The 204,929-nt window shown below is 48.2% G+C and overlaps 8 protein-coding genes and 1 pseudogene across 19 annotated transcripts; 3 read left to right on the top strand and 6 right to left on the bottom strand.

Moving 5' to 3' along the window:
• Positions 1 to 395: 395 nt before the first annotated feature.
• Positions 396 to 4,495, bottom strand: LOC142872386 (small ribosomal subunit protein uS2-like; annotated as a pseudogene).
• A 3,408-nt stretch (positions 4,496 to 7,903) lies between these two features.
• CATIP (ciliogenesis associated TTC17 interacting protein) lies at positions 7,904 to 15,140 on the bottom strand. 2 transcript variants are annotated; one of them, XM_012740304.2, is made up of 10 exons: positions 15,059 to 15,139; positions 14,791 to 14,883; positions 14,220 to 14,420; positions 13,849 to 13,904; positions 13,015 to 13,101; positions 12,658 to 12,825; positions 10,774 to 10,898; positions 8,818 to 8,894; positions 8,453 to 8,541; positions 7,904 to 8,279 (listed from the first exon to the last, which is right to left on the bottom strand). In XM_012740304.2, the coding sequence occupies exons 1-10, from the start codon at positions 15,081 to 15,083 to the stop codon at positions 8,037 to 8,039; spliced, it is 1,164 nt and encodes a 387-aa protein (XP_012595758.2). In that variant the 5' UTR covers positions 15,084 to 15,139; the 3' UTR covers positions 7,904 to 8,036. The 2 variants fall into 2 exon arrangements, with proteins under 2 accessions (XP_012595758.2, XP_075862058.1); XM_076005943.1 differs by lacking the exon at positions 12,658 to 12,825 and having other exon boundaries at positions 15,059 to 15,140.
• A 7,587-nt stretch (positions 15,141 to 22,727) lies between these two features.
• PNKD (PNKD metallo-beta-lactamase domain containing) lies at positions 22,728 to 93,898 on the bottom strand. 3 transcript variants are annotated; one of them, XM_012740224.3, is made up of 10 exons: positions 93,774 to 93,898; positions 92,852 to 93,020; positions 29,181 to 29,296; positions 28,948 to 29,060; positions 28,316 to 28,374; positions 27,550 to 27,642; positions 27,058 to 27,221; positions 25,960 to 26,046; positions 24,950 to 25,065; positions 22,728 to 24,729 (listed from the first exon to the last, which is right to left on the bottom strand). In XM_012740224.3, exons 1-10 carry the CDS (start codon positions 93,838 to 93,840, stop codon positions 24,556 to 24,558), a joined length of 1,158 nt encoding a protein of 385 aa, XP_012595678.1. In that variant the 5' UTR covers positions 93,841 to 93,898; the 3' UTR covers positions 22,728 to 24,555. The 3 variants fall into 3 exon arrangements, with proteins under 3 accessions (XP_012595678.1, XP_012595679.1, XP_012595681.1); XM_012740225.2 differs by lacking the exons at positions 92,852 to 93,020; positions 93,774 to 93,898 and adding an exon at positions 47,758 to 47,963; XM_012740227.3 differs by lacking the exons at positions 22,728 to 24,729; positions 24,950 to 25,065; positions 25,960 to 26,046; ... (3 more) ...; positions 28,948 to 29,060; positions 29,181 to 29,296 and adding an exon at positions 91,387 to 91,784 and having other exon boundaries at positions 93,774 to 93,886.
• On the top strand, positions 73,508 to 89,494 carry TMBIM1 (transmembrane BAX inhibitor motif containing 1). The gene is made up of 12 exons (XM_012740228.2): positions 73,508 to 73,590; positions 82,503 to 82,743; positions 83,881 to 83,975; positions 84,706 to 84,770; positions 84,948 to 85,001; positions 85,469 to 85,519; positions 86,361 to 86,400; positions 86,663 to 86,700; positions 86,862 to 86,949; positions 87,265 to 87,360; positions 88,768 to 88,821; positions 89,215 to 89,494. The coding sequence occupies exons 2-12, from the start codon at positions 82,542 to 82,544 to the stop codon at positions 89,359 to 89,361; spliced, it is 930 nt and encodes a 309-aa protein (XP_012595682.1). The 5' UTR covers positions 73,508 to 73,590; positions 82,503 to 82,541; the 3' UTR covers positions 89,362 to 89,494.
• A 280-nt stretch (positions 93,899 to 94,178) lies between the features above and the next one.
• On the top strand, positions 94,179 to 99,289 carry AAMP (angio associated migratory cell protein). 3 transcript variants are annotated; one of them, XM_012740221.2, is made up of 11 exons: positions 94,179 to 94,409; positions 94,869 to 95,027; positions 95,695 to 95,814; positions 96,368 to 96,507; positions 96,765 to 96,909; positions 97,213 to 97,296; positions 97,412 to 97,527; positions 97,678 to 97,781; positions 97,934 to 98,024; positions 98,217 to 98,371; positions 98,806 to 99,289. In XM_012740221.2, exons 1-11 carry the CDS (start codon positions 94,289 to 94,291, stop codon positions 98,879 to 98,881), a joined length of 1,311 nt encoding a protein of 436 aa, XP_012595675.1. In that variant the 5' UTR covers positions 94,179 to 94,288; the 3' UTR covers positions 98,882 to 99,289. The 3 variants fall into 3 exon arrangements, with proteins under 3 accessions (XP_012595675.1, XP_075862057.1, XP_012595676.1); XM_012740222.2 differs by having other exon boundaries at positions 94,180 to 94,409; positions 94,872 to 95,027; XM_076005942.1 differs by lacking the exon at positions 94,869 to 95,027.
• Positions 99,290 to 99,829: 540 nt separating this feature from the next.
• Positions 99,830 to 106,018, bottom strand: GPBAR1 (G protein-coupled bile acid receptor 1). The gene is made up of 2 exons (XM_012740230.2): positions 102,599 to 106,018; positions 99,830 to 101,058 (listed from the first exon to the last, which is right to left on the bottom strand). The coding sequence occupies exon 2, from the start codon at positions 101,011 to 101,013 to the stop codon at positions 100,030 to 100,032; it is 984 nt and encodes a 327-aa protein (XP_012595684.2). The 5' UTR covers positions 101,014 to 101,058; positions 102,599 to 106,018; the 3' UTR covers positions 99,830 to 100,029.
• A 473-nt stretch (positions 106,019 to 106,491) lies between these two features.
• ARPC2 (actin related protein 2/3 complex subunit 2) lies at positions 106,492 to 136,919 on the bottom strand. The gene is made up of 11 exons (XM_012740231.3): positions 136,769 to 136,919; positions 136,471 to 136,552; positions 128,482 to 128,516; positions 127,042 to 127,154; positions 121,681 to 121,726; positions 118,728 to 118,914; positions 117,154 to 117,247; positions 111,844 to 111,970; positions 110,226 to 110,326; positions 109,774 to 109,874; positions 106,492 to 106,951 (listed from the first exon to the last, which is right to left on the bottom strand). Exons 2-11 carry the CDS (start codon positions 136,542 to 136,544, stop codon positions 106,927 to 106,929), a joined length of 903 nt encoding a protein of 300 aa, XP_012595685.1. The 5' UTR covers positions 136,545 to 136,552; positions 136,769 to 136,919; the 3' UTR covers positions 106,492 to 106,926.
• A 26,936-nt stretch (positions 136,920 to 163,855) lies between these two features.
• Positions 163,856 to 169,813, top strand: CXCR1 (C-X-C motif chemokine receptor 1). Of its 3 annotated transcripts, XR_012920626.1 has the most exons (3): positions 163,856 to 163,939; positions 165,511 to 168,527; positions 169,667 to 169,813. XR_012920626.1 is itself a non-coding variant. In XM_012740305.2 (2 exons), the coding sequence occupies exon 2, from the start codon at positions 165,523 to 165,525 to the stop codon at positions 166,588 to 166,590; it is 1,068 nt and encodes a 355-aa protein (XP_012595759.2). In that variant the 5' UTR covers positions 163,856 to 163,939; positions 165,511 to 165,522; the 3' UTR covers positions 166,591 to 169,813. The 3 variants fall into 3 exon arrangements, 2 of the variants coding, with proteins under 2 accessions (XP_012595759.2, XP_075862056.1); XM_012740305.2 differs by having other exon boundaries at positions 165,511 to 169,813; XM_076005941.1 differs by lacking the exon at positions 169,667 to 169,813 and having other exon boundaries at positions 165,515 to 168,380.
• Positions 169,814 to 189,781: 19,968 nt separating this feature from the next.
• On the bottom strand, positions 189,782 to 201,055 carry CXCR2 (C-X-C motif chemokine receptor 2). Of its 5 annotated transcripts, none has more exons than XM_020288205.2 (3): positions 200,725 to 201,055; positions 197,974 to 198,018; positions 189,782 to 191,990 (listed from the first exon to the last, which is right to left on the bottom strand). In XM_020288205.2, the coding sequence occupies exon 3, from the start codon at positions 191,963 to 191,965 to the stop codon at positions 190,886 to 190,888; it is 1,080 nt and encodes a 359-aa protein (XP_020143794.2). In that variant the 5' UTR covers positions 191,966 to 191,990; positions 197,974 to 198,018; positions 200,725 to 201,055; the 3' UTR covers positions 189,782 to 190,885. The 5 variants fall into 5 exon arrangements, with proteins under 5 accessions (XP_020143794.2, XP_075862052.1, XP_012595761.3 ...); XM_076005937.1 differs by lacking the exon at positions 197,974 to 198,018 and adding an exon at positions 194,851 to 195,038; XM_012740307.3 differs by lacking the exon at positions 197,974 to 198,018.
• Positions 201,056 to 204,929: the final 3,874 nt, after the last annotated feature.

Genomic DNA, 204,929 nt, shown 5'->3' with positions numbered 1-204,929 from the left:
CAATATCCTGGTTGTATTTAAAGCAGCGATGCAAACAAACATTTGTACACCGATGTTCATAGCAACATTATTCACAATAGCCGCAAAGGTGGAAACTACTTAAATGTCCATCAATGGACCAATAAATAAAATGTGGTACATACATGGAATGGTGTATCATTTAACCTTAAAACGGAACGAGATTCCAATATATGCTACAATATGAATGAACCTTGAAAACATTATGCTGAGTAAAGCAAGCCAGAGGACAAATGTATTGTTCCATTTATATGAGGTCCCCAGAACAGGCAAATTTACAGATGGAAAGTAGAATGATAGTTGCTAGGGAACAGTGGAATGGGGAGGTATTGTTTAATGACCACAGAGTTTGTTTTTGTTTTTTTTTTTAAAACTCATGTTTATTTTCCATCAACCTTATTTCCATTTTTAAGAGTTTGTAGAAGAACTTAAGACCACTCAGTGGTTGTTCCCACCCATTCAGTGGCCTGAGCAGTGGGAGCTGCAGACCAGTCTTCCGTGGCATGGGTGCTCCAGTCTTCAGTGGGGACCTGCTGAGTAGGCACAGAGGCACCTGCACGCCTTCAGACCAGGCTGCAACCTCGGGCTGAGAAGAGTAAACTCAGGAGCTGGAGCTGTCCATTCACCCTGAAACTCCTCTTTGGTCACAGCTTTCTCGGCGGCAGCTTGCTCTTCCTTTTCAATCTCTTCAGGATCTCTGTAGAAGTAGAGATCAGGCATGACCTCCCACGGGTGTTCACGGGAGATGGTGCCACGCATGGGGAGGACTTCCCGGGCCAGCATCCACCACATCAGACCCACAGAGTGAGCCCCCTTGTTGTTGCATGGGATGGCAATGTCCACGTAACGCAGAGAAGAATCTGTGTTACACAGAGCAATGGTGGGCAGGCTAACATAAGATGCCTCTGCGAGGGGCTGGTGGTCAGCCCTGGGGTCAGTAACCACCAGAAGACGCGGCTCCCGGAACGCTGCCTGGATCTGGATCTGGTCAGTGAAGGTGCCAGGAGTGAAGCGGCCAGCAATAGGAGTGGCTCCAGTGGCAGCAGCAAACTTCAGCACAGCTCCCTGGCCAGTGTTCCTGGAGGATGTGACACTGACATCAGCAGGGTTTTCAATGGCAACAATGGCACGAGCTGCCAACAGAAGCTTCTCCCAGGTCCTCTTCAGATTTATGATGTAGATGCCATCAGTTTTCCTTTTGTAGATGTACTGTTCCATTTGGAAGTCAAGGTTGGTGACACCTAAGTGGGTTCCTGCTGCAAGGAATTTGAGGACATCCTCCTCCTTCATTTGCAGGACATCAAGGGCTCCGGACATCGTGAAAGTTTCCCTTTAGGTTACGACTGGAATCCAGAACAACGCCATATGGACCCCTTCCGCGGGTAGCGTGGAAAAGCGACCACAGAGTTTTTATTTGAGATGATAAAATGTTCTAGAAATGAACAGTAGTGATAGCTGCACAACATGTATATATACTTAATGCTACTAAACTATACAACTAAAAATAGTTAAAAGGGTAAATTGGGCCGGGCGCGGTGGCTCACGGCTGTAATCCTAGCACTCTGGGAGGCCAAGGTGGGCGGATTGCTCGAGGTCAGGAGTTCAAAACCAGCCTGAGCAAGAGTGAGATCCTGTCTCTACTATAAATAGAAAGAAATTAATTGGCCAACTAATATATATAGAAAGAATTAGCCGGGCATGGTGGCGCATGCCTGTAGTCCCAGCTACTCGGGAGGCTGAGGCAGAAGGATTGCTTGAGCGCCGGAGTCTGAGGTTGCTGTGAGCTAGGCTGACACTGTGGTACTCACTGTAGCCTGGGCAACAAAGTGAGACTCTGTCTCAAAAAAAAAAAAGAAAAAAAAAGGGTAAATTGTATGTATATCTTGCCACGAAAAAGAGTGAAAAAATCCTCATTATGACAATGCATTACAGTTTTGCTAAATGTTACCACTGGGGGAAACCAGGCAACAAGTACAAGGGATCTCTAAATTATTTATTACAACTACATATGAATCTAAAATTATGTCAATTTTTTTCTTTTTAGAAAGAGGGTCTCCCTGTGTTGCCAGGCTGGAGTGCGGTGGCTATTCACAGGCCCAATAGTAGTGAATCACAGCCTCAACCCCCTGAGCTCAAGTGATCCTCCCTTAGCCTCTGCAGTAGCTGGGACTACAGGTGACATCCACCAAGCCTGACTTTTTTATTAAAGTTTTTTACAATTATGTCAGTTTTTAAAATGAGAAAGGATACATTTTATTAAATTAATATTGTATCTTTTTAAAAAAATGGTTTTTATTTTATTTTATTTTAGAGACAGAGTCTTATTCTGTTGCCCAGGCTGGCGTGCAGTGGCACCATCATAGCTCCTCACACTCCTGGGTTCAAGTGGTCCTCCCACCTCAGCCTCCCAAGTAGCTGGAACTACAGCTGTGCATCACCACAGCTGACTAATTTTTTAAATTTTTTGTAGAGATGGGGTTGCCCAGGCTGGTCTCAGACTTCTGGGCTCAAGTGATCTTCTTGCCTCAGCCTCCCAAAGTGCTGGGATTATAGGCATAAACCACTTCGCTCTGCCATAAGACATTTTATTACAACAGCCAGAATGGATTGAGACACTTACCAAAGCCTTTTGATGCAGTATATCATTTTTTTTTTTTTATGAGACAGAGTCTCACTCTGTTGCCCCAGGTAGAGTGCCATGGTGTCAGCCTAGCTCACAGCAATCTCAAACTCCTGGGCTCTAGCAAAACTTTTGCCTCAACCTCCGGAGTAGCTGGGACTATAGGCATGTGCCACCATGCCTGGCTAATTTTTTCTATATATATATATATTAATTGGCCAATTAATTTCTTTTTATTTTTAGTAGAGACGGGGTCTCGCTCTTGCTCAGGCTGGTTTCAAACTCCTGACCTTGAGTGATCCACCTGCCTCAGCTTCCCAGAGTGCTAGGATTACAGGCGTGAGCCACCGTGCCTAGGCAATGCAGTATATCTTACATGTGGGATATTTGTGATGATTTAATAGTAGAGAACTCTTCGGATGCAATACAGACATGTCATTGTATTACAATTGCAGCATTCAGTACAGTAACACGCTGTACAGGTTTGTAGCCTAGAAGCAGCAGGTTTATAGCCCAGGGGTATAGCAGGCTGTATACACCCTCTAGGTTTGTGTAAGTTCGCATAACAACGAAGCCACCTAATGATGCATTTCCCTGAATGTATACCTGTCACTAACCAGTGAATAACTATGTATCATAAAATAAGAGGGGAAACCTCGGAACAAGAACAGAAAACCAAACTGAACAAGAATGGATACTATCATGCTGGTGTTGGGGGAACAGCAGATTTAACCAAAGGATTTTTTTTTTTTTTTGAGACAGAGTCTCGCTTTGTTGCCCAGGCTAGAGTGAGTGCCATGGCGTTAGCCTAGCTCACAGCAACCTCAAACTCCTGGGCTCAAGCAATCCTTCTGCCTCAGCCTCCTATGTGGCTGGGACTACAGGCATGCACCACTATGCCCAGCTAATTTTTTCTATATATATTAGTTGTCCAATTAATTTCTTTCTATTTATAGTAGAGACGGGGTCTCGCTCTTGCTTAGGCTGGTTTTGAACTCCTGACCTCGAGCAATCCGCCCGCCTCGGCCTCCCAGAGTGCTAGGATTACAGGTGTGAGCCACCGCGCCTGGCCTAACCAAAGGATTATTAAAGGGAAGAGCCCCACAGGGATTCAGAAGGCCAGGCCTGTCCCTTCCAAGGGCATTACCAGCCTTGGTTTTTTATTTTGTCTAGTTGAATTTCAAAATGTTAGATTCTTTTTATAGGGCTCCATCTGTAGCATTGCTCTCAGTTTTTCTGCTCTCATTAAGGCTTCTTGTGGGAGGGGGAAGAAAACTGCAGAAACAGGTGGGCATGTGGGCATTTACCTACCCCAGTTCCAGGGTCTCTCAGTCTCTGGGACAGCAGGCAATGCTTCAGTTGGGCTGCCACCCTCTTCACCACATTGTCCCGAGTCCCTTGTGATAGCTCAGACCTTAAGTGCTCCCTGACTCTCACCTCCAGGCCTTTGCTTAGGCTGGCTTACTCCTGAAACAGCCTGGGCCTGGTGAATGACTTCTTCAGTTCTGGCGGGACCTCCTCCAGGAAGCCTTCCTTGATCTCTGTGGCTCCCTCTGCACAGTGCCTCCCCTCTACGCAGGCCAGGCAGGTCACCGCAGTAAGGTTGCTGGCGGTGATGACGCACCAGGCCACGGGGTTGTCTCTGGGTACCAGGGAAGGAAGTAGACAGTGTATGTCAAGCTTACTCTGGATGGATCAAAGCAGGAAGGAGCCTCTTCTCTGTTCTGAGATGTGCCCAGAGAGCCACATTTGATCTGTTTACTGGAGAGGATTAGCACACGGACTCTGGAGCCAGACTTCCTGCGTTTCAATCCTGGCTCTGCCACTAACCAGTGTGTTGCCTTGGGCCTTAACCTTTTCATCATCTGTAAAATGGGTATGATAATAGAACCCATCTCATAGGGGTGTTGTGAGAATCACATGATTTACAGGCTTGCTCTTCCTATTATTACTATTTATTTCCCTCTGCCTCCCTAGAATCCCAGACTAGGTCAAGTCCACCTTCAACACTCTGCTTCATATTGCAAGAGTACGTTCCCTTTTTTTTTTTTTTTTTTTTTTTGAGACAGAGTCTTACTCTGTTTCCTGGGCTAGAGTGCCATGGTGTCAGCCTAGCTCACAGCAACCTCAAACTCCTGGGCTCAAGCAATCCTCCTGCCTCAGCCTCCCGAGTAGCTGGGACTACAGGCATGCCCCACCATGCCCGGCTAATTTTTTCTACATCTTTTTAATTGGCCAATTAATTTCTTTCTATTTTTAGTAGAGACAGGGGTCTCACTCTTGCTCAGGCTGGTTTTGAACTCCTGACCTTGAGCAATCCTCCCGCCTCGGCCTCCCAGAGTGCTAGGATTACAGGCGTGAGCCACCATGCCCGGCCAGTACGTTCCCTTCTTAGCCCTTTCCACTGTCTATACTTACACATTCACAGAGTTACTGACTGCTGTCTCTTCCTCACTAGGTTGACCGAGTGCCCTGTGGGGTAAGGGGGGACGTGCAGAGGGCAGGGGGCGCTGGCCTGTTTGTGCACCACAGCAGCCCCCGATCTTAGTCCAGTGCCCAGCACCTCAAAAGTGCTCAAATGCTTTTTCTTTGTTCCAAGAAATGTATCTCTTAGTATTATGGAGCAGGAGGACGGAGTCACAGAAGTTCTGGGAACAAATGAGAAGACTTAAAAATAAACCAGTTTTGAAATGGATGTCACAGAGGAGACAGGGAAGTGGCTAGACTCCTCCTTCCTGCATTGCCTGATGCAAGAGGACTCAGCAGAGGAAGAACTTCGGTGGGTTGGATGTTGCCACCGTCCCTTCTCCCCTGCTGGGCCTGCAGGGTATCTGGGACCGAAGGGGGCTCTTGGGATCTCTCTGGGAACCCATCAGGTTGTGTCAACCTCAGTTTTGGTTCTCTGTGGATGAAGAGAACTTGCCAGGGCCTGGAAGACCCTGTGGGATCCAGGCCTGCCCACCTCACAATGACCAGGCGTGCTCAGCCTCCCACCTCTGCTGCCCTATTGTGCTCCAGCCTCACTGGCCTTCTGTTCCCCAACATGCCACGCTCAGAGCCTTTGCACGTGCTGTTCCATCTGCCTAGAATGCTTTTCCCTCAGCTGTCCCTAGGTCCAGCCCCTTATCATTTAGGTCCCAGCTCAACTGAGAACTTAGAGAGGTCTGCCCTAAAGTCCATGCCCTCAACCCTTTGACCTTGAGTCATTTTCTACTTATGATTTGGCTTTACTTCTTTCCATAAGTGTCTGAGATATCATATATTAAATGACCTTTTGTGTTTATTGTCCACCCCCCCCCACCTGTAAGTTCCATGAGGACAGGGACTTTGTCTTGTCATTGCTGATATCCCAGAATAATCCTGACACATAGAAAAAGCCCAGTATTTGTTGGGCTGACTGCCTGATTGAATGAAAGGAGTATCCCCTAGAGCTGTACTGCCCAATGTGGTAGCCACATGTGGCTATTTAAATTTAGATTAATATGAAAGTAAAACTTCAGTTTCTTGGTCATATTAACCCATTTCAAGTGCTCAGTGGCCACATATGGCTGGTGGCTATCATAGTGGACACCGCAGATGTAGAACATTTCCATCATTGCAGAAAGTTCTATTGGACGCCACTGTGTTGGACCACAAACACGCATTACACTTTCCTGCTTCTGCCCTTGGCTCATGTCACATGCTCTACCTGCCCCTTGACAAAAATCCTTCCCATGTAGAATTTGGCACTATGTTAAAATGAACAAAAGCCTTAAATGCAATTCAACAATTCAACTTGCCAGTAAATAATTGTTGACATATGCAAAGATTTAGCTTCAAGGATGGTCAGTGCAGCACTGTTTATCATAGGGGGGAAAAGGAGAGATTGGTTAAATTATGGTACAGCCATCAAAAATAGAAGACTGTGTAATGACATGGAAATATTTTCAAAATATACTGTTAGATGAAACAAAGTCAGTTACAACACATGAAAAAAGTTACAAAATACAGTGAGATTGGAATGAAACTCTAGGGAGACTTAACTTGATCTGCAACTTTGAAAATTGTCAATAATGTAATTAAGTATGTGATTTCCCATTAATGAGCATGCATTACTATATGATTTTATTTTTTTAAGTCCCTTGGAGTTGTAAAGACCAGATCAAACAATCTGTAGAAAAGTGCTGGACAGAGTAAACACTCAAGAAACACCTGCTGCTTTTATGCATAGAAAAGTGGAGAGAGGGTATTTGCCAAAGTGTTAGGAGTGGCTGCCTCTAGGTAAAGAGATGGAGATGATTTCATTTTCTTCTTTTGGTTTATCTCCCTTTTCTAAGTGTTCTCTAATGAACATGTATTTATTTTGAAATAAGGGAAGGGGACAATAAAAGATATTTTTAAAAATTCTTCAGGGCTTAACTCAGGCGCTAGCCCTCCATGAAGCCCTTTTTCCTTGATTCCTTGGTCACTGACTCCCCCCACACTCCCGACAGACACACACACACACACACACACACACACACACACACACACACACACACACACACACACACCCTCCACCCAACCTTGCCGGTCGGCTCATCTCGTGCTCTAGAGAGCACAGCTTCTCTGGAGGCTCTCAGCAGCAGGTCGTATGAATGAACAGAAGGAAGGATGGAGTCGGCACCCCAATACCAGCTGCTTCAGGGGCCCTTGCCTACTGTTTGCTACGGAGCCCGCATCCGGCATCCGGCAGAAGCAAGCCACTGGCCAGACTGACGTGATGCAAGGAGCCTAGAGGAGGTGAGATCACCTGCCCTTTTCTTTTACTCCGGAAGCCGGAAGCCGGTGACTGGGGACCTCCCCCACGCAGTCTGGGAGTTCCTGTGTCAGTGGGAAAGAGCGCTGGCTACGTTTTGGGAAGCTAGGGAGGAGTCGAGCAAGGCCACCTCCTCCCTCCCCCACCCACCATCCTGTGTTGCTTCTTTGGGGGTGGGTGGCTAGGAGAGTCATGGTCAGAGGTGTCCGTAGAGGTTCTGAGTGGCGAGGAGCCATGCCCTCCGTTCCGCTAACCCAATGGGTAAGAGTGTGGCCTTTCCAGTCCAACGTCCAGGTTTGAATTCTGCTTCCCCACATGACAACTCTGAGTTACTTAACCTTTCTGTGCCTCTATTTTCTTATCTGTAAAATGGGGATAATGAGTAAAATAGCATCTAGGAAGAAAGGCTGAATGAAATTCGCTAGATGAACGATCTCAGCGGTTCCCACTTTTAGCCCCAGACACAAGACGCTGGCCAGGGAAGGTCCTGGCTGACAATGCAGAGCTGTAGGGCTGCCCCGTTTATTCCCACAACAGCCGCAGCCCGAAAGCGAAAGCGCGCCCGCCCCAGGCCCAGCCCGAGGCCACCGCTTCCCGCCGTGTCCCGCCGCAGGGCCCCGCCTAGTCGGCCCCGGGGCACGAGCCGCGCCCCCGCTCCAGCGAGCGGAAAGGGCTGGGCCGGTGGGAAGAGCGCAAGGCGGGGGTCGGCGGGCAGCGCGCTGCGAAGGGGCCGAAGTACTCGGCAGCGAAAGTGACCACGTCTTCGGGCTGGCGCAGCAGCAGGAAGAGCAGGAAGTCGGACATGAGCGCCTGGGCTTCGGGGTGCTTCCGCAGATAGCTGGTGTGGCCGAGTCGGAGCTCCTCCTGGAGGGGGACGGGCAGCCCTGAGCCTGAGCCTGCGGGGCGAGGGCGCTCCAAGAAGGGCTAAGGGCCACCGCAGCCTTGCAGGCCTAGGGATGTGCATTTCAGTCAGGCTCAAATAGAGATCGGGATGAGTGGATTTATGCCCCGCCAAGCTGTCTGTAGCCTCTCCTCACCTTCCTCTCCAGGAACTTGGAGAGGAGCTCCAAGTCCTCCTCCCACACCAGGGGCTTCTTCTCAAACACTGGGCGAGGCTCAATCTCATCTGGGTGGGCAGGAAGGAAAGCTGCGTCTCCCACCCCAGAACCTTTCTTGGATCCACAGAGGGATCCCAGCAACACCCAAACAGAAGGCTCAAGAGAAATCCCAGGATTCTGCCCACATGCGCAGAGTTGCAGGAAGGGGCTGAGGTCAAAACTCTGTCTGACTCCAGGCTCCTGTCCCATTCATAGCACCTCAGTCCGGCCCTGCATCCTGGAAGGGCTGAGGCCCTCCCACCTCCCCTTCACTCTCCCACTTGATGCTACACGGCTTCACTCACCTTCCTCCCTCATTACGGGCATCTTGGTGATGATGCAGCACCCTGGGGAGCCCACCTGGATTCTCTTGGCCAGGTGCCTGGAGTGCAACACAGAAGGTGTAAGCATAAGTTTTCCTAGACCACCTGCTATGGGCTGAATTGTGCCTTGCCACTGTAACCCCCAAAGTGATGGCATTTGGAGATAAGGCCTTTAGGGAGGTAATTAAGGTTAAATGTGGGCCTGGCGTGGTGGCTCACGCCTGTAATCCTAGCACTCTGGGAGGCCGAGGAGGGCAGATTGCTCGAGGTCAGGAGTTCAAAACCAGCCTGAGCAAGAGTAAGACCCGGTCTCTACTAAAAATAGAAAGAAATTAAGTGGCCAACTAATATATAGAGAAAAAATTAGCCGGGCATGGTGGCACATGCCTGTAGTCCCAGCTACTCGGGAGGCTGAGGCAGGAGGATTGCTTGAGCCCAGGAGTTTGAGGTTGCTGTGAGCTAGGCTGAGGCCACGGCACTCACTCTAGCCTGGGCAACAAAGCGAGACTCTGTCTCAAAAAAAAAAAGGTTAAATGTGGTCATGATGGTGGGGTCCTAATCAAATAGAAGGAGATGGCAGAGAGCTCTCTCTGTCCACTCGCACACAGAAGAAAGGCCAGGTGAGGACATAGTAGAAAGGGCGGCTGTCTACAAGCCAAGAGAGAGCCCTCACCAGAAACCAACCCTGAGGGCACTAAGATCTTGGACTTCAGCTTCCAGAACTGTGAGAAAATACATTTCTGTGTTGAAGCCACCCAGCCAGTACTCTTTTGTTAGGGCAGCCTGAGAAGGCTGATACACGACAGCGCCCCCTTCAGAGACCTGTCCTGGAGACCTCAGTTTACTTTTGCCTCCTGCTCTTGGTTTTTGAGTTCTTGGGTGGTGTTCATTTCTGTATTACCAGATAATACACAGGGCTTGGTAAGCATAAGGCCCCTGCTTGGTGGGGGCGGGGGGAGGACTGAGACCTTTAGAGATAAAATCATGGAGCCTTCTGCTATGGGACACTCAAAATAGAAACATACTAAGTTATGAAATAAGAAAAGACAACAGTCTGATTACTTTTTTTCCCAAGGTAGTGACTATGCAAATACCTACTGTGTTTCCCTGAAAATAAGACCTACCCATATAATAAGCCCTAGCAGGATTTCTAAGCATTTGCACAATATAAGCCCTACCCTGAAAATAAGTCCTAGTGATGGGCATGGCTAGGCAGTGTATCTGCGCAACCCATGCATTTTGTCGCGGAGCGGTAAAGAAAATGAGCAGCCCTTCTCATCTGCCCCCTGGTGACAGCTACTATCCCAGAGGTGACAGGAAAGGTGCGGGCAGCCCCACCAACAAGGTCGGCTCCCCCTGTCAGGTCCCGGCCATCCTGTGAGTGCTGCAGGCTGAGGCTTTGAGGGGAAAATAACACATCCCCTGAAAATAAGCCCTAGGGTGACTTCTTGAGGAAAAATAAATATAAGACCCTGTCTTATTTTCAGGGAAACATGGTATTCTGAAATTTCAAGAAACAAATTCTTCTCCCCCACCCGAATTATCTTGTGATTTGGAGCCAGAGCTTTGCTGGTGGCAGCTTGGTAGCATGCCAGGGGCACTTCTCCCAGCACATGGGTTTGATCAAGTGTCCAGTCATTCAAACCCTGGTGTGTTTCATGATTACCCGTAACACCGTGGCAGCTGCTTTAGCTCTGCCTCGGGCCTGTGGAGGGGCATTAGCTTCCTCAGCCATTCTAGGTTCTTTGGTGAGGAGGTCTTGGGGGCTCTGTGACAATTAGGAGAACAAGTGAGTAGATGAAGAACGGGTGAATGATGTGGCTAAAGCAGGGGGATGATCAGCTGGATCTCAGTGGCAACTCTTCCTGCGGGTATCCAGAAACAGCTGGTCTCCCCTTTGTCCTATCCCCCACCCCATCGCTGAGCACCCATGCTCACCCATCGGGCAGCAGGTAGTACTGGCAGGACATGGGGATGCCCTCCTCCGAGTGTACGGTCTGCTCCACGATGAACACTTCAGCCTGCTGACGGCCCACCTGGATCGTCTGGAAGCCCAGGGCTTGCTGGTAACCGGCGAAATGGGGGCGAGGTGAGGCGGATGTCCACCAACGTCTCCCCGCTGTCTCACTCTGGCCTTGCCTCCATCTCACATCTTCATTCCTCGTTTGCTGCTGATTACCAGCCCTTGGCTGTCCAGACCCTCAGGTGCCACAGATTTGAGTTGCACCCCCCCCCAAGCTAAATTGGGGACCCCTTCTTAGAGAGCCAGCTCCAGGTTGTCCCTGCCCCAGACCCTCTCATGCTACCTTGATGACCAAGTGCTTCTAGTTGGCAGATTCTGTTACAGGGATGAGGAGCAGTGAGGGCGTGGGTGGGAGATGGGGTGGGCTACTACAGGGGCCAGTGAGGGGAGGTGGTGGAGTAAGGCTCTGAGGAGTGAGACCAGGCTGAGATTGGTGGCCACCTCAAGCCCTTTCTGCTGCTGGCAAGTTGTCCCTGTTGTAATTAAATCTTAAACCCCTGTTATGGCTGGAGTTGTGGAGAGAAAAGTACTAATGTTTCAAAGACAGTGGGAGACATAGTGTGTGCTCATTCGTTCGTGTCAAACACGTTGCTGCTTGCTGTGTTTGTGATGCACAAGCCTAGAATGTAATTTATAAAGTTGGTCCAGGAAAGACAAATCAGCCGTCAAAGTGTCTTGAAATCTCTTGTGTTCAAAGGCATAGCTTTTGTTTTTTTTTTTAAAGATGGGATCTCACTCCGTTGCCCAGGCTGGAGTGCTGTGGCATGATCATAGCTCACTGCAGCCTCAAACTCAAGCAATTCTCCTGTCTCAGCCTCCCGAGTAGCTATGACTACAGGCACACACCACCATGCCCAGCTATAAAGGGGTGCCTTTAAAATCACCTTATTACAGGAAGTCCCAGGTGGTATGTTGATTATGAAATTTTAGCCAAAATAAAGAAGAAAAAGCCAGATATGGTGACTCACACCTATAATTCCAGTGACTGGGAGGCTGAGGTGGGAGGATCGCTTGAGTCCAGGAGCTCAAGACCAGCCTGGACAAAATAGTGAGACCCGGCCAGGCGCGGTGGCTCACGCCTGTAATCCTAGCACTCTGGGAGGCCGAGGTGGGCGGATTGCTGGAGGTCAGGAGTTCGAAACCAGCCTGAGCAAGAGCGAGACTCCCGTCTCTACTATAAATAGAAAGAAATTAATTGGCCAACTAATATATACAGAAAAAATTAGCCGGGCATGGTGGCGCATGCCTGTAGTCCCAGCTACTTGGGAGGCTGAGGCTGGAGGATTGCTTGAGCCCGGGAGTTTGAGATTGCTATGAGTGAGGCTGACGACAAGGCACTCCAGCCTGGGCAACAAAGTGAGACTCTGTCTCAAAAAAAAAACAGCAACAAAGTATCGAGACCCTGTCTCCACAAAAAAATAAAAAGGAACACCCTTCAGGGTTGAGAAATCATAAAAGAATATTTAAGTGCAGTTGAAGATACTGAAGTTTATAAACGATGTATCTTTAAAAGCATCCCTACACTAGGTTTATTTTTCCTATACTGATTTTTGTGCAAAAAGGCTTGCTTCCCCGAACTGTTCCCACCTCTCACTCACTCCACCTGCCCCACACTGAACCACTGACAACTGTAGTTCTTGCTTTCTCTTGCCCTTGGAAGCCCCACTCCCACTCCTGCAGTTCTATTCCACCCCGGCTTCCTCTTCCACTCCAAGCTATCTTCTCCCCCATCTCAGTGCCCTCCAGTCCCCTTCTAGTTTGTCCCCAAAGCAAGTCCCCTGCCCAAGAAGCCCCCTCACGTAGGTGGAATGGCAGAGCTTGCCCTCGGTGTCCAAGGCCAGGAAGCGGGCATTGCTGGGCACCATCCGCCGCCAGGCCATCACCCTCAGCAGTACCAGGTTGGTAGCTTTGGAGATGAAGCCCTTAACTGAGCTCCAGGGGAAAACAATCACTCCAGTCTTCACTGCCTGTTCAGGACAGACCTAGGTCAGAGACCTGGAGCCAGAAAGCAGCGGGGTGGGGGGGTGGGCAAGCCAGTGTTGGGCAAAGGGCATATGGTTCTTAATGCGTCCAGGCTCCTGGCCTGATGCACCCTGTCCCTGCTCACAGTTCTGAAGTGATGTGGAGTGCAGCTGCCAGCGGGCTCTCATCCTCACCTCACCCTCCTTGATACTTCTGGTCAAGACCAGCTGGTCATCCTGCTTCAGCAAAGTTGCCTTCCGCTCCAGGGGGAGGATGGGGAACTAAAGGCCAGAGCATGCAGGGGAGATTGGGGGACTCCCTGGACTGCCCAGAGGTCACCTGTACATTCTCCATTGTAATGTTTTTAATTTAAAGAACAACAACAACACAACAAATCAAAGAGCCCCTTTGTTTACAGTAAAGCTCAAGAATAGCAGTCACATTATGGTGCAATACAAAGTTAAAAAGCAATGTTAAAATGCAAAGTTAAAAAGCAATGCATCACTCTACCTCAGGCAACAGAGCAAGACTCTGTCTCAAAAAAAAAATGCACTTCAGAATCGTGGTTTTAAAAGATGGGGAGAGTTTCTGTGGGAAGGTTCTTAGGCACCAGTAGTTTCCAATGTGTAAACAGGTCACAGTCACATTCCAGAAGTTAGTGACGTGGTAGAGGGGGCTGAGGGTGTGGGGCACAGAGCTAAAGGACTTGGAGGCCAGGTGGCCAAGGGCCCCAGAGAAAGGCAGGCTCTGGGAAAGGCCAGCCCCCAGGCCCCCCAGGGAGAAGGTGGTCTCTCGGTCTTGGGGAGGCTGGTGTGGGCGGGGTTCAGAGCTTATGTATCAGCAGAACTCAACAGCAGCAAACCGCTGCTTACCTCCAGCATCCTGGATAGATTGGTTTCTGAGTTGTGGGGGTTGCAGGGTAACCAGGGAGAGAGTCGGGAGACACTCCACTGGGGCCCCTCCCTCCCTCCCAGCATTTCTATTCTCTCACCCTGGATCAGGATCAAAGCTTCAGCCCTAGGAAGTACCTTGATGAACTCGTGACCATGTAGTTCTCTGACCTCCAAACGCCATGAAAGATAGCCTGGGATGTGGGGAGGCAAACACTGATGTCACAGGAGACATGGGTTGGAGATCGAAGGAAGGGAGGGTGGTGGCCCAGACTGGAAGACTAGGTGTAATGTGGTCACAGAAGAACTACTGGCAGGTCAGTGTTGCTCTTGTCCTGAGTCTGAGGCTGTGAATAACCTCCTTGCACCACCCGCCCGCCCTTGCCTAGTCCTGGTCCCAAGGCAAAGGCAAAGTCAGGGGAGTTGGTCCTGAATAAAGATTCTGGGAGTGGTTGGGGGGTACGGTGGAGAGGGAGAGGGGTGACAGGCTCAGACAGCAGGAACTCTACCCAGTAGGGAGTTTCCACAGAGCATTTTGTCCAAGAAGCCACGGCTAAAGGCATGCACGAAGATGCAGTCTGACATGACGCCCGATTCGTCCTTGTGTTTCCCTCTCTTCACCTCAATGCTCAGCTCCCCCTGAGGCTCCCCTGCCTCTGAGATCATGTCCAGGGTCTCGGAGAAGAACAGCATCTGCAGCTCCTCCCGCTCTGGGGGCGAGGGGCCGGTGGGGACAGATAAAGTCCTTGCTCCTGAGTCTCAATCCTCTAATCCCTGACCACCAGTGTCCCCTGCAGTACCCACCTACCCCTCCTTACCCCACACGCCTCCCCGCTGGCCCTTGCCTGGGCTCCAGTGGCATCTATAGGAGCCAGCAGGTGAAGACCCCCTCCCCCACGTCCCTGGAGTCTTCCCTTAAAGAGTGTCAGCAAATAGCAGTCCTCAAGCCTTTTCTGAATCCCAGGAGAATCAAGGCTGAGATTGTGGGGGGCCGGTCTGAGCCTGCCCCCTCTATCCTCCCCAGACTCGCACCCGGGTCCCACACCCCTACTGCGCCACCGCGCCACCGTCTGGGCTCACTGAGGGAGCTGAGGAAGTCGATGGCTTCAGCATTGGCCTCTGGGAGTGGCAGGTGCTCGGGACTTGCGGTCGGGGGGTCCTTCCCTTTGTGGACTGCAGGGGGAGGACGTGTTAAGACGGCGGCCCTGGGGAGAGGGCGGGGAGGGACAGGCGTACCCCGTCCCAGCCCCGCTTCCCCCAGGAGCAGAATCCTCCCAGACTAAGCCTAGGAGGGAGAGTGAGGGAGAAGAGGTCCCCCAATTTCCAGCCCCAGCAGCCCTCTTCCCACCTATGGAGTAAGCTCTGGAGGACATGCTGCTTGCCGCTGCCCGGTCTGTGTTCAGCTATCTCCATGGCAACCGGGAGCTACACCCCCCCCCCCTTAAAGGGCCATCAACCCACTTCGCTACACTCAGACCTTGGAGGAAATTGACATTGCAGGGTCTGGAGCTCGGCTCATGCATGAGATGTTGTCCAGCAGAGGGAGCATTTGACATTATTAAGAAACAGGGGTAAGAAATGGGTCATTAGAATGACCTTAGAAACCCAAAGTCAGACGTAGCTTCACATGCAAAGAATCCAATTAGATGACACGTAAATACCTCTGCAAGTTGTGTCCTAATACATGTAACAATAATGATGACAACAACAATCATAGCAACCCCTTAACCATGCTTACTTTTGGCCAGGCACTATTCTAAAGGGCCTTACATATGTTATGTCAATCTACAGACTAACCCTGTGAAGTAGGTACTTTTATTACCTCCACTTTTATGAACAAGAAAACTGAGGCACAGAGAAGTTAAAACACTTTCTCAAGGCCACACAGCTAATAATTGGCAGAACCAGGACTCAACCCAAGGCAGTCAGGCTCCAGAGTCTGAGAGAAATCAGAGGATAAGGAATCAGAAAATAGATGATACACTGAATGCAAACAAGTAGGGCAACGATATGGAGAGTGATTAGAGATATAGCCTTGAAAACTGAATGATGCTATCACTCAAACCCCAGGCTGTGGGCCATTTGATCTCCATCCTGTACATATAAAAAGGGGCTCAGCCTGATAGTGGGGATCACAGGAAAAATCTTGGTCCAAAACATCCTCAGTTACCTGAGGAACTGGCCACCACTTCCAGGCCAGATCACTTGGGAAGGTAATCCTCAAATGGCTCTTTATTGGTTAGTCATCTTTCAACTTCAGGAAGATTTAGGATTCCACATAGAAATGCTTATGAGAATCAAACTAGCAGTATTATTTGTGCGTATACATGTGTCATAAAACGTTGTACATATTTCAAATTCTCAATATGTTTAAAATAATTCGGCATATTGAAGTGCATAAAAGACAAGCCTGAGGATTCTAATTTAAATTGAGCAGTTGAATAATTTAGACTTGTCATTTTAAGTTAAAGTCTGTAAGTAGAACTAGCACATTAAAAATAAAAAAAACTTGGCTGGGTGAGGTGGCTCACGCCTGTAATCCTTGCACTCTGGGAGGCCGAGGCGGGCGGATTGCTTGAGGTCCGGAGTTCAAAACCAGCCTGAGCAAGAGCAAGACCCCGTCTCTATTATAAATATAAAGAAATTAATTAGCCAACTAATATATATAGAAAAAATGAGCGGGGCATGGTGGTACATGCCTGTAGTCCCAGATACATAGGAGGTTGAGGCAGCAGGATTGCTTGAGCCCAGGAGTCTGAGGTTGCTGTGAGCTAGGCTGACACCTCGGCACTCACTCTAGCCTGGGCAACAAAGTGAGACTCTGTCTCAAACAAATAAAAAAATAAAAATAAAAAAACTTGGAATTTACTATATTTGAGGTATGATGAGGTGGCCATGCCTGTAATCCCAGCACTTTGGAAGGCTGAGTTAGGAGGATTGCTTGAGGCCAGGACTTCGAGACCAGCCTGGGTAACAGTGTGAGAATCTACATCTATGAAAAATTTAAAAAAAATTTTTTTTGGCCGGGCGCTGTGGCTCACACCTGTAATCTTACCACTCTGGGAGGGTGACGCAGGTGGATTGCTTGAGGTCAGGAGTTCAAGACCAGCCTGAGCAAGAGTGAGACTCTGTCTCTACTAAAAATAGAAAGAAATTAATTGGCCAACTAAAAATATATAGAGAAAAAATTAGCTGGGCATAGTGGCACGTGCCTGTAGTCCCAGCTACTCGGGAGGCTGAGGCAGGAGGATCGCTTGAGCCCAGGAGTTTGAGGTTGCTGTGAGCTAGGCTGACGCCACAACACTCACTCTAGCCTGGGCAACAAAATGAGACTCTGTCTCAAAAAAAAAAAAAAAAAAAAATTAAAAAAAATTTTTTAAATTTATAGACCTGATACAGTGGCTCACACCTATAATCCTAGCACTCTGGGAGGCTGAAGTGGGCAGATCGTTTGAGGTCAGGAGTTTGAGACCAGCCTGAGCAAGAGCAAGACCCCATCTCTACTAAAAATAGAAAGCAATTAATTGGCCAGCTAATATATAGAGAAAAAATTAGCCAGGCATGGTGGCGCATGCCTGTAGCCCCAGCTACTTGGGAGGCTGAGGCAGTAGGATTGCTTGAGCCCAGGAGTTTGAGGTTGCTGTGAGCTAGGCTGATGCCACGGCATTCACTCTAGCCTGGGCAACAAAGCGAGACTCTGTCTCAAAAAAGAACTGATACGTGCTACAGCATGGATAAACTTTGAAAACATGTCGAGCAAAAGAAGCCGGTCACAAAAGACCACATATTGTATGATTCCATTTATATGAAATGTGCAGAACAGGCTAATCTATGGAGACCGAAAGTAGATTTGTGGTTGCCTAGTGTTGGCTGGGTGAGGCCATGGAGGAAGGGAATGATGTCAAATGGGCACATGGTTTCTTTTTGGGATGATGAAATGTTCTAAAATTAGATTGTGGTCATGGTCACAAAACCGACGAAAAATCACTGAACTGTATGCTTTAAAAGGGTGAATTTTGTGCTATGTGAATTATATCTCAATAAAGCTGTTTATAAGATATAGAAGATTCATATAAAAGCTAAAGAAACAAGCAAACCCTATTGCTTTCATAATGTGAATTACACAAAGTTAGATAAAATTATTTGGATTATTAGGACAAAGTTTAAAAAAGAAAGAAGCAAATTATGGTCTAGATGTTCTACCAGAGGCACCCACATAGTTCTCTGCCTATGCCCTCCCTGCTCCGCTGCTGTCCAGATCCCCTGGCCTGAGGGAAGATTGGCTTCCCATGTGCTCTTCCCTCCAGAGCTCTCTCCCAACACCCCTCTCTGCAGCCGCCCCTACTGCATGGGGGTCCTGCCTTCCTGTCCTCATAGGCTCCCCACTTCCTGAGGGCTCTTGTCAACTCTCTCACCTCTCCCACCAAAATTCCATCCCCCTTTTGCCAGCTCTTTCCTACTGGCTGCTAGAGGGGAAAACAGTTGGGAAAAGCAGCTTGCAGAAGGACTAGCACCCAGTTTGTTGTCTTTTTTAAATTTTTTTGCTTTTTAAATTTTTTTTTTAATTTTAATTTTTTTTTTTTTGAGACAGAGTCTTACTCTGTTACTCGGGCTAGAGTGCCATGGCATCAGCCTAGCTCACAGGAACCTCAAACTCCTGGGCTCAAGCAATCCTGCTGCCTCAGCCTCCCAAGTAGCTGGAACTACAGGCATGTGCCACCATGCCCGGCTAATTTTTTCTATATATTTTGAGTTGGCCAATTAATTTCTTTCTATTTATAGTAGAGACGGGGGTCTCGCTCTTGCTAAGGCTGGTCTCAAACTCCTGACCTTGAGTGATCTGCCCACCTTGGCCTCCCAGAGTGCTAGGATTACAGGTGTGAGCCACTGGGCCCGGCCTTTTATTTTGCTTTTTTGAAACAAGATCTCACTGTGTTACCCAAACTAGAGTGCAGTGGCATCATCCCAGCTGACTGCAACCTTAAACTCCTGGATTCAAGCGATCCTCCTGCCTCAGCCTCCTGAATAGCAGGGACTACAGGCATGTGTCACCATGCCCAGCTAATTTTTCTATTTTTTATAGATATGGGGTTTCACTGTGTTGCCCACACTGGTCTCGAACTCCTGAGCTCAAGTGATTCTCCTTCCTTGGCCTCCCAAAGTGCTAGGATTATAGGTGTGACCCACCACATCTGACCTGTTATCTATTTTTTAACCCTCTGGAAGAGATCTATGAAAAAATTATTGTTTTGCTCCTTAAGCCAGTGTAAGAACACCTTGGAGCAGGTTGACATACCAGCTGTGTGGCCCTGGGTAGGGCGGCGCCTCTGAGCCTGAGATGGACAGCCACCCGAGTGCCCAGGTAGGCATCCACTGAACAACAGCTAACCTAGAGGGGCTCACTATGCGCTGAAGGTATTAACTCATTCAATCCTCACAATAAGCTGCTAAGGTAGGTACTATCATCCCCATTTGACAGATGAGAAACTGAGGTACAGAAAGGTTAAGTAACCATCACCAGTTAAGATATGGGAATTAGGGACTCCAACTCAGATGGCTGGCTCCAGATTCTACATTCTTTTTTTTTTTTTTTTTTAGAGACAGGGTCTTACTCTGTCACCCAGGCTGGAGAGCAGTGGTATAATGATAGCTCACTGTAACCCAAAATTTGTGGGCTCAAGTGATCCTTCCACCTCAGCCTCCCAAGTAGCTGGGACCACAAGTATGCATTACCATGCCTGGCTAAATTTTAAATTTTTGTAGAGATGGGGATCTCGGTATGTTGTTCAGGCTGGTCTCAAACTCCTGGCCTCACCAATTAATTTCTTTCTATTTATAGTAGAGATGGGGTCTCGCTCTTGCTCAGGCTGGTTTTGAATTCCTGACCTCAAGCAATCTGCCCGCCTCGGCCTCCCAGAGTGCTAGAGTCTGCATTGTTCTAATGCTCCTAACGGACTTACCCTAAGTTCAGTAATAACAGTAACAGGGGGGGCTGCTGTTAACTGAGCACTGTGTGTGTCATTCAGTTTCTCCACCCATCCTAGAATGAGGCTCAGTGATACCAAAACACTTGTCCAGTCTTACATGTAGCCAGTCAGAGCAGAACCTAAATTTGTATCCTGATGAATCCAACTTGAAGTGCTCTCTATTTATACCACCCTGTCCAGCATTTGGCCTGAGCCTGGTGTATTTACATACTCTTGGTGTTGAGTTCCCACCTGCCTTCAAAGGCTCCGTGTGTGGGCAGGGTTTGGAGGACCAAGGCCAGCCCCAACACGCCCACACACACCTGCTCTCCAGGGCTTGCACTTTCCTTTCTACAACTCCCCCCTGATCTGTTCTTCCCTGGACTGAGGAAGGCTGCCCACTTAGCCCCCCTCCCTTTCTTCTTTTCTTCCCCCAAAGAGAGACAGCCTGGGACCCAGGAAAAATATGAAACAAACCCAAACTATTTGCTGGTTATTTTAAAAACTACATATTATTTGAATACCTTTGAGGCCATTTGTCCATCTCCATTTCCTCTATATAATTAATCATTGTGCCAGAAATCTGATGTAGCATTTTTCTTTTTCTTTTTGAGACAGAGTCTCACTTTGTTGTCCAGGCTAAAGTGAGTGCCATGGCGTCAGCCTAGCTCACAGCAACCTCAAACTCCTGGGCTCAAGGGATCCTCCTGCCTCAGCCTCCCGAGTAGCTGGGACTACAGGCATGTGCCACCATGCCCGGCTAATTTTTTCTATATGTATTAGTTGGCCAATTAATTTCTTTCTATTTATAGTAGAGACAGGGTCTCGCTATTGCTCAGGCTGGTTTCGAACTCCTGACCTCGAGCAATCCACCCGCCTCGGCCTCCCAGAGTGCTAGGATTACAGGCGTGAGCCACCGCGCCCGGCCTGATGTAGCATTTTTCAATGTGACTTCATATGCCTTTTCTCATCTGACCCTCCTAATAGCCTTCAATAAGTGGAGTTGCTGGTGAAGGTTTATGATTTTGCTGTCTTGTATCATTTCTGATATCAGGCACCCTATGCATTTGAGGACACCCCTCCCTACACTCAGCCCAAAGTAGTTCAGTTGGGTCTAACACTCCCCTTCTATCAGAGAAGCCCATTTCCCTGACTCCCATGATTATGACCCCATGTGCTCCTATGGGCACATGACCCAAGCTGGACTAATGAAATTCAAGCCCTGGAACCACTGGAGGTAGTTTGATGAACTAGTTAGTATACTGCCTGCAAGGCTGGGACTTCAAGGGACCATCTTTCCACTGCAGGGAGAAAGCCTGGCTGAGAATGATAATACAAAAGAAAGCAGAGCTGAATGAAGATTCATTCCCTTTGAACCCTTGGATTCAGCCATGCCTGGAGCCACCATGACACAATTCCACTCAATTCAACTCAATTTCATGAGTTGATAAATTCTCCTTTTGTTTTAAGCTGCTTTATGTTGAGTATTTGTCATTTCCATCTAAAAGGGTTCTAACTCATCTATGGTTGTGGCCATTGCGGCCAGTGGTTGTCTTCTCCATTGGAAGGTGAAGAAACTGAAGTCAGGGAGATGACTTGCCCTAGGTCACTTGGATGCGGAATGACAGAGCTGGGACTGGAACCAGGGTCTCTAAGGCCAGTGACATCTGCTGTCCTGCAAGCAAAATTCATGTGGTCTGATTGTTACTGGTCAGTGCCAGCCCCAGGAGACTCATGTGCTCATCATTTGGGACAGATGGCCCAGTGGGAGGATCACATAAGGCTCTGGGAAAATGCTCCAGAGAACCATCACCAAGTGCTCCTCGAAACTGGGCATACCCAGAGTGAACTGCATAGTCCAGGGCTTAGTCTTGGGGCTCGGATGCCCAAGATAACAGTGACCCCAGCACATCCCAGAGCACACAGAACTGCCCTTCTGGAAGGTGAAGACCACAGTCCAGGCTGGGAGCAGTGGCTCACGCCTGTAATCCTAGCACTCTGGGAGGCCAAGGCAGGCGGATTGCTCAGGGTCAGGAGTTTGAAACCAGCCTGAGCAAGAGCGAGACCCCGTCTCTACTAAAAATACAAAGAAATTAATTGGTCAACTAAAAATATATAGAAAAAATTAGCTGGGCATGGTGGCACATGCCTGTAGACCCAGCTACTTGGGAGGCTGAGGCAGCAGGATTGCTTGAACCTAGGACTTTGAGGTTGCTGTGAGCCAGGCTGATGCTACGGCACTCACTCTAGCCAGGGCAACAGAGTGAGACTGTCTCAAAAAAAAAAAAAAACCACGCCCCATTCCTCCAACCCCAGCCCAGGTACAGCAGTGATCAAGGACAATGTCAAGGTCCCCAGCCTGGGGAGAGGAGCGCCTAAGAGGGGAGGCTGAACTGTGGCCAGGGGTGGGAAAACTGTGTCCTGCGTTGGCCCCAAGGAAGTATGGCGTTGAGCCAGTGCTTCCTGGTCTTCAGCCGCACCAGGGACACTTTCAAGAGTTTTGCCATAGCCAAATGGCACCTTTACTTTGTATTTTCCTATTTCAATAAATATCTCTAAGTACTTTCATAAACTGAAAACCAGTGTCCCCTGTCAAAAATAAATATTGACCCCAGAGAAAAATACAATGAAAACAAAACTATGTTGTTAAAGTTTAACTAGAGATAGTTGCCAACTAAGGTGTGGGCCTGGAGCCTGGCTCTTTCTTTTTAGAGAGGCATTAAAGACAGCTAGCGCCATGGCCTTGAAGTGCTCTGACTTCACAGGACTTTAAGGGCACATGCTGTGATCACATATAATCGCCCTCCTGTGGCCAGTGGTACACTTGTGCATCTCAAGCTTTGGACAACACCGAGATAAGCAAATTGCAAACCCTGAATGCATGGGCAGTGGAAATAATATACTTAGGGCATCGTTCCTGACCAGAGCTCTTGAAGTTCAGTAACTCCAAGTTAGAGGGCCTAGAACCAAGACGGGAAAATAGCAAGAAGTTTCTCTACTATTTTCACACACGCAGCAGTAAAGACAAGGTGTTGAGTGATCGAGCCTTGGTTAAATCATTCATTCATTCAACATTTATTGAGCGCCTACTATGTGCCAGGCACCGTGCTAGGCGCAGAAATACAGAGATGCATAAGATACAGTCCATGCCCTTAAGGATTCACAGTCTAGAAGGGGAGACAAACATGTAAACAAGTAAAATACAGTGTATTAAGTGCCACATGAGAAGCATTCACAAAGTGCAGAGGTAGCACTTCGAGGGGAGGGACAGGAGGGTTGCCTTCCTGGAGGAGGGGGCCTTTGAGGGCATTCTGAGAGATGAACAGGTATTTGCCAGGCAGACAAGGCAGGAGGAGCAGGGGAAGGCATTCCAGATAAAGAAACAGCATGAGTGAAGGCACAGAGGCATGAAACTGCAAGTCTTTGGCGGGGGGACTCTACTAGTCTGGCGGTATTGCTACAGTGTACCAGAGGCCATGGCTGGAGAGGGTGGCAGAGGCAAGATGACGAGGGAAACTGAGGCAGGGGGTATCTCGGAGGGAACCAGAGGCAAGCAGAGCCCGAGGGAATGCTGCTTCCACACGAGAAGAGAAGGCTCCTGGCTGAGCCATGGTGCGCCTGCTTGAGGACCATAGGGTTCCTCACTGTGGCCCCCAAGGGAGCTGGACTCAAGACCAGAGGAGAAGTAGAGCTGGAGGCAGGGCGAGCAGAGGGGAAGGGCCCAGGCCTGGAGCCGCAGAGCAGCCACGTGCGAGCTGTCTGCAGGCAGACCGCTGATCTCTGCACTCCGCTGCCCGGAGCCCCTCCTCCCAGCCAGGATGGGGCCGAGGACCAAATGGGAAATCACATGGGAATGTTCGTGGCAAACTGCAAAGGGCCACATGAGTGTCAGGGTTACAACATATTATAAATCTTGCTAACTCAAAGAAGAAAGAGGTATAGAATAAAGCAGAAGAGAGTAAGCTGTAGAGAAGAATGCAGGCAGAAGGGCTGAGAAAAACGGCCAAAGTGAGAAAACTGCGGCGGCCAGGGCAGACCGTGGCAGACCATGGCTCTCTCTCCCCTGGGAGGGGGCGGCCCTGTGGGCCCAGGACAGGGGCAGAGGCCTACGGGCAGGACCAGGCCAGATGTGCAGGGAGGGCATGTGACCTGCAAGACTGTTGGGCTCCACATCCCCGCTCTGGTGTCTCCTCAGCCTGGGGCAGAGATTTCCTTGGCAACCAGGACCCTCCTCTTCCAGGCTGGGGTGGGCACTGAGACAGAGATTGGCCAGACAGCCAGACTTCCAGCCCTTTCAGTGTTCTTAGGAATGGCTCTATCTGAAAAATGCCTTTGCAGGGGTGTGGAGGGGTGGAGGCAGGGAGGCACGGGGAGGAGGGCAGAGTCTCAGGAAAGCAGTCTGGTCGCCCTTCTGAGAGCCCACTTTTCCAAGGCACCACACCTTAGGCCACTCTGAGGGGCCGAGTTTCTTCCCCAATCCTGGATGGGGGAGGGGGAGAGTGGTCTCAACCTGGGCATGGCTCCTGCTGCCCTGAGGGCTCCGGGCTACAGCGGGATGAGGCGTCCCGAAGGAGCTAATAGCAGCCTCCATGTCCTGCCGGACCCTCCGGTCAGTAGGCTGTGGAGATGTCCCCAGGCCCCTCCTTTCCTTGCACCCTTCATGGCTCAGCCTCACCCTGTGGGGTCTCCAAGTCTCCGACCAGCTCTTTCCTCTCTGTCTCGAGGTCTCATCGCCTTGTCCCTCCCCTCCGCCTGACCAGTGTGGAGGAATGATGCCCACTGCGGGCGCCGATGGAGGTGGTGGAGCTAGCATGAGAAGGACGGTGAGGAGCGGGCGATGGGTGGCCTCCCCACCGCGGGGGTGGGCTGGGCGGGGGCATCACTTGCTCTTGTGCATGTCCTTCAGCCGGCGGAGCTCTTCCAGGAGCTGGGCCCGGGAGCAGCCATCGTCCCCGGTGGGGTCTGGGCCTGGCCCCAGAGCCTCCTGCAGTGCCAGGCAGTGGGTCCTCAGGAACGGGTTGTAGGAGCGCTCCTCTCCCAGGGTGGACGGGCACTGTGGAGCGAGAGGCACCCGGTTTGGTGGAGAGAAGATGGCAAATGAGCCCAAGACATGGAAGCCCAGCCCCCGCCCAGTCCTGGGGTTCAAGAGTTGACTTGAAGGCCCCTGTCCCGGTCAGAGCTCTGGGAAGGGGCCCACAGGCCCAGGCTCAGCTGAGATGGGTTCCCGCTGGGGCTGAGTGCCCGCACGGCCCTTCTGGGCCCCGGGTCCACACCGTGCTTTTGCGCTCCATCCGCTGCCTCTGCACCCACTGCATCTTCCTCTCCCGGGCCAGGTTCTCCGGCTCCACCACGCCTGCGAAGCCCAGGTTCTCCTCCGCGTACTCGTGACCTAACAGTGGCCGTGGGGGCCGAGACCCAGAGCAGAGAGAGATTGGTGGTGTGGTCAGAACGAGTCCTGCCAAACCCCGGCCCAGGCCCACGAGTACCCGACAGCCAGGGAGGAGGGCGGCGCTTCCAGGAAAACCCCAACCACCCGAGCTGCTTCTCTAAGTGCGGGCACGAGTCAGCCGTGAGGGAAGAGGTAGCAGTGGTTTGGGGGAAAACCTACTGGACTTGGGGCCAGGGGGCCTGCATGCCAACCCTGACTCTGCCACTGCTCAGTGTGTGACCTCAGTCTAGTCGCCACACCTCCCTGAGCCATAATTTTCCCATTTGGCAAATGGAGAAAACAATAATGCCACTGGACACAGATGTCACTGCTGCGTTCCCGATTCCTAGAAGAGACCCTGGCATACGTTAGATGCACATAATGTATTTGTTGAGTGAATGAATGAACGAGTTTTCTGAGGATTAACTGAGATACTGGTGAATGTTTCTATAAACTACAAGGCGATGGTTACGTGCAGAGTGGATTTACTGGCTTCTCCCCAGATAAGCAAAGGCTGTTTTCTGTTCCAGGCTCTGGCAATGAACAACTGGACATCTCTCTGGGACGCTCTGGGGCATGTAGGGCTCCCAAGAGGCCAAAGGCTAGCTGGCAGGGGTCAGTGGCCCGAGAAGCAGAGGCATTAATGAGCCAGCACTCTAGAGAGAAGGGAGGCTGGAACTCTGCCCCCCATCCCTAGAGGTGGCTCCCAGGAGCCGCCAGAGGTGGATCTGTGTCACCTCTGGGCCAGGAACTGGGTTGGTCTGGGCTCTAGGGGAGTGAGAGGCTGGGGGAGCCCCTGTCTCAGGTCAAGCATGGGGCTGGGGGGGGGAGAGAAGTGGGGAGGGGGTGCCTCACCAGGCCACAGCAGGGTGTCATCCTCCAGCCCCAGCACAGTGTCCAGCGAGCTTAGCATTGTCTCTGCGGTGCCCTCAAAGGTCCGTCCTGGGTGGGTCAAGGGAGTATGTCACAAGGGGCAAGGATAATGCGCTTGGTGTAAGGCACATGGAGAGGGGTGGGGGACAGCTTGTGCACGCCCCTCAGCCATGGCCCTGCCAGGCCCACCCCTCCTTCTGAATGGGAGCTGGGCCTAACTGGTCACCCCCGACCAAGCCCATCTGAAGCCTCCACTGCACACAGTGACATCTGAGTGGAGAGGGCTGCAGAACCTTGAGGCCGAGCTCTCGTGGCCCCACGCCCTGTAGATGTCAGGCTGCCCTTTCCACAGGGCGCTTCTCTGGGACTCCATGCAGCCTGGGACATGATCCTCACCCACCCATGGGATCACCTGGCCATGTAGGGGTGCTCAACTTTTCGTAACCATGTCCTGCCAGTCACTGTGTCAGAGAACCAGGCTCCACCCAGTGGAAACAAATGCCCTGCGAGGTCTTTTTTTTTTTTTTTTTTTTTTTTGAGACAGAGTCTCGCTTTCTTGCCTAGGCTAGAGTGAGTGCCATGGCGTCAGCCTAGCTCACAGCAACCTCAAACTCCTGGGCTCAAGCGATCCTCCTGCCTCAGCCTCCCGAGTAGCTGGGACTACAGGCACGAGCCACCATGCCCGGCTGATTTTTTTTATATTATATATATTAGTTGGCCAATTAATTTCTTTCTATTTTTATGGTAGAGACGGGGTCTTGCTCAGGCTGGTTTTGAACTCCTGACCTTGAGCAATCCGCCCGCCTCGGCCTCCCAGAGTGCTAGGATTACAGGCGTGAGCCACCGCGCCCGGCCTCCTGCGAGGTCTTTACTCAGCCGGAGGCATAGTGTCCTGCCCATCCCCACTGGGAAATCTTAAGGATATAGAACAAGGTCCAGGTAACACAGATGGAGTAACTGCCAAGGCAGCGTCTGTGCTGGAACCAGTGCTCCAGGGCGTTCCATGGGACTGTGGCTGCCTGGGCCTCTGTCCATCCCTCCCCTCTGCTCGCCACTCTTCCCTCTTTCGTGGGAACTCACCACAGCCAGAGAGGAAGAGCAGGTCCCCTGAAAAGAGGCAGGAGGGACCCTTGTAAGGCTCCCCGTCCAGTAGGTAGACCAGATGGCCTTGTGTGTGGCCAGGGGTGGCCAGAGCCCGGATCTGAAGCCGTCCCACGCTGACCACATCTTGATGACACAGGGGACTGGGGACAAGGCAGTAGGGGAGAGAAGGTACTAGAACCTGCTCCACGCTGATCCTTGCCCACATCCCAGGCCCATGCTGCCACACCAGAGAGAAGGCATCCTGGTGCCAAGGTCTCAGATCCAGGCCCATCCCATCCTCTTCTGGGGAGGATGGCTGGATCAGGCACGGGGCCCAATGCCAGTCTCCAAATGGGCTGGGATCTGCTCTCTAAGGGCCAGGAAGGGCGCCAGCAAAGATACACCCGCTGACACCCCTGCAACATGTCACTGAAGGTTGGGGGTGAGGGCAAGGGTCACAGGCCCCCCGTGCCAGGGTCAGGGACTTACTGGGTGAGGTAGGGGATGCCGTCCTGAGGACTCCCATACACCCGACAGTCCCGGTGCCGCCGGCTGAGGTCGCGGTTCCCTCCACTGTGGTCCCTGCAGGACAGCAGACAGGTAGGAGACTTCGAGGGCAACTGGCCTGAGCCTCCCTCTTCCCCACAGCATCTCTAGGCTTTGAAGTCCTGGGCTGTGGCTTCTAGAGTAAGCCAAGCTGTCAACCCCTTAGGCCTTTGTTCAAGCCTACAATGTCACCACCCCCAATAACCTCAACCTGGCCAATGCCAACCAATCTTTTTGGATTCTCTCAGCTCAGGGTCATCATCCTCTAATTCACCCAAGTGGATCTGATCATACCCGCCTGGTGCCCCTCACCCCCTATACTCTGTGCCAACTGCCACCTAAATATTTCTAATTTTTATATACTCCTACACAGGGCTGTCTCCCCTAGTGGAACTATAATTTCCTCCATAGAAAAGATCCTAATGAGTTTTGCCCTTGTCCAGTGCACAGTAGGTGTTTAATATCTGCCATAAAATGAAAAAAAATGACTGCCTGCCCTCCTCTGGGGCTTCAGATGCCTGATAAGTGGAGTGGTGAGAGGCGGGTGGCAGGAGACCACCCCTTCCTCTCTGCCTCTGCTGGTGCCAGGTGACATCATGAGGAGGGTGGGTGCTCGCCCATCCAGTCTTCCAGACCCCCAGCCCTACAAGCCCAGCTGGGACATGGTTGGGCCAGTGTAGAATGCACCCAGTCCCCCCCAGCCCCTTACCAGTGCTTGTGGGTGCAGAGAATGGCAACCAAGTTGACGCCCTCCTTTTCAATGGAAGCCTAGGGAAGAGAGGAAGTCTGAGCCCAGGGGGCAGGATGCAGGGGGAGGTGTGGAGCAGAAAGAGCCAGGACATGGGTGCTGGTGGAGAGGGGAGGAGAACAGGGAGAGAAGGCAGTGGGGGGCAAGGGATGGAGCTAGAGAGGAGAGAGCTGGGAAGGGGCTGGGGGCAGCAGCTGAGACCCCGAGCAAGGGACACGTGGAGGCAGGGGGAAGTGGGAGAGGGAGGGCAGAGGGAGACTCGCAGAGGGCGTGGACATAGAGCAATAAGGAATGGCAGGGAAAGACAAGAGATCCAGACACCAACGGGTCAGAAAGAGGCCTAAAGGAGTGACAGCCAGCCAGAGACCCTAGACCCACATTCCCCAGCCAGCGCTCCAGCCCTCTGGCTCTCCCAGCCTCCCGCCTTGGTCAGCCGTTCCCTCCCCTAGGCTGAGTATATGCAGGTGTGAACATGGAGGGGGCACGTCCCACAGGCAGAGGGACCAGGGCCAGCCCCTCTCTAGGAAGAAGCTTCCAGTTCCTAGGGGTAACCCCAGGCATCCCCCCAACCCCTGTCCCCATGCTCCCCTCACCTGCACAGCCCGAGGGTCTGAAGGGTCCACAGCCACAGCCAGCCGGGCCTGGGTGTCGATGATGAGGTAGCTGTAGTTGTCCGAGAGGACGGGGATGGGAAGCACCTTCACTCCTGGGGGGCAGAGACAGCTGTGGGTGGGTGACAGGCAGGGAGCCCAGGAATCAGGGGCACATGAAGGGAGCAGGTGGGGGCACAGTGTGGGGCGTGCCGGCCAGGGCAGCCCGAGCTCACCATTGAAGAGGCGGGGCTGGGCTTTGGAGTGGCCTTTGGGGAAGCGATTCCGAGCCCTTCGCAGCTGCTGCCGGTAGAAGAGGTACCCGAGCCAGGTGCGGGTATACAGGCTGTACCTACAGGGGATGGTCCACGGTCAGCCCCCCAGCTCTCCTGGAGCCCTTCGTGGTGCCTGCAGGCCACATCTCTACTCCCGTGGCCACCCCTGAGTGAATGCAATTCCACCCTTGCTTAGTGCCTGCCTTCCGTTTGCCCTGCTCAGTACTCAGGACAAGACGGAGAATAAGACAGACATGCTCAGAACCTGTCAGGGGAGAGATGTGGACTGCCGAATTCACAGAAGAGACTCGGAGAGGGAGGGGTTCAATCTAGCCCAGGGCTGAGCCCCGATGATGAAGTGACATTTACAGGGAAGGGGGAGTAGGAGATAGGAGGCTGAAATGAGGTAGAGAAGATATTAATATATCAAGAAGAGTCAAACTTTAGCATGCATCCCAGTGATCCACGGGGACTGTTAAGGACCACATTCCTGGGCCCTCTCCCATGTCTGGGGTGGGGCCTGGGAATTTGCATTTCCAATAACTCCAGGTGATGCTGCTGCTGCTGCTGGTGGTCCAGGGGCTGCACCTTTGAGAACCACTGGGGTAGATGAAACAACAGGCTGAAGCAGAACAGCAGGACTTGTTTAAGGAAACTAGAAAGTTCTGTTTGGCTGCTTAGTAGAGGAAGCAGTGAGAGGTGAGACTGGATGGGCTGACCAGCCACCCTGCCCCCGGCCATCATTCCAGGCCATGCCAGGCTACATGGTGAAAAGGGGGCACAGAGAACAGAGGAGACCTGTGAGTGACAGAGTCCTCCAAATACAGAATGCTAGTATGCAGAGCCAACTGCACAGGTGTGCGGCCCTCGCAGTCACATAGGGCCACTCGCTCAGAAGGGCCCCACAATTGGTTTAATGCCCTGCTGTCACCACCTTGTAATTATTATTATTATTATTTTTTGAGACAGAGTCTGACTGTATTGCCCGAGCTAGAGTACCGCGGCATCAGCCTAGCTCACAGCAACCTCAAACTCGATCCTCATGCCTCAGCCTCCCGAGTAGCTGGGACTACAGGCATGTGCCACCATGCCCAGCTAATTTTTTCTATATATGTTTTAGTTGGCCAATTAATTTCTCTCTATTTTTAGTAGAGACAGGGTCTCGCTCTTGCTCATCCTGTTTTTGAACTCCTGAGCTTGAGTGATCCTCCCGCCTCGGCCTCCCAGAGAGCTAGGATTACAGGCGTGAGCCACCGCGCCCGGCCACCACCTTGTAATTCTTCATGCTTTATCTTTGACTTTGTGTCTTGTAAGTGGAGACTGCTAGGACAGTGGAACATGCATGTGAGCAGGAGATACACAAAATATGCGTGTGCTCCGTTCCTTGCCTCCCATACAGCGTTTGCAATGCCCCGTGAGCACAGAGCTCCGGGGACTAACTAAGTGTGAAAGTTCAACAAGACTCCAAGTGAGTACAAAATAAGTGTACATCTCTGACCGACCCGGGAGGCTAAGCTTTCAGTTTGCCTTCTTAAGGCAAACTAGAATTTGCCTTAAGAAGACACATCCTGGACATGCTTGAAGCTCTTACTCGAGGGGGGAGAGGGGCATGGGCAATATAAGTAACCTTAACACTTGTACCCCATAATATGCTAAAATTAAAAATAAAAAAAGACACATCCTGGCACATCCATTCTACGGGAGTGGGGGACTTGAGGAGGCTGTGAGTCTTCCCTGAAGGTCTATCATAAAGAAGACAGGAGTGTTCTAAGAAACACAATGACCCAGGAGTGCTGCAGCATCCTTTTTCACTCTTGTCACCACTCCCCCACCCCCATGTTATCCACCCATTTATGCTACAGTGCACACCACCACACTCAGCTAATTTTCAAAAATTTTTTGTGGAGATGGGGTCTCACTATGTTGCCCAGGCTGGTCTCAAACTCCTGATCTCAAGGGATCCCTCCTGCCTTAGCCTCCCAAAGTGCTGGGATTACAAGCATGAGCCTCTGTGCCCAGCCCATAGACCCTTTTTTAGAGAAAAAAAATAAAAGGAAAAGAGAAGAGTAGAGAGGAGAAGAAAAAGAAAAGTAAACAAAAAGAAAATATTTGTCAACATTTACATGGAAAAGACACTGAGTTTTTGAGAGTGGTTCTCAGGGGTGAAAATACCAGTAATCCTTAAATAGTTATTTTGCTTATCTGTATTTTCTGATTATTAGGTAATGTTTTTGAGTCCATGTAATGCTTCTGTACTCAAAGAAAGAGAGGTTGGGAGGGAGGAGGAAAGAAACCAAAAGAAAGAAACTGTAAAGGAATCTTGTGGTTCAGCAATAAGATTATTTCCCCTCACGACCACAACTACACACACACAAATCCCCTATTGTTGGATACTTAGGTTGCTTTTATTTCTTCTTCTTCTTTTTTTTAACATCTACAGACATAAACATTGTTGGTTAAAAAGGAAATGCAAATGCAAAAAAAAAAAAAAAAGGCAGAAAGTGATTTTAAAAATAAATGAAAACTAGACATATATGCTTAAAGATATATTAAGGGTTACAAAACTGCCTCACAGCACACCTGAGGTGTCCATTTGCTCATGTGAGACTATTCTCGGAGAGAGGGGAGACTATAGCAGACTGGGGTGGGGTGGCAGGTGCCACACAAAAGGGGAATTTCCACCGTCTTGAGGAGAGCATCACTTTCTTCCTTGTCCATTCCTTCACAAGTATTTCTTGAGGCCTGACAGCATGTAGGTGCAGGAGGTATGGTGACTCAAGCAGACCAGGTCACTGCCCTCCTGGCACATCCATTCTAGGGGAGCTTGAGGAGGTCGTGAGTCTTTCCCGAAGGTCCCTCAGCAAAGACCCCCCCTTCTGCCTGGGTGGAGGAAGCGGCCGGGCTCAGGTGAGCCATGTGTTGGCCGCCTGATACCACGCCGCTGTGGTTCTGAGACTGAGACGGTGCAGAGCGCGTAGGTCGGGACCCTGGGGGATCTGGAGCAATGGTGGCAGCACACCGGGGGTCCAAGCATCCCTGCCCCAGTGCCATGTCCTGGGCAGGCCCCTTACCTGGAATATTCTTCCCTCTGCTCCTCCAGATTCTGCCCCTGGTCCAAGCCTCGTGCTCCAAGAAGCCTGCCCTGAACATCTTAGCTCCCCTTCTCTCAGCCTGGTCCGAACACACAAATAACACTGGGAGTACCTACCGCACAAGAGCACAGTCTAACACCTGGATGCCCCGGTTAAATCACCCAAGTATGATGAGAAAGAGGACATTTGCATAGTCTCAAAGTAGCTCCTTAACAAGATAGCCACTAATTACAGAGGAAGTGGAGAAACCTGGCCCAACTCTACCTTCAGCCAACGATCAAATTAAACCTTCACAGTAATGACATAAATAACACATCATTTGCCTCTTTTTTTTTCTTGTGAGACAGAATCTTACTCCGTTGCCTTCACTAGAGTGCCGTGGCATCAGCCTAGCTCACAGCAACCTCAAAATCCTGGGCCTGGCCGGGCTTGGTGGCCTGTAATCCTAGCTCACTGGAAGGCTGAGGCAGGAGGATCCTTTGAGCTCAGGAGTTCGAGACCAACCTGAGCAAGAGCTAGACCCCATCTCTACTAAAAATAGAAAGAAATTAATTGGCCAACTAAAAATATACATAGAAAAAATTAGCCGGGCAGGGTGGCACGTAACTGTAGGCCCAGCTACTCGGGAGGCTGAGGGAAAAAGATTGCTTAAGCCCAGGAGTTTGAGGTTGCTGTGAGCTAGGCTGACGCCATGGCACTCTAGCCAGAGCAACAGAGTGAGACTGTGTCTCAAAAAAAACAAAAAAACAAAACTTCTAGGCCGGGCGCGGTGGCTCACGCCTGTAATCCTAGCTCTCTGGGAGGCCGAGGCGGGCGGATTGCTCGAGGTCAGGAGTTCAAAACCAGCCTGAGCAAGAGCGAGACCCTGTCTCTACTATAAATAGAAAGAAATTAATTGGCCAACTAATATATACAAAAAATTAGCCGGGCATGGTGGCACATACCTGTAGTCCCAGCTACTTGGGAGGCTGAGGCAGGAGGATTGCTTGAGCCAGGAGTTTGAGGTTGCTGTGAGCTAGGCTGACGCCACGGCACTCACTCTAGCCTGGGCAACAAAGTGAGACTCTGTCTCAAAAAAAAAACCAAAAAAACAAAACTTCTGGGCTCATGCGATCCTCCTGCCTTAGCTTCCCGAGTAGCTGGGACTACAGGCAACCGCCACCACACCTGGCTAATTTCTTGTTTCTATTTGTAGTTGCTCAGCTAATTTTTCTATTTTAGTAGAGACAGGGTCTCACTCTTGCTCAGGCTGATCACGAACTCCTGAACTCAAGTGATCCTTCCACCTCGGCCTCCCAGAGTCCTAGGATTATAGGCGTAGGCCACCATGCCCAGTGTCTCTTTTTTTTTGTTAATGAAAAAAATTTTTTGAGACAGCATCTCTCTCACTCTATCTCCCAGATTCACTCCGTTGCCTCATGTTTACAGTGAGATGGAAACTCACTGTAACCTCAAACTTCTGGGCTCAAGGAGCCCCCCTGCCTCAACCTCTCAAGTAGCGGGGACTACAGGTACGGGCCACTAAGCCCAGCTATTTTTTTTTTTTTTCAGACAGTCTCACTTTGTTGCCCAGGCTAGAGTGAATGCCGTGGCGTCAGCCTAGCTCACAGCAACCTCAAACTCCTGGGCTCAAGCAATCCTGCTGCCTCAGCCTCCCAAGTAGCTGGGACTACAGGCATGCGTCACCATGCCTGGTTAATTTTTTCTCTATATATATTAGTTGGCCAATTAATTTATTTCTATTTATAGTAGAGACAGGGTCTTGCTCTTGCTCAGGCTGGTTTGGAACTCCTGACCTCGAGCCACCTGCCCGCCTCGGCCTCCCAGAGTGCTAGGATTACAGGCGTGAGCAACCGCGCCCGGCCCCAGCTAATTTTTAAAATTTTTTGTTGAGATGAGGTTCCCCAGGCTGATCTCAGCTTCTGGCCTCAAGCAATTCTCCCTCCTCAGCCTCCCAAAGCGCTGGGACTATCCCACCACACCTGGCCCATTTGCCTCTGGATGTGATGCACTGAGGAGGGCGCTACACCACTGTGGTATTGGTGCCCAAAATGTGTCACCATAATTTATTTGTGAGAAAACCTCGGACAAACCCAGACTGAGGGACATTCTGTAGAATGTCTGGCCAATACTCTTCAAACGTGCCACCAACATGAGCACTCTGAGAAACCATCCCAAACTGGAAGAGACCAGAAGATTAAATGCAATGCAGGATCCTCTGTCGGATTCTAGACCGGAAAAAGGGCAATAGTGGGGAAACTGGTGAATGTAAGGTCTTAGAGTAGTTTATAGAATGGTGTGGATGTGAACCTTTTGCTTTTGATGACTATACTGTGGTTATAAGAGATGTTAACATTTGAGGGAGCTGGGTGAGAGGTATATGGGAATTCCATTTTTTTTTTTTTTTTGGACAGGGCCTCTTTCTGTTGCTTGGGCTACAGTGCAGTGGCCTCATCATAGTTCACTGCAACCTTGAACTCCTGGGCTCAAGTGATCCTCCCACCTCAGCCTCCGGAGTAGCTGGGACTATAGGCATGTGGCACCACCATGCCCAGCCCATTTTTCTATTTTTTTGTAGAGATGAGGTCTCGCTCTTGCTTAGGCAGGTGTCAAACTCCTGACCTCAAGTAAACCTCCCGCCTCTGCCGGTATATGGGAATTCTTTGTACTATTTTGGAAAGTCTGAAATTATTTCAAAATGAAAAGTTAAAAAAATAAAATTACCTAGCACTCTGGGAGGCCAAAGTGGGCAGTTTGCTCCAGGTCAGGAGTTCGAAACCAGCCTGAGCAAGAGTGAGACCCCCATCTATACTATAAATAGAAAGAAATTAATTGGCCAACTAATATATATAGAAAAAATTAGCTGGGCATGGTGGCGCATGCCTGTAGTCCCAGCTACTTGGGAGGCTGAGGCAGCAGGATTGCTTGAGCCCAGGAGTTTGAGGTTGCTGTGAGCTAGGCTGACACCACGGCACTCACTCTAGCCTGGGCAACAAAGTGAGACTGTCTCAAAAAAAAAAAAAAAAAAAATTAAATAAAATCACCCTTTCCTCTCTGCCCAGCACCACCTTGCACCCCTGCCTGAGTCTCGATCCTGTCTTTATTTCTTCCTACAAGGGCTTATGGAAGGAGCAGAGGCTCTGTCAATGGAAAGATTGGGGCTCTTATCACAGCCCCTCCCAGCTCTGTGACCTCGGGCAAGTCATGGGTCTTATAGATAAGGTTCCTCATTTATAACATGGCAATGCCAAGATGTACCCCTCAGGACTGTGCAATGATTAAGTGACATAAGATAACTAATATAAAGCACTCGGGCAAAAGCCTGGCAGGTGGAAGCTATTTAGCAACTGTGGTTTCCTTCCCAAATTCAGCTGGTTGCCCCTACAGCTGCTAGAACATGGTCGTCCACCCTGGGGAGGGACTGTTCCCTGCCTTCCCTCTCTGTATGCTTACTATATGTGCTTTGGTTTTGTCCCCTAACGAAGGGCAAGCTCAGTAAGGGTGGGGCTATACACCAAGAAGCCATAGTAAACAAGGACCCTCTCTTTCGCTCACTTTATTTGGCCAGTATTTCCCGTACGTGCCAGCCACAGTGGAGACAGCAGAGATCAAGACAGATGGGGCCCTGCCCTTCGGGAGCTCATACTGTGGTGAAAGGGAGGCCAGCGGCTTAACCAGAAAACAGGCTGGGCCTGGTGGCTCACGCCTGTAATCCTAGCACTCTGGGAGGCCGAGGCGGGCAGATCGCTCAAGGGCAGGAGTTCAAAACCAGTGAGATCCCGTCTTGCTGAGCAACAGCAAGATCCTGTCTCTACTAAAAATAGAAATTATCTGGACAACTAAAAATATATATATAAAAAATTAGCCGGGCATGGTGGTGTGTGCAAGTGGTCCCAGCTACTCGGGAGGCTGAGGCAGGATTGAGGAGGATTGCTTGAGCCCAGGAGTTTGAGGTTGCTGTGAGCTAGGCCGGGCAACAGAGACTCTGACTCAAAAAAAAAAAAAAAAAACCAGATAAGTCAGCAAACTGCCAGTTAACTGAGCTGGGGATGGAAAAGAGTGGCCGGAAGAGGCCCTCCTATAGGCAGTGTGCCCAGGGAAGGCGTCTTATCTCGGAGGGTGACATTTGAGGTGGAAACTGAGAGATGGGGCTAGCAGTGTGGGCTGTTCTGGGTGGTATGGCACCAGAGCCCAGGCAGGCAGGAGCATGGCGTGTTTTAGGAGCTGCCTTAGGGTCTCCAGGCAGGGCTGGAGAGGCAGAGAGTGCCAGAGAAGGGGTCGGCGAGGTGGGCAGGGGCCAGGCCTTGGAGAGAGGAGTGGAAAATTGCTGGCAGGCCTTGGGGCAGGGGCATAGCATCTGATGCCTTCTCTGAGAGCTCGCTGGGCTGCTGGGTGGCGGATGCAGTGAAGGGTGGCCAGAGGGACCGAGTTATCCAGGTGGGGAGAGGATGGGGACCTGGGCTAGAGAGGGTGCTGGGGGTGGAGACGGTGGGTACAGCAAGACTGAGCTCTGTGCCCAGTTTGGATCTGGGGGAGGCAGGAGTCTGAGGACTTAGTGACGCCGGACACGTGCCCCAGGCCTGTGTCCTCCCTGACAATGACTTCCACTCGGCTCTCCAAGTTGCTAAGCTCTGGCTCCTCCTTCATCTGCCTGCACGGTTGGCTGAGTCATAGTCACCAGGGTCAGCTCTTCCTCCTGCCCCTCTTTCTGGGACAGGCCCTCACATCCTTATAATTAGCCTTCTCTCTGGCACATGCCGCCAAAACAGGATCTGTCTCAATTCTGCCTTTCACCACCCATCACAAAGGCTCACCCATGGGAATAGGCCCTGGAAGCTCTGACTGAGGCCCTTATAAGAGCCGAGCCTCCTCCTCCAGCTCTCTGCCTCCAACCCAAACTGCAAAGCATGGCAAAAGTCTAAGTTCCTAAAGCACTGCATTGGACGGAGGCCTGCTTCTGCTCCAAAGTCTCAGTGGCTCCCCACTGCTTATGAGCAAGCGTCTGACTCCCAGGCAGGCCTCCTGTCAACTGAGACCAAAGAGTCTCTGCCTCTTCCCCTCCTATAGGACCCAAGGAAAATCCTGTGCTCCCAAGAGCGAAAGAACAGAAACCCCCTAAATGACTGTCATCAGAAAAATGTATAAATAAGTCCCGATATACTCTGGCCATGGAAAACTACACAGTCAGGAAAACAAACATCGAGAGCAATGCGTTTCACTGTGCACAATGTTCAAGCACATACTGAAGAGAAAACAATCTGACAGTATTTATTAAAAATACAAAGGCATGCAAAACTGGCATGCACATTGCTTAGGGAGAGAGACCTATTAGTAAAAGAATAAAAGCAGCTGAAGGATGATCACCATCCACCCAGGGCAGGGTAGATGCGGGTCTTCCACACCAGCCACGATGTTTTATTTCTCAAGCTGGGGGATGGCGTGAGAAGATTGCTACATCATCTCTCCTTTTCTGAATTTGGGAAATAATTCATTAAAATGTCAAAATTGCCATCCTTCTCCCGTCTCTTCTTTGGCAGGTCACTATCTCTGGAGTACCCTTCTCTCTGACTTCCGGGCTTCCCCACTTACTGGAAGACAGCCATCTTCTAGGGCTCAGCTCAAACCCGTCTCCTCCGAGACATGGGCCCTGGTGATGCCAACAGAAAGCCTCAGCCTCCCCAGCGCTCCCCAGGGGCTGGCCCCTCAGCGGCAGAGGCATGCGACTTAACTGCGTCTCGCCAGGCACCCTGTCAGTGAGAGCCTGGCCCAGGCGGGCACACTCCCGTATGCGTCTTTGCCAACACCCTTGGAGCTCCCAGCAGCCACACAGCACAGCAAGTGGCACTCAAGAAATGCCAGTTTGTGGCCGGGTGCGGTGGCTCACGCCTGTAATCCTAGCACTCTGGGAGGCCGAGGCGGGAGGATGGCTCAAGTTCCGGAGTTCGAAACCAGCCTGAGGAAGAGCGAGACCCCATCTCTACTAAAAATAGAAAGAAATTAATTGGCCAACTAATATATATAGAAAAAATTAGCCGGGCATGGTGGCGCATGCCTGTAGTCCCAGCTACTCGGGAGGCTGAGGCAAGAGGATTGCTTGAGCCCAGGAGTTTGAGGTTGCTGCGAGCTAGGCTGATGCCACGGCACTCACTCTAGCCTGGGCAACAAAGTGAGAGTCTGTCTCAAAAAAAAAAAAGAGAAATGCCAGTTTGGTGTTTAGGAAAGACTGGGGGTGGGGGTGGGCGTGGGGGCAGGCACAGCACACAGGTGGTAAGTGAATCCCATACTACGCCAGGACTGTGTGCCCTGTGACACCCACTGGGCGTGTCTTGCCCAATTTACAGCCTCCTCCACCCCTGCTCTCCCCTCCCCTCCTCACCCACCTGCATCCTAGGCCCCTCCCCTCTCCCTGCAGTAGACCCAGCCAAGCAGGGTGCTCTGCCAAGCAGGTCACAGACACCCAAGAGTATGGGGTGGGGCTGTGTCACTCACTAGGGCACAGGACTTCTCCTGCCCTGGGCACTGGAGCCAGGGCCCAGAGCTAGGAAGGGGAGAGGGGGGCTGGGAGTGGGAGGACGTAGAAAGAGCACTGGACAGGTGTCTAAGACCCGGTGTCCAGTCCCTGCTCTGCCTGCACAGGTCGAAGCACCTCTGGAGCTCAACTGCCTCATCTTTAAGAACAGTAGCCACTACCTCAGCTCTTCTTCCCCTGTGAGCGATGACCTCAGGTCCTGGGGGGCTGGGGGCGCTTGCTTGGGATCGAGGAGAAGCCAGTGGTGGGGCAGAGATTCACCCCTGGCAGGCAGCCTGAGCCAGAAGCCCACCCTCTTAGCCACAAGAATCCTCCCCAAACCCCAAATGAAGGACTAGGAAGAGACTACTGGCCCTGAACTATTTTGGGGCTGACCTAACTCCTTTGAGGGCCTTTTCTGAGAAAAATAACACAGCAGGATGGTTACACTGACCCAGGCACACAGCCCAGAATCTGGACTCCGGGACCTCCCAGAGCACTGGCCTTAGGCATTGAGGAGGGGTCACAGGCCCCTCTGAGATGCTGCCAACTGCTTGGAATGCTCTCTCTGGACATTACACGGGCAGCACTCTGCAGGCAACTGCAGAGGGCCAGAGACCTCACGGCAGGTCCTATTAAGACCCCTGGCCAGGAGAGGTGGCTCACACCTGTAATCCTAGCTCTCTGGGAGGCCGAGGCGGTCGGATTGCTCAAGGTCAGGAGTTCAAAACCAGCCTGAGCAAGAGCGAGACCCCGTTTCTACTAAAAATAGAAATTAGTTGGCCAACTAAAAATGTATAGAAAAAATTAGGCTGGGCGAGGTGGCTCACGCCTATAATCCTAGCTCTCTGGGAGGCCGAGGCGGTCGGATTGCTCAAGGTCAGGAGTTCAAAACCAGCCTGAGCAAGAGCGAGACCCCGTTTCTACTAAAAATAGAAATTAGTTGGCCAACTAAAAATGTATAGAAAAAAATAGGCTGGGCGAGGTGGCTCACACCTGTAATCCTAGCTCTCTGGGAGGCCGAGGCGGTCGGATTGCTCAAGGTCAGGAGTTCAAAACCAGCCTGAGCAAGAGCGAGACCCCGTTTCTACTAAAAATAGAAATTAGTTGGCCAACTAAAAATGTATAGAAAAAATTAGGCTGGGCGAGGTGGCTCACGCCTGTAATCCTAGCTCTCTGGGAGGCCGAGGCGGTCGGATTGCTCAAGGTCAGGAGTTCAAAACCAGCCTGAGCAAGAGCGAGACCCTGTCTCTACTATAAATAGAAAGAAATTAATTGGCCAACTAATATATATAGAAGAAATTGGCTGGGCATGGTGACGCATGCCTGTAGTCCCAGCTACTTGGGAGGCTGAGGCAGGAGGATCCCTTGAGCCCAGGAGTTTGAGGTTGCTGTGAGCTAGGCTGATGCCATGGCACTCACTCTAGCCTGGGCAACAAAGCGAGACTCTGTCTCATAAAAAAAAAAGAAAAAAGAAAAAATTAGCCCGGCATGGTGGCGCATACCAGTAGTCCCAGCTACTTGGGAGGCTGAGACAGGAGGATCTCTTGAGCCCAGGAGTTTGAGGTTGCTGTGAGCTAGGCTGACACCACAGCACTCAAGCCAGGGCAACAGAGTGAGACTCTGTCTCAAACAATAAAAAAATAATAATTAAAAAAATATAATAATAAAAAAATAAAGACCCCTGAACCAGAGAATCATGAGGATCTCTTTCAAATCCAGGTTCTGAGGTCTGCCAGCCTGGACTGATGGCAGGGTGGATGGTTCCGTGGCTCCTGCTGTGAGCCAGATGGAGAACCTGCGTTCCTCTATCTCCAAGCCCAACTCCACCCAGCTGGGATGTCACTGCCCCTTGTAAGGGCCCCTGGTTTCTTGAGCCATTACCAGAGATACAGCTTCTTTTCTTTTGTTGCCAGAGGCCGAAGCAGGAACTCCGTGCCCATGTCCCAGTTTCCCTTTCTATAAAACTGAGTGCTCCCCCTCTCTAAAAGAGCAGTTGGGCCCAGAGAGTTCACATGACTCACAAGGTGACACAGGGTTCACACTCTGCCGTGGAGTTCCCAGGCATGGCCAGCAAGCTGGGGTCTAGGACCAGGCTTCTCAAAGATGGGCCTTGGCCTGCCTGCATCAGAATGATCTGGGGGTAATGGCTAAACAGGAAGATTCTGATCTCTTTCTCCCTCCCTTCCTGGATTCTGATTCAGCAGTTCTGGGGCCCGGAACTACCCACCATCACCCACCAAAAAGAAAATAAAGTTTCCTAATTCCTAGGCTCCCAGGTGGGAGCCGGAGAAGCCGCTCCGCAGGGTGGGGCTGGGGCACTTTGCAGCCAGCCGGGGGTGAGCTGCAGCTTCCCTGAGGGACCCTCCCTGCGGGCTTGCAGCTGGGGACACGGCACCAGCACCCCAGTGTGGGGTCACAGTGCACCTCCCACTCCGTGCCTCAGAGAGCCAGAGGGAGGCTTCTCTGGCATCTGAGTCTGAGCCTCGGGCCCCATGGGAGGCCATGAGGGACAGCTGGGGACAGTGAGACACTGCCCTCGCATACACCCCTCCCTCTGGCACACAGTAGAAAACACACAATGAAGCTTTTCTTCTTCCCCTCCTCCCGCGGGCAGTTCCACCAGTCCCGGGAGAAGCCTAAGGGCTTTCAAGTGTCTGTCCCAGCTGGGCCCAGGGGCCCGGCCTCAAGCCAGCTGGGGCAGGAGGGGAGCTGCATCAGGCTCTGCATCTGACAGAACCACTGGGAAAGACCTATCGCCAGGGCCACCTGTCTTGACCCCTCCCTCTGGTACTCCCTAAATGGCCCCCAACCCGACCCAGCAGGGCCCCAGACTCCACTGCGACCCAAAAGGCACGCCTGGTCACTGAGGCCTCTGTTCAGGGGGTGCTCGCGCTTCTCCTCCTGTGCCCCCGGACCCAGCCTGCATCTGACCAGTGACAGGGCACTCTTAATGAAACCCAAACCGAAACCACTGTCTGAGGGCCAAGAGGCCTGGAGGGCCACCAGAACACAGGGTTCTGCTGGAGCTGAGGTCTGGCCCGAGGCGCCGTAGGAACAAAGAGAGCAGCTCCATGTTTCATGATTTCTCAAAACTGAGGAAACTAAAGATAATGAGACAGCTAAAAGAGCTCTAGAGGGTGAGGGTTTCCTGCAACTGCCAGCGTGGGGGTGAGGGTGGGGAACTTCCCCATGCCCAGGACAGGGCAGTGCTGCACGTGGTCAAAACACAGGCCTATCCCGGAGATCACGGGGCCAGCGTCTGCTGTCTCCCTGCCCATCCGGGGACCGGCTCTTCCCCAGATGTCGCAGCACTCTCCAGAAGACGCCCATCTGTCACAGCAGGAGGGGAGTGGCTGCTGGGGGCTCTTGGGTAGGACCAGAGGCACAGTAAGACTGGTGGCCTCTCCACGTTGTCTCAGTCCCAGCTGGGAGGCCTGGGCTGGTTCTATGTCCTCGCTTGTTAATCCCTGCCCAGTCAAGGCCCCTGCATTCGTCTGGTTTGAGTTTGTTTCTTTTAGCTCTCCCCTTCTCTCCCTCCTCCCAATCCCAGGCCCCCTTAATTCAATCGTGCTCCCAGGGCCAGGCCTGTGGAGTCCAGCCCAGAGTCAGACCTGTGAATGCCTAGTTTGAACAAGCGGGAACATGCACCAACAGCTCTAAGAGGGAGGACATTGCCAGGGGTCATTCTGGAGGCAGACATTAATTTTCACTGAGGAGGCTGGGCTGGCTTCACTGAGGAGAGGGCAGCTAGGCTAAGCTTTCCATCCATTCATTCACTCAAAAACTTTTGTTTTTAATTTTGACACAGGGTCTCGCTCTGTTGTCCAGGCTGGAGTGCAGAGGGGTGATCATAGCACACCATAACCTCCAGTCCTGGGCTCGAGCAACCCTCCTGCCTGAGCCTCCCAAGTAGCTGGGATTACAAGCATGAGCCACCCCACCCCATCTCTACAAAAAATAGAAAAATTAGTTGGGTGTGGTGGTGCACCCCTATAGTTCAAGCTACTCGGTAGGCTGAGGCAGGGTGATCACTCGAGCCCAAGAACTTGAGGCTGCAGTGAGCTATGATCGCCCGACTGCACTCCAGCCTGGGCGACAGAGTGAGACCCCGGTCTCTGAATTAAAAAAATCAAAACAGCATTTAATAAGGGCCACCTATGTGCCAGGCACTGTTCTGCAAGCTGGAATACAATCATAAACAAAGTTTCTTCCCCTGAGTGGCCACAGTCTGGTTGAGGGAGAAAAACGAAAAGCAAATAGACAAGTGAATATACAGCAGTCACAGGGTGACAGAACCAGGGAGAATAACAAAGCAGGGGAGGGGGGCAGAGAGCGCAGGGTGGGCTGTGGCTCTGTCTAGGAGGGGTAGTCAGGCCAAGACTATCCAACACGGTGAAATTTGAGCAGAGGCTGAAGGAAGCGAGACAGTGAGCCCTGTGGCCATCCAAGGTGACAGGGTTCTAGTGAGAGCTGCAGAAAGGCCAAGAGATGGGCCTGTCTTGGAGTGTTTGAGGAATAGCAATGGCCCCTGCGACAAGGCGGAATGAGCAAGGTGAAGGTGGTAAAGGATGAGCTGGGGACGGGCAGACACACAGGGCCCTGTCACCATTCATGGAGAGATGGGAAAGCCCTGGAGGGGTCTGAGCAGAGAAGTGACTCGTTTCTGCTCTAGATCTGCAGTTTCATTCAGGTTGCTGTGCTGAGAACGCTTTGGGGGTACAGAGGCAGAGGGGAGCAGTCGATTCAGGAGGCTGGGTGAGAGGGGACCTGGTTGGCCCAGGGTGGTGGTGGAGGGGAGAAGAGTTCAGGTTTTGGATATATTTGGAAGGGGAGCTTTGAAGATGCCACAGAATTTGATGCGTAGAGATGGAAGGAGGAAGGCAAAGCCTGACAGGTCAGACAGACGGTCAGAAAGAGTTCAGGGCTTGGGGTTGGGGGGTGAAACCGGACAGGGCAGGTCTGCAGGAGTGTGGGAGGGCCGCAAAGGCCCTGGGTGGGGGGTGTGGATGCCATTCTGTAGGCAGTGTGGTTTGGGAGAAGGGGACACCTGCTCAGAGCAACACCTTGGAGACCACCAGGCAGAAGAGAAAAAGCTGGGTCAGTGGGGAGGGCAGGCTGTTCTGAACACTCAGGCTGCAGCTCTCCAAAGTCATGGAGGCCTGCAGAAAGGAAAGGACCCTGTGTGCCTCCTGCCAGGCTGCGTAGTGGATGGCCCAGCTCACTGACTCTACGCAGCCTTCATTCAGGCCACGGGAAGAGGGGCACTCATTCAAGGACCCTGGTCAGCCCCTGCACCCTTGACATCAAGCCAGTGGATCTCACTCGCCCAGGTAAGGGGTTTTCCTCCTGCAAAAGTAAGCAAGGTCTGTCCCAGGACAGCTGCTTTTACTGGGCTTGGGGGCCAAGAAAGATCGTCTGGGCCTAACAGTGGAGGGAGCTCAGTCCGGCAAGGAGGGCTGTGGCATCTAGGACTGTCCACCCTCCCGGGAGGGCCGCTATCCCCCTCTCAGCTCTGTAAGACACGTCCAGTCACCTCTCCTGTGCAGACAGTCTTCCCTCAAGGCCTGTTCTGCAAAACCCCACAACTACCACTGAGAAGGCAAAGGACAACTGAGGCATGAGGCAGGGGCACATGTGGGAGCACCCCATATTCCTGATCCCAGACTCTCAGGCTTACTCTGCCCCTCCCCAGGAGCTTGCATGCCCCGCCCCCTGCCCCAGCTTGGGGCCCTGTTAAATAGATTTAAAATCTGTTCACACTCGCCTTTCCCCTTCTCCTGGAGAACAGTGACCAGATCCTGCTCATATCTGTGACCCCACAGTCCCCAGCCAGGGCAGCTAGGTGCTCACTGGATGAAGGAAGAGATGTGGGGTTTCCTGCTGGGAGGCGGGTGGGACAGACCTAGGGGGCAGGAGTGGAAGGACACACGGAAGCTCCAGGAGTCTGGCCAGCGCCATAGACCCACCCTCTGGCCCATCCCAGGCTACAGAAGGAGCGATTGCTAACATTTCCTGAGCACCCACTGTGAGCCAGGCCCCATGCACTTTATGTGCCATTTCATTCGATCCTCACAGGAGCCCTGTGAAGTAGGCACTATCACCATCTCCATTTTACAGATGCAAACAACCAAGGCACAGAGGGGTTATTTGTCCAAGGTCACACGGCTACTAAGCAACAAAGCTAGGATTCAGAAGCAGCTTTGTCCGACCCCACGTACTACGTCCTTAGCTACTACACCCACTGTCTCCCGGGCCCCTCAGAGCCCCAAGTGCACGTGTCTAATGTCAGGTTAGCCCAGGGCCACTCTCCATTGGGCTCAGTGATCCCAATCCTAGGACAATTATAGTCATGTTTGAGGAAAGAATTGTTAAACACCAGTGATGATTATTATTGATGATAACACCAGGAAGAACCCCTCTCCCAGCCATTGCTTAATGTTTCCACCATCTGCTTTTCAGCCCCCAGACAGAAGCCTCTATTTATGGTCCTCCTAGCTACACCTCCAAGTTGGAAGTGCACATGTGCTCTCCCCTCCCATCATGCCCGATCCCACCCGGTGCCCCTCCCTCTCCATCCTTCCTGGAGGCACCCGAGTGCATCAATACCTGCCCATTTCCCCCTCCGGTTTCCTGCTAATATCCCCTCTCCCTTCCAGAAGCCAGCAGCCTCTCCCACAAGGGACCGGACTGATTGTTCCCAGACCATGGAGGGGCAGGGTCTGGAATTCTGATTCCAGACACACCCCTCTGCTCTGCAAATTTGGGGAGTTGATTCCAAGGCTACCCTGAAATCCAGACATAGGCAAGCCCATAGCAATACTGAATTCTGAAGAAGCTCTCTGAGTATTCCAATTTCAGAGTTTTGGAAACTCCCAAATCTCAAGTTCTAGGAATCCCCAAACCCTCAAGTTTCTTTGATAGTGATCTTGGGTATTCTGAACTCAGGAATTCTGATTCCAGTTCCTTATGGAAACTTCCATCTTCTATGTCCCCGGGCTGTCTGTATTCCTTTAAACTTGTCAATTTTGAAAGCTAGAAGTAGATTTAAAAATCCTTCCCCAGTCAGGGATATGAAGTTCCCAGAAATGTTGTGGGTAGAAATGTTTTGTTGTTTTTTTTAAAAAATCCCAGGCCGGGCGTGGTGGCTCACGCCTATAATCCTAGCACTCTGGGAGGCCTAGGCGGACGGATTGCTCGAGGTCAAGAATTCGAAGCCAGCCTGAGCAAGACCCTTTCTCTAGTAAGAATAGAAAGAAATTAATTGACCAACCAAAAATATATACACACAAAAAAATTAACCGGGCATGGTGGCTCATGCCTGTAGTCCCAGCTACTTGGGAGGCTGAGGCAGAAGGATTGGTTGAGCCGAGGAGATTGAGGTTGCTGTGAGCTAGGCTGATGCCATGGCACTCACTCTAGCCTAGGCAACAAAGTAAGACTCTGTCTCAAAAAAAAAAAAATCCTACATATGAAAATATTAAATCTCATTATTTTAATACTATTAATATTTTCAGAGCAATGGTAACTTGGAGGAGTATTATCTACAATGTGACCAACATTTGGGACAGTAAAGATGTGAATACCCCAAAAGGCACAAGCACAAAGATGCCCCCCCCCATGTTTTTTTAGTTTTTCTGCCCACTTGGCCTTTATATCTCCATTTCTTAGACTGAGTGTGAGTGGGATCCTGGGCCTGAAGCTTCTGGAAGTATCTGGGGAGGTCTGGGGAGGAGGGGGTGAATTGCACAATGTCTTCTCCAGAAGCTCAGGAAATTCCCAGGCTTACGCCTTCCCTACAACCTGGCCTGTAGCCAGGGCTCCCACAGTTCCCATCCCCAACATCGCTGTCCCTGAACTGGGGCTTGAGGTCCTGCCCCAAGGCCCCCCTGCTAGTCGAGGAAGGGGACAGGAGCCCTGGGAGCCCGTCCTCTCCTGGTGCCTTCCTTGCCTCCCAGTGGCTCTGTGGCAGAACAGTGCAGGTTACCAGCCTGGCCTGGGCCCAGGAAGGAAGGGGCAGAGGGAGGTGGAAAGGAAGAGTGAGGAGGGGGAGGGACTGATGGGGACAAGTCCTCGGAGGTCCAGCAGAGTCACTCTGGTCAGATTTCACAGCCTGGGGCTTCCACACGGGCCAGGGTGGGAGTTAGAAGGAAAGGGACAGACTGAACTACAGGGTTGGGACTCCTGCTTGGGACGGAAGAACTGACAGAGTAGTGGGACGCTGGGTGAGGGGGAGAGGGACGGGGACACGTGGGAGGAGTTGGCGGTTTCAAACGCCAGTTAGATGACCGGAGGCACTCCTTCTCTCCTGCACTAACCCACCGGGCCGACCTCAGCCCCTGACCGGGACCGCCTTGCCAGCCCGGGTTCCTGCACTACGGCCCCCTTTTCCAGCTGGTCTCCAGCGGCTCTCTGGCGCTTTTCCCCAGAGGCAGTCTCACACCCGCTGCCCCGGCCAGCCCGGCCCGCCTCCGCCTCCCCTAATCCTCCTTCCCCAGCACATCTCAATACTCCTGCCTCCCAACTCCCCCAGTGCCCCAACTCCCCCAGTGCCCCAACTCCCCCAGTGCCCCCAACTCCCCCAGTGCCCCCAACTCCCCCAGTGCCCCAACTCCCCCAGTGCCCCCAACTCCCCCAGTGCCCCCAACTCCCCCAGTGCCCCAACTCCCCCAGTGCCCCAACTCCCCCAGTGCCCCCAACTCCCCCAGTGCCCCCAACTCCCCCAGTGCCCCAACTCCCCCAGTGCCCCAACTCCCCCAGTGCCCCCAACTCCCCCAGTGCCCCCAACTCAGTGGCTTCTCTAGCCCGTCTCCCCGATCCCTGTCCTCTGGCCCTGGACCCCTCAACCCAAACCGGGTCCTAACCTTATGCCTTCTCCCAGCCCCGCTTCCCAGCGCGCCCGCCTTCCCGAGCCCGCATCCCGCCAGCCGGCACTAACCCGATTCGGAAGAGCAGCCGCTGGCTGCGCGCCATGAGCAGGCGGCGGGGGGCCCGCAGCGCTCGGGAGCCGCGGGGGCTCAATAGCAGGACGAGGACGAGCAGCAGCAGCCAGGAGCCTGCGACCCACAGCCACCCCGACCAGTCCTGCCAAGCCATGCTGGGGGCAGCGCCCGCGGCCTGCCGGGGGCGGGGCGGTCGTTGCTAGGCGACGGCCCGCCCCCAGCGGGAACCTACCATAGGGCTGGGCCGCGAGGCTGCCAGGCTGGGGGCTTGCGGGCGTTCCGGCCCCGCCCCCGCCCCGCCCATTGGCTCGCCCTTGGACTCACCTCTTCGCCTCCCCCTGTGGGGCGCAAGGCCAGAATGCCACCGGGCTGGGGGCGGCCTGGCTCCGCCCCGGCCTGCCGGCCAGGAGGCGGGGCTGCAGCGGCCTCGGACCTGCGCTAATCCGGTTACACAGTCGCCTGAGTCCTGGGAAGGGACAGAATCTGGCAGCCCGCCCTGCCCCCTTCACCCTCCAGGGGACTCGGGAGAAGCCCTATGGTGGTCTTTCTGGCAGGAACCTTAGACCCATAAACTTTTTCATTGGGAAAGACCGTTAAGAGATCTTCTGGGTCAGCTGCCATTCGTATATTTATTCATTCACTGAATTACTTTTCTAGCTTCTTCTCTGTGCCCGGCTGCGCTCTGCCAGGCTCTGAGGATGCAAGGGTCAAAGACACACGGACAGCAAGAAAGACTTTTTTAAAAGACACACAGTCTGCATTCCTGGAGTCTACAGTCTAGAATCTGTTGGGGAGACAAATCAAATAAGCATACACACTTGTATGTATGTGTGATGGCAAATTGCGGTGCTATAAAGGAAGCAAAGAGAGCAGGCAATGGTATGGTGCACAGAGAGCCCAGCCTAGATGGAGGAGGTGACCTGCCCCAGCAGGTGACATGTAAGCTGTGCCCTGAAGGACAAGAAGAGGCCTCAGAGACTCGGGGGTGACTTGACCAAGGTTGTGCAGCAGTGGGTGGCAGAGACAGGTCTAGAGCCAAGGCACTCTGACTCCCAAGCCCAGTGTGATTTCCACATCACCACCAGCCCTGTCGTGCTGCCTTCCTGATGGGTTCCAGAATCTGCTAAGATCAGTGGCATGGAAGTAGATGTGAGGGTAGGTGTGAAATCTACAAATTTGGGCACACAGGAGCCAGGGCTGGGCTCCTTCTGGCTCCAGCCCTAGCCCTGGCCGGGTACAGGAAGGGGAGGAAGTGCTGCAAACAGGCTTGCTGTGCTCCTGCTGGGAGATGATTGGGGTTGGTGGGGTTGGAAGCTGGTAAGGCAATGCTCTTTTTTTCTTCCCTGCTTCCTGCACTCTGGCCTGAAAAAGGCTAGATATCCTGACCCTCAGTCACACCTTTTCTCCCTGTCTCTGAGGCACGTGGATTAGATATTTGGATGTAAAGGCTGAGTCTCTAGTGTGGAGAGTGTATAACTATAGGATCATTACGCACAGTGCATTGAAGGCTTCATCCTCTCCTGTCTTGCTTACCCACTCCAAAAAAGCCAGAGGATGTGTTAAATTATTCCCAAACGGAATTCTAGTTCCAACATCTAATTCTGGGTTTAATCCAGAAAACACAGGCAGACATAGAGTTTCTCTTATTTGGGAACATCTTGATGGATGGAGCCTGTGGCCTGCTCCTGCCCTGTCTCCTTGCCTGTAAGTCAGCTCCTTCTGAGAAAACTGATCAGCTAATAATTTGCAGAAGGCCCTTTGGAACGCAAATGTTTGTGTCTCTGTGTCTATACATGCAAAGCAAAGAATTATGGAGCATCATCAAAAGTCACTGTGAACACACCTTCTGCAGGTAAGGCTGTGTCAAGCATTATATCAAGAAATTAAAACGCAGTCCCTGTAATCTGAAACAGGAAATGCAGGCCCAGGCACAAGCCTGTAGAGAACAGAGAAGACTGAACCCTAAGCCGCAAGCCATACACAAACGGTAACAAGGCTATAGATAATAAATCCAAAATGCATGTTATGAAATGTATGGAGTCAAGGCAGGACTGGAGATGAGGTGAGAGGGTGGGTGTTTTAGGGGATTTGCACAGGCTCAGAGAGTGATACCCTTCTCTCCTGGAGTGTTCTGGAAGACTGCTTCAAATCTGCTTTAGTTTCACCTTCTCTGCCATAAGAATCTTCTGTCCTAGCCAGACTGAGGCCTCATTCTTCATCCCTCTCCTGCACTTTATATTCAATTACACCTAACTACTTGTAGTTACCTGAGCCCACCATACAGTTTCACACCCCCGTGCCTTTGCACATGCTGTGCCCGCTGCCTGGAGTGCCATTCATCCTCTGTTTCCTCAAGACTTAGATTGAGTGTGCTCTCTTCAAGAAAACTTTTCTTGAAGCCTCCCACATGCTGTATGGGCTTAAGCATGTCCCCTTTGTGCCAATGCTGGTCTTACACATGCTTTCATCATTCAATGCAATACCCATGCCTTATTTTTCCATTCACATGTCTAACTCAGAGTCTACAGTCTTGAAGACTTTACTGACCTCCTTAAGAGTAGGGACTTTGGAGTGTAGTGGCTCACACCTGTAAGCCCAGCGTTTTGGGAGGCCAAGGCACAAGGATTGCTTGAGGCCAGGAGTTTGAGGCTGCAGTGAGCTATAATGATGGCACTGCACGCTAGCCTGGGTGACAGATTGAGACCCTGTCTCAAAGAGTGAGGGAAAGGTGGGGTGGGGAGAGATGGGGGTTAGCCACAGGTTGGTTAATGGATACAAAAGTACAGCTAGCTGGGAGGAATAAGCTCTAGTGTCCTATAGCACTGTAGGGTGACTATAATTAACAATGTATTGCATCTTTTCAAATAGCTAGAGGAGTGGATTTTGAATGTTTCCAACACAAAGAAATGATAAATGTTTGAGGTGATGGATATGCTAATCACTCTGATTTGATCATTATGCATTGTATAGATGTATCAAAATATCACACTGTACCCCATGTATAAGTATAATTATCTCCTGTTAATTAAAAATAATAAAAGCAAAAAAAGAGTAGGACAATGATTTAATTTATTCATCTTCAACTCTTCAGTGTCTGGCATGGTGCCAGATACATATTAGATACTCACAAATATCCTTTGAAATGTCAAATTCCTAACCATAGCCCACAAGGCCCCTGCTTGCTAGGGCCGAGCCTGTCTCTTCAACCTCCTCCCTCTTGTCCCCAGGGACCAGCCACACTGCTCCTCAAAGCCAACCTCATTCCCACCTCAGGGCCTTTGCTCATGCTCCTTCCACTTGGAACACTCTTCCCTCAATTCTTTGAACAGGTAGAAGCTTCTCGTCTGTTGGGCCTCACATGCCAACCCCTCCATGCTGAAAATAATCTGTATCTTGAACTGAGTGGTGATTTCATAGCATATACCAGTGGCTCTCAACAGGAGTGATTCTGTCTCCCAGGAGACATTTGGCGATGTCTGAGACATTTTTGACTGTCACAACTGAGTAGGGAGGGGTGCTACTGGCATTTAGTGGGTAGAGGATAGAGATGCTGCTGAACAGTGCACAGGACAGGCCCCTACAACAAAGAATTATTGTGTCCCAAATGTCCACAGTACAGAGATTGGGAAACTCTGGCCTTCGCAAATGTAAGAACTCACCAAGTTGTACACGAGGATTTGTGCACTTTACCATGTGTAAGTTATACATCAAATTAAAGACAAAATGGGCCGGGCGCGGTGGCTCATGCCTGTAATCCTAGCTCTCTGGGAGGCCGAGGCGGGTGGATTGCTCAAGGTCAGGAGTTCAAAACCAGCCTGAGCGAGAGCGAGACCCCGTCTCTACTATAAATAGAAAGAAATTAATTGGCCAACTGATATATATATAAAAAATTAGCTGAAAAAAAAAAAAAGACAAAATGTTACCCCCTTTGAGAGGCCTTCCCTGACTACCTCTCTATTATTTAATATATTACTTACATTACTCTACCTACTTCCTCTTAACACTTTTCACAATCCGCCATTATCTTGTGGGTCTTGACTGTCACCTCCACTGGAATGTAAGCCCCATGGAGTCAGGGAGGGACCCGAGTTTGCATCGGTGTGTTCCCAGTGGGGTGTTAAAAGCCTGGCCCAGAGCAGTTAAGCATTTGCTGAGTAAGACCTGAATGACACAAACAAAGAATGGATGAATGACACTTTATCTCTTGCCACTGAGCACTGTGACTGTGGGAAGACTGGAACCCTCCTGTTCTGACCAGTGGGTTCGTTCCCTGCAGGAGAGTTGTGCGGACCAAACCCCACTCAGGAGGCCGATCCGAACAGGAGTTAGCACAGGTCCGGGGGGTGGGGGGGGCAGCCTCATAGAATCAAGGACAGCTACAGGAGAGCCATGTTTGAGGAATCTGCACACTCCAGGTCTTTGGCTCCTCCCCTGAGCAGCTTGGGGGAACTGCTGAGGCCAAGGTTTGCCTCTTCGACTCTCTTAGGAGAGACCCATTAATAACCCCAGTCAGGTGACTGCCAGTCATGTAGGTCTGGCCTGTGGCATGGTGGTTTTAGAGCTTCGCTCACAAAGGGCAAGCTCCCTTCCAGGTTCCCAGGGTGGGGTTGGGGTTCTCTTGTCTGCCTTTTGTTGCACCTGCCAGCCTGGGCTGCCTATCCCTGGTGTCTGAATCTTGCCTTCCCTACTGGCCTGGGAGATTCCCTTAGAATGGAGAGGCTGCCTTCATCTCTGCATCATGGCTCAAGCTTGATGACTGGTGCTTGGCTGGCATTCAGGAAATCATTGGTGATGATGATGGTGAGGATGATGATGGCAACGACGTCGATGACGACACAGTCATGAAGGAGCTGAGATGGTTGGAGCTGTTTGAATGTTAGAGAAAAGAGACATCTTGTTGGACCAGGGTGGAGAAATTAGTTCAGTCTAGAAAAGTTAACCCAATGCAGAAGTGGTGGCTGGGATAATCTGGCCTGTGCTCAGCCTGGCCCCATTCACGTCAGTCCGCACCCTCATCTGTTGCCCCGACCCGAGGCTCAGCATCCTGTCATTGCGGACTCCCCTCCGAGCCATTGTGCTGTACGCTCTGTAACCCTGGTTTGGTTGGAAATAAATTCCCCCTACATCCTCTGCCTTCTCAGAGAGCTCCCACCCTGCCCTGGATTAACTGAATATAAACCCCAGCTTCTATTCCCTCTCTACCTCTGCCACTGTCCTGCCTCGCACAGGGGAAAGCTTCAGCCTCCTACGCTGCCACAGCTCCAGGTTGGAAAGGAATGTGCTAGTTCTAGTCCAGGCCAAGACCATTGCTTTTCCTGCCTCATGTAAAAACTTCTGTCCACCTCTCCTCATCAGTCCCACGCACTGACTGAGCCCAGAGTATCTGAAGAGTTGGACACTTGTTTTGCGTTTTCCTGCTTGATTTGTGCCATCGGGTAATTCCAACAAGCATGGGCTATTCAACATCTTAGCTCAGCAGTTTTCAACCTTAGGGAGCCGAACAACCACTGAAGGAGCTTGTGAAAATGCAGAATCCTGGGTCCTCCTCCAGAGATTCAGACTCAGTAGGTTCAGCATTTTGCATAGGGGATATTGAACTCTGCCTTGTCCTCAGTTCCTGACCTCAATGCCAAGGTCTTCAATGTAATTCAGCAGCTCACATGGTCATGCCTTAGATTCACCTGAAACTTCTCTGCCTCTGAAAACCTAAACTCTGATGTTCTTTTACCTGACCCTCATCCCCAGTACACATGGTCCTCCATCTCCAGCCCCTCAAACCATTTGTTTTCTGCCAGCCCTTCAGCCCCTCTTGCCCATATTTGGACTTGGGTTCAATCCCTTGAACCACTCACTAGCTGTAGCTTCTTCACCCCCATTTGCTCCAACCTTAGCCTCCCAACCTCCACACTTGCCTGTACCAACCTGACAATCACCACTTCTGCTCCCCAGTCATGGGCAGGGTTGGAGACAGCTACTATCCCGTGTGACTCAGGACCACTACCATTCAGGCCTTACTGGGGCCCCAACACCAATGCTGAGTAGTACTTGCATTTTGCTGAGGTCTCTTCTCATCATCCGTAGTTGTCATTCCAAACCACAGGCCCTAACTTCATTTCCTTCACTTTCAGCTAATACCCTTCTTACAGAAAACAATTTCTATGCCCATTCACCTCTCTATGAATTTTGCTACTTACATATGAATTTTTAGAGGAAGTGCTATCAGCCCCTCTTGCTCATATCTTTAAGCAGTGTTTCTCCTGGCCACCACTTTTCCTCACCCTATGAGCTACCTCGAGTATCTCCCTGCCTTAAAACTTCCCTTGACTTTGGTCCCCTTTCTAGTCCCTGTTCTGCTTTTATCTTAACACGACCTAGTTTCCTGAAAGGCTGTCTCCATGGGTGTGGTAAATTGTGTTTGGCTTCTCAGTTCTTCATCTCTCCCTATAAACACACCCTTCACTGCGTGACTATGCACCATTTCAATGGAGCCAGATGTATTTCCCCACACCATTGACGTCGCTGATCTAAGGAAGAGGATAGGCACGTGTAGCTGACCTGGATCCCACCCACCGTGGAAGCCAACCCAGCCAGGCAGAGCCCAGCCTAGATCACCTGCCCACACATGCATGAGTGACAAATACATGCTTATTGCTGTGTGCTTCTCAGCTTTGGATTGGCTTGTTACACAGCATTATTGCAACAATAGCTGACAGAGACAGTGGGAAGAATATTAATGGTGCTGGAAGGCATGGTGCACGGAGGACTGACTACTTACAAAAATGCAATTTAGACCTGAATCTACCAAAACAAATACCAGTTGAATTAGAGCGTTAAGGATATAAAATTAAACCATACAAAATTAGAAGGAAATGAAATACATGTTCAATCTCTGGATAGCAGAGGACTTTCTGAGGCAATAAAAGTGTTAGTCTAATTTTCTTTAATATGCATATGCATATTAAAGAAATGCATATGCATTTATATGCATATGCATATAAAGAGCATATTTCTTTAATATGCTCTTTTTGGGTTTTTTTGAGACAGAGTCTTGCTTTGTTGCCCAGGGGAGAGTGAGTGCAGTGGCATCAGCCTAGCTCACAGCAACCTCAAACTCCTGGGCTCAAGGAATCTTCCTGCCTCAGCTTCCCGAGTAGCTGGGACTACAGGCATGGGCCACCATGCCCAGCTAATTTTTTCTATATATATATTAGTTGGCCAACTGATTTCTTTCTATTTATAGTAGAGACGGGGTCTTGCTCTTGCTCTTGTTCAGGCTAGTTTTGAACTCCTGACCTCAAGCAATCCGCCCGCCTCGGCCTCCCAGACTGCTAGGATTACAGGCGTGAGCCACCATGCCTGGCCTATATTACTCTTTTTTTAAATTTTTTTATTTTAGCGTATTATGGGGGTACAAGTGTTAAGGTTACATATATTGCCCATGTCCCCCTCCCCCCCATATTACTCTTAAACTCAGTAAAAAGGCAACTGAAGACCTAACAAAGGAAAGAATTACTCTTTTAGCTACTTTAAAACTTCAAACCTCTATATGCTAAAAAAAAAAAAATGAACAAAAGAAAAAGCCAAAAATAATATGGAAAATATTTGCTCAAATTTGTCAAAGACTTAATCTACTTAATATAAAAAGACCTTAAATAAATGAGAAAACATAATCACCCCAATTAACAAAGGGATAAATGACTAATAAATATGAAAAAATGTTAAAACTCAAAAGAATCAAGAAAATTCAAGTAAAACAATGAGATTTGATTTTCACCTAGCCAAATAGCAAAGATTAAACACAAGAATAAAATTTTGAACGTTTAAGAATATAGGAAGATGAATATTGATAACATTGTTTGTTGGGGCATCAATTCCTACAGTTTTCTTAGAAAGCAATTACCAATACATAGCAAGACCTTAAAAATGTTCATTTCCCCCCAGGCATGGTGGCTCATGCCTGTAATTCTAGAACTCTGGGAGGCCGAGGTAGGCGGATCACTAAAGGTCAGGAGTTCGAAACTAGCCTGAGCAAGAGCAAGATCCCATCTCTACTAAAAATACAAAGAAATTAATTGGCCAACTAAAAATATAGAGAAAAAATTAGCCAGGCATGGTGGTGCCTGCCTGTAGTCCCGCTACTTGGGAGGCTGAGGCAAGAGGATTGCTTGAGTCCAGGAGTTTGAGGTTGCTGTGAGCTAGGCTGACATCACGGCACTCTAGCCAGGGCAACAGAGTGAGACTCTGTCTCAAAAAAAACAAAAACAAAAAAAATGTTCATTTCCTTTGACTCAGTAATTCTGTTTTAGGGATCTGCCCAAAAGGTAAAATTTGAAATGCACACAAAACTTTAAGGCCACAGAGGTTCAGCCCAGGGTTACTGGTAATGGTAAGACTCTATAAAACAACCTAGAGGTCCTGCAACAAGAGTTAGGTTCTCTGGACCTCTGTGTTGCTTTAGAATGGTGTTTAAAATTAGAATCCAGGCCGGGCGCGGTGGCTCACGCCTGTAATCCTAGCTCTCTGGGAGGCCGAGGCGGGTGGATTGCTCAAGGTCAGGAGTTCAAAACCAGCCTGAGCAAGAGCGAGACCCCGTCTCTACTATAAATAGAAAGAAATTAATTGGCCAACTGATATATATATGAAAAATTAGCCGGGCATGGTGGCGCATGCCTGTAGTCCCAGCTACTCGGGAGGCTGAGGCAGAAGGATCGCTCGAGCCCAGGAGTTTGAGGTTGCTATGAGCTAGGCTGACGCCACGGCACTCACTGCCTGGACAACAAAGCGAGACTCTGTCTCAAAAAATAAATAAATAAATAAAATAAAATTAGAATCCAATGCAACGTGTGATCCTGAATTGGATCCTGCACCAGAGAAAAGGACAATAGGGAATGACTGTCAAAATCAATAAAGACTATGGAGAGGTTATTAGAATCGTATCAATGTTAATCTCCTGATTTTGGTTCTAATACTGTAGTTAAGTAAGATATGAGGATTGAGGAAGCCAGGTGGCAGGTATGGGATCTCTTTGTACTTTTTTGCAAATATTTTAGAAATCAAAAATTACTTCAAAATTTAAAATTAAAAAAAAAATAGAACACACAAAATAGAATTCTGTTCACATGTTGGTAAAGTTTTTTTTTTTTTTAAACAACATGGGGTCTGGGTGCAGTGGCTCACACCTGTAATCCTAGTGCTCTGGGAGGCCAAGACAGGAAGACCACTTGAGCTCAGGAGTTTGAGTCCAGCTTGATTAAGAGTGAGACCCTGTCTCTACTAAAACAAAAAAAAAAAAAAAAAATAGAAAGAAATTATCCGGACAACTTAAAATATATAGAAAAAATTAGCCAGGCATGATGGTGCATGCCTGTAGTCTCAGCTACTCAGGAGGCTGAGGCAGGAGGATCGCCTGAGCCCAGAAGTTTGAGGTTGCTGTGAGCTAGGCTGATGCCACGGCACTCTAGCCCAGGCGACAGAGTGAGACTCTGTTTAAAAAAAAAAAAAAGTCAATAAAAGAACATGGGGTGGCAGGCCCTGTTTGCTAATACCCATTCTCCACCCTCCTTTTTTCCTTGTTAACCCCTATTTTGCCCACTCTTCTCTGAATAGTCACAGCCTTCAAGTGAGTCCCTTCCAGCACTAGTGGGTGGATCTTGATTGATTCAAGCCAACTGGTACACTCATTGCCCAGCCAATCTTTTGGTTGGACCAGGAAGGTGATGCAATTCTTGCTATCAGATAATAACAGCAAATATTTATACAGCACAAATCATGTGCCAGGCACCGTTTGTAGATTCACAGTGCTTTACATAGATTAGCCCTCAGATTTCACAACTCTATGAATCAAATATGATTACAACTCCCATTACACAGATACAGACATTGAGGCACAAAGAAATCAAAGCTCATTGCTCCAGGTCACACAGATGCTAAGATATGGAGGGAAATAGGATGGAGTCTTCCCAGGAAGGTTTTTCTTGTCTTTAGGAAGGGAAATACAGTGATGTGTCACATAATGCAGACATATTCCGAGATGTGTCATTAGGAAATTTTGTAGTTGTGTGAACATCAGGGAGTGTACTTACACAAACCTAGATGGTGTAGCCTGCTACACACCTAGCCTGTATGGTCTAGCCTATTGCTCCCAGGCTACAAACCTGCAGGCGTGTTACTGTTCTGAATACTGCAGGCAACTGAACACAATGGTAAGTGTTTGTGTATCTAAACATGTCTAAACATAGAAAAGGTTCTGTAAAAATACGGTATTATAATCTTATGGGGGCCGGGCGCTGTGGCTCACGCCTGTAATCCTAGCTCTTGGGAGGCCGAGGCGGGCGGATTGCTCAAGGTCAGGAGTTCAAAACCAGCCTGAGCAAGAACGAGACCCCGTCTCTACTATAAACACAAAGAAATTAATTGGCCAACTGATATATATATAAAAAAAAATTAGCCGGGCATGGTGGCGCATGCCTGTAGTCCCAGCTACTCGGGAGGCTGAGGCAGAAGGATCACTCAAGCCCAGGAGTCTGAGGTTGCTGTGAGCTAGGCTGACGCCACGGCACTCACTCTAGCCTGGACAACAAAGTGAGACTCTGTCTCAAAAAAAAAAAAAAAAATAATAATAATAATAATCTTATGGGACAACCACGTATGCGCCCTGTCATGTATCCAGGTCTGTCAGTGATCGAAACTTCGTTTTGCGGCACATGACTGTAATAGGGCTGTGGTCTTTTCTTGCTACAGGGTGCTGTCACCTGCCTGAGGTGCTTGACACTCCAGCAGTCATCCCGGGACTCTTAGGGAGCAGTTTAAGAAGCTATTCCACCATGCTGAAGATGGCGGAGTAGAAATGAGGAGGGAGCCCACGCCCTTCAGAACATAACTGAGCCCCTGAATTCCCCCATCCTGGAATGACCCTGCTCTGGGCTTCTCATTATGTGAGATAATAATTGTCCTTATAATTTAAGCCACTATTAGTTGGATTTTCTGATACATTCAGCCAGAAGCACCCAAACTAGTATTACAGGTAAATTTTACATTTTATTACAAAGTGGAAGACAAAAGCAGGATACAAAACTGGGTAAATTTTGAATAATTGAACCTTTGTAAACAAAAATGCATAGAAAAAAATCCAAAATGTTACCAGTCATAATCTTTGATTGGTGGGCTCATGGGGTATCACCTGCATTTTTTTGTTGTTGTTTTATACTTTTAAAATATTTTCTTGGCCGGGCGTGGTGGCTCACGCCTGTAATCCTAGCACTCTGGGAGGCCGAGGCGGGCGGATCGCTCAAGGGCAGGAGTTTGAAACCAGCCTGAGCGAGACCCGGCTCTACTAAAAATAGAAAGAAATTAATTGACCAACTAAAAATATATATACAAAAAATTAGCCGGGCATCATGGTGGTGCATGCCTGTAGTTCCAGCTACTGAGGAGGCTGAGGCAGAAGGATCGCTTGAGCCCAGGAGTTTGAGGTTGCTGTGAGCTAGGCTGACACCACGGCACTCTAGCTTGGGCAACAGAGTGAGACTCTGTCTCAAAAAATAAATAAAAATAAAATAAAATAAAATATTTTCTGACCTTCTGTAATGAGAATGTGTTACTATTTTACTTTATTAAAACAAAGACAGCAACCCTCCTTGCTGTCTCTACTTTTCACTTTGCATCTAGTCTCAGGCCACTCACCCAGGCTCCCACCTCCACTACCCCGTCCCCATCTTGCTCTGTCCCCTTGAGGGTCAAGCCCATTTGCCACTGTTCAGCCCTTATCCCTGAGCCTCTGGGTGGCAGCTGTGACAGTGCACCATGTCTTCTTCTTCCTTTGCCTTCCCTGCCACAGTCTCTCTGGCTCCTCTCACATCCCAGAGTTCATTCCTTGGCCCTTTTCTCTTGCTCTACGGTTTCACCCTTCCCCTGACTCCACCTACATGTTAATTCAAATGAGAACTGTCCACAGGGGCCTCCCTTTGAGCTGCAAATCTCAATGCCCATTCCCTCTCTGATCAGCTCTGCTTGGACGTCCCAGTCTCTTCTGCTTGATTTGTCCAAAGCTGACCTCTTCATATTCATGTCACCCCCATCTACTCCGAAGTGCCCCCCATCTTGGCAAAGGGTGCCTCCCCCCTGTTTGTCCCATAAAGGGGATTTATAAGAGCACACAATTTGAACTCCTGGCTCCAAAACGCAGCTCTGCTTCTTACTAAGCTGTGTGACCTTGGGCAAGTTACTTAACCTCACTGATCCCCCGTTTCTTCATCTGTATGTCAAGATGAGGAGAGGATCGACTTGCTAGGGTTTTGTGAGGATCACACGAGATAATGCATGCTTGGCTAGCTCTGCACAATGCGCGGCATATAGATGGTCAAGAAATGTTGCCTTAAAAATAAACTGACATCTTCCTTTTCCCACACAGCCAGTTGGTTGTTCTCCTGCTGATCCCACAACCTTCCTACTTCCTGAATTGGTCTCCCCTTCCCACCTCTGTTGCTCCTGGCTTTGCTTTTCATAGCTCTCAGCCCCCTTCACATGGACTCTGGCCACAGGCTTCCCTAATCCAGTGGGGCCCCTCCAACGCTCCCTCTCCTCTAGCTTTCCAGCAGGATTTTTCTGCAATGTTAATCTGAGCACCTCTCTCCCGTGTAAGGTGCTTCCGTGGCTCCTTGCTATCTGTGGAGTACCGTCCCTACTTAGGCAAACCTAGAATCCGCAGCCCCTGAAGCTCTAGCCCTTGCCTACCTCTTTCATCCCCGTCAGGGAGCCCCGCTCGCTCCCGGCCATCTGCTCCAGCAGCACTGACCCTTAGGATGCCGGTTCTCACCGCCCGCCTTGCACCTGCGGCTGCCTCTCTCTGGAAGCTGCTCCCCCCACCCCTAGGTCCCCAGCAAACTCCAACCTCAACACTTACTAATCCTGGGACCATGAGTGAGTCTTTCATAACTTCTCTGGGCCTCAGTTTCCCCATCCATGAAATGGGGTGATAATAGTACCTGTCTCACAGAGTTGTTGTGAGGAAATTAATCATACAAAGCTCTGAGAACACGCCAGGCACGCAGAAAGAACTCAACACTTGTAAGAGATTACTCTGTCCACGCCATCATGAGCTCCATAAGGGCAGGGATTGTACCTATTTTACTCCCAGCTGTATTTGCAGTCCCTGAAACAGTGCCTGGCACATATTAGTCCTTTGAAACGTACAGATGAGCCCTGACTTACAACGGTTTGTCATGTGATTTCTCAACTTTACCATGGCGTGAAATCGATGTGCATTCAGAAGAACCTGTACTTCAAATTTTGAATTTTGATCTTTTCCTGGGCTAGGGATATGCAGTAGGACACTCTCTTGTGATAGTGGGCGGCAGCAGCGAGCCACAGCTCCCGGTCAGCCACCCCGTCACCACCGGGGAAACGACTGATACTCCACGGTGCACTGTGTTGCCTGACGATTTGCCCACGGTGGGCGGTGTAGGTGTTCTGAGCACATGTAAGGTCGGCCAGGCTAAGCTGCCATGTTTGGTAGGTTAGGTGTATTAATGCATTTTCGACTCACGATATTTTCAATTTAGGATGGCTTTGTTTTATTATTTATTTATTTATTTATTGAGACAGTCTCGCTCTGTCACCCAAGTTACAGTGCAGTGGTGTCATCATAGCTCACTGCAACGTCGAACTCCTGGGCTAAAGGGATCCTCACAACCACACCTGGCTAATTTTTCTATTTTTTGTGGAGATGGGGTCTCACTCTTGCTCAGGCTGGTCTCGAATCCTGACCTCAAGCCATCCTCTTGCCTCCACCTCCCAGAGTGCTAGGATTACAAGCGTGAGCCACCACACCCAGCCTTATTGGGCTTTCTTGGGATGCAACCCCATCATAAATTGAGGAGCATCTGTATTTGTCAAATGACCAAATGGACCAACCCTCAGACCTAGCTCCTGGGGGAGGCCTTCTCAAGCCACCCCCTCAGGCTCCAGTAATGACTTCCGCTGCGTGACTCACACGTTCTGTCACTGTGCTCAGGCTGTGTGACTGTTCCTGGTGCTGCCCCTGCAGCAATGTGAGCTCCTCCTGGGTAGGAAGGAGGGCAGTGGGGGGGGGAGTGGGTCGGAGGGTGTGTGCTGGACTTGGAATGACTGGCTTAGAATCCCGCTGCAGTATGAGCTCTGAGCCTTGGGGCAATGTTCTTAACCTACTTAAGCCTCATTCTCTTTCTGTGCACTGGGGCTGGTAACTCACATGGAGCTACTTTGAGGATTAACTGTGATTACCCGAGGAAAGGCCGCAGTGCCTGGGCCATCTCAGGTACTCCTGACATGTGACTTGCTGCTATTGTACCTTGTCTCATTCTTGCAATATCAGCATCTGGTCCTGGGGGGGTGCTCATATTTGTTTAAAATGTTTATTAACATTTTATTTATTTATTTATTTTTTGGAAACAGAGTTTCACTCTGCTGCTCAGGCTAGAGTACCGTGGCGTCAGCCTAGCTCACAGCAACCTCAAACTCCTGGGCTCAAGCGATCCTCCTGCCTCAGCCTCCCAAGTAGCTGGGACTACAGGCATGTGCCACCATGCCTGGCTAATTTTTTCTATATATATTAGTTGGGCAATTAATTTTCTTTGTATTTTTAGTAGAGATGTGGGGGTCTCACTCTTGCTCAGGCTGGTTTTGAACTCCTGACCTTGAGCGATCCGCCTGCCTCTGCCTCCCAGAGTGCTAGGATTACAGGCGTGAGCCACTGCTCCTGGCCTTTATTAACATTTTATAAGTGAAGGCTGAGAGTGTGATCCTTCCCTTTCATTTCCCACTGCCATCACCCCGGAACCGGCCCTTGCGTCCTCAACGCCTGGCCCGTTGCAGGCACCTGCAGCCACAGGCACCTGCAGCCCCAGCCACTGTACGTGGTCATCAGATGAAGCCTTTGGCAGCCCAGCTCCGAAGAGGGGCTCCGCCTGCTGAAAGCCAGCGTCTATACAAATTTGCATCACTTGGTTTAGCAATACGGTCTCAGTCGAATTCTCTAGTGTGCCGTGCTCCAGCCGCTCCCCTGCGCCAGCCTGCACTGCTTGCTGTCCTGCAGTTCCTGCCCCCGCCCCACCTGCAGAATTCCTTTAAGGCAGCCTTCTCAAGACGCCAGGTACCTTCTGGCCCCAACACATCCAAGGGATATAATACGCTCCCAGGAGCGAGTCACTAATTAAGGCCCAATTCTCAATCTGGGGAGTCTAGCAGGCTCTCTGAGGGGGAGGAGGAGAGGAGAGTGAGTCAGTCCCCTAGGAAGCTGATATGCCCTTCCTTTGGGGACAGCTCCTTTAAAGCTAAAAATACATTCAACCTTCTCTTTGAAGCCTTTTCTGATCACCACAATTATTTGCATTGCCTGGTCACTACGCTATCTCCAGATCCTGGAAAAAACGCCACATCACAAACAGAAAAGGATGGTTAGAAAAGTAGCTACTTTTCCACTCTGGACTAGGGAGGAGACACCTGGCCGCTGCACCTCCTTTGTGAGCCTGCGGCCTCCCTATAGGCAAAGTCAGTGGTGCGGTGCTTCCGGCTCTCCCTCCCCCCAGCACCTAGCACCGTGCCTGGCACTCGCCTGCAGTGAATGTGTGTTCAGTGTGGGGGGAGGGAGGAGAATAGATCAAATGACTACAGATCGCCTGCTGAGCACCAGGCCTGAGTGAACCCTTGCACGTGTCATCTAATCGTTCCTAACAGCACTATAAGGAAGGTTATGGTGTCCTCGTTTCACAGTTAACAAACTGAGGCTTGGAGAGGCTAAATGACTTATGCCATCACAGAGCTAACAGGGGACAGAGCCCGAATTCAATTCCGGTTTTATTTGACCCTAAAGTCCGTGCTCTTTCCACTGACACTATGTCGCCAGCCTGGGTAGGAGGCACATCAGTCAGTCTGTCTGGAAACAGATGACACACTCAAGCTGTAATCCAAGGCTGAGGACTGCTGCTTTTTTTTTTTTTTTTTTTGACAGAGTTTCGGTTTGTTGCCCAGGCTAGAGTGAGTGCCGTGGTGTCAGCCTAGCTCACAGCAACCTCAAACTCCTGTGCTCAAGCGATCCTCCTGCCTCAGCCTCCCAATTAGCTGGGACTACAGGCATGTGCCACCATGCCCAGCTAATTTTTTCTCTCTATATTTTTAGTTGGCCAATTAATTTACTTCTATTTTTAGTAGAGATGGGGTCTCGCTCTTGCTCAGGCTGGTTTTGAATTCCTGGCCTCGAGCAATCTACCTGCCTCGGCCTCCCAGAGTGCTAGGATTACAGGTGTGAGCCACCATGCCCAGCCTAAATGAACTTTTTATTTTTCGTAATTTAAAACAGCTGGCTGGGGGAGGTCAATCACACCTGGAATCCTAGCATTCTGGGAGGTGGAGGTGAGAGGATCACTTGAGGCCAGGAGTTGGAGACCAGCCTGAGCAAGAGTGAGACCCAGATACCCATTCTCTACAAAAAAATAGAAAAATTAGTTGGGTGTGGTGGCACATGCCTGTAGTCCAAGCCACTTGGGAGGCTGAGGCAGAAAGATAGCTTGAGCCAGGAGTTGGAGGTTGCTGTGAGCTATGATGACATCACTGTACTTTAGCCAAGGTGATAGAGTGAGACTCTGTCTCAAAAAAAAAATCTAAAAATGGGGAGAAAATGGTATACTGAGTTCTCATGTACCCATTACCTAGCTTCAACACTGTAGGTTTGTGTTTTTTTATCTGTAGATAAGAGAGTTTAGGGTGATTGTTAAACTTTTTGACCATGGACCTCACTAAGAAATACATTTTTATTTATTTATTTATTGAGACAGAGTCTCACTCTGTGGCCCGGGCTAGAGTGCCGTGGCATCAGCCTAGCTCACAGCAACCTCCAACTCCTGTCTCAGCCTCCCGAGTAGCTGGAACTACAGGCATGCGCCACCATGCCCAGCTAATTTTTTCTCTATATATATATTTTTAGTTAGCCAATCAATTTCTTTCTATTTATAGTAGAGATGGGTCTTGCTCTTAATCAGGCTGGTTTCGAACTCCGGACCTCGAGCAATCCTCCTGCCTCGGCCTCCCAGAGATCTAAGAAATACAATTTTAAAGTGAGACTCATGCACAATACATATATAAAAAACCTGAAACAAAGTTCCACGAAACAATAATCATGCTTATATTCTCCCTTGATCTAGTCTGCTTTATTTTTTTAAATGTTGTTTAAGATCCACTAGTTGACTTCACCAGTGGTGTAGAAAACACTGAGCTGAATCATTTCCCACCTGCGTCTATCCGGGAAAGGGTTAGGAGTCCCCTTGTCTTGCGAAGTAGAGCTAGCCAGATGCTGCCCCCTAGTGGTAATATCTGGGAAGTGATTCTGCCGTGTTCTGACCGGGCTCTTCTAAGACGTCAATTTTTGATTTGTTGGAAGTAAACTGAATTCAGTAAAGTCCTGAGTGCAGGCTCTGGGCTAGACATCTGGAGAGTTGAAGTCCAAGACGAATTACAGCCTAGACTCTAACCCCCATAGTTTCTCCTCAGTCGATGACCAGCACAGTGGCCACAGATTTGTATTGTTCCATATGGTAGCCACTAGCCACTTGTGACCACTGAGAACTTGAAATGTTCTGCAAAATTGAATTTTAAATTTTATTAATTTTAATGCATTTAAATTTAAATATAAGCACCAATAATTGTTCCAGGTATTGGAAAACACTCAAGTATTTTCATTTTATAAAAATTTTTTAGATTTAATCTAAATACAGATCAAATATTTTCCATGAAAATTAACATCCTAATTGAGATATGCTGTTAGTGTAACATACACTCAAGATTTTAAAGATCTATTATGAAAAAGTCTCATTAATCTTTCTTTCTTTCTTTCTTTCTTTCTTTCTTTCTTTCTTTCTTTCTTTCTTTCTTCCTTTCTTTCTGAGACAGAGTCTCATTCTGTCCCCTAGACTAGAGTGCTGTGGCATCAGCCTAGCTCACAGCAACCTCAAACTCCTGGGCTCAAGCAATCCTTCTGTCTCAGCCTCCCAAGTAGCTGGGACTACAGGCCTGTGCCACCATGTCCGGCTAATTTTTTTCTATTTTTTAGTAGAGATGGAGTCTCACTCTTGTTTAGACTGGTCTCAAACTCCTGAACTTGAGAGATTCTCCTGCCTCAGCCTCCCAGAATGCTAGGATTACAGGTGTGAGCCACCATGCCTGGCCTTTTCTTTTTTCTTTTTTTTTGGTCATGTGTGTTCACTGAATCTTTTTTCTTTTTGATACAGAGTTTTGCTCTATCACCCTAGGCCGGAGTGTAGTGGCACTATCATAGCTCACTGTAACTTCCAACTCCTGGGCTCAGGTGATCCGCCCACCTCAGCCTCCTGAGTAGCTGGGACTATAGCATGCACCACCATGCCCGGCTCATTTTCAAAACATTTTCTGTAAAGATGGTGTCCCGTTATGTTGCCCAGTCTGGTCTCATACTCCTGGCTTGAAGTAATCCTCCCTTTGTGGCCTCCCCAAGTTTCTGTGGTTACAGGCATGAGCCACAGCGCCTGGTCCTATTAATAATTCTTAACGATAATATTTTTAGATATATCAAAATAAATAAATATATTATTAAGATTAATTCACCTTTATGTTTTTGACTTTTAAAAATAAGTACTGGAAACTTTAAAATTCCACATGTGGCTCATGTCATATTTCTACGGGACAGCTCTGGCAAGGCTGGAGTTCCTTCTGATGTCCCTCCTTCCAGCCCCTCCTGTGCCACCTTGCCTCTTTGCGTCCCTGTTGGAGGTGGAGGAAGCTGCTAGAATCCTCATTCAGACTGGGGTGAGAGTGGGGCGTGGATTAGGAGTTAAAACTTGGAGGCTACTCAGAGTAGCAGCGACAGCATCACTTAGGGCTCATTAGAAATGCAGAACCTCAACCTACTGAAGCAAAATCTGTGCTTTAACAAGATTCCCAAGTGATCCGTTTGCACATCAAAGTTTGAGAAGTTACAGAAGCAGAACGGCGGGAGAAAAAAAAGAAAAAAGAAAGTTTGAGAAGTCACCTATTAGACATCCAAGTGGTGATATAGGTGGTGGTCCTCCAATTGCTTTTCTTTGCTCAGTGACTTTGGAAGCAAGGCCAAGGCTGAGAGCCAGGCTGCAGAAGAGAATTGGAGTTTGAAGGGACTGGAGAAAGTGTGGAGTAATTACTTAGGATGGGGATGTTAGTATGAACGGACAAGAAAAGCTGAAGTTCTCATGAACTTAAAGTAAGATCAGTAGCGCGCTGGCACGTCTTCCTCCTCTCTCTCGGCTGTGTGGGCACAGAGCTGAGCATTGCTGCTGAGAGCCACAAGGCAGAACTGAGGGTGTGCAAAGGGTAACTGTGCTATTGGAATCTAAGCTGCTCTACGAGGGAAGCGAACATGTGAGGGATGAGAAAGAGCTGGAAAGATTAATTGTTGATCTTGACATGGTCACGGAATTGTGGGAGTCAGGGTCACAGAGCTGGAGAGACGGGACATGGTGGTCAGAGTGTGGGGGGCTTGAAATTGGGATTATGCAGGGGTGCAGTTATTGATAAAGAGAGGTTCTCAGGCTGTTCCCTTGGGCTGGGAATAAGATACGAGGGAATAGCTGTTGGACTTTCTTGGGGAGTGGAGTTGTTTAGACAAAGGCCAGAAATATGAGGAAGAGCTTCCTGAGGGGGAGGCAGGAGAGTAGGAGGATGAAGCCTAAGACGGAGGAGGGGCTTCGGAAGCTGGGACTCCCCCAGTGGGTCTGGCGGGCAGAGGTGCCAAGGCCGGGGCTGGGGCGGGCAGGGCGTGAGGGCACCTCGGGAGCCCGGCCGGCTCAGCACCCGGCACATTCATCCCTCCAGGCCCTGTCTAGTCTGAAAGGAGGTTGTGTTCACCACCGAGCGAATCACTGGGCTTCTATCTCACAAACAACAATAACAATTGACAGTTTTAATTTACGTGACAATTGCTATATTTATTCATTATTATTATTTTTTTGAGACAGAGTCTCGCTCTGTTGCCTAAGCTAGAGTGCCATGGCGTCAGCCTAGCTCACAGCAACCTCAAACTCCTGGGCTCAAGCGATCCTTCTGCCTCCGCCTCCTGAGTAGCTGGGACTGCAGGCCTGTGCCACCATGACTGGCTACTTTTTTCTATTTTTAGTTGCCTGGCTAATTTCTTTCTATTTTTAGTAGAGATGGGTCTTGCTCTTGCTGAGGCTGGTCTCGAACTCCTGAGCTCAAGGAATCCTCCCGCCTCAGCCTCCCAGTGTGCTAGGATTACAGGCGTGAGCCACCTCGCCAAGCCAAAGTTTGTTTTTTTTTGATCTGGCAGGCGAGTTGTTACACACTCCTTAGCAGATTCCGACTTTCAGGGCCACTGTCCTGATAACCGCTATTTTTGATCCTTTACAACAACCCTGTATTATTACTTCCCTTTTTTACAGATGAAGGCACCAAGGCTCAGAGCAGTTAAGTAATATGCCCAAGGTCACACAGCCACTGAAGAGATCTGAACTGGGATTCAAACCCAGGTCTGCCGAGCACCAAAGCTGGGTCCACTTACTGGAAGGTCTACTCATACTGCTGTTACCTGGGCCTGGGAATAAGAGGAAATAGCTGTTGGCTGGTGCAAGGCTGGTGATTCAGCTGGGGGCGTTTGTTTACCCATCCCGTGAAGATTCTGATTCACAGGTCTAGGAAGAGGTATCCCCAGGGGAATCCGCCTGTTTTCAAAAGCACCTTGGGCGACCCTGATGGTCAGGGGAGATTGGAAGGCATTGCCCTGGCCGTGCCCACTGGGGCCAGGCTGGTTTTGTGACCTGGCTTCCTCACGGTGCAACCACTTCCAGTTCCGGCAGAGTCTGAGTCACTCTCTACAGTGACTATCAACCAGTGCCCTTTTCACTGCCTTTCACTTAGATGACGCCATCGGAGGCTTCAAAAGCCCCAGGAGGTAGAAGAAAGCAGTATGAGTAGACCCACTTGTAAGTAACCTGCCAAAGCTGAAACAAAAGTCTCGCTATCAGGACATCCAAATTCACCATTCTTCCCACTCCCTATCTCTTTAGGAAAGTGCTAAGTAATGTCCGTGAATAAGGAGGCCAATTTTAGGGGGCGGAGCTCCGCCCCAAAGCTCCACCCCCAGCTCCCCTAAGCACCCTCATTCCTGCCCCAGAGCGTCCTCCAGCCCACCTTGGGGCATCAGAGTTCCTTCAAGTCAGCTGTGCCCAGGCCTGGGGATGAATGAGACTTTGTCCCTGCCCTCCAGTGGGGAGAAAAAGGCATATTTATTTACCTTAGTAAATACAAAATCCTCAGACTAAAAGGCAACTTCTTTGAGGAGGTTAGCGATAAACACTTGGGTGGAGTAACCCATTAAATGCTAGGTAATCAGGCGGCCAGGGGAGGAATTCCTGGGCTGAAGGGCAAGTAGCAACTGAGAAAGTTCTCTGCTTCCACAGATCCAGTTTAGTTTCCCCTACCCACTCCCTTCAGGCTCCATCCCCAACCCAATCAGTCACTGAGCTTTAGTGACTCCAGTCCTGAAATAAACTCCGGCCTGATTCCTTTCTTTCCCCCACCCCTCTTCCTGCTACCAGGGATGTGACTTGACTTGATTCTCCTCCCAGGCACGGTTGCCAGAAAATGCAAGGTGCTCAGTTAAATTTGAATTTCAGGTAAACAATGAATACTTTTTGAGTATAAGTATTTCCGATATTGTATGGGACAATGGGACATACTTATATAAAAAAAAATTGCCTGTTTGTCTGAAATTCAAATTTAACTGATTGTCCTGCATCTTTGCTTGCTAAAATTGGAAGGCCTACCCCAGGGCCCCTGCCAAAGCCTCCCACGGCCTCCCAAACTTTCTCAAGATGGCTGCTTTCTGGCTCCCCATTGTCCACAGGGTAAAATCTCAATTCCTGGCCCCCTGCCTGCTTGGCCAGTCCTGTTTCTTACCCTTCCTACCTCACCGCACTTGTCCCCCGCCCCTCAATCCTAGCGTGCTGGGACAATGGGCCGTAAGCCCCTTGCTTCAGACACTGTTCTCTCTGCCGAGAACCTTCTCCCCTGCCCCTCTCTGGCTAGGCTAATTCCTAACACCCCAACACTCAACTCATGTGTCACCTCTTCAGAAGACCCTTCCTGAACCCTCACTCCACTCCCTACTCGGGTTAGGAGCTTCTTTCTCTCTGATCCCAAAGAACCAAGTGAATATTTCTTTTACCCAACACTGTCAAACTGTCAAAATTGTAATAGTGTGGTGTTTGCCAGCTCCCTTGGATTGTGACTTTCTGGAGAGCAGGGGCTGTGTTCTTCAGCTCTGTTATCTCTAGAACTGGAAAGTCCTGTCTGGTTGGCAAATAGCAGGGGTTTAATCGTAATTTTACAGATAAGGCCCTTGGTAAAGAGGAGACGTCATTTACTGAATGCCTCTCGCCAGCTAAGCACTGTTGCTCTGGGCCAGGGGCTTCAGGTTTTATTTTTGATCTCATGACCAGAAAACAGGTTCAGGAGACAGCAGGCAGCGAGGGGACTTGTCTGTGTGTGCTCTATATTCCAGTCCCCCACTCGGGCAGATGTGAGGCCTTGGTGATCCCTGGCTGGAAAATGAATCTCCTTGGGAACCATCCTGGCAGTCCTAGAAAGTGGAGGGTGCTTTCCAGAGAAGGGGCCTCTTATGGTTTGAATGTTGGTGCCCCCGACAAGACACATTCATTTGGTGAAACCTAATCCTGAGTTTGATAGTATTAAGAGGTGGAGCCCTGAGGAGGTAATTAGGTCATGAGGGTGAACCCTCAGGAATGGATTTTGCCCTTATAAAAGAGTCTGGATGTTGTCTATTCACTCTAATGATAGTTTCTTTGGCTATGCAGAAGCTTTTTAATTTGGTCAGGTCTCATTTATTTATTTTTGTGGATGCTGTGATTGCTTTTAGGTTGATGTTTAGAAGAGTTTTTCCTACATTCTCTTCTAGAATTCTTATAGTTTCCTGCCTTATGTTTAAGTCTGTTATCCATTAAGAGTTGATTTTTGGGAGTGGTGAGAGGGGGGATCCTGTTTCGGTCTTTTACATGTGGCTATCCAATTTTCTCAGCACCACTTATTGAAAAGGGATTCTTTCCCCCAGTGTATGTTCTTGTCTGCTTTGTCAAAGTGGATTAATAAAATGTGGTATATGTATACCACAGAGTACCACTCAGCTACAAAAAACAATGGTGATCCAGCACCTCTTGTATTATCCTGGATGGAGCTATAGCCCACTCTACTAAGTGAAGTATCCCAAGAATGGAAAAACAAGCACCACATGTATTCACCATCAAATTGGTACTAATTGATTAACACTTATGTGCACATATGGAAGTAACATTCATTGGGGATCAGGCAGGTGGGAGGGGGTGAGGGGATGGGTAAATTCACACCTAATGGGTGCAGTACTCATGGTCGGGAAGGGGCATGCTTGTAGCTCTGCCTTGGGTGATGCAAATGAAATAGATGTAACCCAAACGTTTGTATCACTGTGAAAAATTTGAAATTAAAAAAAAAAAAGAGGCTGGAGGAAAGGCTGTTTGTTTCTTCCTTTGGCCATGTGAGGACACCACTAGAAGATATCACTGTCTATGAAGCAGAGGGAGCCCTTGCCAGGCACCTAATCTGCTGGTGCCTTGATCTTGGATTTCTCAGCCTGCAGAACTAGAGCAATAAATTTCTATTATATATAAATTACCCAGTTTAAGGTATTTTTGTTTAGCAGCCAAAATGGACTAAGACAAGACCCAAAGTGTAGAGAGCATGGAAGGATGTCAGGATATCTGGTCAGATTCTGTAGGGCTGTGCAGTTCACCTACGGCTCTATTCCTTTAGCAAGGGGGACACAGAAATTGAACAGAGTTGTACTTGCTCTTATGAGCTCACATTTTGGGAGGAAACTTTCCTAAATTGAGGTTTGTGTCCCATAGGAACTGGAATTACACTGAAGGGTTGGGTAGCTGGGGGAGCTAGACTACCATAATGTCTACCACCCTCCTATGTAACTCCTACTTAAATATACAAATAAACATACATAGTGTATATGTGTTGGGGAGACACCTTTAAAACCATCTCCATCTTAACTGGTCTGAAATATATAATTTAAGCGGTAACTTCTTACTATGTTACTTCTTACTACAGTAGGCACATGCTGTCATTTATGCTTACTATGCAAATGAGTCTCCAGGTAAATCCAAGGGCCTCTTCTTCCTAAGGCTTGCTCTATGAAAGAGCTGGACTGGCTAGTATATAAAGTGCTGAGTGATGAGTTTGGTGTCAGGAGGTGCTCAGGTAGTCTCAGACTAGCTTTATTAATTTCTAGCTGTGTTTTGTCAAGTCAATCCCTGTCCATTATAAAAGGAAAGTGTCATAGCCCAAGATGAGTACTTTAAACATAGCTGCTCAACCACCTACAGCCTTGGCGTCATGGAAAGAACGTAGACTTTGGAACCACACAAACTTGGGCAAGCTGGAGTGATGTTTCAAAACTTCCTGAACCCCACTTCTTCATGGAACCACTATGGCATTCTTCAATGGGTGGCTATGAGGGTTGCAAAGCCCCCAGCTTACCCTGTCGGCCAACAGTAGTAATCTACATCTCAACGTAGGACTCCAGGAAAACACCAGCTTTCCTGGTTGAAGGAATTCCAAGCAGAGATTCTAAGTTCCATCTCCACATTTGCATGTTAGAAGTTTTAAACTTGAAAATTTCATTTAGCTTAAAAAGGCAGAATTGTCAAGGATATTCATCTCGGATTTGTTTATGATAATGTAAAACTGGGAAATAAATACCCTCCAGTAGGAAACTGATTTCATAAATTAGTCCAGCCACGTGATGAAATACTTTGCAGCATTAAAATTACGCTTTTGAAGACTACTTAGTGACAAGAGAAATGTCCATGTGGGGGATGGACAGGCTGGAAGCTCTGACTCCGGTGGGGCATTTGTACCCCTGTAATATGCTGAAATAAAAAAAAGAGGCCGGGCGCAGTGGCTCACGCCTGTAATCCTAGCTCTCTGGGAGGCTGAGGAGGGTGGATTGCTCGACGCCAGGAGTTCGAAACCAGCCTGAGCAAGAGCGAGACCCTGTCTCTACTATAAATAGAAAGAAATTAATTGGTCAACTAATATATATAGAAAAAATGAGCCGGGCATGGTGGCGCATGCCTGTAGTCCCAGCTATTCGGGAGGCTGAGGCAGGAGGATCACTTGAGCCCAGGAGTTTGAGGTTGCTGTGAGCCAGGCTGACTCCACGGCACTCACTCTAGCCTGGGCAACAAAGTGAGACTCTTTGTCTCAAAAAAAAAAAAAAAGAAAAAAGTCCATGATAAAATGTCAACTACAAAGAAAAGCAGCAAGCGAAACATCACACAATATGATCGCACTCTAAAAAACAAGTAAAATACATAAATAAATATAATAGGCAAAGAGTCACCAAACAGGGCTTTCCCCTGCGAGTTGGGAGGGGTGGAAAAAGTTATCTTCTTCCTGTGACTTTTCTAAGTTTCCATCAATAATCTCGTATTGCCTTTATGGGCGCGGCACGCTTCGCCTTCCCAGCAGAATTATATTGCCTTTAAATCCGAAAATAACCGCGGACTTTACTCGGAAGCCGTCGTCGTCGTCGGGGGCACCGAGGCGCGCGGCCCGGGGCGGACCCCTGCGCCCCCTGGCGGCGCCCGAAGGCCCCGCCCCACGGGGCAGGAGCGACGGGGCGGGGCGCGAGCCCAAGCCCAGCCCAGCCAGCCCTGCGCGGCCAGGATCCGCAACACCCGGAGGCCCGGAACGCTCCGTCGGGAACCGCGCAGGCAAGCCAGGGGACCGGGGCGGGAGGAACTGGGGACCGTGGGCCGGCGGGGACGGGGCCAGGGCCGCGGCGGTGCCAGGCTGGGGTCCTCAAACTTTCTCGGAGCGCGCGGGCGGCTGGGCCCGCTCCCGGGACTTAGCGTCGGGCCGGGGCCCAGCCCAAGGAACCCGCGCCAGAATGGGGATCTCTCGCCCTGACCGCTGGGGGTTTCGCTTTCCCTGTGCGCCCAGGGTAGAATGATGGGCGTGTGGCACCTGGTTGGCCTTGGGAGCTGAGCTGCGTGTTGTGGGCACCCAAGAGCGGGCCAGGGTCTGGGGGCGTCCTCATGTCCCCGGTTACCGGCACGCGTGGCCTGTCACAGAGCGTGTCCACCATGGCAGCCCCAGAGTGGCCAGCTGTGTGTGGGATGGGGACTTTCATGGCCCTCGCTGGTGGGAAGAGGGAAGGGAGACAGCCCAGGTCTTGGCACCGACCCCATGTTGCCCCTGCTCGCCCTGGCAACAGTCTTGGCGTAGACACGTGAATATTTAAGGGGTGGGGGAATGTGGGGTCCTAGCTTGGAGTTGCTGTGCAAGCCAATGAGCAGCCTAAGGAGCAGCAACCGTTGTCACCGTGACTTTGCCCTCAGCCAGTCCTGCTTCCAGCTGCTGCTCCCTGGGCTGGGTTCAGAAAGCTACAGGGAAGTGCCATCCTCCTGGTGACCTCTTTGGGTGAGAGTAAAAACAAAACATTGAAACGGGGAAAGGGAAAGCAAGTGGAGAAGATTGGGGCAGGAGCCAGGGAGCAGTGGGAGGAAGCAGAGGGAGGCTGTTGAGAGGCTTGGCCCTGACCTTGTGGGCTCTGCACCAGTTCTTGTCCCTATGGGGTCTCCATTTTCCTCACTCCACTGTGGCCTCCGTGCAGAACCCAGAGGCTTGGGGTTCTACCTGAGCACCCTGGATGTGGGATACATGGGGGCCTGGGAATGAGGGTCAGAGCCAGATGTCATGGAAGGGCGCTCAGGTGTCCAGTTCTCTGGGCTCTGAAATATTCATCTCACTGGTGAGCTTTGGTTTCAAAGCTGGTGCCTTTGGCCTGGCCAGTGGTGGCAGGGGAGCCGGGTGCTGTCTGGGGCAAAGAGAGAACCATATTTCTCATCTGCCTGCCTTCCCTGTTTCTCCAGTCATGAGCACCCAGAGAACTGGTTTATAGCTTAGAAAGAAGTGGCAGGACCACACAGTGTTAGGGCCCTGACTGCTTCCATCTTCTTGTGCTATGACCTCAGGGCCTCACTTGTAAAAAGGAGCAAGTCACAGAGGTAATGACGAGTTATACATTAAGTGACAGGAGAACCTCATGTCATGAGCTGGGGTAACAGCCATCTCGGCTCAGCCTCCTCCCCTGAGAATGGGGGCCTCAGCCAGAAACTCAACCTCTGAGCACCTCCAGCCACAAACTGCTCACCCTGGGCTCTTTACAAAGAACAGAAGACACAGAGAAGGGACACACATACCTGTGTGTTTTTAGAGGGCTGAACTGGGAGGACCAGAGTGGAAGCTCTTGTAACTTTCTGGGAGGAAGTTCTGCTAACAATATGGCTGACCATGATGGGGCCTTCTGGATGTATTCTGTTGGGAATGCTGTGGAAGGGTTGATGTTGACAGAATCTGCCAACCCTAAGATTTGGGGATTCTAGGCAAAAGCCTGAGACTTGTTTTGAAGTAGAAATAAAATCCTTTTTGTTCTAGTAGAGTAAGAAAAAAAAAAAAAATTCAGAAGTCCACAGGCCACAGTGGTGGGTACCTGGAGGGTTCTCAATACATTGGTCGGGGAGGAAGGTACTAAGGAGTCTTCACTCCTGTATAATGACTTGCACTTCTCCAGTTCACAGAGGTGAGGTTAGGGGGTACCAGTTTCCTGGTTCTGTGCTAGCTGGCATGTCCCCCAGCCCTTGGCAGTGAATCCCACCGTAGAGGTTATGATAGCAGCTGGCTGGAACGGGGGAGAGGGGAGGACAGTTGCAGAGGATTCTGGCACTGAGATGACTCCCTGAAAGAGGGCATGCCTGGCACTTAATGTGATGGCTCTGAGGGACAAACTTGGTGTAAGCACAGGGGTTTTAAGATATAAGGAAGTTGGGCATGAATTACTCTCAGGGTTGGGTCTATCTGTAACACAAGGAGGCCTGGATCAGCATCCCACAGGATGTTAACAGGTGCGCCTTGATAGAAGTGTTTCAGGCTTAAGGAAGTTTGAATGAACACCTGGTTAAACAAAGTTGGGCAGATTTGCTTGCTGCTGGACTTCTCTGAGGCAGAATGTGCTACTGTGCCTTGTGAATTTCCAGAAGGGGATATGGACTGTTTCTCAGACTCATCTGTTTCCTGAGCTTATCCATGTTAAGGTCTCCTGGGGTGTGACAGTCTGGGAAATTCCTGGCTAGGTGATTCTGTCTCTCTGCTTTCTGGTTCCAATAAACTAGTCCCTATTCCTCTGCCTCATGGGGGCTGATTTAGGGATAAAGGGAAGCCACAGGTCATTTGCTTGGATTCCCATAGCTAGTTAATGACCCCAGGTTTCTTGACTTCCTGCCTCAGACTCTTCCTTTTCTACAGTGTTATACTATTTCTCTGTAGGCTCTGGGGACACTGAGCACCCAGGAGGAGCTGGCCAGGGTCCAGAGGGCATTATGGGGGCAGTTTGGGAGGGAGTTACGGCCATCCCCATACCCAGAACATGCCATGCATTTCTGTCTCTGCAGATGTCCTCTGACCAGCTGCACATCAGTAGTGACCCCCAGTGCAGACTGGGAGGTGTGTCATTCTGCCCTGAAGCCTTCTGTTAGGCAGTTCATTCAGAATCAGAAACTGGCAGAGTTAGAGTGGCCTTTGATCTTTCTACTCAGTGTACTCATCTGAAAAACTGAGTCCAGAGATAGGAAGTGGTCTACCGTGACTCACGTCCATGATGGAGTCAGTACCAAAGCCGGGACAAGCATTGGTGGTACAGTGGTGAGCACAGCTGCCTTCCAAAGCAGGGACAAAAACTCAGGTCCCCTGCCTCCTAACACAGGCTCAGGTATCAAACTGAGCGACTTTCCGCAGGGAAAAGAAATTGGCCTCAGCAATACACTTGCTCAGCTCCCTTCTGCCGGTTTGATCTCTACTGCCTCACCCCTGCCCCAGCTGCTGCCTATTCACACAGGGACTGGCGGGGGTGACTCTGGGGCTTTTGCTCCAGCGGGTGTAAAGCAAAGGGCTGCACTTCAAATCAGACATCAGGTCTGGATTTAGACCTACCTATCTCTGCTGTTTGCTTGCTGTGGGACCTTAGATCTGTTTTTCTCTGAATCTCATTGACAAAGCGGGGGTAAGAATATCTACCTGACAGGGCTGTAGTGAGGATGAGATATGCCATAGTTACTACAGGTCGAGTATCCTTTATCTAAAATGCTTGAGACCAGAAGTGCTTTAGAGTTTGGATATTTTCAGATTTTGGAATATTTGCGTTATACTTAAGGGTTGAGCATCCCTCATGTGAAAATCTGATATCTAATGCTCATTGGAGCATTTCCTTTGAGTGTTACATTGGTGCTCAAAAAGTTTTAGATTTTGGAACATTTTGGATTAGGGATACACAACTTGTACTTACTTAGTTGCTTAGTAAGTACTTCTAGTATTTATTACTCTAAGTAGTTCTCTTCCCTGCCCATCCCCAGTTCTCCATTGTGGGTTGTTAATTATGTGTTGGGTTGTTAACTATCTGTTGAATTCCTCTGCCTCTCTTTCCTCCTGATCTTGAAGTTCAACTGAAAAGAAACACAAAGAAGGAGGTGGATAGGGCCTGCTTTTTGGGAGTGGCAACCGGCAGCCAGTTAATGGCTTCCTTTTCCTTATGCGTGCTCCCAGGCCAACTGACTCCTAACTTGGCTGTGGTCTCTGAGATTAACACCCTGATGACAGGATTCTGCCCCCAGAGACTAGGGTGATGGGGGAACTGTGGTGCCTGGGTCATCCTTGGAGCCCGGAGCTGCCCCTCTGTCTCCAGAGAGAGCCCGCCCTGTCTGGCTAGAGATGCGGCTGGAGGGTGGGGTGGAGCCGGAGGGGGGGACGGGAAGTCTTGGGCGGGCAGTCTTTATCTACTGAGCCAGGTCACTAGAGAACTGGCTTGTTCTGGCTCCTCCTCAGGGGGTGTGTGTGCTGTGTCTGTCACTGATGTCCCTGAGTTCTCAGACAGTGGGCAGGGCCGGGAAGGGAAGTTCCAAACACATGACCAAGGGGCCCTGGGGTGGAGCAGGCACTTTCTGGACTCTGGGGTTTCCTTGTCTGTCAAATGACCACATGATTCCCAAAGCCCATTCCAGCTCTGATATTTCAGTTTAAGTCCCTTCAGTTTTTTTTTTTTTTTGAGACAGAGTCTGGCTTTGTTGCCCAGGCTAGAGTGAGTGCCGTGGTGTTAGCCTAGCTCACAGCAACCTCAAACTCCTGGCTCAAGCAATCCTCCTGCCTCAGCCTCCCAAGTAGCTGGGACTACAGGCATTCGCCACCATGCCCGGCTAATTTTTTGTATATATTAGTTGGCCAATTAATTTCTTTCTATTTATAGTAGAGACAGGGTCTTGTTCTTGCTCAGGCTGGTTTTGAACTCCTGACCTTGAGCAATCTGCCCGCCTCGGCCTGTCCCTTCAGTTTTATCCTTTTGAGTTGGGTAGGTAAAGGCAAAGGGGGGGGGGAAGGAAACAGGAAATGCCCGAGAGATCTGAGCACCTCGCCAGGAGCACTGCGCTGCTGGGTGGGGTTTCCTGAGATGCACACTCTGAGCTATTCTTTCCATTCTGGCTCTGGGCGACCGTCCCTGGCAGGGAGGAGGGCAGGCTGCCTGGACAGTCAGCTGCTCCTTTCCATCCCTCCCTCCAACACACACCCCCTCTTGCTGTAACCGGGTAGCTCAGGCCTCCTCAGCAGATTCCAGAGCGTTAACCCTACTGATGCCCCCAGGGGAGGGGAGGCTTCTCGCTGTGCATCTGAAAACCTTGACACCCAGCAAGTCCTGCTGTTTGAGCCCACCCACTTCTGCTGCCACCATGGCTGAGTCTGGGCCCTACAGGAGAAAGCGGGGACTGCGGCCTTAGACACAGCTGGGAGAGTAAACCTGGCTGCTTCCCCCTTTCCAGCTACCTAGACGGACGGCAGCCCCAGACCTCATCCCTAGCCGAGGCCTTGGCGATGCGAGGTGGCGGGGCACTCACGTAGGTGGGAGCAGCCTGGGCCCCCATGGCTCCTGCGGTCGGACAGTGTCTTTGGCACTGCGCAGAGGCTGGTGTGGCTGAGTTTAGAAACTCCCCTGACGGGCACTAATGCCAGGGGTTTCCTCTCCTGCGCCCAGCTGTCTTTACACCAGAGAGCTAGCATGCCATCCTGGCCCCAGGGCCAGCTCTGTGACCAAGGATAGGTCACTCTGCCTCTCTGCACTGTGTCTGTCTGGTGGGTGAAGTGAGGCGAGGGCTTGGCTTGCCTTGGATGGGTGAGTTTCCTTTCAGCTCTGACCTTTATGAATCTATATCCCTGGACCACCCTCTCCTTGTGATATGGGACAGGTTTGAGCCCTGTGGCATTGTGGAGGCTCTTCCGTCGTCACAAGAGGGCCTCAGATGGGGAGCCCTGGCGGCAGTGATGAGAAGCTGGAAGGACAGGGTGCCCAAGGGAGGGACTAGGAACAGGGTCTGGGGAGTCAGTTTTGGGCCTTCTTCAGTCTAGACTTCATCCCACCCTAGCTAGGTAGCCTTGGCCAAGGGACTCCATTCTTCTAAGCCTTAATTTATTCATTTGTAAATGGGAATAGTAATAACAGTACTCACCCTGCTGGGCCATTGTAAGGAGTTAATGAAATAATAACTGAAAATAGCCAACATTTATCCCTGTTTACCAGGGGCTAGGCATCGTTCTGAGTGCTCTGTGTGTATTTTTTTATTTAACTTTTAGAAGAAGTCTGTGGGGGGGGGTACTATTATTAGTGGTGAACCCATTTTCCAGGTGAAGAAACTGAGGCATTGTGCAGTTCAGTGGTCAGTGGTAGTCTCTGGTGTAGACAGGCTAGTGGCCGAGGCCCCAGAGAACTGGAGTGGGACCTGTTGTGCTCCCAGCAGGCAGGCCTACTGGAGAATTCCTTGACACCAGAAGCGTGAAGGGGAGGGCCGGGGAGTGCAGGAGGGCGTCTCTGTGAGTCAGCAGCCTGCGGAGCTGGTCTAGAACCCCGGAGTCTTGGTGGCCCACCCCAGGCTGACCCTCCTGTCCCTGAGTCACCTCTCACCCTTTGTCTGGGAAGGGACCTATTTGCCCCGTGTGGCTTAGGGGCGGGAGGAAGGGGCAGATGTCTGGCCAGGCAGAGGGCAGGCCCTCTGTAGCCCAAGTCCCGGGACCAAAGTCTGTAGTCAGAGCTGGCAGTGGGCCCAGAGATCATCTGGCCTGCCCCACCTCATTTCACAGAGGTGCACCCCAAGGAGGTGAAGGGGTAGGTCACAGTGACATCATGGTTTGGTGGCCCTTCCTGCCAGTGCCTCTTGTGCCATGTTCACCCAGCCACCTGTGTACGGCCTCTCTGATGGTGGATGTCAGATGGGCCTGGGGTGCTGAGCTGATGGCAATAATGACAGATACACCTACTCCAAAGGTGACCTGCCCCACACCCCTTCCTCCAAACAGGACACCATTCTTTCTGTGGAGCCAAAAGTGTGTTTTCAAAGGGGCCAGGTAGAGGGTCCCAGGAAGGGGAGCCTTTTGCTACAGGGGAAGAGAGGGCCCGGCTTCTCTCTCTTTTATCTTTTATCCTATTAAGAGAATTCACATAGTACAACTACTTAAGAGTATTTTCCTGCCCTGACATAAACCAGGACATTTTCAAAAACAGTTCAAATCTCTGCGTGTTAAGCTCTGCGTGTTAACTCTCCCTGTTGCATTTCTTCGGGGTGTTCTGCCCACTGGGTGGCGTCTCCCCCACTGTCCCCTCCTGGTGCCTGGCTTGCCACCTCACACCCTCGCCATTGGGAGGGCCCTTCTTGTTTCTGACCTCACAGTCTCGCTCTGGCTCTCTCCCATCTACTCTGGGGAGATGGAGAGCAGCTTTCCTCAAAATAACCCACTTAGGGACCTGACCTGTCATTTGAGCTCCTTTCCCAGCCCCTGGTGCAACGTCCCCTCCGCCTCATCCCAGTTGTCATGAGAGAGAAGAGATAAGACAGTCCTCATCTGATTCCCGAGCTGCACAGGGTGTCCTAAAAAGAGAGGCGGGTCTCTCTTGCTTCTAGCAGGGGCTCTGACGGATTCTGACCTGGGTCCAGGGTATCCTCCTTGGGGGTCCTAAAGGTCTGGCCCCTGGGGGACGCACTAGGAGAGGTGGTGGCACTGTCAAGGGGCTCAGACTCTGCCAAGGCTTGTCATTACCAGGGACACAGGGGCCTTCCAGGGTCCTCCTCCTTAGCTTTTCCCACATCTCCAATCCTGCCACCTCAGAGGGTAATGCCAGGCCGGAGGATGTTTATTTGGCAGAGAAGGCATAAGAGCACAGCGTGACATAAAGGACGAGATCCAGGATCCTGAAGGCCTCGATTCTAGTTATGCCACTAACCTGCTAGTTCAGTGATCCTGGGCGTCACTTCACTATTCTGAGCCTTGAGTCTCTCATCTGAAATGAACGTTCCGGGCTGTACAACCTCTAGGTCCCTTCTAGCTCTGTTTCTGGGGTTCCTTGCCTCCCCTGCCCCCCTGCCCCCTGGCTGTGCGGCTCTTGCGGTCTTGTGACCTGACTCCCTGCTAGCCATTGCCTTGGGGGAAGGCAGGCAGAAATCATAGTGATTCCAGAGACCCTGGGATTGCAAATATGTGTCTCCCCCTCCGAGGGGGGTTCGGGGCCCTGCACTCAATATCTATTCCTTAGCAGGGCCAGCGAAGACAGCAGCCACAGTCACAGGCTGCCACATGCCTTTCTGACATGTCATAGCTGTTACTTGAAGGAACCAGAAAGTCCTGTCTCAGGCCTGCCCTTTCCTGCGGCTTCCCAGCCCCCACGGGAAGCTCCGTGCACCCTCCCGCCCAGCCTGTCTGCTCCCCTGACTCAGCCTGCCCTGGTCCACTGGTCCACTGGCCCCTTCCCCCCTGGGGCCTGACAGCTCTGGCACTGGGGCTGGCTTGTTTTCCTCCTCCTCCTCCTCTTCTTTGCTTTCTACTTTGAGCCTTGGCTGTGTCCCAGCTCTGGCTTTCAGGGCTGGTGTTCTTGGCAGCTGCCTTGGGGGTGTGGCTGACCCTTTCAAAGGGTCCCAGCTGGCCCTGTGAGTCACCAGGAGGCTTCTTCCCCGGTTCTGCTGTCAAGCCACCAACACTGGAAGGTTTTCTTTGTTTGTTTCTTTCTTTTTTGAGACAGGGTCATGCCCTGTCACCCAGGCTAGGGTGCAATGGTGTCACCATAGCTCACTGCAACCTCAGACTCCTAGGCTCAAGTGATCCTCCTGCCTCAGCCTCCCAAGTAGTTGGGACTATAGGCTCATGCCATGACACTGGCTAATTTTTGTGTTTTCAGTAGAGACAGAGTCTCACTCTTGCTCAACCTAGTTTCAAATTCCTGGCTTCAAGTGATCCTCCTGCCTTGGCCTCCCAGAGTGTTAGGATTACAGGCATGAGCCACTGCGCCTGCCCGGAAGGTTTTCTTAATTGAGAACAGGAGGGAGTCCTGGGCTGCCCTGTCCTTGCCTCTCCCAGCACCAAAGCTCAGCAGCTCCTTGGAGGTGCACAGTGAGGAGAGGCATGAGGAGCAGGGCCTTACTTAGCTGGTGGGGAAGTGGCCTGTGGACAGCGAATGACAGGTTGTGATCTAGAAGGGGGCCGGGTGGCCGGGGAGCTGCGGCTGGGCACTCATGACTATTGTCCTTGTCTCCCATTTCAGGTCTCAGCAGCTGGGGTTTCCCCTCAGCCCTTGAGCACCATGTCCAATCCCAGTGCCCCACCTCCGTATGAAGACCGCAACCCCCTGTACCCTGGCTCTCCGCCCCCTGGGGGCTATGGGCAGCCGTCCGTCATTCCGGGCGGGTACCCCGCCTACCCTGGCTACCCACAGCCTGGCTACGGTCACCCTGCTGGCTACCCGCAGCCCATGCCCCCCATCCACCCGATGCCCATGCACTACGGTGAGTGTCTGAAAGGCAGATGAGGCCACCTTTCGTCCCTGTCCCTTCCACTTCCTCTTTGATCCCCTTTCCCGGCGTCTCTGTTTAGAGCTCTCCTTCTGTTTGCTGTGGTCGCTGCCCCCCTCAGCACTTGTCCCCCAGCCACTTCATTTAGCAAGGACACCGAGTCTGTGAGACTCGTACCAGAACCCATACCCCAGGGGAGACAGTGTGGTTGGGTGAAGCAATGACTTCCGAGCATTACCCCAGGAGACCGTTTCTGTTTCCCAACGCGGCGCCTGCCACCCACCCAGACTCGATGTCTTCCTTAGCAACCGCCTTTGGAGCCCAAAGCACTTTTTAAAAAAAAAAAATTAATATTAATATCCTTGGTGCTGACAGATCCTCATCCTTTAAGGTAAAATCTGATTTTTGCAAATGTCCAGAAGTTATTTGGAACCAAATTTGGTAAACATCATGGCAGGTAAATGCTATATTTGGTCAGAAATGAGGTGAGATTAGAAGGCAGTGAGACTCCTTTCCTGGGTGGCTCGCATGCGGATTTTGAAAGCACTTCCCAAAAAGGCATTCAAGGAATGTCTGGAGCCCCTGCAATAGCCCTGGAATCCTGGAGTGAGTGTCCTGCCAACTTTCCTCTGGACGTGTGTGGTGTGTGCTGGTGTGCATCTCAGAGCGTCACTCACAGTTTATAGTCACGCATATTTGTGACGCGTCTGTTCTGTGAGGCCAGGTGCAGACCCTGTGTCCCCCACCCAACACATGCCCCGCACTTTGCTACCCTCCTTTCCTCTGACCCTCCATCCCTGCATGCCCTGCTCTACCCCAGCCAGCTGTGCCCACTGAGGCTCCACGGCCTGCTCCTCCTTCGCTGTGACCCTGCCGCCTGCCCTCGGTGGCGCGGCTGGGTACAGATGTATGCTGATGCAACGGCTCACACCTAAGCCCTCTCATGACAGGCCAGCTCTGGGTGGCTCTGAGGGCATCTAGAGGTCCCTGCTTGGGTGAGGAGTTCCTTCGTTAACACTTGTCTTTTGGTTGGAGATACTTGAGACCTTGTTTGAGACAGTGTCAGGGAGGCTTTGGGATTGAGGCCATATGTCCCAGGTCCCCAGTTGGTTATGTGTGATCTGTCCCTAGGCCCGAGCTATGATGGCGAGGAGAGAGCAGTGAGTGACAACTTCGGGCCTGGAGAATGGGATGACCGGAAAGTCCGACACACCTTCATCCGAAAGGTGAGATGTGGGGTGGGAGGCAGGTGTGCCTGGGGCCCCGCAGGTTGTGGGGCTCAGTCCCCTGGAACATGCTGGCTGTCTGCCTTCTCTGGCCCTGTGGCCTCCTCAGAGGGGTCCTCAGCTCCTCTAACCCCAGTGTTCCCCCTCCTTTTGCTCTTCTCTTCTTGACCTTGTTTTGGGAGAGCAGATTCAATCTGGGAGAACTTCCTGGGTGGCTCTGCCAAAGTGTTCCGCCTTCCCCAGACATCTTTCTCCCGTTAGACTGTACGCAACTCGGAGTGAGGAATGGCCAGCTTGCTCGTAACCCACCCTCCCCGGCTCGCAGCTGCACAACATGTGCAGACTGGACGCTGGAAGTGCAGCGGCCGCACAGCTAGAGCCCTGGCGGTGAGGCAGGGCAAGTCAATAGTGACTGAGGCAGGTGCTGGATAGGAGGAGGAAGCCAGGGAGCCTGACTGTGGGCAGGGAAGAAGTGATAGAACAGCTGAGCCAGGTGCCCCATGGGGTCGCCTCTGGGCCAGGCTGCAGCTGGGGAGGGCTCCAGAGTGGGAACAAGGTAAGAGCAGATCCTGCCGCATTAACAAGCGGCCCCTCCCACCACTAACAGGACAGGGAGCAGCAGGGGTCCAGTGGGCTTTGGGTTCCTTGGTCTTGGGGAATGGCGGCTTCCTGGGAGAAGCCAGGGGTACAGGATGGTGACCCCGCCCCACCTGGGCTGCCTGTGTTCCAGGTTTACTCCATCATCTCCGTCCAGCTGCTGCTCACAGTGGCCATCATCGCCATCTTCACCTTCGTGTGAGTCTCTCACTGCCTCTAGGGGGTCGGGGCGCCTGCTGGGAACTGGGTTGTGTGGGGCCCATTCTCAGAGTGACTGTGGGTGATGAGAGAAGATAGAGCCCTGGGCTGCCTGGAAGGCTTGGTGGCATCACACAAGCCACGGCGTGACTCCTCTGGTCCTCCCCCGCCCCACAGGGAACCGGTCAGCGCCTTCGTGAGGAGAAACACAGCTGTGTACTACGTGTCCTAGTGAGTGGGGCTCCTCCCTGCCTGGGGCCGGGGGAGGCGGGCGGCAGCCCCTGTTGCTGGCTGGCCAGTTTTGCTGAGGGCAGGATCAAATGCTGTCCGAGAGGGGCCCCCAGGTTGCTGGTGCCAGTTTTTCATGTTGGGGAGTGCAGAATCCTGGAACTCACGGGAGCGGGGGCGGGGCACTCTGGTGGCCACATGCACACTGCACAGCAGTCCCCACCACCTCAGCTTCTCTTAGCCTGCCTGCTGGGGCCTCCCTGAACCTTCCTGGCCCACACCTGGTGTTTCAGAGCTTCTCAGTGCCCCTGGCTGGGGCAGTCTCATCCTTGCTTCCTGCTGAGCAGCTGCCCTCAGACCTCCAGCTTTTGGGCCTGCAACCCATCGGCCTGGGGCTGTGGCCAGGCAGGGCTGGGAGAGGGCCAGGCAGTTTGGGCCTGTGGACTACTCCCTCATTTCTTTCTCCCCAGTGCTGTCTTCATCGTCACCTACCTGACCCTTGCCTGTTGCCAAGGACCCAGGTGAGTCCCACCTTAGACAACGAGAAGGGATGGCAGGGGGTGGGACAAGGGCCAAGGAGTTTGGGAAGAAAATAGATTCCTGTAACAGTTGAATGGAGACTTACAAGAAATGATGATGATAATGATGATGGCAGCTACTGTTCCAGCATGTGAAAGGACCCTGTATGTGCGGGATGTAGCTATCCAGCTATCATTCTTATGGCAACCCTGCAAATATGTGGTGTCTTGGCCATTTAACAAATAGGAAGATGGCTGAGCACCATGGCTCATGCTGTAATCCTAGCACTTTGGAAGGCTGAGGCAGGAGGATGGCTCGAGGTCAGGAGTTAAGACCAGTCTGAGCAACTTAGCAAAAAAATCTCTACAAAAAAATAGATGCCTGTAGTCTCAGCCACTCAGGAGGCTGGGGCAGGAGAAATGAGCCCAGGAATTTGAGATTGCAGTGAGCTATGATGACGCCACTGCCCTCATGCCAGGGCAACAAAGTGAGACCCTGTCTCAAAAAAAACGCCCCAAAACAAAACAAAGCAAAAACAGAAACAAACAAAAAACAAACAGGAAGAACCCATGGCTCAAGGAGGCTGAGGATCTTTCTCAGTCATGCAGGCAATGTAAGAGCTGCAAATGAATCCAGGTCTTTCCACACTGCATGTCTGTCCCACTGCCCCATATTGTCCCTGCATAGAACACCTGAGCAGGTGCCAAAGGCCATGCCAGCCCCCTCTCCCTGGAGTCAAGGCTTAGTCCTCCAGGCACAGGAGCCAAGCGCTTCCTTCTGCTGCAGAAGCTGCTACTACCTGACCAGCCAAGTCATTTAATCTGGGTTTCTCTTTTGCTTCAGACGCCGTTTCCCATGGAACATCATCCTGTTGACCCTCTTTGTGAGTTTTGAAGGGTGGCAGGAGGGTGTGGAGATGGTTTGAGGGAGGGGTGGTCCCAGGGAAGGGATGGAGACATCCTTGCAGAAGGATGTCCCTGGTTGTCCCCTCACCTTATCCTGACTGCTCTCAGTCTCCTCTGTGGCTGCCTCTCTCCAGGTTGGTCACATTTACCACCAGCTCTGGGAGGCCACCATGACCATTTCCCCAGGGCCCTACCTTTCTTTTTAAGTGTTTTTCACTCTTATTTCTCTCTTTCCCTTAGACTTTTGCCATGGGCTTCATGACGGGCACCATTTCCAGGTATGTTCAGGGAGGGACAAACTGCTACACTCTTGGGAAGCGTGCACTACATGGAGTGGGGTGTTCCTGGGCTGGAAAGAGCCTTCTGGAAGTGGTGATTTTGAAGTCATTTGTACGTGGCTCATGCCTCTAGCCTCTCTTAACACTTTCTTTCCCCCCAGTATGTATCAAACCAAAGCTGTCATCATTGCAATGATCATCACTGCTGTGGTGGCCATTTCAGTCACCATCTTCTGCTTTCAGACCAAGGTGAGGACATGGGGGCCCTTCCCTGCCACCCACCCCCTTTCTTATCAGACCTGGCCCTTTGGGCCTGGAACGTGAACAGGCCTAGGTGGGCCCAGAGCTCAGTGCACCAGGGATTTCCCTTAGAGACCTGATCTCTTTCCCCTCATCTATACCTATAAAACTGCTTCCTGTGTCTGTCCTTAGAATGTCATGGTCACTCTCATGCCATCTAGGAGGCTGCACTGGAACTCCCCGGCAGGGGCAGCAAGGCCAGTCTGGCTGGGCTGCTGTTTGTGGTAGTCATCTGACAGGTACCCTCTTCTCCCTTCCTGGCAGGTGGACTTCACCTCGTGTACAGGCCTCTTCTGTGTCCTGGGAATTGTGCTCATGGTGACTGGGATTGTTACTGGCATTGTACTGTACTTCAAATACGTGAGTGTCCCAGGAGAGCTGGGGTCAGTGAGCCCAGTGCTCAGAGCAGACTTCCTTTATAGCATGGTATAGCGGGCCCCCTTGTGGGTCCCCAAGGCCTCTGGGCAAGCTCTGACCTCTAGATCCTGGCTAGCAAGGGCACTAAAATGGAAGCACCACCCTTTGGGTGAGGGTGTAATCTCTGTTTGGCCCTGGGAGCCACAGCACCTGAAGCTGGGGACAGGATCACTGAGTTCTACGGGAAGGGGTGGATTAGATCCATCTGACAGCTGATACCCGGTCCCACGAGGCAGACTGGGAGAGGAACCCAGAGGACCAAGAAGGCGGGCTTGGGTGGGAGGGAACTTAGGGATCTCTAGATTCAATTCCATCTTTTACCCCAGCCAGCTAGGGGGGAGGGTATGAGCCCCTAGGCTGAGAGAGAACAGCACTGAAGGGGCAGGATGTGAACACCAGGGCTGCCTGCCCACTTCACCATGCCAGCCCTGCCCTCTGTGGACAGGCACCCGTGTCACACAGGCTGCCCTGTGGGTGCCCCCTGATTTTAACACTCCCCAGAGTAGCTGGGGAGCCTCCTTTCCAGAACCCCTTCTTTAGTTTGTCCCTCCCAGGCTGGGCCGCAGGAACCACTCTACTAAATGCTGACTGACAGGGTCTGCCCTGTCCAGAGTTACAACTCAGCCGCTGCCTTTTCTCCAGAAGTATAGTGGACACCTCAGTACCTTGATTAACTTTGGAGATTGGTTTGGCTAAAAGATGCCGTGATTGGTTTTATTTTTAATTTTTTTTATGAGACAGAGTCTCGCTTTGTTGCCCAGGCTACAGTGAGTGCCGTGGTGTCAGCCTGGCTCACGGCAACCTCAAACTCCTGGGCTCAAGCAATCCTGCTGCCTCAGCCTCCCGAGTAGCTGGGACTACAGGCATGCGCCACCATGCCCGGCTAATTTTTTCTATATATATTAGTTGGCCAATCATTTTCTTTCTATTTATAGTAGAGACAGGGTCTCACTCTTGCTTAGGCTGGTTTCGAATTCCTGACCTCGAGCAATCCACCCGCCTTGGCCTCCCAGAGTGCTAGGATTACAGGCGTGAGCCACCTTACCCAGCCTTTAATTTTTTTTTACATTTACCTTTATAAAAAATTGGTACAAATGTTTTCAGTACTGTGATTGGTTTTATATGGCCATTGTAGGGTGGCCACTGCTTTCTCTGTCAACTGTATCACCATTTTTAATATCTTCCAGGATCTAGACAGGCAGTAGTCTTTCTAGTTGTCTAGTAGGAAAGCTAGCTTCCTAGCTCTACCCACTCTCTTGCTAGAATCCCAGGGAGAAGCTGGGGCTGAGGGCCTGCCTTGGTCTGTGCTTTGCTAAGGTTTCTAATGCCACCCCTGTCCTCCCTTCCCAGGTTTACTGGCTCCACATGGTCTATGCCGCTCTAGGGGCCATTTGTTTCACCCTGGTGAGTAGTCCCTGTCCCACTCTAGGAAGGGGAGCTGAAGGGATGGAGCATGAATTTAGGCTGCTTGGGAGGCAGGGAGTGGGGTATAGGTGGCCTTTCCTCTCCCCACTGTCAAGAGGTTCCATTGATTTTTCTGGGCATTCCCACCATCTCTTGTTCACATTTCCTGCTGTTGGATCACTCGGTAGGCCATTATTATAGACGACAGTGTGTCTCTTTCCTTTTCTATACTGTGATATGCTTGAGGGTATAACTCACGTGTTATGCTGTTCATTAATGTGTCCCCTAAGCACACTGCATGGCACATAGGCTCCTAGGACAAATCTGCTGACCAGAAAAGAGCTTTGGACCCTGAGCTCTGGGTTCTCACTTCTGGCTTCCCTATCCTTGCAGTTCCTGGCTTACGACACACAGCTGGTCCTGGGGAACCGGAAACACACCATCAGCCCAGAGGACTACATCACTGGTGCCCTGCAGATTTACACAGACATCGTCTACATCTTCACCTTTGTGCTGCAGCTGCTGGGGGATCGCAATTAAGGAGCACCCCCCTGTTTCACCCCACCCTGGACCTTCCCTTCCCTAGAGGGCTGTGCCCTGTGACTGCTGGGGCCTCAGACCCCTCTTCTTCCCCTCCAGTAGTATGCCCAGTTTCCTTTCTGTCCTGGAGATGGAGGTCTTGGTCTCTCTGGCTCTGGATGGAGAAGCACCTGGTGGGGATGGAGGAGCTGGGGACTAACTGTTGTCCTTGGTGAGCTTGGCAGGGACTAGGCTGAAGATGTGTCTTCTCCCCTCCACCCAATGCCTGGCACCAAATTCTTTTTAACAGCTGGGGTTAGGAGGAAGATGAAAAGAGCCTATTCTATAGCAAAAAGGGAATATGAAAGGTAGAAGTGACTTCAAAGTAATGAGGGTCCCCTACCACCTCTGCCAAAGGCTTCTAGGCTAGGCAGCTGGAGCTGTTTCCTCTCCCACCCTCAACAAAGCCAGCGAGCTTTGTCCCCAGCCTCCTGGACACGTAGACCCATTATCCTATACTCCTTTGGCTTGGCACCTTTTAGCTCAGAAAGGAGAAGAAATCTGTGCCCATGAGTCTCCTCGCTTCAGCCCCTCCTTGTTTCAGTGACATGTATATATTGTTTATCTGGGTATCCCAGGGATGGGTGGGGGGAAGAAGAGAGTGAGCAAAGTGAAGCCCCAGGGGCCAAAATGGAGCAGCATCTACCCAGGGCTGCCTCATGACGGTGGTAGAGAGAGCAAGCTGGCTGCAGCCAACTGGTCCCTATTCTCCAAAGCTGCTTGGGGCCTCCCTAGGTGCTTTTGAGATCTCTGGTCAGAGTGACCTCTTGCTTTCTGTGCTCAGGCAGCTCAGAGGAAGTGAGGGGCAAAGGTCAGGAAATGGGGTGGTTTAAGGATCATGAGTGAGGTCAGGAATTAACCAGGGTGAAAAGAGACTGGGAGGGACAAGGAAAATGCTTTGGGGTCCCCCACTTGGCCTGAGACATACCGCAGCCTACTGTGTTGCCCAAGACGACTTCTGTGTTCTTTCCTTCTGCTAACCCAAGGAGGGCCCTGAGGGGAAGGTGACTTCCTCTCTGTTTGTTCTTAAGTTGCACTGGGAGATTTTTGACTTAAGCCCTATCTCTCCAGCCAGCCACCGATTTCTTTGTAATATCAAAGTGCCTCAAGCTGGAATGGGGAAGGGGGATGAGGGTCAGTTGCTTGGGTGGGGGTGGAAACTGAATCAGCCCAAGGATATACTTGGGATTTCTCTATTAAGTACTTGATCCTAAATGTATCACGCAAAGGGACGCAACTAGAAATGTAATAAAGTTTTATGTGTAGATGTTATAACCCTGTACGGCTCTGGTTTTCTTTACTTGAAAGTTCACTCTGGGAGCATCTGTCTGGCTCTGCCCAAAGCATCCACTTACTACCGCTGCATTCTGGCTTGGTCTCTCCCACCTTTTCCAGGGTAACTAAATACTCCGCAACTCTTCCTGGGGGTGGATGCGATGGGCTGATGATGGGAGCTCAACCCTGCAACACTGGGTCTGGAAGGGACCTCTCAACTGGAGTGCTGACCCCTTCTGTGCCATGGACCCTTTCCAGAAGCTCACGAGAGCTATTAACTCTCTTCCCCACAAAGCTGTATGTGCACATACAATTTTGCAGATGGGGGAGGGGATGGCCTGCAGGTTTAGGTTCAGAACTCCATCTTAAAGATCACTAGTCCCATCTCTTACAGGTGAGGAAACTGAGGCCCAGAGATATTGAGTCATTTGGACTCAGCCAAGAGTAGTGCTTTTTTGCCTCCACACCCTGGATGCCTTCTTTGATTCTCTTTATTTGTTTCAAAGCTGAGCAGAGCCCCACCCTCCCTGCCAGCATCTCTGAGGGCTTGGTCCCCAGAGCCTGAGCCTAGGCTTGTTGCACTTAAGTCTCTGTGGTTGCCCCACCATCCAGCCGGGAACACTGAGCTCTTCTGTGAGAGGGAGAACACATGAGTAACCAACCCCACCCTCTGCCCCTCCCATCCCAAGGGACTCACAAACCCAGACCTGGTTCCTTTTCACTCCAACACTCAGTAACTTTATTTGCCTTTGGCTGGCTCCTTGGTGTGGGAGGGGCGGTGGCTGGCAGCAGACTGGGCTTCGCGCGCCCTCTGGTGGAACTCAGAGGTAAGGGCTAGAATCCCGGCCAAACCCGAGGACTTCACAGTCATTATGATACAGTCTAGATACAGTCTAGCGAAGGGTTGCAGCGCTCCTCAGGCCTGCACCCCGGGCCCAGCTTCAGGGGACCGGGCATGTTGGGAGGAGACCCTGAACCTCTGGCTCTCATACTCGCCCGTGTTGGACGCCCGCATGTTCTGCCGAGCCTTCATCTGCTTCAAACGGTCCTTGTCCACTTCCCGCTTGGTGAGGATGAAGAGGAGGATACCACAGGGGAAGCCGATGGCCCTAGGGGTGGGGAGATGTGCACCGGGTTTGGGGAGGGGCCAAGCCTGAGCCAGAGGCGCTGGGGGGAATCATTCCAACTTTATCAACTGCATGAATTTTGCAATGCCTCTTGTGTCTAATTCGTCCTCCATGCTGGCTGCTGGAGGGACCCACACAAATCAGATCCTAAGCTGCCCTGCTTAAAACCTGGTAACAGCTCTCCATTACTTTCTGGCCAAGTTTAAACTCCTAAGCATGGCACAAAAGGCCCACTGTGCTTGGGTCTCTGCCTACCTCTTCACTCCTTTTCCATAGAGCCCCACACTCCTCAGCAGGAGCTGCATTCCTGCCACAGCGCCTGTGTGTGATTCTCCAGGCCATCCAGCCTCTTTCCCCTAGTCTTGGCAAAGGCCCCATCTGCCTAAATTGCACCACATCCCCTCCCAGACTCCCCTTCTTAATCTGAGTAACTGCTACTTGGAAGGCAGCTTGGTATGGGGGAAAGAGCACAGAGTCACAACACCTAGTGAAAATCTAGCTTTGAGCCTCAGTTCTCTCCTCTGTGAAATGGGGATGTAATATTAATCTCAGAAAAGTAAAACATTACACGGTAAAGTACTGGCACACCCCAGGTGCTGAAAAAAATGTTAATTTCATCCTCCTTTCCCTTTAATTTTGATCAATAATATGTATTAAGGTCAGAGTTGGATCCAAATAACAACGTTTGTAACACCTTCTAGGCACTGCTACCCAACTAATATAATCTCACATGACCTCAATTAACTAATTACTGAAACTTGGGTCTCACCCAAGCTCTCAAAAGGGAGGATGAGGCCAGGAACCCAAGTGTGAATCAGATCAGCTCCGCTTAATCCACAAGAAACCCACTCTCTCCCCAGTTCCACATACTTTCCCACCACCACCCCTGCCCCACTCCTGAGATTCAGATCTTCGAACCCAGCAAATCTGTTCCCACAGATGGTGGATTCAACTCACTGTGACCTGAAACTTGGAGAAGTTTCTGAGTCCTGCCCTCCCCTCCATGCCAATCCCCATTAGTGGGCAACTTAAACTCACTTAAAACTCACCAGGCTAGTCCCACTGCTTTCATGGGATTCTTGCCCCTCTTTCTGGGAAGGTATTCCAGCTCAGGCGATAGGGGCTCAGGTTCCTCCTTGCACTCTGGGGAGCTGTGGCTCTGCAGTGCCCGGGTCCGGTTGTGGGAAGCCTTGTTAGCCGTAGCTCCTGAGAGAATCCCTGTGGATGTAGGTAAGGAAGGTCAGTAAGAGGGGATGAGGAGAAAGAAAAAGGGGAGGAGTGGTTGAGATCTGAGGAAGGGGAGTGACTGCAGTCTGAAGTAACAGTGCCAGGGAGAATCCAAAGGGAAATGGGAAAATCGCCATCGAGGTGGCACTTTTGGAAGCAACTTCCACGTCACTGCGGGCTCATCACCCTGGTGCCAGGAGGGCGAGATTCGCTGTTCTTGATCTCAGAAGACAGGACGGAAGGACTGCAGTGGGACTCACATGAGACGTATGAAAGAGATCCGGGAAAAGGTTTTAAAACTACAGAATGTTAGCACTAGAAGGGAGCTTAAAGATAGTCTACTCCATCCCCTCGTTTTATAGAAGAGGAAACTGAAGCCCTGAGAGACGAACTACTTCTCCCAAGGTCAAACTGCTAATTACCCGGGGCTAGAACCCAAGCCTCCAGAAGCCCGGGGCTCTTCCTCTGCACTGCGGTGAGTGTGAAACACCTGGAGCGCGGGAGTCTAAAAGGCTTCCTTGGGTCTCCCTCTTGCAGCAAGACCCCAGAGGTGTCTTGTAGCCCGAAGTCAGGGGGATGGGCTGGGTGACCTCCAGAGAGCATCTTTTCACCCCCAGATTCTTTAAGATCCTGCAGAGGAGTATGGGCAGGAATAGACAGCCCTGACCCCTGCTATCGCTGGTAGAGATGTGAAAGAAAAGGGATTTCCTGCAGTCCTGCCCTCCCCGGGGTCCCTCTCCTTACCCCGTAGGACGCGGGCATTTCTCGCCCCCCGGCCCTTCAGCGCCGTAGCAGCTACCACCGCCGCCATGTTCAGATCCCACCCCCCTGCGCCGCGCTCCCCGCTGGGAATTGTAGTTTGCGTAAGGGGCCTCCCCCGCTCCTTCCGTCCTGCCTACAGGCCAGAAACTACAACTCCCAGAAGCCCGCGGAGCGGACCCGAGAGAACTACTCTTCCCAGGAGACCCCGGAGGCGCGCACGCTCGCTTGTTTCCCTCCTGTTGTGGGCGGAGTCAGGTGGGGCGGAGTTTGGGTTCTCCCCGCCACGCCCCGACCCGGTCTTCCAACTCTGCCCTGTGATTGGTGGCTCAGTCAGCCAACACCTATCGCTAGTGGCCAAAAGGCCGTCGCTCTTCCTGCGGGGGAGTCGCCTACGCCTACTTCCTCCCGGGAGGAGGGGCTCGAGTTCCGCGTCGTCGCGCAGAGCTGACTCTGGGAGGCGTTTGGGCCCGGAGAAGTGGATCGGCCGCTTGCGCCGCATGGAGTCCGAATCGGAAAGCGGGGCTGCCGCTGACACCCCCCCACTGGAGACCCTAAGCTTCCATGGTGATGAAGAGATTATCGAGGTGGTAGAACTGGATCCCGGTCCACCGGACCCGGGTGAGAACTGCCGTTCCTCAGGCCATGGGGCAGGCAGGAGGCGCTCACCCCTGGCCTCTGACCCCTGCTGCTACCCTCTCTCCTCCACACCCCACCGGTCATTCCTACCAACATCCTTCTCCCTCCTCCTCCCCAACCCCCACACTTAGTTCTCAGGCCTGGCGGGGTGGGGGTTCCCTGACGCCTCCTCTGGCCCTTCCCCTCACACACCCCCTTCCCATCATCCCCTAGGCCCTCCCTTCCTGCACTGTCGCTGGCCAGCTGCAGGTCCTCAGACCTGGCCTCTGGTCCTCCGTCCCACACGCCCCCTCCTCCCGGCCGCTTCTCGCCTTTGCTTCACCCTGTGTGTCTGACTCCACCTTACCCTCTGGCCACATGACCCAGCCTCAGGCCTGCTGACGCTTCTCCCCATCCCTCTTACCGCCTCCTGAGCCCCATCTTTTAACCCTCTCCTCAAAGCAGATGATCTGGCCCAGGAGATGGAAGATGTGGACTTTGAGGAAGAGGAAGAAGAGGAAGAGGGCAACGAGGAGGGCTGGGTTCTGGAACCCCAGGAAGGGGTGGTTGGGAGCATGGAGGGCCCCGATGATAGCGAGGTCACCTTTGCATTGCACTCAGGTAGGTCTCCGATGAGATCCACCTTAAATCAGTCCAAGTGGGGATGTATTAGACATCTGTTGTGGACAGAGCACTATGAGGGACCCAGAAATGGGAAAGATACTGGCCTTGCCCTGGAGGGGCTCACAGGTAGGGTGCATTATGGTGGGATGGGTGAGAGCTTGGGTTTGGAGTCTGTTGAGACACCTATGATCAAATCTTACCTCTCTTACCCACTAGCTGTAATTAACTTCTCTGAGTCTTAGTTTTCTTTTAAAAAGTTATCTTCGATAAGACATAATGAAAGTAAGCTGAGTGTAAATTAGAGATACCTTTATGAGCATATTTTAATAACCTTCTCAAATACTATTTCTTAGTGAGAAACCCACCAGCCTGGTGGTACCCCATACTGAGAACTGTAACTCCTCATCTAGGGCATCAGTGTGGGTGGTGAGGGGAGCAGCACATAGGAGGCATCTGCCCTGGAGAAGGACTTGAGTTTGACAAGTTTGGGGGAAAGCTTTCTCTGACAGCCTGATTCTTGAATCTTAAAAGGACTTGGATTCTTTTCCAGAAGGAAAGTCAAGTTGCTTTGGGTGAAAAGGGGTGGGGCTGCCTGAAGGTTCTGAAGGACAGAACCCTCAGTAGGAGCTCTGTCCCCTTACCCATGGACCGTCTCTTGGAACAGCATCTGTGTTTTGTGTGAGCCTGGATCCCAAGACCAACACCTTGGCGGTGACAGGGGGTGAAGACGACAAAGCCTTTGTGTGGAGGCTCAGCGATGGGGAGCTGCTCTTTGAGTGTGCAGGTGAGGGGCCAGGGTAGAGGCTTTGGGGGTCATGTTCCTTTGGAGATCTTAGGGGGCTGGCCTGCAGTGGGGCATCCAACAGCCTCTGTTTTGTGACATCTGTTTTGTACCAGCTCTTTGCTGGCCCCAGGGCCACAAAGGAGGAGTATATAATAGTCTTTTGTAGGCTCAGGAGCCGGAGGCACTAATTGGCCAAGGGAGTCTAGGAACGGGGAGGTGACACTGGTGTAGGAGTAGTTGGGTGGAGGAGGGATGTGGGTTTTAAGGAGAGGTGTAGAGTGAACAGAAGTGATAAGATAGGCGGCCTGAGATATGCTTGGGTGAAGGGGGCCAGCAGTGTCTCTCCTGGAGATTCCTGGGGCTCTTGTTTCTTGGACCAGCTGTGAATTCCGTCACCTGAACCCAAGTGGCTGGGACTACAGGCATGTGCCAGCACGCCGTGTCCCTTTTATTCCTCGCTAGTCCTTTCAGGGGGCCAGATACTGGGATCATGTGCCCCCAGCAGTCGGTATCCTATTGTTATGTTTCTCTTTCTGCCCACTTTTCTTTGCAGGCCATAAAGATTCTGTGACTTGTGCTGGTTTCAGCCATGACTCTACCCTAGTGGCCACGGGGGACATGAGTGGCCTCTTGAAAGTGTGGCAGGTAGACACCAAGGAGGAGGTCTGGTCCTTTGAAGCAGGAGACCTGGAGGTGAGATCATCAGAGTGGGATCCAACTCTGTGAGGCCTTGGGTTGGGGGCTGAGAGCTTGGAGGCCGGTCCTACCTTTGTGGGAGCAAGCCAGCTCCAAGCCAGCGTATCACAAGGTGCAGCAAGAATGTCCGTACTTGTTACCTGGAAAGTCCCTGCTGACCCCAGAAGCAGGGAAACCTTGGGTGGGGCACGTGGGGCAGGCGTCTAGGTGGGATGGGGTGATGGGCCTCCCTGCTGCCTCTTTTCCCTGCCCAGTGGATGGAGTGGCACCCTCGGGCACCTGTCCTACTGGCGGGCACGGCTGATGGCAACACCTGGATGTGGAAAGTTCCGAATGGTGACTGCAAGACCTTCCAGGGCCCCAACTGCCCAGCCACCTGTGGCCGAGTCCTCCCGGATGGTGAGAGCAGCTCCCTTGAGTGTCCTTTCCTGGGTATAGAGGTTGGCACTGGGGTTAGGCACCTCCTTCAGCTCCCTCCTGGGCCACAGCTGGCAAACTCTGAGGCCTGCTCCTGGGAGTGCTGACCTCCCAGGCCCAAAGCTGACAGCACCTTCTTCCTGCCCTGAACTGGTCTCATCTGTGTTCCCTGGGCAGCATCTGCGCCCTTGTTCTCTTCCTGCCTCTCCCCTTCCCCCAGTCCCTTGCTTGTTGTGTCTGAGTGTGCTCTCTGTCTTCTTTTCACCTGGGCCTCTGGCCCTTTAGGGAAGAGAGCTGTGGTCGGCTATGAAGATGGCACTATCAGGATTTGGGACCTGAAGCAGGGGAACCCCATCCACGTACTGAAAGGTATCAGAGCTGGGGGAAGTGTTAACCTGGGCCTTTAGGGAGGGGCTGAGAACCCAGGGCAGGTCTTAGAGGGGAGATAGGATGAAACCTGTCTTGTCCCTCTGCTCCACCTTAGGGACTGAGGGTCACCAGGGCCCTCTCACCTGCGTTGCCACCAATCAGGATGGCAGCCTGATCCTGACTGGCTCTGTGGACTGCCAGGCCAAGCTGGTCAGTGCCACCACTGGCAAGGTGAGTGGACCTGGAGCCTGGCTGGGCCTTCTGCTCTCCAGTATCCTCTCTCCTTTCTTTCTCATTCTTCACTGTGCCTCCCCTCCCCTGTCTTTCTCTTTATCAGAAGACTGAGATTCCAGGCCCCCTCTGATCCTCTCTCACTTATAGGTGGTGGGCGTTTTCAGACCCGAGACGGTGGCCTCCCAGCCCAACCTGGGAGAAGGGGAGGAGAGTGAGTCCAACTCGGTGGAGTCGTTGGGCTTCTGCAGTGTGTGAGTGTGAGCCAGGGCCTTGGCCCAGAGACGGGCAGAGTGGAGGAGGAGGGGGCTTGTTGAGGGGGCCTGGGCTGGGGCCCCAGGGAGAGGCAGGTGCCCCTGGGTAGGGGCAGGGCATGTGCGTTCTCACAGTGTTCTCCTCGGCGCAGGATGCCTCTGGCAGCTGTTGGTTACCTAGATGGGACCTTGGCCATATATGACCTGTCTACGCAGACCCTTAGGCATCAGTGTCAGCACCAGGTATGGACAGCTGGAGCTAGTTTCCCCACGGGCTGTGGCCATAGGGAAGCCCAGGCCTCTGGGGGCATCTGCCCCTGACCTGGCTCCTGTTTGCTCCCTCTCTATGGCTCTCCCTCGGTGAGGGTTGGGAGCAGATGGCTCTCCACTCTCCCAACCCTGACTTCCACCCTGTGTCTTTCACACCCGGGGCAGTCGGGCATCGTGCAGCTGCTGTGGGAGGCAGGCACCGCCGTGGTTTACACCTGCAGCCTGGATGGCATCGTGCGCCTCTGGGACGCCCGGACCGGCCGCCTGCTCACTGACTACCGGGGCCATACAGCCGAGATCCTGGACTTCGCCCTCAGCAAGTAAGCGCATGGGGCGAGGGCTGGGTTCTCGGTATTTGGAAGGGTCCTTGGGTGTGGGAGGGGATCGCTGAGGGAAGCTGGGCCTGGTTACACCTTGAGAGGCAGGAATACTGGGAAGCTTGAGGGTTAACAGGGAGTTGTCACTGCTGATCCAGCCCCCACCCCGGTGGGTGACAGTGACCTACCCAGAGTCTCGCATCCCAGTCATAGGGTAGGAGACTGAGATCCATTTCCCCTGACCAAGTCCAAGTCCAAGCTCCGCGCTTCTCCATGCTGGGCTTTCCTTCCATCCCCTTGCTGGCCACGTGGAGGTGTCAGCACAGTGTTAGGCACTGGGGTCTAGCGTTGAGGATGAGCTGGAGGAGGCCCTAGGGTGGCCTTGGGCTGGTCCTCGGGTCATCCCGTCTCTTCACCCACATGCTTTCTGTTTACAGAGATGCCTCCCTGGTGGTGACCACGTCAGGAGACCATAAAGCGAAAGTATTTTGTGTCCAGAGACCTGACCGTTAATGGCTGCAGCCTCTGCCTCTGTGTGTGGTGTTGAGGGGGATGAAGGGAGTCCCCCCACCAGCAGAGGCGGTAGGGTACAGAGGGAAGAGGAGGGGAGGGGGCCTTGGACTACTTTCCAACCCCTTCAGCTGACTTGCCCCCTCTCTGTCCTTTTCTTCTCTTTAGAGACCCAGCCCCGGGCCCCCTCCCCTTCCCCTCGCCCAGGCCCGGTGAGCCCTTCCGAGGCTGTTCAGGCCTCTGTCTCTTTCACTTTCACTTGCTGGTGTGAGCCATGGGGGTGTGTGTTTGTATGTGGGGAGTAGGTATTTGAGGTTCCCGTTCTTTCCCTTCCCAGGTCTCTGGGGGTGGAAAGGAGGAAGAGATACTAGTTACAGATTTTAAAAATGTAAATAAAATATACTTCCCAGAGACAGTGTCTGTGTGGATTTTGTGGTGGCTGGGAGCAAGGAGGGGCTAGTGAGGGCCATGTCAGGGTGACGCTCCCCTCCAGATCTGCTCCATTTCAAGATGTCAGCTCACCTTCTCTCAGGAGTGGTCTGTTGGCACCAACAATTAACTGCCTGTCTGGGCCAGAATCTCCCTTGCTCCACATGTCTGTCTTTTTTTTTTTATTTATTTATTTTTATTTTTTTATTTTTTTAGAGACGGGGTCTCGCTATGTTGCCCAGGCTGGAGTGCAGTGGCTATTCACAGGCGCGATCCCACTACTGATCAGCACGGGAGTTTTCGGAGCTTACTCCGTTTCAGACCTGGGCCGGTTCACCCCTCCTTAGGCAACCTGGTGGTCCCCCGCTCCCGGGAGGTCACCATATTGATGCCGAACTTAGTGCGGACACCCGATCGGCATAGCGCACTACAGCCCAGAACTCCTGGGCTCAAGCGATCCTCCCGTCTCAGCCTCCCGAGTAGCTGGGACTACAGGCGCGCGCCACCGCGTCCGGCCACATGTCTGTCTTTAAGGTTCTTTCCATAGTGGGGTCTACCTGCCTCTCCCTTTCTGAGATAATGGAGTGAAGTAACCATAAACGGCCTTTATTTGGTCAGGGAGGGGTCAGATGGGGCAGGGTCTCTGACCCAGAGAAATGTGGACCAGACAGGCTTGGCTGAGTTGGATGGATGCTCTTGTAGGGTCAGCAGAGGCCCTTCCCCTAGTTCAAGTCCAGGTCGACACTGCTGGTGTGGTAGGCAGTGTTGGGGCCCGGCCTGCCCTGGGAGGCCCTTCCCTGTAGCCTCTGCAGGCACCTTCGTGCAGCCACCCTCCAGGGGGCTGTGTAGCGCTGATCACCCAGCCCCATGGCCACAGGCACGGCTGCTGCACTGGCACTGCCCAGTGAGAGGAGGGACAACAGCGTTCCAGGCCCCAGCGGTGGGCGTTGCTCGTAGGCCAGGACCGAGAGGAGCAGGGTAGCCACGTAGGGCCCCCAGCACAGCACGAAGAGCAGCGTGGCTCCTGCCTGTGCCCTTGCCTGCCTCCAGGTGAGGGCCCGGGCCAGGGCTGAAGGCACGTCACGGTTCACTGCCCGCTCCAGCCGGCGGATGTCCTGCAGCTGGCGGTGGGCGGCGACCAGCACGCAGGCAGAGAGGAGGGCAGCAGCACCCACGGCGGGCAGCAGGAGCCCATAGGTTTCCAGGTAGAGGTAGGGGGCTGGGAAGACAGCCTGGGAGCTGCAGTTGGTGCCAGGCGTCCAGTGGTTCCACCCTAGAGCAGGCAGGCTGGCAAAGGACAGGGGGCTGGCCCAGGTGAGGAGCAGGGCCAGCCGTGTGCTCCCAGGGGGCCGGAGTGGCCACAGCACTGCCATGTAGCGCTCCCCGTGTACCAGCAGAAGGTTGGCGAGCAGGGAGAGGAAGGAAAAGTTGGGAGCCAAGTAGAGGAAGAGGCAGGACCAGTAACCCCGGCGGCTCTGGCTCCACAGTGCTGGCAGCATGGGCAGCGCCAGCCCTGTGAGCAGCCCAGCCAGCAGCAGGCTCAGGAAGAAGCAGCCAGCAGGTGGGCTGCGCAGACGGTGGTCACAGGCGATGCCCAGGGCCAGGAGCAGGTTGGCAGCAACGATGAGGCTTGCCAGGGCTAGGGAGAGCCCCAGAGCCCCCTTGGAAACAGGGTTGGGCCATTCCTCAGTGCTGTTGGCTGTCATCTTGGGCCTGGGGATGGAGCGGGCCTGGTGCAGCAGCCAGCATGCCTGCGTGGAGGATGGGGCGCCAGAGTTAGGATGGGGTGCAGGTTGCTGTCCTGGTGGGGACTGCACGTGAATCCAGAGGGTGCAGATCCAGAGGGTGCAGATCCAGAGGGTGCAGATCCACGGGCTGGGGGCCATATCCTATTTGCTGATATACATATTTTTCAATTAATTGCCAATTAAAAATTTATATAAAATTCATATTTTTGGTTTCTCTTGAAAAATCAGGTCTGGTAACACGCCTGTAAGGTAGCAGCCAGCAGAGCTTACTGGTGGTTGCCCTCAAAACAGTCCCCACCAGGCCAGCGCCACCCATTTCTGCTCTCTGTCTGGCCTCCCCGGGCAGTGCGTTTCTGCCTCTGTTTAGACTGCAAGGCAGCGCGGCCGGCCCCCGGCGTGCAGCAGAGAGGAGCGTGCATCCCGGCCTCCACCTGGGTGGCCTCTACAGGAACCAAAAGAGAGGACAAGTCTGGCCAGCGTGCAGTGGTCTTCTAGCCAGTCATCAGGGGAGAGGCTCCTTTGGGCCAGGTCTGGGGCACAACTGGGGTGCCCTGTCCCCTGCACTCCTCCCCCCATCTGTCCTTGTGGCCCATTACGGTTCAGTGAGCAGCCTCCGGGTAGGACTTCCAGCCCATAAACTTGACTCGTCTGCTCCACACTAGCAACAGGGCCCTTCCTGGGAACTGGAGGGAGGAGAGGAGGGGAAGGGACGCTTGGCAGTGACTGTGGAGATGCCAGCAGCAAGGAGATGACCCTCAACACCCCCAGAGCCTGAAGCTGAGCCCAGAGACAGGGAGGAGGAGCCAGGGGGCAAGGCCTCGCCTCTGTGGCTCTGATCTGTTCCTGTGCTCCCCTTCCCTTCACTCCTTGGTCTCAGTCCTCCAGTGCCATGGCCCTGCAGCCCCATCCTGGGGACAGGGGGAGGGGTCCTGGGTCCTGTGGGAGCTCCTGCTTCTGTCAGCAGGGGAGCAGCTGCTGTTGCTAGGATTAAAGTCAATAAGGAAAGGATTCCTACTCCTCACCCTCTCCGGGTCAGAGGACCAGGGCCCCACGGCCACTCTGAGTAGAGAGGAAGATGCTTCCCTCCATTCTCAAGTTCCTCAGTGTGCTAACCCCAACCTCTGAGTCCCTGTACCCCTGGGTCCCTTTCTCCTGACCTCAGCCCCTGGTTCCTCTTCCTCAATGTCCCCTGTGCTGTCCACCTGGGACATCTTTCCTTTTCCAGAGGCCCTCAGTTTCTGTTCCTCTTCCTCCTTGCACCACAATCTTTCTTAAACCCCATGAGATTCAGGGTCTGTTCCCCCAAACCTGGCACGGGCCGGAGCTCCTAGCTCTAGCCTGGCGTGGTTGTCTCCACCCCACCTCCACCAGGGCGGTGAGAAGGCAGGGAGCAGCCTGCTGGTGTGACTTCTCAGAGGGATGCTGGCTTTGTCACCCTCACACCCCCAGGGGCTGGTGGCTTGGACTGGGTGCAGTGGCCTCTCCAGGATCTGGGGCTGAGGTCTTGAGGGGTAGCCCAGCAGGATGGGGAGTAGCTACTCACATGGCTGTTGGGGACAGGTGTTGCCTGCCTAGCTTCCAGCCTGGGCTTTCCTCAGTGGCCAGGAGTTGCTGCAGCCATCCCTGCAGGGCTTCACACCGTGTCTGGTGTCCTGGCTGGCCAGCAAACGGTGCCTCTGCTCTGTGGGAACAGCCGTCTGGACCGGGCTCGCCTGCCCAGGTTCTGCCGCCTGCCTGGGTTCCCGGAGGGATGGAGTAGCGGCAGCCAGGGCTGGGTGCTGGCCCCGCCTCTGGGGGTGGGACCTGGCACATCCTGAGCTGCAGCAACCCCTTGCCCCACAAATCCTTCTGTGAGTGCCTCCTCCTCCGACCCCTAGCCAACTGGACACACCTTGCCACCTAGGTGGTGGCTTCCCTACTTCAGCTTGGAGCCCTCTCACCGCTAGTGCCCAGCGAATCTGACAAACGCATTCTAGTTCATGAATAATAATGACTTAGTCTACCCTTCCCCACTTCCTGCTTCAGTTAATACATTTACATTTATAAGCTTTAAACCGCAGAGCTACAGCAGCTACAGGTGGTGTGCGCGATGACAGCAGGGGGGAGGGTTTGGGGGCCTGAGGGTCTTCACTGGCCCCGTCCCATCACCTGATGGGCCAGCCCTGCCTTCCCGAATCTGGCCATTCCACACTTTCCGTAACTATTACTTTCTAGGTTCCGGGCTATGAGGTACCAAGGGCTCTGGGGATGTGACCTTGGGCAAGCTACTGCTGGCCCTCAGTTTCCCCTACATAAAACAGGAACAAGAAAAACCACCTCTAGAGGTTGTTGTCGGGAATGCCATGGGATAACATGTAACCGCGTACACCGCGTGCTTGACACTTCGATGGGGGGGTTGTCTCTCCTTCCCTTCCACGATGATTAAGAGGCATGAGCCAGTGTTGGATTCAGAGCTGTCCAGGATCTTTTTTTTTTTTTTTTTAGCTGCGTGAACTTAGGCAAATTACTGAAGTTCTCTTGCCTTAGTTTCCTCATCTGTAAAATGGGACTCATAATTGTCCTTACCTATTGTGAGACCAAACAAGGTTAATGTACGACAAGGACCTGGCGCGCAGCACTTGGCACACAGGCACGCAATGACAGGTAGCTATTATTAACAGTATTAGGATTTCTGCCTTTTTCTGCACCTGTCGCCTCTAAGAAATACCTTTGTTGAGGAAGGCAGATAGGGAGCCTATCAAAAGCAAGAGGAATGACAGTTTTGCTCCAGCGGGAAACCGAGAAAAGTAGGTGCAGTGAAAGGGAAGGGCAAGTTCAAGGATAGGAAGCCAGGAGGTGTGGGGCTCTGATTTCCACTTTGTATCAACTGCAGCTTTGGGGAGAGGGGGAGAGAAGCCTGGCCACACTCCTTTAAGGCCAGAAAATGGGAGGGAACAGCCAGACACTGTAGCAAGAAAGCTGGAGGTGAGGCATTAGGAAAAACTTCCCGGCTGAAGAGCAACAGATGACAGAGCCAGGGGACTTCAGTACTCCCTGGGGAGACCAGGGCCTGAAGGAATGCAGGCCTTAGGAGTCTGGCTCTGCCAGCCCTGCACAGCCAGTCAGGGGGCCTGGAGAGGCAAGACTCCCACTAAGGCAAAAAATGGGAAGAGGAAAGCGTGTAACCCTCAGACCCAGCCTGCAGGGAGCCGGTGGGCAGGATGCCGCGGGGTTCCAGCACCGGGCCCAGGACTCGCACTGCCTGCTTGGGCAGAAGTCAGAAGCTCTGGGAGAGTTCAGCCTGGGGTACAGACACACATGGGTGTGGGCTCCTTGGATATGGGACTGCCAGGAATAAACAGACCTTCTCGTTCCCAGCCCTGGCCTCCTCCCCGCAGGACCCAGGATGTCTGTGTTTCTTCTTCGCTGCTCTGTCTAAACATTGTGTGCGGAATGACGTGTGGGGGGGCAACTTAGGCGGAGGGCAGCTGGGGAGCCTGGGTTCTGTTCCCCGTTCAGCCCCATTTCCGCCTTACTGGATCATCTAGCTCCTCTCCGCGCCTTTGTCAAAGCCTTGGGGCTGGCTGACTCATCCCCTGGCTTCTCCCCTTCACCCACGGAGATGCAGTTTTCAGATGCTCTGTCCAGCTAACTCTGCAGCCTGGGCCCAGTTCTTTCTGAGGTAGAGTCTGTTTCAGGGCAGCCAATCAATCCAACTGGCGCAGGATCCGCCTGGGCCTCCTCTGTCCACTTCCGTGCTCACAGGTATTTGAATTTCTCTCTGCTGACCCGTGATGTTTGGGGCTGGGCGGGTGTGATACTCAACGGCTCCTAGCCCTGGACTGGTGGAGGCAGGGCCTTCTGGACCCTGGCTGGCCTCCCCGCACCACTGTGCGGTATTCTCCATTCCCACAGGCAAGAGCAGATGAACCCTGTAGAGCCTCTGAAGGGCTCTGGACACAAACCTGGTTTTGGGAAGCTCTGAGTCATTTGTAGGGGCAGAAGAAACCCTGTTTTCCTGTTACGTCTAAACCATCAGATTCTTAAGGTCTGGGTCAGATACTGACCCTAGGAGCCAAGGAAATCGCAGTGCTTTTTAGCAATCCCCAGAGGGGGCAGCACTGCTTGAACCCCAAATCACCACCATAGTAGTAGATCCAGGCTCTTGGCTTAGGCCTCAGGAGCTGTGGGGCCAAGGGCCCAGCAGCACTGCTCCCAAGGAGAATGCAGGACCGTAATGGCAACTCTAGCAACTCCCGTGAGAAGGCTGATGCGGCAGCTAGGGCCATTTCCTTTCCTTGGTTTCAACCCCCAACTGACCCAGTTCTTCCACTTCCTGCCAGCCAAAGCTCCCTGTTCTTAGCTTGCCGGGGTCCCAGTTTATCCAGACAAGGAGACTCCCACTGCCTGACCCCTGCAGTAAGGGTCATCCAAGTAGGGCAAAATACAAAATACCAACCATCTTAGGGAAGGCCTGGGAAACCCCAAGAACAAAATGAGGCTTGGCTTATGTTGGACTTTGCTTCTGCAGTAGCCCCGTCACTTCTGATCCTCTTGAGTGTATAAAGGGAACAAGGATTTATTAAATGGCATTATAAATAATTATAGGCATTTTAATACATATGATGTGACAGGCATCCATCTACTCTTTTCCTTTTAAAAACCTTGTGAGGGCCGGGCCCGGTGGCTCACGCCTGTAATCCTAGCACTCTGGGAGGCTGAGGCGGGTGGATTGCTCGAGGTCAGGAGTTCGAAACCAGCCTGAGCAAGAGCGAGACCCCGTCTCTACTAAAAATAGAAAGAAATTAGCTGGACAACTAAAAATATATAGAGAAAATTAGCCGGGCATGGTGGCACATGCCTGTAGTCCCAGCTACTCGGGAGGCTGAGGCAGGAGGATCGCTTGAGCCCAGGAGTTTGAGGTTGCTGTGAGCTAGGCTGACACCCTGGTACTATAGCCAGGGCAACAGAGTGAGACTCTGCCTCAAAAACCCCCCCCCCCCCCCCAAAAAAAGCTAGAGGAAATGTGGCCAGTTAGTTTGCATCATATTCACATCTAAATACTCACCAATGGAAAAAAAAAAATACTCACCAATGTCCTGTAGAACCACACATATGGAGGTATACATTTTGGGAAAAGCTATACATCATTCACAATAAAGGAATAAATCAGAAAACACTTTAATTTGCCTGTCATTGGGAAGCTTCCTGGCCACTCAAGAGCAGCCAGGCAGTTTCAGGGACCAAGCTTTATAGGAAGCATGTTCAAGTTTATTTATAGCTCACTGGCCAGTCATTCTCTCCTCTAGGGGGTAAGGATCTAGGTCTGATACGCTCCTGAACCGAAGGCTAGTTTCTAGCTCAGGTTTGCAGGTCCAAGGGCAATGCAAGTGTATTGTTCTTCCCCTCTTCTGTCTTTTTTGGATTCATAGTCCAGAAACCCAGCAAATTCTCATGTAAGATAGAAAGATTTTCTTTATTAATGACCCCAACCGTATTTCTTTAGATATAGGAGTTTTGAACTCAAATACTTAGGAGAAAACAAGTTAAGACTGCATTATCCTGCAACTCATTACCAGTAACATATTGCAAAGCGAAACAGCCTGGAAAAGAGGGTGGGAGGGAAGGGGAGTGAGGGAAGGAAGATAAAGAAAAGGAATTAAGTTGATCAAGTGGAATTCTTTTTTTTTTTTTTTTTAATTCTTGGGAACTATGAAGTCCTTGCAAGCACAGCTCGTTTCTGCAGATTATTTTCCAAACGTGTACAAAATGGAACCAAAATGGAGAATCCCTTAAGAACCTGAAGAGGTGCAACATTAAAAGCTACGATTATCCAGTAGCAAGTGTTCCAGCCTTCAGTTGCCAGCTGCTTCCTCCTCTTATTCCCAGGAGTTAGCGGGATGAAAACGTCTTCCCCCTTCGAAAGGAGAGAGAAATGTGAAGGTCAGTTTCCAGCTGCCCTTTCCTCCCACCCCATACTCCTGGACTAGATGGTATCCCAAAGAAACACCAAGAGGTGGAAAGTACTAGATTCCTTAGGCAAAGGTGCTGGAACCACAGGGCACGCACGGGCTAAGATCCAGTTTTCAGAGAATGGTTTCATCATCTCTTCCCTCCTATCGAATACTTTGGGGTACCAGGGAATATCTGTGTTAAGCACATAGAGACAATAAATGAACCATGTTAAATAGGAGAATCACCCATCTACAATTTCTGGATGGCCTAGATGTACCTGAATTTCATACTGGACTCAACTGTCTACCTTTCAGGGGTCCCACATGGCACTTCCTTAGCTTTCGCCATGGGGACAAGAGGTTCAAAGGAATCCTCAAAATCTCCAAGGTTAAAGGCATTTTTGTCACCATGTGCTGACTACAGTCTGGCTTATAGAACACATATTGTCTGGTTCTAGACTCCTGAGTCAAGGCGTCCTGTTCTACCCAGATTTCTCCAGAAGGGCCAGCTGGTTCCCAAAGACAGCCTGTAAACTGGTACCCAAGGATATGTGGTAAAACAGCCTGGAAGCTTGAGTTGAGAACTATAGGAAATCAGGGCAAAAACAAAACAAAAAAACAAACAAACAAGGGCACTACATCTTTACTGCCCTGAATATCTCACCCACCCACTGTAAAATGAAGGTACAATTTATTACCCTTCCCCTCAAATGAAAAGCTCCTGTTTAATTCTGGGCAGCACACTGAGGGGTGCTGACTCTGATGGTCAGCTGTTGATCCAGGGCCCTGTTTCTCAGGGTGGGCCCACCACCCTATTACACCCTGTCCACGCTTCTGCAGACTCCTCCTGCTCTGTCGTGTGGAGGTCCCAGCTTCTCCTGCTCACAGCTGAGCCACTTAACTCCTACCCGCCATTAGTAACACAATCTGGGTTTCAGGGTGGATGCAGTTGTCTGCATCCCGCTTCTCCTTTCTGGGGCCCAATTCTGCCAAAGAGAGGTCACAGAACAGATGAAGGCAGAGCTGGTCTTTTAAGTCCCAGGTTTATGGATGATTTATGGTTTATGGTGGTTTATGGATGATTTGTTCATTTCATGGATTCATTCTTTCCCCAGGTCAGGCAGCCACCCTTGTCCACCATTCAACTGCATTCACTTGGCAGCGACCCCCAAGACCAGGCGTCCTTAAACTACGGCTCGTGGGCCACAATGCAGGTGTGTTTGCCTGTTTGTTTTTTTACTTCAAAATAAGATATATGCAGTCTGCATAGGAATTTGTTCACAGTTTTTTTTAAACTATAGTCCGGCCCTCCAATGGTTTGAGGGACAGTGAACTGGCCCCGTTTAAAAAGTTTGAGGACCCCTGCCCAAGACTGTCAGCTGGCGGTGGAATAAGGCAGTGGCCGCTTAGTGGGCCTTCCTTCTGATTGGATAAGCAGTTACCGGGGCTGAAGGGTGACACAGGCAGCCTTGGGACTATTCCGATACACAGCCTTCCAGTCTGGTTGTGACAGGCCACCCAACTCACCTCCTGGCATCTACTAAACTGCTTCTCTCTATGGGTGAAAGCAGTATGAAATTGGCTGCCTCACACCTGAAGTCATTAAAGTGGTACCTGGTGAGAAAAGCACCCCATGAAGGGCAAGCAGGGAAAGGGAAATTGCAGATGCCAGGAAGAAGACCAGGTGCTGGGGGGCAGCGAGAGTACATGTGTTCCAGGGCACACCCCTTCACCTGCCCAATCCACCTGGTTGGTCTCTTTGCCCAGCTTAGGATCTGCCAAGAAGCTGCAGAATAGAAGAAATAATGCTGCCATTTCATTGCATGGCATTGGGGCACCTGTCTCTGAGCAGAGAATCTGTCTAGACTGAAGACCATTGCTTCGGCTCTCGGTGGCAGACACAGCAGATACAAGAAAGCCTCTGCCTAAAGAAGTCAGGGGTGACTTAACTTTCTTTGTGTAAGTGTTTGACGTTTCTGGGACAGAAAAAGCCTCACCTATTGCTCAGGTACCCACATCCTTTCAAATGGCAGCAGAAACTAACTTGGTGGAAGCTGCGTCACAGGCCAGGTGAGGGAGCTTCGAAGCCCATGCATACCAGCCTACACCAATGTTTGCCCCAGGAGTACTGGGTGTTGGCAAATACAATGGCTAGGCGAGGAGACTTAGTTTACCTCAAGACCTTTAGTTCAAAGGGCACAAACGACAGCACACGAGCACATATGACCTTATCTTGTGAACAGGATTGCCTAAATCTCATAAGATGGATGGGGAACCAAGAACTAGCACCTTGCACAAAGACACAACTCTCTCGGCTCCAGACCATGCTGGCCTCTCTGCCACTCAGAGCCATAGACCGTTTAGAATTCTACTCATCATTTCCACCCCTGATAAAGATCTTCCTCTTCATGCAAACTTTCTGCTGAGAAGATGACCAGGAAGAAGAACACTTGAAAGGTGGTTCCAGGCTTATTTACTCAACTAAATATCCTAAAGCAACTTGCTCAATTTCTCCAGGAAGACCACAAGAAGGGCAAGAACAACCTCTCAACTCAGGCCCAAAGAGCCTATGAATTCTTGGTAAAAAGGTCCCTTGCTTTTTTCCTAGCCCATTCAGGAGTGAAAAACATGTTACTCCCATCTTCAGTCTATCCGCCCAGACCTGCTGGCCTCACATGTAGCTGCTGTCCAGACATCAGGAGGGCCAGGCCACCAACACCCACTACTTTCTTCTTGGTGAGCTCAGGAGGGGTAGGTGGCCCTGCTATAGTACTGCCCTACTTACGTGATTGTTTTCATTTCTTTTTTCTCGGCATCTGGACGTGCACGGTTAAGCACCTTGAGGAAGTCAGATGTTTTTGCCCGCATACGTGTGTGAATATAGGCCTGGAAACAAACACAACAGGTGGTGAAGCAGAGTCACGTTCTAGAAAGACAGCTTTGCTCTCATTAGGAGATGTGATCAGGAAAGTTTGGGTACACCCTGGGCCTGACCAAGGCCATGCAGGGAAGCAGGAAGGTGAACAATTTGGAGATGTGTTCATCTCTCTGCTATGGGGAGGCATGGGAGAAAGTGGCTTGGTGAACAAAGACCATGGTTTCTTGAAGCCCCTGAAATTACCTATGTAATCAGATCCACAGCCTGAACTATATTTAGGAACAACTTTTGTTAGGGGCTCTGAACTCTTTTGGGAAGACAGACTTAGAGCACAGGAGGTGAGATACGGGCCCCCTCACCTTAGAGCACTTGATGTGGTAGTGCAGGTAGTCCCGGAACGTGTGGATCAGGTTGATGGTGTTGTCTCTAGCACTGGCATTGGTGTGGCGAGGGAACAGCACTGAGGGTGGGGTCACAAACAAGGTGTCAGGGTGTAACACAAATGCCAAAAGACTGGGAAAAATAGCAGCCTATAGTGAACCTCACTCTCTCCATGCTTAAGTACAATACACTTGTTCCAGCATGCTTGGGCTCTGTTAGGGTTTTACTGACACAAGGAAAGGATAAACAGCATAACCAGGGGATGTGCCCATGAGCACAAAGGGAAGAACCCGTGATGGAAAAACCAGGGTTTGACCCTGGCCACTCATCCCAGGCCCCAATTCTGGGGCTGTGCATGCTGAAACCAATCCCCTGTCTGCCACACGCCTACTGGCTTCTGTCTCTGCAGCTCAGCAAACACACGGTGACATGCTCTGGCTATCTGGGAAAGTTTACCTAAGAAATCAGATTAGGAAATAAGGCTGTCTATCCTGGGTCCTTGGTGCTAAAACATAAAGTAATAAGTCTTCACAGAAACAAGATGCCAGAGAATATCCCATATTCTTGCTGTGAAAACCAAACAGTAAGGCGTAAGGACCTGAACCCTTTGGCAGGCCAGGCAGGAGGAGCTCCTCTGGCTGGGGCCGAGCAAAGTCCATCGTGTGGCCCAGCCACCTGAAGACCTGTGCAGTCGCTGCTCAGTTCTGTGCACTGGAGCACACCAGCCCCTTCTCCCCCTGGTGCTTTGGAATCCTCTTTATCTGCCGCACTCCCTCTACTCATTGCTCCCACTAACCACAAAATCCCCTGAGGCATCTCAAGCTTTCCCGAAATGAAAAGGAATGCCTCCTAAGAAAGGCTGGGGCTCCTGGGTCAGTTTGCCCTGGCCTGAAAAGAAATGAACACCAAGTAGTTGATAACTGCATTTCAAAGCATCTAAGGTGTTTATGACTGTAAGTCTGTTAGAATGTACAGCTTAGATTGAATGAAATATGGTGAATCAACTCATTCATCACCAAAAAACAGGTACACATTCAGCACTGAGGTGAATTACATAACATTTCACAAAAGGAGACCCTCCAGTGGCATCAGGTGCAGAGCGTGGACGAGCTGCTCTTCCACATTGTCAGCTACACTGATCGGGCAGCTCATGAGGCCGGAGCAAGCGAAGGCAGACTCGAGTTCTCCAGCGTATAACTGGAATACGCCAATCATGGCTGGAGCTCAGGCTTAATAAGCAAAAAAATCAAGAAATGCTGAATGACAGAGAACTCCCGTCCAGCTGTGTGGCAATGCTTACGTGGCTCTATGCTTAACTACTGACATCACAGTTCAGTCCTAAGACTTTTCCTTAAGATTTAAGAAAAAATGGGGAAAAAAAATGAAATGATTACTATACAAAAATAGCACACAGCCTGCTCTGTAATTAATGCTCTGTGACACCCTTCCTACAATTATAGCAATGGCAACAGGAACAATTTAGTATGCCTGCTTCTGCCCATCTTAAAATGTTAACCAAGATTCTGTGCAGATTCAGGCATTCTGCAGTGTGAACTCCATAAAGCAGCACAAAAGTGGCAAAGGCACCCTGCTCACCAAAGGTGATGTAGCCAATGTTGTCACCCACGGCGGCATCTGTGTCTTTCAGCTCCAGAGGAGGTTCCCTGTGGCTAAAAAGGACCTGTGGGGCTGTGTGGCTGGCTCTGCGTCCTTCTTTGAACTCCTGCCAAGACAAAGCAAAAACAACCAGAAGAGAAGCGGGTGTAAGATCAACGGCAACTTATGCTATGGGGTTTGCCCTGTGCAGTGTGACCTTTGTAGCCCTCTGAACCAGATGGTTAAAAATGAAACTACACCAAACCTGGAATATTACAAGTGCCAGCTGCTATCAGTGCACTTCAGATTCAAAACAGAGAGACTACGAAATACTTATAAGTCAGATCTTCAAAATGTGATGAAAAAAGTTAATAATCCTTTTCTCTTTCTCTCTCTGTTTTTTCATGAGACAGGTTCTCATTCTGTCACCCAGATGGGAGTGCAGTGGCATTATCATAGTTCACAGCAACCTCAAACTCCTGGGCTTAAGTGATTCTCCTGCCTTAGCCTCCCAAGTAGCTGGACTACAGGTGCACACCACCAACACCTGGCTAATTAAAAAATTTTTTTTGCACAGATGGTGTCTCACTATGTTGCCCAGGCTGGCCTCAAGTGATCCTCCTGCTTCAGCCCACAAAGTGCTGGGATTACAGGTGTGAGTCACTGTGCCCAGCTCTCTCTCTCTTAAAATAGGTGATAACATTATTTATACAGCTGAGATTGTATTAATTGTAAAAAACTGGCTAAATTTAAGTGCTGTTATCTTTAACTGAAGTCTTAACTCCTACCTATGTCCCTTACGAGTTAATCAATTTTTCATCGTTCACCTCCAGCCCCTTCTTCCAGTTTCATGAATATCACACTTGCTTTGGGCTCTGGGCCTTTACATGAGTCTTGTTTCACTGAGGAATCTTAGAGATCCTGTTAAGAGCTCATCAAAAATATAGCTATTTTCAAAGTACAGAAAAATGACTGAGGGTGTACAAACCAGGCCATTCTTTCCATGTTCCAATTTCTAAACTTCAGGCTTTTACAGTTCATGCATTCCTATGTAAACAGGTAAGTGACAAGGCTTCCCTCTCTAACTCTCTCAATCCCATTTGCAAGAACAGAACTAGACTTTCTAGCAATGCCAGTAACACTGGATGATTCAAACCTCATCCACTGAGTGGGCCTTCCAAGATGATGGTTACAGGATGGCCAAAGGATGGCTTTGCAAGGACTCTGTCCTACAAGACAGAACTGTGTGGTCTGCAGCGCTCTTCCACTGCTGCTCAAATATTACCTACTCCATAAAACCATCTCCAACAGCCAGGGCAGGTGGCTACTCTCTTGCTGGAGTTGCCATGTCTTGTCTACAAACCTCTACTATGACACTGTCCTATTCATTAAGGCATCTGGCTTCCCTAGCTTTAGTTAAGAGTTCCTCATGGCCCAAATCCTGCTTTATTCTATTCATCTTTCTGTCTATTCCTCTGTCCTTCAAGGAGACTGTCTATCACATGGCTTGCTAAGTGGAAGAAAGCACTTCTATCCTAGCTGATTTAGTAAAGAAGGAACAGGGGCTGTTTTCAGTGGCAGGCAGGAAAAATATATGCTCACCAGCAAGCCCCCAGCAATTAGTGGCAAAGGAAAAGATAACACCTGAGAAGTCCCAGTGCTCAGTCTGGGACTTCACCTATTTTGCATACTGCCTATCAAGCAAGCACTACTTGGCTTCTAATGGTTGGTGGAAAATAAATGATCATAAACTGGGTTATGTTAGCTCTTTTTTGAACACATTTTGTTCCCCAATAGCTGGGGAGGAAAGGAAGGAGTCAAGATCATACCAAATGGGAATCCCCAAAGCAAAGCTTTTGAAATTGCCCTTCTCTAGAAAACATCTTTTATTCTACAAAGGGATTAGGAAGGTTTCTAACTTTTATTGGTTTTATTCTTCAGCCTCAGATGATCAAACAGAACAGATAAATAACTACCTGCATATTTTTTTTGTTTATTAATTGTCTTTATGGCTCTAATTCACAGGTACATGTGTTTACGACAAAATGGGGGTTGTTTGTAAACTGTGGTGACTTACTAGCATTTTATCAGTTCTGCATATGGAAACATGGACTTTTACATAATTGCTACCAGAAGCTCAGTGCTTCCAGTGCAGGAAAACATCCTATGGATACAAACATGCAAACAGATATAAAGGGCCCTCAAAATAACATCTTCATAACTGCCTAAGAGGCAGATTGCATAAATCTTGATCCTGAACATATAGAAACTAGTGGTTTCCATTTAACTTTTCTAAGTTACTTAGTTATTAGCTTGACTTTAGGACCTTATGATATGAAAAGAATTCTGGTTCATTATAAGCTGATCTCCAAAAGTGTAACTGCTGGACCTATTGCTTTTCATGGACTGAGTGCTAACATGATGCCATCTACCAGACTTTCTCCAGCAGTCAGTTGGCATGCCTACAGTCATAATACACCAACCCTAGCAGGAGGACACCGATGTGCGTGAGGAATAAACTCCCTTTCTCCTAAAGGTAGTAACTTAAGTATCCCTCAGAGCCCGCCTGCCAAATGACCAGGGCAGGACATGTACGCTGATCAGGGGATGTGCATGCTGGCAGGGGAAGTCCACAAAGGCCCACAGCAAGCACATTAGTAACCATGAGGAACTTCAATGTTCCTAGGGTATGACTTTCTCTGCCAGGCATCCACCAGTCTCCTTTCTCCTAGAAATTTAAAATTCTAGGCCCAGGACAAAACAATTTACTTTGGGGAAAAACCCCAGCAAAGGTCTAGTTTTCTAAAGTAGTCCAGCCTCCAAATTTAGAAAGGGTGGCAGGGCAGAAGACTTTCTGAGCACAGCCTTTTCATGTTCCTAGACACCATCTGGCACGCACTGTACTCTGGTTAGGAGAGTCGCTAACCAGAAACACTGTTAATGCAAAAATGGAAAAGAGGCTTTGTTTTCACTTTTAGATTAAGTGTCCAACCACAGGTACCTTGAGGGAGGAGTTTAAATTCATATGCAAAAGCCAGGCACAGTGGTGCATGCCTGTAAACCTAGCACTTTGGAGGCGGAGGAGGGAGGATCACTTGAGGTTAGGAGTCTGAGGCCAGCCTGAGTAAAAGTGAGACCTCATCTCTACAAACAAATAGAAAAATTAGCCAGACACAGTGGTGCTCACTTGTAGTCTCAGCTACTCAGGAGGCTGAGGCAGGAGGATCACTTGAGGCCAGGACTGTGAGGTTGCAGTGAGCTATGATGCCCGCACTGCACTCTGGCTCAGGCAACAAAGTGAGACCCTGTCTCAACCCACCCACTCAAAAATTCTCCTAAGGAACAAATCTCCAGTAAATTCCCTAAGATAAGATCTGTTTAAAGTATAAAAATAACTTGTTTCCTGGAATAAAATGGAAGACTGGTAAAAAACCAGCCAAATCTAAATATGCACTTCATAGCTTTTAAAATTAGTCTGTCAGTCTGGATTTCACCCAATTTCTGAGCTACTGCAGTTATCCCTTGTCAATTTTTTTTTTTTTTTTTTTTTTTGAGACAGAGTCTCACTTTGCTGTCCAGGCTAGAGTGAGTGCCGTGGCGTCAGCCTAGCTCACAGCAACCTCAAACTCCTGGGCTCAAGAGATCCTACTGCCTCAGCCTCCCGAGTAGCTGGGACTACAGGCATGTGCCACCATGCCCGGCTAATTTTTTACATATATATATCAGTTGGCCAATTAATTTCTTTCTATTTATAGTAGAGACGGGGTCTTGCTCTTGCTCAGGCTGGTTTTGAACTCCTGACCTCAAGCAATCCGCCCGCCTCGGCCTCCCAGAGAGCTAGGATTACAGGCGTGAGCCACCGCGCCCGGCCTTTTTTTTTTTTTTTTTTGAGACAGTCTCATTTTGTTGCCCTGGCTAGAGTGAGTGCCGTGGCGTCAGCCTAGCTCACAGCAATCTCATATCCTGGGCTCAAGCAATCCTCCTGCCTCAGCCTCCCAAGTAGCTGGGACTACAGGCATACACCACCATGCCCAGCTAATTTTTTGTATATATATTTTAGTTGGTCAATTAATTTCTTTCTATTTTTAGTGGAGACGGGGTCTGGCTCAGGCTGGTTTCAAACTCCCAACCTCGAGCAATCCGCCCGCCTCGGCCTCTCAGAGTGCTAGGATTATAGGCGTGAGCCACCACACCCAGCCATCCCTTGTCAATTCTGCATAAAAACACATGAAGTGCCTGTCTAGAGGCTTACTTTTAGGATTCAAGAGATATGTATCTATATATGTATATTTTTTCATCAAGTTCAGTACCTGCAAATGCTAAGGTGTCAATATTCCAATTTTTCTGTATAGGGACTCCTAAACTAGAGTTTCTGATTAATTAGCCACAACACAAAAAGCCACTGGAGATGGGTCAAATTGAGGATATCTCATTTTTGAAGATCTCCCTAGCCACTTAGAAGGCTACACATAAAGTATCCTCACTGTTAAGCACAGCTGTCTTTCAACCCTACTTTGCAAAAGAAATTCTGTCTCAGAGTTTAAAAATCTTCATCACTCTGCCAAGAACAGAATAAAGGATTAAAGTTTTTGAAGAATTTAATCACTGTACTAGATTTTGAATGCTGAGCCATCTCAAAAGAAACCAGCCTGGATACCATCCCAACCAACAAACTCTCTTATATCCTAGAGCCAGCAACCAATTGGCTAGCAGACGGCATGACAAAAAGCCACAATGGGTGTCTGATGACCTGAGTGCAACTGCACCAAAAACACAGTTACAAAATGTCCTGTTAACGCCCATTATTCTTAGAAGATGAGCTGCTTCTGAGCGAAGCACTCTATGGTGACTCATCCCAACTCATGCCCAGTCTCTCCTCTGGTTAGGTCAACAATTCCACCCAATAACACATTATCTACTACCTAAGAATTTGCTATAGACTCCACTCTGGAAAGACCTTACGACTAAACCAAGGCAAGAGTAGACCTTACTAGAAATCTGAGGAAATACAAAAGGGTAGGAATCTCAACCAAGCTTTAGATCAAAGACCCCATGGTAGGAGGATACTTGATACTCAGTCATAGGTAGTATGTATAATACTCAATTCTTCTAGTCCTGTCCTGCAAAAGACTAGAACCACTATGAAAAAATGTAACATTCAGTGAATTCTGTGGCGGTTGTTTATTTAAATCTTCATCAAGTTCCTGCATCAATAGAGCTGCTAGTTCTCTTTTCTATAATTATGGTGTGTTTTGGTGCAAAGGTATAAATCACCATGCCCTGGTTTCCCTCCAACATGCTACTCCATACCTGCATAAACACCTTTCCAATGACCACATCGTCGTCATCCTTAAACACTGTGCTGAAGACTACCGTGACTCTGTCCTTTTTGGACTCAACATACCTGAGGGGAACAAAACCCATGAGAGTAAGTACAGCATCAGAATGGGGTTTTGACAATAACTTGATCAAATGAAGTAGAAGACTAAAGTCATAAATCTCTTAATTCATAAACAAAGGTATGCCAATTGAGACTAGTATTTATGTCCACAAAGTCAATGTAAAAAATGCATGTCCTGGCCGGGTGCGGTGGCTCACGCCTGTAATCCTAGCATTCTGGGAGGCCGAGGTGGGCGGATTGCTCAAGGTCAGGAGTTCAAAACCAGCCTGAGCGAGACCCCGTCTCTACCAAAAAAATAGAAAGAAATTAATTGACCAACTAAAAATATATATACAAAAAATTAGCCGGGCATGGTGGCACATGCCTGTAGTCCCAGCTACTCCAGAGGCTGAGGCAGTAGGATTGCTTGAGCCCAGGAGATTGAGGTTGCTGTGAGCTAGGCTGATGCCACGGCACTCACTCTAGCCTGGGAAACAAAGTGAGACTCTGTCTCAAAAAAAAAAAAAAAAAAAAAAAAGCATGTCCTAAGAGAGAGGCAGGAGATGGAAATTATCAAAAGTAGATTTTATTAACTTGTGTATATATAGTATGACATGGAAAAGAGTGATTCCCAGAACTCCACTTTTTAAAATTTTCTTTATATACTATGAGACTCATAGTATGTAGATAATCTAAGAGTTGCAATAACACAGAACCTAAGGTCAACCGTCTGCCTCCTGATCCAGGCTATACTCTTAAAGAGGACTTAGAATAGTGAGTGGTGCCTTAAAGCTGCAGTTCCCAACCCCCTGTGGCCTGTAAGGGACTGAGACGCAGAGCTCCTCCCACACCCCCATCCATGGAAAAATTGTCTTCCACGAAACTGGTCCCTGATATCAAAAAGGTTGGGGACAGATGACTTTTTTTTTTTTTTTTGAGACAGAGTCTCACTCTGTTGCCCTGGCTAGAGTGCTGTGGTGTCAGCCTAGCTCACAGCGACCTCAAACTCCTGGGCTCAGGCGATCCCACTGCCTCAGCCTCCCGAGTAGCTGGGACTATAGACATGCGCCACCATGCCCAGCTAATTTTTTTCTATATATTTTTAGTTGGTCAATTAATTTTCTTTCTATTTTTAGTAGAGACGGGGTCTTACTCTTGCTCAGGCTGGTTTTGAATTCCTGGCCTTGAGCAATCCAACCGGCCTCGGCCTCCCAGAGTGCTAGGATTACAGGCGTGAGCCATTGCACCCAGCCGACAGGTGCCTTAATAGAAAGCATTAGATTCTCTTTTCATCTTTTGTTAACTCTCAGTATCTGGAGACTAGGAAAAATGGCCAATTTTCCCCCTTATCATATACATCTTGGCTTAAGGGATTTTATGAGAAAACACTTCAAGGGGGTTCACACAACAGAACTTAAGGTTTGACTGAGCCATATTTCTTTCAGTAAGTGCCATTCTGGTGTGACAGCCACACATGTGCTGCAGGACCAAATGCTATACTCACATGGTCTCATCATCCCTATAATGGATAACTGCCCTGTTCTCTCCTTCCTTGCCTTCCTCTTGGAATTGGAAATATTTCTCAAAGACAGAGGCAAAACAATTTCGCTTCAACATGCCAGCCTGATGTACAATGGAATCCTTGGATGCAGGCAGATTTTCAAGGTCGTATAGCAAAGAGACATTGTATCCTGTGGGGGAGAAAACATCCAGCATTTATATTTCAAAAATCAAAACAAAACAAAAAAACCAAAAAAAAAAGCTCTGGTTTTACTTCTTGCCCAAGTGAACAGAGATTAGAGGCAATTAAAAAAACTAACATTCTAATAACATCTGTCTCAGTGTCTATACATCTAACCCAGGTAGAATGTTTTCTATTTCCATCTAACTCATAGTACAAAATGAAGTTCTTAAAAAAAAAAAAAGTCTATAAATATATATAGCTAATTAACAAATGTTAAGCAAAAATTTGAATAAATATTAGATGACTGATTACAAGTATGAAATGGAAGGGAGTCATAATCTCGAAATTTGATTAGAAATTCAGTGTTCCACAGACAGTTGTGAAGGGGATTATTGAATCACTTATTTTTCTCTGATAGCTTTACATGTCAAATGTCAACATGGTTAGCAGCTGGAGAGCTTTCTCACAAAACATACCCATTATATGCCATTGCAAACCCTCTGTGAGAGGAGGTAGTATAGAAAAAACCAAATATCTGCTCATATATACACCTCCAAATAGATTTTATTTGAATATACTGTAAAATTTTCAAAGTTTTTTTTTTTTTTTTTTTACTATTTTACTTCATTGGATCTCCATAACAATTCTCTAAAGTAGGCAGGGCAGAAAAGGTTATTCTCATTTTACAGAGCAAAAAAGAGATTTAAAGAGGCAAAGTGACTTGTTAAATGCAGCATGATATACAAGTGTAGGGCCACTCTATTCTGAGCTGAACAGAACGGGGTCCAAATCCTGACCTCGGTACTTAATGACTTTGAAAAATTGCCCAACCTCTACAACTTCCTCATCTGGTAAAAAAAAAAGGGGGGGGGGAGGTGGTAAGGAGATAAGGGAGATCATTGTGAGCATTAAAAGAATGTACAGTGTTTAAAGTTTGTGGAACACAGTGGGTCCTCAATACAGGAGCTGAAATCCAAGTCTGCTGACCACAATACCATTCTGCCTCTTTATGGCACGTCCACTATGAATTCCAGGAAATAGGGCTAGAACATTTGATTAAATAATCAAATGATTAATAAGCACTAAAAAGCCTATAGATGTTTTTACAAGAATATTTGTATATTATTGAAGATCATTTCATATTGTGATCTGGACAACTGATGGGGATACCTCCACCAGAACTATATGAATCTCACACTTCCAAATATCATAAACCTTTATATTGCATTACTATTTTTTCCCCAAGAGCATTCCTGAGGTCTGGTTTTTTTTGTGGATACTCTTTGAGAGCATGGGCTATCTAAATATTTGTTCTGATAATGCTTAGCACATTTTTGGCACCCCAATATTAAATAATATCAATCATCATTCCATTTTGGGTATATGAAAACCAGATAAGCAGAGTACAAGATGATTTGATTAAAAAGAAATTATCTACAGCTGCTGTTTGCTAGTTTTAGGAAGTCAAATAAACCCAATAAAACTATAGCTAAGCTAAAGCTTGTCTTTAAGTAAGGTTTCTGATATGATGAGTAGATCATATTGATGATGAAGAGAAGTAAAAAATCTAGTAAAGCCTGCTGAATTTTCCAAACTTGCTGAGACAGACTTATTAAAAAACAAGAGAGATGCTACTTTCACACACTTTTATGCTTTGCATTTGTATGAACACAGGGCCTGCAATCTGGCAATGCCTGTGCTATAGTAAGAAATGGAAGCAAAGGCCCAGGAACAGAAACATAAACTCTCCATGTTAGGATCTCAGCTGTGACAAGTATGCCCAAGACTCCCAATGTGATCTTTCTGTTCTAGATCTGTTTGTTTCTTTCTTAAATTTCTTGATTCCTCTCAGGGCCTTCGGTGTTATTTATCCTGGTTTTTATTTCTGTGATACATTTATTTCATTAATTTGGAGATTAACATATTTCAGTATTTTTTATGGACTACTGTCAAAGGTCCAATCCACAAATACTCAGTAACAAGTTGCATTCCAAAGGTACTTTTCTTTATTAGAGACTTTGTTTCCAGAAGACACAAAGGTATTCTAATGAGGGTAATTAAGGTGATGTCATGCTGTAAAATGTCAAAAGGTGAGGTGAGGAAATAGGTAGCGTAAGTGCAAACGATCATACTACGTGGTTCTCACATTGGGACTCTACTAAATGCCTCAGAATTTGAGACATACCACTGAATCACTGGGGTGAAAATGCTGTTTGCTTTTCCCACTTTAAATCTCCTTTGAAGCAGTATAACACAGCTGTTCTACTCAAAGATGACATGGTACTTTCAATTCCTCTGGCCATGAATGCAGAGATCATCTCCTATTACAAGACTGGATTAAAGAGGGGACTGGCATTTTTTGTTAATTGAAAATATGAGAATAGTGTTGTGACTGTCCCTCTTCCTTTTCCAAATATGCAATGTGCAGAAAAAGGTGTTATTGGGAGCTGAGGGTGGGAATCAATGTTTGCTCAGTCTTCTCAAAGGCATTTTAATCACCATGAGCAAACAAAGGTGGCCTTTTGGCTGGAAGATTAAGGAAGAGTCACTTGGCCCCATGAAGTAAATGTTAAAAATGCCATACATCAATTCTGTACATCCCACTGGGTACCACATAGGACAATTTTTATGGAGGGAGTGGGAACTGGGCTTATGCAGAAATATTTGTAAAATGAGTAATATATAAACAAAATCTTTTGGCTAAAAAAAGCATAATACAAGCAGGACACATATCTTCCCATGTCATTCCATAGTTGCTCATGTAACTACATACCTGATTCTGGATTTACCAAGAAACTCCCGTAAACCCTCTTTAATAACTAGGAGGAAAAAAAAAAAAAACCAAACATTAATCAAAAGGCCATGATAATTTCATTATTTTTAAATCACTGTACTTGCTAAGCTCTTCCTAAGCCAGCATTCTTCCTGTCATTTGGTAGATGGGAAACTAGAGACAAAGGAGAAGCAGATTTATCTAAGTCACCAAACAGGCCACTCATAGAATTGCGATTAGAATCCAAAAGGTTACTTTAGGATCTTTCAATGAAAGCTCTCCCTTTACTCTTTTAGGACCCAACCACACCCTTTATATGTTCTCTGTTCTCCAGATTCTACATTATACTTTATCATCTTTTGTTTTCAAGAGAGCAGAAGGATGCCAAATGCAAGGGAGAGAACGGATTATGTTAGTTATTGACTAAGCACAGGATAAGCCACTAACCCAGGCGAATGAAGAGATAAAAATGGGAATATTGGGAACTGATTTCTGTGAGCCTACTAATCTTGCATGCTTTAAAATTATTTAGTGCATAAATAGCTTTTAAGGCAAAAGACAATGGATCACGAGATCTTAGCCAGCTAATTTTGGTGGATCCACAGAAGGCTTTACAAGGCTGTACACTCTACATGTCTTTTTCCCCAAACCAATACTTACTGCTGGCTACTTTCCAGCTTTTTAAAATAAGTGAAAAAACAAGAGACCCCTTTATACCTTCTGTCATGGTTTGAATGTCCCCCCAAAACTCATGTTGAAATTTTAATTGCCATTGTGACAGTAAAAGGTGATTAGGCCATGAGGACTCCACTCTCATGATTAAGGATTAACTCTCCTTATTGGGGTAATGTGTTTGTTACTATAACAATGACTTGTTAAAAAAGAGTTTGGCCCTCTCTTGCCCTTCCATTCTCTGCCATGGGATGGATGACACAGCACGAAGGTGCTTGCCAGATGCTGGCACCATACTCTTGGACTTCCCAGCCTCCAGAACCGTGAGCCAAATAAGCTTGTTTTCTTTATAAATTATCTAGTCTGTGGCATTCTGTTATAGCCAACACAAAATAGACTAAGATACCTTCCTATTTTTCCTCTGCCAGCATGACTGTTTCACCTGGTAAAAACTGCTCCTAGACTGACATGGTTTAAGAAACAAACTTTTTTTGGGGGGGGGAGGCAAGGGCAATATACATAACCTTAACATTTGTACCCCCATAATATGCTGAGGAAAAAAAAAAAAGAAACAAACCTTTTATTTTAAAAGGAATACTTTCGACTTAAATATTGTGTGGAACACATTAGGCTATTTAGATAGAAAGGCAGCTATTTATGACAGGCAGCTATTAGGATAGAAAGAAAATAAATATTAAGGTCACTAACAATCTAACAAGCTTTTTGGTACATAGTATTTTTTCTACCAAAAAATAAGGTTTTTGGTACACAGTATTTGGTACAAATACTATTTGGTACATAGTATTTGGTACATAGTATCTTTATATCTTTAAGAGACAAAACATAGACATGGGTTATTAATAACCCTCATTATAAACTCATAATTAGGCTGGGTGCAGTGACTCACATCTGTGATCCTAGCACTCTGAGAAGCTGAGGTGGCGGATAGCTTGAGGTCAGGAGTTCGAAACCAGCCTGAGCAAGAGCGAGACCCTGTCTCTACCATAAATAGAAAGAAATTAATTGGCCAACTAATACATAGAGAAAAAATAAGCCGGGCATGGTGGCGCATGCTTGTAGTACCAGCTACTTGGGAGCCTGAGGCAGCAAGCAGGATTGCTTGAGCCCAGGAGTTTGAGGTTACTGTGAGCTAGGTTGATGCCACGGCACTCACTCTAGCCTGGGCAACAAAGCGAGACTCTGTCTCAAAAAAACTAAAACAAAACCTCATAATTAGAGAGGGAAGGTGTCATCACTATTCCGTAAGTTAAACCTGAGATCTTAATACTAAAAATTCAGCAGTACAACAAGCTGCAGAATTTTGTCTATAAGCATCCACTCAATTCCTAACACTACTGAACCATAAATACTTACAATCCTTTAGTATTTTCTGAGATACCAAATAGAGGGGGAGAGTATTTAATCCATTAATATAGTAAGTTACCAAATTAAAAATGTGGCCAGGTGCGGTGGCTCATGCCTGTAATCCTAGCACTCTGGGAGGCCGAGGCGGGAGGATGGCTTAAGGGCAGGAGTTCAAAACCCAGCCTGAGCAAGAGTGAGACCCCGTCTCTAATAAAAATATAGAAAGAAATTAATTGGCCAACTAAAAATATATAGAAAAAATAAATTAGCCAGGCATGGTGGCGCATGCCTGTAGTCCCAGCTACTCAGGAGGCTGAGGCAGGAGGACTGCTTGAGCCCAGGAGTTTGAGGTTGCTGTGAGCTAGGCTGACGCCATGGCACTCACTCTAGCCTGGGCAACAAACAAAGCAAGACTCTGTCTCAAAAAGGAAAAAAAAGAACAAAAGCGCACACACACACACACATATATGTTATATATGCTTGTTTTAAAGAATTTCATTAGCCAGAGAAAAGCACTGTGAACACAGGTAGCAGCAGAGTTGAAATCCACGTGAATAGGACCTGTGTTAGTCACTGCTGTGTTCTCAGTGCCCAGAGCAATACCTGCACACAGGAACATGCAATAAATATCTGAAGAAATATCAATGTTTTTCTTTCCCATTTTATTTTCATGGTACTCTCTACATAGTATTAAAAAGAAAAGAAACAAATCATCTACTTTATATCCCATTTGAAAAAATTATCCCTCTTAAATATTCTTTAGGAGTAAGCAATGCCCTGCAAATAGTTCATCGAACAATAATTTCTTAGTATTTCACATATTTATTTAACCATTTTCCTATAGTTGGGAGGAATTCCCACTGGCAAAACTTGGATTAATAGAGTAGAGCTCAAAGCATGAATCAATGATTACTTGCTTATACAAAGGCAAAAGGTAAGTAATGCCATGGGTAGTTCCTATTTGGTGATCACACAGTCACTGTGAAGTATCTCTTTACAGAAGAGGAACTGAAGGGAGGGGTTCAAGGTCACAGAGTTTGTTGGTGGCACAGAAAGAGGTGATCTTCAGGTGTCCCACATACCACTTCTCCTAAGGAGTTTGGGGGGGGGGGAAGGTGACATGCATATCCCACAAGAATTTTAACCAGCATGCTACCTCTGAGCTACAATTCTGTGTTGCATGTACTACTGGTACTAGGAAGAAGGGGAAATAAGATGTAGGGGAAATAAGATGTAGGAGAAACCACAGCCCCTAAGATTTAGTTTAATTCCAAGCTTACTTATTTAGTATTCTGAAATCTAAGAGGAACTTAGTTCCAAATTTGTACCATGCTCAAATCCCTTGCTCCCTTCCTTTGGCAAAACCAGCAAACACTTCCTTGTTCATTTGCAATTATAACTATGATTCACTTTTAAATTTGTGTCCCCTCTCCCAATCTGACACCAGGAGATGGGTGGAGGCAACCTACACTCATCACCGTTAGACCTTCAAAGCCCAGCAGCAGAGGTGCTCTGCTTTTAAAAAGGGCCTCTGACAAAGTAACAAGCTTCCTGTGGTTATTACAGGCTGGTCACTGTTTAACCAACCCAAGGAGCCATTTACTGTGCACTCTGCTCCAACACTGTGAATGTCACTTACTCCACTTGAGAGGGTGGAGTTGGTTCTTTGACCCTTGAGATAGCTACAAGAACAACACTGTGTTCTGGAGTTCCATTGTAAGAAAAGCACAGAATAGAAAGATTTAAAAAAATCTAGCTTAATGCTTCCTTTCCCTTCCAGGACTATTATCACTGTACCTAGATCTTTTTTTTTTTTTTTTTAAATAAAGAGGAAACTGAGACAGTCTTGCTGTGTCACCCAGGCTGGACTCAAACTCCTGAGCACAGGCAACCCTCTCGCCTTAGCCTCTCAAGCAGCCAGGATGACAGGTGTGCACTGCACCACCAGGTCTGGCTTGCATCTAAATCTTTAGAGAGAGAGGACTGTCCAGGAAAATGATTATACAGTTTAAAATTTGTATTTTTAAGTCTTCTTTTAGGTTAGTTATCGCCACTTGTTGCTTCTTACTCTTTATCTGGTAAAAAGAAGAATTAGCCACTATCTTTTACATAATATTCCTTTGTAAACTTTATAAAGGACTAGGTCTTTCTCCTGAAACTTTTCTTTTTCCAGTAAAATAACCCGGAATCCAAATTCTCTAAATGTTTCTTCTTTCCTTCAACTTATGGGGCAAATCAACTGCATCTGAATAACTAAGGGAAGCAAATACCTATGGCTTTGGGTATTCTGTTTAGTTCAGACCAATTTTAGTTTTACAAAAAAAAAAAAATTGTTAAGTTTTTGATCATATTCCTTTACAAACAGCATTTTATTACATAAATTTTAAATAATTAAAAAACTACTACTCTTTTCAGAAAGAAAACAGAAATGGCTGTATCTTCATTCAACAGATTAAATAGAACCTAGTTTGTTAAAACTAAGATATTTGAAAACTGATTCAGGAACTGAGTCATACTTCCTGCTTTGAGACCCAACCACAACGTGCACACGCTGGTGTAATAGCATTTTCTTTCTTCCATAAATGGCTCTCCCCAGAGCAAATATAGTTCAACAGGAACCAAACCTGCTACTTTAGCTATTGAAAGAAACCAGTGAAAAAGGCACAACCATCAAGAGTTTCATGATGTCTGGACATCCTTTCTTATTTCCCCTAAAGTAGTTATAATGAAGAAGAGACATTTTGAGAGGCCAGCTCTAAAAAACTCTAAAAAGCTCTAATTTCAAATAAAAAATTAAAAGGAAAGTTATTTGTACTTAAACTTCTAGAATGAGAAACTAAGATTACAGACTTTAAACAAGCCAGAAGTTATATATCTGCCTTGATAGATAATGTCACAAAAATAGAACAGAACCTGTGTCATTCTTGCAATAGCTATTTTTGTACGGGTCAAGGAAAAGTATTCTTTGCTATGTTTTTGGAGAACTAAAGCTGTTTTTGTTTCCACTGTTTTATAAAATCCTGGTAGCAAGTATAATTTGAAAAATGGCAAATCCTTTTAAGATTTTGATAAAGTTATTAAGCTTTCTTTAGAGAATGTCTTTATTCTTCAAGATAAAAAGCAAGCAGGCAAAGAGCCAAAACCTTTTCTGGGAAACACACATCTTCATTATGGGAGTCAAGAGCCCCTAGTCAGGCGAGCAAGGTGTCCAGAGTGGCCTCTGCCAGAGGGTCATTTAGTGCCATGGATCTCCTATGAGTGGCAAGCTGCCAATATAAGGTGAGGAGGAAATAAGAGTTCTAAGGAAAATGATGTGGAACTTACCTCATCAGCACCATGTGCCTGAAGTTCCTTGTAGAATTTCAAAGAAATACTGACCATCACTTTAGTCTTGTCTCCATTAGGATTTGAAATATGATAGAGGACCCCATCAAAATCTGTAAGGAAAGCAAATAAGACTGCTGAACTTGGCAATGGGAATGATATTGCAAAGCACCTACCTTGCCGGAGGCCATAAGAAAAACCCGTTATAAGACAGCATATAAATGGCCAGGCGCGGTGTAAGCATGCCTGTAATCCTAGCATTCTGGGAGGCTGAGGCGGGCGGAGCGCTCAAGGTCAGGAGTTGGAAACCAGCCTGAGCAAGACTGAGACCCTGTCTCTACTAAAAATAGAAAGAAATTAATTGGCAAACTAAAAAATACATATATAGAAAAAATTAGCCGGGGATGGTGGCGAATGCCTGTAGTCCCAGCTACTAGGAAGGCTGAGGCAGAAGGATTGCTTGAGTCCAGGAGTTTGAGGTTGCTGTGAGTTAGGCTGACGCCACGGTACTCTAGCCAGGCAACAAAGTGAGACTCTGTCTCAAAAAAAAAAAAGACAGCATATAAGTAAAATGGCATGTACTTTCAATCCATGTGGGAAGTCAGCAGAAGTACTGAGACAGAATTGCTGAGTACCCATCTCTTTTCTCTTTATTAAAATTATAAATCTATGTTTTGTTTTTTAGTCTAGTCAAGTGAAGCAGTGGGAGTAGAGAAGAAACAAAGAAATCTGTAACTGGTTGGGATTAATTAACTGTAAACACCACTGTACTCAGACCAGCCTACAAAGCTATACTTAATCACAGCTTAGTGCTGAAAGAATTAAAAAAAAAAATTTTTATTTGGGATGCATTTTAAATATGCATATAAGCAGAAAGAACAGTATAATGAACTCCCATCTTGCAGCTTCAAGAATTATCAATGCAGGGCTAATTCTTGTTTCATTTAGACATTCCCCTTGATAATTTATTTTGAAGCAAATCCCAGACATCACATCATTTCATTCATAAATATTTCAGAATGCATCTTTGGAACACAAGGTTATGTTTTAAAAAAACATAACCACAATACTAATCCCATGCCTAATGCTGCATAGAAAGCAGCAACGTGTCCCTCTGACTTCAGGATGAACAGGTCTTTAGCATGTTCCTGTTTCCCTACTACTTGAGTACTAGGTAAACTAAGATTGATGACTACTTAAAGATAATATAGTATTTCTAAGTTTTTAAAAAGCCTTAGTTATATTATAAATTAAACTCAAACTTCTAAAATATCAGCAGGTAACTTAGTCATCAATGGATTAAATAGATGAGATGGTCATCTGTAACAAAGAGCCCAGAAAGACTTGACAAGGGATGGTACCCAAAATGTCAAAGCTTATTTTAGGAACAATTTTATTATATTACACCTTTCTTAATAAGGTTGAGAAAAAGACACTTACCTGCAAATGTTACTTCTACTGCTTCTGGTTTGTTTCTGTAAAACAAAACAAAAGGGCCCTTAGTTAAGATAACTGTGTTGATGCTTGCATTCAAGGGGAACTGGAAAGTCTCCTGAGCTTTACTTAAGATCGGACTACTCTGTACAAATCTTAGGTTACTGCCATTGAGAGCACACAATTCATTTTTTCATGTACCTGGACCTTTGGACTTGTTTAAAATAGAAGATAAAGAAAAGAGAGGTATAGCTTCCGTTTTTGACCTGCTATTGGATTTCTTGCCATTACTGGTGCTCACTTTCAATTCTGAATTCCCTAAGAACATCATAAATACATGTCTGTACATGTGAACCATAAAATGCCATCTTTTGGTCAATGCCTCCCCCATAGAACATGGTGATATGAGTAACATATTCAGCAGGAAAATGGCTAATATTATACAAAGTAGAATGGTTGTAATTTGCTTAAAGTGAAATGATGACTTTGGGCTGTAAAACAAAACAGCAAGTTCTATTCCATTTCAAAAACCATCTGTAAGTCTTTCTACTAATCTTTCCCTCTTCCTTTATCACCAAAATACTCACCACTCACCTTCATGAAGCCCTCTAGTTCTATCCTGGTTTTGTTTTTAAATTCCAGCTCTGCACTTACACAGAAAAGTGTTGTACAAAATAACATTGTGAAATCATTGAAAATAGTCAAGACATCTGTTTTTACAACTTTAGCTTTCTCGGGCTCATGTTTTGAGACACACTAACACCGTGAATGCCTTTGTTTTCTCACCTCTCATCAATAAAATGAAAGAATACAAATGAACCTATTTACCTCATGGAACTACTACAGATAAAACAAGAGACCAGACCTGAAATAAAGTATCCTGGAAGGCAATGACTATCTAATATCTTCTGTGCGATTCGCAGCTTAGCCTGGTACATGACCTACATTCTACCTATAAGCAATGGTCAACTAACCCTTGGTGAAAAGTTACTTTATGTTATTCCCCCTTCCCCTCAAAGCTAATAACAGGAAACAAATGAAGATTCTACTGATTGTTGCCTATAATGCAATGATTCCACTTTGCTTTATGCGCTAGCAGACAAGATGTACACATTTCAACATTTATTTTTGCCTAACTTGCTAAAGACCTCTTAATCAAGTACATATCTTACGCTATCTCTGCTTCCTCACCTGTGAAAGGAACCAAGACTGAGTTGCCCTCCAGGATTACTGGGAAATAATGGAATATATAACATGGTTTATGACTGTTAAAAAGCTGATACAGAGGTCAAACAATACTTTTCAAGGAAACTGGCTTCTATTAAGCATATACTAGCCCTTCTGAAAATTAGCCTATATGAATCATATACAAAGTTCCACCTGCTTCTCAAAGTCATCCATATGTGACTTAGGAAAAGCATGTTGGGTGTCTCTAAGAACGGAAGGATCAAGGGGGTTTATGAAGAAGCAATGAGTCCCGAATAAAAGAACTAGATGAAAATTTAAATTGCTTCTGAGCTTTCATTTTGGAACTGTAGCCAGGAAACAAAGGCAATGAATGGCCAAAAGCCATTTCTCACCTCTAGAAAAGCAAAGCAAAGGACAAAGAAGTGGAAACGTTCATCATGGCCCATCTGAATGAAATATCAAGAGGATGAGCAATGGAAGGAAGCACTGAAGCATATTTTCCTGGGGAAGGCTGGCTGTGGCAGAGTCAGGAGTTTATAAAAGCTCATAAATTCCATCACTTAGTAGGTGCTTTAACTCAGTGAAGGAGGGATGAGTTCTTCACTCTCCCACTTCTTCACCAGATCTGAGAAAAATGAACTATTAATAAACCTTAGGGTTTCAAGGCATAAACATTTTGACTCTCTGAAATTTTGAATTTCTCTAGGCATAAAGTACCTTCTTCCCAGTGGGAGAAGTCACAAGATCGATCCTAAGTGGTTTGCTGCCTGACTCAGGAATATCTGTCAAATCACTGCCATATTTTAGTTTACTATTTATGGTTGCACAAAAGGTTGTAGAGGAGAAAGGCTGCTGAAGAGAGCATTAGGCCTGAGGAGACATCACGAGAAGTCACCTGGGAGTTAGAGAACGCCATGCCCCAACAAGGAGACTGAGTGTGAAATATCCTGTCTAACAGGATTGATTGTTTCTCCAGGTGCCTGTTATTTTACTTTTGTAGTTTAAAATCATGGAGACATAGGAGTAGACTGGCCTGGAGGAAAGTGTACCATTGAACAGGCCAAAACGACAAATGGTTAAGTTATTAACCATAAAGTTTCAGATGCTGGGAATGAGCTTACAGAAAAAATAAGTCCTTCAGAGTTCAATTAAGTTGTCACTTGCTGGTTATGTGACCACGGGCAATATACCTAAAGTGTCACTGAGCCTCAGGTTCCTCTTCTATAAAATGGGGCCAAAAGACCTACCTCACAAGGTTGCTGTGAAGACTGAGATGACATATGTACAGTAGTCCTCTCTTGTCTGTGAGGGATACATTCCAAGACCCTCAGTGGAAGACCAAAATTGCAGATAGCACCGAACCCTAGCTGAGAAATACCAACGTCACCTTTTCACCTAAAGAAAGCACTTTACAGCTTCTCTTTGGCATATCCAAAGAAAAATTGGATCCAGATTGCCAGCATCACTACTCTCATTTTGGACCATTATTAAGTACAAGGGTTACTTGAACACAGTACCGCAATGTTGCAATAGCTGATCTCTGATAATTGAAACAGCTACTAAACAGAGGGTAGTGTATACAGTGTGGATATGCTGGACAAAGGAAAGATTTATGTCCAGAGTGGGACGGTGCAAAATTTTATTACACTACTCAGAACAGCGCACAATTTAAAACTTACAAATTATTTATTTCTGGGATTTTCCATTGAATATTTTTGGACTATGGTTGACTGCAGGTAACTGAAACTGCAGAAAGTGAAACCATGGATAATGGGGGACTACTATACAAAGTTTCCCAACCAGTGTCTCCTGTTTAAGTTACAGATATGCTCAGATAATGATCCCATAGCCCTTAGGGCAGCCAGTGGCAGGATCTTTAGGCTAGATCATTTACTCAAAAGTGCCATACAAATACAATCATGTTCTATGTGTGTCACATGATAAAGGAGGTCAAGGATCACAGTGAAGGATACCTAGCAGTGCTTGATACATAGCAGTTACCCAAGGCCTACCCTCCCCAACCCCCAAGAGACCTAGTTTTCTCCACTGTAAATGGGATCTACTCTCTTGTCACAAAAGATGCATATTTTGAAGTTAATGAAACTGTCTTAAAGCATATAGCACAATGCCTGGTTCATAGAAGGTGATAAATTGGTTTTCCTTCTAGGTGGAGTCAGAGGAGACCAACTGTGGTTGGGAGAGGTTTTAGGATTGTGGTAACTCCCTGAATCAGGAATTGCTTAGCAGTACAAGGAGAAACAGGACTCCTACTAGTGCCAGTCTGTTGTAATGTCTGGAATCCTAGAACAAGCCGGCTGGATAAGTTCTCAGAGTTACTGAATGGACAGCCCAAGACACTAAAACACATTTAGTCCATTCAGATGGGTTTCAAGAGCTATTCTTAAAATCCTTTAGAAAAAAATTTCTTCCAACCTTTTTCTAAGGAAGCTTCTGGAATGTCAAGCATCAGTCAAAAATGGATAGCATTAGGTCAGAGGTGGTCCTATTCTTTGCTAAGCCGTATCTCAAAAAATATAGAGAAAAAGAGACCTAAAAGCTGATTCACACAATGTCAGAAAAGTGATAGCTCCTAGGAAACCAAGCATTGTTCTATCTGGCTTCATTCATTCCTTCAAGAAACATTTACTGAGCTGACTCTATATACAATGAGGTTGCTGGCAAAACAAAAATGACTAACATTTTAGACCCAGCCCTTAAGGAGTCATCAGTTTGGCGGAGTGCGTCTCTGGGGCTATGCCCAAAGTGGTTCCAAGGAGGCCAAAGGACAGGCATAGTGTGTAACTAGAATGACTTGTAAAAATACCAACCAGATCTTCTTAGCAAGTCATACACTACATTCCATTTCCTCTAAATGTTAAACAATGTCCTAATTCCAAATCATTTCAAATCAGCCTGTCTCTCTGAGGACATATGCAGCATATTTGGGAATGAGAACAAGGTATCAGCAAGATTTAATTTATTCCTTTCTCAAATCTCTCTTCCCACAATCCTCGCCCACCCCAACTGGCACTGCTTGCTTACTGAGTTTCACTCCCCCACACTGAACCACAGCTCCCCACAATGTGCACAGGCCGTGGCAAGGAGCCAGCATACACTTAAAATCAACAGCAATTTGCATCTGACAGCATTTCCTCAATTTTGGACTCCAGACTCTAGCTAAGTTGACAAGCCTAGCTTCTGAGGCTGAAAAGGTTCTTGGTGTGCATACTAACAAAAGAATTAAATTAATTTGCCAGATTACTTCTGCTTTAATCAGGGGTTTGAGTAAGAATTCCTAAATGAAAAGGCAATGCTGTTGATTAGACTTGTGCGTGAGGTTATTTGCAGTGTTCGGGTATAGCTTTTTAACCACTCACATTCTCTCAGTTTGGAGGCTGTTGGGAAAACAATTTACCTATAATTATCACTTTGTGAGGATATATGGATCATTTCAATAAGCCACCCCCAGGAGTGTGATAGGAAAAAGCAGAAAGCAATTTGTTTAGAACAAACTGTAGACTTGTTGAACTGCCTCCAAATTAAAAGGTTATCATAACCAAATGTATTCTTGAACAGTTTAGATGACAGAACTGCTTTTTTCAGAAGGAAATTTAGCTTTAGTAGGATGTCACAGGCAAGAAGATTCAGCAGGATGATCTAAGAGGAATCATTAAAAAAAGATCAACCTCAAAAGGAAAATTAATGCAATGCACTTTGAAGTATGTGCCACAGAACTATTTTTAAGACTATCGCATGCTTTCATTTTTCAGTAGCTGGAACAGTGCTGTCCAATAGAACTTTGTGCAATAATGGAAATGTTCCACATCTGTGATAAGCACCGCAGCTTACTAGCCACACGTGGCAACTGAGCACTAGAAATGTGGCTCGTGATGGAGGAACTCAATTTTAAATTTATTTCACCTTAATTATTTTTTACTTAAATTTAGCCAGCCACATGTATAGCTATCTTACTGGACAACCCAGAGGGGGAAGATACATTTTGGAAAGGCTGCTCTGAATCGTACTTTCCCCAAATGGTTTATTCTGAGAAGTGTAAAATGCAGGGTGGAGCTGACATTTCCCAGCAGGTTCCCACACTGGCAGTTCCCACACTGGCAAAGCCTTTGGAATCTCTTAGGTTTCTCCTCCAAGCTACTCCCTTTCTTTAATGTCTTGCTCTGACCTCCACTCCAACACCTCTCACTCCTTAGCTCCTCTGTAACTTAGCTAACAGGCTCTCAGAAAGTCTCTCTTTTTCTGTTGCTGCTTGGTGCTGAGTGCTGGTAGAATCCCATAAATGTTTATGATGATCACACCAGGCAAGGCTTTGTTGGAAGTTCTGGTGTAGGCATGAGCCTTGATAAATATTTAACTGCTTCGCTCCTGCCTCATATCACTGAGATCCCTGAAAACCTACACTTGTTTTAGGCTTCTGCTAGGTGTTAAAACTGTAACACTAGGAAAGCCCTATCTACTAAGCACAATATCATAGTATCTTTTCAAAGATTTTCAGCAGAATATTTTGAGCTCACTTATTGAAAGTCACATCTCAAAGGAGAGATGGGCCAGAATAAAGGCTGAAACTTACCTGCCCGGCCCACATTCAACTTTGCTACAATGCACACCTTTGTAAAAAATGTCTTGGAAATTGTAATTTATGCCTTCCAGACTTGAGGGCCTGCGTTAATCCTCTGAAATGGTTAGCTGTTATTTTTAAGAATAATCTTCTAAAAGAAAAGAGCTGAATAATAGACCACATTTTGGAATCACAAGTTATTAATACACAAATAGATATGTGAACATACTCCTTCAGTAAAAGGCATGCCTCTACTTGAAAATACATAGCCATTTATCTTGTAGATCAGCTTATAACCACCCAGGTCTCATTCTTTGCTAGTCTGGACCTGAGGATGTATTAAGATCAGTTGTGAAAATGCAGAAGTTAATTCAACTTCCTCTTGTGTGCTACACTACTCAAAAAAAGTATATAGCAATCACCCAAAATAAGACCTGGCTGATTCACTTGAATATTTAAAATGCAAAGCAACTGGTAAAAGGGGCTGAAGATAAGAAAGAAGCAAGTCAGCTTAAAATATAAGCAACTGCAGCTCCTGGCAGGAAACAGTACTGCTCCCTGCACACATTACTTCAAGGAAAGTCGTGCTTTGCTTCACAGACAAAAATCTGCGGCATGAAAGGGACAGGACACACAACATACTCAATTTAAGCGGTGAGTTAGTACTCTTTTTTAATAATGCCTTTTAAGCCACAAGTGCATTATGATCACTTAGAATTTCCCTTCCACCAGTCCTCTCTCATCCGTGGATCTTCAAGTACTTTCCTATTACTAGTTTCCAGTTCACCAGAAACAGTGTGCACTTATTTCCTCAATTGTGAAACCAAGATGTGAAGCTCCATCCTCCCAGATGGGGAAATGAGGCAAAGGGACTGGCCACAGGCCACCAAATATTAGAAGCTAAAACCCTCGGCTCATGTTTTAAATATATAAGAAAAGCAAAGCAGCTTTAGGGGAGGAGGTTGTTTGTCTTCTACTGATTCTTGTGTTTGACAGAGAAGGCTGTGTTGGTAATATGCTCTAAGCTTATCTTTAAAAAAGACCAATCATAAGAAAGATCATCTCAGAACTTGGCCGGGCGCTGTGGCTCACGCCTGTAATCCTAGCTCTTGGGAGGCCGAGGCGGGCGGATTGCTCAAGGTCAGGAGTTCGAAACCAGCCTGAGCAAGAGCGAGACCCCGTCTCTACTATAAATAGAAAGAAATTAATTGGCCAACTGATATATATATAAAAAATTAGCCGGGCATGGTGGCACATGCCTGTAGTCCCAGCTACCCGGGAGGCTGAGGCAGAAGGATCACTCGAGCCCAGGAGTTTGAGGTTGCTGTGAGCTAGGCTGACGCCACGGCACTCACTCTAGCCTGGGCAACAAAGCGAGACTCTGTCTCAAAAAAAAAAAAAAAAAAAAACAAAAAACAAAAAGAAAGATCATCTCAGAACTTTATAGATTCTGGAGGTTTTGACGTGTGTTAACTGGGCCAGGCTTACCACAGAAGAAATCAAAGACCAAGGGTCTCCAGTAAGAATTGAAAAGATAACCAGATAAAGGATAGTGGGTGGGGAAAGAGCATTACAAGCTCAAAAGAAAGATAAGGAAGGGGTGTGGATCTTAGCTTTGCTTGAGAAATATGTAACAAAATGGCCAGTGTCTCTCACAGTAGGGTTCAGGGAAGGGAAACTAGAGAGATCGCGTTTTTCCGGCTGCAAGACTGGGTCGGCTTTCAGTCTTCCCTAATGCTCCTTTTAGAGAACACGGGTGTAGGGAACTAGAACGCTGGTGGCGATCTGGGCCTGCATCTTCCCTCCTCCAGTCCTGGGAATTCCTGAAAACTCCTTCCAACCCAATTCCAAACGGGCTCTCTCTGGGTTCAGAACAATGTCGGGGAATACGGAGGGAAGGGTCCCCTTCTCGCCCCAGAGGGCAGTAGGCTCCTCCAGCGCAAGAGTTCCAGCCCAAGCTGCCCTCACGTCCTACAGGTCTCCAACCCTTTGGCATGCACTCTCCTGTCTGCTCGCTGCTTCCGCATCCCTCCTCCGAGCCTCTCCCCACGCATCTCTGCCCCTCACCCCGCCGCGCCCAATAGCCTCCCACGTCTTCCCCGCCAGGGCAGCCCCTGCACCCTGCCAGGCCCCCCATCTCGCCCCTCCAGGGCTGGGGGGGCTGGACGACCCCACTGGGGATTTGCTGGGGTCAACTCTGCCTGCCCCGCCACCCCCGGCCGCGCGCTCACCCTGCGGCCGCGTTCTCGAACTTGAGCGCGAGCGTCTCCTCGATGATGCGGTTGTTCACCTCCAGCAGGATCATGGCGGCGGCTGCCCCGAGCAGGGGAAGGAGAAACAAGGGTGGGTGAGGATGGGTTAGGGAAGGAAGGATTGAGGGAGCGGCCCCGCTGCCCCCTGAGGAGGGGGGCTGGGTGGGGTAGGAGGTTAAGGGAAAAGGGGAATGGGATCGGGGTGGAGGGAGGGGGAAGACGCACGCGCTGGCCCACGCACGCACTGACTGTGGAGATACCCACCCACCCAACAGACCTGGCCCCAGAAGCCTCAACCCGCCTGCCGAGCCGCCGCCGCCGCTGCTGCAGCCTCACCGAGAAGCCCGGTCCCCGCCCAGCCCCCGGCTCTAGCCGGCCACTTCCGCTCTCACACCCACTTCCGCTCGCCGCCGGGACGCGCGGCCCTGCGGCACCATTTCCGCTCCGACCCCTCGTGCACGCGCGCGCCGGGGCGCCGGGAGGGGGTTAGGAGGAGACTGATCGTGCGCATGCGTGATACCATCGTCCCGCCCCTACTTTCCCACAGACGTCTCCTCACATCCACCCCCTACCACCCACCGAGCTGTCATTCCCCAGTGCTTGTCTCACTGCCCGTCTTCCTCACGCTTTTTCCTGGAGGTCCAATTCCACCCTTCTGGTCTTCTCATTTCAGAGACCCCCGCAAGAAGCTCGCCCTTGTCATCTCCCAGCGGGACTCTTTGCTCTCAGCTTGTGGGTGCCCCTTTTTCATTCCAGGTTAATGGCTCCTCACGCATGCATTTCTCCAACAAGTAAATACTTAGTGGGCTCCTGCTCTGCGCTGGGGATACAGCGCGGTAAATGAAACAGACGAGGTCCTGCTCTCGTGAAACTTACAGTCTGCAGAAGGAAACAGGCAATAAACAAATTCTTAATTATGTAACTACACGTTGTTAAAAGGATACTGATGCAAAGGAAAGAGAAGTCACCTGGATGAATAGGCAACTCAGATGGACCCCTCTGGGTTCCTTTCATACCTTCATTTCTATGCCTGGGGAGCTCCCGAACGCGATTTTTTTCTGCCTTTGAAGCTCTCACCTTCCAGTACCTCTGCCACAGGCATACCTTGCTACTCACCTGCGTTCAGAATTTGAACTCATCTTTGTGCCAAATCTGCACCTTCTGCCTGTGTGCCTTGCTTTGTATTCTCCCTCTTCTAGGAAGAATATAACAAACTTAATTGAGTCCTTTCTACATGCCAAAAAAATTATTTTCCGTTAAGTCTTGGCGGGGGAGGGGGCCAAAAAATGAACAAAAACTAGCCCCTATCATTAAGGCCCCTAACAACCCTTAAAAAGCAGTTTGCTTAAGAGCTTCAGGACATTGCAGATCCTCCCAAACTATATTCTAACGCTTTAACATTAACGTGTATGGAGTAAAAATAATGCATATGAATAGTTTAAAACATGTATACATATAATACTAAAAAGCTTGTAACGAAATTACTCTTCCTACTCTTCAGAGGCAATATCCTCAACACTTCACATATTTATTCATCCTGATATTTACCGTCATATTTCTAAATAAATGCTTATACTGCTATTTCTTGATTTTTTTTTTTTGAGATAATCTCACTCAATTACCCCAGGTAGAGTATAGTGGCATTATCATAAACTCATTGCCACCTCAAATTCCTGGGCTCAAAGAGAGCCACCTAATTTTTTTTATTTTGGGTAGAGACAGGGTCTTGCTCTTACTCAGGCTGGTCTCAAACTCTTGACCTCAAGGTATCCTCCCACCTCAGCTTCCTAGAGTGCTAGAATTACAGGTGTGAGCCACCTCATTACCTGGCTTTGATTTGTTAATTTTTGGCATTATCTATTGACTTCCTACCATGGCAGATAAGAATTTAACCCTATCACTTCTGCTCCCCACCACATAGTTTGTAACAATTTCTGGTTAAACTAATAATCTGTATAAAGTTATTATGTATGCAAATATTGTTTACTGATGAGCTAAGAAATGCACTATAATCATGCCTTCCAGCTTATATAGCCCTTCATTTTTGTTAGGGTTAATTATTTATTGCCTTTTTTCTGTCATTTGTCTGATTTTCTATATATAATATTTACAATTCGCTTGTCCCCTCAAGTGCTCTAAGACTCTCTCAGAAAGTTTAGAAATAATATTTTCCATATGGTTAAATATATAAGTTCCACTTTTTCTCGGGAATCTCTGTCTCAGAGCCAGCCTTCCTGTTCTTTCCATCTGGATTGATTGCCCTGCAGACTGGCTGTACAGTTGTCATTCTGGGATTTTCCTTTATTACTATTCTAGGCTGGTTTTGTCCATTTTCTGGATCCCATGTCTTCCTCTTTATTGGTTTACTTCCTTGTTTTGCTAAAGCACCTCCTCTAGTAACTTTCTAAGAAAGGAAGATAGGAACTATGTTGTTAAAGCCTTTGCATATTTGAAAATGTCTTACTTCTATGCTAATGCTTGATTTGTTGTTGGGATGGATATTCAAGTTTGAAAATAATTTTCCCTTATCACTTTAAAGGAATTACTCCATTTTCTTATATCTTCCAGGGTTGCTATTAAAAAATGTGATTCCTGTTCATATTCCTGATCTTTTGTATGTTATTAATATTGCTGCCTCATTACTGCAAGACTTAGGATTTTCTCTTTAACCTAATGGCTGGAAATTTTATAATGATATGTCTGGCTTTGCCACTTTCTTATTTTTTTGTATTCAATACTCATTCAAAATGGAAACTCATGTGCTTTAGTCCTGGAAGAAATTTTCTTTTATCATTTCCTTGACAATATCCTCTCTTCCGTTTTCTTTTTCTTTCTTTCTTTTTTTGGAGACAGAGTCTCTGTCACCCTCGGTAGGGTGCAGTGCCATCATCATATCTTATTGCAACCTCAAATTCCTGGACTCAAGTGATCCTCTTGCCTCAGCCTCCCAAGTATCTGGGAATACAAGCATTCCACAACACCTGACTAATTTTTCTATTTTTAGTAGAGGGACATTGTCTGACTCTTGCTCAGGCTGATCTGGAATTCCTGAGCTCAAGTGATCCTCCCACCTTGGCCTCCCAGAGTGCTAGGATCACAAGCATGAGCCACCACTTCTTCCCTATTGTTTGTTCTCTTTCTGAAATACCTGTTATTTGGAAGTTAGACTTTCTGGATTGATCCTTTAATTTTATATTTTCTATCTCTTTCGGTTTTTTGTGTTTTTTTTTTGAGACATAGTCTCACTTTGTTGCCCAGGCTAGAGTGAGTGCCATGGCATCAGCCTAGCTCACAGCAACCTCAAACTCCTGGACTCAAGCAATCCTGCTGCCTCAGCCACCCAAGTAGCTGGGACTACAGGCATGTGCCACCATGCCTGGCTAATTTTTTCTATATATATATATTAGTTGTCCAATTAATTTCTTTCTATTTATAGTAGAGACGGGTCTCGCTCTCGCTCAGGCTGGTTTCGAACTCCCGACCTTGAGCAATCCGCCCGCCTCGGCCTCCCAGAGTGCTAGGATTACAGGCGTGAGCCACCGCGCGCCGGCCTCTTTCGGTTTTTTTGTCTATTTGATTTTTATTTTTAATTGTGCTCAAATATACATAACATAAAATGTATCATCTTAATCATTTTTAAATGTACGTTTCAGTAGTGTTGTAGATTTACATTGTTAAACAATGTAAAAAGAACTCAAGAACTCTTTTCATCTTGCAGAACTGAATCTTTAAACCTACTGTTTGCTTATCGTTGTTCTATTTTTTTTGGAATATTTCCTTGCATTATCTTCAAGCATTTTAAATTTCAGTTTTCTTATTTTTAATTCCCATGACCTTTTTTTTCCTGTTGACTTTCTTCTTTCCATATTATTCCATCCTGGTTTTATGGAGAGGAATATCTTCTTCTGTCTCTCTGAAGATATTAGAGTGTCTTGTCTCTGTTTTGGGGGGTCCTGTTATAAAAATGCTGATTTGTTTTGGTTTCTCTCATGTTAGTGGCCATCCTCAAAAGTCTGTCTTCTTTAGCAGTCTGTTCATACTTAAGGATGAGACACTGAAAAGCTGAGTAGAGACCCAGTATTTGGGCAAGATGAGTTGACTAGCTCCTTGCTACTCAAAAAGGACCAGCAGTATTTGGCATCACCTGGGAGCTTATTAGAAATGCAGAATCTCAGGCCCCACTATAACCTACAGATTTAGAGTCTGCATTTTAACAAGATCACCAGGTGATTCAAATGCACATTACGTTTTGAGAGCACTAGATTAGTGGGCTCCACTATAAGGTGCACAGATGATGTGCCATATGTCAAATGTCAATATTGGGAGGTCTCTCCAGAGAAGGATTCTCTAGTTGTGTTTGAAAAGTGACTATTCTAAGAGAGCCAGAAATTTGATGCATTCTGTCTTTTTTTTTGAGACAGGATCTTGCTCTGTCATCTGAAACTAGAATGCAGTGGCATCATCATAGCTCTCTGCAATCTCAAAGTCCTGGCCTCAAGCAACCCTCCTGCCTCAGCCTCCCAAAGTGCTTGCTAGGATTACAGGTGTAAGCCACTGCACCTAGCCTGCATTCAGTCTCAGATAGAAGCTAGAAAGAGTTTTGGGATGGGGAGAGCTACCTGGATATTCTCCATTTAGTCCTCCAGATCCACTTTTCATCCTTCTTCACTCCCACATCAACTGGCCCCCCTTGTATTCAGGTGTTTGGTTGGCCAATAAAGAGCCCCAGCAGGGGAAGAGGGAGTAGAAGTAGGAAGAGGAGGAGGAGGAGAGAGGATGATATCAGGATATTTAATCCCCTGCTTCCTTCTTTTTGTGAGGTTGCCTCAGGCTGGCTGTGTCCATCAACCAAATGTCACTGCTCCTTTCAAGGTGGCTACCTCACCTTTCTTCCTGGTCCTGGTTCTTTTCCTCACCCCTTTGGGCTTAGGAGTAGCATCAGCTGGGCTGCTGTTCATCTTGGGTCACTGCATTCTTTTTTGTGATTCTCCTACATCTACACTTTTGTAAATAGTCCTTTGTAAATACACTCTCCTCAAATTATCCTATCTTGAGGGTGCCATCTGTTTCTTGTGGGATCAAGACTAATATGGTGGGGGAAGAGTGATATTATAGAAGGTGGCAGAGGTGGAGGCTCCAGGAACCGACTGTTTCACTAAAACAACTATTGAACTGGCAAGAAGTGTCAGAACCAACTATTTGGAACTCTAGGCTGTAGTGGAAACTTGAAGCATCCAGGGGAATGCTTGACAAAGAAAGCTGGTGGTGAGTTTTGGTGAATTCACACCAGTAGCGGGCAGCCACAGGGATGGTAGTCCATATCCCTGATATAGCTTACTGATGTGAGGGTGGGCAAGAGCGACCTTGTCCTCCAAAAATGAGGGTTGTGTGTTTTGATCTGCCTTGTCATTTGCTAAGGGATCATTATGGAGGCTGGCCACTGTTTCAACCCCTATTGGCTAGGCTGATGTGGTTTCCTCATTGGTGGAGGGTATTTTTTTTTCAAATGGGGTCTCACTATGTTGCCCAGGCTGGACTCAAACTTCTGGACTCAAGCAATCTTATAGCTTCAGCCTCCCAAGTGGTGGAAGGTATTTAAAGAGACAAAACAACACTTCTCTTTCCTTTTCCTTCATTTTGAATCCAGGTATTTAAGGAAATCTCTTTCAGGACACTAGATGACTGCAGAGACAATAAAAGAGAGACTTCACCAATTATACACGACAATGAATACAGTCTTTGCAAAAAATAGTTTGGAAAAGGTGCTAAATAAATGGATAACTACAGCCTTCATCAAGCAACAGCAATAATCCATGGACAGGGACAGAGGGAGAGAATCTAATTTCCAGAGTTATAATTTTAACATTTAAGATGTCCAATTCTCATCAAATTGATAAAGCATACAAAGAAAAGGAAAGTATGACTCATCCAAGTAAGAAAAAAAAAAAGAAAGAAAACATTGATAAAAAACATCCCTCAAGGCCAGGCATGGTGGCTCACACGTGTAATCCTAGCACTCTGGGAGGCCAAGGTGGATGGATTGCTTGAGGTCAGGAGTTCGAAACCAGCCTGAGCAAGAGTGAGACCCTGTCTCTACTACAAATAGAAAGAAATTAATTGTCCAACTAATATATATATATAAAATTAGCCAGTCATGGTGGCACATGCCTGTAGTCCCAGCTACTTGGGAGGCTGAGGCAGTAGGATCGCTGAGCCCAGAATGAAGTTGCCGTGAGCCAGGCTGATGCCACGGCACTCACTCTAGCCTGGGCAAGAAAGTAAGGCTCTGTCTCAAAAAAAAAAAAAAAAAAAAGAAAGAAAGAAAAGAAAAGAAAAGAAAACATCCCTCAGGAAGCCCAGACATTGGACTTACAGAAAAAGACTTAAATTAACTGTCTTAAATGTGCTGAAGGAGAAAAGAAGAGCTAATGGAGACCATGAAAAACAGCTAAGGAAAATTAGGAGAATGATGTATGAGGAAGCATAGAATATCAATAAAGAGATGGAAATGCTAGAAAGGAACTCATTGACATTTTGGAACTGAGAAGTACAGTAGCTAAAGTAAAAAAATTCACTAGAGGGAATTAGCAGCAGATTTGAGCAGGCAGAAGAAAGAATCTGTGAACTGAAGATAGGGCAATTAAACATACCCAGTTTGAGGAGCAAAAAGAAAAAAAATGAAGAAATATGAACAGAACATATTTCACATGTGGGACACCATTAGATAGACCAAAACAAACATTATGGGATTTATGGAGAGACAAAGGGACAAAAGGCTGGGTTCAGTGGCTCACACCTGTAATCCTAGCACTCTGGGAGGCTGAGGTGGGTGGATCACTCAAGGTCAGGAGTTCAAAACCAGCCTGAGCAAGAGCGAGACCCCGTCTCTACTAAAAAAATAGAAAGAACTTGGCTGGACAGCTAAAAAATATATATATAGAAAAAATTAGCCGGGCATGGTGGCACATGTCTGTAGTCCTAGCTACTCAGGAGGCTGAGGCAGGAGGATCGCCTGAGCCCAGGAGTTTGAGGTTGCTGTGAGCTAGGCTGATGCCATGGCACTCTAGCCTGGACAACAGAGTGAGACTCTGTCTCAAAAACAAAACAATATTTAAAAAAGTAATGCTCATAAACTTCCCAAATTTGGTGAAAAACGTGAATCTACACATCCAGTAAGCTCAACAAACTTAAAGCAGGATAAACTAAGAGAGTCACACTGAGATACATCATAATTAAACTGTTGAAAGACAAAGACAAAGAGAAAATCTTGAAAGTCGAGAGAGAGAAGTGACTCATCATGTACAAGGGATTTTCAGTTTCACAATAGAAACCATGGAGACCAGAAGGCAACGGAATGACATCTTTAACACAGTAACTGCCATGAGAGTTGTATTTAACTCACTCTAGTTTTGACCCTGGGGCCATATGCAGCATACATAAAATCTTACCTGTTGATATTGTTACATTTAATATTGACAATTTAATTCTCAAAATGTGGATTAAATGAATAGAAGTCAATACATTTTATTTTTCTATTTATGTTTACCTTTAAATTACACTCAGTTTTTGTTCTATTTTCATAATAAAACACTGTGGCCCCAAGGAAATTTTTCTGATGTGTTAAAGTGCTGAAGAAAACAAACAAACAAAAACAACTCTGTCAACTGGGAATACTATACTCAGCAAAACTATGGTTCAAAAATGAAGGAAAAATTAAGACATTCTCAAATAAACAAAAGTTAAGGTAGTTCATTGCTAGTAGATCTGTCCTACAAGAAATGCTGATAGGAAACCTTTAGGCTAAAACAAAAGGACACTAGATGGTAACTTGAAGCCATACAAATAAATAAAGATCACTGGTAAAGGTAACCACATAGTTAAACATAAAACTTAGTATTATTCTATCTTTAATGTACTTCCTCTTATTTTCTATGTGATTTAAAAGCCAAATGCATAAAACAATAATTATAAATATGTGATAATGGGCAAATAAGGTATAATATAAATATGTCATTTGTGATAATAAAACCAGCAAGGGGGAATGGAGCTGTATAGGTTCAGAGTTAATGTATGTTACTGAAATAAGTTGGTATCAATTCAAACTAGATTTTTATAAATTTAGGTTGTCAATTGTAATCCCCATGCCAATGACAAAAAATAACTAAAAAAATATAGAGAATGAAATGAATCAAAATCATACATTAAGAAAGTCAATCAGGCCAGGCACGGTGGCTCTCATGCCTGTAATCCTAGCACTCTGGGAGGCCGAGGCGGGCAGATCATTTGACCTCAGGAGTTTGAGACCAGCCTGAGCAAGAGTGAGATCTTGTCTATACTAAAAATAGAAAGAAATTAGCCAAACAACTAAAAATAGAAAAAAATTTAACTGGGCATGGTGGTGCATGCCCGTAGTCTCAGCTACCCAGGAGGCTGAGGCAGGAGGATCGCTGGAGCCCAGGAGTTTGAGGTTGATGTGAGCTAGGCTGACACCATAGCACTCTAACGTGGGCAAGGGAGTGAGATTCTGTCTCAAAAAAAAAAAAAAAAAAGTCAATCAAACACAAAAGGAGGTAGTATAGGAAGGAATGAAGAACAGAAGATAAGTTACATATAGAAAACAAATAGCACAATAGTAGAAGTTCTTCATTATCATTAATCATTTTAAATGTAAGTGGATTAAACTCAATTAAAAGACAAAGATTGGCATAATAAAGTAAAAAGCAGGATCCAATTATATGATCTCCTAAGAGACTCACTTTAGATCCAAAGACACAAATAGGTTGAATGTAAAAGGATGGAAAAAGATATTTCATGCAAATAGTAACAAAAAGAGAGCTGGGGTGGCTATACTGGTATCAGAAAAAATATATTTTAAGTCAAAAATTGTTACAAGAAGCAGAGAACATTGTATATTGATATAAGGGTCAATCCATCAGGAAAACATAATAATTATAAGCCCCTACACACTAAACAATGGAGTCCCCAGATATATGAAGCAAATATTGACAGAATTGAAGGAAAAAATATTCTGGTTCTGTCTCAATGGGAGTATTAAATACAAAGACATACCTCATGGAGGTAAGGAGGTGTCCCTTTGGAGTATGCCTCCCACAGGTAGGATAAGAGAAAGTGAAGCTATCATGTTCATATTTCTGGCTTGAGCCGGTGGGTGGAAATTGTGCCATTTACTGAGACAGAGAACATGGAGGAGCAAGTTGGGTGAGAGCAGATCTTGAGCTCAGTTGTTGACATGTTGAGTTAACCTGCTCTGGAGCATGAACCATGCCTGTTTTATTCTTTACTCTATATCCAGTGCCTAGTGTACTGCCTGACACATAGTAGGTGCTTGATAGAACGAGTGAATGAATGAGATCTGTGGGACATTCAAGTGGAGATATTGATGAGGCCAATATCTCCTGGAGGCCACTTGTGAGGTCTTGTCTGATCATACGTTTCAGAAGTCATTGGATGACTTGGATGCAGTGACGAACATACTGGCTGGATGAGATGGTCTGGGAAGGAGGGTACAGGGAGGAGAGCAGCTCTCAGGACTGACTGCTAGGAAACACTGGAAAGTTAGGCTGGACAGGAAACACCTGCAAAGGATACCAAGAAAGGATAGACACAAGAGTATGGTGCCTAACGCTGCTGAGAAGTTGAGACAGGACTGAGAGCTGTCCGTGGGAAGAACTGGCTTTGGTCGAGAGGGAGGGCTCAGCAGCCTACTTGGTGGGTTGAGGAGTGGATAGGAGGTGAGGAAATGGAGGGTAAGCAGACAGTTCTTTCTAAAAGTCTGGCTGTAGGCCAGGAGGGACTGAGTGATAGCTGGAGAAAGGCTAGTCATCCACAGTCGAGAGCATCCAGGTTCTAACATCAAGAGAGTGCATCCTGAGGCAGGCGCTGGGCATGCAGGACTGGGTCCGCCCTCTTGGTCAGAGGGAGGGAGAGAGCCCTTTCTCTAACTAGCTCACAGTCTTGCCTGTGTGCTGCATTCTGTGCCACGTTCTTGTAACACTCCAGCTAACATTTCTTTTTTTTTTTTTTTTTTTTTGAGACAGAGTCTTGCTTTGTTGCCCAGGCTAGAGTGAGTGCAGTGGCGTCAGCCTAGCTCACAGCAACCTCAAACTCCTGGGCTCAAGCAATCCTACTGCCTCAGCCTCCCGAGTAGCTGGGACTACAGGCATGTGCCACCATGCCCGGCTAATTTTATATATATATATATATATATATATATATATATATATATATATATATATATATCAGTTGGCCAATTAATTTCTTTCTATTTATAGTAGAGACGGGGTCTCGCTCTTGCTCAGGCTGGTTTCAAACTCCTGACCTCGAGCAGTCCGCCCTCCTCGGTCTCCCAGAGAGCTAGGATTACAGGTGTGAGCCACCGCGCCCGGCCACATTTCTTTAAGAATGTTGAAAAGTTGCCATTTCTGGAGAATATGCTCTGATGCCTCTTTCCTCTCCCCTTCTCCCCTCCTCTCCTCTTCATTTTCTTTCCCCTCCCCATATTCTGTCCAGAATTTCCTTCCTTCCTGCCCCTTCCCTCCCTCCCTCCCTCCCTTCCTTCTTTCCTTCCCTTTCTTCCTTTCATTTTGTATGGAAGAGACTGGAGCAGGTTTCATTGCTAACAAGGAGGCTGCAAGAGAGTGGGAGAGGTTAGAGATAAAGTAAGAATGCTAATAATAGTGTAAGGCTTCTGTGAAAATGGTGGGGAGACAGACTCTAGGGTGCAGGTGCAGGGACTGGCTTTGGGATGGCCAAGAGGTAGCAAGTCCTTTGTGGCAGGAGTAAAAAAGGAGTGTGCATGTGAGTGTGTGTGTGAATGTGTGTTCAGTGAGGATATTGGTTTGATGTCAGAAAGTAGAGAGAGGTTCCCAGAGCTTAGGTCTGACTGTCTTTTGTGCCCAACCCAACACTTGAGGCACCACCTTCCACATGATAAACTTAATATTTATTGAATGAAAGAACAGGTGACTAAATTCTTTAAAGGACAGCATAAATACCATATTTCTTACTTAAGTTTTCAAAATGAAATCTTTATTGACTTTTATTATCATACAAATAATACATGCTCCTTGTAAAAAGTTTAAATAATAGAGAAAATTTCCTTTGAAATTCTACCCCATAGGGTAGCAACTGTTAATAGTGTGTGCCTCACCAGTAGGTTATGTACTAGACAAAAGAGGATCACCATGTACATGCAATTATGTTTTTCTCACGTTAACATCGTATGTTTTGTGTCAATATGTACAGATGTTCCTTATCTTTCACAACTCCTGCCTCGTCTCCATAACACCTCCAAGTCTCATAAGTTTATTTAACCAAAACCCTATTGATGGGCATTTAAGCTGTTTCTAACTTTTCAGTACAATGATCATTCTTGTTCACACAACTTTGTACCCCTGTGTCATTATTTTCTTAAAATAAATTCCTAGAGGAGGGAAACATGCATGTTCATTTCAAATTTTGGCACCTGTCTTCCAAATTGTCCTCCCAAAGGCAGTGCCAATTTAGGCTTCCATCTGCAGAATGCAGGAGCACCTGTTTTCCCCAACCCTTGCCAGCAAGGGGCGATTAGAAAAACTTCTAAATCCTCTTCATCTAAGTGAAAAATGATGTCTTATTTTGGTTTGCTTTTCTGTAATTATTAGTGAAGTTGAACATCTTGAATATAAATTTTGGCCATTTACATGTCTTCTTTTATAGAGTGTGTCTTCATGCTTTTTCATGAGCAAAACTCATTTTTCTACTGGGCTTGTAATTTTCTTATTATTTTAAATAATCCATAGTTTAATAATATTACTCTTTTTTCATTATGTTGCAAATATTTTTTCCGTTTTGTTATTTGTCTTTTAACTCTGCTATCAGTTTGCTTTTCCATGTAGAGAATTTACATTTTCATGTTATATTTGTCAATCTTTTCCTTTTCTTTGGTCTTTGTCATTGGCATAGTGCTAAGAAAGCTCATTGCCACATGGAGATTATAAAACATTCTTCCATGTTTTCTCTATTACTTTGTGGTTTAACTTTTTTTCATTAAAATTTTATTATTTTTTGCTTATTTTTAACTATATGGGCAATATATGCTTACATCCTACTTTCTTGGAAATAATCACTTTATCTCCCCTCCCCCTGTCCCCATACACACTTCACAAACAGAAAGGAGGAAAGGAGGGATGATGAGAAAGGCTTTTTTTCTGTGAACTTGAATAGAACAACTGATCTTATGCAACTGATAATTAAGTAATTCTGCATTTCCATTTGAAAAAAGTAGGTTACTATTATTTGATTATGGTTTGTTCTTTGAGACTCTTTAAATGCATTTACATTCATATGTTCAAATTAGATGCATACAAACATTTAACATAAATGGTATCATTCTATATATGTAATTTATAACCTACATTACACATTAAACACTTACTTGTCAGTGTGTATATATATATATATATATATCTCGACTTCTTCCTTTTCTAAATGCTACAGAATAGCCTATTATATGAATGTAGCATAAATTATGTTTGAATTTTTTTCTATTTCAGTCTTTGATCCATCTGAATTTTTTTTGTGTGTGTGTGTAAATGGAGTGAGGTAGGGATATAACAATTTTTCCTGATAGTTTCCCAACTATCCTAACACCAGGTGTTGAATAACCCACCTTTCCGACACTGAGCTGGACTGTTGCTTTTATAACCGAATGAACAGCAAATGGACTATGCTGGGAGGCAAACACAGCAAAGTGCTCAGGAACACCTGAAGAGGCTTCTTGCTTCTGCTGGTCCAGCAGTGCCAGCTGGCCTGGGTATTCCCATTTCCCCCCCAGTCATGCAGCATAGCACGCTCTGCACAGGCATGAAAAAGGAATGACCAATATCCTCTAATTTGTTTCTAGGGACACAGATACCCTAGTTTTGAAACAAGACCGTTTACTACCACTAATCCTGCGTAGGCTTATTACTCAGCAGACCTGCCGATCATCCCCACCTCCCTAGAGTGCCTTGAGATTTGTGGTTCCCTAGTGCCATGTGACTCAGGGGAAGATCTTGTTCAAGAACCTTCCCTCTTGAAAATTGGAACACAGGTACCAGGGACAGAGACAGAGCTGAGTTTGGTTTTTCAAAGTGCTCCCTTGGAAACAATGAGATGATTCTGGGTGGTACTAAGTGGATCTGTCTTACTTTTAATCATTACATGTTGATTTTAAGGTGTATTAGAAAAAGACAAAAGTCACACATGAAAGCCACAAGGCTAAAGAAGGTATTTAAGTTAACACAAGTGAATCAATTCACAGGTGAATATTGTACTTGAACAGACATGGCAAAAATGCTGAAGGTGGCTTGAGGATGACTGAAGTTTGGAAGACCCCAAATAATCTGATGGTATCGTCAGTTAAGAGTGCTCTCAGCTACAAGTAACAACAACCTTGCGCCCAGCGCGGTGGCTCACACCTATAATCCTAGCACTCTGGGAGGTCAAGGTGTTGGATCGCTCAAGGTCAGGAGTTCAAAACCAGCCTGAGAAAGAGCGAGACCCCATCTCTACTAAAAATAGAAAGAACTTGGCTGGACAGCTAAAAAATATATATATAGAAAAAATTAGCCGGGCATGGTGGCACATGTCTGTAGTCCTAGCTACTCAGGAGGCTGAGGCAGGAGAATCACCTGAGCCCAGGAGTTTGAGGTTGCTGTGAGCTAGGCTGATGCCATGACACTCTAGGCTGGGCAACAGAGTGAGACTCTGTCTCAAAACAAACAAACAAAAAACAACAACAGCAACCTCATTCATAGTGGCTTAAAAGCATGGGGTGAGGTCTTTTGTTTGTTTTGTTATTTTACACATATCATTTGCTAATGTTGGTTGGGGGCTCAGTAACGTCCAGGGCTGACTGACCTCTTCCAATTCTTTTGCCCTTTTCCTCAGGGTCCCAAGATGGTTGCTGCAGCTCTGGCAATCACCACCAAAAGGAAGAAGGAAGAGATGGTGCTGGGCAGTGCAGTTCCCTTTATTAATATTATTGTTGTTATTTAAAAAAAATTTTTTTTGACACAGGGTCTCACTCTGTCACCCTGGCTAGAGTGCAGTCAGTAGCTCAATCATAGCTCACTATATCCTTGAATTTCTGGGACTCAAGCAATCCTCCTGCCTCAGCCTCTCAAGTAGCTAATTTTTAATTTTTTTATATAGACAGGATCTTGCTATGTTGCCCAGGCTGGTCTCTAACATCTGGCCTCAAGTGATCCTCCAGCCTTGGACTCCCAAAGTGCCACTGTGCCCAGCTCTGTTGTTCCCTTTTGTTAGCAAAGGCAAGGGCTTCCCCAGAGCTCCCAACAGTGTTCTCCTTAAGCCTCATTGCACAGAGTCATGTCCATGGCCACGGCTAGGTGTAAAAAAGGCTGGAAAGTGGGCAATGGATTGTCTCCTGGCTGAGACCATCCACAGCCACGTGAAGTCCTGTTGGTGAGAGAGGAAGGGAACGAATAGCGGATAGCTACCTGCTGCCGTGTGGGAGTGTGTGGCCCTGCAGAGAGAAGCAGAGATGGAGACCATACACTGCTGGAAGCAATGGCAGGCTTCCAGCTCGGTCCCTGAGTGATAAGCTGTCTTATGTGGCCTGTCCTTGCAAGTTGGAGAGATTGCCTTTTGTATCATTCCCATCAACTCTCCTTCTACTTGAACTCGACTTGAACTCATGGGAGTGGATTTCTGGTCTTCGTAGCCCTGAGCAGAGTTTTAGATGCATTTTTTTTTTTTTTTTGATACAGAGAGTCTCGCTTTGTTGCCCAGGCTAGAGTGAGTGCCGTGGCGTCAGCCTAGCTCACAGCAACCTCAAACTCCTGGGCTTGAGCAATCCTGCTGCCTCAGCCTCCCAAGTAGCTGGGACTACAGGCATGTGCCACCATGCCCGGCTAATTTTTTTTGGTATATATATTTTTAGTTGGTCAATTAATTTCTATCTATTTTTGGTAGAGATGGGGGCTTGCTCAGGCTGGTTTCGAACTCCTGACCTTGAGCGCGATGCACCCACCTCGGCCTCCCAGAGTGCTAGGATTATAGGCGTGAGCCACCACGCCTGGCCTCTCATTTGTTCTTTACAGCAGTTATTATTATCCTTATTTTACAAAGAGGAGAAAGACGCTCTGAGAGGTCAAGTTGCCCAACTGCCTGGGACTCTAACCCTGGTTTTCTGACAACTCGCATATTCTTCATGTGGTCTCTCTATTTTCAAGATCATTTTTAAGGGGAAGTGTTTGTTCTTTAAATAGCATCAAGAGGACAAAGGGAATATTTGAGAGATTGGCTTTCCTCTGGGGCCTGTCAAAGTCACCCATTGGCTCTGTCCCTGCATTAAGTCAAAAGGCAGGAAGCAGCTTGTCTCTGTCGTGCACTGGGTTTTGGAGACCTAGGGAATGTTTAGTTTTTTGCTTGTCTATTTCCAAATTTTATGCATGTAATTTATTGTCCTGATTACAACTTAACATGGTTGGAAGATGTGAGACATTCAAGTCACAGATTTGTGTGTGAAGCACAAGAAAAAAATCAGTGCACTTGGGAGCTGTGGCCTGACCTTCCTCTCTCTCATGCCGTGGTCTCTCCTTGGGTCACCTCAGCCACCATGGTTTTCATCAGCACCAAGACAGTGCTGGCTCGCAACACTCTGAGATCCAATGTTTTGATGAGTTCTTGGTCAAGCAGAAATCACTATCTCCTCTCCCCACATTTGTCTCCTACATTCCATAACTTGGTAAATGGTGCAACCATCTATGCAGTCTTGCCAGGAAGTCTTCCCTGTGGCATGCAGGCCTTTGCCACATTGTGCAGATTCCTTCTGCTAAATCACGGGGTAACTAACGCAGCCGTCTCCCTTTCCTGAGTGCCTCGGTTCGGGCCTTGATTCCCTTTCAGAGGGTGGTGACTGTGATTTCCTGTATACAGTGTTTTCTTGGTTGCTGGGAAACCTGGCATCTTGTTAATCATGTAAATTCCCAGGCCCTTCCCCTAGACTCAGTAGGTCTGGGGCAGGACCCTGTTATCTGCATGCTTAACAAGTGTCCCGGCAACTCTTCTGAGCAGTGGACAGCACTGGCACCTGGCTGGCCTTCCTGCTTCAGGCCTCTCCCTTGTCAATATGGCCTCACTCTGTTGTGTTAACAGAAGTATCTTCCTAAGATGTGCCACTGGCTCTTTATCTGCAGCATCAAACCCGAAACTCTGTAGCATGGCCAACGGGGTGGGATTTGGTCCCTACCTCCCAATCCAGCCTCATCTGCTTCCCTGGGTGATAATAATTCAAACTATCTGTTAACTCTGAAGATCCCATTGTTCTTTCATTGCTCATTGCTCTGCCTGGACAGCATTCCTTCTCCAGTTCTAACTGGAAAACTTCTATCCATCCTGCAAGGTCCAACTCAAGTATTCCCTCTTCCTGGAAGCTTTCCTTGCCACTACTATAGCTTGAACGTGCGTTGGTTACTGCAGTTACCCTCTTGGCTCCTCTATGCCAGAGGCTGTGCTTAGCCCACAAGCATACCTAGTACATATAACAGTTGCTGCTCATTATACACATCAAATAAAGATAGTGTCTCCTCTGTGAGAGGAAATTTAGTGACAGTAAATAGGGCGATTTCCAGGAAAACAGTATTCCCACCCTTTTCCCTGTTAGTCTAAACTCTCGAGAGTTTCTCACTGTGAAAGTCAGTCATTACTTTATCTGTGTACATTTACAAAGTCAATATATTAATCTGTGTAATGATAGTCAGCATTTATCTGGTGCTGGAAACTTTAAATTCACCATCTCACTTCATCCAACAGATGAAGAAATTGATGCTCAGAGGTTAATTAATTTGTCTTTGTTTTTTTTTCCTGTCCTGAAATAATACAAGCATAATTAATTTGCCTGAGATAAAAAACTGATGTAAGTTAGTGGTATTGGTAAAATGTCATCCTTCCTCTTTCAGAGAGTTAGTTAACAACGATTAAGATATGCAGTGTATGTCTAGGATGAAATATCCCCGTACCAAGGGGTACAGATAATGCAAACAAGTGAAACAATCTGGACCTTAGGCAACAAGAAGGGTAGGGAGTGTGGCATACTGGAGGGTATACACCCTGTTTAATGAGTCCACCAAGACTGAATGCCAGCCTATCCTCCCCAACATTTTATTGTGAATAATTTTACACATAAAGGAAAGTTGAAAGATTTTACAGTGTATGTCTGTATAACTACTAGCTCCATTCTTCCATTAACATCTTAACTGCTTTATCTCACATCTACCCATTTATCCATCCCTATAGCTAGTAATCCATTTCTTTGGGATATTTTTCAAAGTAAATTGCAAATAGCAGTACAGTTCTCCCTAAATACATCAGCACATACATCATTAGAGATCAATATTTGTTTATAGTTTTTCTTTATCTATATTTTCTATAACTGTTGTAAATTTATATTCAATGAAGTGCACAAATCTTAAGTATATGTCCACTAAGTTTTTTTTTTTGAGACAGAGTCTCACTCTGTTGCCCAGGCTAGAGTGCCGTGGCGTCAGCCTAGCTCACAGCAACCTCAAACTCCTGGGCTCAAACAATCCTTCTTCCTCAGCCTCCTGAATAGCTGAGACTATAGGCACACGCCACCATGCCCAGCTAATTTTTTCTATATATGTTTTTAGTTGGCCAATTAATTTCTTTCTATTTTTAGTAGAGATGGTGTCTCGCTCTTGCTCAGTCTGGTTTCAAACTCCTGACCTTGATTGATCCACTTGCCTTGGCCTCCCAGAGTGCTAGAATTACAGGTGTGAGTCACCATGCCAGGCCTATATCCACTAAGTTTTGACAAGTAAGTGCTGCTGAGTAATCTCAACCCCCATCAATATACAAAACATTCCCACCATCTCTAAAAATCTCCACATGTCCCCTGCCCTGGGTTTGTCTCTGGCTCCATACTTCCAGAGGAAACTACTGCTCTGATTATTGTCCATCATAGATTAGTTTTGCCTGTTCTAGAACTTCATAAAAGCAGAAGTCTTTTTTCATTGAACATAATGGCTTTAAAGTACATCATGTTGCTGTGTGGATCAGTCGTTCATTCCTTTTTATTGATGGAAAGTGTTCTCTTGTATGAATGTTCTATTGTATGAATGTACCACAGTTTGTTTATCTAGCCTCCTACTGGTGGACACCTGAATTGTTTCTAGTTTTTGGCTGTTATGAATAAAGCTATTAGTATTCTTATGAACATATATTTTCATCTCTCTTGGGTATATTCCTGGGAGTAGAATTTCTGGGTCACAGAATAGGAGTATGTTTAGTTTTGTAAGAAATTGCCAGGCCTTTTCCCAAAGTGGTTGCACCATTTTACCTTCCCATCAACAAAGTGTGAGAATTTCAGTTGCTTCACATCCTTACCAGCACTTGAGATTATCATTCTTTTGTATTTTTAGTCATTCTGCTGATTGTGTGATGGCATTTTCATTGTGGTTTTAATTAGCATTTTCTTGGTGACCAGTGATACTTAGTTCTTTTTCACGTATATCTTCACCATTTGTATACCTTCTTTTGTGAAGTGTCTGTTCAAATCTTTTGCCCATTTTGGGGGATTGTTTGTCTTTTATTGTTTTTTTTTTTTACAAGGTCTTATTCTGTTGCCTGAGTTAGAGTGCAGTGGCACCATCATAGCTCACTGCACCCTCAAACACCTGGGCTCAAAAGATCCTCCTGTCTCAGCCTCCTGAATAGCTGGGACTATACATATATACTACCATGCCTAACTAATTTTTAAATTTTTGTAGAGACAGGGTCTCACTATTGCCCAGGCTGGTCTCAAACTCTTGGCCTCAAGTGATCCTCCCTTCTTGGACTCCTAAAAGTGCTAGGATTACAGGCATGAGCCACTATGCCCAGCCTATTATTTTTATTATTATTAGAGTTCTTATATATCCTGAATGCCAGTTCTTTGTCAGATAGATGTTTTGTAATTATTTTCTTCCAGGTGGTGACTTTTCTTTTCCTTTTCTTAATGGAGTTTTTTTGATGAGCAGAAATTCGAAATTTTGATGAAGTCTAATTTATCAGTTTTTTTCTTTTCTGGTCATTGCATTCTTTGACTTATCTAAGAAAGTTTTACTTGCCTTTGAGTCAAAAAGATAGTCCTCGTTTTCCTTTGAAAGCTTTATAATTTTACCTTGTATGTTTAGGTGTATGATCTATCTCAAAATAATGTTCGTGTATGATGTAGGGGTCAAGGTTTATATTTTCCCATATCTAGCTATTCCAGCACTGTATTGTTGGTAAAAAACTGAGATAAAAAAAACTTCCTTTGCCCACTGGATTGCTTTGGAACTTTTGTTGACAATGAAGTGATGGTGTGAGTGTGGCTCTATTTCTAGGAGCTCCTTTTCATACCAGGTTTAGCTGATTTTTGCCATGGGCTCAGTGTTGCTAGGTCTTCCAAATTTTAAAGGAGAGCATATAAATCCAGATTTATTAAATGTGAAAATTTCTCAATATTTGGAAGATTTAAACAAACACAGAAACCAATCCTGTGCAGCCAAAGAAACTCATGTGCAGGCTGCATCAGGCCTGTGTGTGGCACTGGGATCGGAAGAGGTCATTTCATCAGGAAGCTGGGTAGATGTATATTAAATTATAAATCAAGGGTCTAGTCCTTTTTTAATTGGAAAATAATGGGAATGTTTTCAGGGCAAGTAGGTGGGTTCCAAAAGACAATGTTAATCGATGAGAAGTCACTGCCAGGGTGAAATTAAAACCTACAGGTTGCAGTTGCTTTAGTGCACAGGAGCTGTTTGGAATTGCATTTAGAAACCATAAGGTTAGAAAGGCCAAGTGGGAGGTACAGAGAGGCCAGGGTGCCCTAATTGGTGGTGGAGGCCCTGAGTGCTGACAATTGACAGATCAGTGACATGAAACAGACAAAGACCAAGAGAGCCCATAGTAAGCTGATTTGGAGAGTCTGGAGCAGATGGAACAAAGAGAACCGCAGGTCTCTAAGCCCAGGGCCCAGAAAGAGGCTCCCTGGAATTGGCTGGAGGCCTCTTTGGCTCTCTGGGTGGACGCTGAGATGGAGCAGACAGAGGACACACAAGTGCAGACACCAGAGCTGCGCTTAGACCAGGTACTTCGGCTGCACCACAGGCTTCCCAGCACCATGGTTATTGCTTTTCAACATTTTCAAATTATCTTTTACATTTAAAATGTGTACTGGGAATTGTGTCACATGCTTCAGAAATTAAAATAATTAAAAGCTAGTCATGAAAAGTCATCTTCCCCACCTGTCTCCCATCTGCCCAGTTCCCATCTCCAACTCCCTGTTAACCATTTGTGCAGGTTATTTTTACTGCATCCAAGGATACTACTTTGGCAGCACAGTCTAGCAGCAGAAAGTTGACTATGCTGGTGGGGTCACATCGGGTAGAGCTGGGTACAAGTGGCTGAATGTAAGAGAAAAGAAGCAAGGATGCATCAAAGACAGACAAAAGGTTGTTAGAACTTGCTAGAGCCTGGCCGCATGAACATGTAAGAGAGCTCTATCAGGGAAGGAAATCATTGCAGTCAAACTGGGACATGGTGCTTGTTGTGGACTCAATGTTTGTGTCCCCCCAAATTCATATGTTGAATTCCTAATCCCCAGTGTCATGATATTTGGAGGCGGGGCCTTTGGGGAGGTGACTGGCTTCCAGTGAGGTCTGAGGGGATTAGTGTCCTCCTAAGAAGAAGAAGAGACCAGAGTGCTCGTGCTCTTTCTCTTTCTCCTTGCCATGTGAGGACACATCAAGAAGGTGGCCGTCTGCAAGCCAGGAAGTTGTCCTCACCAGAACCGGACCACATCGGCGCCCTAGTCTAGGACTTCGAGTTTCCAGAACGGTGAGAAAAACATTTCTGTCATTTAAATCACCCAGTGCATGGTATTTTGTTATGGCAGTCCAAGCTTGACTGACAAAATGTGAGTTGTAAGAAAACTGAAAATATTTCCAGTTCTCTGGGACTTGCTTTCTGAATACCTTATATCTGTGTGGCCAAGTGTGTCCAAATGTGCTGTATTTGAAAGTGTGGGTAAAGTCAAAGAGGCTGAAGAATCTTCTGGAGGAAGCATCTGTGGGCTGGAAAAGAAGGTTGACCACAAGGACAGGACTGTCAAGTGCTTGAATCTTGTGACAAGTTGAGTAACATGTGACCACATGGGTGATACAGTTCAATTGCTCAGTTCAGACTCCACTTATGCTCTGGCAATGGCTAAACTCTCTCCCGGGAGGACTTTATACGAAAGGGTCTGCAAACCTTAAAGGGTGGGGTGGGGTTCTAGATGTGGGCTGTTCAACCCAACTTACAGTTGCGCACTTCCATGCGGCACAGACGGATTTTGAAGTGGATCACTTTACCTTTGAAGTGGATCACTTTACCTGATCCAGTTATTTGGTTTGATTTGAAGGTAATGCTGCCCTCTCCTGGACAAGTCTTACAACTACAGCTGCTAGATTCTTTTCTTCCGTTTGTCTTGGTCTCAGGTGTTGCCAGAAGCAGCTAGTGGTCTTGTGCTTTGCTCAGTCAGTTGTTTCTTACAGCCACGGTGGACTTAACTTTCCCACCAGTGCTATTTCTCGGAGTCTGGAGGCAAGAGAAACATAAAGCAAATCACTGGAGGGTCTCCCAGTCCCTAGAAATAGAATCCATCTTTCATCCTTTTCTTTCTTTAACAACTGTTTATTGCACCTTTTTATGTGTCTTATTGTGCCTGAAGCAGTCTCTTAGGCACGTGGGGTACAGCGGTTAGAGTAGATGGGGACCCCTGCCCTCGTGAAGCTTACGTGCTCCAGAGGAGAGGGACAGCCAGCAACTGACAGTATGACACAAAGACAAATGTCCAGTATGTCAGGAAGGGAGGGGTGCAGGGCGAAAGGACCGTGTTATGTAGAGCAGGGCCATGGCCATCAGGAAGGCTGGGGAGGTGCAGTGGCACGTGGGGGGCAGAGTGAGCAAACTCCTGGAGTGGCATCTGAGGATGAACTTTCCCAGGGAGTGAACAGCCAGTCACTGCCCTAAGGCAGGGGGGTCAGCAGGTATTCTGGGTGAACGATGTCCCCACCCTCCAAATTAATATGCTAAAGTCCTAACCCCCAGTACATGAGAAGGTGACCTTATTTGGAATTAGGGTCATCACAGATGTAATTAGCTAAGGTGAGATCATTAGATGTGGTCCAATCCAATGTGACTCATGTCTCCTCATGACTCATGACTCCTTAAAGAAAGGGGAATTTGGATGCGGACACATGCACAGAGGGTGAATGCTATGCTCTACGGCCTAAACTGACAAAGATTACCAGCAAACCACCAGGAGCTGCGGAGAGGCTTGGAACAGATTAGATTCCCTCTCATAGCCCTTGGAAGGAAGCAACCTTGACAACACCTAGATCTCAGACTTCCAGCCTCCAGAACTGTGAGACAATGCATTTCTGTTGTTCAAGCCACTCCACAGTGGTACTTAGTTATGGCAGCCTTAGCACACAAACACAGAAGGCTGACGGGGTGGGATGGGGGTAGGGCGTGGGGAGAGACAGAGGAAGGCCTTGAAGGCCATTTGAGGACTTTTGCCTTTATCAAATCCACTTTTTTTCCTGAGTAAGTGAGATTTATTCCAAAAATTCAAGCATTATTCACCATTAGAAAACCATTAATGTGATTCACATACTAATATATCTGAGAAGAAAAAAAGTCAGAAGACTATCTTCATAAACTTTTGACAAAATTCAAAACCTTTTTCAGATTTGAAAAATAAACTCAGTAAAATAAAACACAGATGGTTCCCTACTTATGATGGCTCGACTTATGATTTCCAACTTCATAATGGGTTTATCCAGATATAATCCCATGGTAAGTTGAGGGGCATCTGTAGGTAACAACTTTAAAAGGAACTATTATTCAAAGCAACTATTATCTAAACTCCAGATTTTATTTGAATTTGGCCCGTTATTCTATCATCTCCTCTTTCTGTGCCAGGATCCAATTCAGGGTACCAGTTGTCATCTCCCCAGTCTCCTGTATTCTGGCAGTTTTGCTCAGTCTTTCCTTGTTTTTTTATGACCTTGACAGTCTTTAGAAATTCTGGCCAGTGTCCTGTAGAGAGTCCCCAATCTGAGTTTATCTCATATTTTTCTTATGATGACTCAGCTTGTGGGTTTTAGAGAGTGTACCCCAGAGATGGGGGACCTCCTCACATTGATTGGGGGATCCTGAGATCCACACAGCATCGCTGGTGATGGGAACCTTCCTCATTTGGGTAAGGTGGTATGTGTCAGGTTTTGCTGCAGTAACATTACTGAAAATACACTGAAAACATTTTAGAAGCAGTAGAATTTGTACTCTGCAGACATTTCAGGGCAGTAATAAGGAGGGACATGATCTGACTCGCAAGGCAAAAGGATCACTCGGGTGGTGAAATGAGAATAGACCTTAGAACACAGACAGCAGGAGCAGGGACCGCTGGGTGTGTTTCAACGATCCAGGTGACAAGGACGGTAGCAGGAGCCAGGGCAGTCACAGCAGAGCTGCCGAGAAGACAGGAGTTGGAATTTATTTTGGCAGATCCAGCAGCAATTTCTGGTGGGTTGAATGTTGGATGTAAAAGATAGACGTTCGTGATGAGTCCATGAATTTTGGTGACTGGAAGGGTAGAGTTGTCTGCTGAGCTAAGATGAGAATTCCATCCCACTGATTGCTCCTCTCACTCCTGCGATATTTCATCCATCTGACAAATACTTACCTGCTTCAGGGCTGGCTGCATAATTTGTGGACCTAGTGCAAAATGAAAACGTGAGCCCCTTGTTCAAAAAGCTGTGAAAAAAGCTTTCTTCCTTTCTTCCATGATATTTCTCTTAAGTGGACAGAGTGGTTTTTTGCTATTTAATGTTGTGCTCCCTGGGGCATGAGGATACTGATGGGAAGTGCACACCATCATGGGTGCCGCAGCCCTGACACTGGTTGTCCCCATGCCTGCACCAAGGCCACCTCTGGAGGGCTGAGGACCACAGTGTTCCTGGGGTGGGGAGTGGGGCGCTGAGAACTTGTCCCTCGGGCCACACAGATGGGCCAGCACGTGAGCTGAGGCTCCAAGTCCCTGTGCATGACCCTTGGGCCAGTAGACCTCACTTACAAAACACACATTCCAAGATAAAATTATTAAGAGTTGTAAGACTGGAACTGCAGAATGTCAAACCCCAAGGGCAGGCTTTTCTGAGCCCGGGGCCCTGGGTGGCTGCGTGGGCCACGTGCCTTCTCCTGGTGTCACACACTGTGCAGGGCACTGAGGATGCAGACTAGAATCCTTTACAGCTCCTGCTGGCAGGAGGGCCTGGGAGGCAAGGCAGGGATGCTTTATGAACCACGGCCAGGAGTCCGCGCCAGAGTCCTGCCTACTCCCAGTCCAGGGGGGAGAGAAAGATCCTGAAAATAAGCGCAACCCTGTCCAAAGAAACAGCAACGGTGGAGAACCGAGTGGTGGGGAAGCCAGAGCCGGAGGAGGCTACAGGGGTTTCAGGGTCTAGGAGGGAGGAGCCCCGTGGGGCGGAGCTCAGAGTCCTGGGCGACTGCTCACAGACTGAGCTGCGCTGGGAAATGACCCTCACGGGGTTATTTATTATTTAATGGAAATAGCTACATATGTATTATATTTTTCTCATTGCAAAAGTCAGGCTCATTAAAAAAAATTGGACCATGTTAAAAGACATAAACAAGAAAGCAAATATCTGTAATCCCACTCCCCAAAGATAACCCCGTTCAGATTTTGACTATCTTTCCAGTGTTCCCCTGTGCACGTGATACATACATTTACTACAAAAGGTTATGCTGTACACTCTGTTTGTTAATCTTTAGTTCCACTTAGCATTCTATTATGGATACTTTCCATTAATAGCATTCACTATGGTGGTATATTATGTTTTTATAGAGGCATAGTGTTCCTTTTTGTAGATCAGTATAATTTGTATAAAAGTTTTTCTAAGGACATTGAAATTATCACCTAGCTGTATTATTATAAACAACCCTGTGATAAACTTTGTCCCCTCCCTCCCTTCCTTCCTTGCCTCACTAGATGGAATCGCAGAGCCTGCATTTTCTAGTGTGTGTGATACAAAGTTCCCCAACAGGACTGGGGGGGGTCATGTACGAAGACAGGCAAAAGTGACTGGAGTGCAAAATGCTCTTTCCTGCTGCACAGTGAAAGGTTCTTGTCACCTGGTGTCCTCCAGGTCCACCTCCCTTGGGGACCTCAGCAGCGGCTCTTGCCACCACCAGGCCCTTCCAGAGGGGCCGCTTGCCCTTCACACCTCGGGCTTGAGGGTAGACCCGGCCCTTCCCTGGCCCCTCAGTGGCGTGTGGAATCAGACTGGAGTGGTGATTGCCCTTGACGGAGGGCTCGGGAAAAGCAGAAGGGACCTACACACCCAGAGGAACTTGCCTCTTGGCCCTGGCCTTTCTCAGCAGTTGCTCGCCCGGCTTCCCCGTCCAGTGACTGCTGGCCCCTTGTGGCCGAAACGACATTTCCCCATCCGCTCTGCTTGCTCTTGAGTACATGTCTAGGCCCTGGACGGCCTCTTGTCTTCTGTGTCCCCAGTGACTATTTCTTTTCTTTTTTTTTTTTTTTTTTTTTGAGACAGAGTCTCACTCTGTTGCCCAGGCTAGAGTGCTGTGGCTTCAGCCTAACTCACAGCAACCTCAAACTCTTGGGCTCAGGCGATTCTCCTGCCTCAGCCTCCCAAGTAGCTGGTACTACAGGTATGCGCCACCATGCCTGGCTAATTTTTTCTATACATTTTTAGTTGGCCAATTAATTTCTTTCTATTTATAGTAGAGACGGGGTCTCGCTCTTGCTCAGGCTGGTTTCCAACTCCTGACCTTGAGCGATCTGCCCGCCTCAGCCTCCCAGAGTGCTAGGATTACAGGTGTGAGCCACCGCGCCCAGACCCCAGTGACTATTTTTTGCCCCTGGAGCTACCTCTTCCCTAGATGATTGATAGTGAGGACGGCTCCTCCCTTCCAGGACTGCCCCATCTTCAAGTCCCTTCTAGTCTAAGGCAGCAGAGCACAGCTGTCCAACATCAGGAAAGCAAAGGTTGAGTCTCCTTGCACTTCCCGTCACTGTGTATGAACGATAAGACAACCCAGGAGGAAAACACTACTTAGCTGACAAACGGGCTTGCCAGTGGCAGAACTGTAGGCACGAGTGGCATGGTAAAATTTGGCATTTGTGGCAGGGCAGGGTCTATCCTTGCACGGATTGGCACTAACTCCAAATGCTAGAGGATGGATGGGGAGGCGCCATGCCAGGCAGACCAGCCTGGCTGTGTGGAAGAGAAGCTTCCAGACATAGCTGTGGTATGAGTGTGTGGCCAAAAGCAATAGACTCTCTGAATCTTGGTGAGCCATGATCCGTGAATCATGCGAGACATGTCTACCATCATGTATTCTACACCAGTGGCTGAGAGGTCTACATTCCCTGGCAGAGCTGACTCAGAGAGGTCCTTGCTGTCTTGTGGCTCACAGTGTGGGGAAGGCCTGACTTGTGAAGACTTCATTGCAGTACAGGAGGGATCACGTTATCATGGAAGTGATGAAGGTGCCGGAGGAGTCGAGCCAGGGGACAGTCATTACCTGCTGGGGGCAGCTAAGGCAGGTTCCCAGAGAAGCCATTTGTCATTCCTGAGGGGGGCAGCAGTGACCTTGACCCCAACTCTTCCATTCCCTGATCACCCCAGCTCTTATGGAGTCTCTGTAATCCAGGCAGACTTCAGGGGAGGCCCATGCTCCCAGTCATTGGCTGTGGTTGTGCAAAAGGGTAGCTAGCGGTGGAGGGGGGTCAGTTCCCCCCCCTCCCAAATCTCTATCAGGCCACTCCAAAGAAGCCTACAATGTATGTAAAGATTGTGTGCTTACTGTCCAAATGTGGCGTAAGTGCAGTTGTTCACCTCCTTCCCACCAGATTGCCCCAGAGTCCCTCCTACGGTGGACTCCTTCTGAAGTCTCTACTATAAAAAGTCAAATCCTTCCCCTTTTATTCATGTCAGGCAAGTTGGAAGCTCTCAAAATGGATCTACTAGGGAATTTAGCAATAAACAACTGGAAATAAATTCAAGAAAAGGAAGAGAATAAAAGTGATAGTCTATAGAATAGAGAACTCAGATACTGGACCCTCAACCCCAGCTTCAGGCTGGTACCCCCTGGGACATATGGACCCCTGGAGTTTCTGTTTCCTGGGGTGCCCTGACCTCATCTTCTCTTCTGCAAATGCAGCCATGGGTGGGGCTCAGAAGGGGTGTGGCCTCATGTCATTTCCCTGTTTCCCTTTATTCATCAAGATCCCTCTAACTGTTAAGTCACTCTGGTCTCTGAGCTGCAGGCTCTTACAGTCGGACACACCTGGCTGGTGCCTCAGGTAGGAAACCACTTCTGCTTGCCAGAACTTTCTTTGGGGAAGGGAGGCTTTGTTTGTCTTCATTTTAGAAAATGCATTCATTTCCTAGGCACCTGAGGATTTCTTTTCCTTGTTTTTTTTTGTTTGTTTGTTTGTTTTTAAGGCAAGCACGGGAATGAGATTTATTAAGGAGAAAAAGATAGTATTATAGAGCAAGAGCAAGATATAGGTTTATAGAGCATGGCACATACGCCACAAATGACAACTGGACCCATTGTCACAGCAAAGGGAGATCAAAAAAGGGGGACCTGAGGATTTCTGCTTGACTGGCTGCCTTCCTCCTCCCTTGTGACAATGTACTCAACTCTGACCTTGTACATGGCCACAGTTGTTGACAAGAGGGCCACAGCCTCTTCATCCTCTCCTGTAAGGCCTCCCCTCCCTTTTGGGGTCAGAGGCTGACAACTCCCCAATTTGATGTTTATTGCTTTGCCCAGAGACTTTGTCTTCTGTGCAAATGTAAATACTGTCAGGGAGAAAACATACTAAAATGTGTGGATCTGAATGAGCTTCCCATAGAACCTCAGACCTGGAAGCAAAGTAAGGTTCCCTCTTCTGTCTTTCTCTGTTTGCAGATGAGAAGGCTGAAACCCATAGAGCTAAAAGGCCCCATTCAAGATCACACAGCCTATTTGTGATAGAATCAGGGTAGACTCAGGCCTGGGTGCTAGATATGCTCATTCCTATTCTGGGTGACTTTCCAGAAGTTTTCAGTCTGCTCTCCAGAGCACTGGAAGCTTCGATGGGCCTCTTAGGGACGGTGTGGGTAGACAGAACAGCCCACGTCTCCCACAAAGACTCAGCTTTTATCTGTTTCACATATTGGACTCCTAGGAAGATTTTGTTCCAACAAAGTGTCCTTCAAGAAAATAAAATTTTGACAACTGCTGAACAATTCTACAGATGTCCAGTAGGGGATTCAGGAGCCAAGATTGGGATTTTATCCTCTGAAATTCTTAAAAATCCTTTAGAAAGAGGATCAAAGTGTTTATTGCTCTTTTGAAGACAAGGTTTAAAATACAGTTTGATGTCCTTGGTTGCTATCACTTCCTTTCCCCGGTAGATCTTAAGAAGGATAAACAAGAATCAGGGAGCACATAGGAGGGGAAGTACAATAGGAAGGGACACCTGGGAACAGGTTTGCCTCCTTCCCTTTTCCTTACTGCTGGCCCTTCCCTGAATGTCAAAGACCAGCCTGGTCCTCCCATCTGAGCGTAGACATGGCTGAGGATGGAGCAGGCTGAAGCGGAAACAGAGGCAGAGTTGCAGGTAGAGCTGGGACAGGTTTGCAGGCCAACCAAGAACATATTCCATCTTACCCCACACTGAGGCTGGGCCTCTGCTTTGTGGAAGGTGGATACTAAGGGGAAGCCAACCTCTTAAGAAGCCCAGGTTGGCGGCAAAGGGGGAGGATCTCTGGCTGCCAAACCAACAGAGAAGCCAAAGGTGCCCCAGTAACTGTTCTCCCATCCTTGATGAGAGTGCCTTGATCTGAGCTACTCAATCACATTTCTTTCCTTCCAACCTTTCAGCTAGATCAAACCATGGCTGAAACCGAGGACACCGTTACTGACGTGTGGGATTGGTTTTCTGAGTTTTCAAATTTCTCTGACATGCCATCTGTAGAAAAAGACCACATCCCCTGTAGTAGGCTAGAGACTGAGAAACTCAACAAGCATGCTGTCGTCGTCATCTATGCCCTGGTGTTCCTGCTGAGCCTGCTGGGAAACTCCCTGGTGATGCTGGTCATCTTGTGCGGCCGCGTCGGCCGCTCTGTCACCGACGTCTACCTGCTGAACCTGGCCATGGCCGACCTGCTCTTCGCCCTGACCTTGCCCATCTGGGCCGCCTCCAAGGTGATTGACTGGATTTTTGGCACAGCCCTGTGCAAGCTGGTGTCGCTCCTGAAGGAAGTCAACTTCTACAGTGGAATTCTCCTGCTGGCCTGCATCAGCATGGACCGCTACCTGGCCATTGTCCACGCCACACGCGCTCTCACCCAGAAGCGCCACCTGGTCAAGTTCGTATGTCTGGGCATCTGGGGACTGTCTCTGATTCTGTCCCTGCCTTTCTTCCTCTTCCGCCAGGCCTATAAACCAGAGGATTCGGGCCTAGTCTGCTATGAGGTCCTAGGAAATGACACAGCAAAGTGGCGGATGGTGCTGCGGATCCTGCCCCACACCTTCGGCTTTGTCCTGCCCCTGCTGGTCATGCTGTTCTGCTACGGATTCACCCTGCGCACGCTGCTTAAGGCCCACATGGGGCAGAAGCACCGGGCCATGCGGGTCATCTTTGCTGTGGTCCTCGTCTTCCTGCTCTGCTGGCTGCCCTACCACCTGGTCCTGCTCGCAGACACCCTCATGAGGACCCAGGTGATCTCGGAGACCTGTGAGCGCCGCAGCGACATTGACAGGGCCCTGCATGCCACCGAGATTCTGGGCTTCTTCCACAGCTGCCTCAATCCTTTCATCTACGCCTTCATTGGTCAAAATTTTCGCTATGGATTCCTCAAGATCCTGGCCATGCGTGGCCTGGTCAGCAAGGAGTTCTTGGCACGTCATCGCGTTACCTCTTACACTTCTTCCTCTATCAATGTCTCTTCTAACCTCTGAAAACCATCCACGAAAGAATGTCTGTCCTCATAAGGAAAGAGTGTCACCCCGAGGCTGTGCGGAGAGAGGGGTCTGGCTCTGGACAGATGCTATCTGGGTTTGGGAGGGAGGCGCTAGCATGCCGGGAAGTTAGGGACTGGGGTCTGCCGGGGCCGAGCCAACCTTCCGAGCAGCTGCTGAGGCACCACCCAGGACCGGCCTTCACACCTCCATGGACAGGAAGCGTCGTCATTCCTGTGGAACACTCGTATCTCTGGCCCACTAATTAGCACAGACACATCCACAGCCTGAATCTGACGTTAGATCAAAGAGCTGGGGCTGAAGCTGTTTGCTCACATGGGCTGGTCTCTCTTGTGGATGCTCTCAGGACCGTCACCTCAATCACCGAGCACACTCCAACCTTCGTACCTCTGTGTCCTCTGATCTGAGCACGTGGAACTGTTTTCTTATCTTCCATATGTTGTAGTGTCTGCTGGGGACATCGAGGCAGGTGCTACCAAAAAATCATCAAAGCACCACGTGGCCTTGGGATGGAGCTGGAAATATTTCCCTTGGGTGTGGTGGGTGGACAGAGAGGGAGGGGGTGTGCAGGCAGCCTGACTGCATAAGGACCCCTCCCTCCCGTGGGGGCAGCCTGTGCCTGCACACAGCAAGCCACGCAGGGAGCAGGATGAGTTCTGCCGTTGTGGAGCCTCCAAGCTGACACCAGCAACCCCAGAAAGCCATATATCCTCATCGGTCAGCTGTGCAGCCAGATGTTTCTAATCAAGTTTCTGTTCCAGGTTGTCCCTGGGGCAGTGTTTTGGGTGTGACACAGGGTCAGATGTGTGTGCTGGCTGTTCCTGCGGTGGAATGGGAGCAGCACCCCCAAAAGGCGTCTCTCTGGGTTGAAGGGTGACATTCCCTGGGGCTCGAACTCCTGCTAGAACAGTCTCTTGAGGGACAAAAACTCCCACTCATGCTCATACCCCAGGCTGCGGAGCCTCCCTTTGTCCTTACGTAAAAAGAGCTGTTCCTCCAGAGAGTCTCAGCCTCACTTAACTTGACCTTCATCTTCTGGCTGAGACCCTGCCTGGCTCCCTCAACGATATCAGCTCACTCCACCCCCCCCCACATGCCCACCCTGAATTTCAGTGATTGTCTATTTGCCCCGCTTGGGGCAGGAATCCTGTCCATTTTGTTCACTCCATAGCCCGTGTCTGTCACACTGCCTGCAGCCTATCAAATGCTCGGCAAACATTTACTGAATGAATGGGTGGACGCTGGAAGGACCCCAGTCCATGCGTTCACCCTCTGCTCAGAGCTCCTCCCGTCTGGACCCCGGTCGGCCCCCTGCTGTCCTCGGCTGCATGTTAAGTTTGCCTTCATGCCTTATCCCGTTAGATTTTTATCTCTGCAGAAATGTCCCAAGTGAGTACCGGAGATGTCAGGGCTCTTTGGATTGCAAATAATAGAAACTGAACTCAAAGCAGCTTAAGCAAAGCTTAGAATGTGTGGGTTTAGGTGGGATGGGGAAAGAGCAGGGATGGTTTGAATTTGGGAATGGGATGAAGCTCAGAGATGGGATTTATTATTTTTTTTTAATTTTTAATTTTTATGGGTACATAATAGTTGTACATATGTATGGGGTACATGTGGTAGTTTGATACAAATGTGTAATGTGTAATGATCACATCAGGGTAATTGGGGTATTTATCACCTCAAGAAATTATCATTTCTTTGTGTTAGGAGCACTCCAGTTCCACTCTTTTAGTTATTTTGAAATATACAATAAAATGTTGTTAACTATAGTCACCCTGTTGCGTGTGCTACCAAATACTAGATCACATTCCTTCTATCTGACTGTACTGTTGCACCCATTAGCCATCCTCTCTTATCCCCCCTCCCTACCACCCTTTCCGGCCTCTGGTGATGTCATTCTATCTGTGCTCTAAGAGGTAGGATTTAGATTAAGGTTGTGACTGGGATCAGCGATTGAGGTTCCAGTTAGAGACTGGGGGGCAGGCATGGGGCAGCAGCTTGGGATAAGGTTAGATGAGGATGAATGGCAGGAGTGGGGAGAGATCTAGAAACAAGGGATGCTGGGGATGGGGTGAGTGAGATTCAGGGGTGCAGTGAGGCATCGGGGACAGGGAGATTCGGGATGGGGCTGAGACCAGGTGCAGAGGAAGGCTTAGGGATGGGATCAGTGAAGAGTGTAGTGAGTCTTAGGGAGGGGGCATCAGGCAGGGAATGACTGTCAAGGATGTGTTGGTGGCTACAAGGTCGCAGCAAAAAGAATTTCTGGCAGAGTCACCATCCTCTCTGGAGCAGGGTCTAAGATGCTCTTTCGGGGGAAGAAGACGAGCCTCTCCAGACAGGGTGAGGGGCAAGTGTTTGGTGCTCAAGCCCTAAGACAGATCTGATTCAGGAGAGGAGATAGAAGAAGGAAGAGATAATCCAGGTGAGTAGGGCTGAGAACTGGGGTCTCCTTCTCCTCTTTCTTCCTCCTCCAATCCGCGTACCTCTCCCACTGTTTCCTTAACGTCCACCTTTCTGTTGTTACCATGTGCCATCCCAGCGACAACCCTATCGGGGCTGCAGCAGGTAAACAGGATCCGTACTGGGTCTGGGGGAAATATGAACGACTAATAAACATGTGGAAAGATGGTCAGCCTCACCAGTAACTTGGGAAATGGGACCTAGTCAGCAATAAAATAACTTGAAGTGTTTTAAACAGGGGAGAGATGTAGCCAGACTCTTTTCAATCAAGTGCAACATAGTTTGATTAGATATTTTAACGAGGCATGTAATTCTCTGGATATGGCTCAAGACATAAATGATTTGGATTTCAAAATTTTTACAAATGCTAGTATTCAGGTACTTAATTAACATAATGCATAATAATTTCAAAAACTGGTGCTTCAATCACTAGATACGGTAAGGATTAGATCTCTGGTCAAGGCCTTGACCAGATGGTTCACCTCAGGGAGGGAGCCCCTGTTCAGGGTGGGGCTGGGACCAGGGACGGGGTGAATCTTAGGAGAGGATGGGGGTCAGAGTTTGAAGGGGTCAGGGAGGGGCTTGTGTCAGGGAGGGGGTGCACATCAGAGATAAGTTTGGGGACAGGGATTGGGATGTGAATGGGTGTTCTATACCATGCTTGCTGATGTTAAAGTTTGAAAATTTGTGTTATAGGCTTGGTCACAGTGTTCCAGCCTCCAATAAATTATGTCAAAATCTACTGTTTCCCCTAAACTACTTCCCTTTTGATAAACCACGGTCCCTCACCTTCCCTTGCCCCCATCCTGTGGCCCAGTTTTCTTAGTTGCAGCAAAAAGTGCTAATTGATAATCCAGGTTTTACGTCCTAGGGGTTAAAATTGCCCCTTTCCCATAAACTTGCATTTTAATATGTGTCTTTCAGAGGCTGAAAAATCTTACAGATGCAAATGAAATAAAATGACTGTTTCCCCTTTGGCCTAAGGGTCTTCCCAGCGAGTGTCTTTCCAGAGATGACCCCTAATCAAGCGGTGGTGGAGCCCAGCCTTTAGCTGTTTCCAGGCAGAGGTTGGAGGGGCCACTCTGGGCTCCATCCAAAAAGCCACCGGGCTGACAGCTGAACTCTGACCACCAATGATTTTATCCAGCCTGGTATTTTGTTTTTAAATTCAAGATCTTTCTTTCAACCTTGAGGGTACAAATGAATCAAAGACATAAACAAATAAAGAATATATAGAATATGTCCACTCGGACTTCTTAATTTTCTTTTTTTAATTTAAGTATTTTATGCACATTATTGAAAAAGTGAAATGGCTTTATAAAGCTTATAATGAAAACCAACGGCCTTCCAGTCCCAAACCCTGCAGGCAAAGCCAACAGCTGTCAGCTCTTACAGCTGTTTCATCTAGTAGTGGTCTACATGCTTCTAAATATCAAACTTACTGTGCTAGTTCTTGACCCCCACTTCTGTTTTAGGGGTCATTGACTTTTTGTTTTGGCTTTTGAGAATTTACTGCTCTTTCAACAGCTCTCCGGCTTTCATCCCCATGCAAGCAAACACAAATACGCCCTCTCCCGTCTCCTAGGATACAGATGCCACACTTCTTGGATAAGTCAACATTCAGTGTTTTTGTTGCAAGGACTATATAAAATAATTATCCACAGTTGGGTACAATGTTTACATTTCCTTCCTTTGTACAGTTTTGTTTTCCCTGGAATTGATGATAGGATGTTCCATGGACTTACCATGACATCAGTCCCAAAGTCTCCCTTAATACGTTCACATTTGTTGGATCAGCTGTCGATTTCTCTTTCCTGGAGACCACTTTCCTGGAGTTCTTCATCGTCTTCTTCCCACCTAGACAGGTGACTCCCCAGGCCTGTTCCTCTTTCCTAAATTGCCTTGATTAACTTTCTAGATAAAATTTTAGAATCCGCTTGTCAATTTCTATAAAATATTCAACCATGATTTTTTTCTTTTTGAGACAGAGTCTCACTCTGTTGCCCAGGCTAGAGTGCCGTGGCGTCAGCCTAGCTCACAGCAACCTCAAACTCTTGGTCTCAAGCAATTCTTCTGCCTCAGCCTCCCGAGTAGCTGGGACTACAAGCTGTGCCACCTTGCCTGGCTAATTTTTTCTATATAGTTTTAGTTGGCCAATTAATTTCTTTCTATTTTTAGTAGAGATGGGGTCTTGCTATTGCTCAGGCTGGTTTCAAACTCCCGACCTTGAGCGAACGTCCCTCCTCGGCCTCCCAGAGTGCTGGGATTACAGGCATGAGCCACTCCACCCAGCCCCAACCATGATTTTGATCTGTATTATGTCGAACCCATAGATCAATTTCAAGAAAATTGACATCTTAGCAATATTAAGTCTTCAGTCCATGATCAGGGTATCTTTCTCCATTTATTTAGGTCTTCTTTAATTTTTCACAAAGCATTTGATAGTTTTTGGCACACAGATCTTGTACATATTTCATTATATTTATCCCCAAGTATTTTATGGGTGTTTTGGATACTATTATAAATGAAATTTAAAAACAATTTCATTCTCCAGTTTTTTGTTACTAGTTTATAGAAGTATAAATGTGTTACATGTATTGATTTTGTAATCTGGAACCTAAGTGAATTTAGATATTAGTTTTAGTAGTTTTTTTTTTAAGAATCTTTTGAATTTTAACTGTATGGAGTCATTTAAACATTTTAATTTTCTCTCTATCTTTAGTTTTAAAATGCTTGGTGATATGCCTTGGTGGAGGTCTTTTTTCATTTATTGTGCGGGGCACCTGGTAAATCCTCTTAATCTGGAAATATAGGTTATGTGAATTTTTTTTTTGTATTATTTCTTTGATACTTTTCCACCCTTCATTTAATCTATTCTTTTTTTTTTCTAGGATTCCTTTTATTTGGATGTTGAATCTCCAAGATTAATTCTCTAATATTCTTATCACTTTTTACCTATTTTTCAATATCTTCATCTTTCCACTTTCCAAGAAGTTACCCTTAACTTTATCTCCCAGCTTTTCCCTGGGATTTAAAATTTCTGCCATCATATTTTAAATTTCCAATAGATATTATTCTATTTCTCAATGTTCCCTTTTATAGTATCTCATTCTTGTCTCATGAATACAATATTTCCTCCTATCTTTTTGAGGCTATTAAAGTTTTGTAAAGATTTCTTTAGCTCCCTTCACTGTCTCTGTATCTTTTCTTCTTATCTAATAATTCAGTTCCCACTTGTCCATCTACTCTCTGACTTCCACTTAAAAGAAAATTTGTTATCTTCTGTTATTTTCCCTCACTTTCTGTTCGTTCTTGTATCTCATGGGGGCAATGCCTTTAAAAAAATCCCTTTAATATCATTTTTAGTGGATTTTTGAGAGGGAGCAGATGTAAATGCATTCATCCAAGTCTCCATTTGATATAAAATGCCTCTAGATTTTAAAAATGTGCTTATTTAATTTATTTAACCTTTTTTTCTCACATAAAGACACAGTCTCGCTGTGTTGCCCAGGCTGGTCTCGAACTCCTGGCCTCAAGTGATCCCTTGGCCTCCTACAGTGCTGGGATTACAGGTGTGAGCCTCAGTGCCCAGCCAAAACATGCTTATTTTAAATTCATGGTTAGAGTGCTCCGTTACCCTTAGTTCCTCAGGTGTGAATTCTCCCTTTCATCAGGTCAGCTGACCGTTGATTGCAGCAGCTGTTAGTGCTTTGTAATATTTGATTCTGAATTCACCTTTTGAAGACATTTTTTTTGCACAGGAGACTTGCATGAGCTCTGCATTCATTATGGAGAAGTCTACGCAGGGGCAGTTTCATGGCCATACTTGCTGGGGCCCTATTGGGTCATATGGTTCAAAGCATTTTTTGTGGTTGCTATTTCTTGGTCCTGAATTTCCACACCATTCCAAATGGCCATTTTGGGTCCTCATTACTTCCTCCCCAGGATTGGGAATCTGGAATGGCCCTCAAATGGCCCTCTTTCTCTCGTGGCCTAGGACAGACATCTCACTTGGGGGTCATGTCTCAGAATTGCCATGTGTTTTTCTATCCCCAAACAAATGCAGGACAGTTCTTTGCTGGTTCCTGACTTTTGGTGGGAATCTAGTTGCAGTTCCCTGTTGTACATGGGGCCTGCAGGCTCCCTGGTGTCACCATTCCCATGTTGACCTTGCATGACCAATTCTAGTATCTTTCTGGGTTCCTGTGGCTTCCATCCTACTTCCCGATAAGTCTGCACATCTCCAAGCTCCTTCTTCATCTCTGGCCCTTAGAGATCTCACTCTCCCTCTTTTTGCTTTTGACTTTAGATATTTATTTAAAAATAAAAAAGGTTACCTAGTATTTTTATGATGTATGTGCATACTCGTGTGTTGGCATGTTGTTCCCATGCCTCTTTAGTCTACTATCATGATCAGAAATCAGTAAAAATAAAAATAGCACTTAAAATGAAAAACAAAACTTCCTTTCTTGTTCTTTATCTCCTTTCCTTAAAGACAAACATTCTTAAAACCCTCTCCCAGTGAATGCTAAATGTCAACCAGGAGGATACATAGACCAGCTTTCTAGATAATCCACAGTATGTACATTGCATATGCATGTGAGCATATGTCCACGTGTGTTAGGAGTGAATGGCCCCACCGTTATCCCAGAACTATCACCTCTTTCTTTTAGCCAGGCTCAAATTAGGGGGATGGAAGGAGTAAGATCTCGAAGGTAAGTGGGTAGGGGCCTCTGAAGAAATCTAGTCACTTCCGACTTGGGAAGGAATGGTGTTGCCCAAGAGAAGCCTAAGAGGCCACATCCGTAGCCCTTCCTCTGTTTCCGTACTGTAAACAGCACGGCCGTCTTCCTGAAAGAGCTGGCTTTGCTCCAACCTTGAAGGTCTTGAGGGCGTGGGGAGACTAAGCAGGTACAGGCGTCAGGGCCACGTGGTGCAGGGTGCTCTCACCTTGCCAGCGTCCTTCAACTGTCCTCCTAGCTGGGATCCTGCAGTGCTCAGCGTGTGCGGTCCCCTGTGCGCAGTCCCACATGGTCATAAACAAGAATCAAATAACCCGTTCCTGATTATATAACAAATGCCTATTTGCACCAACTTTGCACTAGGCCCTGAAAACAAAGTCTATACTATAGAAATGAAATTTAGGAGACAAAGGAAACTTGTGAATGGAGGATATGTGAAGAGTTACGAAACTTCCTGTAGTTTCATGAACTGGAACAAAAAAAACTACTTGAGGGTCCTAGTGCACCACAAGCTGAACCTGAAGATTTTGAAAAATGATCCTAATGAAATAAAAGGAAAATAAAAGGAAGACTTGGTAGCAGTGTGACTTGAATATTCACTTAAACTTTCTGAATTTCTGTTTTCCTTTCCATCAAGTGAGGTTTGGTTAGGTAAGTTCCCTTCCAGTTCTCAGAAGAGGAGATGCTCTAAATCTGAGAGTCTGCTGAGATGTACAGATAGGATATAGGTCTGGTGAACTTGTTATGAAATGTCTATCTTTGTTCAGGTCGTGATTATTAGTAGTTAGGTGCTCCAGAGAAGACCAGTTCCTAGCACGTCTATCCAGGCAGCTGCTGACCATGCCTGGGAAGCCCCCCTCCGTCCCCCTCCTTCCTCCTCTCTTCCGCCTCCCGTCCAATACCTCCCTCCCTGGTCTGCCAGCCACTCTTCCTCTAGGGTAGGCAGGTCCCTTAGAAAAAGAGCAAATGCCCCTGGATTGGGGAAATGCCTTTCTTTTAGTCATTAAGCCTGGAACGAGAATGGGTTTTTGAAATCGTTCCCTCACACAGAAGATCATCTTTTTGTGAGCCTTCATGGTCATGAGCAAACTGGCACGCCACAGTCCAACACACCAGCTTAGCCCCTCACTAACAGACACTAAGAAACACGTCTGTGCTCACTTACCTGGCTGTCCTTTGGATTTAGAAGCTGTCTCTTCGAATCCAGCATTAATCTGTTAGAGAGTTTGCAAGGAGAGAGAAAGCAGCAACCTGGGATTCCCGAGGGCTTCCTGCAAGGGGAGAACAAGGTGTTGAAAGGGCCCGAAGATAAGCTGTTTCTGCCCCCATTTCGTGGACTTGTTACTTTGATCCCTGAGTTCTGTTTTAAAATTTGCAACATAAGGAGACCCCCTCATCTAAGTCCTTCTGTGTGTAGTGTGTTCCCCATGATATTACTCAGCCGATATTAATAATTATTATCTGCTGATCACTGATGACTTACTATGTGCCAAGCACTGCAAAAAGCACTTTTTACATGAATTGTTTCACTTGATGCTCATCATGCTAGGAATTATTATTCTTATTTTACAGAAGAAGAAAATAAGTCCCAAAGAGAATAACTACCTCACTCAAGGTAGCACAGCAGAAAGTAAGTGGCAAAACTGGAGTTATTAAAAATTTTTAAAAATGATGGGTATATAATAGTTATATATATTTATAGGGTACATGTGATGTTTTGACACAGGCATACAATGTGTAATAATCAAATCAGAATAACTGGAGTATCCATCACCTACCTCAAGCATTTATCATTTCTCTGTGCTAAGAACATTCCAATTCTACCCTTTTAGTTTAAGTCTAACATAACTCATTGTTGATTATAGTCACTGTGTTGTGCTATCAAATATTGTTCATTCTATCCAACTATCTTACTATATTTTTGCACCAGTTAACCATTCCCACTTTATCCTCCCCCCTGCTCCCAAAACCCCTGGCGTTGAAGTTGAGGGCTAGCTGCCCTCAGAGTCTGGGCTCTCAGCTGCTCCGTGACGGGTGGAAAGAAACACGGGGTGGCTTCGAGGCAGGCAGGGGCTTGGGTGATCCTGACTTGTGTGATCTTGAGCAAGTAATTTAACTTCTCTGGGCCTCTGTTTCCTTAAGGGATGGCAGCAGTAGGAGCTAGGTGCCAAGGTTTAAGGGAATGTGCCGTAGGCTCTTGGGATAGACTGGGGTCTCTGTAAATGGCAAGTGTTATTTATTCCAGTAGACATATCTGGCAAAGGTGAGTCAGTTGAGGAACTCCATGTGACACTGAATCTTCTAGCTGTAATGGCAGTGCCTCTTGCATGATGTCAGAGGGCAGGGTCTACTAGGAGAATTGGGACACACCACTTTCCAAGGCACTGGGCTGCTTGAGATGAAAGGACAAGGCTTGGCAAGGGGATAAATGTTCCTGCGACATCTGTTTTATTCTCTTCCAGACTATTCCCAGCAGCACAGTGCTGCTGCAAGAGCTCCCCCTTTATAAGAACCTTCCCTTGCCCCACCTCCTGCCAGCCACAGTCCTATATCTCTGCTCCACTTTGCAGCTACAGTCTGAGTCCCACTGTTCCAGGGACACTTCTGGCCCATAAAGGCAGATTAGTGACATTTAGTAGAGTCTCGGTTTGAACCTAACTGGACCCACCCTGGGATTCACATATGTCTGGGCACAGCTTAGAGTCTCGTGAGTTCATTTACTATAAGGCCATTTTCATGTCACTATCATATTTAGCTTTTCCCTGGCTGTGTTATTCCTCCCACTTAGTAATTTTCTCTGACTTTCTTCTGGACTCTTCTTATTTCTGTCACTTTCCTCTCTAGTGTCTGATCCCAGGACTGGGCCCTGTCTCTCTTTTTCTCTCTCAGCTGGTTCTCCTGCCTCCCACCTATCTAAGAGAACCAGAGTTGTTGGGCAGGAGGCTCCTCAGCAATTTGACCCCTCACCAGCCTCGGCACCTCTCCCCTGTCCCCACTGCCCCTCCTCTGGTGTCCACAGAAGGGTGGCATCTATTCATTCTACTTCGGTGGTGGAATCCCCGGCAGGGCCCGATCCACCCTCACCACTCAGTAGTGCTGAACTCACTCTGCTTTCAGTCTCTCTGATCCCATTGTCGTGTCACCCTCCCCCAGGCTTCAGCTCCTTCCCTGAAGTCTCTGCATATGGTATTTCTAGACAACACTTCCTCTCTGTGGCATTTGACACATTCATATCATCGTCCATCGATTAAAAAAAAATTATGAGGCCGGCTGCAGTGGCTCATGCCTGTAATCCCAGCTTTTTAGGAGGCCGAGTCAGGAGCATCGCTTGGGGCCAGGAGTTCGAGACCACAGTAGGAAATATGGTGAGACCCTGTCTCTCTGCACACACACACACACACACACACACACACACACACACACACACACACAATTGTGGAGCAACTTCCGTGTGCTAGCCCTTCTGCTATGCCCAAGGAATTACGGGAGCAAAGTGCTCCCAAATCTTTGCCCTATGAGAACGTAAATCCACACTTCTTACTTGATTTTTTAAAAACCAAAATGACAAGATTTATTGTATAAAAATTAGAACATTTATTGCATAAAATATTATCTTGTATAAAAGTTAGAAAATTCAGAAAAGCTAAAGAAGACAATAAATACCTAGTCACCCACTTGGAGATAACCACTGTCAACGATTAGTTATATATCCTTCCATAGCTCAATCTATGCATATATCATGTTTTTTACAAAACAGGAGGAAAATATGGTATTTCGCAGCCTTATTTGTTTTTCTCTCAATACAATCTGTTTTGCTACAACACCATATGGCATTCCTAAGAAATTTTGCCATAGCCAATTGTCTTAAAGGGGAGAAAAAAGGTTAAAATCAAGAGAGATCAAGTTCATAATAACAGCATTGCCCTTAGGAATGTCTGTAACGATAATGTTTGAAGATAGTTAAGTCTATGACTATAAAACCTAAATACCACTGAGTGAATCCAGAGTCACAAAAAGAATGTCTTTCTCTTATAACTCCTGCAACACAGAGTCCTGGCACTTCCCCTACCCATTGTGCTGGAGAGTGACCATATTGGGAGGGCAACACTTTTACCTCCCGGAGCCCGAGGACACCAGTCCCCTGCTTTGACTGTGAAAATTAGCAGCAGTTCTCGAAACTGTGCACGCACGTTTCTTATGTCCAGTTCATTCTGGAGCAGAAACTTCTGCTTATTGTGAAATCTTTTTCATGTTCATAAATACTCACCTACAGACTCATTTCCGGCATCGCAAGGTTTCACTGTCAGGAAGGACCATATGTCATCTAACCAATGTACTCTCGGAAACAATGCTGCAGTGAACATCCTTGTACCTCAAACTTTGCGGGTAACATAATCATTTTATTAGAACAAATACTTAGAAGTAGAATCTGGGTGAAATAGCTCTGGATACATATGGCCACATTATTCATTTAACAAACACTTAATGACCACTATTTTCCTGGTCCTGAGGTAGGTGCTGGGGATACAGCAGTGGTCCAACCGGGTGTGGGGCAAGCTTACATTCTGCTGGGCACATAACAGCAAACAAATGGGAATAACTGTAATGTCAGGCAGCGATTAGTGCTTTGAATAAAGCAGGGCAAGGCGGTAGGGAGTGAGCGGGGCCATCTGGATGGGGTGGTGGGGGGAAATCTTCCTTGGTAAGGCGAGATTTGAGCAGAGACCTGAAGGAACTGAAATATCTGGAGTAAGCTCATTCTAGGCAGAGGGAACAGCAAGTGCAAAGGCCCTGAGGCAGGACTCTTCTTGGCATGTTCCAGAGCGAGAAGGAGGCGGGCGTGGCTGGAGTGCGGTGTTGGGGGAGCACTGCAGGAGATGACGTTAGAGAGGCAGCCACAGGGCACAACGTGTCAGGACACAGGGACCAAGCGTGAGGACTGTGAGCAGGGTCTTCATCAACCTGGCTGTCAGGTGGAGGGGCAGGAAAGGGTGGAGGCAGGGAGAGCAGCTAGGAGGCTGGAGGTCATTCTGGAAGGGAGCCGATGGTGGGTCCTGGACGAGGGTGACAGTGGAGGAGACGGAGTAAAACAGTCACATTTCCACTCCCCTGGTCGGGTATGAGAGTGTTATTTTCTCACATGTCACACTTCCTCCTTCTTCAACTTCTACTTCCCTGGGCTCCTGTTTTCCTCCGGCGTCTTTGGCTTCTTTCGCAGTCTCCTTTGAAGGCCCGTCTTCCTCTTTTAGTTCCTTTAATGCTGGCGGTCCCCAAGATTCTCTTCTCTCTTATTTTCTGTCCTTTCTTGAATCTCCAGTTTCCCTGGGTGATGTCCGCTACTCTTGTGGTTTTAATGATCTGCCATCCTTTGTGAGAACAATCTCCAAAAACGCGTGTCCAGGCTAGCCAATTTTCCCTGGGCTCCCAGAGCTGGATGTTCCAATGCACGTTGACACGTCTACTTGTACCCTCACCATGAGTCCAAAACTGGAGCCAGCATCTTCCCCCAAAACCTGCCCCTTCGAGCCATTCATCCAAGCTGTGGGCTGAAGCATCCTGCGCGACATCCTGTCTTTCTCACTGCCCCATCCCCATCCAGTTGACAGCCAAGTCCTGTTGGTTTTCCCTTAAAGATCTCTTAGTCTCGTCCCCTGACCTCCATTCCCAGTGTCACGACTGTGCAGACCTGCACTGTTTCCGCTGGGCCCCTGCCCCTTTCACTGCCTTCACACACAAGCCAGGGGAGCAACCAGACTGCATTATTCATCTGCTTAAAGCTCTCCCAGGGCTCCCATTGCCTGTGGGATAAGGTTGCAGTGGTTTAGCACACAAGCCCTCTGTGGCTTGGCCTTGCCTGCAGGGCCTGGCTCTTGTCCTTTCTACCCCATCCCACATCTGCTATGGCTCTTGCTTTGGCCATTCTGGATGCGTAAGTTTCCCCTAACATATCATCATGCTGTCTGCCTTAATCCAGATTTCTGTGGTTGTGAGTGACAGAAACCTGCTTTAAAGAGGTTAAAGCTAAACAGAATTTAGTGGAAGGATCCAAGGGTATCAGATGGACCCCAGGGTTATGAAATTGCAAGAGAGACCAGAGCCAGGAGCAGCAAAAGGGCTCCTTTCTCAGGCTCTCTCTCTTTGAGCTACTGGATCATCTCTACTCCATTTAGCTAGTCTATTTCAGTTCTCTTTCTGGGCACCCCAGCTTTCTCTACTTCTTTTAGCCCATAGACACTCCTGAATTTACATTACTCCAGATCAATGGAAAAGTCCAGGTAGCATCCCAGTTTCCCATTTCCAGGAAAGCAAGGCCCAGCCACAGCCATGGAAGCAGCATCAGGTAAAGCAAACACAGCTTGAAGAAGGGAGGCTTGTATGACAGCCCCAAAGAGGTCTCTAAATTTTCCATGCTGAACTTTTTTTTTTTTTTTTGAGACAGAGTCTTGCTTTGTTGCCCAGGCTAGAGTGAGTGCCGTGGTGTCAGCCTAGCTCACAGCAACCTCAAACTCCTGGGCTCAAGCAATCCTCCTGCCTCAGCCTCCCAAGTAGCTGGGACTACAGGCATTCGCCACCATGCCTGGCTAATTTTTTGTATATATTAGTTGGCCAATTAATTTCTTTCTATTTATAGTAGAGACAGGGTCTCGCTCTTGCTCAGGCTGGTTTCGAACTCCTGACCTCGAGCAATCCGCCCGCCTCGGCCTCACAGAAAGCTAGGATTACAGGCGTGAGCCACCGCGCCCGGCCCATGCTGAACTTTTGCATATACTGTTCCCCGTCACTGGATACCCTTCCTTGCACTTCATCTGGCCAAATTCTATGCATCCCTCAAGAGTTAGCTCAAGGGTTAGACCTACCTGAAAGCCTCCTTAGGCTCAGAGTCCCTCCATGTGTTCCTGTAAAACAGTAACACACCTTGATTCTGACACATCACATTTGGGTTGTGTTCATTGATGTCTTGTCTGTCTCTCCATTAGGCCATGAGATCCTTGGGAGTAGTCACAGAACCTGTTCCTCTCTTTTTGTCTAGAGTCAGGGGAACATCCATGTCTAAAACAGGGACAGATTCAACTTTTAAATGAAGGAACCGAGCAGCTCGTTAATCTCCATCCACCCTATGCAGGTGATTCTTGGGGCAAGATTTGGGCATGTGATGGGAAAAGAGAGACTGCTACAGCCGGCTCATTGCCTTGGCTACATGTTTCTCACTGTTCTTTCCATGGGTATCGGCCCTCAGGAAGCTGCATCATGTAGCTTTCATTTTCTGGAAGTTGACAGAGTTATCTATGGGTTTCCAGATAAAAACTTTCTAATCTGACTTATTAGGTGGTGTAAATAAATGAATGGCTAAGAGTAGAATAGGTCAGTTTTAGAACTGATTTTAAAAATGACTTTATTGACCTTTATTGACAGGTAGTTGATGATGGCTATGCACATTTTCATTAACAGTATAGCTGGGAATTAGTGTGAACTTTATATCAAAATTTCTATGCATAAAGTTCAGCCCAAATTACTATATCTGTGAAATTGAAAAAAAATAAAATATTTAAATACATATTAATAGCTAACATTTATTGAGAGCTTACCATGTTCTAGGTCTTGGACTAAGTGATTTATATGTATTACTATTTTAATGAGTATGGGTCTAGAATTAGCCCCTTTTACCCAGCAGGAAACTGAGGCACAAGCATTTAAGTACCTAGAGTTGGGATGTGCATGTGGAGATCTAGCCCCACTTTGGTGGCTTTCTTCCAGTACTTATCTGTTAATGGTTGATATTTTAGTAATGCCTTGTTTAAGAACTCATAATCTAATAGAAGTTTTCTTTTAACACATCCTTTATGTTTATGTTTTTGGGTAAGAATCAGCATCTCTCTGTGTGGGTGCAAGGCATCTTGGCATTAAAAGTTCTTGCAAGAGGCCCTCATCTTGCCAATGTTTCCCACTAAACCAGCTTCTAATGGATGGAAATAAATGAGTAGGTGAAGGAATAGCTTTAGGACTACCTTTTGCATCTTTATTCCTGGGTTTTCTTTAACCCTGAATTTTTATATAAAGATACTAGAAGAAAACGGTTATGTGCACAATCTTCTGAATCCATAAGAATTGGGTTCCCCAGTGACTTCAGTGGAGGCTTCCTGGAAGTGAAGATGGTAATAAATCAGGAAACTGGAGACCAGGGTCCAGTATTGCTTGTATCACTTGAGTTCAAGACTGTTGGCAAGTGTCCAATTGCTCTGGGCTTCCAGTAGTTCACCTGTCAAAAGAGGAGGTCAGTTTCATAAGTGGACCTTTAAGTTCCTTTCCACCAGACATTCTAGATTTAGGGCCACCACTCACATAAGTGGTGAGTGAAGAGTGGAAAGTACAATGTGAATAACATACTTATGTGTATATGTCCTAAGATGAGTTAGAATCTTCCCATAAACAGAGGGTTTTTGTGCACCCCAACCTTGGTGCCTGGGAGCTACTAAGGTATGTGTATATATATATATATATATATTTTTTTTTTTTTTGACCATAAGACCTAATTTATTTATTTATTTTATTTTATTTTATTTTTTTCCAGCATATTGTGGGGGTACAAATGTTAAGGTTATGTATATTGCCCTTGCTCCCCTCCACCCTCGAGTCAGAGCTTCAAGCGTGTCCATCCCCCAGTTGGTACGCATTGCATTCATTATGTATGTATATACCCATTCCCTTCCCCCCACCTGCCTGACACCCAGTAAATGTTATTCCTATATGTCCACTTAGGTGTTGATCAGTTAATATCAATTTGCTGGTGAGTACATGTGGTGCTTATTGTTCCATTCTTGGGATACTTCACTTAATAAAATGGGTTCCAGCTCTATCCAGGAAAATACAAGAGGTGCTATATCACCATTGTTTCTTATAGCTGAATGGTACTCCATGATATACATATACTGCATTATATTAATCCACTCATGTGTTGATGGGCATTTTGGTTGTTTCCACATCTTTGCAATTGTGAATTGTGCTGCTATAAACATTCGAGTGCAGGTGTCTTTTTCATAGAGTGACTTTTGTTCTTTTGGGTAGATGCCCAGTAATGGGATTGCTGGATCAAACGGTAGATTGACTTGTATCGCTGTAAGGTATCTCCATATTGCTTTCCACAGAGGCTGAACTAGTTTGCAGTCCCAGCTACTACGGTATTGAGGTTCTTGAGCCTTGCAGAAGCTTCCTGGCAGCACTGCTTATGCATTTTGGGCAATTGGGTTAGACCCTTGGGCAAGCATGGAGTTGGGCAGGTGGCAGCAGATGTATTCAAAGTGCCATAGCCAGGCGTGCAGTCTGGCATAGCAAATTCCTTAGTGTAGTGCCGGACATCTGAGGAAGTCCTCTGTAAATGATAGCTGGAATTATCACTGTAGTAGAATAGAGAAAAGAACCAGGAAAGACCATATCATGAGAACCAAGACACTAGCCCTGCCTCTGGGTCTGCTTGGCGCAGAGCCAGCGTTGATGGGAAGCTGGCCCTGCTGTTTATGGCCAGGGGAACGTGTCTGACATCAGACTTTGCAAGACCCTGTTGAGAAATCGGTGACATGTTTGTCTTCTCCGGGAAGGTGACTTCTGCATGTCACTGAAGCTGCACGGGGTGGGACACTTGAGTTGGGGCCATGCCCTCTGCACCTCCCCATTTCCCCTCGCCACTCCCACAGCTGCTCCACCTTGGGCAGAAGGAATGGTCACGAAGAAACTTCAATGAAAGGCCACCTTCCTTGTGGGTAGGGGTCAGCAGGTTTGAGGATGTCTTGGGGACTGGCAGTGTACATGGAGAGAGAGAGGAAGTAGGGTACGTACACGTAAGGGAAAGAATCACCCTCACAAATGATTCTAATTCCAAGAGGGCATTTCTCATCTCCAGTTTGGCTACCCAGCTCTGCCACCATTACTTCCGGATCAGTGAATTTTAATCTCTATCTGAGTCGTCTGGGGCTCCAGATTCCCATGTCCATTCTTAGCTATTCGTATTTAGTAGAACTGGGACCATTACCCTTAGCCTTAAGCTGGGTAGTGAGTTGAATATCTGTTTTTCTCCAGATCCACTCTCTGCCTTTTTCTACTGTGATCTGTGCCCTGGGTTACTGATCTATATGGACTGCCTCAGTGGACTCCTGTGTCCTCTGGTTTCTGAGCCCAGCCAGTGAGAATCCTGGTAGGAAGTCAGAATGGGCTCAGTCAATGGGAATCCTGGTAGGAGATTGGGTTGAGCTCAACTGAGGGGACCCAAGTAGGAGACTGGACTGGGTTCAGTCCAGGGGAACCCTGATAGGCGAAGCTTTAAGAACCCCGAGCAAGAGAAGTGTCAAGCTAGGGCATGTCCTCCATCAGGCCTGTCCCTGCTGGTTGCTGGGATTGGCACCTGACAGGCAGCCCTGGTCACACAGCTCTGTCGCTGGGTTCCTGTGATGGCTCCTCACCTTAGGGCCCCTAGATCTAGGGATAGTGACTGCTCCCCACTGCTACTGGCCTTGGGTACTGCACCATTCCTCATTACTTGCCCCAAACCCTTCCGTGAACTTTTGTTTAGATCCCTTTATTGAAATCTCTCCTGGCCTAGTTCAAGTTTGCCATCTGGTTCCTCCCAGGACCCCGCTCTACCCAGGGATTGTTCATAAATCTACATTTTAAACAAGAAGCCCATTTTAAACATGGATCACTTTTAGAGATGCTGCTCCATAACCATCAATGCTGCCTAGTTCTTTTTTGGTCTAATATCAATTAGACCTCCATATTGCTTAACTCTTTGAGACTAAGGTGATGTTTCTCAAAAAGCAACTTTACAAGGAAATTAAGTTAAAAAAAGAGGACTCTACTGTCCAATGAGAGAATTATAAGACATAGAAATGAGCATGTCCACAAAGTCCAGCTTCCTTGTCTACAAGGAGGGCTGTACCCATGCTGGCCTGGCAGCCCCCAGCCACTGTCAGCCTTAGATCCCTCATTTTGGGAAAAATTCAGCCCCAACAAAATAAACTGAAACAATGTGAAACTGTACAAACCAACATGAATATAACTACACCCTCCAATTCTCTGCAGCAATAACCCCTATTAACAGCTTGGCGTACATCTTCTTGACATTTTTCTGAACGTTTATAAACCCACCTATGTTATAGTGTTGTTTTACACAAATGAGTAGCCATTTACTGTGCATGGTGTTCTATCTTCCTGTTTCTTTTCTCCTTTTTGTTGAAATTTTAAAAAAGTTGAGTAAACATCAATTCATGAATCATCTGCCTTCCTTTTTCATTCAACATTATTTCTTGAAGACCTTTCCATGTCCATTCATATATTAATCACTACTTCCTTGTTTTTAAAGATTCACTTTAAAAAACAGCTTTATTGAGGTATCATTTACCTACTGTGAGATTCACAATCTGTATTAAGTATGCAATCCAATGATTTTTAGTAAATTTATGGGGTTGTGCAACCATTGCCATAATGCAGATTTAGAATATTTTTATTACCCCAAATAACCCTTGTGTCTTTTGCAGTCAGTCCTGGTTCCCACCCCCAGCCCCAGGCAACCACTCATTTGCTTTCTGTCTCTATGGATTTGTGCTTTTCTAGAAATGTTTTATGACAATGGAATCATACAAGATGTAGTCTTCTTTGCTGGCTTCTTCTACATAGCATAATATTTTTAACATTATTTTGAAACCACTGCATTCAATGCATTTTGTAGTGTGGATATACTTTCATAATATATTCACCAATTCCCTATTGTCGAAGATTTAGGTTGTTTCTAAGCTTTGACTTTTATACATAATGCTATGATGAATATCCTGTGTACACTTTCTGCCGAGGTGGGCATTTCTGTAGGGTAGCTTTGTAAAAGGGGAGTGCTGGATTAGAGGTGGTGTGCATTGCAGTAGACAGCACCAAACGCTTGTCTAGAGGCTGTGCCTATTTGCTCTCCTCCCAGCAGTGGGTGATACCATCTTCTTTTAATATGGCGAGTTGTTACCCTAAACTATAGGGTCACAATTAGACTTCCTGAAGTGGTGCCTCAGAATGACCCGAGTTGTCCCTTTGTCCTTCTGATCAGTTTCTCTTTAATTTTTCCCCTATATTTTAGCGGTTAAAAATGTTTTCATTTCAAATAGCATACATGGTATATGCTACAGAAAACCTCCGTTTATAGCCTAATGAAGAGTAATACAGTGACTCCCAGTCATCCATCATGTAGGTTAAGAAAGAGGACATTTTCATGCCCTCAAAAACCACAGTGTGCTCCTCCCTGACTGAGTGCAGCTCCCTTCCTGCCCCCACTGTTCAACAAAGACCATCCGAACCTTGGCGGAAACCAGTCCTTTTTCTTAAAGTTTGCACCCATGTTTGTGTGGAGGATTTGTATTGAGTCACCTTAGCTAAGATGGAACTATGTTTCTCCAAATTCTCTTCCTGTCACATTTCCAGGTCAGTGTGGGCCAGAAGGGCCGGTTCACATGGACCTGGCGGGTGGAAGAGGAGCAGCACCGGGGTCTGTCCGAGGCTGGCAGGGAGCACAGGCACCACCCAGCCCGCTGTGGCTCATCTGCGGCTCCTCTCGCTGGCGTGGGCAGGGGCCGGCCCGCAGCCCCTCAGGGTGGGCCCACCTGGTGAACGTGGTCCACACATTGGACTTGAACCAGCGCAGGTGTCCGTCTGTCCTGTAGGTTCCAGCTTGTCCTCACTGTTCCTCACTTCCCGTCTGTGTTTTCTTCCTGGCCGTCTGTCCTGCCAGCTTCAGATCCCAGTCGCAGAAGCAAAGCCACAGCCCGACACAGACGGTGTCACCCACCCTGTCCCCCAGCTGTGTAGGGTCCCGTCCCCGTCACACACTCCCCTCCCAGTGGCTCTGCTGCAGATGGAGCCCTGCCTGACACAGCAGGAGGCCTCTATAGAGGGGCTGGATGTGCCTGACTTTGCATTTTGTGTTGGGCTGTGACTGTCCCTTTAACTGTCCCACCTGCCAGCTCAGAAGAGGGGAACCCAGTGAGCCACACCTGTGCCCTGAGCCCCAGCTGGGCCTCGCCTCTGCCAGCGTGACCGGGACTCCAGCGACCCCAGCTCCAGGCACAGATGTGTCCAGGTGCAGAGAAAGCAGACGGGGCCTATCGTGTGAATGCAGCCCTCTGTGAGGGTCGCATGTATAATTTCCCATCTATCAGTCACATGCCTGAAAAGTCACCATTCGAAAAGCAAAATATATGGCAAAGAATGAACTGAAGTAGAATTTTTGACTCTTTTTTTTTCTTTTTTTGAGACAGAGTCTCACTCTGTTGCCCGGGCTAGAGTGCCATGGCGTCAGCCTAGCTCACAGCAACCTCAAACTCCTGGGCTCAAGCGATCCTGCTGCCTCAGCCTCCTGAGTAGTTGGGACTACAGGCATGCGCCACCATGCCCGGGCTAATTTTTTCTATTTTTAGTTATTTGGCTAATTTATTTCTATTTATAGTAGATAAGGTCTGGCTTTTGCTCAGGCTGGTCTCCAACTCCAGAGCTCAAGCAATCCTCCTGCCTCGGCCTCCCAAAGTGATAGGATTACAGGCGTGAGCCACCGCGCCTGGCCGAATTTTTAATTCTTGCTCTACTCCTGTCCCGCCATGAGACTGCGGCCAGGTTGCTTTCCTCATGGCCTCGGCGTCCTCGCGTGTGTCTTGCAGAGTTGTCCTGGGAGCTTTAGGCCTCTTGGCCTCTGCTATTACCTGGCAGTGCGGTTGTCCCTGGGTCACACACAGTGATGTGAATGTGACATGTAGACTGGGGGAACTCCGTAGTGTCACCCAAACTAGACTGGAGGCCACCTCGATTACAGGAATAAGGAAGCCCATCCTGCAAAGACTGGGGATGGTGGTGGAGAAAAATGTCACCAATTCAGGGGGACAGATTGCGAAGTGGACAGGTGGCTGTAGCATGAGCGAGGAATGCAGCTCTGGGAGCAAGAAAGGCCGGGGCAGGCGGGGCAGCAGATCCCGGGAGGGCGCTGCTGGACCCTGAGACTCAGGCCAGGAAACAGCAGAGGACAGACATCAGCCTCTCAAAGGCAGGCCCTGGATTTCCTTTCCTAGTGATGGCTTGGCTGGGAAATTGCTTTTGCCAAGACTGTTCTTAAGATAGCAAGGGAGAGAGAGAGAGAGAGACAGACAGAGAGAGAGAGAGAGACAAAACACAGGGATGAATATTAAGAGTTCCCATCAGCGCAATTCAACTGTGCCTCATTTCTTCTTGGCTTTCTGTCCACGTCCTCCTATTTTTCTTGGAGAACCATGTGTCCTCCAGCCCTTGAAGGAGGAGGAAAGAGCAGAGACCTGAACCAAAGGGAGGCTCAGGCCTCCTCCCTCTGGGCGTGACCTCAGGGAGGCATGTGGCTCATCCGCCCTGGGCGTGCAGGACACCGCGGTCCTCCAGCAACTCGGGCGTTCGCTAAACACACCTTCCCCTGCATGTCCCTCCTGCTGACTCACAAGCTGTTCCGAAGGCCCGGCCAGAGCAGCTGAGTCACACGTGATCCCGACTTCAGCACAGTGCCCAGCACGGAGTGGGCAGGACACAGGGCATGTGGGTGCTGGATAGATCCTGTCTGCTGATGTGACAGGAAATGCACTCTCTGGCCTAGGAGTGACGTTCCCTGTCCTCGGGCCCTCACAGCAGCTTTGCTCTTGCCTCCCTGCTAGGGCTAGATCTAGTGGCAGGCGATTGTCAGCCTGAAGGGGACGTTTGGTGGCTGTGGAAGCTCAGTGACTCTCGCTTTCTTCCTCTGCAGGTTGCTCAGAGCCCCTCCGGACAGAGCCCCTGCAGGACAAGCCCTGGGCAGGTGAGCTCCTGTCTGTTGCGGTGGCTGCTACATCCCAACCCCCGTAACAGTTGGCAGGCAATAAATGTTGTTGTAGGCATAATCCTAATCCTATGTTTGTTGCAGGCATAATCCTAATCCTATGTTTTCTCAGAATGACAGACTATAAACCATGTCCCCACCTGCACTTGGGCGCTCTCATCCAACCCTGAATGGAGGGGGAGTGTGTGCTTGGGTGGGGGAGGAGAGAGGGAGGAAGACCATGGTGGGAGTTGCTGAGTCTGGAGAGCTCTCTGCCCTCCTGCTGCCTTATCAGGCTGACTTGGTGGATTCACTGAATGCTCTGCGCCTTCTGTGTCCCACCCTTGACACTGCTGACAACTATCTCACCCACAGACACGAAAGGATCCCAGAACACATCTCTGCATGACAGCTGGTCCACAGCAGGAGGCGTGGGCTGGGGCTGGGGTGGGCAGGCTGGTCCCCATCTCTGTTCCAACCCTTCTCTATGGACACAGCACATAGCAGAGGGGCTACTTCCTGCAAAGCCCCTCACCCGGGCCCTCTGCTCCCCCTTCCCCACTTCTCTGTAGCAGATTGGATGCTTTTGGTTGGAAGTATTTAATATTAAAATAAACACCCAACTAAATGTGGCTTATATAAAAAATGGTATTTAATGATCTCACTTAACATGAAATTATAGGTAGTTGGTTTTTTTTTTTTTTTTTTTTTTTTTTTTTTGAGACAGAGTCTCGCTTTGTTGCCCAGGCTAGAGTGAGTGCCGTGGCGTCAGCCTAGCTCACAGCAACCTCAAACTCCTGGCTCAAGCAATCCTCCTGCCTCAGCCTCCCAAGTAGCTGGGACTACAGGCATTCACCACCATGCCCGGCTAATTTTTTTTTTTTTATATATATTAGTTGGCCAATTAATTTCTTTCTATTTATAGTAGAGACGGGGTCTCACTCTTGCTCAGGCTGGTTTCGAACTCCTGACCTCGAGCAATCCGCCCGCCTCGGCCTCCCAGAGTGCTAGGATTACAGGCGTGAGCCACCGCGCCCGGCCTAGGTAGTTGGTTTTTGCATTGCTTCAGTGGTTAAAGTCCCTTTTGAGGCCCAGGTTTTTTTTTAATTGAGGTAAAAAATCCATATTACAAACTTTACCAAGTTAATGATTTTTAATTGTATGGTTTAGGACCACTAAGTACTTTTACCATGTTGTATAGCTATCACAACTGTTCATATGCAGAACATTTTCATCATCCAAAACATAAACTCTGTACCCTTTTAACAATAATTCCCCATTCTCCACTGACCCCAACCCTGGGAAACACAATTCCACTTTCTGTCTCTGTGAATTTGACTGTTCTAAGTACTTCTTATGAGCAGAATCATACAACATTTTTCCATTTATGTCTGGTTCATTTCACTTAGAATAATATTTTGAAGGTTCATCCACGTTGTAACATGCATCAGTAATTCATTCCTTTTTAAGAGAGAGAGATGGAAAGATGGAGATTAGAAGAGATAGGGATAAATATAACAGAGTTCCCAGAAGTGCAACTCAATCTCTGCCTCAATCTTCTGGGCATATTGTTCATATCCTCATTTTTCTTGAATGATATTTCATTGTGTGTATATATCATATTTTGTTTATCCATTCATTCATTGATGAACATTTGAGTTATCTGCACCTTTTGGCTCTTGTAAATAATAGTGCTATGAACATGGGTATACAAACATCTGTTCCAGTCCTTGCTTTAAATTCTTGTGGGTATAGTCCCAGTGGAATTGCTGAATCATGTGGTAATTCTACAATAAATGTTTTGAGGAAAGTTGCCATACTGTTTCCCACAGTGACTGCATCATTTTACATTCCTACTAGCTATGGACAAGAGTTTCATTTCTCTACACTTGCTATTTCATGTTTTTTTTTTCTCTTTTGATAAGAGCCATCCTAATGAATGTGATGTGGCTTCTCACTGTGGCTTTGATGGGCACTTCTTAGAAAGCAGAGTGCTGTGGCCAGTGGCAGGATGGACAGAGCTCTAGCACTGGCCCAGTGATAATGGCAAGAAGTGGGCACCAGGGCAGACTTCCCAAACCACAGAGTAGGGGCCTGGCAAGGACGTGGCCTCTGCCCCTTCCTGTAACCACAATAGGGGCTGCAGTGACACTCACACCATGAATAGCCTGTGGATTTGGGGCTTGGAATGGGACACTGAGGGGGAGGGCGGAACCCCGAGGGGCCGCACTGAGGCAGGTTGTCAGAGGGTAGTGGACGTGTTCCCTGAGGAAGAGCCAGCAAAGGAAGGCCTGCTGTCCTTGGGCAAGAGCTCCTTGCTGATCAGGCCATGGGTGGCCAGGATCTTGAGGAGTCCATGGCGAAACTTTTGGCCAATGAAAGCGTAGATGACGGGGTTGAGGCAGCTGTGGAAGAAGCCCAGAATCTCGGTGGCATCCAGGGCCCGGTCAATGTCGTGGCGGCGCTCACAGGTCTCCGAGATCACCTGGGTCCTCATGAGGGTGTCTGCCAGCAGGACCAGGTGGTAGGGCAGCCAGCAGAGCAGGAAGACGAGGACCACAGCAAAGATGACCCGCATGGCCCGGTGCTTCTGCCCCATGTGGGCCTTAAGCAGCGTGCGCAGCGTGAATCCGTAGCAGAACAGCATGACCAGCAGGGGCAGGACAAAGCCGAAGGTCTGGGGCAGGATCCGAAGCACCATCCGCCACGTGGCTGTGCTGTTGCCCATGTCCTCATAGCAGACTGGGCCGGAGGTGGGCGGGTACATGGCCTTTCGGAAAATTATGACGGGGAGGGATAAGCACAGGGACAGGGCCCACATGCCCAGACATATGAACTTGACCAAGTGGCGCTTCTGGGTGAGAGCACGTGTGGCGTGGACAATGGCCATGTAGCGGTCCACGCTGATGCAGGCCAGCAGGAGGATTCCACTGTAGAAGTTGACTTCCTTCAGGAGCGACACCAGCTTGCACGGGGCTGTGCCAAAAATCCAGCCGTTCACCTTGGAGGCGGCCCAGATGGGCAAGGTCAGGGCGAAGAGCAGGTCGGCCATGGCCAGGTTCAGCAGGTAGACGTCGGTGACAGAGCGGCCGACGCGGCTGTACAAGATGACCAGCATCACCAGGGAGTTTCCCAGCAGGCTCAGCAGGAACACCAGGACATAGATGACGACGACAGCATGCTTGTTGATTTCCAGGGATTCTGGCCGGCATGGGGTAGAATCTGGTAGAATATTGGGCAGGTCAGTGCTGTAACTGTAATTACTAAACTCTCCATCGAAGAAATCTTCAAAGTTGAAGTCCTCCCAGTTAACATCTTCCATTGTTGAGACAAATTTAAATCCTGGCCTAGAGAAGAGAGATGAGAGTGATTGCACAATAAATCCTGCCCAGGATCTTTCCCGTCCACCCAAGAAACTGGGATAGGGTAACTTGTGTTGGTTTGTGTATTACATAGAAGTAACTTTCACTTCAAATGTATAAGTGGTACGGGCACTAATGTTATGAGAAAAGTTTAGTGATAAAAGGTAAACTTTATGACAATACTGTAGTTGTTTTCAATATCGGAAAGAGGTTCATAGCATTTTGTGTGACACGGCCATCACCCAAGACTTTGTAGAAAGTTCCCTTTGGGTAATCCCTACCGGACACGGGGTCCTGCTTGCATCGCTCAGGAACCACTGCACAGCCACCAGGCTGTGCATACTGAAAACACAATGGACAATAACAACATTGATGAAGATGTGAAGAAATCGGAACCCTAATACACTGCTGGTGGGAATGCAAAATGGTGTAGCTGTTGTGGAAAATAGTTTGGCAATTGCTTAAAACATTTAAACACAGAGGTACTATATGACCCTGCAATTCCTATCCTAGGTGTATACCCAACAGGAGTGAAAATGTATGTCCACACAAAAACTTGTACATGAATGCTCATAGCAGCATTCTTCATAATATGATGACCGTTTCCACTTTTTAGAAAGTAGAAACAACCCAAATGTGTATCCACTGATGAATGGATCAACAAATTGAGGCACAGTCATGTGCAGCATAATGAGGTTTTGGTCAATGATAGACTGAATATATGACAGTGGTCTTATAGGATTATAATGCTGTATTTTTACTCTACCTTTTATTTTATTTTTATTTTAGATCCCCAGAATTTATTCATCTTATACTGAAAGTTTGTCCTACTACTTTTTTTTTTTGAGACAGAGTCTCACTTTGTTGCCCAGGCTAGAGTGAGTGCCGTGGCGTCAGCCTGGCTTACAGCAATCTCAATCTCCAGGGCTCAGCGATCCTCCTGCCTCAGCCTCCCGAGTAGCTGGGACTACAGGCATGCGCCACCATGCCCGGCTAATTTTTTGTATATATATTTTTAGTTGGTCAATTAATTTATTTCTATTTTTGGTAGAGACGGGGTCTTGCTCAGGCTGGTTTTGAACTCCTGACCTTGAGTAATCCGCCCGCCTCGGCCTCCCAAAGTGCTAGGATTACAGGCGTGAGCCACCACGCCCGGCCCTGTCCTACTACTTTTAAATGCTACTTTATCGTATACTGAATTCCCCTTGATACAGAATCCTTTTTGAAGTCTTCTGTGACACTGATCCATTTGCCTTGTCCTATGCCAGCACAACACTATCTCACTGTTTACTCTACCTTTTATACGAGTAGATATGTTTAGATACATGAATACTTACCATCATGTTACAGTTGCCTGCGGTATTCAGGACAGCAACATGCTGTTCAGGTTTGTAGCCTAGGAGCAATAGGCCATACCGTACAGCCTAGGTGTGTGGTAGGCTATCCATCTAGGTTCTAAGTATGTTCTACGATGCTTGCACAACAAGAACATTGCTTAACGACACATTTATTGGATGCATCCCCATTGTTAAGCAACACATGACTGTGTTTACATAGAATGGAATATTATTCAGCCCTAAGAAAGAATGAGGTACTGATACACAATATCACATGGGTGGGCCTTGAAAACGTTATTCTAAGTGAAAAAGCTGGACACAATAGCCTTCATCCTACATGGTTCCATGTATGTGAAATGACCAGAATAGGTAAATTGGTAGAGACAGAAAGTAGGTTAGTGGTTACCAGGGGCTGGAGAGAGGGAGGAAGGTTAATAAGCCCAGAGTTTCTCTTTGAGTTGATGAAAGTGTTCTGGAATTAGTGGCTATGGTTGTACAGTATACTAAAACCCACTGAAGGCCGGGCGCGGTGGCTCACGCCTGTAATCCTAGCACTCTGGGAGGCCGAGGCGGGCAGATTGCTCGAGGTCAGGAGTTCGAAACCAGCCTGAGCAAGGGCGAGACCCCCATCTCTACTATAAATAGAAAGAAATTAATTGGCCAACTAATATATATAGAAAAAATTAGCCGGGCATAGTGGCGCATGTCTGTAGTCCCAGCTACTCGGGAGGCTGAGGCAGCAGGATTGCTTGAGTGTAGGAGTTTGAGGTTGCTGTGAGCTAGGCTGACGCCACAGCATTCGGCACTCACTCTAGCATGGACAACAAAGCAAGACTCTGTCTCAAAAACAAAACAAAACAAAAAAAACCCACTGAATTACACACTTTCAATGAGTAGCTTTTGTGGTGTGGGACTTATGTCGTAATTAAAAAAAAAAGATTAACCAAAGGATGCACAGCCTTGCAAAGCAAATACAAATATTAAAACAACAACAAAAGTCCAATGAAGATTTTCTCTTTAGCAGAAGGCAGTCTCTGTTATTGTCAATCATATCTAGCAAAGAACAAAGCTGAATAGGATTAAGAGAAATTGGGAAAATAATGCCCCTTTCCTCCAAGAGTGATAGAATTCTTAGCCTTCACCTTCCTGAGAAGGTACTACTTTCTCCCCAAAGTGATTGGGGCCAGATAAATAACTCTCCCACCATGCCAAGAATACAGGTAGAGAAGATTAGATCAGTCGGTGAACCTAGAGGGATATGGTGATGAGGGTGGGGCCCTGCCTGGCCAGGAGCCCGGGAGGTAGTGTGAGAGCCAGGTGGAACAGCCAGCCTGGCCAGTGTGGTTGGTAAGACCTGAAAGAAGTCGCTGGCTCTGCAGTCCCAAGTTCAAGATCAAGTTTGCTCAGAAAGGCCTGGGGTTTACGTCCAGTGAAGTCATGAGATCAAGGGTGGGCCACCTCTGAGAGCCGATGCTCTTAAGGAACAAATGACCTGAGAGAAGACCCACCTTTGAGAGCAGATGCAGGGCCTCGTGCGGGCAGAGAGCCTGTGCCCTTAGAGAGCAGAACTTGGCATATATGAGCATCGGTGGGGGCGGCCGTTTCACGGGAAAATCCTCATTCTGGATAACCCCCTGCTTAGCTGGCTGGGCTGGAGGTGTCTGGGTGAGCTCACGCCCCCAGGCATCGGGGGCAGCTGGAAGTTCCAGAGGGAGAACATGCCCGTCAGGACAGAAGGTAGAGAAACAATAGAGAACGAGGACAGACCAATGACCCCCAGTCCTTGGGGCAGGCGTAGGGATGTTCCTTGTTGATGTTTGTTCATTTTTCTTTTCTTGAGACAGAGTCTCACTCTGTTGCCCAGGTTAGAGTGAGTGCCGTGGCGTCAGCCTGGCTTACAGCAACCTCAAACTCCTGGGCCCAAGCAATCCTCCTGCCTCAGCCTCCCAAGCAGCCACCACATCCAGCTAAGTTTTTCTATTTTTAGTAGAGACAGGGCTCTCGCTCTTGCTGAGGCTGGTCTCAAACTCCTGAGCTCAAGCCATCGTCTTTCCTTGACCTCCCAGAGTGCTAGGATTACAGGCTTGAGCCACTGTGCCTGGCCTTATTTTTAAAATGTATCAATTTACAGAGAGGACAGACTAAGACGGGAAGGGAGATGACACATCTGAGGTCCACTCTGTGCCTCACAGCTACATGATCTCCCTCGCTCATTACAAATAGACATGATCAGCCCTGTTTAGCGGCCAGTCTGTGATTACAGGGCCAATATGTGGTCAGGATTCCAACTAGCTGTAAAGGGCTCCACTTGTATTATTTTCAGTTCATAGCCCTACTTCTTTTTTTTTTTTTTGAGACAGAATCTCACTCTGTTGCCCGGGCTAGAGTGCTGTAGCATCAGCCTAGCTCACAGCAACCTCAAACTCCTGGGCTCAAGCAATCCTCCTGCCTCAGCCTCCGGAGTAGCTGGGACTACAGGCACGTGCCACCATGCCTAGCTAATTTTTTCTATATATTTTACGTTGTCCAGCTAATTTATTTCTATTTTTAGTAGAGACAGGGGTCTCGCTCTTGCTCAGGCTGGTCTCGAACTCCTGAGCTTAAACGATCTGCCCTGCCTCGGCCTCCCAGAATGCTAGGATTACAGGAGTGAGCCACCATGCCCACATAGCCCTACTTCTTAAAAAAAAACCAAAAACAAAAACCAAACAAGCCACATTTCATATATTAAACATAATTTTAAACTAAGTTCTTGAGCTATCAAGTCAGCTTGTATATAGTGCACTCACGTTCGAAGCTCTGTGCAGTGTTTTCTTTTGCTGCCTGAGGCCCAGGATGAAAGAAATGGCTCTTGCAGGAAGGATAAACCGATCACCTTTGAACTGGCTCCTACTGCCCACCCAGCCATGTAGTCAGTCATGAGACCCAGTGGGAGCTTCCTTGATGCGGGAAAAATGCCAGCCCCTGAGTGACTCACGGTAGCTCAGAAATTCCATGAGTGGGATGAATTCTATCTTATTACATGAAAATGCTATATAGAGAGGGGCATTTACAAGATCCCAAACATTTAAGGCAATCTTTTTAACAACAACAATTTCAAACAGTCACTTTAATACAATCCCAGTATCCCTTCTCTTTATACATACAATCCCCAAATATTTGCATTTAGCATAGGGAGTGGGGAGTCAACAGTGTGTGGCTCCTCTTCAGGCCCCATTCCAGCCCAAGCAAGGAGGGCTGGCTGAGTCTGGGGGGCTGGCTGAGTCAGGGGGCCTGGCTGAGTCTGGGGGCCTGGCTGAGTCTGGGGGCATGGCTGAGTCAGGGGGCCTGGCTGAGTCTGGGGGGCTGTCTGAGTCTGGGGGCCTGGCTGAGTCTGGGGCCTGGCTGAGTCAGGGGGCCTGGCTGAGTCTGGGGGCCTGGCTGAGTCTGGGGGCCTGGCTGAGTCTGGGGGGCCTGGCTGAGTCTGGGGGGCTGTCTGAGTCTGGGGGCCTGGCTGAGTCTGGGGGGCTGGCTGAGTCAGGGGGCCTGGCTGAGTCCGGGGGCCTGGCTGAGTCAGGGGGCCTGGCTGAGTCTGGGGGGCTGTCTGAGTCTGGGGGCCTGGCTGATTCTGGGGGCCTGGCTGAGTCAGGGGGCCTGGCTGAGTCAGGGGGCCTGTCTGAGTCTGGGGGGCTGTCTGAGTCTGGGGGCCTGGCTGAGTCAGGGGGCCTGGCTGAGTCTGGGGGGCTGTCTGAGTCTGGGGGCCTGGCTGAGTCTGGGGGCCTGGCTGAGTCAGGGGGCCTGGCGGAGTCTGGGGGCCTGGCTGAGTCTGGGGGCCTGGCTGAGTCCAGGGGGCTGGCTGAGTCTGGGGGGCTGTCTGAGTCTGGGGGCCTGGCTGAGTCTGGGGGGCTGGCTGAGTCTGGGGGCTGTCTGAGTCTGGGGGCCTGGCTGAGTCTGGGGGGCTGTCTGAGTCTGGGGGGCTGTCTGAGTCTGGGGGCCTGGCTGAGTCTGGGGGCTGTCTGAGTCTGGGGGCCTGGCTGAGTCTGGGGGGCTGTCTGAGTCTGGGGGCCTGGCTGAGTCTGGGGGCCTGTCTGAGTCTGGGGGCTGGCTGAATCTGGGGCCTGTCTGAGTCTGGGGGCCTGGCTGAGTCTGGGGGGCTGTCTGAGTCTGGGGCCTGGCTGAGTCTGGGGAGCTGGGTGAGTCTGGGGGCCTGGCTGAGTCTGGGGGGCTGGCTGAATCTGAGGCCTGTCTGAGTCTGGGGAGCTGGGTGAGTCTGGGGGGCTGTCTGAATCTGTGGGCCTGGCTGAGTCTGGGGGCCTGGCTGAGTCTGGGGGCATGGCTGAGTCTGGGGGGCTGTCTGAGTCTGGGGGCTGTCTGAGTCTGGGGGCCTGGCTGAGTCTGGGGAGGCCACAGGGCCAAGGGAAGCTGCCCTGAGTGGTTGTTGCAGAAGGCCGTGGGGAGGAGGGGCAGAGGCTCCCCCTTTGGGGACAGGGAAGCCTAAAGCAAGAGAATGAAGAGACTGGGGGTGAGGGTGGAGGTGAGGGGCCCACCGAGGGTGGAGACAGCTGCCTGGGATAAGTGCAGGCTGGGTGCCCAGGGGAACAGACAACAGACACAGACTAGGTGGTGGGAAGGGTCAGTGTTCCAAGACTTACCAGGGTGCTGGGTTTTTCACCTGCACGACACCTTCAGGAGGGCAGCTGTGACCAATGGAAGGGAGTGGTGGTGAGAACACAGTGGAGGAAGTGAGTGGTGGATTAGGTTACTCAATTCAGGGGTGGAGTTCCTTAGGGTGCAGGATGCTTTTGATGGCTTTGAATAATTAATTCCCAGGTCAGCTCTTGGATGCGTACTCATTTTATAGATTCCTAGAGTTTATATTGGGAAGGGACCTGTGGGGTTTTCTAGCCAGTCTTTCCATTTTACAGGTGAAGAAACTGAGGCCCTAAGGAAGTGGATTGCCACACGGATTCCTCTCATCTTTGCTGTGACCTCACAGCCCCTGGCACCTTCGGCCACCCTGAGTCTCGCCACGCTGCAGCTGCCTCAGGCTTCCCTGCCCTACTGTTCCGCAGCACTGAGGGTCCTGAATGGCTTTCATGTGGCCAGGTAGCAGCTCACTGCGACAAAAGACCTGGAGCTTACGCTGCTGGTGGTCTGGTGGCTTTCTTCCCTGGTCCTAATGCCTCTCATCTCTAGCCTCCCTGTCCCACAAGCCATTCCTACCTTTCTCGTCTTCCACCTCACTCCCCGACCATCTGCTTTGAGCACAAGCCCATCTTAGGGCCTTGCTGTTCTTTCTTGGCTTATACACTTGGCATTGGGTGTGAGGACCCCACCGCTGTGGCAGCTACCACCCATGGAGCCAAGACCCTCTAATTTAGCAAGAAAAACTTTTGAAAAAAGTGGAGATCCCACCCAAGTCCAAACACATTTTTAAAAACAGTATTGAGTGACCTTAAAAGTGTCACATTTGCTCTTGATTACAAATGAGAGGATTAATAGAGGTAGAGCCACAAACACTAATTCAGCTCCTTCCCAAGCCCCCACCCCAGTGATCAATGCCTCAGTCTCCTCCACCACTTACACTATCTCTTGCTAGAGGCATCCCAGGGCCTGAGAGCACTCCGAAACCTGCCTCACTTAACCTGCCTCCCTACCCCAAGGACAGAACCTTTGAGTCCAACTGTTCCTCAGTATTTGTCACCTCTCTTTCACATGTTGGGGAAGAATGCAAGGCCACCTGGCCAGTGGATGCTAAAACCAGACAGAGGGTCATTACACACACAGGCAGGTGAGAGCAGAGCTGGTTGAGCAACTCCAGGCAAGGACTTTTCCTTTCTGAGTTTCAGTTTACTCGTCTGTAAAATGGGGCCAATAACAGAATCCAACTCACTGGTTTGTGGTTAGGACGAAATGAGGAATTACCTGTAAAGTGCTTAGGATACACGTAGAGCACAATGCTAGCTTTTATTGTTGTGATCATTATTATTAGAATAGTTTATCGCCCAATGACGCTGTATCTCCCACTGCGCCCACAGTCGAGGGAAAGCAGTCAGTGTGCTCTCAAGACTGACTTGGATGTACATCCTACTTCACTTCGACCCGGATAGCAATCGTCATACCAGCTGCAGTGTTGAGGGCTTACTAGCTTCTCGTTTCTGGGCAAAGTGCTTTTCGGAATTTGTGTCAATTAATCCTCACATCGACCTCATGAAGTATGCACTTTCTGGATGAGGAAACGAGGTCTCTTGAGAGGTTAAGCAACTTACCTACGGTGACACAGCTGAACTAAGTTTTAAGAAGTTTAAAAACTTTTAGAAAAATCTGCTCTCAAAATTCTACCTTCTGTCCACCATGACAAGGAGCTGGATCTCAGCCTCAGGTTTCAGAGCTCTGTTAGGCACCTGTCTGTCCCTGACAGCCAGAGACAAAGGCTGCAGAGAGGGGGACCCAGGTTTGACATTTCCCAGTGGGCCCAATCCTTGATGTTTATTACGTTTATTTAATTTCCACTGAACCCATCGCATGCATGCGTGTGGTGGAGGGAATACACAACTGGCTTCCAGGCTGGGTGGGGTGGCTCACGCCTGTAATCTAGCACTCTGGGAGGTCAAGTAGAGAGGATCACTTAAACTCAGGAGTTCGAGACCAGCCTGAGGAAGATCGAGACCCCATCTCTACTAAAAAAATAGAAAAATTAGCTGGGCGTGGTTGTGCGAGCCTGTAATCCCAGCTACTTGGGAGGCTGAGGCAAGAGGATTGCTTGAGCCCAGGAGTTTGAGGTTCCTGTGAGCTAGGCTAGTGCCACAGCACTCTAGCCTGGGTGACAGAGTGAGACAACAAAAATAACAAACAAAAAAACAAAAACATCAAAACTAGCTTCCAATTCTGGCTCTGCTGTTGATGGTCAGGGTGAGCTTGAACAAACCATTTCTCTCTGGGCCTTGGTGTGCTCCTTTGGAAAACGAGGAGATTGTTCTAAGTCTGTCCTGTTCAGAATGGTAGCCACTAGCCACAAGTAGCTATTTACATTTAAATTAATTAAAATAAAATAAGGGAGGAGGGGGGCAAGGGCAATATACACAACCTTAACATTTGTACCCCCATAATATGCTGAAAAAAATAAAATAAGAATTCAATTCTTCAGTTGCACCAGCCACATTTCAAGTGCTCAGGAGCTACCTGTGAGTAGTGGTTACCATATCGGACAGTCAGATCTGGAACATTTCCATCATTGCAGAGAGTTCTTTTGTACAGCACCGTCTAGGTGAAAACGTAGTTGCCTTCAGCTCTAAGGCTCTGCAATTTATCACCCCCGTTCTCAGAAGCCTCAGAGGAGGCTGAAGTTTCCAGATCCCTTCCATCAGGAATATGACTCCAGCCTTTCAGACTGGACAGCTCACCTGCCTGCTGTCGCTGCGACAGCTGCTGCTGTGATTAGAGTGGCCGCTGCTGTCCACGCTGTGTGTGACCCAAGGCTTGGTGGCGGTCAGGGCTCTCCGGCAGGAAAAAAGTGAAGCAGACGTGTCGAAACTTCTACCCGGGCTGAGAGGGAAATCCAGGGGGAGGTGTCCCCTCGGAGGAACAACTAGGTCTGTCCTGCGACTCTGACCCCAAGCCGAGGTCCCACCTGATGACGCGGGCTTGAGCTCTGGGGTTTTCACGCCTTTCTGTCTAATGGCTTCTGGAGGAGCCTGCTAGTCTGAAGGTGGAGGTTTGCCTGTCCACCTTCCGACTCAGCGTTTTGAACCCGCACCTCTTTTATTAACAAGGAAGAAGCAGGCATCCTAGCCCCCTGCCGCCGAGAGACTTGCCTGCACTTGCACGCACAGTTTCTTCCTTCCTTCCAGGGTCAGGATGAGAAGCATCCCTCCTTCTGTTTCCGGTGCATCCCCCCCACCCCCCCAACCCGGCTGTGCGACCCGCTGCCTCTCTGGTCCTAGAGGATCCTGCCTTCTGTCTCCTCTGTCCCTCAATGGGCTCTTTCCCCTCCGCCCGACCTTGCTATGTCGTTATCACCCTCCCTCTCTGTCCTAAGACCCTTCAGCCTCTACTCTGCCGTGTTCTCCTTTTGCAGGCAAACTTATTAAAAGGGGAGTTAGCGGTTGCTCTCTCCACTTCCTCACCTCCCTGCGCTGTTCAGCAAAGACCCTGCAACTGGCTTCCTTCCTACGCGCCACTGAGGCTGCACCAAGGTTCCCAACGACCTCTGGGTTGCTAAACCCAGTACGCACTTTTCTTAAATAAAACCGCTTTAATATTAGACAAAGCACAGATGTTTGTTTAATATTAAACAAAGCACAGATATTGTAAAAAATGCAAGCAGTGCAAAACATGTGAAGTAAAACTTGAAAGTCTCCCTTCCTTTCCTGTCTTCACCCAGATCCTTCCCCAAGGTAAGGCTCTTCCCCATGCAAATGCAAACACACTTTCCTTCCTTCTTTCCTTAATAAAAAAGCTGTTTTTACTAGTTATATTGTCCTGCACCCTAACAATGCATGGCAGACCTTTTCTACATGAGTACATGCAGATCCATCTTCTTCTTTTCAGTGACTGTGTAATAGTCCATGGTGTGGATGTATCATGGTTTATTTGATAATTACCTTAGAGATGAAGGTATGAACATCTTTGGATATAGGTATTTGGGAATTTGTATGAGTGTTTCTGCAGCTTAAGTGTAATTTTGGGGGGGTAATGTCTGTGTGTATCTAAATTTTCATAAATACTACTAAATTGCCCTTCAAAAAGACTGTGCCAATTTACTTTCCTATCATGAGTTTATGAAAGGCCTGTTACTCTGTGTGTTCACTACAAACACTGTATATGATCAATTTCTTTCCCAGTCAGATACTAGGAAATGATGTCCCATTGTTTAATTTGTATTTTCTTGATTGCTGGTCAGGGTGAGTATCTTTGACTATAGCTATTTGTATTTTTCTCTTGTAAATTACTAATTCTCACCTGTTTCCCTTTTGCATTGGATTGTCATTTTGTCATTGATTTGTAGGAGCTCTTTATATAATTTGGGAGTATTACATTTTTAAATAATTGTCAATGATGTTAAAATATTTTCTCCCAGCCTGCTGTATGCTTTTTAACTTTATGCACGTGAAACGGCTGCCATTCAGGTCTCATCTTGCTTGATTTCTGCCTTATTGAATCCCGCTGATGCATTTTCTTCTTATTTCCCCCCATTTCTCTTGGTCTCTTTGTTGCTTTATTTCTCAATTCATTCCTCAAGTATGAATGTTCCTCAGGGTTTTATCTTGGTCCTCTGCTCTTCTCACTCTACCTGCTCTCCCCAGGGAAGTCCACCTGCTTCCGTGGCATCAGCTGTCCCCCAACATGCACCGGGGTCTCCCACACCTCTTGTTCCCAGCCAGATCTGACATGCAGTTACCTGCTGCATCTCCCCCGGGGCCCACAGGTGCTGCAAACTCAACATGTCGAAAGCCCATCTCTTTGCTTTCCTGACGCATGTCCTTCTCCTGCTGAGGGCTTCCTCGTGCACTCCTCTGCCAAGCTGGAGGTGTGCCCACCCCTCACATGGCCTCGCTCTTGCTCTCCTCAGCACGGCTCCGGACTGTCTCCTCCCCCCCATCTTGCACGGCATTAGGCAACACTTCATTCCCTTGTGCCGCGACGACAATAATATAGTCATGCATTAGTTGTGGGTTCTGGAGCTGGGCTTCTGAGTTAGGATCCATTTACTCGTCTCAGACTTTGGGCAAGTGATTTACTCTCACTGGGTCTCAATTTCTTCATCTGTAAAATGGAGATAATGGGAGCACCTACTGCACAAGGTTGTTATGTGGATTAAAGGAGTCTGTATTTATAAAGCACTTAGAATGAGGCTTGGCACTGTTAGCTGCTCCTCCTCCTCCTCCTCCTCTGTCTCTTCCTCCTCTTCTTCCTCCTCAACCCCTCCTCCTCCTCCTCCTCTCCTAAATGATTTCTGTCTCAAGTCTTTCCCCCTTCAATCCCCTCTCCACTCTGCCACCAGAACAACCTTTCTAAAATGTGAATTTGATCACCTGTTTATATACATAAACATATATGTGTGTTTGTCTCTATGGCCCCAAACCCATCAGTGTTCATCATATCAAAGATACTTAATAGGTTTTTGTCGAGCACTGAATGAATTGACAAGTAGGAGAAACTGATGTATGTTGGGGCATCCCAGTGACATTTAATTTAAAGTAATAATTATGTTGCCCCAATTTCCCAGGGCACCCTCAGCCTGTGAGCACAAGTGAAATCACATCAGTAGCAACAACTGAGGTTGCACTGGCTCAGACCCCATTGCTCATGCAGGACTTCAGCCCTGCACAGTGCTCCTTGGGAATTTGGGGGGAGTCTGTTGGGGACGTCTCCCCTGTGCATCTCTGGGATCCGCTGTTGCTGACAGGTGCCCTGGAGTCACTGCTGAAGGACAGGTGCCCTTGCAGTGCCAGGCCCTGCATTGTCTATGGTGACCTTTGCAGATCTCTCTGCTAGACGGTTCCCCAAATCTAACTTTTCTGGTTTCTTTGTAGAGCGTTTTTGCTCTTCATTGAACTTGGTGGGGACTCTCTGGGGACAATGTTGAACTAGAGGCTGGTCCTCAGAATTGCCCATCCTTTCTCTGGACAGCAGGAAGAAGTCAAGCTCCCTCATTCCTGGCCATGGATTCCCTTCCGATGAGTGCTCTTCTAGGAGCACCCTACTTCCTCTTTGAAAATAGGCTTCTGTTGTGCCCTCCCCACTCAGTTCATCAGGAAAGTCTGAAGTCCATGCTGGAATTCCTGCTAGAATAGAATATGCGCTCTTCTGCTGTAATGAGAACCCTACCCTCATTAAAGTACATGGGTAGGTCTGATCGCCAGGGAGGGACTCCTGTCCTTTAGGGTAGGGGAGACTCTTTTGCCCCGATTACTCCTGGAGCCCCTCATTCCTTCCCTCAACTTTGTTACTGTATTTGCTAAGGAGAAATTCTCACCAGCTCTCCAGGGCAGAAACTGCTGTTGCAAAACTCTTCGTCCACGCAAAGGCAATGGGATGCAACTCTGTGTGGCCTTGACCCCAAGAGGCCGTCCACGGGCTCTGGTTGGAGCCACAGGGTTGCCCAATCGCTGCAGGGGCTCTGGCAGAGCAGATGGGGACAGTGTGAATGCCTGTCTGGGGCCACAAATCGTGCCCTGGAGCCTGGGCAGAGCAGCTAATTGTCTGTAGTAGAGTGGAGTGCACACTTCTTCTGAAACAGTATTCTCAGAAGCACCACAATTAGGTGTCCAGTGAATGACATGCAACTTGTGTAACCCTTCTTGGATGGATGAGGGGACATGCTCTTACACCCCCTGCACTCCGTAGTAGTTCTCATAAACTGTTTTCATCAAAGTCTGGCTGATAGAGCACTGCACAGAGAGTCTCCTGAACTCAGCCCCTCTCTCCAGGCACTCAAAACCTAGGACAAGTCACCACAGTGGTTGGTAGGAGAGGACAGAGAGGCCCAAGTCCCCTCCCTGTGCCTCCTGCCCTGCCCACCAAACCCAGACACCCTGGGAGCAACCGGAACTCTCCCAGACTGCTGGTGGGAAGGTACAACATATAACCTCTCTGGGAAAGAGGT

Source organism: Microcebus murinus, chromosome 8 (assembly GCF_040939455.1).
Source record: "Microcebus murinus isolate Inina chromosome 8, M.murinus_Inina_mat1.0, whole genome shotgun sequence".
Lineage (NCBI taxonomy): Eukaryota > Metazoa > Chordata > Mammalia > Primates > Cheirogaleidae > Microcebus > Microcebus murinus.
This window is presented reverse-complemented; position numbering and strand designations above follow the sequence as displayed.

Coding starts and splice junctions, on each gene's coding strand:
- CXCR1 (XM_012740305.2), top strand. CDS start 165,523: ATGGCTGAAACCGAGGACACCGTTACTGACGTGTGGGATTGGTTTTCT.
- GPBAR1 (XM_012740230.2), bottom strand. CDS start 101,013: ATGACAGCCAACAGCACTGAGGAATGGCCCAACCCTGTTTCCAAGGGG.
- ARPC2 (XM_012740231.3), bottom strand. CDS start 136,544: ATGATCCTGCTGGAGGTGAACAACCGCATCATCGAGGAGACGCTCGCG. Junction 117,248..118,727: donor TATAGGGATGATGAGACCAT/GTGAGTATAGCA, acceptor TGTTCCCCTCAG/GTATGTTGAGTCCAAAAAGG. Junction 109,875..110,225: donor ACCACATCAAGTGCTCTAAG/GTGAGGGGGCCC, acceptor GTTTGTTTCCAG/GCCTATATTCACACACGTAT.
- CXCR2 (XM_076005936.1), bottom strand. CDS start 196,262: ATGACTGACTACATGGCTGGGTGGGCAGTAGGAGCCAGTTCAAAGGTG. Junction 191,991..196,131: donor CACTGCACAGAGCTTCGAAC/GTGAGTGCACTA, acceptor TCTCTTCTCTAG/GCCAGGATTTAAATTTGTCT.
- AAMP (XM_012740221.2), top strand. CDS start 94,289: ATGGAGTCCGAATCGGAAAGCGGGGCTGCCGCTGACACCCCCCCACTG. Junction 94,410..94,868: donor TCCCGGTCCACCGGACCCGG/GTGAGAACTGCC, acceptor CTCTCCTCAAAG/CAGATGATCTGGCCCAGGAG. Junction 97,528..97,677: donor TCAGTGCCACCACTGGCAAG/GTGAGTGGACCT, acceptor TCTCACTTATAG/GTGGTGGGCGTTTTCAGACC.
- PNKD (XM_012740224.3), bottom strand. CDS start 93,840: ATGGCGGCGGTGGTAGCTGCTACGGCGCTGAAGGGCCGGGGGGCGAGA. Junction 93,021..93,773: donor AAATGCCCGCGTCCTACGGG/GTAAGGAGAGGG, acceptor CTACATCCACAG/GGATTCTCTCAGGAGCTACG. Junction 28,375..28,947: donor CAGACCCTCGGGCTGTGCAG/GTGAGGGGAGCA, acceptor TCTCTTCCCTAG/GCTTCCATTGAAAAGGAGGG.
- TMBIM1 (XM_012740228.2), top strand. CDS start 82,542: ATGTCCAATCCCAGTGCCCCACCTCCGTATGAAGACCGCAACCCCCTG. Junction 86,401..86,662: donor TCATCCTGTTGACCCTCTTT/GTGAGTTTTGAA, acceptor TCTTTCCCTTAG/ACTTTTGCCATGGGCTTCAT. Junction 88,822..89,214: donor GGGCCATTTGTTTCACCCTG/GTGAGTAGTCCC, acceptor CTATCCTTGCAG/TTCCTGGCTTACGACACACA.
- CATIP (XM_012740304.2), bottom strand. CDS start 15,083: ATGTCCTCCAGAGCTTACTCCATAG. Junction 13,905..14,219: donor CTGTGGAAACTCCCTACTGG/GTAGAGTTCCTG, acceptor CCCACATCCCAG/GCTATCTTTCATGGCGTTTG. Junction 8,280..8,452: donor CCAAGTTCCTGGAGAGGAAG/GTGAGGAGAGGC, acceptor GTCCCCCTCCAG/GAGGAGCTCCGACTCGGCCA.